Raw genomic sequence first — 288,358 nt, 5'->3', positions numbered from 1 at the left:
GCCTCAACACACGATTGTCCTTCTACACCCCCCCGCCAGCTACGATCCTCCAACCAAGCCCTTGCCACTGTCCCTCGAATCAACAAAACCACCATGGGAGGGAGATCCTTCTCCTACCTGGCAGCTAAAACCTGGAACTCACTTCCCACTCACCTTCGCCTTACTCAGAACCACCTAGCATTCAGAAAGCAACTTAAAACGTGGATATTTGACAAGTAATTCCCCATCCTTCTTCAAGCGCCTTGAGACCCTCTGGGTATGTAGCGCGCTATATAAATTTATTGACTTGACTTACTACAGGACGGCACTTACAGAGGTCCCGATGACGGGAACCAATCCTGTTGCGGCATTTGGGGCGAGTCTCTCTGCACACCCGGGAGTCAGCCAATGGCAGTGCGGCACCCGGGACAGGCTTGCGATGACGCTGCGCCACACGGGCCTATCCCGTTGCGGCGTTGATGAGGGGGCTCGGCTCCTCCAACCAATGGGAGTGCTGCGGCTTAGTTCTTCGGCCCCGCAGCTCTGATCAGGACGGCAATTTGGAAAGAGGTTTCCTGGCCCCGGCCAGCGGCGGTGATCAGGCGGCAGATGATTTTCGAGGGCGCAGGTCACGGATAAGACCGCCCTCTTGGCCTCACAACCGTTCTTGAGTAGATTCCCGAGGGGAGGCACCACAGACCTCCGACCCTCGCCGGGAATGTGCCGATGAGCACACGATCCCTTCTTACACTCAGCAGTTGAGCACCACACGCTCCAGGTCCAAAACAGCACGATCTTGCAGCAATTCTTGGCAAAGCTTTAGGAACCTTTAACCCTGGGTTCCCAACAGGAGGCCAGCTCTTCTCAGGCTCTTGGAGATTCAGTGAAGACACAGCAAACAGCAAAGTCTGGGTATATCAAGCAGGTAGGGTCACAGCACACAGCAAAATCCCTTTCTCCTCCTCAGCTTTCAGTTGAAACAGCAGAACAGGTCAGCCCCTAGAGCACACAGCAAGGCAATCTTCCTTCAGTTCTCCAGCAGTCCTTCTTCCAGCAGAGGTTCCTCTTGATTGTAGAATCTGATTTTCTGTTGTCAGGGGTCCTTCTCTTATACCCCAAAAAGTCTTTGAAGTCCTTTGAAGTCTTTGTGCAAGTGGGCCCTGAGCCCGGTCCAAACCAGTTCTGGGTGTTGCTGGGGCTCTGGGGGTTTCCTGGCTTCCTTCTCTCTCGCAGTATCAGGGACAGAGGTGACAGTCGCCCAGCGGGAGGTGGAGCCAGCATTGTGGTCAGGCAGGCACAGCCCTTCACTATCAGGTGCTATCTCCTCCCACTTCCCTGGCAGCAGATGCTGCCTTTCATCCACGGGCTGGCTCAGATAACCCCCCTGGGGGCTCTGCAGACCCTGTCATCCTCAACCCAGACAGTCAATCCACAAACAGTCCCAGGCACACAGAAAGGTTAGACAAGAGAACAGCCACTTTCTAAAAGTACTATTCTCAAACACAGAATTTAAAAACAACCTTTCCTAAAAGAGGTGTTATCACATTCTGAGTTCAGGGATATCAATCACTTATGTCCCATCTTGTTCCTATGGGAAGATAGGCTGGGATCCAATGGGACCAGCCTCCCCCAAGTTAATCTTTGGAGCAAGATAACCTTGCAGCAGTGAGCACACAAAATGGCTGCTGCTCACTACCAGAGCATGTTACCTGCACTAGTACATGCTCTACCTTACCCATGCGCTGCACCCTGCCCAGGGGGGGTACCTTGAGCCTTCCATAGGGGTGACTGATGTGCACAGACAGGGAAGGGTTAGGCTCAGCCAGTGGGGACACTGGCCAGGCGGACATGGCAGTCCACTGACTGCACACAGGCCCTGCGCTGGCAGGCCTGAGACACCATTTTAGGGCTACTCATGTGGGTGGCGCAATCTGCGCTGCAGGCCCACTAGTAGCATCTGTCATCACTAGCCCTGGCATGCACAGTGCACTTTACTAGGGACTTCATGGCGAAACAAATATGCCAATCAGGTATACCCAATCAATATGACAATTTACAGAGGGAGCAATTACACTCTGGCACTGATCAGCAGTGGCAGAGTGTCCAAAGCATCTAAACCAGCAAAAACGAAATCCAGTACAGCATCAAAAATACATGAGTCAGAGGCAAAAAGATGGGGGAAAACCACGCCAAGGGTGTCAGGTCTAACACGTGTCCCCTTCAGCTGAAAGTGGGGAGAACTACCCAACCTCTTGGGAGTCCTCATCACTAAGGCGGAAGAATCTGGACAGACCATCAGCATTGGCGTGTTCTGTACCAGGGCGGTGCTCCACTGTAAAGTCCATCCCCTGTAGGGAAATGGACCACCTCAACAGTTTTGGATTCTCACCCCTCATCTGCATTAACCATCTGAGGGGCCTGTGGTCGGTCTGAACACGGAAGTGAGTCCCAAACAGATAGGGCCTCAGCTTCTTCAGAGCCCAGACCACAGCAAAAGCTTCCTTTTCGATTGCACTCCATCTCTGTTCCCTGGGGAGTAGCCTCCTACTAATGAAAGCCACTGGTTGGTCTCCACCCTCATCATTGACCTGTGAGAGTACTGCTCCCACGCCTTGCTCTGAAGTGTCAGTTTGCACAATGAACTCACTTGAAAAGTCAGGTGCCTTAAGCACCGGTGCTGTGCACATGGCAGTTTTGAGGGTGTCAAAAGCAGTTTGACAGGCCTCAGTCCAATTCACTTTCCTGGGCTGAGTTCTAGATGTCTGCTTTGTCAAAGGGGCTACAAGGGTGCCATAAACTTTGACAAACCGTCTGTAATACCCGGTGAGACCTAAAAAGGCTCTCACATCAGTCTGGGTCTTGGGGGGTTCTCAAGCCAGAATGGTATCAATCTTCGCCTGTAGGGACGCCACCTGGCCGCTCCCCACCTGGTGTCCCAAGTACACCACAGATCCCTGCCCTGTCTGGCACTTACTGGCCTTGATAGTGAGGCCTGCCTTCTGCAGAGCCTCCAACACTGCGCAGAGGTGTTGCAAGTGTTCCTCCCAAGTGGAGCTGAACACAGAAATGTCATCCAGGTATGCTGCGCTGAATTCCTCCAGCCCTGCTAATACCTGGTTGACCAGTCTCTGGAATGTAGCAGGGGCATTTTTCAACCCAAAGGGCATGACACGAAACTGGAAGTGCCCCTCTGGCGTTCAAAATGCTGATCTTTCCTTGGCCCCCTCAGTTAAGGCAATCTGCCAGTAACCTGAAGTCAAATCAAAGGTGCTCAGGTACTGGGCAGCTCCCAACCGGTCCACCAGCTCATCAGCTCTGGGGATGGGGTGCGCATCAGTCTTGGTGACTGCATTGAGCCCACGGTAGTCCACGCAGAAACGGAGTTCTGGGGGGCCACCAGGTGTAGCAGCTTTCTTAGGCACTAAGACCACTGGGCTAGCCCTGGGGCTGCTGGAGGGCTCAATTACCCCTAGCGCTAACATCTTGGAAACCTCTTCTTTGATGCTAGCTCTGACCTTGTCAGCCACCCTGTGAAACTTCTGTTTCACAGGCAGACTATCTCCATTGTCCACATCGTGGACGCACCAGTCGGTGACACCTGGGGTCAGGGAGAATAGGGGGGCGAACTGACCCAAGACTTGGCGACAGTCCTTCTGCTGCTCTGGGGTCAGGGTGGGTGAGAGTGTCACACCATCCACTGACCCATCTTGCTCCTTGGTTGCCAGGAGGTCAGGGAGAGGATCACTATCCTCCTCCCCTCCAGCATCTGTAGCCATGAGCATAGTCACTTCTGACTTCTCAAAGTGGGGTTTGAGGCGGTTTACATGCAACACTCTCTGGGGCTGCCTGGGAGTCTTCAGGTTAACCAAATAGGTAACCTTGTGCGTGCCCCCCCCCCCCCCGGCACAGCAGGGGAATATGCCCTACAGCCAAGGGGTTAACTAACTACACAAGACCAATTGAGTAATTGTCTTCTTTATTTCTGTTCTTGTAATGCTTTTTACATACATATGTAATGGCCTTTTGAATATTACCTGTTGGGATATTGTTCATTGTTACACGTAGACAGCAAGGGCTCTTTCAAACCACACCAGGAGTTTATGCACTGGAAATCAATTGTTCTCACTGCCACCTTCAAGCGCATCAAAGCAGCAACGGGATCCTCCACACTTCTACTGCTTCTGAAAATAATCCAGGCTATACTAATTCCTACCATTACCTGTGAAAGCAACGATTTACAGTGGAGTGATGCCATCTACCTGGACAATGCCAGTATTAACCTAAATGGAAAATACTAGCGCCAAGAGACCTGTTGGTGAACGTGCGCTCTATAAATTCTCGATGACATAACATAACATTAAACTCTTTAAGGCTGTTTTTTTATGGCAGTATATTAGTCTCCAGCCCAGCGGTGCGTCAAATTTGGCCTAGTTAAGCAATCTATTGCAAGGCAGGGAGCCTTTATTGAATTTTGCTACAAACTAAAAGAAGCCAGGAGCGAGACCCTGAACGTTCACCTATGGACAGTATGGACTACTCTCATGCCAGAGACTACCCCACCTGCTGCCTGGCAACAATAGATCTAGCAGAACAATGATAAGACTTTCCCCACCTACTCCCAGACCAAGACCATGGTCAACAATCACATCAAAACGTGCTGGCTGCTTGCAGACAAAGTGACATTTGCATGGAGATGGCATGCGTGGCTGACATTGGCATCCTAAACTAAGATAACACCTCAAACAGACCTGAGCAATTCTTCAAAGCCCAGCTCAAAACATCATTCATGAGGTTTTTGTGTGGACTGCCTGCCATCACTTCCACATCTACCTCCATGGAAGGGAAGTGGCGCAACAGAGCTCTGTCAACTCTGTGGAAAAGTACCTGAGACCCTGGTCCATCAGATCTGAATTTGTAAAGCCAATATAAGAGACCAAAGATCTATTCTAAGACTCTCTTGGAACCAGAGGGGGTTACGCCGCTGTAGGCCCACAATACTAGCCTGTTTTAATGTAGCAGACATACAGCTCAGCTGCAGACTCACAAAATACCTGATTTGGCTTGATCAGAGAATCTCTAGTTCATTGGATGAAATAACCCCTGTGGTCACCTAAGGCACTGAACAAATGCCTTCATACAATTTGGGCTGCAATCATCTCACAAAAAGAATGTAGCCTGGGACAGAAGCAGTGTTTTATTTTAAGGACATATCGGTCACATAAGACACCTCCGTCTTTTAATATTTTTTTTACCGTTCTCTAGTTATTGCCATTAACTTAAGCCCTATCATGCTACCTTCAATTTAAAGGTTTTATGTAAGCACTCAGTGCTAAGCTTTTAATTATCTATGTACTTAATAAAAACTTGAACTGTTTTTAGCAGTAGAAGTAGCAAGCTGTTTACTTCCATCCAATGTATAATTTGCAGTTGCAGCAGTAACAGGAATCAACAATAGTTCATTCTCTGCCCTCCCCAGCAGGCAGAGGGGGGGGGAGAACAACATTGATATTTTTCATAATTTGTTTTGTAGTTCCTGTAGGTTAGTGAGAGGAATCAGGGGACTACCCAGGAGTCCTTGTGGCCTACTGTGTAGAATGGGCCAAATGATGCAACTTTATTTGATCGATTGGGACAAGTCATTTGTCTTTACAACCAGCAAGCAGTGGAAAAATCATGGTTCTTGTATCTTGAATGCCGAAGACTGGCACTAAACAGGACCTCAAATGGGGTATTCAGACACCCAAAGATTGTCTAGGCAGATTATTTCATGCTCTCTGGACTCCGTACAAGTAATGGATCCACCTACGACCGGAACCTAATAATCAAGTTGTTAAGGAATGCTTTAAGTCACAGTTCTTTCTCTCCACAATTAAATTAAATTAATATTCAAATTTAATTACTAAAATATACTTAAAAATACTTAAATTAACTTATAATAATTAAATAATAAATGAAAATAATAAAAATATTTTTTTACAATCTTATTTGTTAAAACATACATATATATAGTAACATACTATAATTAAATAAAATACTATTATATTACCGTATGATACCAGAAGTGTAAAAAATACTATTCCCACTCCAAAGAGTGCAAGCGTAGGAAAAGCATTGGATAGCGTAGGGTTTAAATTACTATTCCAACTCCAGTGGGTTTAACAGTAGGGAAAACGTTGGATAGCTTAGGGGTTAAAATTACTATTCCTACTCCAGTGGGTGCAACAGTAGGGAAAACTGACCCTGAACCTTAAAAATACCCCTTTACCCAAAAACCCAAAACTGACCCTGAACCCTAAACATAGCCCTTTACCCCAAAACTGAAAACTGACCCTGAACCCAAAAAATACCCCTTTACCCAAGAACTGAAAACTGACCCTGAACCCTAAAAATACCCCTTTACCCAAAAACTGAAAACTGACCCTGAACCCTAAAAATACCCCTTTACCCAAAAACTGAAAACTGACCCTGAACCCTAAAAATACCCCTTTACCCAAAAACTGAAAACTGACCCTGAACCCTAAAAATACCCCTTTACCCAAAAACTGAAAACTGACCCTGAACCCTAAAAATACTCCTTTTCCCAAAAACTGAAAACTGACCCTGAACCCTAAAAATACTCATTACCCAAAATTAATTAATATTATTTAATTACCAATTAATTATTAATTAACAATAACAATAAAGTAAATATATTAGCACATTAGCTGTAATTAATGTAATTTAATAATTAATATTATTTTTCCCAATTAATTAATTAACAATAACTAAAAATTATATATATAACAACATTACTCTAATTAATGTAATTAACTAATTAATATTATTTAATTACCAATTAATTACTAATTAAAAATATGTACAAAATTATATTAATTAATTAACTAATTAATATTAATTAATTACCAATTCATTATTAATTAAAAATATGTACAAACATATATTAATTAATTAATTATTATTAAATTACTCCCCACCCTTATCCCCTATTAACCCAACATCCCGCTCCTAAACATTAACTACAATTTATATTACTATTAATATTTTTTTTTATTTTTTTAACCTTTTTTCTACATATTATCGATATTTTTTACTTTGACTAATTATGGATATTTTGTCTTGTCAATTTCTTTAAGTCGATATTTTTGTACTCAATATTTTTTTTACATTATTTTATTCGATATTTTGATCAACGAAATTTTTGTACTCGATATTTTATTATTGTTGATATTTTTGACTCGATATTTTGTCCATTCGATATTTTGGAGTCGATATTTTGTCTGTGCACCGGGAAGATGCTACACCCTCAGGGGCAGTTATAATCAATTCTAGGCTGTGGTCTTGGTTGGAAATCACATGATCACCCACCTTAGAGATAGTAGCAAAAGGAATGTGTTGTGCACTTAACTGGTGGGAATATTTTGCCGGATATGATTTAGGTAAAGGGGTGCCAGTGTGTGAAACATTGGTGGCAGCCATAATATCTTCATCCACTGTCCTATGGGAATGAGTAATTGCAGCAACTGTGGCAGTCTTAACTGCAGATCTGGCAGCTTAATCAGCCAATAAATTCCCTACAGCGTGTTTTCCAACAAGCTGATAAATCATTATTAGGGGTGGGCATAGCACTTGGCTCCACCCACAGAGTGGGCGTAGTGTTGCCTACTTCGCGCTTCACAAAGTAGGCATAGTAGGCAACACTACGCCCACTCCGTGGGCGGAGTGTAATTGCCTGCCACCCGCCTCTGAGCTGTTTGGGGCAGGACATAGTTTATATAGTAAAACCCTTACAATGTTGGAGGTACAGTTCTGATGCAATGATATGTCTATATGTTAGAAGCTGTCCCCAAACAGGCAATGCAAGCAGTAGGATATCTTGTTCTATGTTCCTGGCCTTGAACGGTATCTACAAATTACTTAGTAAGAAAGGCTTTCTGAAAGCAAGCAGCAAGTACAGCGTCTTCTCAGAATAATATTGTCCAAGCAAAACAGGTAAAAATAATATAGCTAAAACAATTGCAGCCTAAAATGTGTAAAATGTGTAACTAAATGGAGAACGAAAGTGGGCACAAGAAGGCCTCATGACAAGTGTTCTTTGGCTGGGGCCAGTCGCTCGTTAATGCGGGAGTGATTAGAGTAAAATTAGAGAGTGCTTTTTTCTCAATCTTGGTTTTGCTCACATTGTTTGAAGGTTACGCCCTTCGCTGCTAGGCCTCCCCCCGTACTAAGCCTTTTTTTGGTTAATTGACGTATTTCGCGCTTGCGCCCCTGTAAGAATTTGACCCCATAAGGTATCCATGCCAATTTTGCATCCTTTTCTTCCAACATCACTGGGATTCTAAAGATACCCAGGGTTTTTGGATCACTCAGTATGGGAGCCAGAAATTTGCCAAAATAGAGCTACATTTTAGTTTGGGGGGGGGGGAAGTGCTGCAAATGAAATTATCTGGTTTTTCCCTGCAAATGGTATCTACATTTTCCCAGATTCCATGGACTGACAGACTTTTCTCAGAAAACCAACATTTTTTACACAGTTTTGGCATTTTACTGGGACATAGCCTATCTTTGCTATTTTTTGTGCTGTCAGCCTTCTTCCATTTAATGATAGAAATCGGTATGAAAGCAATATCAGATCCTGAAAAGCTATACATTTTAAAAAAGTAGTAAAAATTCAATATTCAGCAAGGGTTATTTGTGTAGATCCTTGAAGGTTTCTTTATAGAAACTAACAGTTGAAAATAGGAAAAATTGCAAATCAATCAATCAATCAATCAAAGACATTTATAGAGCGCACTACTTACCCGTAGGGTCTCAAGGCGCTTGGGGGGGGTGGGGGTGCCGTTACTGCTCGAACAGCCAGGTCTTGAGCTTCTTCCTGAAGGAGAGGTGGTCTTGGGTCAGGCGCAGGTCGGTCAGGAGGGAGTTCCAGGTCTTGGCGGCCAGGTAGGAGAAGGACCTTCCTCCTGTTGTCGCTCTTCGGATGCGGGAGACGGCGGCGAGGGCATGGTTGGCTGATCGGAGGTGGCGTTTGGGAGCGTAGAAGTTGATTCGGTTGTTGAGGTAGCTCGGGCCTTGATCGTGTAGGGCTTTGTGTGCGTGGGTGAGGAGACGGAAGGTGATTCTTTTGTTGACGGCAGCCAGTGCAGGTCTCTCAGATGTCCGGAGATGCGGCTGGTTCGTGGGATGTCGAGGATGAGTCTGGCTGAGGCGTTCTGGATCCGCTGGAGTCTGTTCTGGAGCTTGGTGGTGGTACCGGCGTAGAGGGTGTTGCCGTAGTCCAGACGGCTGGTGACGAGGGCCTGGGTGATGGTCTTCCTGGTCTCGGTGGGGATCCTTCAGAAGATCTTCCGTAGCATGCGTAGGATGTTGAAGCACGACGAGGAGACGGCGTTGACTTGTCTGGTCATGGAGAGGGAGGAGTCCAGGATGAAGCCCAGGTTGCGTGCGTGGTCCGTCGGTTTGGGTGCGATGCCCAGGGCGGGGGGCCACCAGGAGTCGTCCCAGGCGGAGGGCGAGGAGCCCAGGATGAAGACCTCCATCTTGTCTGAGTTCAGTTTCAGGCGGCTGGTCATCATCCACTCGGCTACATCTTTCATCCCTTCGTGCAGATTGGCTCTGGCGGCGGCGGGTCGTTGGTCAGGGAGAGGATCAGCTGGGTGTCGTCGACGTAGGAGATTATGTTGAGGTTGTGTTGGCGTGCGATGGCCGCGAGGGGGCTCATGTAGACGTTGAAGAGGGTGGGGCTCAGCGAGGATCCTTGAGGGACGCCGCAGATGACTTCGGTGGCCTCTGACTTGAACGGTGGTAGGCGGACTCTCTGTGTTCTTCCGTCGAGGAAGGAGGTGATCCATTCCAGTGCCTTCTCCTGGATTCCGACGTTGCTGAGGCGCTGCACTAGGGTGCGGTGGCAGACAGTGTCGAATGCCGCTGAGAGGTCTAGGAGGATGAGGGCCGCTGTATCTCCGTTGTCCATCAAGGCTCGGATGTCGTCGGTGGCGGCGATGACGGCGGTCTCGGTGCTATGAGTTGAAATAAACAGCCATTGGTGCCAACATTTTTACCTATAACTTCTTCCAATCACAACACATGTTTGAAGGCAATATACTGTTACATCCGCTGGACCTGTCTGGTTGTGAGGATATATAGGACTTGTAGGTATACTAAGAACCCTACAAACCCAGAGCCAATAAATGAGCAGTGTCTTGCAATGGTTTTTTTATTATGTACCGGGAATATAGCAATTCATTTAGGAAAATATATATAGTGAAAAATTGGCAGTGAAAAACACCTTTGTATTTCTGAAATTTTAACAAAATATAGCTTTTAGAAATGGTAGCTATTTGCACATTTGTGAAATTGTGAGTACCTATACTAGCATGAGAATTATAGGAAAGTGACTTCTTTTTTACACATTGTCTTTCATTTGAAAGGCAGAAATGCATTGAAAGTCAGTGGGTAATAACAGTTGCTCTACAATTCTGTATTCTCCAAAGTCTCCCGATAAAAATGGCACCTCACTTATGTGGGTAGGCCTAGTGCCTGCGACAGGAAATGGCTCAAAACGCAAAGTGGACACACTTCACTTTTACGGTGAAAACGGACCCCATTTATGCAAAGCACCTTGCTGTAGATTTTGAACCTAGCTCTGTGGGCACCTAGGGAAACCTAGCAAACCTAAACATTTTTGAAAACTAGACACTCAGGGAAATCCAGGATGGGTCGAACTGTCTGGATCTCACCAGGTTCTGTTACCCAAAGTCCCTTGCACACCTCAAATTTTGTAAAAAAAAGCACATTTCCCTAAAATCTCTGTTGTGGAAAGTGCTGGAATCAATACGGATCCACAAAATTCCACCCACCTCTCATTCCCTAAAGTCTTCCAAGAAGAATCGAACCTCACTCGTGTGGGTAAGCATTATGCCAGTGACAGGAAACGGCCCAAAACGAAACGTGGAAACACCACATTTTCACAGTGAAAACTGGCTCTTTTTTTTTGCAAAGTGCTTAGCTGTAGATTTTGAACCCTAGCTCTGCTGACATTTAGGGAAAACTAGAAAACCTATGCATTTTTTGAAAACTAGACACCAATGGAAATCCAAGATGGGGTGACATGGGGTGACTTATCAGGCTCCCACCAGGTTCTGTTACCCAGAATCCCTTGCAAACCTCATACTTTGTCAAAAAAAGACATTTTTCTCACATTTTTTGTGGTGTAAAATTATGAAATCTGTGAGGATCCACAAAATTCCACCCACCCCACATTCACCAAAATCTTCGTAGAAAAATGGTACCTCACTTGTGTGGGTAAGCCTTGTGCCCGCGACAGGAAACAACCCAAAACACAATGTGAACACACCACATTGCCTAGCTGTAGGTTTTGAACTCTAGCTCTTCTGGAACCTAGGGAAACCTAGCAAACGTTTACATTTTGGAAAACTAGACATCGAGGGAAATACAGGATGGAGTGACTTGTCTGGCTGTCACTAGGTTCTGTTACCCAGAATCCCTTGCAAAGCTCATATTTTGTCATAAAAACACATTTTCCTCACATTTTTGTGGTGGAAAGTTCTGGAATCTGTGAGGATCAACACAATTCCACCCAACTTGCATTCACCAAAGTCTTTCGAGGTAAATGGTACTTCACTTGTGGGGGTAGGCATAGTACCCGCGACTGGAAGCGACCCAAACCGCAATGTGGACACACCACATTTTTACAGTGAAAACTGACCCTTTTTTGCAAAGTGCCTAGCTGTAGGTTTTGAACCCTAGCTCTGCCAGCAACTAGGGAAACCTAGCAGACCTATACATTTTTTAAAACATAGACACCAAGGGCAATACATGATGCGGTGACTTGTCTGGGTCTCACCAGGTTCTATTACCCAGAATCCCTTGCAAACCTCAAACTAAATCAAATAAATATTTTCCTCACATTTCTATGGTGGAAAGTTCTGGAATCTGCGTGGATCCACAAAATTCCATGTACCCCCCTTTCCCCTAGGTCTCCCAAAAAAATGGTACCTCACTCATGTGGGTGAGTCAGGTACCCGCGACAGGCAAGGGCCCAAAACGTATTGAGGAGACATCAAAATTAACTAGCAGAAAATAACTTGGTTTTGCAAAGGGGTTCACCTTGGTTTTTGGTCCTGGGCTCAGTGGCCATCTTGGGAAACCTACCAAACCCATAAATTTCTGAATACTAGACACCCAGGAGAGTCCAGCGAGGTATGGCTTGCATAGGACCCCCAAAGCTTTACTACCCAGAAACCCCTACAAACCACAAATTTAGCTGAAAAATCATTTTTTTCTCAAATATCTGTGTGGGAAAGTTCTGGAATCTGCATGGATCCACAAATGTTCTATCACCCAGAATTCTCCCAAGTCTCCCAATAAAAATGGTGCCTCACCCACGTGGGTGGGCCACGTACCAGTGACAGGCAAAGGCCTAAAACATATTGAGCCGACATCAAAATTACTTATCAAAAACATCCTGGTTTTGCATGGGGGTCACTTGGGTTTCGGACTCGGCGGCCATCTTGGGAAACCTACCAAACCCACACCTTGCTGAAAACTAGACACCCAGGGAGTCAAGAGAGGTATGGGTTGCATGGGACCCCCATCGTTTTCCTACCCAGTCCCAATCCGAATTCTGCAGCAACTACAGCACCAAACCGCCCTCATCACCGCCACCGATGACATCAGGACCATGCTGGACATCAGCAAAACCGTGGCCCTCATCCGACTGGACCTATCGCCTGCCTTTGACACTATCTACCACCACACCATATGCACACACCTCCATGAAGCAGGGATCAGCGACAATCCCCTGGACTGGATCTCCTCCTTCCTCACTGGGAGAACCCAGAGAGTCTGCCTCCTTTCATTCCAATCCGAAACCACAAAGATCACTTCGGTGTCCCCCAAGGATGATCCCTCAGCCCGACCCTTTTAAACGTCTACATGGCACCACTCGCCAACATCGTCCGAACGCTCAAACTCAACATCGTCTCATATGCTGACGACACCCAGCTGATTCTCTCCCTCACCAAGGACCCCGCCACCACCAAAACTTCTACAAAGGAATGAAGGCCGTTGCCGAATGGATGAAGAACAGTCGCCTGTAACTGAACTCTGACAAGATGGAGGTCCTCATCCTCTGCTCCACACCCTCCACCAGGGACGACTCCTGGTGGCCGACCAAGCTGGGATCTGCCCGACTCCCACTGATCACGCACAGAACCTGGGTTCATCACTATCAATGACCCAGCAAGTCAACGCCGTCTCCTCCTCCTGCTTCATCACCCTCTGCATGTTTTGCAAGATCTACAGATGGATCCCCACCGGAATCAGAAGGACAGTCACCCAGGCCCTTCTCAGCAGCATGCTGGACCACACCAACGCCCTCTATGCAGGAACCACAGCCAAACTCCAGAAAAGACTTCAACGCATACAGAATGCCTCTACATGACTCATCCTCTACGTCCCACACCATAGCCCCATCACTGCCCACCTAAGAGACCTGCACTGGGTTCCCATCAACAAACGGACCATCTTCAAGCTCCTCATTCATGCTCACAAAGCACTCCACAACACCGGAACATACCTCAACAAACGACTCACCTTCTTTACCCCGAACCGCCAGCTTCGGTCTGCTGACCTCTCCCTCTCTGCCGTTCCACCCATCCACCAAACTACCTCTGGCGGCAGATCCTTCTCCCACCTCGCTTCCAAAACATGGAACACCCTCCCCATCCATCTGTGACAGACCCAGGACCTGCTGACCTTCAGGAGACTTCTCAAGACCTGGCTGTTTGAGCAGTAGCAGCACCTCCCCCCTTCAGCACCTTGAGACCCTCACAGGTTAGTAGTGTGGGTTAGTTGATTGAGATACATACAAGCTGCACTGCCCTGGACTCCTCGAGGTGTCTAGTTTTCAGTAATGTCTGGGTTTGGTAGGTCTCCCTAGATGGCTGATGAGCCCAGGACCAAAAACGCAGGTGACAACCTTGAAAAACCAGGTCATTTTGTGGTAGATATGTGGACACATGACATTTCTAAAAACTAGACACCTGTGGAAGTCCAGGGAGGTATGGAATATATGTGTGGGAACGTTGTGGGATCACTGCAAGGCACACATTGTATACCATTCAGTGTTCCTCTCAGTCTCATGATAAAAATGATACCTTACTTGTGTGAATAGGCCAAGTGTTTATGACATGAAAGGGCCAAAAATGTGTAGAGATTGAGGGGGTCCAAGGTGGGTCCTGAAGGGCAATTTGTTTATATGTTTTTCGACTGACGCTTCTTTGGGCACCTACATAAATGAGGTATCACTTTTCTCACCAGACAAAGGGGAATGCTGTGTGGTAGGAAATGTGTGCTTGAGCATTTCTAGCATTTCTTATCTGTGACAGGCCTGTAAAACGCTCCGATTCACAGTGCACTGCTGATGCACTTAAGAGTGCGCGCTCAGTAGTGTGTGAACTCGAGTTTCCCTACTTTATTTTTCCTTGCATTATTATATAGCGCAAACTCGACAACATGGCATGAGCACAATTTACATTACAGAAGAACACATTCATTTATGGTAGGCATGGGGAGACAAAGCAATTTGCTTGGAATGACAGGATGTTGAGCTGATGCCGAGATTCAATGTTACTCCCCAGCTCTAAAGTTCGGAATTCTAGAACTTGTGGCGGGAGGTGTGTCTAAAAGTGTATGTCAGTGCTGGCCATCAATGAGAGAGACATGTGCATTTTTCAAATCGGTGGTGAAAAAATATGAGTATGTTGCTGGAGATGTGGGCCGCCGTGCCACCAATGTACTTACCGAGGGAGGATAAGCATCCATTATTCCTCAACTTTCTTTCCGCATTCCATTACTACGCATACTTTCATTACGAAAGTACCGTGACTCACCAATGCTATTATAGCGCATGGCATTACATTTTATATGCTTTTACCACGTATACATTTATAACGAAAATTGGTTGTAAATGCATGAATGGTAAAAGCATGTTTTTTTAAAATGTTTGGATAAGGTAAGTATTGGTATAGTGGTATATGTTTTGGGGTACTGAGGTATATGTTTTGCGGTGTTTGGGTATTTTAAGGGTTCAGATATAGTTTTGGGTTATGGGGTACAGGGGTAGTTTTAGGCTTTAGGGATAGGTATGGGTTTGGGGTACAGGGGTATTTTTAGGGTTCAGGGCTAGGTTTGGGTTTTGGGGTATAAGGGTATTTTTTGGGTTCAGGGGTGGGTTAGGGTTTTAGGGTACAGTGCTAGGTTTGGGCTTTGGGGTACAGTTTTTTTTAAGGGTTCAGAATAGGTTTGGTTTCAGGGTACAGGGGTATTATAGGGTTCAGGGCTAGGTTTGGGTTTTGAGGTACAGGGGTATTTTTAGGGTTTAGGGATAGGTTTGGGTTTTGGGGTACAGGGTATATTTGTAGGGTTAAGATGGGTTAGTGTTTAAGGGTGTTGGAGTATTTTAAGGAGTAAGGGTGGGTTATGATTATGGGGTGCAGGGGTATTTAAAGGGAGCAGGGTAGACATCCCCAGCTGGAATGTACTGAACCTGGGAAGAAACAACAATGAAATATTGGGCACAATGCTCGCTTTTTTTTCACGTAAACCCACGCCCCGCACACGCCCACAACCCCAGCACAAACCCACAGCACACGATATGAGACATGGCATGAAGGGTGGAATGTACCACACGCCCCCAGTGTTTGTCACGCCCCCAGCACACGCCCACAGACCAACGCAGACACACCCACAAGGGACTACTTTGCTGGCACGGTTACCTTTTAAATGTATATGGTGGGCGTCTGCATAGCCTATGCCCCTCTGCTGCAACTGCCCTTTCCAATGCTGTATTGGGTGTTGTGATTGGTGCTGTGGTTCCTGAGATTACCCGCCTAAAAGGTTTGGGCTCTCTCTTTATTATATTAGTATAGATTGGAGGTATGCAGGGGATTCTAGGTAAGAAAACGCTGCAAGATCCATGCAAGCCTCACTGCCAGCCAAGAGACAGAAAAGCAACATCAACGCACTCTGCCAGCCAATCACCATCTACGCACTCTGCAGCCAAGCGTGATTCACGCATTCTGCCAGCCAAGCACCATCCATGCACACCATCAGCCAAGCTCTAGTCCACGTACACTGCCAGCCAAGTTCCACCCCACACACACCCCCGGGCAAGCGCCAATGTACACACATCGTCTTCAAGTCCACACACACCTTAGCCAAGTGCAAGCCCACACACACCTCCAGCAAAATGCCAGCCAACAGTTAGTACACGCAGACCATCAGCCAAACTTCAGTTCACACACACACACAAACTCTCCCGGGTTTCTAGTGGTTTTCGAGCCCCCTCTTGGGGCTAGATGAGATTGAAAATAATACTGAAACAAACAAAATGTGTGCCTAAAAAATGGGAGTGACCCGTGCCTATGGGGCTTCTCCCTGACATTCCCAGAAACAAATCCCTGCTATTTCCCCAATCTGCCTTTCTAGTGTGGTGCAGAAATACCTTTGTGTGTGTGGGGGAATTTGCATGCCCATTCTGGGTAGCCCCCACCCATATGTATTAACAAAACCCATTATCTCTGGTGCCAACTGGGCTTTCTGCCCACCCCAGGGGCAGATCAGGGGCTATTGCTTTTCCTCCGGGGGGGACAGAGAGACTGTGGATTCTGGGAGGTGTGGGTGGAGACAATGCATGCCCATTTTAGGCAGTCCCCACCCCTACAGAAGTAAAAAGAAAAACATCCCTGGTGCCTAGTGTGCTTTATGTCCTGCAGGAGGAGCTGATTGGGGGCTATTGCCCTCGACTGCCTCCTGGGGGGGCAGAACAACTGTGGAATTTAATGGGGTTTTGGGGACATTGACATGCCCATTTTGGGAAACCCCCACCCCTACAGGCTTATTAACAAAATAAATCTCTGGTGCCTAGTGTGCTTCTGCCCCGCCATGGGTGGGCAGATTGGGGGGGATTGCTCCATCTGCCTTCCAGGGGGAGCAGAAAGACTGTGAAATTTGAAGGGGGGGCATTTGCATGCCCATTTTTGGCAGCCCCCACCCCTCCTACCCCTAGAGGTATAAAAAAAATCCCTGGTGCCTAATGTGCTTTCTACCCCCCGGGGGCAGAATGGGGTATGTTTCCCCCATCTGCCTCCTAGGGGGAGCGGAAAGACTGGATTTTGGGGAGGGGGTAGGGGCATTAGCAAGCCCAATTTGGGCATCTTCCCCCCCACAAGCACAAAAACATTCCCTGGTGTCTAGTGTACAATCTGCACTCCCAGGGGAGCACATTGGGGGCTCTCTATCTATCTATCTTCTCATTTGTATAGCGCGCTACTCACCCGGAAGGGTCTCAACGCGTTGGGGGAGAGGGGTACGTTACTGCTCGAAAAGCCAGGTCTTGAGTTGCTTCCTGAAGTAGAGATGGTCCTGGGTTAGTCGAAGGTGGATGGGGAGGGAGTTCCATGTCTTGGCAGCCAGGTAGGAGAAGGATCTTCCTCCGGCGGTGGTTCTGCAGATGTGTGGAACGGCGGCGAGGGCTTGGCTGGTCGATCGTAGCTGGCGGGTGGGAGTGTAGAAGGTCAGGCAGTTGTTGAGGTACTTGGGGCCCAGGTCGTGGAGAGCCTTGTGTGCGTGGGTGAGGAGTCTGAACGTGATCCTCTTGCTGACAGGGAGCCAGTGCAGGTTTCTTAGGTGGCCGGAGATGTGGCTGTGTCGGGGGATGTCCAGGTCGAGTCGTGCGGAAGCGTTCTGGAAGCGTTGGAGTCTTTTCTGAAGTTTGGCCGTGGTCCCGGAGTAGAGGGTGTTTCCATAGTCCAGTCGGCTGGTGACGAGTGCCTGGGTGACCATCTTCCTGGTTTCGGTGGGGATCCATCGGAAGATCTTTCGGAGCATGCGCAGGGTGTTGAAGCACGATGATGAGACGGTGTTGACTTGTCTGGTCACCGAGAGGGAGGAGTCCAGGATGAGGCCCAGGTTGCGTGCGTGGTCCGTTGGCTTGGGAGTGGTGCCCAGGGCAGGGGGCCACCAGGAGTCGTCCCAGGCGGAGGGCGATGATCCCAGGATGACGACTTCCTTCTTGTCTGAGTTCGGTTTCAGGTGGCTGTTCTTCATCCACTCTGCGACGCCTTTCATCCCTTTGTGTAGGCTGGTACTGGCGGTAGCGGGGTCGTTGGTGAGGGAGAGGATCAGCTGGGTGTCGTCAGCATAGGAGATGATGTTGAGGTGAGGTAATATAAATTTCGTGATCGATTGTGTCCCCTATCTTAGACCCCAACGATTCCGTGTACACGCTACAAGTACATGTGTGTTCCCTCCGCTTCAAGCTATGAAGACGCAAATACATTTGCGTCCAACGTTAACATGTCCTCTTTCAGATCCACCCTGAATGGGTTGAATAGTCCGTTCCTAAGTATGCCATGCCAACGTCTTTTTGTGGTGTACTTTACACGTTTTTCAGCTCTGGCGAAGTAGGCCCTGAATTCTGCCTCTCAAACCTGGGCCTGCATCTGTACCCGTGACCTCTGCCTTACTCCCTGCGCGGCTAACGGTGCTTGACTCAGCCTGTTGCCTGCCAAGACTGTATTCAACCTTCGAATTATCTGCTTCACTCCTTGAAAATACATTCCTGTCTAGTAGTTTCATGTCAACATCCTTCCAGCTGCAGAGCAAAGGGCTCGGCCTCACTGTCTCTGCGCAAGTAATTCATGGCTCTGTTTCCATGGTAGGCCCATGCCCTCCCTCGCACCCCTCGCATCTCATGCAGACACGTAGACGCTCATACACGCACTCACAGTCAGTATAGAATAGCCTCTTGTCCGAGAGACCTTTTCCTTCCAGATAATACTGTTCCTTAAACATGAGATATTAGATACGATTTGGGATTAGGTTGATCTGACACTCCAGACTTCTGTCTCCTCATGTAGGGCTAAATGTCAAGCCCCCCTTCACCCCTCAAGTTACACGTACATTACACGTCATACTGCTGCGCGCGCATCTCTGCCATGTATTTCTGCTGACACTGCAGGATTCACTCATGGATCCGCCTACTTGTGACATCAGGATAAATGACGTTCTTGTTCACGCCTTCATGCACGCCTATTGTAACGCCTTTTTGTATTACGTACATGCATTCTTATCTCTCTTCTCAGCTGTTACGCCTCCTGCATATGCCTTTACTGTAATGCATTGACTATATATATGAATGCCTGTCAATAATGTAGGGTCGCATACTTGCCTATTCGCTATTACCATTGACTCTGTCAGTCTGTCCCTTCCCGAACCTGCGTGGTGACGGAACGGTATGCCACCTTGGCTCGAGCCAATATGCTAATTACCCAATTCCTTTTTAAGGAATAAAACCCATTTTGAGAAAACCTCAAATATCACGGATTTTGCCTCTTATTTATTATGAGTTATTCTTATTGACTTTACCGCATAGAAATTCAGTACCAGGTAATTAAATTTACCACATAATTGGCGCCCGAACAGGGACCCCTCCCCCATCTCACCCGCCGGAGGTGCTTTGCAGGCCTAGCCCCCTGCCACAGCCGGACGGAAACTACGCGTACCCGCAGGATTTCCTGTATCTCCCTCAGGCCAACGGAGGTGACTGAGGCTGCGATCGACACCCAGACGAGGCGGTGAGGAGTGCGGAGGATCCCGACCAGAGCCTAGCTGAGAGAGCAAGATCCGAGGTATACGGAGGCCCACCAGGTTCCGAAGTTCCGAAGTATCTGTGTCACGAGTCAAGTCCGAGTCCAGTCCGAATCCAGTCGAGTCCAGTCAGAGTTTCCGAGGCCTTCTGTTTCCGTGCTTCCCGGTGAGTACCATTGCTGGGGACGCATCTAGACGTGCACATTAGTTTGTGCCGGTCAAGACAGGTTTGGGTACACAGACCTGGTCTGCACTGTTTTAGACAGTGTATCTGTACTGTTTAGCAGTATATCAAGTCTGCACTGTTGAGCAGTGTATCTAGTACTATGCAGTTAGCGAGTTTTATTCTGATTATTGTTGTTCGTTTCAAAATGTTTTAATGTGTCTCAAAATGTCGTGGTATGAGTGATTGTTCGATCTTCATTATTGTGATAATTGTGTTCATTGTGTTCATATCTGAGTAAGGACCAAGTAGCCAGATTTTTAAAGATGCCGTTATTTTCCAAATTAAGACAGATAAAAACTAGAAAAGGGATACTCGAAGAAGCCGTTCCCATTCCACCTAGGGATACTCCAGGGTACTTTATGTACCACAAGCACGGACTAGATGCCGTTCTATTTCTCGATTTATGGGTGGACTACACTAAAGATCTAGCAGAGAATCAGAGATGGCCTGCTGCAGGGACATGGGATGCAGATTGCATCATAAGAGTAGAAGAAGCATTACGGAAAAAGAAAGCCAGACAGTCACAGAAGGATGCCATCGAATTATGGCGCAAAGAATCGCATAGGCGTACAGAAAAAGCACTTAGAAAAGAAGAGAAAAGGAAAGAGGATTCAGACAAGGCCCAAGAAAACGTATTAGTTGAGGAAGGTATCCGAGTAAAAATAGAACAAGTAGACAGACAACTAAACACCCTTAGGAATGGTATGTATCCTCTCCTGGCCGAAGGTTTACCTAAGGCCGCCCCGAAAGTACCAAAAGATCTACCACCTCCAATGCTCCCGACTAAAGTACATCAGAAAACAGCAAAGGACATTTTCCTTTCTTCCTATCTAGATGATGTAGCGCCCGCATATGCTAATGCCGCACCGCAGCGCACACCTCCTACTGGCGGCGCTCGACCCCGAGACAATCAGCCCCTACCCCAGCGACAAGCTACTCCTCCACCTCTTCCTCCCGTTCCGAATGTCTCTCCTGGTCTTCCCCCCATTCTTCCAGCTCTTCCTGCACCCATTCCTCCCACTTTTCACCCGAACAACCCCTTCGGAGCCGGTGCCTCAGGAGGCGCGTCCGGAGGGGCGATAGGTTTCCAGACACCTCCACAAGTACATAGATTAACTTACAGGGATCTAGCACAACAACGTACACCTCGATCAGCCGATTTTGATATAATAAAAGAACGTATCGGGGATTGTAGATATGATCCAGTACCCGGTAGAAATGATGACAGATTAATACTCGCATCAGTACGACTAAGACGGGTTACCAACTTTTTGTTAACCCTACCCGGAATGGTTGAACATCTAGACAGAATATATCATTTTGTCCAAACAGGGCAAGGACCTGAAAGTATTAAGGAAGCCATGGCTCACCAGAAAGTTGACACTCAAGCCAAGATATTATGGTTTTTTATAAACTGCTTAATAAGAGAACAAGATAGGCCGGGGATGGACCCGGAGGAAATGAAAGCACTTCATAGATGGGGTCAGAATATAGCAGACGGGAACCATGATAAACAGAAAAGTATAGAAAACATGTATCAAAGAATCAGAAGCGTAGTAATAAAAATACATGAAACAAGACAGTTAGAACCAGAAAATGAATCAGACAAGTTTGAGTCCTCAGAGGAGGAGCAACCAGAAGAAGCTACAGGACACGTACAATTACCAGTTAGAGAAACGATAGCGTATGTAGGTAAAGGAAGACCCTTTAATAATTCAATGCGCCCAGTACGTCCGGAAGGTAAAAGAATTTTTCAAGAAGCCATGTGTAATCCAAGAACTCCTGAACACTTATTTCGAGCTACTGATAACAGACTTCGAGAACGAATGGGGTACCATGTACTAGATTCCATGGATGAACAAGAATTAGCAAGGTCAGCAGTACAATGGGCTGACAGTCCCGAGAAATATAGTGACGATGCGTTAGCACACACATTTCTGAACATGACACCAAGTGAACAGCGTTTAGCTGGTACATACATGATACAACACCTACTCCTATTGTATAGAAGCCAACATTCCGATCCAGGCCCCCTGCCTGATATATTAGCAGAACTACTCATGAATAAATGGAGAGGTCTGGGTACCAATCTAATTAAGATAATTCTAGAACATCGACACAGATATAGTGCCTTTCTATGTCCACAGTCTGATTCAGCACACTCCATGGAAAGAAAAATGTATTGCATGGATAGACAGAATCCGTTACGAGAAGTGCACCCAGTTCAGAATACCGATAATACACTTAGACGTGTGTTCGTGTACACACCTATAACTAAAATAGAGTTATTGGAAATGAAAAAACTAGTACCTAGCCATGATAAAGATCCCGCTGGTTTTCACCGTGAAATAAAAGACATGTTACTCATGGGTGATTATACTTATCCCGACCTTATGAAAATATTGAAAGTACTACTGCCTCCTGGTATTTATGAGAAACTTAAAGAAAAAGAATGGGAAGTGGGAAATGCAAAGATTGATTGGACTGCATTAGAAAACGAAGAAAATACTAGAATTCCAGGCCTAGGGCTTGGAGAAAAAGTTAAAGCATTACCAGGATTGTTAGTGCAAGTATTGCCACGTTTATTAAGTACGAAAAAGGAAGACTGGGGTGCAATTTCAGCCTGTAAACAGAAACCGGATGAAGACACTAGTGATTTTTATACTCGGTTTGAAAAATGTTTTGGTATTAACAGCGGCCTGAAACCAAGTAGCGAATCATATCCACACCTTTTTGTAACAAAATTAGTCGAGAATTCACTGCCCCAAGTAAAGAACAGAGTATTAAAAGTCGAGAGTACTTGGCAAGCTAACACCCCTTCACAAATGTTACAAATGTTACAGTATCACCAGAATAGAATCAGAGAAGAACAAGAACATGAACAAAGACGTACGAAAGACACGAAAATGAAAATGTTAGTTGCCCAGTCAGTTCCTGCTGACGGTCACAAAAAGGGTGCGACCCAGCCCAGTAATTCGACGGCCCCTGTTAAAGGGACGTGTAACTATTGTAAACAGCCAGGTCATTATGTAAACGATTGTGCAGTTCTGAAACACAATATCTCCACGGGTAAGACCAAGGAGAGACCGCGTGCACCTAGGCAAGATCAGGCCCAGCAACAAGTACCACAGAATATACAACATATTCCGCCTATGCCCGTCTCATCACAGACTGTAGCAGTGCCACAGCAACAGCCTATTACTGCAACACAGAACACGACACAACAGATGTACCAGTATGCACAAAATGACTACCCCGATTATCAGCGATACACATGAAACAGCCTAGAGAGGGAATTTGGCTTGCCTCTTATTGAAGTACCTGTAGATCAAGAGGGTCCTTATGTACACAGTCAGGTGTTAGGGAAAGACAGAAGGTTTTTAATTGACACAGGGGCAAGCAGGACCACAATCAGTCACAATGAGGTTCCAGGGGCACCCCTCTCAGGCTCACAGAATGTTTCCCTTGGATTTTCAGGAAAACCCATTATTAATGAAGTATCACAGCCACTTCCTCTTGCAGTTGGTCCTTTAACACGGACTACAGATCTATTGCTTACAAAATCATGTCCGGAAAACTTGTTAGGTATAAAGACACTGAAGGCTCTAGGAGCTATAATATGCTGTTCTCCGGAAGGAGTACGATTATTCTTACGAGATTTTAAAGGCCATTATGTATTAAGAGACATGGATCCCCGGTTACAGAATGTACCTGCACACTTGTGGGCGCAAGGCCCCACTGATGTAGGTTGTATGCACATTACACCATATCGAGTCACACTCAAAGCAGGAGTGGTATTACCACGAATTCGACAATACAAGTTACCTCCAGATGCTGTAGTGGCTTTACTGAGAATAGTTGACGAGCTCATTGCACAAGGAGTGGTCGTAGAAACCGACTCCAATGTATGTAATTCTCCTATCATTCCAGTTCTTAAACGTACTGATCCAAATGCACCACCTGTTTATCGATTAGTTATTGATCTGCGCGAATTGAATAAATGCATTGTACCACAGTATCCTGTGGTTCCAGATATCTCTTCATTACTGACAGCTATTGATTCAGAAGCGACGTTCTTTACTGTAATTGACCTCAAGAACACCTTCTTTAGCGTCCCAATTGATCCAGAAAGCCAATACTTGTTCGGATTCAGTTTAAATGGACGAAGTTTCAAATTTTCACGCGCACCTCAAGGATTCACAGAAAGCCCCAGCATCTATAGCCAAGCACTGAAAAGACAACTTGACAGTATCCACATGCCTATTAACACCGCCCTACTTCAGTATGTCGATGATCTGCTGATCACCGCCCGAAGCGAACCCGAATGTGAAAAAGCATCACTGACGGTTTTGAATTTTCTGGCTGACAAGGGGCACAAGGTATCCCCTTCGAGGCTACAATTCTGTGTTCAGCAAGTTGTGTACTTGGGTCACTTGCTGTCCAAAATGGGGAGACAGCTCACTCCAGATCGCATCCAGTTAATTGTAAACATGTCACCACCGAAAACACAAAAGGAGGTGCGGGCTTTCATAGGCCTCACCTCGTACTGCAGACAATGGATTCCCCAATATGCATTTCTAGCAAAGCCACTCATTCAGTTGACAACTCAGGAGGCAGCGACATCGACTGTCCTCCCTTGGACTCAGGAACATACACAGGCTTTTGAAGACTTAAAGAAAGCCTTATGTCAAGCACCAGTTTTAGCAACACCATGTTACAGTAAGCCTTTTACACTTTTTGTCACAGAACGTGAAGGTACTGCATTGTCAGTCCTCACTCAGGAACAAGCAGGTTCACACAAACCGTGTGCTTACTTTTCTAGCACATTAGATCCAGTAGCCCAAGCTTTACCTGCATGTTTGAAATCAGTCGCAGCGACAGCTTTAGCAATCAGACACAGTGATTCCATAGTATTAGGACATCAATTGACAGTACAAGTTCCACATTCCGTGGAAGTTCTTTTAAATCGTACACAGACCCAACACTTGACCATAGCAAGACTGACAGGTTATGAATTGACATTGTTTCAACCACACATAGAAATCAGACGCTGCAGCACATTGAATCCTGCCACACTTTTGCCATTAAGTGGTGTAGACCCACTGACACATGATTGTATCGAAGTCATCACTATTACGACGAAACCCAGACAAGACTTGACAGATGTCCCATTACCAGACCCAGACCTGACACTTTATGTGGATGGTTCATGTATGAGAACCGGTACAGGTGAATTAGTGGCAGCCTACGCAGTCACGACAGACACTGAAGTTATAGAAACCAATTGTATCGACACCCTGTCAGCTCAAGCAGCAGAGCTCATCGCTCTGACACAAGCCTGTACTCAAGCCAAAAATAAGAGAGTTAATATATACACTGATTCACGTTATGCATTCGGAGTCGTTCTCGACTTCGGAGTCCTTTGGCGAGAGAGAGGTTACTTGACTTCTCACAGTGCCAACATTCAACACGGTCCCCTCATTCAAGCCCTGTTAGATGCAATACATCTACCCACTGCGATATCTATTATGAAGTGTAAGGCACATACAAAGGTTACCGATACGATCTCCCAGGGTAACGACCTGGCAGACCGAACAGCTAAGCAAACAGCCCAGATTCGAATTCATACAACTGACTTGACAAAGACAATAGTTCCGACACAATCACACTGCATGACAGTCAAGGATCCCGCACATGATGTAGTTGACATACAGACACATACCACACCAGATGAAATCAAGAAGTGGACTGAACTAGGAGGGATCCAAACAGATCAGGGATGGATGACGAAGGGAAAATCTACGTGGTTTCTCCCCGATTCTATGGTTCAAGTCATCATTAACACTATACATAGCCCAGCACACCTAGGAGAAAAAGCGATGCTAGACAGCATTCAACACATATGGTACAATAAGAACTTAAGAGCAGCAGCGAAACAAAAAGTGCGTACTTGCATGATTTGTTGTCAGTTCAATCCAGGTAAAAGCATTCCTGTAGAGAAAGGTGGATTTCAGCCTCCTGATCACCCTTTTGAAGTCCTCCAGATGGATTATATCCAGATGGAACGTTGTCGAGGATTCAAGTATGTCCTCATAGTTGTATGTGCACTCTCCCGATGGACAGAAGCATACCCAGTCCCAGATTACACTGCTCCGACCACTGCCAAGCAGCTGGTTCGCGAGTTCTTCCCACGGTATGGTTTGCCCCGTATCGTGTACTCAGATAACGGTCAGCCATTCTCATCCGAGCTTGTGAAACACATAACACTCCTGTTAGGGTATCAGTGGAAGTTCCACTGTGTCCGGCACCCCGAGGCAGCAGGTCTCGTGGAGCGCCATAATCAGACTCTAAAAATCCGACTTTCAAAAATCTGTAGAGAGAAAGGCGTTGACTGGATAGTTGCTTTGCCAGTTGCCCTCTTCTATATGAGGATGGTTGCGCATTCTCGAACCGGGCTATCCCCGTATGAAGTGGTCTTTGGTAGGCCACCAAATATGTGGGGGACGCCTATACCTCGCAAAATCACAGATGTTGACTGTATTATGCTGACAGATTACCTTGCCTCCTTGATGTCTGCACTACAATCTTGTCGTTCACAGGTAGCTGCAGCCTTTCCCGACAACACCGAGGTGAAGCCCCATGAAGTGGTCCCTGGTGATTTTGTGTTCGTGCGGAATTTCGACAGGAGAAGTCCACTGGAGCCCCGCTGGCAGACCCCGAAGTTGGTTCTTCTGACAACGAGGACGGCTGTTAAATTGGAGGGCAGAAAAGGATGGCTGCATTCGAGCCACATAAAAAAATTCCACGGACTTCCTTCGGACTTGGACTCTAAGCCCTGCCCTCCTCCACAAACTGACTCAAAACTCCCCCTGGTTGAGAAAACCACCTCTGAAGAATACAGACTAAAGTTACGGTCTAGCAAGTCAGACAGTTTAATTGTTTAAGTCCTCCCCTAGGTGAATCGGTTAAATTAGTTTCTGACATGTATCCCCTAGACCGAGATAGAGAGAGAGATAGACAGAGACAAATCAAGAAACGTGCATATTGTAAATCACTTCGTAGTCACTGTATTGTGACATTATTGATTATGTTTTTTCTAAGCCTTCTTATTATTGCCGCCAGTATATTATTGCACATGTACTACCCTATTTTCAAGCGTGCACAATCTGCTTACAATGTCACTGCCGAACATTCTTTTAGCGAATTACCTCCCCATGAATTGTCTTACAGACTTGCGCTGCGCAACAACACATTCATTAGTATGTTACATCACTCCCATCAGACTAACAATGCTACAAACTGCTGGATATGTGGCCGACTCCCTCCCTACCAGAAATACAAGGGAGTTCTGCCCCTCTTTCCATACCCGTTCACTCACAATGGCTCCTGTGGGGCATGGTTTAGATTGATTAATTCCCTAGATTCTGACATTGCTGTTTACGATGGGAATTGGGTTTGGGGAAACCTGAACTTAGTTCTACTTAAAGTCTGTTACCCCGACAAGAAGGGACTACCCACTAGAACAGGAACTGATCTGGAGAATGAAGTATATGGATTAGGTAATTACACAATTGACCTCATGATTCTAACTGTTGAATCCGAAGCTGCACCAGTATTGCCTGCTATGTCAGTGTTACCAGTCAAAGGTGAATTATGTATCAGAAAGAATGGTTCCATACACTTAGGTCATAGTGAATGTACTACTGTGATCGAATTCAGTGATCAAGGCAAATCCACGTTTAGAGCTACCCGTCATTCCTACTTTGTATGTGGCCATACCGCATATATACGTTTACCTTTAGATTGGGATGGTACCTGTTACATTCCATTCCTTCTGCCACCTGTTTTCCTAGCTCCTCCTGATTATCACAGAAATACCAATCTAGTAAGTAGCAGACTCAGAAGAGATCTCCCGATTGTCGACTACACTGAAACGGCATGGGAGCAATATACAGACTTCAATAAAGGTTTCTTCCCCTACTTAGGTACTGTTACTAATAGTAAACTGATACGTAGATTAACTAGAACCCTCGAAGCAGTAGTGAATGAAACTACTTCCGCTCTAGGTAACTTAACAGAGGAACAGTCCGCGAAGCGGGTTGTTGTACTTCAAAATCGTCTCGTCATTGACGTCATCCTAGCTGATAGGGGTGGAGCCTGTAAGGTCATCGGGTCGAGTTGCTGTGTTTTCATTCCAGAAAACGCACCAATGGTATATAAAGCTATAACACGTCTCCATAAAATTGCAAGTCTGATACATCAGAATCCAGGCACCTGGACTTGGTCCGGTTGGTTCTGGACAACGTTGACCGCTTGGGGATGGAAGATCCTATCCTTCCTAGGCATTGGCCTTCTCATAGTATTCAGTTGTTGCCTGTGTTTACAATGTGGACCAGCGATTTGCGGCTTGTGTGCCACATCATGTTTCCCGCCTTCAAACTCAAATTCCCATTCAAACCGCCAAAAGAAGAAAGAAGAGCAAATGATGTGACATGAACAGATTGATCGATTCATGCAGATCGATATATCATGAAGGGTCCGTAGGGGACAAGGAGGGAATGAGGTAATATAAATTTCGTGATCGATTGTGTCCCCTATCTTAGACCCCAACGATTCCGTGTACACGCTACAAGTACATGTGTGTTCCCTCCGCTTCAAGCTATGAAGACGCAAATACATTTGCGTCCAACGTTAACATGTCCTCTTTCAGATCCACCCTGAATGGGTTGAATAGTCCGTTCCTAAGTATGCCATGACAACGTCTTTTTGTGGTGTACTTTACACGTTTTTCAGCTCTGGCGAAGTAGGCCCTGAATTCTGCCTCTCAAACCTGGGCCTGCATCTGTACCCGTGACCTCTGCCTTACTCCCTGCGCGGCTAACGGTGCTTGACTCAGCCTGTTGCCTGCCAAGACTGTATTCAACCTTCGAATTATCTGCTTCACTCCTTGAAAATACATTCCTGTCTAGTAGTTTCATGTCAACATCCTTCCAGCTGCAGAGCAAAGGGCTCGGCCTCACTGTCTCTGCGCAAGTAATTCATGGCTCTGTTTCCATGGTAGGCCCATGCCCTCCCTCGCACCCCTCGCATCTCATGCAGACACGTAGACGCTCATACACGCACTCACAGTCAGTATAGAATAGCCTCTTGTCCGAGAGACCTTTTCCTTCCAGATAATACTGTTCCTTAAACATGAGATATTAGATACGATTTGGGATTAGGTTGATCTGACACTCCAGACTTCTGTCTCCTCATGTAGGGCTAAATGTCAAGCCCCCCTTCACCCCTCAAGTTACACGTACATTACACGTCATACTGCTGCGCGCGCATCTCTGCCATGTATTTCTGCTGACACTGCAGGATTCACTCATGGATCCGCCTACTTGTGACATCAGGATAACTGACGTTCTTGTTCACGCCTTCATGCACGCCTATTGTAACGCCTTTTTGTATTACGTACATGCATTCTTATCTCTCTTCTCAGCTGTTACGCCTCCTGCATATGCCTTTACTGTAATGCATTGACTATATATATGAATGCCTGTCAATAATGTAGGGTCGCATACTTGCCTATTCGCTATTACCATTGACTCTGTCAGTCTGTCCCTTCCCGAACCTGCGTGGTGACGGAACGGTATGCCACCTTGGCTCGAGCCAATATGCTAATTACCCAATTCCTTTTTAAGGAATAAAACCCATTTTGAGAAAACCTCAAATATCACGGATTTTGCCTCTTATTTATTATGAGTTATTCTTATTGACTTTACCGCATAGAAATTCAGTACCAGGTAATTAAATTTACCACAGAGGTTGTGTTGGTGTGCGATGGCTGCGAGGGGGCTCATGTAGACATTGAAGAGGGTGGGGCTGAGTGATGATCCTTGTGGTATGCCGCAGATGACTTCGGTGGCCTCGGATCTGAACGGGGGAGACGGACTCTCTGGGTTCTTCCGGCGAGGAACGAGATGATCCACTCCAGTGCCTTCTCACGGATTCCGATGTTGCTGAGGCGCTCTACTAGGGTGTGGTGGCAGACAGTGTCGAACGCTGCGGAGAGGTCCAGGGGGATGAGGGCCGCTGTTTCCCCGTTGTCGAGCAGGGATCTGATGTCGTCAGTTGCTGCGATGAGGGCGGTCTCAGTGTTGTGGTTGGCTCGGAAACCGGACTGCGCGTGGTCGAGGGATCTGTTCGTCTCGAGGAAGGAGGCAAGCTGTCTGTTGATGGTCTTTTCGATGACTTTGCCAGGAAAAGGGAGGAGCGAGATAGGGCGGAAGTTCTTGAGGTCGGTGGGGTCCGCTGTTGGCTTCTTCAGGAGGGCGCTGAGCTCAGCGTGCTTTCAGCTCTCTGGGAAGGGGGCGGTGTTGAACGAGGTGTTAATGATGTCCCGGAGTTGGGGTGCGATGATGGAGTTGGCCTTGTTGAAGTCGTGGTGGGGGCAGGGGTCGGTTGGGGATCCGGAGTGGATGGTGTTCATCGTGTGGGTGGTGTCTTTGGTGCTGACCGGGGTCCAGGCGCAGAGGGTGGTGGTGGGGGGTGTATGTTCAGTAGTTGGGTGCGTGGTTGGTGAGCCGAAGCTGTTGTGAATATCGGCGATCTTGCGGTAGAAGAACGAGGCGAGTGCGTCGCAGAGGTCTTGCGAGGGAGTGATGTTGTTTCCGGCGCTGGGGTTGGAGAGCTCTTTGACAATACTAAAGAGTTCCTTGTTGTTCTGGGCGTTTTTGTCCAGTCGTTCTTTGATTGCTGTCTTCTTGGTGGTGCGGATCAGCTGGTGGTGTTTGCAGGTGGCGTGCTTGAGGGCAGTCATGTTGTCTGTGGTCTTGTCGGTGCGCCAGGCTTTCTCGAGGGTGCGGTAGTTCTTCTTGGAGTTCTTAAGTTCGTCGGTGAACCAGGAGTCTTTCTTGCTGCCGGGTCTGCTGGGAGTGGTCTTCAGTGGTGCGAGGTCGTCTGCGCAGTTGGTGATCCACTGTGTGAGGTTGCGGGCTGCTTCGTTGGGGTACGTTGTGCTGGCGGGAGGGTTCTGGCTGAGGGAGGTGGTGAGCTGGTCGGCGGTGATCTTGTTCGAGCTCCTGCGAGGAACCTGTTGCGGGTGGTGGTGGGTCGTGGTTCTTCCGAAGCTGAAGTGGAAGCAGCTGTGGTCGGTCCGACGAAGTCCGGTGTAGTGGCTGAAGGAGATGTACTTGCTGGTGGAGAAGACTGGGTCAAGCGTGTGGCCGGCGCAGTGGGTGGGGGTGTTCACCAGTTGCTTGAGTCCGAGGTTGGCGAGGTTGTCCAGCAGGGTGGTGGTGTTGCTGTCCTTGTTGTTCTCCAGGTGGAAGTTGAGGTCCCCTAGGAGGATGTAGTCAGCGGAGGGGAGGCCGTGCAGGCTGATGAAGTCATCGATGTCTTTGCTGAATTGTGTGCGTGGTCCCGGGGGTCTGTAGATGAGGGTGCCTCTGAGTGTGGTCTTGGGGTCGGTGTGTATCTGGAAGTGGAGGTATTCGGTGGCGGTGAAGGTGTCGTCGGAGTTGGTCGTGATGCGGATGGTGTTCTTGTGTACGATGGCGATGCCTCCTCCAGTCTGGTTGACGGGGTCCCTCCGGGTGATCTTGTATCCGTCCGGGATGGCGATGGCGATGTCAGGCGCTGAGGAGGCGTTCATCCAGGTTCCGTTAGGAAGGCGACGTCTGGTGATGTTGTGTCGAGCAGGTTCCAGAGTTTGATGGCTTGTCTGTGTACGGAGCAGGTGTTGAGCAGGATGCACTTGAGGTGGTTGTTGCTGGTGCTTGGCTTGCCGGGTTCGGAGCAGGTCTATTGCCCCATCCGCCCCCCAGGGGAGGGGGCAGAAAAACTGTCTGCCCAAAGTAATGGGAGGAGCAAAAGTTCTTTCCCATGGGGCTGCTCTCCCTCTCTGGTGCCTAGTGGGTAGATCCCTGCTTGGGGATCACCCTCCTGAGGCAGGGATCCACCAGGGAGGGTACCCCTTTCCAATGATACCTCTCCCCTCTGCCTTGGTGCTCAGGGGGCTGAGATAGCCCCCTGAGCACTGAGGCAGTGAAACTGAAAGTGAGTTTACATTTCTCTAAATTGAAGTCAGCATGACGTGCACGTTTATGGCCATTTCGGAGAAATATTCATAACACCATCGGGAGCTGGGGAAGCTCTTCACCAGCGCCCGAGGGTGTTTTGACAAAAAGGGAATCCCTCTGGTGCCCGCACCAGATGGATTTCCTGTGCCATGTGCGTGGACGGCCGGGAGCCGTCCGATGCACATGAGCACTGGTGCGTCTGACGGCTCCCGGACATCCGATGCGCCAAAAGGGTTAAATGCAATAAGAAAATGGTCTAAACAGGCAACATTCTGTGGGCGGTTCAGTAAACAATGATATCTATCTGTGTTGTTCCCTTTAAACATCCACTCGGCCAACCAAGTACAACTATTCCCTAAAAGGTTAGGAGATGTTGCCACTATTTCTAAATCTCAGGTGTGAGCTGCCTCTACCTTCATCCATGCTATCAACCTTTGGTGTGCAAAGGAAAAGACATAATAAATTGTAGCCTGAGGAAAGCACTTCCTTCATTAGGGCCGTATACTGATGGTAATGTGTGCACAGTGAAGTTAACAGCAGTCACTAGACTCAGATATCTGCTTGCTGTGTTCAACATTTTCTTTATTATGGTACATTGGAAATTTACAGAGACTAATGTAGCAACTGGTGAGTTCTTTGAATTCCTGAGGAAAAGTACTTTTGTTGAAACTATATTGATTTCCGTTTAGACCAATCACATATCATTAGTAGGCCTGGGCGGCAAATTCCGTTCTGCTTGCGGAATTTGGGTAATTTCGCATTCAGCCGAATTGCCAAAAATTCCATGATCCACGGCTTCGCAGAATATTTAGCTTGTTTGTACTTTCAAAATGGGTGTTCATGAGATATTTTGCCCCGAGCACGCAAACAGCGTTTGCGAACAGGAAAAAATCATTGCGAACGGGCGGGAAAAGCAATTCTGCGTATTCGAAGAACTCTGCGTGCTCGCATAGATTTTATACAGTTTCGCAGAGCTTTGCATAGAGTGATTACGCAAATTCCACCCACCCCTAATGATTAGAGGGTGTCTTGTGAAACAGGCAAATGTCCTCTCCCATTTCCCTTAAAAGACTAATCACAACAAGGGGCTCAATTCACAAAAGTAGTCGGAGACAAAATCCTAACTTTACAACTTTCGGTATTCACAAAAGGCATTTTGTAGTAGTAAAGTTAGGATTCCTAACTTTACTACTACTAAACTGAGATAGAATCCTAACTTTACGACTTTCGGTATTCACAAAAGACATTTAGTAGTAGTAATCTTTACTACAACTAAATTTACAAGTAAATTGTGAATACCGAAAGTCTTAAAGTCAGTAATCCTAATTTTACTACACCGAAATGCCTTTTGTGAATACCGAAAGTCGTAAAGTTAGGAATCCTAACTTTACTACAGCTAAATGCCTTTTGTGAATATCGAAAGTCGTAAAGTTAGGATTTTGTCTCAGTTTAGCAGTATTAAAGTTAGGAATCCCAACTTTACTGCTACTAAATGCCTTTTGTGAATACCAAAAGTCGTAAAGTTAGGAGTTTGTCTCGCATTACTTTTGTGAATCTGGCCCAAGGTCTTTTAGGTAGAGCTTCAGACTTAAACTTTCAAACGTTATATTACTAGGCATTTAGAGTCAGCCTTAAAAGTGGTCCAATGTTGTAGGTTTAGCTGTCTCACAGCATGAAAACTGGACTATATTTCTTGCCACACAAGGCACATGATGTTTTATTCCCTAAGAAATGCATCCTTCACTTCTTTACCCCAGTACCAAAAGTAAAACTGAACCAAGAAAACCGGGAACACAATTATAACTTCGTTCCACCCCATTTTAAATATTGTAACCTTTTGTTTAATGATAAGGTCGTAGGATTTCGTGTCTTGAATATTCTCCTCCTTCTCCTTGCCTTCACGTTCACTCCACCAGTTTGTCCAGAACTTGCCAGTGTGGTAGTCTTGGACAAAATGAAACTCTTCACTCAACTGTCCATGGCATCAGTGTCTGCTGCATCATCACTGATATTGTTCTTCTGCCTGCCACTGTTTCTCTTACCTTCTGGCAAACCTTGTCTCTCCCTTTTTCTTTGTCTAACAGTTGGCTCCCTCTGCTCGTGCTGGGCATCTTGCTAGATGGGACATGTCTCTACCAATCTGTGCAACTTGGGGTCTTCAGGAATCTGATGTTTTTTGTCTCCAAGCAGTAGAATTCCTTTCACTTACAAGGGGGGGTCTCAACATAACGTTTTACTCTCTCCCAAAGGAAAATCAGCTGAAACGGGTAACCTTAGTGTTATGGATTATTGTGCCTAGCGAGGAACTCAGTTACGCTTTTACAGCTTCTCCTTTTACTGCAGTCAGGTCATGGAATAAAGTGCATGCCCATTGCAGATAATAGCATCCTTGGTAGTGACCAAGTTCATAGCCTCTTCTTGTTCATCAAATATTAAGATATACAAACTATATTAAGGTTTCAGAAGAAGAATTTAGTCATGCATTAGGCCCATGTGGGATGGAGGTCTTTCTGGTCAGTTCCTGGTATGTTATAAGACAAGATTCCTGCAGGGCGTTTGGATGTCCTGCCCCTCGGTGTTCTTGTTCAGACCCTATATACGGATGTTGTTGTGGCAGGATCTGTTCTCTAGGACTATTTGCTTTAAGAGGAACTCGCTGGATCTATCTTTCAGCTCTAGGAGCTGGTAATATACATATGAAATGCCGCTCCTGAGCTTGGTCATCCATTATTCTGTCAATGTCATTATGTCTCGTTCCCTGAATACCTGCAGCCTTTTAGCGTTCATGTAGGCATATTTTGAGGTCTTATATGATTGGGCCAACTTCAGGAATGTATTTCTGCCTGCACATTCTATACTTAGACTGCTGTTATTTGCATATGGTTATCTAAAGATCTCTCAGGTGAGTATTTAATTGACCTCAGGTGTTTGTTGTCCCTGCTACCCCGGACATTCTTTGCTGCCAATATGTTTGTACTTATTGGTTCTCGTCAACCCATACTTTCTGTTTTGGCAGATTATAGTTCTTAGATCGGATGTCATGTAAGTGTTGTCGCTTCACCAGTGTATTCTGAATCTCATTTGAACTAGTTTGAGTGTCTTCAGCTAGGGTTCTCAACTTCTGGCGTTAACGTCACTCAGTTCAGGCAAATCAACTCCGCCTGTGACAATATTCTCTTCCTGAGTGGAGTCTCATTCCCATTCAATTCCAATGTTTAAGACCCTTCCCCAGAACAAGTAGTTCATTTAAAGGTAGGGTATCCAATCTCGCTCCATTGGAAGGATTTCTATGTATGGAAGGTGTATGCAGCCCCAGAGCTTGGTTACACATCTTGCACTAAATGATGCATTGTACAAAAAATGCCCATTTGTGTTCCGGATCAGTGTGCTTCCATTGATGTTTTTTCACATTTTTAGCATTTATTTGGGGATAACCAAGTCATTGTTTCCCTGCACAGGAGGTACTTTATTTAATATTATTATTATTATTGTTAAATTTGTATGGCGCAACAGCTACCCGGAGGTTTCCCGGCGCCCTGGACATCATCTAAGAAAAGGAAAGGTCCAGGAAGTTACTGATTAAATAGCCATGTCTTAATGCCTTTTCTAAATGTAACATAATTCTGTTCATGGCGGAGCAGAAGAGGTAGAGAATTCCACAATGCAGTAGCTAGCTGAGCAAAGGAACAACCGCCCATCTGAACTCGTTTGAATCTTGGGATCACAAATTTGGCCCGCTTCGACGAGCGAAGATGACGGGTGGGGACGTATTGTTTGACCAACTCACAGAGATAACTGGGTGCCTTTCCAGCATTGATTCTGTGCATAAAGCAAAGTGCTTTGAATTTAGAGCAATTTTCGATCTTTAGCCAGTGTAGATCGCAGAGATAACTTGTAGTGTGAGTCATTCTAGGAAGACGGTATAGAAGTCTGGCTGCAGCGTTTTGGACCACTTGCAGCCGATGAATAACATCTTTTTTGGCCCCTAAGTATAATATGGCTGAGATACCCGCCACCCCCTCTCAACACAATCCTCAAAGGAGGGAAACCGGAAACAGTTCTTGAAGTTTTTGGATGAGGGAGGAAGTGACCCTCCCCGGCCGTATTTATTAAAACAAAAAATTAAAAAATTAAACAGTTTCATATTAATGTACAATTTCATTACCACATTGCGATGTTTGGCTAACCTTAACAGGCTCTCTAATACAGAGGTTCTCCTAGCCGAACTAACAACCTACAAAACATTTTCTTGAAATTTTGAAATTGTACATCCTAACGTTTAAGGGCCAACGGCAAGGTCGTAACCGGTGTCAAGATCCCTAACCAGAAATACCCCCCCCACTTGGGAGGGGCGACAGCACTGGGGCGTACCTCGAGTGCAACTACCAATTTCCCTTGACTTGACGGGGGCACCCATAAACTCGACGCCACTTAAAGGTCGTTCGAGGACTCGTGTGAGGTATCTAGAAGGTAGCGTAGACCTCCCCCCAAACCCCACACAACTTACCACATCTGCCGTCGCAGACGTCACTGGCCCCGGGAAATTCCCCAGGAGGGGGCTGTAACCCCTCCTACACAGGAAGGGGCCTTGACCGCCTTTCCTTTTCTTTCGGCGACCCATCCTTAGAAGGGACCGCCTCCCCGTTGAGGGGCCAAAGGCCACCTCTCCCGAGCGCTCCCATCCGTGTTGGGTGACGCCCACTCATAGGGATCTTCCAATTAGTGCTCACCGATCATGACCTTACCGCCCGACCAAAATAAATACGACAATGCTACAAAACTAAAAATACATTGGCCACTATGACCGAAAAGCATGCTTATAAATGGACACTAAATCCGAATTTCTTTAATCACCAAACAGACATAACTTAGACCAACTTTATTACTCACTCAATATCCACACGATAATAACACAACCTGTAAACGAAATAGAATTATCGATTACTTTTATTACAAACAACTGGCTGTCATCAGGGGCTGGTGGGTGGGTCAAAATTGGCTCTTCGTTCCGTCTCGAGCTCACGTGCAGCGAGGAGGTGCAGCTTCAGAGCACAGGAACAAGAGGATGCCTTCTGGTCTTGCGTCCCTTTTTATCCGTCTTCAGGGCGGGCGTAAACCCGCCCCTGCCTGCCCCGAGGGCGTGGCCAGCCGCGTCAGTGTCTAGGCCAGCCCACTCTAGGGCGGGAAAAAGCGCGCCCCGGCTAGGCCGCTTCGGGCATACCAGCCGAGACGCGCCTCCCGCCCAAAATGGCTTCCCGGGGGGATCGAGGTACTCCGCCATACGTTCGGGGGGACCAAGTGGTCGCCCCTTTCCATATGGCTGAGATACCCGCCACCCCCTCTCAACACAATCCCCAAAGGAGGGAAACCGGAAACAGTTCTTGAAGTTTTTGGATGAGGGAGGGAGTGACCCTCCCCGGCCGTATTTATTAAAACAAAAAATTAAAAAATTAAACAGTTTCATATTAATGTACAATTTCATTACCACATTGCGATGTTTGGCTAACCTTAACAGGTTCTCTAATACAGAGGTTCTCCTAGCCGAACTAACAACCTACAAAACATTTTCTTGAAATTTTGAAATTGTACATCCTAACGTTTAAGGGCCAACTGCAAGGTCGTAACCGGTGTCAAGATCCCTAACCAGAAATACCCCCCCCCCACTTGGGAGGGGCGACAGCACTGGGGCGTACCTCGAGTGCAACTACCAATTTCCCTTGACTTGACGGGGGCACCCATAAACTCGACGCCACTTAAAGGTCGTTCGAGGACTCGTGTGAGGTATCTAGAAGGTAGCGTAGACCTCCCCCCAAACCCCACACAACTTACCACATCTGCCGTCGCAGACGTCACTGGCCCCGGGAAATTCCCCAGGAGGGGGCTGTAACCCCTCCTACACAGGAAGGGGCCTTGACCGCCTTTCCTTTTCTTTCGGCGACCCATCCTTAGAAGGGACCGCCTCCCCGTTGAGGGGCCAAAGGCCACCTCTCCCGAGCGCTCCCATCCGTGTTGGGTGACGCCCACTCATAGGGATCTTCCAATTAGTGCTCACCGATCATGACCTTACCGCCACAGGCCGGATAGTTGACCGGCTATCCGGACCCCCCACAAAGCTCCTACCTAAAGGTCATGTTTTAACGTTTTTAACCATGCTAAGAAGTCTGCTATGAGTAACTCATTCCCCACTCGAGACAAATGCACACCATCCCCCACATACATACTGTCATCATTAATACAGCCATGTGAAATAGAATGCAATGTCCTGGAACGGAACAACCTACTCACTTTGTTATTAAGCTTTCTAACAGAATGATTCAAAGCAGGAATGCAAATAGCCCCCCGCCACACCTTTCGTGGGATCATATGGGACCACGCAATTGTGCACCCCGGAACTCTCCTCGCCAACCAACTTACAGTGGAAAGCATTGCCTCCAGGAGAAGTCGTCTACCGGTGGTGACCAAATCATTGCCCCCTAAATGTACTATGACTATAGACGGCGGTGACCTCGTCCGCCCTAACAAACCCTCGAAAAATGTTTGAAACTGGTCAATACAGAGACCGCCTCTTCCGTAGAAGGACACCCTGTACCCGTATTCCCCAGCTACGTGAATCATGTCACCTGCTTTGAATACGTCCGCGGCACGCCTCACGTATGAGTGGCCCACGACCCACACCTCCTTTCTCACAGCCGGTGATGTCTGACCGCTGGCCCGGTGTTGGGTCGACTGCATAGTCCGCCCCGCCTCGTAGGCTTGCGCAACTGAAAACCAAACAAAAACAAGAGGCGTGAGTACATTATTACAGCTTCACAACATGTGCAACCGCACATACCTCTTATAACAATTGGAGGACCAACGCCCCACTCGTTTCACTTGTTCAACATTAAGACCCCTGGCTGTAGCTTCTGTAGCAGCCCCTATCCGAAAGGAATGGGTCCCAAACTCACCCGGGTTCAAGCCCGCAGCGGCAATTGACATCGCAAGCACCCGCTGAAACTGAAATTTCGTCAGTGGGGTGGCGTCCGCGTGTCTCAACAAGGTCCCCCCCCATGATGCCACCCTTCGTGCCAGGTAATCTTCTAAACACTTTACCGGACACATGGAAGACCCGGGAATCCTGCGTATGATTATGCAGTCACCCATCCCATCCTGATCGGTCTTGGACCTGACAAAGGAGACAGTCATTGCCTCCCCTCTGATCTGAACATGCTCCTGGCACAAACCCCCTGCCACTTCCTGTTTGTTCCTTGCTACCAGTTCACTTACCCGCATCGCCCCGTGAAATGCTAGCGTAAAAGCGGCTCGGAACAAAACCGTCTCAAAGTGAGATGAACATGTGGCAGGGAGTGTGGCCAACAACTGGGCCAACCTAACCAAACCTATCGGGCGCCTCTCATCTACTCTGCGACCCTCAAGGCGTTGCCACCCACGTAGCGCTTTCTGTACCACGAAAGACGCTGTCGGGTCCTGGATACTATGAGCCCTGGCAACAAAGGAAATGGCAGCGCGATGCCTCTGGGCCGTAGCCACCGATTTCCCAGCCCTACGTAAGAACATCAGAAAATTCACCACCCATTCCTCGTGGCCCCAAAGCCTCTCTCTATCAGCCCCCAAAAAGGCTAAATAGGACCGAAACGCCCCTTCATATGCCTTCCTCGTCCTTGGTGCTAGACTCTCTCCCACGAGGTGACGAAGTTCGGGGCACCGAGAGACCAGAGAGCTTCGGGAAAGGGTGCCGGCTCTGGGTCCGCTGAGGGAAGGAAACCCGAGAAAGCCTGCATGTGAAAACGAGACAGTGCATCAGCCGCCTGATTCATTACCCCTGGGACATGTTCTGCTCTGAATAGCACATTCAGTTGCATACACAGTAAGACAATTTCTTTGAGGAGTCTTAAAATCAGTTTACATCGTGCTGCCTGACTATTGATGCACTCAACCACGGTCATATTGTCGGACCAAAATATCACGGAGTGATCTTTGAACCCTTCGGGCCAGGTTCTCAGGGCCACTAAAATGGGGAAAAGTTCCAAAAAAGCAATATTACTTGTTAGACCATTGTCATGCCACCATGTCGGCCACCTCTGTGCCGACCATTTTGTGCCGAAGATGGCACCAAAACCTATGCTACCTGCCGAATCTGTCCATAGCCCCAGCTCGTCAGAGGACACGGCTGGTTTGTTCCAGACGACTCGACCATTAAAGTTCGCCAGAAATGCTAACCAAATATGCATGTCCTGGCGGACCTCAGCCGATAGTCTCGTGCGATGATGGCCCTCCTTTAGGCCGACCATAGCTTGGGCAATTGAACGGGAAAAGGGGCGGGCCATTGGTATCACCCTCAGGGCAAAATTCAACTGTCCGACCAACTGCTGTAATTGATGCAGCGTAACTTTAGATCGATTTATACACACTTGCAAGGCTGACCTGAACTTCCACACTTTGTCAGCTGGCAAACGAAAACAACCCTCACTGGAGTCTAACTCAATCCCCAGAAACTCGAGGCAAGTCGCAGGACCCACCGTTTTACCCGGTGCCAATGGCACACCAAACTGATACATTAATACACAAAATTCGGCCAAGGCCCGGCCACATTCGAGATCCCCGGCTGCCCCAAGGAACAGGAAATCATCAAGGTAATGCATTACATGTTGGAAACCCGTCCTCTTTGTGAAGACCCATTGTAGAAAACTACTGAATTTCTCGAAATAGGCACAAGATATAGAGCACCCCATCGGCATACACCTATCCATGTAATAATAACCCTGAAACATGAAACCCAGGAGACGCTGGTCGTCCGGGTGTACCGGGAGCAATCGGAACGCTGACTCGATATCTGACTTCGCCATCAGCGCCCCGGGCCCCAGGCGATTCAAAATGGCTACGGCCTCATCGAAGGATGCGTACCGCACCGAACATACTTCTGGATCTATTGCATCGTTTACAGAAAGACCACGTGGAGCTGACAAATTATGGATCAGTCGGAACTCACCCGGGTCCTTCTTGGGGACCACCCCTAAAGGAGAACAAACAAAATTCTGCACCGGGGGTACACTAAATGGGCCGGCAACCCGACCTCGGGTAACCTCCTTCCGGATCTTATCCTGTACCACGGTTGTATGCTGCAGGACGGAAAGTTGATTTTTACACTTCTCCACACCCTGAAAGTCCCCTACCGGGATGCGGAAACCATACGAAAATCCGTTCCGCAGCACCCCAGCAGAAGTACGATCCGGGTATTCACTGAGCCAGGGAATCATTGCCAAGGTATCAATCGGGGTAGGTAAAGGCGCCCCTCGGACTACGTTAGACCTGTTTGGCGCCTCCCCTCCCCCCATTATCACCCGTTTTGGCTCTGCACGTGGACTCAGGATGGGACGACCCGCACCCACTACATTCATGTTTAAATTTACACGATCCCTGGGTCCTAGTACATTTACCTCTGTTGAAATTAAAGCAGAACCCCCTTTTTCCTGTATTGCCGGCAGGTCTCGAGTAATCGTCGTTACCCGTACCTGAACGAAAGGGCGTCCCCACATATTGGCAGGAGGATTCGCCAACATTACTTCCTACCAATGGCATCTTCAACATACCTGTCTCCTTCATTTTATCCCATGTCAAAGAATCATAACAATCCCAGGTTAAGCTTTTATTATGCTCTTTAGCCTTTCTAAAAAGATTATCGTAGCAGAACCAATGGTTACCCTGGTGCGATGTCGAGTACCCCATGATTCGCGACTGATAGGTCGGCAACTCGGAAAGCAACTCGGGCCTACGTTCCCCTAAGATTGACGTAAAAATTCCCCATGCTTTGCCCCAATTGCCAATATTCTCATTCACTTTAAAGGCGGCCATTTTTGCGCGCCAAACACTGGGATGCATGAGATCTTTCTGACCCTTAACATGCTCCACCTCATAATGATCAACAAGCAACGAGAAGATGTTCACATATTCCCCCGCCCAAATCTTTTCTTTAATTGCCAAAGGAACATGTTGACCCAACCTTTCTCTACGAGAAGGTGCTGACTCATCCCTCGCAATCGGCAATGGCCGTTTACCTGCACCGGACGCTGCCTCTGCGGTCGCAATCGTCCCTTGTGGCTTGTCAACTACTGCAGCCGGCGCGGACACCTTGGCTGCATCCCGTTTCTCGCGCAATTGCTTCATTAGCGCCTGCGCCTCGGCAGCCGTGGCGCCCTCACTACTGTCGCCCAACCATGCTGCAAGTTGTGCTGCCAGCTCGGGCGGCATATCTTCATTGGACACCGGGGTGACCACCACGGGAATCGGATTCCCCTCCGCCGGTACTGAGGTTGGCTCTTCGAGCGGGGTACAGGGAAGCGGGACGTTTCCCCCGGCTGGTCCCCTCCTTGGCCTCTTGGCTCTCCCTCCTGGAGCTGCTCCAGCCGACGGACGCTCCGGCCCCCCTTCCCCGTCTCTCTCTGCCACCCGTTTCTTCAGCTCGGTCATCTCCTTCATGAGAAACCGAAGCATCTGTTCAGTCGTCATACTCTTCCCGCCTTTCTTGGGCATTCCTCTGACAGAGTATCTGAAAGACAAAAAGAAAGATTACAACGCTCAAAATTGGCTCTTCGTTCCGTCTCGAGCTCACGTGCAGCGAGGAGGTGCAGCTTCAGAGCACAGGAACAAGAGGATGCCTTCTGGTCTTGCGTCCCTTTTTATCCGTCTTCAGGGCGGGCGTAAACCCGCCCCTGCCTGCCCCGAGAGCGTGGCCAGCCGCGTCAGTGTCTAGGCCAGCCCACTCTAGGGCGGGAAAAAGCGCGCCCCGGCTACGCCGCTTCGGGCATACCAGCCGAGACGCGCCTCCCGCCCAAAATGGCTTCCCGGGGGGATCGAGGTACTCCGCCATACGTTCGGGGGGACCGAGTGGTCGCCCCTTTCCAGACGTTCCCATAGTCCAACCTTGACACAATCAAGGCTTGGACTACAGTCTTTTGTGCCCCTTCTGGTAGCAGCCATAGAATTTTCCACAGCCATTTCAAGATGGCGAAGCATATTGAAGTAGTCTTAACTGCTTGTTGTTGCATGAAGAGTTGGTCATCAATAATGATGCCCAAATTGCGAACAGACTGCGAAGGTTGAGGAGAAGGACCCATTTGGGTCGGCCAATGCTGTGGACCCCATAGCTCCTTCTGATCACCAAAGATCAGAAGCTCTGTTTTGCCTCAGTTTAACTTCAATTTGTTGTAGTACATCCATTCAGCAATCTTTTGAAGTCCTGTTTGAAGAGGGGACACCTTAGACTGGTTATCTGTGGATAAAGAGAAGACAAGCTGGGTGTCGTCTGCATAGGAATATATTGTAAGCCCCGCTTCTTCTGCTATAGTTTCTAGGGGGCTAATATAGACTTAAAAGAGAGCCTTGAGGTACTCCGTGAAGGAATCGAGAGAGCTGGAGTTAATATTCTTTGAGAAAACCTGGAAAGTACGATTACATAGAAAACTCTCCAACCATTTCAGGGCAGTGCCACCCACACCCTTCGATTTAAGAGTTCGGACTGGGGTCACATGGGATATGGTGTCAAAGGTGGCACTCAAATCTAGTAGTATGAGTGCCACTGTGCTACCCTTGTCCAGCCTCTGACGGATCATTTCCGCCACTCCCAGGAGTGTCGACTCAGTTGAAAAACCTGCTCTGAACCCGGATTGGGATGGGTGCAATAGATTTTGGGAATTCACAAATTCAGTCATTTGATTAAAAACATGCTTTTCGAGAATTTTGGAAAATGCAGGCAGCAGAGAGACAAGGCGAAAGTTAGAAAAGACTTCCGGATCAGCGTTCAATTTCTTCACTAAGGGAAGAGCCATTGCATGTTTCCAAATATCAGGCACTACTGCTTCCTCAATTGAGGCATTAAGGAGTTCCATAATCCCATTTATGGATCAGGGGATCCAGTTTTTTTAGAATGTGTACAGGGAAAGGGTCCTTCGGGGAACCCGACTTAATGCCATTTAATATATCCATAAAAGATGTTGTATCTAGCAGTTGCCAACTGATAAGTATGTTCCGAGAAGATTCTACCTGCTCAGTAAGAGGAGTGGGGATTGCTGACATTTGAATGGATTCAGGGCTCTGTTCTCCGTTTATACTAAATTTGGTATACATTTTTTCTCAATTTTATCATTGAAATATCTCGCTAGCTGTTCACATTGTGTTATAGATAGTTTAGGGGGTTCTGATTGGTGTGCTGCACCCGACAGTTCTTGTACCACTTTAAAAAGACATTTTGGGTTAATATTTACAGCCAGAATATTGTTTTTAGTGTATTCCGCCCTTGCCGTCTTGCATAGTGACTGGTAAGCTTTAATAGCTTGCTTGTAAGACAGTTTTTTCTTGGTGCATAGTGCCTTCTCCACTGCCTCTCTAGCACCTTTCATCTTGTTTTTTCCACTTTCGGTATCTCTGAGAACCATGGAGCTGGAAGACGATGGTACATCGGTTTGTTCTTAGGTAGCGGGATAAGAGTATCTGCTGACGCAGTTAACCAGGTATTAATGATGTTCGTATCTGAGATTTTGACTGCTTTTAAGTCTGGTTTAGAGTTAAGCAGTTGGGCGTTTGGAAGGTCCATATTAAGTTTTTTCCAGTCTCTAGACCAAATTGCGTCGGCAGTGCCGAATGATGTCTCCTGTTTCGCCACCTGCTTAAGCTTAAAGCTTACTAAGTAATGGTCTGACCAGAGTAAAGGTATAGTAGGTTTGCATGTTATATTATTTAGGTTGGAGAAAAGAGGATCCAATAAATGTCCTGCTTTATGCTTGGAGCCAGAATTGCGTAACAGCATATTTGAAGCGTCAAAGTCAGAAATTAGCGTGGAGCTAATGGAACAGCTGTGGTCATCAAAATGTCCGTTTAAATCTCCTAAAATCGAGAAATTAGTGGTGTCGAGTAAAAAAGGAGAAATAAAATCCAGGAGCGCAGCCGCCCAGGCTCCTGCTGATTCCCGGGGACGGTTACTCAGCATCCCCGAAAAAGTACATTGGGGTGTGAGAGCTAGTTTAAAAGGGCCAGCCTCACTTTTATTTGGTGGTAGTTACTCCCATTTACAAATGAATTCCTTTTTATAAATGATACCAATGCCTCCTCCTAATTTACTTTTTTCGATCCATCCTAAGGATCGTGGAGTTCAAGGGAATAGCAGTAGCGGTGTCAGGTCCTGAGCTGTCATTAAGCCATGTTTCTGTCAGGAAAATTGCATTAGGCTGGAAATTACTTAATAAGTTGTATATATCTTCTTTATGTTTTGGCAACGATCTACAATTTATGCTGGAGAACCGATAGTCTTTGGTAGAAGTTTTCTCTTTATACTTCACATGGGATGTAGAGTTGTTGTGGACCAAGGTATCAGATCCCGAGTTTGTAAGCTTAAGGAGAGGGAGAAATTACAGCAGGGGCAAAGGAGAGATGGATTATTTAGTGTCAGCACCTTACAATTCCGTTGGCGGTGATGGCGAACCTTGCTGAGGACTTCATGGGAGTATATACGGGAAACCATACTTTGAACAAGGGGTATGGCCCTTGTCCCGGTCGGGAGCTGGCCGGGGCGCAGACGGGCTTGCCTTTCGCACGCCACCGGCAACCAGATGGGCGCGTCCGCTGCGCGTCACCCTCATGTGCTCCCTAAATAGTATGGTTAAAAGTAGTCCCGCCCCCTGTCCTCTAACCCTGATAATGATTTCTTTGCTGCCTTCATTCCCTCCGCAACAACCGGGAAAGACCCGTGGAATTAGCTGCAGGTGTTAGAGAAACAAAGTTAAGCGGTGATTTAAAAAAATAGAATTTCCACAAGTAAAAGCACAGTGTGCTCGAAATAGATTGAATTTGTAAAAAAAGATTATCATGCCTTTCCAATAGCACCTTAGAGAGGATTATTTTTCCAGCGCCAGTACCTTTAGCTGAGCGTGTGCGCTTGGCAGTGCTTTAAATGAGACAGTACTGTCAAGTAGTGAGGAACCACACTTCTTTATTTTGAGAGGCAGAATACCTGCACTTCTCAGTGTGATACTTTCAACTGTAGAGTACTCGTACTTCTCAGAAGCAGCTCCGCTTCTATTTTCCCATTTCAAGCTCTGAGCTGAAGAAAGGCCTCCTATGACAAGGCTGCAGCCATGTGTAGTGGTCTACTTGTGGTGTGTGCTTTTCTGCCATAGCAGGCCAATAAAATCTGCTTCATTAGCAATTGTAGTAGTCCCAGAAGGTTACTGTCTCCTCAGCTTATAGTAGGAGTGGATGTTTTGCTAACTCTGACATTGGCTTTGCTCTCTGCTGTTCCGGTAGTCTCTGATGGCCTCATTTAGTGGGCCAATATGGCAGCAAAGATCCTTGGGATCTCTGCTGTTTTAGTTTTTGCTCTGTATGAGGACTTAAAGTCATTGGAGAAGTGTGGCTCACTGGTTAGAGCAGGCAGACCCTGAAGCAGAGGTCAGACCCGGGACCAGGGTTCAATTCCCGATGCGGCAGGGTCTTGAGCTCAAATGTCTATGGACTCGATAATTCTCGCTTCGGTGCCTGACCTAATCATGGGTTCACACTCTGCAACTCTGGGCATTAAGCTTGCTTAATCTCCACAACGGCCCCCCCCCCTCCGCGGCGGGATGCCTGGCTTTCACCTTGGGGATGCCCTGTAGGGGCTATCTCACAGGGAAAAGCCACGACAAGTTCCAAAGGCAAGCGCGGAGATACCCCTTCGGGGGTCGATTCTTGCGCTATATAAGAGACATAATAATATTAATAATTGCAATAAAGGTGTGTTGCGAGAGGGAGAATGTCGATATGTACTGCTCAAGTAGTTCAGCATTTAATGATTTTAGAGGTGTGAGTGTGGGTTTCAGCCCTCTGTCCACCATTTTCACAGTCATGCAAACACACTTTGTGTGCAGAAGCGAATGTGTGCACCCTATATTTTTTTTTGTCAAACAAGCAATATACAGCGTCATCTATTAAGTTGTATAATGGAAGCTAAGTATACTCTCCTCGGCATTTCAGTACAACAATGAAAACAAGTTCACCTAATTCCCTGTGAACATAGGAAAGTGTTAAGGTGCTGTACACAATTCTGCCTCATTCTATATAAGGATTATACCACTTTTATTTCTGGGTTTGTTCCCATGTAAAGGTTCTGGTGCATTGGTCTTTCCACTTCTTCTTCCTCCCTAATACATTCCGTATCCTAATGAGATGAAACTTCTCTATGCCGGTCTGTGGTCCTTGCCCGCAGGCCTCTGATACAGGCTCTGGGAAGATCCTACCAGGTGAAGAAGGCCAGTTCATACGTTCATTACAGGTCAATCATCAGCATGTGATGGGAAATGGCCATATATAACAGGCTGCCGCCATCTGTTTAAAACAGCAACATTATTATTGGTCAATATTTAGATGAAAGCTGATAGTGCATTGGAGTTTTTATCAAAGAGTCCGGTACATATCTCATATTTGTACAGATATGATAATCATGTTCACTTTTCAGAGAAAATGTCAACATTGTGTCCCTGCGTCTTTTTTATTTACTCATTGAGTATTGGGTTGACTGTGCTCTTTGAGTTGTGGCTGTCTGTCTGCAGCAGCTTATGGTGGGGAGGGGGGACGAACAGTAGCATATGCTAAGTTGTGAACTTTTTTCTGTGTGAAATACCCATAATCTCACAAGAGGTATCAGTTTTTTTGCATGCTATGCAGCTACAAAATAGTATGTCATGTATGTAATCACCATGTTAAATTCACAGCACCCTTTGGAATACTTGTATCCACTTGATCACTCTTTGAGGATTACACAGGGTCATGAGGTGGGAGGGTGGTATGCAGAAAGAGACACCGACCTCCTATCGTCCTTCCAAAACACTCACTGGCTAAGGTGAAATTAGTGCTTTAAGATGAGTGTCTTAAATGACCCGTAGGAGTGGGGCAGAGTTGGTTATACATCTGTGATGAACATGTCAGCAAAGACCCTGGAAAGAGCAATTCTACAAATGAGTCATTGTCTCAGCGGCCTGGGGCAGAGTCAGTCTGAGGTGAGCATAGTCAGGTATGAAGACAATATATAGGGAGGAGCCAGGTGCAAAGGCTCTGACAAAATTAAAAATGTTACCGCTATGCTATCCTTGCACTGTTTTATGTAAGTTAGCATTCGCTGCACAATTTTATGTTTACTCGCTATTTTGAATCATGCCTTTGACTGTTTATTGTCTCCTGGTAAAGCACACAGTGGAAAATTTAGTTTTTCCAAGGTTGGGCCTATTCTGCTAATGAATGCACTGTTCTTATTAGAGCATTCAATTTTTCACTAGATAGAGGTTTTCTCCCACAGTCTAGCGACAGGCATGAACAGGGTGACCTTGGCTAAGAGATACTGTGTTCCTGGTCTCAGAATCAAAACTCATCCGGCTGTACTTCTTTGTGTTAGCCGCACCTGCTCGCAAAGTTCCATTATGCGCGGGTCTTCCATGGTCCTGAAATCTACATAATGTATTGCTATGCTTGCTGAAGTCAGTCCACTCGGCAGAACCCTAAGCAACTGGGCAGACGAGGCTCCACTTGAGTGTATCTGAATAAACATATACTTGCTTTGTATTTTCTACCGTCTGACCGACTCTTCATTTGGTATGGAAGGCTGAAAGGTGGCTGTGAGTGACCCTAAATGGGCCACTTCCATCAGTTCAGTGCAGCATTACTGAAGTCAGGGAAACATCTGAATTTCAGGTAGAGCTTGGAAACAGTAATTTGCAGGTTATGGTAATATCTGATTTTTGTTTGAAGTTCACACACGCACACAATAAAGTGGAGTAAAGAATAGTGCAAATAGCTTGTGACACTCTTAACGTGTTAACTTACTATTGATTCCATCCTACAAAGCCATTGAAAAGTGAAGTTTTGGTGTGTCAGCTTTCTAACACTTGCCTTTACAGTTTGTGCTCACATACAGAATACCTCTAACAGTATGAACAACCATTTACAATTATACTTTTATTGAATTAAAAAGAAAGAAACGTTTAAACATTTCAACATATTTTGAATCAAATTAACAATCAAAAATCCAGAAACATTGATGTTCATGTGCATTCAATACATTGATTCAGTAGTTCTCCAATACTCTAATGACTAATAATAGGATCTCAAAGAAATGTCCTTATTTGCCACGATAGTATGATTCCGGTTGTCCAAAGACCTGCACTTCACAAAGCGTAAGGACCCCTCCTTTGCCTCGTATAACGACGTTCACATAGCGACCGACCATTCCATGGCAGTAGAAGGTCTCGGTAGCACCACCGGCAATACTGGAAATGGAGGCACACCTGGGGAAGCAATAAAAAGGCAAATATGAAATAAGTCATTCATATTTGAAACAATCCTCCTTCCTGTGATCTGTTTATATAGCAACTATTCAAGACTAGTTCACAGGAAGTATTGACAAAGGCAAGAGAAATGGTTTTTGAATTGTTCATCCCCAGAGATACAAGACATGCCTGCACACATACAGCAGGCGCACATGTTCAGACACATACAAATATTTTCTTAACCTTTAGCAGACATACATGCAACCATTCACACATGCAAGCACATTTACAGTGGTCAATGCAAAGCTACATCCCTACAAAACTCTAAGCTGCCAAAACAGATTGTGAAGTGCATCAACAGAGTACTGGATGAAGTGCAGTGGAGGTCCAGGACCCAAGATTGACCAATCCTTCATGCAACACACCAAGGTGCCCGAATTGTGGCCAGGATTGCTTGTGCAAGAAGGGATTCTTTAGCGGCAAACATATTTCTATAGCATGACACTAACCTGTCATCAGTCACAAAACTAGTGATCTCACCATCACACATTTCAACAGATTCGGATTTATGCATATCAATGGCATTCTTAATCCTAAACCTAAATGTGACTGTTGTATCATATGACAGGTATGATTAAAAAAATATTTATATATATTCTGCCATAGCACAAACCTTGCCACAGGCTGACAGTGTGCTGAATAACAATTACTATAGTTGCAACTGTGTCAACCTCAGCTCGAGGGCGCACTGTGGGCGCGAACAGAGCCGTGGAGAGAGGCCAGGGGGAAGCCTTATCCCTCTCAACGGCTACATGAGGCTGGTAGTGTGTCGGGTGAACCCAGAAATACAGGAAACTGGCCTGAGTGCATAGTGCATATTGCTTAAAATCTGGCGCGCCCATTCCGCCAGCAGACATGGGGAGAGTAAGAATATCGTAAGCTACTCTTGGTTGTTTACCTGCCCAAACCAGTGAGATAATTAAAGAGCACAATTTCCGGAAAAAGTGAGCAATAAGGGGGATGGGGATATTTAAAAACAAGTAAAGAAATTTAGGAAGAACCACCATTTTGGCGATGGTGATGCGACCTGCCAAGACAACGGGAGCCTACTCCACAATGGGATCTTGGATTCCAGCCAGACCACCGCACATCCAAAGTTCGATCTCCACAATTCGTCCAGATCTCAGCTGAGCCAGACGCCCAAATAATGCGTCGGGCCAGAGGCCCAGACAAATGGAAAGTCAAGGGGAAAAGGCACCGTGGCGTCAGTCAAGGGGAAAAGTACCAACTTTCCCTAATTTACCTGGATGCCCTAAAGCCCGCCAAACCAAATGATTTGACGAACGAGGGGGCTAAGGTTCTCCTGGGGGTGAAGAACATAAAGCATGATGTAGTCCGCATACATTGAAACGAGTAAGGCACGAGACAAGAAACCAAGGCCCCTATGAGTATGGTGCTGTCACAGCCTGGCAGCCAAGGGCTCCATAGCTATATCAAAAAGCATGGGCGATAGCGGGCACCCCTGACGCGTGCCACAAGCAACAACAATGGGGTCCAAAATCTGGCTGTTGATGCGGAGGCGTGCTATAGGGTTGGTATATAGGAGTCTGACATTGCGCAGGAAGTGGTCGCTAAAACCCATGCGTGGCAAGATGTAGAATAAAAAGGGCCACTCCAGTGTGTCGAACGCTTTGGTGGGGTCAAGCAAGATGGCTACGGCTAGTAGGTCAGGATTAATTTGATGGAAGATCGAGAAAATCGTGCGGAGGTTGTGGGAGGTCGCCCTCCCAGGGATGAAACCCGATTGGTCAGGGACAGCGATGGTAGGCATGAGCAAGAGAAGACGGGAAGCAATCAACTTAGCAAAGATTTTGTTATCGATGTTTATAAGAGACAGGGGGTGGTAGGAATCTCGGCGGTCCGGGGGGTTATCAGGTTTAAGAAGGAGGGTTAACAACGCCTCACACAGAAAAGGCGGAAATGAGCCAGAGTCAAATAAGTCATTGTACATTGCAGCGAGATGTGGCTCCAGAATACCGGCAAAAGTCTTATAGAAAGAGGCCAGCAGAACATCTAATCCAGGGGCATTGTCGCTGGGAAGACTGTTGATGGCTGCCAATATTTCTTCTCTGGAGAATGTTTCATCAAGAAATTTATGATGGTGGTCTTCCAGCCATACCAGGGCTATGGAATCAAAATATTTGTCAAAGTTCTCTCATGGCGGGGGTGTGCCAGCAGAGTAGAGTTGCGAGTTAAAATCAAGAAAACGGGACTTGATGACTTCCTGGGAGGTAATCTTGTCCAATCCGCCAACGCTTAATGCCGTGGCATAGGAAGCCGCGTGAGGGGGCGAAGAAGATTGGCGAGGGTGCGCCCGGGGCAGTCTCCTTCACCAAAACGGTGCGCACGGCCCTCCCTGCCCAAAAATAACAATTCGCAACCAGCCTCATCTGAAGATTCGGTATGTTTCTGGCTCAGTTTCACCAGTGTCTCTGGACTAGGGGTTGCAGCCTGCGCGCCTCTAAATCCCTGATCTCCCCGTTGAGCCTCTCCAAAGAAGAACAAATAGAACGAAGGACGCCTGCCTGCTGAGAAATACACTCGCCACGGATGACGGCCTTGAACCCCTCCCATAAAGTGGAAGCGGACTCCACCGAGCCCACTTTAAGATCGAAATAAGTGGTGATCGCGGTCGGGACATCCGCGCAAATGACGGGGTCTCGGAGGGCTGCAGGGCAAGTAAAAGCCCGCTTCGGGAAATGGGGAGGGCGTAGACGGAGCAGGACAGGAGCGTGGTCGGAAACAGTGCCAGCCATGTGCAGCACATCAGAAACCCAGGACAGGATGTCCGGGGAGGTCAGCCAAAAGTCTATACGGGAGCAACAGCCCTCTGCGCCAGTGAAGGAGGTACTCTCCTTCATCTCAGAGAAGGAATGTCACCAAACGTTGTAGAGGGCATTTTCGGTGCATAAAGACGAAATGGCCGCAGCGGCACGCGAGTGAAAGGAGTGGGACCTCGACTGGTCCAAAGCCGCAGAAGGAGCAACCTTAAAGTTGCCGCCCCAGATGATCGCCGCAGGACCGCAAGAAGCGATGAGGTGCCAAACATGGTTGAACAAGTCTGCATCGTCACAGTTTGGGCCATGCACTGAGGCAATTGTGACAGACTGCGCCAGTAGCAAGCCATGTAGGATCACATATCTACCCTCCGGGTCAAGGATTGCCCTGTCCGTCTGCCAGGGGATGCTCCAACGCATCAGAATAGAGACACCTGTAGTATTCTCACATGATGTTTCATTACCTATGTTTCTTCACTTTAGCTGCTCAGCCTATGTGTGTCTACTCTGTATGGAATGTTGGTGAGTCGATCTTCACTAGAATGCATGGGTGACTGGATGAGGTGTGACAGTTGGTGAGAGGGGTGAGCAGCTAGCAGGCTGCTCCTGGTAGGGCTGTGATTTACCACCTTCATGACTTTTACAACCTGTTAACCAACCTGTGAATAAACCTACTTGGTTTACATCATACCAGCGTAGCGTGGTTACTACATTATTTTTGGCGACGAGTTGGAGACCTCCCCACGCATTAAAGGGGTTAAACTAACCTAAATAAACCTGAAGATGTCTTCTACAAAGAATTTGGAAAAGGCTACAGCTGAGAGAAAATGACAAGCACAGCCTACAGGAACAAGACACAAGATACAAGAGCCACATGATGAAGCACAGAAACTCAAGTTACCGCAAACTAAGGAACCACAAAAGGAACATAAAGAGCACGCCAAGAAGCCCCACCAGAGTCCTTCACACCAGACTGCCCTCAGACAAGCGTGCTGTGTTCTGGCTCAAGAGTCAACTCTTACAACAAGCTCCATGGATGCTGCGCAGAGTGAGCTTTCAAACACGGTAAGCCTTTTATTACTTCGAGATTGCTGCGCAGTGAGTGAAATTTTTGAGAAGGTAAAAACGGGTTGCCAGACACCTGGAGACACAAGTCAGTTTCTGATTAAGGATTGCTACTCAGAGCATGTTTGGCATGTACATTTTATCAGGGAGAGAACTGTTTGTCTAACACCTAAAAGCACAAGTCAGTACTGGTCTGTGACATTTCCAATGTTTTGTGCAAGGAATTAAAAAAAAAACTCTCATGGACTTTCTCGTTGGTGTCAGGTGGAATTGCTTTCAAACCATTTTACTTTCAATGTTCGGGCCCAGCTGTTGTCTACAACGAGGAAATCACAGTCATAGGGTGGATACTCATGCTTCCAAAACCGAATGAATCACAATCTGGTAAACTAACATGCTGCCATAAACGAAGCAATTACAGACAGTTACAGAGGAAGAAGAAGAAGCCAGATTTGAGTTCTTCTACCCTGAGTCTGTCATGGAGTTACTGTTTTCTGTTTGACTGTGAGTACCGTTTAACTGTGGGTCTGTGTGTCTGCCTCTGAGCTGATCCGGTCTTCACCATGCCACTTTCAATTTTGATGATGTGGTGGAATCTCTGTGTGACTCAATGGAGGAGCGTGGTGTTTTCGTCGTCATTGCAGTGTGTCGAAGAATCCTGTGTGCGTAATTCCGCATCACTGTGCAACGTGAAGAATCCCGTGTTCGTCATTCCGCTTCACTGCGCAACGTGAAGTTTCACAACGAATGCCTGGGTGACTGGATGAGGTGTGACAGTTGGTGAGAGGGGCTGAGCAGCTAGCAGGCTGCTCCTGGTGGGGCTGTGATTTACCACCTTTATCACATTTACTACCTGTTAACCAACCTGTGAATAAACCTACTTGGTTTACATCAAACTAGCGTAGCGTGGTTACTACAACGCCCCTGGAGAATGAGGAATAGGTGGCGGAGTGAGATTCCCCCCAATATCTTGAGCGGAGTTTGGAGATAGTCCTGGCAACAGGTGGGTCTCTTGAAGGAGACAAAGATCAACTTTATGGCGCTGTAGATGGGAATGAATCAGGCGGGCTTTGCTATGATCATTCAATCCCCGGATATTCCAGGACCAACCTACCAACTCAGCTATGGACAGACAGCCGTGACAATGACAACAGGTGCAGCAGGGCGGGCGTGGCCAGCAGCCTAGCATGGGGACGCGTCTTGATAGGGCTCCGTCCACGGGGCCTTCACTATCCTAGAATTATACTGCAGAGGTGCTCCCACACAGGCCGGATCGAACAGGGCTGGTGGACTAGAGTATAGGGAGGCCACTGGGATGAGAAGCGGCAGTGGCGGAGAGACGAGGACTGGGCAATGGCACTGTGGAGGAGCCAACGGAGGCGCGAAAGTCACCCGAGGCCTTGTCGCGGCCTTGTCACCTCGGAGGCTTTGGGGGACACAGTGGAGACTGCAGCGGGAAGTGACAAAGCTTGCCCGTGCCCGGCGCTCCAGCAAGCAGGTGTGTGCCACCAGTGTGAGGGGGTGTGAGGCCCTGAAGCGGGCGACGTGTGGAGTGAGCCCGCAGGTTAGAGAGAGTCCGTGTACCCGAGCCCGGAGGCGGAGCAGAGGCCTCAGCGGAGAGGCTCCGGGGGGGCTGAGGTGGCAGACTACGACCCACTGCAACCCTCCGAGCCCCCAGCAGTGTACAACCACGCACACACAGGCTGCCTGGAGTGAGCGGCGCACCTTACCCGGAGTGCCTGGCTATCGCCTGTGGTCTGGACCTCTGCACAGAGCGCTCCCCACAAAATGGCGCCGTGCCCCTGACTCACTGGAGGTCGAACCTGGGACTCAACGGAGGCTGGAGAGGCAGGCCCCCGTCCTACAAAAACGCTCTGGACACACGGCGGTCTGCTGACCGAGGTCATGAGTAGCCCACAGGCATTCTGAAGGTGGGTGCTCATCGGCAAGGCGACGCACGCCCGGTGCTCTCAATCCTGTCTGGCCCTAACATGGCCGCCCACAGGACACTCTGAATTACACTGTCAGCTACAAATAGGCACACGCATGAACCCTACTGTTAACCCACCCATAAGCAGTTGTGCAAGTGACTAGAGGGGCCCTCAGCAGCCACTCCACATTTGTGTCCGAGCTCAAGACCTGAAACACCTCGAGGGCCCTTTCCCCCTAAAATGGCGGCATAGCGGCACTGGGGCTCCGGCTACCGTTATGACACTGGCGCGACCTCGCCTTCAGTGGGGAATTGTTGACCAGAGGCAGTCAAGTGGCGAAGGAGCCAGTAAGCCACGGAATAGCTGGAGCAGCAGCTGCAAACTCCACCTGACCCACACCTTGCACGGTGCCTTATGAGACGTTTTGGCCTGCGCAGCTCCTCATTCAAAACGGTTCCGGAGCCGCACTTGACCGCTACACAAGGACCGTGATGATAGCAAGTGGGGGGGGTCCCTCGATATAGTGCCAAGCAAGGACCCGGTGGCAGGCGTGGGTCACATGCACAGGAACGCCTATAAAACATCACCGAACAACGGAGGGGGTGCATAGGATAGCGCCTGCTGCACTGGACCAGACGGAATCTCACACAGCAATCACCCGGCGGAAGCAACCTGTCCTGAGTGGCTTCCCCCATTGGCGGTTGGGACAGCGATATTAGGACCGGTGGGGTGCCCCTCCGCTGCATACTGGCACACCGAAACTGTACATTGATGCCAACGTCGCAGCAACTGGCGATGGGGAGGTTAAGGGGCAAGCTAAAGCAGCAGCAGCAGGCGACGGGCGACACGGGCCTAGCGCAGGAGTGGAGTCGGGAGGACTCGGAGCTCACAATGACACTGGCAGCTAAGATGGACACTGTTTGGCAGCAGTGGAGCGCATTGGAACCACCCTGGCGCAAACCAAAACATCCCTTGAAGAGCGGATAGATAAGGTCACATCAGATTTCACACTGCTGCACGCAGATCATCAGAAATTGTCGGAGGCGGTCACCGCCCAGCGCCAGTCCGTCCAAGAACTGCAACCTGTGGTGTGCAGTCATGCCTCAGTGCTTCAAGATCTGGTGGACAGGGTTCATGCACTAGAAGACCGCGCAGAGGATGCGGAAGGGCGCTCCCGGTGCAACAACTTTAGGGTGGTAGGCCTGCCAGAGGGAGAGGAGGAGAAGAACCCGGAGAAATACACAGAGCTGTGGCTGCAGGAACTCCTACCACCCGGGACGCTGTCTGCACATTTTGTGGTAGAGAGGGCGCACAGAGTACCGACGCAGGCTCAGCAGCCGGGGACACGGCCTAGCCCGTTTCTCTTCAAACTCCTCAACTATCGGGACAGTGACGTGGTGCTTCGCGAAACCCGGAAGCTGACTGACCTCAAGGTGGGCAATAGCCGTGTGATGTTCTTTCCAGAATACACAGCGACAGTGCAGAAGCGAAGAAGCACGTATATGGCAGTGAAGCGTCCCTGCGAGAGCTGGAACTACCCTACTCCTTGCTGTTCCCCTCACGCCTTCGAGTGGTCACCATGGAGGGCACACGCTTTTTTGAGGCTCCGTTGGAAGTTTGGGACTGGCTGGAGGAGTCAAGGCAGTGGTCGGGGACGAGGCCCACGGGCCCGGAGGTCGGCGGATGGCAAGAGCAACGCTCCAAGAGGCAGAGTAGGAAAAGAGGGACCAGGCAGAGTGTAGACCTGGGCCAGGTTGCCCCAAGCCCGGAACGGATGTAGCAGGAGAGGCAGGAAGCGCTGGAGGCAGTTGCGACACTGGGAATGGCAAGCAGCACCGGCAGTTTTGAAGTCTGCCAGCAGAGTGACGTGGATGCAAGCAGTTCGTCCTCTCCGTCCACTGTGCTGTCAGAAGATATCAACCTACCTGTGGTGACACCACAGACAGCGGATCTCCTTATGTGATTGTGAGAGGGACTCTGGTGATCGGACTGAAGACCCTACCTACCGAACATTGAACACTATATCCTTTGCCTAACTGCCGCGCAATGTAATGTTCGGGCAGGACACTGAGTCTGCAATATAGATGCTACGCGGGGAGGGTGCACCACCTGGGTCCTAGGGGGGAGCTCTCCAGCCTGCGGATAGGTTACACTGGCTCTAAGGGGCAGGCAATAGGCCCAAGTAGCCGAGCTGGGGGATTGTGCGTGTTAAGCGCCTTAGTTATCCTTTGAGCACCTCTTGAACACTCACAGGCCCTGGATAAGGGAGCAACTTCACTACATTGTTGGTTAGACACCTCACCGCGCGAACACTGCTCTGAGAATACAACCCACTGAGGGACAGACCCACTTTTAGTTTGGACGTATGCCCCGTTGGGAATTCGCCCCATATGTTCCATTGTTGAATGATGGTTATAAGATTCAGAAGCGACATGCAGACATCCTCCCTGAGCAACCGACCACTGGTCCCGCTTGGTACCCCCACACCCCGACTTCTGCGCAGCGACAATGCAACCCCATACATGGCGAGCACTAGCATCGTGACTTGGAACATCCATGGCATGCACACCCCAGCGCGCGTTACTCTGTTTTCTCTTATCTTCAGCGGCATAGGGTAGGGATCGCGCTTCTCCAGGAGACGCACATGTCTTGAGTAGAGCTTGATAAGCTCCGCAGGTGCTGGAGATGCCAGATATATGGCACAGCGTATTCAGCGCATGTACGTGGAACGCTAATTTGGGTAAGAGCTGGCATCCCGTTTATATGCGAGGACGCGCAGGTGGACCCGGAGGGGAGGTACTCCCTGACCAGATGGTGCTATTGGGATCCTTATATGCCCCCAACACGGGTCAACACTCATTCCTGGGAAGCCTGAATCGAGTCCTTCACCCCTATGCAGGCCTCCCATGGTTATTAGTTGGAGATTTTAACATGATGCTAGACACGCACCTGGACCGATCCTTTCCTCCTCTACGCACTGCACCGGTAGCATCAAATGCGGAGGCGCTGCAGCACTGGCTTACACATTAGGGAATACATGACCTCTGGCGGGTACAACATCCCTCCAATAGAATATACTCATACTATTCAGCAGTCCACGACCTGCATATCCGCCTAGACCGTATAGTGGGCTCCCAGTCATTGCTCCCGCTCTTGGCTATGACGGAATATCTAGGTAGAACACACTCAGACCATAACCCCCTGTTGTTCCAGATTAGCTGGGAAGCGGACCTGCCACCTGTACCCAAGTGGAGGTTGCAGCCGGCAGCACTTGAAGCTGAGTTTCGCTCCTCACTGGGCACTGCCATCCTGACATATTTTGAGGACAATGCAGAGACGGCGACCGATCCGATGGTCGCATAAAGCGGCCATCCGCGGACACTGTATAGGTGCTACCTGGAATATTCATAAGACGGTGACTGATTCCCTGACCAAACTGGAATCTGAGCTTCTGCCCTACTAGAGGGAAGGCGAGGGGGCTGGTAAGCACTCGGTCAAGCTGGGGAAACTGAGGGAGGAACATGCTGCCCTAATGGAAAGGCTGAGATGCCACAATTATGCGGCGCATACGGCCACGACGCATGCTAAAGGGGATAGGGCCGGGCGACTCCTGGCCTGGTTGGTACAAAGGTCAGACCGAGGGGCATTGGTGGGTGCTATTCGTACTGGGGGAGGGGAAATGGTTTACACACAGCGCAACATTCACTAGGCACTGACTAATCATTACAGGCAGCTATATATGGCCCGGGGTACTGGCCCCAGACATGAGCTGGTTGCGTTTCTTGACCAAGTCACCCTGCCCACTGCCACTGACGCCCACAACGGTACACTCTGTGCTCCTATCACCCTAGAGGAGGTTGGGGAAGTGATTCAGGCCTTGGCGTCGGGGAAATCTCCGGGTCCTGACGGCCTGCCAGTCGAATACTACAAGGCCAACAGAGAGATCCTGGCGTACTGGCTACTCAAACTGTACAACACAGCGATCGACGAGGGCCGGCTCCAACCGACTTTACGAGAGGCCTTCTTGGTATCACTGCCTAAGCCTGGCAAAGACCCTACAGAGCTGGGCTCATACCGCCCACCGGCAATGCTGAATGTGGATTATAAAGTATACGCAAAAATCCTTGCAGAGCGGTTAGCACCGGTGGTCCCGCACTTGGTGCACCCAGACCAAAACGGCTTTGTGCCGGCGCGGTCCACATCGCTGAACCTTAGGAGGTATTTTAGAGCAGCGGCGGATGCGACGAGAGATTGGCCTAAAGCAGGATGCCTGGTATTGGACCTGGAAAAGGCATTTGACAGTCTTGAGTGGGGGTATCTGCAGTCAGTATTGGAGAAATGTGAATTAGACACTGATTTCCAGCAGATGGTGGACCTTCTGTATCGCAATCCAGTGGTCCGCGTGAAGTTGGGCCCCTATGTATCGGAGGCGGTGGTCCTCGCTGCTCTTCGCGCTGGCCATGGAGCCATTGGCTGCGGCCATGAGACAAACTCTAGCTGTTGGAATTCCACTGGGGGATGGCGTGCACAAGTGTCGCTATACGCTGATGACCTGCTGGGATTTGTCAGAGATGTGAGCAATATCCCGGAGCATCTGGATCGCCTGCTGGGCCGCTTTTCAGAGCTCTCTGGACTCTGGGTCAACGCAGACAAGTCTGGCCTCTTCGCATTTCGCGGTGGAGGACCCAGGGTTCTGGCTACAAGGCATGAGAGTCCAGTGGATGGCGGACACATATAAATACCTGGGGATCCAGATTGATCGCCATCCGACTGAACTCTTCGACGGGAATTTAGGTTGAGCAGTGACAGCGCTCAGATCACAGATCGGCTTTTGGACCACTCTCCCACTGACGCCCACGGGCAGAGTAGCTCTGGCCAAAATGGTCAAGCTCCCGTGTCTGCTGTGCTATTTTACTAACTTGCCATTGTTTCTACCTGCTTCCTTTTTTACCACGCTCAATAAGGTCCTGCGCGACTTCATCTGGGGCTCATCCTGACATCGGCTGGCACTTGGAAATTGTTCCTCTCCACTGACAGAGGTGGATTAGGTGCCCCCTGCTTTGAGCACTACTACCTGGCCGCACAGCTCCAGTGGAACGCCCGCTGGTTAGCGGACAGGGGGAGAGAGGACATGGCAACCGGTGATCCTCCATACACGCTGGAGCAAATCCTCATGCTGTTTCACCCGTTGGCCGCCACGGTGCGTCCCACCCCACTACTACTGGCGGTGGCATACAAGTGCTATCGTAGGGCACAGCAGCTCACGCGGGCAGTCTTTCCATATGCACCAGCGGTACCCTTGGAGGGCTCACCGGGAGGCGGGGGGTACTCACACGACATATGCTAGAGAGGTGGCGTGATGCAGACATACAGACGCTAGGCGACCTACACAGAGACGGGATGCTGACACCGTATGAGACACTGGTCACTGACGAGGGGCTTGCCCCAGGGGGGTTCCTGCTGCACCGCTCTCTCCTGGCCCACATGACGAAGGGGTGGGGGGATGTTACGACAGAGCCTGAGCAGCACCTCTCTATACAATATCTCCAATTCATGGGTAGGGGGAGACATCTGGTTAAATGGTTTGCTGCATCTCTGAGAGCGCACACAGAAATACGCCTAGACACACTGCGGGGTAAATGGGAGCAGGACTTGGGGCGGGCACTAGAAGATAAAGAATGGGAGAAAGTCCTCAAAAGCCCAGTGCGAATCCCCCGAACATGCGCTTCTGTCAAATTCAGGTCTACATAGTTCATAGGGCCTACCTCACCCCAGCTTTAATTAACAGATACTTTCATAGGGCGGACGCGTCCTGCCCAAGATGCGATGCAGTGGAGGCTGACCTACTCCATATTCCGTGGAGATGTACAGGGCTGGGCACTTACTGGGGGGACATCAGTAGGCTCCTTGCGTAGTGCACTGGGCGCATCATTCCCTGTAACTGGCCTGAATTTCTCCTGCTTCTTTTTAAGAGGCCCCCAAAAGATAAGGTGTCATCCTGATTCTTGGACCTGGGAATGGTGGTGGCAACGCACCTCCTCACCAAGGGGTGGAAGGGGCGGGATCTACCTAGCGTGCAGGCTTGGACCCTGTCCCTTCAAGCATGGGCACGGACGGAATGGACTGCTATACAGCGGGAAGAAACAGTGGGGCTCCGCAGGGAGCCTATGGCAGAGCGCTGGGAACACATGCTTAATACTCTACAGTCGGCAGGTATTGCTGCAAGTGGAGGAGTGTCAGAAGGCTAGTTGGGGCCACTGGCAGCTGGGGGAAGCACACGGCGGACACTACGCTTGAAATCTAAACTGGTGCTATAAAAGGTGCTGCAGCGCAGGGGAATAGCAAGAGCTAGAGGCATGTGGGGGCGGGGGGAGGATTTCATTTTTGGGGGGGAGGAGGAGGGGCCGGAGAGGGCCCGGGACATGATGGGGGACAACACCTACTGTATGCTCATGTCCATGTCGCATTGTGCTTGTTTGAGTTAGTGAAGTTAAGAATTTTTGTGTTTTGATATATAACTCATTTCTGTACTCTGGGCTGGGTCCCACAGGTCCTTCTAGTTTAAGGATGCACTCTGGCACATCTGCTACTCGCGGGAATGTTTACACACTATAGTGCAGTGCCTAAGAGACATAATACACTTTGCACAACTGAATGTCGAACATACCCTCAGTGATGTATTGTATGGATAATTATGTGTATTGAAAGATCTATAAAATGCAAAATGCCAATAAACAGATTTGACAAAAAAAAATGACAACAGGTGCAGCAGTAGCGGGGCCTCCCAGATGAGCGCAACAAACCAAGGAGCAGTGGGGGAGGGGCCAGTATTCAACGATCCGGACCGAGGGCAGTAAAGACCCCCGGGGATGCACTGCCGGTGGGAAAAGCAAACATGAATGTGGGTGGGATGAATGCCAGCAATAAGCGGATAAGCATTGCCTAGAACGCAGATCTCTGCGAGGGATAAGGAAGGCTGAGCCCAAGATAACACTAAGGGGAGATGACGGTGACATAGTGGGAGAGAATGTGATAGAAAGAGCTACAGTGCGACCTGAAATCAAAGGAGCAAAGCAAGTCAAACAGCACAATGGGACATAGCCTGCAACACTGAATGCGAGGAGCCAAAGCAATAAGCATAACACAATGTCAATGATGAAATAAGTAAAAACAATACTGAGCAACGTTTTGGCGGGAAACTGAAGCTGCCTCCTCAAAAGAGGAGCAGGACACCCGACAGCCACCCCGCCACCCCCGCCCCATCCCCGCATAACAGTCCCGTGTAAAAAAAAAACAACCACCCCGCACCCACTCCAACCCCCCAAACAGGCTGAGTTGCCCACCAACCCACCCCGGGAACCCACATCTGGGAGAGGGTGGAACCACGGAGGAAAAGGGAATCATCCTGTGAGGGCGTGGCAGGGCTAGGCATACGCCCCTGCAGAGCGGCAGGGTGGCCAAGCTATAGATTGTCAGACATCCCACAGCAAAAAGGAAAGAAAATATTAAACCAGAGATGTCTGCACTTCTCAGTCATTATCGCTGAGGTGGTCAGTCCCGTCTGGCTGAGATGTAGAGGGAGAAAATATGTCTTGAAGTTTTTTAACCTTAATGTACAGATTTGAGAATTCATTGTGAAATGCTTTTAAGGATATTTTTATTTTATCCAAATAAAGATTTTCTTCTTCTTCTAGAGGGAGAAGAGCGGGCTTCTTTGTCCAATTTCTTAGCAAACGCCAAGGCCTCTCTGTGGTCAGGGAAAATGAGTGTCTTCGTGCCCTGGCGGACCCTCAGCTTCGCCGGGTAAGCCAGCCAGTACGAAACCTCGTGCTTGAGGAGGATGCGTTTAGCTGGTAGGAATTCTCTCCGTGTGGGCTGGATAGCCGGGTTGTAATCTGAGTAAAAGGAGAGTTGGTTGACCTGGTGGGAGATGGTGCCCCTGTCACGTGCAGCCCTAAGGATGGCATCTCGGTCCAGGTAGTTCAAGATCTTGGCAATGATGGGGCGTGGAGGCAAACCAGGGCCAGGAGGGGGGATCCACGATGAAGACGTCACCGAACAGTTCCTTAATAAGCTGTTCCACGAAGTCCTCCACCCTGGAAATATTCGTGGACTCCGGAAGGCCCGTGATGCGGAGGTTTCTTTGTCGGGAACGAGCCTCCAAGTCCTCATTCTTATTCCGGATAATGGCCAAGATCTTGTCCATCTGTCATAGTTTCTGCCTGTCCTGGGTGGCTGCATCTTCAGCATCCGAGATCCTGGTTTCAACGTGAAGAATCCGGTTGTCATGGGAGTCTACACTGGCCTTCACTGTGTCCATACGGGAAGATAGCTGGTCCAGCTGGGCGGCAATGCCTGTCACTGTGGACTTCACGTCCAGCATGATCGCCTTAAGGTCATCCTCATGATTTGAGGAGCCTCCATGTTGACAGCTGGTGTGGCACTCTCGGATCCCGCAACGTCCTAACAAACAGACTTCCGGAGATCCAAGGCAGTTTTGGGCTGTTTTGGGTCGTTTTTCCACATGATGGAGAGCCCCCGGGAGCCGGGGACCGGCCTGCAGGGGAAGGACAAATACGAGAAGAGCCGAGGCCAGCAGACCTCCAGCATCAAGCAGCAAAGGTGGGGTAAGAGGCAGGAGGAGATCCCTCAGTGATGCATCCAGGGAGCAGTGGAGGCCCACAGAGAAGCAACAAAACAAGGCAGAGAGCCACCAGAAGGCAGAAATTGGCGGGGGCGTGCCGCAACAATGTCAGGACAAACTCAGCCTGAGGCACAAGGTCATGGAGGTAGAAAAGCGAGATGGCCAGCTGGCTGCAGGTCAGTGCAATACAGGCGACTAGCTCATGCAGGCCAGTCCAGTGGGAGCAAGACAGGTAAGGGCACCGCCAGAGTAGCAAGACAGTGACCCCCTAGAAGGAACCGGGGCAGTGACACACCCCACAACCAGCCACCAGGCAGAGCGGCCAAACCCGGAAGAATGACGTCCAGCTAGGAAGCACCCCGCAAGGCAGGGCTAGGTCGGAGAAGCACGGCCAGGCACCGGATAAAGTGACAGGCAGCAGGACAGAGTGAATGCGGCCCCAATAGGCCCACTGGTGCAGGAGCGACAGACAGCCAAGGGTAGAGAGCAGGCAGTGAACCGGTGAGGGCTCAGCAGGTTATATGCCCAGTCCAGGCGGAACAGGATCCAAGCGAAGTCCAAGGCCCAAGGCAAAGGCAGGCAGGGCACGGGAAATAGCCGGCAGCTTCCACACAGCTAGAGAAGTGGAGTTACGCCAGGAAGGGGGGGAGCACTCCTGACTGTGGTACGTGCGAACGGGTATTCACGGGGGCCCACCATTCGCCCCCCTGAGCCTGGGCGTTCGCGGTGGCTATGAAAAGCGGCCCGGGGGCAGTCAAACCACTGACTCACCCCCGCAGAGAACCCAGACAGGCGGCGTGGACAGCAAGCCCCCAGCCTCGCCCGCAGCACCACAGAGGCCGCCCCCCTACCCGCAGGCCCAGAACTCCACCAGCAGTGTCCAGGGGGCGCCAGGTTCCAGAGGCAAGAAAGGCCCAACCTCGTTGGCCAAAGGATACGGGCCCATTGTAGCAGTGCGATTAAGGGGCCACACTGTAGGGCGCAGCAGGAAGGCAGCAACGAGATGGCATGGGGCAGACACAGGCAGGAGACAAGCTGGGGGCCGAAGAGACCGGGGGATGGAAGAAGCCCAGGGTCAGATGTGAGGCAGTCAGGCTAGCAGCGGATCGATGCTGCAGGCGGACGGCGCTCGAGCCACCGCGGGCAGTGCCCACGCACTCCGGAAGGAAGATGGGCGTCAGGAGGGGGCGCACAGCAGGCGCAGCAGAGACGAGCGAGGAGACGTGGGGGTTCCACCACCCACAGCGCCAGGTTCAGGCACCCACAGCAGCCGTGCAAGGAACCTGGGGCACAGCTAGGCCCGGCGTCCACCCCGCGGTGAATAGGGCGGAAGGAACGGCCAGACCCTCAACCCCACCTGCAACACCACAGCAGCCGCCCCACCAACGTTGGAGCAGCAGACAGCGCCTCCACAGCGACCAGCGTCCACCAGCAGTCCCGCGAAGAAAAGGCCCGAACTCCCGCTAGGAAGGTCGTGTGCCCGACGCCTCAGGAAAGATGTCGCAGCACCGCCACAGGGCAATGTCAAGAGGTTGCGGCGCGATGTGTTGATGCCTTGTCTGGGTGGGAGTCAGATGGCAGCAGCGGAGGAGCAGAAAGGTAGGGATGTTGACCGGATTGTGACGGATTCTAATGCTTGTCTGGCAGAGCCCACTCAGTGTGCGGCCATCTTGCAGCCGGCCGAGCCACGACCCCATGGATTCAACAATTTTAGAACAGAAATGGTTCAAACAAAAGATTTGCAGTACCAAATAAAAGCCTCCTTTATATGTATATGTCTTTATTAATAACTCATAAGGTGATCTATTTATGTAGGCTAGATTTGAGCTGGGGAACTGGTTTGGGAATTGTTGGGGGAACATTTGTTGAACAGGATTTTAATTGTTTTATGACTACTCACAATTCTCTTAATCCGCTCCTTTTTAAAAAGTGTAGCAAAGCCTATTTGCACCAGAATCGCTGCTCTCACTTCCTGCTTTAGCAGCTCTTGCACGCTGATTGGTTGGCCTTTGGTCAACCAGTGTGCAGCCGCCCAGGTTGAGTTTGTTTAAGCACTGTGGCATTTAATGGGCGCCTAAGGCAAGCCCTTCTGCACCCGTCCACGCCTGGTCATCGCCAGGAGCAAGGGATTCTGCCTCTCCCTAGGTACCTAGATTAGAGTACTCCAGAAATTCATTTTTAGCCTTACAAAATGTCGGTAACGGCAGGGTCCACAGGTGGGTTCCAGATGACTGCCCTACCTTCTTTGGACAATGCACCTTCAGGATGAAACCTCTAAGACACCCTCTACCCCTAGGTCCTAGGACTTTGATACACTCAATCCAGGACCATTCTCTTTCTGACAGACACTTTGCTTTACGAGGCCTCTTTACCTATACCTGCCCTTGCCCTCCCCACAGGCTATGCCATCTGTAGTCTTAATAGAACAGGGGGTAGAGAGGGCGGTATTGCCATCATTTATAAAACTGTCCACTCTTGTAGCTTCACTCCCCAAGATCTACCTGACTGTGAGAGTGCGCTTTTTAAAATTGCTATGAGTGCTAATTTCACTTTCTCTGGCCTCCTAATTTTATCGTACACCTGGCCCATCTAAAACTTTTAGAGAAGCCCTGTCTAATACTACTTCAATACTAGCTCTCCAGACTGCCAATTTCAATATTATAGGTGACTTAAATCTCCACCTGGAAATGCTGGAGCCCCCGGATACTATTAGCCTTTTAGGAGACTTAGCAGCCTGCCAATTGACCCAACTGGTTCCCGGCGCTACGCATAGCACCGGGCACCTCCTTGATCCTGTTTTTTCTAACCTTGAGTCACTGGAAGTTCTAACACCTCTCCCCTTGATCTGTACAGACCATTCTCTCATCCTAATGCGACTAACACTGGTTGACTTTAAGTCCCAGTCTAATCATCCTCCCTCACGTAAATTTGACCAGGAGGCTTTTCTCACAGCCTTGAGGATAAATCCTCCGGACAGATGATTCAATATGGAAGAGGCTGATGCACTTTTTCATAGGTGGGTAACCCAAGCCCTAGATAACTGCAGTCCTGTCAAACTCCCACATTCTAAAGGAACGCGGGCCAACGCCTGGTTTAATGAGGAACTGACCCTAGCTAGGAAGAATTGCAAAGTTGTAGAAAGAGCATGGAGGCTACATCTCAGTGTAGAGTAGATCCTACCACAAACTAGTGCATAAACTATAGCAGCCCACTACTCTAGCCTGATTACCACCAGCACCAATCGTGGTAAAACCATTTTTTCTCTTCTGAAGCATATGGTCACTTCTCCCTCGGCCCTGGGTAGTGTCAGCTACTCCAGCCAACAATGTGAGGAGCTGGCTAATTTCTTCCTTGAGAAAGTGGAGGGCATCTACAATTCCTTTGATCACACTGGAACTCATGACATCAATGAGAAGAATACACACATCTGCTCTGACACCGTTTCACTCACATCTCTACCCATCATCCTCCTTAAAGACCTAGAGGAACTAGTGATTAAAATTAAATCAGGATATCCAGATGACTCCCTTAGACCGGACACTTTCAGGTAAGCTCAACAGGGTCTCCTACCAAAGTGCCTTGATCTACTGAATGTTTCAGCGGTGATCCCAAAATCTTGGAAACATGCAAAAGTGTTCCCGCTCCTTAAAAAACCTTCATTAGACACCTCCAAGTGAGAAAACTATCATCCAATATCTCTGCCCCCATTTTTATCCAAAATTCTGGAAGTTCATGTGAACTCAACCCTAACTAATTTTCCTGAAGTTAATCATATACTTGATAACTCTCAAAATGGGTTTCGACCACGTTATAGCACCGAGTCTGCATTTCTGATGGTGGTAGAACAACTGAAATCCACAGCAGATACTGGCAGGACCTTAGCTTTGGTCCTGCTGGATCTGACTGCGGCATTTGATTCGGTCTCCCATGAAATCTTGCTCCACCGTCAGGAGGAGATAGGGATTAGTAACACAGCCTTGTCATGGTTCCCCTTCTTTCTGGTCGATCGGACCTTTCAAGTGATAGCCCCTCCATTTGCCTACCGTATCTAACCACTGTGCTGTGGGGTCCCCCAGGGCTCGGTGCTGAGCCCTACGCTCTTTAACATATTCATAAGTCCACTGGCACGGATGGCCAAAGCAAGGGGAATCTCCTTGGTGTCGTATGCTGACGACACCCAATTGGTGATCACTTTGTCTAACAATCCCAGCCAGGACAGAGCGAAGTTTAAAGAAGACATTCTGGCCATTTTGAGCTGCTATGCGGCCTTAAACCGATAATCGGTCTTTTTAATGCCCGAAATCGACAGCTGATTATCCAAGCTTCCATATTGGACAATTGGATTATTTTAACATGCTTTTCCCTGGCTCTAATAAGGCTCCTGTGTACCGATTGCAGCGGGTTCAGAAAGCTGCAGCATGTGCCATCTTTTTTCTCCCTAAGTACAGTCATGTCTCTAATCTCCTCTCTCCTCTGCATTGGCTGCCCCTTGCACATAGAGTACATTTCAAGATACTCTGCACCGTGCACAAGATTATGACTGGTATCGGCCCAGATATTCTGAATGACATGTGCTCCCTCTACTCTCTTACCACCAAGTCTTCAGACGGCTTGTGAACACATGGCTCTTCTCTCAACTCTAATCCCTAGGCTTTAACCCTTCTCATCTCGCTTCAGCGCTGGGACACCTCTTTGCCGAGGCAGCCATGAGCTTTATTAGTATTTTAATCTATTCTAATCTAATTGGCTGCTGTTTTTTCAATAAGATTGGTCAATCTGTTGTGCTGCTGATTCAGAGATTGTACAGATTTTGCTTCAACATTTATGTTGATACTGGGCTCACACACCAATTATATTTAGCCTTCTCAAAACATAAATACGTTGTTTACAAAAGCTTAGCCATTGTTCACACAAAACACTAGAAACTCTTTCCTCTTTCAACCACTGGTAAAACCATTGACAAGACAGCAGTAACCAGTACTAAAACTACATCACCCAGCATCCCTTCCTACCAGTGTGTCCACGCTGATCCAACCTAATCCAGGTGTAGTCTTCCAAATAAATGACAACTTGATGCTCCTGGCAATCATGGACCCCAGAGCATTACTCAACCGGCCTTCTATATATTGGAGTCCAACTGATTAAACATGTCCTACTGTAGTTGAATGTGGACTTTAGCCTCCAAACCACTGCTGTGATACTAGTGCGTATGTCAAATCTCTTTATGTACATTTTCAATCTTTACACAAAACTACTGAAAAAGCATCAAGTGGTCCACAGAAATTTTTAGCAGGAATATGCACCTATAGACCATTGCATCTTCGTGAAATCAGTTACCTGTCTAAAAAAACTAACATCTAATCTGTTTGACACTGAAACTGGTTAAAAGTGAATCAGCTGGGGACTACTTTAATAGGGAAGTACTTATAGCAGAACATCCCCTGAACATGAAGCTGTCCTTTAATTTCTCTTTCCTGATCCTGGCTCTATGAAACGTCATGTGACATCTGTATCAGCCTTCTGGCAGCCATTTTGCAATCCTTACTGACTTATGCAATTCTCTTCAACTCCGGGCTTTCACTGTGGTACTGCTTCTCCCTACTTATCTTTATTGTTATTGAGGTGTTTTCCAGTACATTTTGGATTACTGCATGTATATCTCAAGACTTATGTCACTGGGCTACCTTATTTTTATTGTGAGAAGAGTTTACTGGGTTTCTATGCTCATGCTGGACTGCAAGCTTTTCTTATCACATGGGCAGAAGTAAACATGTATTACATTCAAATAGGAGACTTATTGCTGGTTTGCATGTGTTGGGCTGTCCATCCTTAGAGCCCCCTATGATTGATTTACATAATTCTGTCAGTATGGCTCAATCTATCTCTTCCAGATCAGCGTCTGTGTCCATTGTGCCATCCAAAAGGCAATTACCCTCCTGCTAACAAATTGCTTAAACAGGACCCTCCCTATTCACCAAAATGTGTTTACCTGTATCTTAGGACACTGTTTTGGATGAAAAACAGGCTTTGAGACCATTTATTGAGGAAACCAATACACGTTTACAAGTTCTGGATCCTAAGTGGTCTTCACTTAACTACAGGGTGTCCGTAGTAGAGCAACATGTCAGTGATGCACAAGATGTGTCTGCAAGGGTTTTCTCTGGAAAAGTATGTTTTGCTCTTATAAACATCTGCTGAGGATCTTGAAAACAGAAACAGGAGCAATAACTACTTGTATGGTCTTCCAGAAGGTATTAAGGGAGATCGCCCTGTGACCTTCACCTCTTTTCTTCAAAAAACATATGGACCTCCGTGCATCAATGTCTTTGAATATCCAGTGAGCTCATAGATTAATCCTCCTATTTTAGAAATTTACTGACCTATCACAAGTTTTAAATGTAGCTAAACTTAAAAAGTTAGTAATTTAGTCTAGAGCTAAATAGTTTTTGTCAAAATACGTCCTTGAACTTCAACCAGCTTTGCATGCGCTGGGTGCGTGCTATGGCTTATTTCATCCATGCTTGTTTAAGGTGACTTTTTCGGAATCACATCTCTATGTTTGAAGACCATGCAGATTTTAGAAAATTTCTTCATTTACACTCTATGGCTTTCATGGAGACTGCTGGTCCTTTCTTTATAACTTGATTCTTATGTGACAGTCTTTGGTAATTTCACTCTATTTTTGATTTTTTGCTTCCTTTACATTTGCATTTGATAGTTGTTTCTTTATTAAGTTTTCTCTATTTGTTGTGCGCTAGAGGGCGCCAGGCAAGATGGCCGCACTCATGTGAGGCTCTGCCAGACCGAGCAAATATCCTTACATTATCCTACACATCCTGCCTTTGCCACCCATCAACTCAATGGCTGTGTGTGATTGATACCATGCGGCATTGATTGGGGCTGTTTCCGGACATCGGATTCCCCTTTTGCGGTGTATACTGGTGATTGGCCTTCCTGCTGGATCTCAGCCTCGTGGTGTCCGGGGCCGGCCTGCAGCTGCTTACTCCGACTGGGGCCTGGCGGTTGTGGAGTGACCCGGCGGCGTCTGGCATTGGGATTGAGTGCAGTGGAAGCAGCCGGAGACGATCTTGGAGGCCAGCGAAGGTGTTCGGGTCTGTGGCAGCAAAGGATGGCCGTCATCGGGGCTGGCGCCCACCTATGCTGGTAGCGGTGAGTGGGGTAGCGGCCTAGGAAAGTCCGGGGCTGCGGAGGCGGCGTTAGATCGTACTGGCTGCTCCACGCGAACTGCGGCCGGCGAGGGCGGGGTGCGGACCGGGACGACTGAAAAGAGGCGACAGTGAGGCAGCTGCTCCGTGGTGCCTGGGGCATTGCAAATAACTGTGTACAGGAGCCGTTTAGTGGCTCAATAGCTGCCCATAGACTGTGGAGGGGAGACGGGTGTCTTGAGGAGTGATGGCCTGGGGCCTAACTGCGATACAGATGGTTTGCCGGTGGCAGTGCCCGTGTGGCGCCTGATGCTTACTTTCATCGTGTACTGGATCTGACTGCACCCTTTGGCTCTGGATACTGTTCTGGTCTGCTGCGCGGGGTTATCAAAGACTCCTGATTGCTATTGCCAAATCATTTCCAGATTGATTACCGCTGTGGGGGCCTGGGCGGAGTGGCATTGGTTATAACAGACTGGTGGCAGCATGGGCAGGCCAGAGAGGAATCAGCCCAAAATGAACTTTGAAACTAGAAAGACTGCGATGTCCACCTCACAGGAGCCCCCGGACACTGAGTCAGCCGGGGCATCCGGGGGATGCCGAATTTAGAGGCCCCACTCGTGGCTATGCAGAAGACATTGCAACACATTGAAGGCACCATGGTGGCAGTTAATCACAGACTTGATCACATGGCCACGCAATTCGACAGGCAGAATGAGCGGATGGGAGAGGTTGAACAGAGGGTATCTGCCACGGAGGATGGTCTCGCCACAGTGACTAACAAAGTCTTCAATATGGAGCGGGTATTGGCGGTTATTCAGGCCAAAAATGAGGAGTTGGAAGGGCGGTCCCGACGCAACAACATCCGCGTCACGTGGCTGCCGGAATCCACAAATGTTGGCAAAATGGAGGAGTTCATGGATTGATTATTGGTTGAAATATTTGGGACAGAGCAACTGTCCCGAGTATTCATAGTAGAACGTGCGCTTCGCTCCTTAGTGAAACGGCCAGTGCCTGGTGCGCCACCCCGTCCCATCATTGCCCGCATACTCAATTATAAAGACAGGGACGTGATTTTAGGCCTGGCACGAGAGAAGGGCACCATAGATTATCAAGGCAACAAACTAGAGTTCTTCCCCGATTTCACGATGGCAGTGCAAACAGCGCAGAAAGAATTCAATGTGGTAAAGCTACTTCTCCAAGCGGAAGATATACCATATGCCATGCTGTACCCGTCTCGTCTACGGATCGGGGCACCATCTGATAGCAAAATTTTCACCTCTCCGAAAGCGGCCATGGATTATGCTAAAAAACAGAAGAAACTAAAGCGATACTGCAATATGGCGCAGGATAGGGAGGAAGAACTGCACGACGAAGTTGCATGAGCCTTTGTTCTTTTCAAGCATCTCAGTAATCCTCTATCATCTTAGCTGGGGTGCTGTTACTAATTGCTATGCCACTCTCATCACTGGAGCTTCAGCATTACATAACTTATACTGTTGGGTGGTGGGTTTGTGCATCTTTGCAATTTTCAACGGTGGTTACACACACTCCAGCTGATACTACAAGACTTATGCACTGATTGAGTTAACATTTTTTGGGGTATATAGCTGGCCTTATGATACTACTCTTCCATGTAAGGGATGAGACTATAGGAGGGATATGCGCTAGTGACTAGATGCCTGTTTGGAATCTCAGCTTGTTATAGTGTTGTTATGTATTAATGGTTGCACAGTGGCAATGCACAGGACACTGTTTGGAGTAATGTCTCTCAATCTGCGAAGTACAGGAGTGCTATGATGTAGGCCACGGCGCTAATGTGGTAAGGGTTGGATGTTCATACAAATGGCTTGGTCCTGTCCTCTTTATTCCATTAACGGGAGTTGAGCGCCTCTACGCCCCCACATATGGGAGATCCCCACAATATGTTTGGAGCTGGGTTGGGAGTTTGGAGTCTGGGGGGTTGGGGAAGGCTTTGGCAGGTTGAGGGAGCTGAAGTGGGTGGGGGGTGGGCAGGGGATTTTCAGGGGTTTCAGGTCTGGGTTGTTTACTCAACTGGCATAGGCGGGAGGTCAGGAGGGATGGAAGGTGGGAATGGGATCTGCTGGTTGGAATACTACTTTGATTCTAAGACGATGCCTGCAGACAGTTATTTGGTTTGTTGCCTTGTACTTAGCAGCTGGTACTGGGGGGTGAGCTCGCTCTCTATGCTTCAAGAATTAACGAATGGAGGGTCATATGGATAAGGGGGGCAAGATTAATTGGATCACATGGAATGTAAGGGGACTGAACCGACCACAAAAAACGAGGCAGGTATTGGCATTTTTAAACAGACATGGAGTGCAGGTGGTCTTCCTTCAAGGGCGGGCGGCAGAGACAGTAGCTAGGCAGTGGGCGGGCACTAGATTAGCATCAAATTACTCCTCATATGCTCGTAGGGTCAAGATATTGATTAAGAAAAATGTATCGTTTGTTTCACTACATGAGGATGTTGACAAAGAAAGTAGATATATTATTTTGCATGGGAAATTGTGTTGTACGCTAGTCACGATGGTCAATGTATATGGTCCAAATATTGATGACCCTGAATTTTATGTCACTTTATGGAATATGCTCTGCCATCCTCAGCAATTATATGTGGTGGGGATCGGAATGTGACACTAGATAATGCGCTGGATAGGTAGGATGATCGAACCTACACACAAAGGAAAGCAGCTGATGCGGTGCAAGATGGTATGAGTGGGCTTGGATTGGTGGATGTGTGGCGACTGGGGCACCCGGGAGTGAGAGAAGGTACTTGTTACACATCGGCACATGACACATGGTCGCGACTGGACTATTGGTTGGTGACACGGGATGTTAGCGGCTGGGTGATGGAAGTGTGCCATTTGCCTCGAACGCTGTTGGATCATGCTCCTGTGCTCATGGAGGTGTGGATGCCGTTGCATGCACCTGCTCCCTTCACATGACGTCTGCCACCTGGTGCTTTAACGGACCTGGTGTTGCGTGAGGAACTGAGGACAGTTATTGAAGAATTTTTTGACAAAAATGTTGGCTCTGTTGATAACATGGGAACAGTATGGGAGGCCTTTAAGGTGACGGTAAGGGGAGCGTGTATTGGAATGCAATCAGGAGTGCTCAAATCGCTGAGGGATTCCATGGACAAGCTGGAGCGTGAATTGTTGTGCCTAGAGCGACGACATCAGCTGCAACCGACGGAATCTCTGTTGGCTGACATACGGATAAAGGTCACCGAGTATAACGACCTAGCAGAGCAAGAGGTTACATTTTTGTCCAAACGTACCAGGGCACGGTATTATGGTGAGGGGGGCATCCGGGACGTGGACTGGCAGACAGAATTAAAGAACCGTGGGCTAGGCACAGTGGAGCACAGGAGATTATGGATGGGGATACCAAAGTGACGAGCTCGGCTGGCGTCCTGGATTGTTTTGTCCAATATTAGAAGCAGATGTATGGGCATAGGGAGACGGCAGGGGAGGATGAAATAGCGCAATATCTGGAGGACATAGCGTTGGACTGGCTTTCGAAGGGACAACAAGATTTCTTAATGCATCACATTACGGGGGGGGGGGGTTCGAGATGCAATTGCGGCTCTGCCAAACGGTAAAGCGGCCGGAACTGACGGTTTACCATCTGAATTTTATAAGGTTTATGTAGATTTGCTTCTGCCTGTTACCATAGAAACACTTCAGGGTACAGTTAACTGAGCACACAGGTGAAAAGTTCCTCAAAGAATGTTGCAAATGAAAACAGCAAGTGTGATTGACTTTTCAACATATCAGCTTATCTTATGTAACATATATTTCAATTAGTTTTTGTTAACCATTAAAAATCATGCTTTTAAAAAACAGAAACATGCACCCTAGTTTTCAGTGTAGAATGTTATCAAACAACCAATAATTTCTTAACTGTTTTCAAAACTGCATCTTATACACCCTTTTAGAAAACTCTTACTTTTCAAACTGCCATTTCATTTACAGAGACCATCTGCGGGCATCCAGACCTCCTTTCAAGATACTTAGAGTGTGGATTGTGGGACACAGCTATATTTTCTGGACCCAAAGGTATGCAGAACAGAAAGAAATTCACAAAGACCTAGGTTTACCAAATGTAGACAATAAATGGATTGGACAGAGAGGGTTAAAATGGCAGTAAATCATGCCATTGGTTAAATCCTTTTTTACATCTGCAACACCCTGACCTATTAATTGTGCACTGTGGTGGCAATTACCTAAGCACTTTGACTGGGGTAGGTCTGGAAATGCTTAAAAAGGACACCTTTGTAGAATTGATGGCACTTTCCCCCCAAACTGCCTTTGTCTATTCTAATATATGCCAAAGGCAGAAATGAAACTGGTCCAGCCAATATTGTCCACAGATTGAGAAAGCTAGCAAACATGTGAATAAATCTGTTTCTGCTTTTCTCCGAGACTAAAGAATGGGATAGATTTACAACAACAATCTACGTTTCAATATGCATGGCATCTATTGGAGAGATGGTGTACATTTGACAGATGAAGGGAACAGAGTCTTCCTCATGAACTTTAGACTATGCATCAGTACTTACTTGTAGGTGCTAAAATCTCCCAATAAACACAATGGCTCTTTTTAGAGCCAGCCAACATCTAAACACATAAACTTGATAAATATCTGAAAAATACTTTTCTTTTTCTTGCTTAGGTACACGTACGGTAGGCACCAGAAGTTATACAAAATTTGGTGAGGGGGGCTGCGTGGCCCCCTCCTGAGGCTTCTTTCAGCCCCGGGGACCACATCCCCCAGAGATCTGCCTCATTTAAAAAAAATATATTTTTGGGGGGGCCGCGAGGCCCCCCTCCCGAGCCACTTCTGGCCCCAGGGACCCCATCCCCAGGGGCCAGCCGACCACATTTAATAATATATATATATATATATATATATATATATATATATATATATATATATATATATATATATATATATATATATATATATATATATATATATATATATATATATATATATATATATATATTCACAGAAAAAACCATAGGTTATAGACCATATATAGTTAGGAATTTGCATTTACAAAACCTTGAAAATTCAGTGAAAAAACCATAGGTTATAGACCATATATAGTTAGGGATTTGCATTTACAAAACCTTATTTTACTCGCATAAAACCATTGAAATTCCATATATAGTTAGTTGCGCTAACTATATATCGCGCACCCGCAATCCACTGCTGATGATGTCACATATTACATCATTCATGACATGGTCAGTGACATCACTGATGACATCACTGATGACATCTCAAATGACATCTCAAATGACATCACTGATGAAATCACTGATGACATCTCATTTGACATGACTGATCACATCACTGATGACATCATTCATATGATAATACGATGAACCTCTTCAGACTCTAATATAACCTTAGATACACTCAGTGTAAACAGCCACTTACAGACTGTCACTCATTCATGGAGTTACTCACACACCTAGTCAGTCATGCAAAGAATCAATCACACCTCCATTTCCTCAACTATACATTTATACACACCTTACTTATTCAAACATATTCGAACACATATTTACTCTCTTATACAATCACTGATACAAGTTCTCAATGATCCATACAGCCACTCACACATTCACTGGCTCTTATGCACAGTAATTTATATATGTCAACTCTCACATGTACTGTGTTTACATATGTACTTACTTTGACATGTAGCACTGAGATATCCATTCACTCACCAATACACTCATGCACACAGTCAACCGCCCATACAGCTGTTTCCACATGCACTTTTGAACCCATACATCTAGTGAATCCACTGCTCACACATCTATGCACAGAGTCATACACCTCCCAGCCACCCACACACACACTCAGTGTCCCATACAAATACTTGGGCAACCAATCAATAACCCATATAGTTACTCATATAGCTACTTATCAACACATGCAGCAGTTTACAGAACAACAGACATAATGATGCACAAATTAAGACAGTTTAGTCACTAACCCATGCACTCAGTGAGACATATTTAATCACTCACTCATACAGTCAGTCATGCACCTACTAAATCCTTCATCCAGACACTTATACATCCACTCATTCTTCAATATGTAAGACATATTTACACTTTACAGAAACATACAGTCACTGGATGTTGTCATCAGTGATGTCATCAGTGATGTCACTGACCATGTCATGAATGATGTAATATGTGACATCATCAGCAGTGGATTGCGGGTGCGCGATATATAGTTAGCGCAACTAACTATATATGGAATTTCAATGGTTTTATGCGAGTAAAATAAGGTTTTGTAAATGCAAATCCCTAACTATATATGGTCTATAACCTATGGTTTTTTCACTGAATTTTCAAGGTTTTGTAAATGCAAATTCCTAACTATATATGGTCTATAACCTATGGTTTTTTCTGTGAATTTCATTGGTTTTTTAAAAGCTAACATCTGTAACTGTAAAATGTATTCTTCTTTAAATCTTAAAATATATTTTAGATGTTTATTATTAATTTTTTTTTTAATATTTTTTTTCCTTCGCTTCTAGTTCGCGAACCGGGAAGCTTTCCGTTAGCTCATCTTGATGCCGCGACCTAGTCCGCGAACCGGTCAACGTTACGTTAGCGGAACTGTGACGCGTCGCGGAAGCGCGACGTATCACGTTGTCGCGTAATGCGTCTAATGACGCGCTGCGTTAGCGCTCCCGGAAGTGCTCCGGACCGCGAACCGGAAGCGATCCGGGACGCGGCGCGCACCGCGTAACGTAAGCGGAACAGGTCATGTGACTTGTTTATCAAAGTTTTCATTGGTTCATTTCACTTTTGGTTTCCAAATGATGTATGACTAGGTCATGTGACCTAAAAATAACACTTTTCATTGGTTCAGAACTTTTGCTTTTCCCAAATCATGTAAACCCCTCCTTCTTTCCTCACTCTGACTTTCATCTTGGTGAGAGAAAGACCATTTACCTACAATTGAGCAATGGCTTCTGTACTTGCTGCAGCTGGTGGACCCCCACCACCACCTCAACCTCCTCATAAGAAGAGAGGACCACCCAGTCAATTTACCTCCAACAGAGAGCAGGAAGAGGAGGAAGAAGAAGAAGAGGATCCAGATCAACAACAATTTATCCCAGAGTTGCCCCGTGTTTCAAAGAGAAAAACTAGTTTCATCTGGCAGTTTTTTTCCATCCCTCCAGGGGAGAAGAAGGTGAATGCGAAATATGCCACCTGCCTCATCTGTGATTACAGATTGTCAAGAGGCACAGAGAAGAAATATAGTATGGGCAACTATACTATGCATCGACATATGACCAGGTGGCATCCCTTGAACTACAGCCGGGCTGAGTTAAGGGACCTACAAGACAATCCCCCGACAACTCCTGTGGCCAGATCTACCTCATCAATGTCTTTGTCAGGAAGAGAGGCACAGGAAACTGTGCCAAATATTCAACCAAATTTCCAACATATGAGGTTTACTTGTATATATTGCGGTGCTATGTTGTCGTATGGGAACATGAGCATCAACTTGATTAATATGGTGTTCGAAAACCATAAGTGCCCTAATGCACCCAAGAAGTAATTTTTTTTTGCTCCTGTTGAGCCGTTTTCAATGCCTGTTTTTTTGTTGTTTCCCCTCCATAAAAAACACAAAAAAAACATAAAACTGTTCTAAAAATACAAAAAAATCAAAAAATGTTCAGAAAAAAAAAAAAATATATATAAAACAACAAAAACAAAAAAAAAAAGTTCTTTTCAGAACTACCTCCCCTTTCAAATAAAATTGCTAGAATGTTTATCACTCTGGCAAGCTCTATTTCTTTTGGTTCGCTTCAAGTTCGCTGACCGGTTCGCAAACTTTAAGCGAACTAAAAAAATATTTTTTAAAAAAAAGAAGAGTTAGTATAAGGGAAGTAAACAGAGAATAATGTAAAAAGAAAGACAGCTATAGAGAGTAAATGAGAGATAGTGTCAGTGACATCATCAGCAGTGCATTGCGGGTAAAAAGAGTAGAAAACATTTACCTTATAATTCTTGTTACCTTTTTAAAATATTTTTTCATACTTTCAATCTGTGAAACAGAGAACAAACATTTCCAAAAATATTAAAACATGTACTTAAAAATTAGAAAAGACAAGGGAAAAGGTTCAAGAACAAACAGTTTTTCAACAACTTTGACATTTACAGAAGTCTCTGCTTCTCTACGTCCCCTACACAATCCTAAATATATATATTTTACAAAAAACTGTATCTTGATGTTGAATAACTGAGGCCTATTTTGGAACATGGTGCTTTTTTTGCACTGCTAATGTCTCACAATAGTGATGCAAATGCAGCGCAAAAAAGATGTAAAGCCATCATAAAATTGTGTCTAACATTTTAAATGATTGTTTTAGGATGCAAATAAGATGTGTACTTTCAAGAGCTTTCTTTGAGGGGAGGCCTATTTCTTTTTTTTTAAAAAAAAACAGTACCCAGAAGTACAGCACTGTAAGCATTAAAACTGACACTTACAGAAAATCAGCTTCTCCATATCTACCTCACATTTCTAAATGTATATCATAAGTACAAAAAACATAACATTAATTATACATGTTAAATGGTTTATTTTTGCTGTTCTCAGAATGTATCAAATTTCACTTAAATCAGTGACTTGAAGATATTCATCATGTAACAGCGGGGAAAAAAAAACACAATCAAAATGACTGTGTTTAAAAAACCCATACAACCTAAGAAATCTGATTTCAAAACTCCTTAAAATTAACTTACTTTCAATGACGTCGAAGGATCTCCTATGAACAGCATCCACTCTGTTGTGCTATAAATATTTTCAGCCCGCCACTTTCTGAAAGAAAACCTCCATCGATACGAAAAATATGTTACATAGAAAAAAAGACTTCTCTCATTCTATCACATGTTTCCACTAGGCCAAATCATGTTGCCGCGATTCGCAAGTCTTGTAATTCTTCCAATCAAATCCCGACATTTTCTATTTTCGCAACTTGCAAAAAGAAAACATTTGAGATTATTTTCACAATCCTGGACTACTAATATCTTACTCTTCTTTGTCACTCATGTTCTCCTTTTCCTATGACACTGATACTGCTTACTATGAAGCAGACTTACTTGCATCAGGTTTATATAGTCGGATTTTACAAAATAACATTATAATTAAAAGTTTTGGACCAATAATCTAGACAGCATTGCAGACTTACATTCCCTCAACTTGATGAACCTTTTCCAATTCTTCACAGGAAATCTCGAGATTCTTTCTTTAAAATTTTGGTTTTAAAAACACCAGGTAAGAATTTTTAAGGTCAAACGGCAATTTTTTTTTGAAACTTACAACGGAATCATTGCAGAATGACCAGCCGTTTCGAGACTTTAAATAAGCTGTATAATGTCCTGAAGTTGTTGAAGGACCATCGTGATAGATAATTGCTACAGTTACAAAAGTCCTTCCTGATATTGAAAGCTGAGAAGCCACAACATTTTTTATTAAAGTTGACAATTTTGATCCATCAGGCCTACATCGTTGCATCATTAAAATGACATACTGTCCATATCTACGTATAAGTAATGTTGACATCATTTCAGATTTACATTGGCTACACTCCATGTTGTGATCCGCTGCATTTACTAGCTTATTAAAGGAGACTGATTTACTGTCTGGCAAAGTTAAATATATAAATCTTTCTGAGTCTACACTAGTAGTACTTGATACCCTACAATTCTCGCAGTCATGCTGCCATTGATAAGAAAGCCCAAACAGGTGATCTACATCTACACCCTCAACTTGCAATATATCAAGCATATACATTAAAAACTCCTGACAATCTTGCTGATTATTTTCAGAGAAGTCTGTTTGACCTGAACATTCATCTAACAGATAACGAACTTCAGACACACTTTCTACTTTTGTTCGATCAGTGCTACATTTCTCGAAAACAGAATTCAACAAACAGCATAAAATTTGTTCAGAATTCAACAGAATCTGTTCTTTTAAACTCTCTAGTGAAAAGAGAACATTAACCACTACATTTGCATAGCAGTTGACACCAGAACTGTTTTCAAATTGAAAACCGACAACATCTTCAACAGAATCCACTTTCTTTCTGCTAACAATTTTCGGTTCATTGACTTTTAGTCTTTTTGCAACAACCTCCCTACTATTACTGCTATTTCTACGTTTGCGGCCTACCACACGTTTCTCAAACAAAGGATATTGAGGCAAATGTGGCGCATACTCTCTTCTTAACCTATTGTATTCCTTAACACAATCTAGATCCGCACAAATGTTTGTGACATCACAGTCAATCAAGTACAATCCCGATAAAGTTCTAACTCGTGACAATGCCACATATGCCATACCCTCCTTGAACACAGAACTGCCAATATTCACCAATGCACAGTCTACACTTAAACCTTGCGATTTATGGATTGTCACCGCATATGCCAAGCAAACAGGAAACTGTTTACGGCGAACATATAAATCTTTAACAAGCAAAAACCTAGCAGAACAACGACCAATTTGCTGTACTTCCTCAATGCCATCAAATTTAATTCTTAAAAATTCTATTCCATCTCTATTTCTGTATTTCTCAAAATCAACAACATTACCCATTGATCCATTTACCAGACCTCTTTCTACATGTAAATTCCTTCTCAAAATAATTCGGCAATTTAAACACACATTCAAAGTCTTTTCAAAACCCGCTGTTTTAGATATAGTCTTCTCTAATGAATCCAATTTTGATATCAAATTGTCTGACAAAATAATTGTTGATCCCATATGCTCTAATTTGTCGATAGCTTCAAGTTTCACAATCTCTTGCTTTTCTAAATTCAACATTTTGTTGTTGAAGATGGCACATTCTGCAAGAGTTGGCATGAGACATATCCCGGATTTCTTCTCAGTAATTTTCTGAAAAATATTCTCAGGCACAATCTCTTGTTTGGGATATAAATTTGACAGTAATCGTGCATTTAAAGCTTCTTTCCCATGCTCAGTCACTTTTCCAATTCTAATATCTTGTAGAATATTCTTGTAATCTTCATCCTTTGCCTGACGCATATTTTGATGCAGTTCTGTATAATTGAAGTTTAACCATATATTGACGTTGCCAATGCTCCCTAGGCACTTCCTGGTATCTTCATGCGTGAGTATTTTGAACACAGGTTGACCTTTTACTGGTGTCAGCTGCAGAAGATCTCCGAAAACAATGATGTGTTTCCCACCAAATAACACATCATATTCAGTTTTAAGTACTTCTTGCATTCTCAAATGCACAAAAGCAAGCATGACATTGGAAACCATGCTTACTTCGTCAATGATAAGTAGTTTCATTTTCCTCAAGACTCTTGAAACTTCACAGCAAGCATCTCCAGATAACTTGTTGTATTGTAATTTGTTGTCATGCTCCACCGGCAGCATCAGTAGACGATGCAAAGTAATACCTTTAATGTTATGTGCTGCCAGTCCAGTAGGAGCGGTGACAACACAAGACAGCGATGACTCAGTCCTTTCCTGCAAATAACAAGAGATTGCTTTAATGAGGAAACTTTTTCCAGTTCCCGCTTCTCCACTCACGTACAGTCGGACAGGCTTCAACGATGTACATGAGACCTTGTTCTTCTCATGACTTAATCCGTGCTCAATTTCCTTGGTAACTTCATCATATATTTTCCTCTGCTCAACGTTGAGTTGTTTTTCCAAGTCTTCTAAGTTAACTGAATCCTCCTGAGCATGTGCCATGGCTCTTTCCACTTCATTCATAGCAGTGGCAGCTTCATTTTCGATAATAGGTCCTCCAAGTGGATCTTGACTCAATGAAACAGAACTCTGACTGTCCTGAGAACTGTCTCTGGCAATCTCGGCTGCAATCGTTGCTTCCTGCTCAATTTCCAAAGTTAACATTTCTTGATATTTAGAAAAAGCAGGACATTCTATGGACTCCTTGGCTGCATTGAAAGAGTCTTCGTAACAGAGGAAATCTCCAAGCAGTTCCTCTTCTGCACGCCAAGGCTTGAAAAGTTGCAAAAGTGCTAAATAAAAAAACTCCTTTTTTTCTGGAGATTCACCACTCAATTTTCGATGGTTTACTAATTGGCATTTTCTTTGCTTGACCAGGCATCCCTCACTTCCAATTACAGCATACACTCCTTTCTCAATATCTTCTTTGATGTTCCTCTTGAATATATAATTTTGGAGAACCTCATATAGACAAACATTCTCAAGGTGACTGCTTCGATTTGGATAATATGTATCCAACATGTTGGTCTTCAAAATGTCGGTACTGTTTGGTTCCTTTTCTGCCAAATACTCAATTTCCCGGACAGGTTTTAGAACTCGATTTCGCGTTGCAGCAAGACCAAGACTCGCCCAAACGAGACTCCTGGATTTGGCATAGAGACTTGCTGAAGACAATCGGTCAGAACATTCGTAAGCTCCGATTTCTCGATGCGACAACATCTTCAGACTGAAACTGTACAACTTCTTGCTGAGGCTCTTTTCATGGGAAATGTCCTCCCACATATCCTTCAGTTCGGTCTTTTCTTTTTTGGTGATGTAAGATGTCACATACCGAGCCACAGCCATACAGTTGTCAGCCACAAACTGTATATCCATGTTAGCATTCCACATGGACAAAATCACTGGGTTGTAGTCATTGATGTACTTGGACTCTTCGTTCCTTTTCAAATTGTATGTATTCTTGGGTGATTTTCTCGTCACATTATGTCGCAGCGAAGACATCAAACTGTTCACTCTTCCTTTAGAAATCACCGGTCGTGGAAAGTTGAAACGACATTTGGTGTAGAACTTGTCCTTGTTTCTGAATTTACGACGACAGTACTTTCCACAACGATGGCTTTGGAAACGTAGAACTTGTTCTCTTAGACTTTTCTTCTCCGTTGCGTTTGGAACAGCACACGTAGAATACTGTTCGATGAAATTCATCACTAACTCATCTGTTCCAAATTTAGGTGCATCCTTGATCCACAACAACATATGTATATGAGGGGCACCTCTTGCTTGGTACTCCTTTCTCCAGAAGAAATCCAACACCTCTCCAAGAGGTGGATTCTTTTTATTTGTGATGAAAGACATCATAGCTTCAAATCTATGATTGAAGTACCTGCATACATTCACTGGTTCCAAAGAACACAGTTCTCCAGGTGTCTTGAATTCAATGTTTTCAATATTTCCATTTGCCTCTCGTAGAAATTCAAGTAAGTCTTCCCAGCCATACTCGGCACAGCTCAGAGTGAGGAACCATGTTGGAGTTCCTAAGTTCCTCAGCATACATTTTAAATCACCATGACGACGGTACCAGTACTCATTAGTACCACGCTGACACGCCATGAGATTAATTAAGTGAGAATCCAAAATACTGTCTTGGACATTGACTTTATGCATAAAGTCACTTGCCGAGATGTTTCGCATCTGTATACCACTTTTTAAGATGTGGTTCACTGCATATGACAGTCCAGACAGATCGCTTTCAAACAGGAGATGAAACAAATAGGGAATGCATTGCCGAAACCTAGGATCTTCTGCATACAATCGTAAAGTCCGGTATTCAGACGCAGGAATTTGATGAGGTCGCTCATCATATCTTCCTCCTTGACCTGTGGGAAATAGCTGTGGGAAACACCGAGCTTCCAAACTTTCCTCCCAAACACTAATGGGACTCCCTTTGGCTTGTTTCATTTGAAACAACTCAATAGCATTCCCCATGACTTCCTTGGAATGCAAAGGATGAACACTATAATGTTCATATATTTCTTCACTTTTAGAGGTCTCTACTTTCTCAATTTGGCCAGCACACAAATCGCTATCCTCTTCATCACTTACTTCCTCTTCTGCAACATATACATTCTTATAGTACTTATTATTTTTCTTCAAATACACTGTTGCCTTTTTGACTTTCCTAACATCCACTAAATCTTGCCATATTTTCTTATTCTTTGTCGGAACCCCATTAACCAAGATAACCAGAGGTTCCTCTTCCACTTTTTCTATTCCAATTGTGTTAATGTTTTTGTTCAAATCTAGAGGCAAATAAACAACTCTTCCCTTTAATCCTCTCTGTAAATCTGCTGGAGGCAACTTCCCTGTCTTTGGCTCCATTCTTACAATAGCCTGAAAGGGATGGATACTTTGAATCAAAATAGATTCATAAGTATTTAAATCCTTCAATTCAGAAGGAATCTCAACCAATTCCAGATTATTATGAACTGCCCTAGCAGGCATCTGGTTTTGGTTTAATTTATTACAACAATAAGTACACACACGTTGATCCGATCCCAAATCAAAATAATTCTCTACCATCAAGTATGTGGCAAAATCCTTCCATTCACTATTATTTTCCCTTTCACTTTTTGCATATAAATCCACTACCTTAGTCTGATTCTTATAATAAGTGCGTCGACAACATACACAAGTGAAATTAGGCCTCTCACTTGATTTCATCTGAAACGTGGCAATTTCCTTCTGAAAATTATCTGTACTGGAAACCTGTACATTATCTTCCACATTACCCTCTACTTCAGGGTCAATTTGAACATTCTCATCTTTACTACCAAAGTAACAAAACTCAATTTCTTCACAAATATTCTTCACATTTATTTCAGAACCATGCAAAAGAGCAGCACATAATTGTTTAAGCATAATTGCTGGACTCTTAGCATAATACAACATTCTCACTAATTTTCTCACTTTATTATGATGCACTGCTAGCATCCTGAAATGATGAAAAACACTCTGGCATACTCTCCTGGAAAGACAAGCCAGTGAATGACCACGCAAACCTGTCATTTGTCTCACTCTGCAAGGATCTAAATCTTGCAACAACTTCATTTTCTGCTTCAAACTTTTCTTATTAAATGTCCGTATAAAATCAGAAAGCAAATTGATGGAAACCTGTCGCACACTGCAAATAGAACTACACTTCCAAATGTACACAGGACCCTTAGGACGTCTTCCTAAAACCTCATCACTTAGCGCCTCTTCTGTCTCTGTTGTCACAAGTTGTTCTTTTTCAACTGGACAACAATCCTTCACTTCATAAGCTCGACCACTGATGTCAACTGCATGCACCAAATCATTATCCTGAAAATAAGTCTCCTCATTAAAAAATGCCTCAGAACTTGAACTATGCATCCATTCTCCGGAAAAAACTTCACAAAAGTTAGTACGATTTACTACTCTCTTCCATCTACTTTTTGTTTTTAAATCAGAAATTACCTTGCTTAGTTTCCTAATTCTATTGATTACCAAAATAAACAACTTTCGCTTAATTTCAAAAGCATGATCAATAATTTTCTCTACATTTTTCTTCTTCTTATAAAATGCCGCTTTCTGTTGGCCTTTCTTTTTAATATTTTTCAATAAATTAACTAATATCCTATTACGGAACATTCGATTTCGAATGTCCCTAAACTGTTGTTTCCTTCTACTATCATGCACAGAGTTATCTCTTCCTCTACCAGTAACATTTGTGATGGGTCTCTCCTTTCCATTTGAATTACTTTTCTTTTTGTGAACTGAAACATTTTTTTGAGCAAAACTTTTTTTACTACAAATATTTCTTAAGAATGATTTCGTGCTCTTACCCGGACCTTTCTTGGTGTTTTGACAAGTATTTGGGGAAGAGGACTGCTGCAATAAAACATCATCCTGCTGTCTTTGACGTTTTCTAGCCTTTCTTATTCTACTTTTGGAAGGCATTTTACAAACTATGAAAGAATCTGCAGTTGAATCTGTGGAAAAATATAATATAAAATGTTATTAACCACTATTACCAAACAGTAAATAAATAACAGTCATCTAAAACTTAATGCCGTACTAATTATTTAACATAGCAAATATTTTCCACCAGCACTGCATCACAAAAATGACACTCAATGGTACAAAACAGGCATACAACACTCATAAATCACTCCCTAATATTTTAAATCATTAATTCAGGATGACGATAAGATGTAGCCTATCTAAAGATTTGTTTAGGCCCAGATCTTTAGACTGGGGTGAATGTGTGTCATTGATCCACATTCAGTCCATCACCTGTTTTGTTAATTTGAGGTGAGGCCAACACATGGTTGCAGATAAGATTATCACTGAAAAAAACCAAGGTAAAAAAACATGTGAAGGCCTACCAATGAAGTAAATCATTAAATGAAAACCAATACATTTCTGGAAATATGCACTACTAGTGCTTCATAAGATGTTTTGGGTCATATTTATAAGGCATTTGAGTGTCTAGTATGCTATTTTACGTTCTTCATGGTGCAAATTTATTGTAAATACGCTCCCACCTGCGGTTGGCAAATTTAGATTTTGATTATGGGAGTTAGACAGGCATGTTAATAATTTCCCAAAAATGGTGTATAACCCCAAACAACCTTTGAAGCAAATGCTCTTAGCCATGTTATCCACCTCCCATTGGATAACATGGCTAAGAACTGCTCGCAAATGCGAAAAAAAACGGCCGCAATACATGAATATCGCAGAAAAGTCAGCGATATTCATGCATTTTCCAGCAAATGCTCTTAGCCATGTTATCCACTTCCTATTAAATAACATGGCTAAGAACTGCTCAGGGCCCCATGAGGAACGCTTTCCATTTAAAAAGGGAAAAATAACATCAAAGACACTAAAATGCCTTCTAAATATGACCCCAAACAACCTATGAAGCTCTAACAGTACATATCCTGAAATTTAATTGATTTCAAAATTCGTTTTTAAACACAGCATATAAATCAATTGTATACCTGCATTCATGAAGAAATGACTAAAAATGTCCTTGAGACACATGAAAGTGTTTTCTGGAATGCCCTAGCACCATTTTTGAGACACTATTAACATGGCTAGGTAACTCCCATAATCAAAATCTAAATTTGCCAAGCGCAAGTAGGAGCGTATTTACAAGACACTTGCCCCAAGAGGAACGCTTTCCATTTAAAAAGGTAAACATAACATCGCAGAAAAGTCAGCGATATTCATGCATTTTCCAGCAAATGCTCTTAGCCATGTTATCCACTTCCTATTAAATAACATGGCTAAGAACTGCTCAGGGCCCCATGAGGAACGCTTTCCATTTAAAAAGGGAAAAATAACATCAAAGACACTAAAATGCCTTCTAAATATGACCCCAAACAACCTATGAAGCTCTAACAGTACATATCCTGAAATTTAATTGATTTCAAAATTCGTTTTTAAACACAGCATATAAATCAATTGTATACCTGCATTCATGAAGAAATGACTAAAAATGTCCTTGAGACACATGAAAGTGTTTTCTGGAATGCCCTAGCACCATTTTTGAGACACTATTAACATGGCTAGGTAACTCCCATAATCAAAATCTAAATTTGCCAAGCGCAAGTGGGAGCGTATTTACAAGACACTTGCCCCAAGAGGAACGCTTTCCATTTAAAAAGGTAAACATAACATCAAAGACACTAAAATGCCTTCTAAATATGGCCCCAAACAACCTATGAAGCTCTAAAAGTACATATCAAGAAATGTAATTGTTTATCACAAATGCGATTAAAAACAGCCGCAATGCATGAATATCGCTGAAAAGTCAACGATATTCATGCATTATCCAGCAAATGCTCTTAGCCATGTTATCCACCTCCCATTGGATAACATGGCTAAGAACTGCTCGCAAATGCGAAAAAAAACGGCCGCAATACATGAATATCGCAGAAAAGTCAGCGATATTCGTGCATTTTCCAGCAAATGCTCTTAGCCATGTTATCCACTTCCTATTAAATAACATGGCTAAGAACTGCTCAGGGCCCCATGAGGAACGCTTTCCATTTAAAAAGGGAAAAATAACATCAAAGACACTAAAATGCCTTCTAAATATGACCCCAAACAACCTATGAAGCTCTAACAGTACATATCCTGAAATTTAATTGATTTCAAAATTCGTTTTTAAACACAGCATATAAATCAATTGTATACCTGCATTCATGAAGAAATGACTAAAAATGTCCTTGAGACACATGAAAGTGTTTTCTGGAATGCCCTAGCACCATTTTTGAGACACTATTAACATGGCTAGGTAACTCCCATAATCAAAATCTAAATTTGCCAAGCGCAAGTGGGAGCGTATTTACAAGACACTTGCCCCAAGAGGAACGCTTTCCATTTAAAAAGGTAAACATAACATCGCAGAAAAGTCAGCGATATTCATGCATTTTCCAGCAAATGCTCTTAGCCATGTTATCCACTTCCTATTAAATAACATGGCTAAGAACTGCTCAGGGCCCCATGAGGAACGCTTTCCATTTAAAAAGGGAAAAATAACATCAAAGACACTAAAATGCCTTCTAAATATGACCCCAAACAACCTATGAAGCTCTAACAGTACATATCCTGAAATTTAATTGATTTCAAAATTCGTTTTTAAACACAGCATATAAATCAATTGTATACCTGCATTCATGAAGAAATGACTAAAAATGTCCTTGAGACACATGAAAGTGTTTTCTGCAATTCCCTAGCACCATTTTTGGGACACTATTAACATGGCTAGGTAACTCCCATAATCAAAATCTAAATTTGCCAAGCACAAGTGGGAGCGTATTTACAAGACACTTGCCCCATGAGGAACACTTTACATTTTAAAAGGAAAACATAACATCTTAGACACTCAAATACCTTATAAATATGGCTCAAAACAACCTATGAAGCTCTAGCAGTACATATCCAGAAATGTAATTGATTTCTTAAATCGTTTTTAAAAGCAACATATCTGTTTCAGCTTACATAACAGACCATGGAATGGGCTCCATGTACCACAATAACTTGTGTTACTGCATGCCAGAATGTTACACCAAATATGCAGTTACAATTTCTCTATGAAACTAATTCTATTACTATATCACTAGAGACAAAACCACATTTTAAAAACACAGCTTTTTTCATCATTTTCTCCTTAAATCATACTATTCTCTATCTAAATTAAATACATTTTTTCTCACCTTAGCAAATATTTTTTGAGTTTTCAAAACAGTCTAAGAAATACACCAAATTGTCTTCAGCAGAAGAAAAAGGATGCACTCCAAAGGCTGCAGCTATTGAAAGCACAGAAATACAGATATTCATTTCACATATCTCTCATATTAGCCAATCATACCTCTTCCCTCACTTTTTTCAAATCAAAACCCTTCCCCCCTCTGCCCTGTCTACCTTGTTTCCATAGCAACCACCTCCTGGAAGACCTCTCATGTTTGCAAATTCACACAACAATGTTTCAATTGAACTCTGAACTCTCAGTGCACCTGCGTATCCAGTGCAATCTTTCATTAAATGTTTCTTCCTTGACCATTCAAATTACATCTTTCAAAGAACACATCCATGCACCCTAACTTTCTGTTTTCAGAAATGGAAATGCACCAATCACTGCTAATGATTCATTAGCATTGAAAACCACAGTTTTTTTTCTTTACAAACTCCTACTGTTTCAACTGCCCTTTCATTACCACACTTCATCTGACTGCAGAACAACCTTCTCCCACCATGTTTAAGGTCTGGATTGTTGGACATAGTTACATCCACTGGGCTCAAAGGTATGCTGAAAACAGAAATTTACCTAACCTCAATTTACAAGATGTGGAAATTAAGTGGTTGGGCCAAAGAGGATTAAAATGTCACCAATTGATACCATTGGTGGAAACCTTTATGCATTTGCCAAAACCTGACCTGTTAATTGTGCACTGTGGAGGTAATGATTTGGGCACTTTGACAAGGGTAGGTCTGGAAATGCTTTTAAAGGACACCTTTGAGCAATTAATGGCACTTTTTCCTCAAACTGCCTTGGTATATTCCAATATATGCCAAAGACAGAAATGGAGGTGGTCCAACCAATTTTGTCCACAAATTGAGAAAGCGAGGAAGCATGTAAACAAATCTGTTTCAGCTTTCATGAGAGACCATGGAATGGGCTCTCTGTACAACAATAACTTGCGTTACTACGTGCAAGATATCTACAGAGGAGATGGAGTTCACTTCTCAGATGAGGGCAACAGAATTTTCATTCTGAATTTAAGACTGTGCATTGGTACCTACTTATAAGTACCTAAATGTACCATAAACCCAAAAGCTCTTCTCAGAGCTACCCTTCATCTGATCACTCACAATTATTATTTTTTTCTAACTTTTTTCATTAATTTTCCACAAAATTCGCTCCCCGGGGCGCTACCCGGTTCGCGAACCAAAAGCTAACCTCGCGGAATTTTTTAAAAAAATTCTTTTTTCCGCACATATAAACCTCCTCAGCCACCCTCAGAAAACCTAGAGGGTCAAGGTAAGTCTACCATGACCCCTTCTACCCATTCTAAACATTATTTGTCCTCCATCTTGTATCTTAATGCGACCGAAACACAAAATGGTGGACTCCCGTGACGCTTAAGGTTCGCGAACCGGGCCGCTTCCCGGAAAGCGGTCCAAAAAAAAGGTGGGAAAGTAATTTACAGAAAAACGACTAGAGTCACTCTCACCAAATATAGATTAGCTCATACTACATAACAATCCCTTTCATTTTCACAAATTTGATTGAAATTCCATTTAGCCATGAAGCCTGTAGACCTCTCTAAGTACCGTGAGGTAAATTACTTCACAAAACACATCTGAAGTGTTGGAATTGACAACCAATGAAAATGTTACTTTCATTTTCTACTTTTATTACCTGACATTTGATTGGTTATATACCTGAATATATATAAAGGAAGAGAAGGAAACACAGCCATTTTGACTACTACTTGTTGTTGTATATATCATTTAGAATATCACTAATAACATCAACTTGTTTCTAAAGGTAAGTTGTTATTTTTAAAACTGAAGTATATTGTGCACTATAAGTAAATATGGTAAACTTTTTCAGATAGTTATATACTATCCCTCTGTAAGAGTTAGACATTGAGAAAGGCTTCTTTATTATAATTATGGACTGATTTAGGTTTCTGTGGTATAATTATGAATTTACTTAGGCTTCTTCACAGGCACTTTTTAATAGTACTACTTCACGCCTGAAACCATACAGTGCCCATAGATTACTTCTCTGTTATAAACTCACAAGTGCCTGTCTGAACTTAAACCCAACAGTGCCCTATCTCTACTGATATATTTATTTTTTATGCAAATTACAGCAATAAAATGGAAGGTGAGCAAAATGTTTCCTTCGAAATTGTTCTGGAGAACAACACAGAAAAAGTTATTGAGGACAATGATGACTCAAATTTCATGGATGAATCACGGGACCATGAATTAGTTCAATGTGTAGAATCTGTGGATCATTTACTGCATTATGATGACGGTCAAATGTTGGAACTTATGTTCACTGAACAAGAACACATATCAGACAGTGAAATGCTAGACGTTGTATTAAATTTTGAAAAACAATCCGAAAAATAAAATTGTATGTAATATTAAAAAATTGTTTGAGTCTTTAATCATTTTTATATGTAATTCATAAACTAGTTAAATGTTAGAAATGTTATTAAATTTTGAAACACAATCACAATAATAAATAATTGCTTAAAAAATAAAAAAATTAAAAAATAATCAACAAAACCAACAAATAATTAACATACAGTATTAGAAAAGTCTTTCATTCTTTTATCCATAAAGTTCGCTGCCCAGAACGCTTTCCGGTTCGCGAACTTGGCGCTTACCACGCAAAAAAAAAATTTTAAAACCTCCACATAAAACTTAGGGGGTCAACGAGGATCTACTATGCCCCCTTATGGTAATTTCCCCCTTTGTTTTGGCCTCCTCTTGTCTCTCGATCCTACCGAGAGACAAGATGGCGGCCGCTCCGGACTGTTTAGAATGTTGACAGACACCGGAGGGCCAATCAGCTTCGCATCGCAAAGTTCCGATACGCGAAAGGTTCGCTAACCGGATCGCTGCCCGGAGCGCTGTTACAGATATATATCTTGATTTAAACGTTAATTTCTCAAAATCCACTGAAGCACATATATTGAGACCTAGCAAAGGCACATCGGGCTAACAGTCCCTACAATTTTGCCAAGTTTCGTGAAAATCCATTCAGCCGTTCGGGCTAAAAGTGAGTCCAACCGCCCTATGGAAATTAACATGGGAAAAACGTGTTTTGGGACCCCCCTTTTTTCTCGGCCCCCCCTTGACGAACCCCCCCCAAATTTCCAGGAGCTGCTCAGAAACAAAATGTGCCATTTTCCTGAAAATTTCAGCCGATTCTGTCCACAAACGCCAAAGTTATTAGACATAGAATTTTCAGAAATCCCATAGGGAAAAAATCCTAACTATATCTACCTACTGGCGACCGCCAGTAGGTAATATATATATATATATATATATATATTACCTACTGGCGGTCGCCAGTAGGTAGATATAGTTAGGATTTTTTCTCTATGGGACTTTTGAAAATTCTATGTCTAATAACTTTGGCGTTTGTGGACGGAATCGGCTGAAATCTCCAGGAAAATGGCACATTTTGTTTCTGAGCAGCCCCTTAAAATTTGGGGGGGTTTCGTCAAGGGGGGGCCGAGAAAAAAGGGGGGTCCCAAAACACGTTTTTAACATTGAGTTTTCCATAGGGCATTTGGCCTCACTTTTAGCTCGAACGGCTGGATGGATTTGCACGAAACTTGGCAAAATTGTAGGGACTGTTAGTCCGATGTGCCTTTGCTGGGTCTCAATATATGTGCTCCAGTGGATTTTGAGAAATTAACGTTTTAAAAAACAGATATATCTGTGACAGCGTCCCGGGTAGCGCTCCGGTTCGCGAACTTTTCGCGTAACGGAGCTTTGCGAAGCGAAGCTGATTGGCTCTCCGGTGTCTGTCAACATTCTAAACAGTCCGGTGCGGCCACCATCTTGTCTCTCGGTAGGATCGAGAGACAAGAAGAGGAGAAAAACGAAGGGGGAATTTAATGAAAGGGGGCAAGGTAGACCCTTCTTGAACCCCTAGGAATGATGTTGGGGTTATTAAAGGGTCCCGTGGGGCAAATAAAAAAAAATTGATTTTTTGCGGTAGAAGCGCTTTCCGGTTCGCGAACCGGGTAGCGAATCGGGACGCGAAACGGGAATTCGCCATTTTGTGTTTCGTTTTAATTAAATTACAAGATGGAGGAAAAACTATGTGAGAAATGGGTATAAGGGGGTACGGGAGACGTATCCTGACCCCCTATGTTTTCTGAGGGTGGCTGAGGATGCTCATATATGTTGATACTTGTCTTCCAGCGGCTGCGCGTGAGCGGTTTATTTTTTTTTTTTTGCTGTTAACGTTCGATTCGAAGGAAATCAGTAAGTGTTGACCGCCATTTTGACACTGCGAGTAAATATATTGTTAAAAATAATTGTTATAAATTAATCCGTATTGATAAACATTGTCTGCGCCATCTTGCTTTTTTTACAATGCCACTCTTTTGTCGTGCACGGCAGCCATTTTAGATGCCTTGGCCAGACCCACTCTCTGCACGCCGCCGATCCTCAGCATGGCTCCCCACCCTCGCAAGCATCTCCCCCACGCATTGGTCACCCCCGCTCTCTCTCTTATGCATGGGCCATAAACCTCTCCCCATCTGCGCTGCTCTTCCCTGAGAATCACACCCTGTGCCCGCCCGACACCTCCATTTCACCCTATTCACTACCGCACCCTCTGACACTCCTCTTCCTTTGTGTCTGATTGTCCAGGCCGGTCTCAGGCTATCACCTAGCCCTTCGGATGTAGTTTATGGCCTCAACTGTAAAGAATCACCCCTCTTCAAAGGAGTTACAGTAGATCAAGGCCCCTACCCCATGAGATCCGTCACACCACACGCATTCCTACTATCTGATAACGATCCTGTATTGTGATTGGGGAGGGGATTCTCACTGTGAGGGTGTGTGGGACCGAGCCTGAAAAGGAAGATTCCAGGGATGCCTTTTTGTACATCAAAGTCTTCACAATTATGTGTCACATTAAAAATATATAGCACTCCAACAAAGTAGTAGGATTATAACACTTTAATAACTTATAAATATATACAAAGCACCAAAAACAGTAAACACATTAAAAAAAAAAAATTTAAACACAGCAACAATGGTCAGTAGCGGTCTGTTGTGCGAATAGTCCGAAGGCAGCACAACGCGCTGAGATCTGGACGGCACCCCCTTGCCATTCAGCGGTTTTCCGCCCGCTTTTCCTGCACTGTGTCTTGTCAGTAGCGGTCTGTTGTGCGAATAGTCCGAAGGCAGCACAACGCGCCGAGATCTGGACGGCACCCAGGTGATGTCCTTTACTTGCCGCACTGGTTTTGGCATCCTATCCTACAATGCTGCACCGAAAAACGGCGTGGGGGGGGGGGGGAAGGTAGCGTGAATGGGCCTTGGGCCTTCCCAGGTGGAGGCTCGTCTGCTGTAGTGGGGCGCCCTTTTTCCGTTTCAGTCACCAATCAGCAGTTTTCCTCCCGCTTTTGCTGCACTGTGCCTCATCCGCCATTTAGCTGTTTACCGCCCGCTCTTGCAGCTACAGCGTCTCGCTCACCATGTAGTTGAATTGCGCCCACTCTTGCGGTGCAGCGATAGGCGGCTGCCACAGGACTCTTAAAATGGCAGCCGGCTCTGCGGATTTGGGCCTGGTCCACTAAAATGGCCCTGGGACACCTTGGAACTCGGACGCTTGACTGCTAGGGCTTGGGCCCCATTCTCGAAAGCGTCCCCTCAGCCTTGAAGATTCTACAAAAGTTTTGGGGGCCCCTGACTCCCGCAGGCTTCCGGTGGGGAGCGGCTGCCATGATTGCTTGCGGAATGGCCACGACGGAGCTACGAGATGGTGGTGCTCTCATGCTGACGCCAGCTTCAGTCTGAAACATCCAGAAACACTGTAGACTATCAATTCGATGACTTCCGGTGGAGCCTCAACGTGACCCGGTAGGGAATATATTGCCCTCCCCTTTTTTGAGTGATGGTTCTTGTTGCCTGTCCCCTCTGTTGTCATCTAACGGAACCTTTTTGGATTGCCGAGTGAGAAAAAAAAGGTGGGGCTTTCATCGTTTGGGAAAAAAAAATGTTTCAATCCAATGAAAAGTGTTATTTTTAGGTCATATGATCAAGCATTTCATCATTAGGAAACCAAAAGTAAAATGAACCAATGAAAAGTTTTATAAACAAGTCACATGACCTGTTATGCGGCTTTGGGCTATAAAAAGCCTACAAAATCCGTTGGCCTGTGAGGCGGCGTCAGTAGCGGACCGATGTGCGAAAAGGCCGAAGGCAGCACAACGTGTTGAGATCCGGATGGCACCGAGGTGGTGTCCAGCAAGTTGCCGCACTGGTGTGGCTATCCTACAATGCTGCGCCGAAATACGGCGTGGGGTGCCCGGGGGGGGGGGGGGGGAGGCGGTGCAAACGGCCCACTCCCGCCTCCCCAGGTGGAGGCACCTCATGTGCAGTGTGGCACCCTTTGCCGTTTCACTTGCTGTTCAGCAGAGTTGCAGCCGCACTTGCGGTACAGTGACTCACCCGCCATCCAGCTGTTTTCCTCCCACTCTTGTGGTACAGCGACTCGAACGCGCAGAGATCCGAATGGCACCGAGGTGGTGTCCAGCAAGTTGCCGCACTGGTGTGGCTATCCTACAATGCTGACCCGAAAGACGGCGTGGGGTGCCCGGGGGGGGGGGGAGGTGGCGCAAACGGCCCTCTCCCGCCTCCCCAGGTGGAGGCACCTCATCTGCAGTGGGGCGCCCCTTAGCGTTTCACTCGCCTTCCAGCTGCATTGCGCCGGCTCTTGCGGCACAGTGCCTCACCCCCCATCCAGCTGAGTTGCGTTTACTTTTGTGGTGCAGCGAAAGGCGGCTGCAACAAGACTTTCAAAATGGCGGCCGGCTCTTTGGATTTGGGCCTGGTCCACTAAAATGGCCCTGGGACACCTTGGAACTCGGTTGCTTGCCTGCTAGGGCATGGGCCCCATTCACAAAAGCGTCCCCTCTTTTGACTGATTGTTCTTGTTGCCTATCTCTTCTGTTGTCATTTAACGGAACCTTTTTGGACTGCCGAAATGGGTTCTGGTCCCTCCGCTGGTTGGTGGAGACATTTTGACTATATCCTGGACCTGCCCGGCCTCGCCCAAAATGGCGCCGGTATAAATGGGACTCGTAACTCCTTGTTGTGTACTGGTTGCCCAACCTTGATATCACGAGATACATATGCAGTTTTGAAGCACATGACGGGCGGGGACGAGTACTGATTGAACATTTGGACATCCCTATTGATATTAAGTTCTGATGTGTTATTGATTACTGTACTATTGAAAGTTCGAATTAACGTCACCCATGGTACTTGCCCGCAAATGTATATCTAGATAATTTTATTGTAACTGGCCCTGTCGTACTTTAATTATAAAATGTACGTCCATCGATTCCGCAACTGTTAGACACCTTACTTCTTGCAACCTAATGGCCCGCCCGTTACGTTCTTCTACAGTGTAAATGTCCCCTCATCATATACGATTCCAGTTTGCTCCGTGGCCGGCCCACGTGGTTATAGGCCCGTATTTGTATACTGACATTTTCACAATAAAGGTTTTTAAAACAAAACATGGTAGTAGTACCTTTTTTGGTAAAGTTTTGAATAATAGCCACTGTTTTCGAATCAGTAAAAGGCAAGTGAAATAAAGCAGCCCGATTACATGACGGTTAAAAGGTATAATACGCAGGAACGCAGTAAAGATAAATGGTCAAGGGCTGTTGTATTTTCCACTCCTGCAACATAAAGTGATCGATAAGAATCCGATATTCATGCCTATCAGCGACTAAGACAGCAGGCTGAGCCTCTTTTGCTCAACGGCTACCTCATGGGACGAAGAAACGCCCTTTTTCTCGAAATAGGAATATTTTACTTGCAGGACAGTTGTAAATTTCCCGGGAAAATACATTAGCCTGGAACATTGTTAGTGATAAACTGTAAATGCATCTGGGTCCTTTGCTTTACAAGTCAGAGTGAGAAAAAAAAGGTGGGGCTTTCATCATTTGGGAAAAAAAATTGTTTGAAAGCAATGAAAAGCGTTATTTTTAGGTCATATGACCAAGCCTTTCATCATTAGAATAACAAAAGTAAACTGAACCAATGAAAAGTTTTATTAACAAGTCACATGGCCTGTTATGCTTATGTTACGCGCTGCGCGCCGCGCTCTGGATCGTTTCCGGGAAGCAGCGCCTTGCGCACCGGAGCACTTCCGGGTGCGCTAACGCGGCGCGTCATATGACGCATTACGCGACAACGCAGGTCCAGAATATAGTCAAAATGTCTCCACCAACCAGCGGTCGGAATACAACCCCTTTCAGCAGTCCAAAAAGTTCTGTTAAATGACAAGAGAAGGGACAGGCAACAAGAACAATCAGTCGAAGAGGGGAGGGCAAGTTCTTCTCTACCGGGTCACGTTGGGGCTCCACCGGAACTGATCGAATTGGTAGTCTACAGTGTTTCTGGATGTTTCAGACTGAAGCTGGCGTCAGCATGATAGCACCCCGTGGCCACGTCGTGGCCATTCCGCAAGCAATCATGGCAGTCGCTCGCCACCGGAAGTCTGCGGGAGTCGGGGGCCCCGGTGACTTTTGTAAAATCTTCAAGGCTGAGGGGACGCTTTTGGGAATGGGGTCCATGCCCTAGCAGTCAAGCGTCCGAGTTCCAAGGTGTCCCAGGGCCATTTTAGTGGACTAGGCCTAAATCCGAAGAGCCGGCCACCATTTTGAGAGTCCTGTTGCAGCCGCCTATCGCTGCATCGCAAGAGTGGGCGCAATTCAAGTGGATGGTGGGCGAGACGCTGTAGATGCAAGAGCGGGCGCAACTCAGCTGGTTGCGTGAAGCGCTGGGGTGTACCTGAGAAACCTCCACTTGGGGATAAAACAAAAATGTTTTTATCTATCACGTACTTGACATTTTAAAGCTTTTCATATTTGCTATTAAAAAACCATTGAAATTCACTGAAAAAAACATAGGTTATAGACCATATATAGTTAGGAATTAGCATTTACAAAACCTTGAAAATTCACTGAAAAAACCATTGGTTATAGACCATATATAGTTAGGGATTAGCATTTACAAAACCTTAATTTACTCGCACAAAACCATTGAAATTCGCATATATAGTTAGTTGCACCAACTATATATCGCGCACCCGCAATCCACTGCTGATGATGTCACATATTACATCATTCATGACATGGTCAGTGACATCACTGATGACATCACTGATGACAACACCCAGTGACTGTATGTTTCTGTAAAGTTAAAATATGTCTTACATATTGAAGAATTAGTGGATGTATAAGTGTCTGGTTGAAGGATTTAGTAGGTGCATGACTGACTGTATGAGTGAGTGATTAAATGTGTCTCACTGAGTGCATGGGTTAGTGACTAAACTGTCTTAATTTGTGCATTATTATGTCTGTTGTTCTGTAAACTGCTGCATGTGTTAATCAGTAGCTATATGAGTAACTATATGGGTTATTGATTGGTTGCCCAAGTATTTGTATGGGAGACTGAGTATGTGTGTGGGTGGCTGGGAGGTGTATGACTCTGTGCATAGATGTGTGAGCAGTTGATTTACTAGATGTATGGGTTCAAAAGTGCATGTGGAAACAGCTGCATGGGCAGTTCAGTGTGTGCATGAGTGTATTTGTGAGTGAATGGATATCTCAGTGCTACATGTCAAAGTAAGTACATATGTAAAACACAGTACATGTGAGAGTTGAATATATAAATAACTGTGCATATGAGATGTCATCAGTGATGTCACTGACCATGTCATGAATGATGTAATATGTGACATCATTAGCAGTGGATTGCGGGTGCGCGATATATAGTTAGTGCAACTGACTATATATGGAATTTCAATGGTTTTGTGCGAGTAAAATAAGGTTTTGTAAATGCTAATCCCTAACTATATATGGTCCATAACCTATGGTTTTTTCAGTGAATATATATATATATATGAGAAGGGGGGCTGCATGACCCCCCTCCCGGTCCACTTTTTGCCCCGGGGACCCCATCCCCCAGGGCTGACCCACTTCGTTGGGGACCGTGAGGGGTCCCCAATTCCCCAACGGTCCCTGTCGGCTCCCCACATCCTTCGGGAGCCTGCATTGCTTTTCATCAGGAAAAGCAGCTAACATGCTGCTCCCCCTGACAAAAAGCAATCTGCTTTCCTATTTGAAAGAGAGAGCAGGTTAACCTGCTCGCTCTTCCAAATAGTAAAGCAGTTTGCTATGGTAGGGTGGGAGCCGCTAGGCTCCCCCTCTACCATAGCAAACTACAGTGTCCCGGGAGTGGGCATTCCGGTACACCGCTGGACTAGGGGGGGTGGCAGTCCCCAGGGCCACTACAAGGCTCCAAGAGGGGGGCCGCACAGCCCCCCTCCCAACATTTAAAAGCCACGCAGAGTGGTGGTCCCCAGGACTTGGGGGTCTGTCATGGACCCCCCATTTTTAAAATGTAGTGCCCCAGGGAGGTGGCGGTCCCCGGGGCATGTGCGGGGACTTGAGCCCACCCCCACCCAGATATATATATATTTTTTTTTAAAACAAGCCCCAGGGGGTTGCAGTCCTTGTGGGGCCCCCTGAGCAGGCCTAGGGGGTCAGGGTGTTTCTACCCTGCCCCCTTTGCATCTTTTGCGCACTTGTTTATCACTTTTCTTGTGCCTCGGTTCTACTAGTAAAGGTACTTGTACAGTCCTCGGACGGTACGCGTACGGTACTTTGTCTACAGATATATCTATGATTTTACTTTTGATTATCTCTGGAACTTCTGAACAGATTTACATGATTTAACAAAAAGCGTAAACTGCGAACCAAACTCTTAATATTTGCCAAATTTGGTGTAATTCTGTTCAGCAGTTCAGGCTCAAGCCTCACTTGAAGATCCCTGTGAAAAATTGCATGGGGAAAACACGTTTTGGGACCCCCTTTTTTCTCGGCCCCCGCTTCACAAATCACCCCGAAACTTTCAGGGAAGGAGCCGAGTGGAGCACCGCATCTTCTTTGAGGATTTCGCGAAGATAAGTCAATCGCCGCCAAAGTTATTCTACATAGAATGTTGTGGATTTCCTATGGAAACTAGCAGGGTCCTATATATATATATATTCACTGAAAAAAACATAGGTTTGACACCAGTTATAGTTAGCTGGAAATTTTACTGACATAAAACCAATGAAATTCCACGTTATAGTTAGTTGGACTCACTATAACTTGCGCGTGTAATGCACTGCTGATGACATTACATATTACATCACTCATGACATGGTCAGTGACTTCACTTATGACATCACTGATGACAGACCTCCTTTAAGTGTAATGTAACCCTTAAAACACATATTGGAAAATAGAAATTAACATTTTCTAAAAAATGGAGATACCCATACCAGTTACAACAACCAATTCAGTAATTCCACCATCTATATACACATTCTCTCATTTACCAACAGTTCTATATAGTCACTCATACATATACTCACTCATCATATGTAGTGATACACCTATACATCCTGTAACACACCGACAATCATCCAAAAGTTACTCACACACATACTCACACATGCAAATAAACTATTGAACATCCATTTATTTGCATATAAAACTATACACACTCAACCACCCATACAGTCCTGCACATATGGTGTCTTTTAAACACATACAAAAACAGAGTTAGTCATTCATGCATCTATGTGATTAGTAATACCCCCATAAAACCATAGAAACACTCATACTGATACTAAAAAAACATATAAGAACCCAAATACCTACACATGTAGGTACTCATCAATCCATGCAACCAGTTATTCACAAAGTGAAACACTGATACATATAATCAAATATTTAAACATTACTCGCTAATATATGTATTCACTAAGGTACACTTAATAAGCCAGTTATCCAATCATTTCTTTTTGAAAAAAACATTCATTAAGACAATAATTTAAACATTTATTCTTCCCTCGACCTTTACATATACATATATAAAACATATTTATTTTTTAGAAAGACACACATTCACTGGATGGTGTCATAAGTGATGTCACTGACCATGTCATGAGTGATGTAATATGTAATGTCATCAGCAGTGCATTACACGCGCAAGTTATAGTGAGTCCAACTAACTATAACGTGGAATTTCATTGGTTTAATGTCAGTAAAATTTCCAGCTAACTATAACTGGTGTCAAACCTATGGTTTTTTCAGTGAATTTCATAGGTTTTTCAAATGCTACTTCCTAACTATAACGTGTGTAAAACCTATGGTTTTTTCAGTGAATTTCATAGTTTTTTTGAATGCTAGTTCCTAAGTATGTAATCACGTTCGTAACTACATAGTGTCACCGCCTACACGTCCTGAGAAGCGCATGTAAAGTCATGTGACATGAAAACAAAACTTCCAATTGGTTATTAGTAGTTTCTGTTCTGGTATATTGACGAAGCACTCCACCCACTTTCCTCACAATCTTTTCTACTCTCAAGAGACAACAACGTCAAGCATCTTCCGGAAGACTTTGCTGAAATGGCTGCCCTACCAGATTCATCTTCCGAATCTGAAGGAAATGAGCGACCACCGTTAAGAAGAAAAAAGGAATCTTTCATTTGGCAATTTTTCACTTATCCTGAAGATCAAAAGAAAGTGAATGCGCCAAAAGTAACCTGCACGATATGCAATTCGGAGCTCTCAAGGGGAAATCCAAATAAAAAATATTCCTTTTCTGCACACACCATGCAGCGCCATGTTAAACAAAGGCATCCTGAACATTATGCAAAAGCATCGACAAGAGCCCTGGCCACGCTATTACCATCAGAGGTGGCCAGCACATCTTCTGGTGTACGACCTGTATCTCCATCGAGTGCTGAGATGGACTTGAGACCATATCTTGCGAAGGTGCACATGAAATGCAACGAGTGTGGAAAAATTCTTTTGTATGGAGAGCAGAGCCTCGTTCTTATTAAACTCAAAATTGAAAGTCATAAATGCCCCAAGAAAAGATAAATTTCTTCACTTCATTTTCAAACTATTACATACTGAAAAATGTAGTAGCAACTTTAAGAAATCGAAAGCATTATAACACTTCTTTCCCCCCCCAAAAAAAAAAAAAGTTCTTTTCAGAACTAACTCTTTCTACCAAAACGTGCTCCAAGAGCATATTATGAGATATTATTTCGCCGCTTTATTTTAGTGCGAGACCGGGTGCGCGCACCCTCCTATCGCGTACAGGACCTGACACTCCCATGTGAAGTCATGTGACTTCCAAACAACACTTCTAATTGGTTCTTAGTAGTTTCTATTCTGGAATTTACATGCAGCACTCCACCCACTTCCATCACTTTCTTTTCTACTCTCAAGAGACAACAACGTCGAACATCTTCCCGAAGACTTCGGTACAATGGCTACCGTTCCGCATTCATCTTCCGAATATGATGAAAATGAGCGACCACCTTTGACAAGAAAAACGGAGGCCACGCTATTACCATCAGAAGTAATCAGCACATCTTCCGGTGGACGACCTGTATCTCCATCGAGTGCTGAGATGGACTTGAGACCATATCTGGCGAACGTGCACATGAAATGCACGAACTGTGGAGAACTTCTTGTATACAGAGAGCAAAGCTTTACTCTAATTAAACAAATAATTGAGAGTCATAAATGCTCCAAGAAAAGTTAAATTTCTTCACTTTATTTGGATAGTATGACATACTGAAAAATGTCGTCGCAACTTTAAGAAATCAAAAGCATCATAACACTTGTTTCCAAAAAAAAAAAAAAAAGTTCTTTTCAGAACTAACTCTTTGTACCAAAACAAGCTTGAAGAGCATATTAGCTGATATTTTCTCGCCGCTTTCTTATAGTGCGCGACCGGGTGCGCGCACCCACCTATCGCGTCAAGACACGCATGTGCAGTCATGTGACTTTAAAACAACACTTCCAATTGGTTCTTACTAGTTTCTATTCTGCAATTTACACGGAACACTCCACCCACTTCCCTAGAAAACCAGTTTATCGTAAAACTTTTAAAGCCTCCTCTTATGAAATATTCGACATCAATCACATAGCAGAGTACTAAATAGCACTATATACACTCCGTCCCTTAATTTTAAGAGACTTATTGCTATGTAAAAGCAACTTTTGTTTTCCAAGATAATGTAAAATGCTGAGCCTATTACATAATTTTTTTTCACATATATGTTACTAGTCTCCTTCGAGTACTAACACCGTAGAAAATACCACCAATAGCGGTGATATTTTTTACACCGAGAACGGGCCATTTCTATCGCTTACAGCCCTTACAATTATAAAGTTTTATTTCCTAAGTCTCTGATCTCCAACTGTGCAACGTAGGTCCCATGTGTGTCGCAATAAGGTCCATAAACAAAAACTACAGAGCCAGCATTATAAACATACACAGAACCACAAAACGACAAGAGCCACCATGCTAATATGTATCCTTAATATAATAAACCTCTGAGAATAAATACATATTTCCGTGGCAGCCCATAACACAAATGTGGTGTCCTCTGACTCTGCTCCATTACCAAACACCGTAACTCCCCGCCCCCCTCACTTTTCACTAAACTCCGCACTCCACCCCAGCCGAACCCCCTATTACAAACCCCCAACCTACCCTCCCTGCCCAAACCCACCATGAACCTCAAACCGCCCCTAGAAAACTTATAAGACACAGGATTACTAAAACTCAAAGAATACGCAACAGGCACATAATGTAAATAGTACATAAAGGCACATATTTTTTCCAAAATACTATTTAAAAACATGTTCTATTTTTAATAAATCTATCATGCATCTGACCCTCTAGAACTGCTTTCAAAACGTGAACTTTAAACCTCTACTTTTCATTTTCAAACCATACACTTTCTTCTGACCCTCTAGAACTGCTTTCAAAACATGAACTATAAACCTCTACTTTTCATTTTCAAACCATACACTTTCAATTACATTATTTATTTTACACAATTCATGTAATGTTACAAACCTTTTCTAAAATACACCAGTCCATATCATTTATAAGGATTTATTTTCAGTCTTCATCAGTGACACTTTCTTCACATATAATAGAAATCACTATAACTTTTTGTACGACAATGCTAACGCGGTAAAAATAACCCTTCATTTGCTTTCCTTTAAGAATGCACACTATGTACCCCACGCATGCGTTTCTTAATCTTTGTATTTGGCAGCGAATACCGACCTTGAATCGGAAGACATGAACAAGACCGCCATTGTCACATTTAAAACTGAACGCTGCATCTGCTCACACACATATCTTTCACTAAGCTAACATTCACAGAAAACAGCATTGATGTAAAAAAAAATTGACCTTGCTTTACAACTCCCTCAAATCACTCCCTTATTTTTTAACGCATCCTCCAGTTAAAAAAAAGCTACTTTTTTAATAACCACTAAGCAATATATAAGTGACTAGACTCTTAGAAAATGTATCAAGTCATTCTGCTTCTCTCCACTGCATAGCCGGCGACCTAATTCTGTGGAGTTGCTATACAACCAGCGGTGCTGCGCCGTTTCCTTTACCATCTTGGGAAATTCAAAACGGATGTCCCTCCTGCCTTCGCAAACGAGCCGGGCCACTTAGAACTATTTCGCCAGAGGATGCTTGACTACTACGGCATCTTACCACTCTCGACTTTGAATGCATCATATCGATTATCATTTCGATATTCGTATTTCACCTGTGTGCAGCCTGTATTTCATTGCCTGAGCTGTGATTTCACGTGGGCCCTGGATTTATGTCTCTGCAATTTGGTGCCTCCTGAACCGATTACAATCACCTCATGAATCCGTTACTTGATCATGAACAGCTTTGTTACAACGGAGGGTTTATGGCCTTTGCAGCGATACAAGGAGTTCTGGGTCATTGGAATATATTCGCAGCGGCGCAAGATTTCCTAACAGAGAGCTACATCGAAAACCCACCGAGCTGCCCAATGATGGTAAAAGACGCTCCAATAATGACAGATCATGAATGCTCCTTTGATCTTCTCAATTGGATGGCTGACATGTTTTCAGATGATAACAGTGATTTCATGTTAGAGGGACTTGCTGCATACTTTGCCTACACAATGGACGGTTAACTCTTTCCTAACAGCTAGCTACATCGAAAACCCACCGACCTGCACTCTGATGGTAAAAGAGGCTCCGATTATAACAGATTATCATTACTGCTTTACTCTTTTCCATTGGATAGCTGACATAATTTCAAATGATAAAACTGATTTCCTGTTACAAGCAGAAACTACCTATTTTGCCTAAACAATGCTTCAATAACTCTCAAACAACCCATTGACGTCCTCATTTCCTTTTGGTTTTCTATATTCTTCACGTTATTTTCCATATTTTCTTTTGAAGAACAGACCTATTTGCTTTACTAACAGTGGACATTATGATTTCTTGTTGTTAGACAGCTGATTCATAAAGTAATGATGTATAACCACTTGCATTTTCATATATCGTTCCTAAACTGAAAGGCCACAAACCGTCTTCCATTTATTAAAATATAATATACTTACTTATAAGACTGTACAATGTTTTTTTCCAACTATATTCATTTTTCTTCAACTATAGCGTTTGTATTCCATGTACTACTGACAATACCAATTACTGTGTTTTTTGCAATTTCTGTACTCAGATTACATAATGATTTGCCTTTAAAATAGTACATTTCTAAATAAACATTTCAAATATTCACGGTTTCTCTTTTAATCCATAATCTCAACTGAAATGATTTCATATTGAAAAACTATTCATGGGTTCCACATAACCTTAACTGCAGACACTGAGGACCTTATTTATGAAGACCTTCCGCCGCCGGGGCCTCATTTTTTAAAATGGGAAAAAGTAACGCACCGGTGGCGCAAGGCCTTCATAAATAAAGTCCTGAATGTTTTCTTTTCTTGAACTCACTTACTGATACTAGAACCTCCAAGCCAATTACGGCCCGTGAACTCTTTCTTAGTAGGTTGCGCACCGTAAAGACAGTTATACTACTGTTAACATTTTTTTTTTACTGTTACTAAGCACCGACACAGTTCCGCTTTACTCAGAGTTAATCACTGCTCCCACGCTTCTACAGGCCAGACGCTATGTCGTATTTCTCTCCTTATCACCCTTTCATCTCCACAATAACAAACAGTTGTCCTCCAGCCACCAGAGAACAGACTCAGATGCAGAGGCACCAAAGAGTGAACCCATCACCAACTGCCATCTCCGGCTGTTTCCATGGTTACACCTCATTCTGCACCTTGCTGAAGGCACAGGTCAAAAGTTCATCTCTCAACGTTCTACAGCTAACTAAGAACACTATTTTCCCTCCAGAAACACCTGCCAATCCACAACTCTGTTACATGTCTTGTTTTTTCACACCCAATAGTACTTTTCGTTTAACATAAACATTGACCTGTTCACTCTCCACTTGTTACAATCAACCAATCATTTTTATTTGTTTAACCACACCCAGCCTCTTCCTTTTTCTTTATTTAAAATTTCAACTTCTAACTACCATTCCACTTCCAGAACCGATCGGAGGACGACTACAAATCCCTTGAAAATGAAGGTCTGGCTAATAGGACACAGTTATATTCACTGGGGTGAAAAATATGCAGTAAGCAGACGAATTTGCAACCTCAGCTTACCAAATGTACACATAACATGGATTTCCAAAAGAGGATTGAAATGTCACCAATTAATTCCATTGGTGAAAACTTTTATGCATCTCCCAGAACCAGACCTTATAATTGTGCACTGTGGTGGGAACGATCTAGGCACAATCACTGGGGTAGGTCTGGAAATGCTTCTAAAAGACACCTTTCGACAATTGATGACACTTTTTCCTCGATCTGCCTTGGTATATTCCAATATATGCCAAAGACAGAAATGGAATTTGTCCAATCACCATTGTGCACAATTTGAGAAAGCAAGGAGACATGTAAATAAATCTGTTTCTGCGTTCCTCAGAGATTATAGCATGGGTTCTATTTACCACAACAACTTGCGCTACCACATGCAAGACGTCTATAGGAGAGACGGTGTTCATTTCACGAATGAGGGAAACAGAATCTTCCTCTGCAACATCAGGCTCTGCATCGGTACTTACTTATAAATGCAGAAAACACTCAATTAACACAAGGGCTCTTTTCAGAGCCACCTTATATCTAGGCACTCAAACTTCTGATTTACCTCCATTTTCACACTCTTGTAAATAGGTGTGCGCGACCGAGTGCGCGCACCCCGTATTTTTTTTCGGAGAAAAATTATATCTTTTCGCGTTTAAGGGCCTTACTGCACACCCTGAGAAAACCTACGCAGGAAGACAATCTCTACCTTCTCCCCTTTCCATGTTTCAACGCTTTGAAATGAACAATATATTTACTCGCAGTGACAAAATGGCGGACAAAACTTCCTGATTTCCTTCGAATCGAACGTTAACAGACGTCACGCAGCCCAAAAAAATACCGCTCACGCGCAGCCGCTTGGGTGCGCGCACGTGTGCGCGCCTATAGATATATAATTGACTTTAACTTTAATTTTCTCAACAACTACTGAACGGATTTACACCATTCCAAAAAAAGCGTAATCTGCGAGCCGGACTGTACAGTTTTGCCAAATTTCTTATAAATCCATTCACCCGTTCGACCTGTAGCCGAGTCTAAAGGTCCTATGGAAAATAACATGGAGAAAACATGTTTTGGGACCCCCCTTTTATCTCAGCCCCCACTTGACCAATCCCCCCCAAACTTTTAGGGAAGGAGCGCAGCGGACCGAGCCATCTTCTTTAAGAAATTCGCTAAGATTCTTCAACCAGGGCCAAAGTTATTCCAAATAGAATGTTGAGGATTTCCTATGGAAACTAGGTCCTAACTATAACTACCTACTGGCGATATATATATATATATATATATATATATATATATATATTACCTACTGGCAGTCGCCAGTAGGTATATATAGTTAGGATTTTTTTCCTATGGGATTTCTGAAAATTCTATGTCGAATAACTTTGGCGTTTGTGGACGGAATTGGCTGACATTTTCAGGAAAATGGCACATTTTGTTACTGAGCCCCCCCTGAAAAATTTGGGGGCCGAGAAAAAAGGGGGGTCTCAAAATGCATTTTTCCCATTCATTTTTCCATAGGGCGGTTGGAATCACTTTTAGCTCGAACGGCTGAATGGATTTACACGAAACTTGGCAAAATTGTAGATATGGTTTGCCCGACGTGCCTTTGCTATGTCTTAATATATGTGCTCCATTGGATTTTGAGAAATTAACATTTTAAAAAACAGATATATCTGTGACAGCGCTCCGGTTAGCGCCCCCGTTCGCGTACCTGACGCGTAACGGAACTTCACGAAGTGAACGTGATTGGCTCTCCGGTGTCTGTCAACATTCTAAACAGTCCGGACCGGCTGCCATCTTGTCTCCCGGTAGGATCGAGAGACAAGAGGTGGAGAAAAACGAAAGGGGGTAATTAATGAAAGGGGGCAAGGTAGACCCCTTCTGACCCCCTAGGAATGATGTGGGGGCTATTAAAGGGTCCCGTGGGGCAAAAAATAAAAAAAATAAAAAATTCGATTTTTCACGGTAGAAGCGCTACCCGGTATGCGAACCGTGTAGCTCACCGGTAGCGTACCGGGAGTTCGCCATTTTGTGTTTCGGTCGAATTTAATCACAAGATGGAGGAAAAACAATGTGGGAAATGGGTATAAGGGGGCACGGGAGACGTATCCTGACCCCCTAGGTTTTCTGAGGGTGGCTGAGGAGGCTCATATATGTCGGGAAATTTTTTTTTTGAATTTTTCGCGCGGTTAGCTGCCGGTACGGGAACCGGGTAGCGAACCGGGAAGCGAACATAAGTGAAAATTTGTGAAAAAAGGTACATTCGAAATTTTAAAAGAGTAATTATAGTTAAGGTAGCTCTGAAAAAAGGTTTTGGGTTCTGTGTAAGTTCTAGGGGCCTCATTTATGAGGCCTTGCGTCAGTTTTGCGCTGCGGATGCCATATTTAAAAAGTGACGCATCTAGGTAGATGCGTCACTTTTTAAACCCCTGCGCCACATTATACCTGCGTCAGGTATAATGTATGCAGAGGGGGCGTTCCCCCCCAAAAAGCCTCGTAATAGTGACGCAGTGAAATCTATGAGATTTCACTGCGTCACTTTTAGGATGCGGTTGCGTCAAAATCTTGCGCCTGCCTCACAGCAGGCGTAAGACTGACGCAAGCCCTTTCACATGGGGCTCTCCCCATGTGAAAGGACGCATTGCTGGAGATGCGTCACTTTTGTGACACACTCCAGCAATGCGTCACTTCTGCGCTTACAGATGCGTCAGAAATACTGACGTATCTGTAAGTCCTTGCGACATGATGCGTCATACATTAAATGTGACGCATCATTGGTGTCGCAAGGAGTGCGCACTGAAAAGTGACGCATCGCTGTTTTCACGCAGCGATGCGTCACTTTTCATAAATGAGGCCCTAGGTACTTATAAGTAGGTAACAATACACAGTCTTAAATTTTGTATGAAAACTCTGTTTCCCTCATCTGAGAAGTTCACACGATCTCCTCTGTAGATATCTTACATGTAGTAACGCAAGTTATTGTTGTAGATGGAGCCCATTCCAAGTGACATCAATTACTCAAAGGTGTTCTTTAAAAGCATTTCCAGAGCTACCCCAGTCAAAGTGCCCAAATCATTTCCTCCACAGTGCACTATTATGAGGTCAGGGTTTGGCAAATGTAAAAAGGTTTTCACCAATGGTATCAATTGGTGACATCTCAATCCTCTTTGGCCAATCCATTTGATTTCTACATTTTGTAAATTGAGGTTGTGTAAATTTCTGTTATCAGCATACCTGTGAGCCCAGTGGATGTAGCTATGCCCAAGAATCCAGACAGAAAACAGGCCGGAAACGAAGAAATATCAGTAATAGTAGGGAGGTTGTAGCAAAAAGACCAAAAGTCGATGAACCCAAAATTGTAAGCAGAAAAAAAATGAATTCTGTTGAAGATGTTGTTGGTTTTCAATTTGAAAATAGTTCTGGTGTCAACTGCTATGCTAATGTAGTGGTTAATGTTGTCTTTTCTCTAGAAACTTTAAAAGAACAGATTGTGATCAATTCGGATCAAAGTTTTTGCTGTTTGTTGAATTCTGTGTTAGAGAAATGTAGCACTGATAGAACAAGAGTAGAAAGTGTGTCTGAAATTCGAAATCTGTTAGACAAATGTTCAGGTCAAACACAATTCTCTCAAAATATTCAGCAAGATTGTCAGGAGTTTTTAATGTATATGCTTAATGTATTGCAAGATGAAGGTGTAGATGTAGATCATCTGTTTGGCCTTTCTTATCAATGGCAGCATGACTGCGAGAATTGTACGTTATCAAGTACTACTAGTGTAGACTCAGAAAGATTTATATATTTAACTTTGCCAGACAGTAAATCAGTATCCTTTAATAAGCTATTAGAACATTGGAATGTTGGGAGTTCCATTGAAAACAATGGAGTGCTCTGGGCTTATAATGGCTGGTATAAGCATGGAGCTCGAACATTCCAATGTTTCTTTGCTCACATCTCTGGCTGTGAACAAAGGCTTCAGGGAGCCTGAGGGGATTCCAATCCCCTCACGCTTCCAAAAGGCTTTGTTTTTTTGTTAGAACATTCTGTCCTCTAGTGACAGAATGTTCTAATAGCCTTATAGCCCTTCGTAGATGGGCTATACCTCTATTAAAGTCCCTCTCCCTTGTTAAAGGCCCTCGCCTTTGGCTCGGGGCCTTTAACGCTGGAGAGGGCCTTTAATAGCCGGTATAGCCCTCTACGGCGGGCTATAAGGCTATAGTAAAAGCAGCTGATCAAAACATGGAGTGTAGCCAATGTAAGTCTGCAATGCTGTCCACATTATTTATACGAAGATATGGCCAGTATGTCATTTTAATGATCCAACGATGTAGGCCTGATGGAACAAAATTGACAACTTTAATTAAAAATTTTGTGGCTTCTAAGTTGTCAATATCAGGAAGGACTTTTCTAACTGCAGCAATTATATATCATGAGGGTCCTTCAACAACATCAGGACATTACACAACTTATTTGAAGTCTGGAAACGGCTGGTCATTCTGCAATGATTCTGTTTTAACTTTCAAAAAAAGATTGCCTTTTCACCTTAAAAATTCTTACCTGGTGTTCTTACAACCAAAATTTTAGGGAAGGAATCTCGGGATTTGTTCTGAGGAATTTCAAGAGGTTCTAATGGCTCCTACACTATATAGCCTTGTGGATAAGTGTAGTACAGAGCGAAAACTGTTTGTTTTAATAAGCTAATTCAAGCAGCAGATCAAAACAAGGAGTAGAGGTAATGTAAGTCTGCAATGCTGTCCACATTATTTATAGAAACTTATGGGTGAAATGTCATTTTACAATTCCAACTATATAAACCGGATGTAAATAAGTTATCAAGTCTAATTAAAAATGTTTTGGCTACACAGTCGTCGATTTCAGGAAGAACATTTGTAACTGCCGCTATTATATGATATGATGGTCCTTTGACAACATCAGGATATTACACAGCTTATTTGAAATGTAAAAAAGGCTAGTCTTTCGGCAATGATTACCATTTGACTATGAAGCAATGTTGCCTTTTGACTTGTTTTCAGAAGTGAGAATTTAGGGTAGGTAACTGGACTATAATGATTCTAGGTGTTGATATAATTTAGTGTGCTGTTTTAAATTGCTTTGTATTTCACATTTTTGTTAAAACGATGGAGCTTATCTTTCAGAAAGTGGCGGGCAGAAAATAATAACAGCACAACAGAGTATAAGCTGTTCATAGGACATCCATTGACGTCATGGAAAGTAAGTTACTTTTGAGGAGTTCTGATTTCTGATTGGTTATGTTATATGGGTTTTTTAAACACAATCATTTTGATTGTGTTTTTTTCCCCGCTGTTATATGATGAATACCTTCAACTCACTGTTTTTAGTGAAATTTGATATATTCTGAGAACAGCAAAAATAAACCATTTAATATGTATAATTAATTCTGTACTTTGAATTGTGATTTTTAATATGTACTCATCTTGTCTCATGCTCACTCATCTTTTACTACCTTCTATCAATTTTTAAATTTTTGTTCTTTACTTCACAGATTGAAAGTATAAAAATAACAAGTGACTATGTTAACGACAATTATAAGGTAAGTGTTTAGTACTCTTTCCGTTACATCTCTATCACATTTAACTTTTATTAGTTCCACTGCTTCATTTCTTTAACACTCAGTTTCCTGCCTTTGCTACTTCCCTCATTTCTTTTCTATTACTTACTTATTCTACTCCTTCCACTTCTTTTCTCAGTCCCTCTGTTCTCACAGTTCCTCACTCCTTTTCACTCAGTCCGTTTCTCTAACACAAACTGTCACTGTCTCTTCACTCTTTTACAAGTTGTTCTTTATGCTTTCTCTCTGTAGTTCATGCACAGTATCTTATTTTCATTTCTTTGCTGTTTCAATTATTCTTTTTCTATCACTTCTTCTTTTCTTCTTTTTGTTTTTTCTCTCTGTCATTCCACATGTTTTTATCTTACTCACTATGATACACCTTGTTTTAATCCTATTTACTAACACTCTATTTTTTTTAACACCTTCCCTCAGGGTTGTTGTTTTAGTCCGGTTCTATCCCTACTTCTTATTCCACATCCTTTACTCTGTTTTTTTTTTTTAATTTGAAGATTCATTCACATTCTCAAAGTAACTCTTGTTTATTATTCTTCTACACTCTTTTTTTCTTTCACTTCCTTTTATATTTTCTTTTTCTCAATTTTTCCCTCTTACAACTTTTCTTTGTATAATTATCTATTATACAGTATCTCTGTGTTACTCCCTCTAGCTGTCTTTCTTTTAACATTATTCCCTCTGTCTCCTTCCCTTATAAACACTATTTTTTTTTTCATTTTTTTTTTGGCTTGCTTCCGGTTCGCGTACCGGGGCGCGAACCAGGAAGCGAATCAAAAAAAAAAGAGAATGCAAGAGTGCTAAACATTTTAGCAAATTTTTATAAATGGGAGGTCGTTCTGGAAAGAACTTTTTTGATTGTTTTTGTTGTTTTATATTTTTTTTATTATTTTTCTGGAAATTTGTAATTTGTTTTGTATTTTTTGAACAATTTTAATTTTTTTTTGTTTTTTTCAGGGGGAAGAACGAAAAACAGGCATTAGAAACGGCTCAACAGGAGCAAAAATAAAAAATCACTTTTTGGGGCGTTTTGAGCACTTGTGATTTTCAAATGCTCTGTTCATTAAGTTTACACTCATCTCGCCGTAACAAAGCAATCCCCCACAATAAATACACACCAGCTTGATGTGTGCAAAATTAGTTTGGATAGTGGGGACCGTCTCCCTCGCCTCTGGTCCCGAAAGACTTTCCTGCGTTGAGGTGGTGGCCACAGGAGTTGGTGGGTTTTCACGTAGGTTACGCACCTCAGCCACACTGTAATTTATTGGATGCCACCTTTGCATGTGACGATGCATAGTATAGTTCCCAAAGCTATACTTTTTATCTGTCAAGGGACAGAACTTCTTTACATATCAGGCATGTAACATGACGGGCATTTACCTTTTTTGGCCTTGAGGAAATGTAAAAAACTGTCAAATGAAATTGTTCTTGCGGTGTGATTTCCGGGTCTCTTCAGGAAAAAATACTATGTCATGTACATCCTGTTCCTCTTCTTCCTCCTCTTCTTCGGGGTTGGGAATGAACTGGGGAGGTGGTCCTTCCTTCCTAGGAGGTGGTGGTGGTGGTGGTGGGGGTCCACCAGCTGCAGCTACTATTGAAGCCATCTTTCAATAATCAAAACAGGTCTTCCTCTCACAAAGTTGAAAGTCAGAGTGAGAAAAAAAGGAGGGGGCTTTCATCATTTGGGAAAAAAAAAGATGTTCTAAACCAATGAAAAGTGTAATTTTTAGGTCACATGACCTAGCCTTACATCATTAGGAAACCAAAAGTGAAATGAACCAATAAAAAGTGTTATTTTCAAGTCACATGACCTGTTACGCTTACGTTACGCGTCCCGCTACGTACCCGGAGCGCTTCCGGGGAGCTGCGCTTCGCGCCTCGGTTCACGTTCCAGAACGCTTCCGGGTGCGCTAACGCGGCACGTAATAAGACGCATTACGCGGCAACGCGATACGTCGCGTCTATGCGACGCGTCACGATGTTGTTTTCTAACACGGCAGTTGCGCTAACGGAACGTTTTCTGGTTCGCGGACCGGGTCGCGAAACCAAATTGAGCTAACGGGAAGCTACCTGGTGCGCGAACCGGTAGCGAAACAAAAAAAAATAATAAAAAAAAAATATCTACATAAAAAAATTATATTAAAAACATATAAAATATATTTTTCCATTAAAATAAGAATACATTTTACAGCTTTTGATATTTGCTATTAAAAAACCATTGAAATTCACTGAAAAAAACATAGGTTATAGACCATATATAGTTAGGAATTAGCATTTACAAAACCTTATTTTACTCACACAAAACCATTGAAATTCGCATGTATAGTTAGTTGCACTAACTATCTATCGCGCACCCGCAATCCACTGCTGATGATGTCACATATTACATCATTCATGACATGGTCAGTGACATCACAGATGACATCACTGCTAACATCATCCAGTGACTGTATGTTTCTGTAAAGTTAAAATATGTCTTACATATTGAAGAATGAGTGGATGTATAAGTGTCTGGATGAAGGATTTAGTAGGTGCATGACTGACTGTATGAGAGAGTGATTAAATGTGTCTCACTGAGTGCATGGGTTAGTGACTAAACTGTCTTAATTTGTGCATCATTATATCTTTTGTTCTGTAAACTGCTGCATGTGTTGATCAGTAGCTATATGAGTAACTATATGGGTTATTGATTGGTTGCCCAAGTATTTGTATGGGAGAGTGAGTGTGTGTGTGGGTGGCTGGGAGGTGTTTGACTCTGTGCATAGATGTGTGAACAGTTGATTCACTAGATGTATGGTTTCAAAACTGCATGTGGAAACAGCTGTATGGGCGGTTGACTGTGTGCATGAGTGTATTAATGAGTGAATGGATATCTCAGTGCAACATGTCAAAGTAAGTACATATGTAAAACACAGTACATGTGAGAGTTGACATATATAAATTACTGTGTATAAGAGCCAGTGAATGTGTAAGTAGCTGCATGGATCATTGAAAACTTGTATCAGTGATTGCATAAGAGAGTAAATATGTGTTAGAATATGTTTGAATAAGTAAGGTGTGTATAACTGTATAGTTGAGGGAATGGAGGTGTGATTGATTCTTTGCATGACTGACTAAGTGTATGAGTAACTCCATGGATAAGTGACAGTCTGTGAGTGTTTGTTTACACTGAGTGTATCTAAGGTTATATTAGAGTCAGAAGAGGTTCATTGTATTATCACATGAATGATGTCATCAGTGACGTTGTCAGTGATGTCATTTGAGTTGTCATCAGTGATGTCATCAGTGATGTCACTGACCATGTCATGAATGATATAATATGTGACATCATCAGCAGTGGATTGCGGGTGCGCGATATATAGTAGTGCAACTAACTATATATGCGAATTTCAATGGTTTTGTGTGAGTAAAATAAGGTTTTGTAAATGCTAATTCCTAACTATATATGGTCTATAACCTATGGTTTTTTCAGTGAATATATATATATATATATATATATATATATTCACTGAAAAAACCAGAGGTTTCACACCAGTTATAGTTAGGAATTAGCATTTAAAAAACATTAAATTCACTGAAAAAACCAGAGGTTCACACCAGTTATAGTTAGCTGGAAATTTTACTGACATAAAACCATTGAAATTCCCACGTTATAGTTAGTTAGACTCACTATAACTTGCGCGCCTGCAATGCTTGCTGATGACCTCACATATTACATCACTCATGACATGGTCAGTGACATCACTCATGACATCACTGATGACACCATCCAGTGAATGTGTGTCTTTCTCAAAAATAAGTATGTTTTATATATGTATATGTAAAGGTCGATGGAAGAATACATGTTTAAATAAAAGTCTTAATGTATGTTTTTTTTTTAATTGATTGGTTAACTGACTTATTAAGTGTATCTTACTGAATACATATATTAGCGAGTATTGTTTAAATATTTAAATGTTTGTATCAGTGTTTCACTTTGTGTATAAGTGACTGGATGGGTTGGTGAGTAGCTACATGTGTGTGTATACGGGTTATTAGATTTTTTAATTTAAAATCAGTATGAGTGTGTGTATGGTTTGGTGGGGGTGTTAGTTAGCACATAGATGCATAATTGACTGACTCTCTGTATGTGTTTTGAAGACAGCATTTGTGCAGGACTGTATGGGTGTATGAGTGTGTATATGTGTATGTTAGTGAGTGAATGACTGTCTTACTAGTGTCTTTATCAGTAACTACATATGTTTTAATCTAGTATATATATGAATATTGATGTATATAAGTGAGTATATGTGAGAGTAAGAGATTGTAAGAGTTCCTGTTTAAATAAGTATGTGTTTCTATAAGGGATTGTTTAAGAGAATACATATCTTTAAATTTCAATAGAAGTAAGGTGGTAGTGTGTGTATAGCTCTATATGGAAATAAATGGATGTTCAATAGTTTATTTGCATGTGTGAGTATGTGTGTCAGTAACCTTTGGATGACTGTCGGTGTGTAACAGGATGTATAGGTGTATCACTACATATGATGAGTGAGTATATGTGTGAGTGAGTATATTGAACTGTTTGTGAATGAGTAGATGTGTATATAGATGGTGGAATTACTGAATTGGTTGTTGTAACTGATATGTTTATCTCCATTTTAAAAAAAAATGTTAATTCTATGTTTGAATATGTGTTTCAAGGGTTGCATTACAGTGAAAGGAGGTCTGTCACTCTGTCACAAGGATGGTGTCATCAGTGATGTCATGAGTGATGTCACTGACCATGTCATGAGTGATGTAATATGTGACGTCATCAGCAGCGCATTGCAGGCGCACAAGTTATAGTGAGTCCAACTAACTATAACATGGGAATTTCAATGGTTTTATGTCAGTAAAATTTCCAGCTAACTATAACTGGTGTGAAACCTCTGTTTTTTTCAGTGAATTTAATAGGTTTTTTAAATGCTAATTCCTAACTATAACTGGTGTGAAACCTCTGGTTTTTTCAGTGAATTTCATAGGTTTTTTAAATGCTAATTCCTAACTATAACTGGTGTGAAACCTATGGTTTTTTCTGTGAATTTCATAGGTTTTTTAACTGCTAATTTTTAAGTTTTTATAGGGCTTCATACCTATAATATATAATCATGTCTTTAAGTGAGAAATGTATGTTTTTCTAAAAATGAACCCTATATTGTATATTAAGATAATATTTTAGTTTTAAAATAGTATATTCTTTTTTTTTATATTTGACTTTGGTACGCTACCCGGTGCGCGTACCGGAGCGCGCCCCGTCAGCGCACCAACAAAAAAAAAGAAAAAAAATAATGAAAGAGTGAGCATGAGGAATGGGGACAGAGAGAGTGGTGTTAAGACAAAGAGAGCTAGAGGGAGGAACACAGTAGGACTGTGTAATAGATAGTAAGACAGAGAAAAGGTGTAAGAGGAAGTAAATGACAAAAAGAAAATGAATATGGGAGCAAAAGAAGAGAAGAAAGAGGAAGAAGACTAAAGCAGAGGTTTTGGGAAAATGTGAATGGGTGATGAAAGTAAAAGGAAGGAGACTTAAGTATGGGGAATGACAGATAGTGACGGAACCAGAGAAAAAAAACAGTAGTGACGGAGGGAAAGAAAATAGCAATGAGTGTAAGTTAAGAGGAGTGAAAGAGGGTGGAAAAGTGAATAAGGGTAAGACATGGGGCGTGACAGAGAGAAAGAAGAGAGAGAGTAAAGGAAGGAGTGTCACAAATGGACTAAGTGAACCAGTAAAAAAGGAAAGTGAAGGAGTGTGGATAAGCAGGGGCACTGAAAGAAGTTGAATGTGGTAGGAAGTAAACATGGAGGATAAGAATAAGTGTGGGAAGCAAAGTAAGGAAACAGGGGTGAGGTAGAGTCAGAGAAAAGTAGTGAGGTTAATGCAAAGAGTGATAAGAAAGTACATTTTGTAAACACACTTATCATATAATTAATGAAAACTTGTATCTGTGAAAGACAAAAGAAAAAACACGTTATAATTAGTTAAAAATATATATTAAAATAGAAGAAACAGTTCAAGAGGTTTAAAAATCTAAAAAAGTTTACTAAGAAATAAAGCAATAGTGAAGGATAAAAAAACAGAAATAAAGTAATGTAGAAAGAGAAAAAAGAAGGAAAAAGAAAGAGAAATTACTGAAGGTAAGTAAGAAACTAAAAGAATGTGAGATACCAAAACGAAATCAGGAAAGATAAGAAAGTAAAGGGAAAATGAGTGAAAAGGAGAGGAGTCTGAATGAGGAACTATTAATAAAAAAGAGGAATAGAAGATGACTGAGAGTGAGTGAAGGGGAGTCACAGAGTGAAGGGATGAAGGGAATGAGGTTAATATAGAACGATGGATGAAACAGGAGTGAGAGAATAAGTACACAGAAAAACAAAGGGAAGGACTAAGTAAACTACAGTACAATGAGTGAGAAAGAAAAAAAATGGAGAAAAAGAAAGAAAGAGAGGGGAAGAAAACTAAAGCAGTGGTACTGAGAGAATGTGAAAAAGATAAAAAGTGGTGGAAGGAAGAGAGGAAATGCAGACAGTTCAAATTGGATTGAGAAGTTGTAAATGAAGTGCAGTAAAGGAACAGCGATGAAACAAAGTTAAAAAAAAGCAGTGTAAATGAGTAAAGAGAGGTAAATAAGGGGTGAAAAAGGAAAATGAGTGTGAGACAATGTGAATACAATATAAATTACACAATGCAAACTATACAATAACTTCTACAATATGTTACATTATTTATTTTTGCTGTTCTCAGAATATATTGAATTTCACTTAAATTAGTGAGTTCAAAGTCTTCATCATATAACAACGGGAAAAAAAAACCATTCAAACATACATCTCATATATGTACACTAATCTTTGATTCACTTACTTTTCCGTGAGGCCAAATAGAAGATAGTGAAGGTCCTTTTGGTGGAAAAAAATTCTGCTGTGCTCTATAACTTCCATTTCATCGACTTCCTATGAAAAAAGATCTAAGAACATCATACCTTACACTTTCCTCACGGCCAATTTGTGTCAGACATATCAGTATTTTTTACTTTGAGATCCACTTAAAGTACCTATATGAGATAAATAATTTAAAACATTAGTTTAACTAACTAACTAACTAACTTTTATTATCTATTCCCGTCTTCAAAGGCCAATTCCCTTTACTAAAACTTTGGTTTTAAAAACACTAGATAAGAATTTATAGAGTCATAAGGTAAACGTTGTTTATAAGTTAAATGAGAATCATTGCAGTAACTCCATCCTTTTTCACATTTTAAGTAGTATGTATAATGTCCTGAGGTTGTCGAAGAACCGTCATGATAAATAATAGCTTCAGTTGTAAAGGTTCTTCCTGAAATTGATAACTGAGAAGCCACAAAATTTTTGATAGAAGTTGTCAATTTAGTTCCATCAGGTCTACATTGTTGGAAAACTAAAATGATATACTGCCCATAACTTTGTATAAATAATGTGGATACCATTGGATAGTTACATTGAGTACACACCATATTATGATCTGCTGCTTTAACTAGATTTTTAAATGACACTGATTTACAGTCAGGTAAAGTCAAATACATAAATCTTTCAGTGTCTATTCTAGTAGTACTTGATGAACTACAAATGTGGCAGTCATGCTGCCATTGATAAGAAAGGCTGAAAAGATTATTTATATCTACACCTTCATCTTCCAAAACACCAAACATATACATTAAAAATTCCTGACAATCCTGCTGAATGTTCTGTGAAAATTTATCTTGACCAGAACACATATCTAAAATATTTTGAATTTCTGTTACACTTTCTATTTTTGCTCTATCACTGCTACATTTCTCAAACACAGAATTCAATTAACCACACAATCTTTGATCCCGATTTTCAACAATCTGTTCTTGTAAAGTTTTAAGAAAAAAAACAACATTAACCACTACATTAGCATAACAGTTGACACCAGAACTATTTTCAAACTGAAATCCAAAAACATTTTCTTCACAATTTTTTTTCTTCCTGTTTTCAATTACAGTTTTGTCTACTTTTTGTATTTTTGCTACTACCTCACTGCAATTACTCTCATTTCTTCTTTTTCGGCCTACCACACGTTTTTCCAAACAGAGGATATTGAGGCAAATGTGGAGCATATTCTCTTCTTAACCTATTGTATTCTTTAACACAATCTAGATCTGCACACATTTTTATCTCATCACACTCAATCAAGTACAATCCTGATAAAGTTCTGACTCGGGATAATGCCACATATGCAATACCCTCTTTAAACACAGATTTTCCAATGTTCACTAAAGCATTATCTTCACTTAAACCTTGAGATTTATGAATTGTTACTGCATATGCCAAACAAATGGGAAACTGTTTTCGGTGAACATATATGTCTTTAACAAGTAAAAATCTAGCAGAACAACGACTGATTTGTTGTACTTGCTCAATGCCATAAATTTTATTTTTAAAAATTCAATTCCATCTCTATTTCTATAATTCACAAAATCAACAACATAACCCATTGCTCCATTTACCAGACCTCTTTCAACATTTAAATTCCTTCTCAAAATGATACGACAATTTAAACAGACATTCAGAGTCTTTTCAAAACCAGCTGTTTTAGAAATACTTTTCTCTAATGATTCCAATTTAGTTTTCAAATTTTCAGACAAAACAATTGTTGCACCCATATGCTCTATTTTATCTATTGCTTCCAGTTTCACAATCTCTTCATTTTCTAACTCTAACATTTTGTTGTTGAAGATGGAACATTCTTGCAGAGATGGCATCAAACATATCCCAGATTTCTTCTCAGTAATTTTTAAAAAAATATCCTCTGGAAGAATGTTTTCATTTGGATACAAATTTGAAATTAATCGACCACGTAAAGCTTCTTTCCCAAGCTCGCTTACTTTTCCAATTCTTACATCTTGTAAAATATTTTTATAATCTTCATCCTTTGCCTGTCGCATATTTTGAAGCAGTTCAGCATATTTAAAATTTAACCATATATTAACTTTTCCAATGCTTCCAAGGGACTTCCTAGTATCTTCATGTGTGAGCATTTTAAACACTGGTTGTCCTTTTACTGGAGTCAACTGCAATAGATCTCCAAAAACAATAATGTGTTTTCCTCCAAATAACACATCTTACTCTGTTCTAAGAATTTCTTGCATTCTCAAATGCACAAAAGCAAGCATTAGATTTGAGACCATGCTTACTTCATCAATAATAAGAAGTTTCATTTTCTTCAAGACTCTTGAAACTTCAGAACACGCATCTCCAGATAACTTGTTGTAATGCAATTTATTATCATGCTCAACTGGCAGCATCAGTAAACGATGTAGAGTAATCCCTTTAATGTTATGTGCTGCCAGACCAGTTGGAGCAGTTACAACACAAGACAACGGTGAATCAGTCCTTTTCTGCAGATAACTTGCAATGGCTTTAATTAGAAAACTTTTTCCTGTCCCCGCTTCCCCACTTACGTACAGTCGGACAGGGTCACATGATGTACATGAGCACTCTTTTTTCTCATGTCTGAATGAATGTTCAATCTGCTCTGTGACTTCATCATATATCTTTTTCTGCTCAACGTTAAGTTGCTGTACCAAATCTTCTAAGTTAACTCCATCCTCTTGAGCTTGTTCCATAGCTCTTTCCACCTCATCCATGGCAGTGGCAGCTTCATTTTGGATAATATGTCCTCCTAGTGGATCCTGACTCAATGAAGTAGAACTCTGACTGTCTTGAGAACTGTCTCTAGCTATCTCTTCAGCAATTGTGGTTTCTTGCTCTATTTCTTCGTTCAACATTTGCAGATAATTTAGAAAAATAGGACATTCTATGGTATCCTTAGTTGCATTAAATGAGTCTTCATAACAGAGAAAATCTCCAAGTAGTTCCTCTTCTGTATGCCATGGCTTAAAGAGTTGAAAAAGAGCTAAATAGTAAAATTCTCTTTTGTCTGGAGCTTCACAACTCAATTTTCGATGATTAATCAAATGGCCTTTTTTTCTGCTTCACTAGACATCCTTCATAGCCAATGACTGCATATTTTCCATTATTGATATCTTCTGTGATGTTCCTCTTATAACTGTAGTTTTGCAGAACTTCATACAAACAAGTGTTCTCAAGGTGAGTACTTCTATTTGGATAGCATGTATCCAACATATTTGTCTTCAAAATATCTGTACTGTTTGGTTCTTTCTCCGCCAAATATTCAATTTCTTGTACAGATTTCAAAACTCGGTTTCGTGTTGCAGCAAGACCTAGACTCACCCAAATGATTGTTCTTGATTTGGCATAGAGATTTGCTGATGATAACCGATCAGAACATTCATATGCTCCAATTTCTCGATGCGACAACATCTTCAGACTGAAACTGTATAATTTCTTGCTTAGACTCTTTTCATGTGAAATGTCCTCCCACATTTCCTTCAGTTCTGTCTTTTCTTTTTTGGTGATGTAAGATGTCACATATCGAGCCACAGCAATAGATTTGTCAGCAACGAACTGAATATCCATGTTAGCATTCCACATGGACAAAATCACTGGGTTGTAGTCGTTGATGTACTTAGATTCTTCATTTCTTTTCAAATTGTATGTATTTTTGGGAGATTTCCTCGTCACAGTATGTCGTAGAGATGACATCAAATTATTTACTCTTCCCTTAGAAATCACTGGTCGTGGAAACGCAAAACGACATTTCGTGTAGCACTTTTCCTTGTTTTTGAATTTTCGACGACAGTACTTTCCACAACGATGAGATTGAAAACATAAAACTTGTTGCCTTAAACTGTTTTCTTCAGTAGATTTTGGAACAGCACATGTTGAATACTCTTTAATGAAACTCATCACTGTTTCATCCAAATCTGATCCAAATTTGGGTGCATCTTTAATCCATAACAACATATGTATATGAGGAGCACCTCTCGCTTGATATTCCTTCCTCCAAAAGAAATCCAAAACCTCTCCAAGGGGAGGATTTTTTTTGTTGGTAATAAAAGACATCATAGCTTCAAATCTATGATTAAAATATCTGCAAACATTTACTGGATCCAAAGAACACAGTTCTCCAGGTGTTTTCAATTCTGTATTTTGTATGTTTCCATTTGCCTCTTGTAGAAATTGAAGTAAGTCATCCCATGCATACTCAGCACAGCTAAGAGTGAGGAACCATGTAGGAGTTCCTAAGTTTCTTAGCATATATTTCAATTCTCCATGACGACAGAACCAATACTCATTGGTTCCACGCTGACATGCCATGAGATTGATTAGCTGAGATTCCAAAATACTATCTTGCAGATTAACTTTCTCCATAAAGTCCCTTGCAGAAACATTTTGCAGATGAGCTCCACTTTTCAGTATATGATTAACTGCATAAGAAAGCCCAGACAAATCACTTTCAAACAGTAGATGAAACAAATACGGAATGCATTGACGAAACCTTGGATCTTCAGCATATAATCTTAAAGTCTGGTATTCAGCTGCAGGAATTTGAACTGGTCGATCATCATATCGTCCACCACGACCTGTTGGAAATAATTGTGGAAAACAACGAGCTTCCAAACTTTCTTCCCATACACTAATAGGACTTCCTTTTGCTGCTTTCATTTGAAACAAGTCAATTGCATTCCCCATTACTACTTTGGAATGCAAAGGATGAACAGTATAATGTTCATATATTTCTTCACTTCTAGACACATCAACTTTTTCAATTTGACCAACTGAACAATCACTGTCTTCTTCTGTAGCTGTTTCCTCTGCTCCAACACTTACATCTTTGTAGTACTCATTGTTTTTGATCAAATACAACGTTGCCTTTTTGACTTTCCTAACATCCACTAAATCCTTCCAGATTTTCTTACTCTTTGTCGGAACCCCATTAACTAGAATAACCAGAGGATCCTCTTCTACTCTTTCTACACCAATTGTATCAATACTTTTCTTTACATCTAGAGGCAAATAAACAACTCTTCCCTTTAATCCTCTTTGTAAATCTGTAGGAGGTAATTTCCCTATTTTAGGCTCCATGCGAACAATAGCTTGAAAAGGATGAACACATTGAATCAAAATGGATTCATAAGTATTTAAATCCATCAATTCAGAAGGAATATCTATCAACTGAAGATTATTATGAACTGCTCTAGCAGGCATTCTATTTTCATTTAATTTGTTCGAACAATAATTACAAATACGCTGATCAAAACTCAAATCAAAAGAATTCACCACCAACAAATAACTTACAAAATCCTTCCATTCACTTTTATTTTCCAATTCACATTTTGCATATAAATCAACTAACCTAGTCTGAATTTTATAATGAGTCCGTCGACAACACACACAAGTTAAATTAGGCCTTTCACTTGATTTCACCTTAAACTTGGTAATTTCCTCGTCAAACTTTTCTGTACTTGAAATCTGTCCATTGTCTTCCACATTACCATCCAATACTATATCCATTTCTACACTGTCCTCTTTGTTCCCAAAATAACAAAACTCAATTTCTTCACAAATAGTCTTCACATCCACTTCAGATCCATGCAAAAGAGCACTGTTTAACTGTTTAAGCTTAAGTGCTGGACTTTTTGCATAATACAACTTTCTCACTAAATTCCTCACCTTATTATGATGCACTGCTAACATCCTAAAATGATGAAAAACACTCTGACATACTTTTCTAGAAAGACAAGCTAGTGAATGTCCATGCAAACCTGTGCTTTCTCTCACTCTGCAAGGATCTAACTCTTGCAAGATCTTCATTTTTTGTTTGAGACTTTTCTTACTATATGTACGTAAGAAATTTCGAAGCAAATCGAATGAATCCTGTCGCACACTACAAACACTACTACACTTCCATGTGTACACTGGACCCTTAGTACGTCTCCCTAAAACTTCATCAGCTAACAGCTCTTCTGCATCTCTAGACACAAGTTTCTCTTTTTCCATCACAAAACCATCTTTCACCTCATATGCTCGACCACTGGTGTCAACTGCATGCACCAAATCATTTTCCTGAAAGTAACTCTCCTCATTGAAAAATGGCTCAGAACTTGAACTATGCATCCATTCACCAGAAAATACTTCACAAAAATTACTCCGATTAATAATTATTTTCCATCTACTGTTCAATTTGAAAATATCAATTGCCTTATTAAGTATCCTAATTCTATTGATTACTAAAATAAATAATTTTTTCTTAACTTCAAAAGCCTGATCAACAATCTTCTCTACACTTTTCTTTTTCTTGGATAAAGCAGTTCTCAGTTTACCTTTCTTATCATTTTTTAGCAAATTTAAAACTACCCTATTGCGAAACATTCGCCTACGAATGTCCCTAAATTGATTTACCCTTCTATTGTTATCCATTCTCTTCTCTCCTGCTCCAATCGAGACATTTTTTGTGGGCCTCTCCTTCCTTTTTAGATTTGCTGTCTCCTTCTGAATATTCACATTAGCAATATCCTTTCTTTTTGTACGACATATGTTGCAAAGAAAAGACTTTATTGGCTTACCAGGAGCTTTTCTGGTGTTTTTTGAAGTAGTTGTTGTAGCGGATTCCTTAAATTCTGTTGCTAATGTTCTCCTTTTACGTATGGTATTTTTGATAATTCTTTGCCTTGAAGGCATTTTTTCTTGCTTTTCAGAAGTTGATTTGAATCTGTTGTTCTGAAAAAAAAACACATGAAAGACCACTATTAGCAAACAACAAAGTAATGACAACAAGCAATTAATATAAACAATAAATTGAAACATATTTAAGTTTATACAACAGCAACTCAGGGCCTTATTTATGAAGGCCTTGCACCACCAGTGCAACCCATGTTAAAAGTGACATACTGGCGCCACAAGACAATAACAGCCAAATATAAATTCCATTGATTTGCCCCCAAAATCGTTTTTTGATTAACATTTAAAAAACACGGCGCAGAACATATGTACAAGCACAGAATTTCAGTTTTGAAACATCACTGTTTCCCAAAATACAAATCCTCTACCTTGCAAATGTTGATATCAAGCATTATCAAAAAGCAGAACACAAACCAACAGCCAACAAACTCAGGGCCTTATTTATGATGGCCTTGCGCCACAAGAGCGTCACTTATTTCCCATGTTTAAAGTGATGCACCGGCTGCACAAGGCAATCATAAATAAGGGCCAAATAAAAATACCATTCATTTACACCCAAAATCGTTTTTTGTATAACATTTTAGAAACACAACACAGGACCTATATACAAGCATACAATTTCACTTCTGAAACATAACTATCTGCTTTCAAATATTCTCTATAGAGCAAACAAGTCTCTATCTTAATTAAATAAATCATTTCTTACCTTTACAAATGCTTTGGAAGATTGAAAACAGTGTCAGACACACGCACCAATTTTTCTTTAGCAGAGCAAAAGATGTGCACTAAATACACTGAAACCAAGACTGGCATAGAAAATCTCTAACTTTGTACACATATGCCTTAATTCAACCAATCAATAGTCTTCCCTCACTATTTTCAAACCAACACCCTTCCCCCTCTCAGATCTTTCTATCTGTTACCATAGCAACTCCCTTCTGACTGAACTCCCAGGTTCAAAAGTTTATTGTACAATGTTGCAAATTAACTCAGCAAGGATGTTTGACCTCTCAATACACCAGCTTATCCAGGTATTATTGCTTTTAGTGACTTTTTTAACCATTCAAATTGCTTCTTTCACACAACACAACCATGCACCCTAACTTTCAGTTTTCAACTATCTGAATCCACCAATCATTGCTTGTGATTCAAGAGCAGTGAAACTCCACAATTATTTTTTTGTAAACTCCTACTGTTCCAACTGCCATTTCATTCCCACACTTCATCTGACTGCACCAGAACCTTCTCAAATCATGTATTCTGTATGGATTATTGGACATAGCTACATCCACTGGGCTCAAAGGTATGCAGCAAGCAGAAATTATCACAACCTTGATTTATCAAATTTGGAAATCAAGTGGATTGGCCAGAGAGGATTGAGATGTCATCAATTGATACCATTGGTGAAAACCTTTTTGCATCTGCCAAGCCCTGACCTCTTAATAGTGCACTGTGGTGGAAATTATTTGGGCACTATGACTGGGGTTGGTCTGGAAATGCTTTTAAAGGACACCTTTGATCAATTGATGACACTTTTTCCACAAACTGCCTTGGTATATTCCAATATATGCCAAAGACAGAAATGGAACTGGTCCAACCAATTTTGTCCACAATTTGAGAAAGCACGGAAACATGTGAATAAATCTGTTTCTGCTTACATGAGAGACTGTGGAATGGGTTCAATATACAACAACAACTTGCATTGCAACATACAAGACATCTACAGAGGAGATGGTGTGCACTTCTCAGATGAGGGAAATAGAATTTTCCTCCTGAATTTAAGACTGTGCATTGGAACCTACTTGTAGGTACCTAAATCAGCCACAGAACCCAAAAGCTCTTTTCAGAGCTACCCTACCTGTGATCATTCAAAACGTTTATCTTTTTCTAACTTTTTTCACTATTTTTCACCAAAGTACGCTTCCCGGTACGTGCACCGGTGCGCGTACCGGGCGCTCCCTCCGCGAAAAATTCAAGAATTTTTTGGGGGGGGGGCCTTTATGTGCCTCCTAAGCCCCCCTCAGAAAACTTAGAGGGTCAAGAAATGTCTACGGTGCCCCCTTCTACCCATTCCGGACATTGTTTGCCCTCCATCTTGTGTCTCGATTGTACCAAAACACAAAATGGAGGACTCCCGTAACGCTGCCGGTACGCGTACCGGGGCGCGCACCGGTAAGCGCTCGATAAAAAAAGGTGGGAAAGTAATTTCCAGAAAAACCACTGGAGACACTTTCATCAAATGTAGAATAGGCCCTACTACATAGCAGTCCCTACCATTTTCCCAAATTTGGTGGAATTCCATTGAAACATTTAGGCTACAGGCCTGAATAAATATCCTGAGGTAAATTACATGACCAAAACACATATGAAGTATGAGAATTTACAACCAATTAAAAAGTTTCTTTCATTTTCTACGATTATTTCCTGACATTTGATTGGTTATGTACATGAATAAATAAAAAAAAGAGAAGGAAACACAGCCATTTTGACTACTGCTTCCTGAAGTTCATTTGAAAAGAAATAACACTGACAACTTCAGCTGCTTTCTCAAAGGTAAGTTGTTATTTTGGAAAGTGAAGTATGTTGTGCACTTTAGGTTAATTTGACAAAAAATATTCTGTTAGTTATATACTATCCCTCTGTAATAGTTATAGATTGAAATAGGCTTCTCTGTTATAGTTATGGATTGAGTTAGGCTTCCCTTGTATTATTATACATTAACTTAGGCTTCATCACATACTCTTTGTTATATTTCAAATTCCAGCCTGATACCATACACTGCCCAAAGATAACTTCACTGTTTAAAAATCCAAACTACATGTCTGAACTTAAGCCCAAATTATTTTTTATGCAATTTACAGCAACAAAATAGAAGGAGAAAAGAATATATCTTTTGAAATTGTTTTGAACAACAACCAGGATGGAAAAAATGCTGAAAATGATAATATTGACTTTATGGATGAGTCTCTGGACCTTGAATTACTTGAATGTGTGCAATCAATGGAAACACAGAATGTAAATGAAGAGATTCCAGACAACATTTTATTAGAAGTTTTATTAAATTATGAAAAAGAATCAGAAGAATAAATTTATATTTAATAATCAAAAATTGTTCGAGCCATTATTCATTTTTATATGTAATTCATCAAGTAGATCAAAAATGTTTAAAATATAAAGTGAGACTTATAATAGACTTATAATATACTGTGCAACTTTATTGTGTTACATAGAAAGTTTGCTCATAGTTACTTCCGTTCTCCCAATATATCATCTCCAATGTGTATTTAACATCTCTTTATCATCTCCTGCCTCAATGTTGTTTCAGCTTTCCTGACAGACTATGTTATGAATTCCATATACCACAATAACTACTGTAACAACATGCAAGATATCTACAAAGGAAACTATGTATATTAAATTATAGACTCTGCATTGATACCTACATGTTGGTACTTAAATAAAAAAAAACAAGAAAAAGAACAATTAATAAACATACAATTTTTAAAAGTGATTCTTTTTTCCCATAGTACGCTCCCCGGTGCGCGTACCGGGCGCACCCCCCGTGAAAATCGAAAAAAATAAAAAATGTTGAGACCCCGCGGGCCCTTTAATGGCCCCCATATCAAACGTAGGGGGTCAATTCCCCCTTTGTTTTTGCCACCTCTTGTGTCTCGATTTTACTGAGACACAAGATGGGGGCCGCTCCGGACTGTTTAGAATGTTTACAGACACCCGAGAGCCAATCAGCTTTCAGCGCGCAAGTCGTGTGGCGCGCCCGGTGCGCTCCCCGGTGCGAGTACCGGGGCGCGGCTACATATATATATATTTTTTTTAACCTAAATTACTCAAAATCCACTGGAGAACATATCTTGAGACATAGCAAAGGCACATCGGGCTACCAGTCCCTACAATGTTGCAAAGTTTGGTGGAAATCCTTTCAGTCGTTCGGGCTAAAAGTGAAATTGACCGCCCTATGGAAATTAACATGGGGAAAATGCGTTTTGGGACCCCCCTTTTATCTCGGACCCCGCTTGACGAATCCCCCCCAACCTTTCAGGGAAGGACGGGAGCTCCGCGAGGCCATTGTGAGGAAATTTTCAGTCAGATTCATCAACCGGCGCCAAAGTTATTCCAAATAGAATTTTGAAATTTAACATTGAAAAAAATCCTAACTAAACTACCTACTGGCGACCGCCAGTAGGTAATACATATATATATATATATATATATATATATATATATATATATATATATATATATATATATATATATATATATATTACCTACTGGCGGTCGCCAGTAGGTAGTTATAGTTAGGATAATTTTCAATGTTAAATCTCAACATTCTATTTTGAATAACTTTGGCGCCGGTTGACGAATCTGCCTGAAATTTTCAGGAAAATGGTCTCATGGCGGTCCGGTCCTTCCCTGAAAGTTTGGGGGGGATTCGTCAAGCGGGGGCCGAGATAAAAGGGGGGTCCCAAAACGCGTTTTCCCCATGTTAATTTCCATAGGGCGGTCGATTTCACTTTTAGCTCGAACGGCTGAATGGATTTCCACCAAACTTGGCAAAATTGTAGGGACTGGTAGCCCGATGTGCCTTTGCTATGTCTCAAGATATGTGCTCCAGTGGATTTTGAGTAATTTAGGTTCAAAAAAATATATATATCTATAGCCGCGCTCCGGTGCGCGCACCGGAGAGCGCTCGAGGCGCGACACGCGACTTGCGCGCAGGAAGCTGATTGGATCTCAGTTGTCTGTAAACATTCTAAACAGTCTGGAGCGGCCGCCATCTTGTGTCTCGGTAAAATCGAGACACAAGAGGTGGCTAAAAGAAAGGGGGAAATGACAATAAGGGGGAAGAGTACACCCCCTCTGACCCCCTAGTTTTGATGTGGGGGCCATTAAAGGGCCCCGCGGGGCCTCAAAAAAAAATTATTTTTTTTCGATTTCCGCGGGGGGCGCACCCGGTACGCGTACCGGGGAGCTTACTGAGGAGCGTACTAAGGAGAAAAAAAATGACAGATTTTTTTCACAAAAAAATGCATTTTTTTATAAATTAGAGGTAGTTCTGAAAAGAACTTTTTTTTTTCTTCTTTTTGTTGTTTTATATTTTTTTGTGTTTTTTGAACTTTTTGAACTTTTTTTGGCTTTTTAAAACAATTTTATAATTTTTTTGGATTTTTGTCAAGGGAAAAACAAAAAACAGGAATTCAAAAACGGCTCAACAGGAGCAAAAAAATGTGAAAATTTAGGGACTGTCAGGGCAGCGGTGTTGCTGTTTCTTTAGGGCAATAAGTTCAACACTCTGCTCCCCATAGCAGAGCAGTTCGTTACACTCCGTGCACAGAAATTTGATGCCTGCAAACTCTGGCTGTATGTTAGGGACCATTCTTCTACGGGATGGTCCCGAAGGTGTTGCTCCACCAGTGGAGGTGCTGCCGCCATCTGTGGGTAATTTCCGTGCCAGGTCTCTGACACTCTCCCTCGCAAAGTTGTTTGGGTGTCTTCTTTTGACATGCCTGATTAAATTGGCATTACCAAAACTATATTTTTTCAGAGGATTGCCTCTGGATAAAGTACTCCCACATATTTTGCAGGTTACTTTTGGAGCGTTGACTTTTTTTTCACCTTCAGGGATGTTATAAAATTTCCAGATGAAATGGATTTTTTTCTTCTCCGTAGGAGGGTCCTCATCTACAAATGCATCTGAATCACTGCTGGATGACTCTCTTGCAGCCATTGCTGTAGATCAGGAAAGTAGGAGATGAAGATAGTACACAGAACAGCTCTTGCTCTCTCCAAGTACAAAGCAATAGTGAAGGAAATGGGTGGGGATTTCATTCTTTGTAAAAAAAACTGTTAGCAACCAATGAAAAGTGTTATTTTAGGGTCACATGACCCGACGCGCTTACGCTGCGCGCTTCGGAGCACTTCCGGTGCGTTTACGCGGCGCGAGCGGAGGCGCTTCCGGGGCGCAAACGTGGCGCGATCGTAGGCGCTTCCGGGTGCGTTTACGCGGCGCGATTTGAGGCGCTTCCGGGGCGCACATATGACGCGACCGTAGGCGCTTCTGCGTGCGTTTACGAGGCGCGAGCGTAGGCGCTTCCGAGGGCACTTACGTTGCGCGCCGAAGTGATGTCATCAAACTTTTACAGAAATGCATAATCATTTTCCTTATTAAAAAAAACTGATTTTATTTGTATAGTACGAAAAGTTTTGCATTATTATTAACTTTTCATTCATATTTTTTTTCACGAACGACAATAGCGCTCCGGGTGCGCTTTCTGCTAAGCTCACCGGAAAGCTTACGGGAGCGCTTAGCTGAAAGCTTCTCGGAGCGCGCACCAAGAGCGCAAAAAAAAAAAAATATATAAAAAAAAGAATACTTACAAAAAAACAGCAAATTGTAAAAAAAAAAAGGATACAAACTCGATATAGAAAGGAATTAGCATTTAAAAAACCTATGAAATTCACTGAAAAAACCATAGGTTTCACACCAGTTATAGTTAGGAATTAGCATTTAAAAAACCTATTAAATTCACTGAAAAAACCATAGGTTTGACCCCAGTTATAGTTAGCTGGAAATTTTACTGATATAAAACCATTGAAATTCACACGTTATAGTTAGTCGGACTCACTATAACTTGCGCGTGCAATGCACTGCTGATGACATCACATATTACATCACTCATGACATGGTCAGTGACATCACTCATGACATCACTGATGACACCATCCAGTGAATATGTGCCTTTCTGAAAAAGTAAATATTAGTGAGTAATGTTTAAATATTTAAATATATATATTAGTGTTTTACTTTGTGTATAAGTGGCTACATGTGTTGGTAAGTAGCTACATGCGTATGTATATGGGTTATTAGATGTTTCTCTTAGTATCAGTATGAGTGTCTATATGGTTTGGTGGGGGTATTACTTAGCACATAGATGCATGAGTGACTGACTCTCTGTTTCTATGTGTTTTGAAGACAGCATATGTACAGGACTGTATGGGTGGATGAGTGTCTATATGTGTTTGTTAGTGAGTGAATGACTGTCTCACTAGTGTCTTTATCAGTAACTACATATGTTTTAATCTAGTATATATGAATATTGATGTATATAAGTGAGTATATGTGAGAGTAAGAGATTGTAAGAGTTCCTGTTTAAATAAGTATGTGTTTCTATAAGTGATTGTTTAAGAGAATAAATATGTGTAATTTTAAATAGAAGTAAGGTGGAAGTGTGTGTATAACTCTATATTCAAATAAATGGATGTCCAATAGTTTATTTGCACGTGTGAATATGTGTGTGAGTAACTTTTGGATGAATGTCGGTGTGTAACAGGATGTATAGGTGTATCACTTCATATGATGAGTGAGTATATGTATGAGTGACTATATAAAACTATTGGTGAATGAGTGGATGTGTATATAGATAGTGGAATTACTGAATTGCTTGTTGTAACTGATATAGGTATCTCCATTTTTTTAAAAATTTCAGTTTCTATTTTTGAATATGTGTCTCAAGGGTTACATTATAGTGAAAGGAGGTCTGTCACTATGTCACAAGGATGGTGTCATGAGTGATGTCACTGACCATGTCATGAGTGATGTAATATGTGATGTCATCAGCAGTGCATTGCACGCGCAAGTTATAGTGAGTCCGACTAACTATAACGTGTGAATTTCAATGGTTTTATATCAGTAAAATTTCCAGCTAACTATAACTGGGGTCAAACCTATGGTTTTTTCAGTGAATATATATATATATATATATATATATATATATATATATATATTTCACTGAAAAAACCATAGGTTTCACACCAGTTATAGTTAGCTGGAAATTTTACTGACATAAAACCATTGAAATAAAATGCACTGCTGATATTGAATTCCTGTGCTGACTGATGATTTACCATTATATTTTCGAGTGGAAGCTCTGGAGGTCTGCGCCCGTTTGAGCCGCATCTAGAGCGGTTGGGAGCCTGTTTGCTATATATATATATATTTGGTGCAGTTCATCGAGGCATTGCCTCAACTTGGACGGGTTGCATTGCCCTCCCGCCCCTGCTCACTTCCAAAATCCGGACTTCCGACTGAAGAGGCCATGGGGACCCGAGGCAGCACCATCATCTGAGGGGTCCCGGAACGTTCCTGCATAGTGCCCAACCCTCAGCTATTTTCGTGGATTCATCCGTGAACGACCCTAAGCACTACTCACCTGGGAGCCACTGCTGCTTTCTGGGACACTGAGTCTTTGAGTTGCACTGACCAGCTGAACTGAGGTAATTGACGCTTGGGGGCGGAGCTATTATCTGCACCTATCGTAGTGCGGTTGGACTCATTTACACTGCAGAAGCGAGGGACTCTTCATTCATTTCATTGTTGGCGCAGACGAAGGCCACACCGGCCGAAATGCATTCGCCTTTGAAAATGTTAATTAAATGGAGCTGCCTTTCATCCCCGCTGAGGTTTCTGCTTCTTTTTATTATGAGAGGAGATTGCTGTTTTCATTACTTCACGCGTTCCCCAGAAGCGCGTTTCAGAAGCCCCCTCTTCCAAAGTGGCTTGGAGACTCTGGACTATGCTTCGGCATTTTGCTTTTTTTCTGGTAAAGGAATCTCTCCGAGCCCGCCTGCGATCCGGAATATTTGGGTGCAGTTCATCGAGGCATTGCCTCAACTTGGACGGGTTGCATTGCCCTCCCGCCCCTGCTCACTTCCAAAATCCGGACTGCCGACTGAAGAGGCCATGGGGACCCGAGGCAGCACCATCATCTGAGGGGTCCCGGAACGTTCCTGCAGAGTGCCCAACCCTCAGCTATTTTCGTGGATTCATCCGTGAACGACCCTAAGCACTACTCACCTGGGAGCCACTGCTGCTTTCTGGGACACTGAGTCTTTGAGTTGCACTGACCAGCTGAACTGAGGTAATTGACGCTTGGGGGCGGAGCTATTATCTGCACCTATCGTAGTGCGGTTGAACTCATTTACACTGCAGAAGCGAGGGACTCTTCATTCATTTCATTGTTGGCGCAGACGAAGGCCACACCGGCCGAAATGCATTCACCTTTGAAAATGTTAATTAAATGGAGCTGCCTTTCATCCCCGCTGAGGTTTCTGCTTCTTTTTATTATGAGAGGAGATTGCTGTTTTCATATATATATATATATATATATATATATATATTTATTTATTTTTTTTTTTTTTCACTTAAAAAACCATAGGTTTCACACCAGTTATAGTTAGCTGGAAATTTTACTGACATAAAACCATTGAAATTCCACGTTATAGTTAGTTGGACTCACTATAACTTGCGCGCCTGCAATGCACTGCTGATGACGTCACATATTACATCACTCATGACATGGTCAGTGACATCACTCATGACATCACTGATGACACCATCCTTGTGACAGAGTCAGAGACCTCCTTTCAGTGTAATGTAACCCTTGAAACACTTTCTATAATTTTAAGTAGCATGTATAATGTCCTGATGTTGTCGAAGGACCGTCATGATAAATAATAGCTACAGTTGTAAAGGTTCTTCCTGAAATTGATAACTGAGAAGCCACAACATTTTTGATACAAGTTGTCAATTTAGTTCCAACAGGTCTACATCGTTGGAAAACTAAAATGAGCTACTGACCATAAGTTTGTATAAATAATGTGGACAGCATTGGACACTTACATTGGGTACACATCATATTATGATCAGCTGCTTTAACTAGATTATTAAATGACACTGATTTGCAGTCTGGTAAAGTCAAATCTATAAATCTTTCAGAGTCTATTCTAGTAGTACTTGATAAACTACAATTGTCGCAGTCATGCTGCCATTGATAAGAAAGGCTAAAAGATTTTCTACATCTACACCTTCATCTTCCAAAACACCAAACATATACATTAAAAATTCCTGACAATCCTGCTGAATGTTCTGTGAAAACTTATCTTGACCAGAACACATGTCTAAAATATTTCGAATTTCTGTTACACTTTCTATTTTTGCTCTATCACTGCTACATTTCTCAAACACAGAATTCAATAAACCGCACAATCTTTGATCCCGATTTTCAACAATATGTTCTTGTAAAGTTTGAAGAAAAAAAACAACATTAACTACTACATTAGCATAGCAGTTGACACCAGAACTGTTTTCAAACTGAAATCCAACATTTTCATCAGAATCCTTTTTCTTTCTGTTTTCAATTACATTTTCATCTACTTTTTGTCTTTTTTCTACTACCTCACTACAATTACTCTCATTTCTTCTTTTTCGGCCTACCACACGTTTTTCAAACAGAGGATATTGTGGCAAATGTGGAGCATACTCTCTTCTTAATCTATTGTATTCTTTAACACAATCCTGATCTGCACAAATCTTTGTCTCATCACACTTAATCAAGTACAATCCTGATAAAGTTCTGACTCGTGATAATGCCACATATGCCATACCCTCTTTAAACACAGAACTTCCAATGTTCACCAAAGCACAATCTGCACTTAAACCTTGAAATTTATGAATTGTCACTGCATATGCCAAACAAACAGGAAACTGTTTTCGGCGAACATATAAGTCTTTTACAAGCAGAAATCTAGCAGAACAACGACTGATTTGTTGTACTTGCTCAATGCCATCAAATTTAATTTTTAAAAATGTAATTCCATCTCTATTTCTATAATTCACAAAGTCAACAACATAACCCATTGCTCCATTTACCAGACCTCTTTCAACATTTAAATTCCTTCTCAAAATGATACGACAATTTAAGCACACTTTCAGAGTCTTTCCAAAACCAGCAGTTTTAGATTTAGTCTTCTCTAATGAATCCAATTTACATTTCAAATTCTCAGACAAAACAATTGTTGCACCCATATGCTCTATTCTGTCAATAGCTTCCAGTTTCACAATCTCTTGGTTTTCTAAATTCAACATATTTCCTTACTATTGAAATGTTGATTTAAATCTGTGGTAAACAAAAAAAAAAACACATCATAGACCACTATTACCAAACAACAAAGCAATGACAATAAGTAAACAATATAATGCTTATACATATGACCTTATCTCTGTTTTTTAAATGTTATTCTAAAAAAATATTTTGAGCACATGAATTGGTTTTACATTATTGACAAGGATTAGATAGTACCATTGATTTGCCCCCAAAATCGTTTTTTAAATAACATTTTAGAAACACAGCGCAGGTCCTATGTACAAGCATTCAATTTCACTACTGAAACCTCACTATTTCACAAAATACAAATCCTCTATCTTGCAAATGTTGATAGCAAGCATTATCAAAAAGTAAGACACAAACCAACAGCAAAGAAACTCAGGGCCTTATTTATGAAGGCCTTGCGCCACCGGTGCGTCACTTTTTTCCCATGTTAAAAGTGATGCACCAGTGGCACAAGACAATCATAAATAAGGCCCAAATTTAAATACCATTGATTTGCCCCCCAAATCGTTTTTTGAATAACATTTTAGAAACACAGCGCAGGTCCTATGTACAAGCATTCAATTTCACTACTGAAACCTCTCTATTTCACAAAATACAAATCCTCTATCTTGCAAATGTTGATAGCAAGCATTATCAAAAAGCAAGACACAGACCAACAGCAAAGAAACTCAGGGCCTTATTTATGAAGGCCTTGCGCCACCGGTGCGTCACTCTTTTTCCCATGTTAAAAGTGATGCACCGGCGGCACAAGGCAATCATAAATAAGGTCCAAATGTAAATACCATTGATTTGCCCCTAAAATCGTTTTTTGAATAACATTTTAGAAGCACAGGGCAGGTCCTATGTACAAGCATTCAATTTCTCTACTGAAACCTCACTGTTTCACAAAATAAAAATCCTCTATCTTGCAAATGTTGATAGCAAGCATCACCAAAAAGCAAGACACAAACCAACAGCAAAGAAACTCAGGGCCTTATTTATGAAGGCCTTGCGCCACAGTTGCGTCACTTTTTCCCATGTTAAAAGTGACGCACCGGCGGCACAAGGCAATCACAAATAAGGCCAAAATGTAAATACTATTGATTTGCCCCTAAAATCGTTTTTTGAATAACATTTTAGAAACACAGCACAGGTCCTATGTACAAGCATTCAATTTCACTACTGAAACCTCACTGTTTCACAAAATACAAATCCTCTATCTTCTAAATGTTGATAGCAAGCATTATTAAAAAGCAAGACACAAGCCAAAAGCAAAGAAACTCAGGGCCTTATTTATGAAGGCCTTGCGCCACCGGTGCGTCACTTTTTTCCCATGTTAAAAGTGAAGCACCGGCGGCACAAGGCAATCATAAATAAGGCCCAAATGTAAATACCATTGATTTGCCACTAAAATCGTGTTTTGAATAACATTTTAGAAGCACAGCGCAGGTCCTATGTACAAGCATTCAATTTCACTACTGAAACCTCACTGTTTCACAAAATACAAATCCTCTATCTTGCAAAATGGCTGAGATACCCGCCACCCCCTCTCAACACGATCCCCAAAAGAAGGGAAACCGGAAACAGTTCTTCAAAGTTTTTGGATGTGGGAGGGAGTGACCCTCCCGCGGCCGTATTTATTAAAACAAAAAATTAAACATTAAACGTTTCATATTATGTACAATTTCATTATCACATTTGCGATGTTTGGCTAATCTTAACATATTCTCTAATACAGAGGTTCTCCTAGCCGAACTAGCATCCTACAGAAACATTCTCTATAAACACTGAAATTGTACATCCTAACGTTTAAGGGCCAACGGCAAGGTCATAACCGGTGTCAAGATCCCTAACCAGACTTACCCCTCCCACTTGGGAAGGGCGACAGCACAGAGGCTTACCTCAAGTGCAACTACTAACAATTTCCCTTGACTTGTCGGGGGCCCTTAAGACTCGACGCCATTTAAAGGTCGTTCGAATACTTGTGTGTGGTATCTAGAAGGTATCGTGGACCTCCCCCCACCCCACACAACTTACCGCATCTGCCGTCGCAGATGACCCTGGCCCCGGGAAATTCCTCAGGAGGGGGCTGTAACCCCTCCTACACAGGAAGGGGCCTTGACCGCCTTTCCTTAACTTCCGGCGACCCGCCCTTAGACGGGACCGCCTCCCCATTGAGGGGCCAATGGCCACCTCCCCCGAGCGCTCCCATCCGTGTTGGGTGACGCCCACTCATAGGGATCTACCAATTAGTGCTCACCGATCATGACCTTACCGCCTACCAAAAAATAAATACGACAATTCGAACTTATGAAAACATTGGTCGCTACGACCGAAAGAGCATGCTCAAAAAGCAACACTACATCAAGTCCTTTTAATCGTAACAACCTAAATGATATTCACCATACTTTATTATGAAAAACAACAAAACTGATACTTTCACAACCTGTAAACGAAAAAGGAAGAACATACTTAGAAAATCCACTTTATTGCACAACAACTTGCTGTCCTCAGGGGCTGGTGGGTGGGTCAAAATTGGCTCTTTGTTCTGTCCCGAGCTCACGTGTAGCGAGGAGGTGCAGCTTCGGAGCACAAGAACAAGAGGACGTCTTCCGGCCTTGCGTCTCCTTTTATCCGTCTTCAGGGCGGGCGTAAACCCGCCCCTGCCCGTCCCGAGGGCGTGGCTGGCTGCGTCAGTGTCTAGGCCAGCCCACTCTAGGGCGGGAACAGGCGCGCCCCGGCTACGCCGCTTCGGGCATACCAGCCGAGACGCGCCTCCCGCCCAAAAATGGCTTCCCGGGGGGATCGAGGCACTCCGCCATACGTTCGGGGGGACCGAGTGGTCGCCCCTTTCCATATGGCTGAGATACCCGCCACCCCCTCTCAACACGATCCCCAAAAGAAGGGAAACCGGAAACAGTTCTTCAAAGTTTTTGGATGTGGGAGGGAGTGACCCTCCCGCGGCCGTATTTATTAAAACAAAAAATTAAACATTAAACGTTTCATATTATGTACAATTTCATTATCACATTTGCGATGTTTGGCTAATCTTAACATATTCTCTAATACAGAGGTTCTCCTAGCCGAACTAGCATCCTACAGAAACATTCTCTATAAACACTGAAATTGTACATCCTAACGTTTAAGGGCCAACGGCAAGGTCATAACCGGTGTCAAGATCCCTAACCAGACTTACCCCTCCCACTTGGGAAGGGCGACAGCACAGAGGCTTACCTCAAGTGCAACTACTAACAATTTCCCTTGACTTGTCGGGGGCCCTTAAGACTCGACGCCATTTAAAGGTCGTTCGAATACTTGTGTGTGGTATCTAGAAGGTATCGTGGACCTCCCCCCACCCCACACAACTTACCGCATCTGCCGTCGCAGATGACCCTGGCCCCGGGAAATTCCTCAGGAGGGGGCTGTAACCCCTCCTACACAGGAAGGGGCCTTGACCGCCTTTCCTTAACTTCCGGCGACCCGCCCTTAGACGGGACCGCCTCCCCATTGAGGGGCCAATGGCCACCTCCCCCGAGCGCTCCCATCCGTGTTGGGTGACGCCCACTCATAGGGATCTACCAATTAGTGCTCACCGATCATGACCTTACCGCCACAGGTCCGGATAGTTGACCGGCTATCCGGACCCCCCACCAAACTCCTACCTAAAGGTCATGTTTTAACGATTTTAACCAAGCTAGGAAGTCACCTATGAGTAACTCATTGCCCACCCTCGACAAATGCACACCATCCCGCAAATACATACTGTCATCATTAATACAACTATGCGAGATCGAATGTAATGTCTTGGAACGGAACAACCGACTCACTTTGTTATTCAATTTTTTAACGGAATGATTCAAAGCAGGGATCGAGATAGCCCCCCGCCACACTTTTCGTGGGATCATATGAGACCACGCAATTGTACACCCCGGAACTCTCCTTGCTAACCAACTTACCGTGGAAAGCATAGCCTCCAGGAGAAGTCGTCTACCGGTGGTGACTAGATCATTGCCCCCCAAATGTACTATGACTATGGACGGCGGTGACCTCATCCGCTCTAACAAACCCTCAAAAAATGCCTGAAACTGGTCAATACAGAGACCGCCCCTTCCGTAGAAGGACACTCTGTACCCGTATTCCCCAGGTACGTGAATCATATCACCTGCTTTGAATACGTCTGCGGCCCGTCTCACGTATGAGTGGCCTACAACCCACACCTCCTTTCTCTCAGCCGGTGATGTGTGACCGCTGGCCTGGTGTTGGGTCAACTGCACAGTCCGCCCTGCCGCGTAGGCTTGCTGAACTGAAAACAAACAGAAGACAAGAAGCGTGAGTACATGATTACAGCTTCACAACATGTGCAATCGCACATACCTCTTATAACAATTGGAGGACCAACGCCCCACCCGTTTCACTTGTTCCACATTGAGACCCCTGGCTGTAGCTTCTGTGGCAGCCCCTATACGAAAGGAATGGGTCCCAAATTCACCCGGGTCCAAGCCCGCTGCGGCAATGGCCATTGCAAGCACCCGCTGAAACTGAAACCTCGTCAGCGGGGTGGCGTCTACATGCCTCAACAATGTCCCCCCCCATGATGCCACCCTTCGTGCTAGGTAATCTTCTAAGCACTGAACCGGACACATGGATGACTCGGGGATCCTGCGAATGATCGTGCAGTCCCCCCTCCCATCTTGGTCAGTCTTGGACCTGAGAAAGGAGACAATCATCGCATCACCCCTGATCTGAACCTGCTCCCTGCACAAGCCCCCCGTCACATCCCGTTTGTTCCTTGCAACTAGCTCACTAACTCTCATAGCCCCGTGAAATGCCAGCATAAATGCAGTCCGGAACAAACAGGTCTCGAACAGGGACGAGCATGTGTTAGGGAGTGTGGTCAGCAACTGGGACAACCTGTCTAGACCTATCGGTCGTCTTACGTCTACTCTGCGACCCTCCAGACGTTGCCACCCTCGCAGCGCTTTCTGTACCGTAAAAGACGCTGTCGGGTCCAGGATGCCATGGGCCCTGGCAACAAAGGAAATGGCGGCACGATGCCTTTGGGCCGTGGCCACCGATTTCCCAGCCCTACGTAAGGACATCAGGAAAAGTACTACCAACTCCTCCTGCCCCCAAAGTCCCCCTCTCTCTGCCCCCAAAAAGGCTAAATAGGCCAGGAACGCCCCTTCATATGCCTTCCTTGTCCTGGGTGCTAGACTCTCTCCCACGAGGTGACGAAGTTCGGGGCACCGAGAGACCAGAGAGCTTCGGGGAAGGGTGCCGGCTCCGGGTCCGCTGAAGGAAGGAAGCCCGAGAAAGCCTGCATGTGAAAACGAGACAGTGCATCAGCGGCCTGATTCATCACCCCAGGGACATGTTTTGCTCTGAATACCACGTTCAGTTGCATACACAGTAAGACAATTTCTTTGAGCAGCCTCAAAATCAATTTACAACGGGCTGCCTGACTATTGATGCATTCTACCACGGTCATATTGTCGGACCAGAACACAACAGAATGATCTCTGAACCCTTCTGGCCAGGTTCTCAGGGCCACCAGAATGGGAAATAATTCGAGGAAAGCGATGTTACTTGTCAGCCCCTTCTCGTGCCACCATAGGGGCCACTTCTGTGCCGACCATTTTGTGCCGAAGATGGCGCCAAAACCTACGCTTCCTGCTGAATCTGTCCATAGCCCAAGCTCATCGGAGGACATGACTGGCTTGTTCCAGACAACTCGGCCATTGAAGTCCGCCAAGAATGCTAACCAAATCCGCATGTCCTGGCGGACCTCAGTCGATAACCTTGTGCGATGATGACCCTCCTTCAGGCCAACCATCGCTTGGGCAATTGAGCGGGAAAAGGGGCGAGCCATTGGTATCACTCTCAAGGCAAAGTTCAATTTTCCCACTAACTGTTGCAACTGATGCAGTGTAATCTTGGATGCAGTTAAACATACTTGGAGGGCTGCCCTAAATTTCGACACCTTGCTAGCTGGTAAACGGAAGCACCCCTCCCTTGAGTCCAACTCGATCCCCAGAAACTCGAGGCAAGTCGTGGGACCCATAGTTTTACCCGGTGCCAACGGCACGCCGAGATGACCCATTAACACACAGAATTTGTCTAAAGCCTGGGCACATTCGGGACTACCGGCGGGGCCAAGGAACAGAAAGTCGTCAAGGTAATGCATTACATTTCGGAAACCCGCTGTCTCAGTGAACACCCACTGCAGGAAAGTACTGAATTGCTCAAAGTAAGCACATGAAATAGAGCAACCCATTGGCATACACCTATCCATGTAAAATGATCCCTGGAACCCGAATCCCAAAAGACGCTGATCGTCTGGGTGTACCGGGAGCAACCGGAACGCTGACTCGATATCAGATTTCGCCATCAACGTCCCGTGCCCCAGGCGATTCAAGATGGCTACTGCCTCATCAAAAGATGCGTATCGCACCGAACAAACTTCTGGATCAATTGCGTCGTTCACCGAAAGACCTCGTGGAGCAGACAGATTATGGATCAAACGGAACTCACCCGGGTCCTTCTTGGGGACCACCCCTAACGGAGAACAAACGAAACCTGGTACCGGAGGTTCACTAAACGGGCCGGCGACCCGTCCCCGGCTAACCTCTTTCTGAATTTTCTCCTGCACTACCGATGTATGTTGTAAAACGGAAAGTTGATTTTTGCACATCCCTACACCCTGAAAGTCCCCTACCGGGATGCGGAAACCATGTGTAAATCCGTTCCGTAGCACCCCGGCAGAAGTACGATCCGGGTATTCGCTGAGCCAGGGAATCATTGCCAAGGTATCAATCGGGGTTGGTAAAGGCGCCCCTCGGCCTAGCTTAGACCTGTTTGGCGCCCCCCTTACCCCCATTCTCACCCGTTCTGGCTCTGCACGATGACTCAGGATGGGACGACCCACACGTACTACACTCATGTTTGAACTTACACGATCCCGGAGGCCTGGTACATTTCCCCTTGTTGAAATTAAAACAGAAACCCTTTTTCCCTGTATTGCCTGCGGGCCTCGACTGGTCGTCGGTGCTCGTACTTGGTCGAAAGGGCGTCCCCACATTCTGGCGGGAGTAATCAACAACATTGCTCCCGACCAATGGCATTCTTAACATTCCTGATTCTTTCATTTTGTCCCAAGTTAACGAATCGTAACAATCCCAAGTCAAACTCTTGTTATGTTCCTTTTCCTTTCTGAACAGATTGTCATAACAAAACCAATGGTTACCTTGATACGTTGTCGAGTAACCCATAATTCGTGATTGGTAAACGGGAAACTCAGGGAGCAACTCGGGCCTACGTTCCCCCAAAATCGAATTGAAAATACCCCATGCATTGCCCCAGTTGCCAATGTTCTCATTAACCTTAAAGGCGGCCATTTTTGCGCGCCAAACACTCGGATGCATCAAGTCCTTCTGACTTTTCACATGCTCCACATCATAATGATCAACAAGCAGGGAAAAAATATTCACGTACTCTCCCGCCCAGATCTTTTCTTTTATAGCTAACGGCACATGTTGTCCCAATCTCTCTCTACGAGAGGGTGCTGACTCGTCCCTTGCAATCGGCAATGGCCGCTTACCTGCACCGGACGCAGCTTCTGCCGCTTGCGGCTTGTCTATCCCCGCCACTCTAGCTGCCTCTTTCTTCTCACGAAGCCCTTTTATCAGCGCCTGTGCCTCGGCAGCCGTGGCGCCATCACCACTATCCCCCAACCACGCTGCTAGCTGTGCTGCCAGCTCGGGGGGCATGTCTTCCTTGGATGTCGGGGAGACGACCCCCGGAATTGGATTCCCCTCTATCGGTACTGGGGTCGGCGCCTCGAGAGGGGCAGAGGGAGCCGGGACGTCCCCACCGGCTGGAACCTTTCTCGGCCTCTTAGGTCTCCCTCCAGCCGGCGAAGGGCCCGAACCCTCCTCCCCATCTCGCTCCGCCAACCGTTTCTTTATGTCGGACATATCTTTAAAGAGTGCCCGAACCATCTGGTCAGTCGTCATTCTCTTTTCGCCTTTCCTGGGCATCTTTTTCGACGAGTATCTGGAAGACAAAGAAAAAGATCAAAACGCTCAAAATTGGCTCTTTGTTCTGTCCCGAGCTCACGTGTAGCGAGGAGGTGCAGCTTCGGAGCACAAGAACAAGAGGACGTCTTCCGGCCTTGCGTCTCCTTTTATCCGTCTTCAGGGCGGGCGTAAACCCGCCCCTGCCCGTCCCGAGGGCGTGGCTGGCTGCGTCAGTGTCTAGGCCAGCCCACTCTAGGGCGGGAACAGGCGCGCCCCGGCTACGCCGCTTCGGGCATACCAGCCGAGACGCGCCTCCCGCCCAAAAATGGCTTCCCGGGGGGATCGAGGCACTCCGCCATACGTTCGGGGGGACCGAGTGGTCGCCCCTTTCCATTGTTGATAGCAAGCATTATCAAAAAGCAAGACACAAACCAACAGCGAGGAAACTCAAGGCCTTATTTATGAATGGCTTGCGCCACCGGTGGTCACTTTTTCCCATGTTAAAAGTGATGCACTGGCGGCACAAGGCAATCATAAATAAGGTCCAAATGTAAATACCATTGATTTGCCCCTAAAATCGTTTTTTGAATAACATTTTAGAAACACTGCGCAGGTCCTATGTACAAGCATTCAATTTCACTACTGAAACCTCACTGTTTCACAAAATACAAATCCTCTATCTTGCAAATGTTGATAGCAAGCATTATTACTCCATCTTGATTGACCGTGTCGAAGAAATGGGCATTCACTCAAGGGCCAAGGCTCTACTGGCTTCTTTTTTGTCAGGTAGAACGCAGGCAGTGACATTGGGATCATTTCAATCTGTTGACCTCGCCCTTCCATGTGGCGTTCCGCAAGGCTCATCCCTAAGTCCGACACTTTTTAACATCTATGTGTCGGACTTAGCTAGGGTTATTAAAAACTACCGGATGAGCCTGACCACATACGCAGATGATACCCAGTTGGTGATTGCCATCAAGAATGATGGTGAAGAAGTATTCGCTCGGTTTCAGGAAGGCATGTTGGCAATCAAGGAATGGATGGCGGAGAACTGTCTAAGACTTAACTCAGAGAAAACTGAGGTAATGATTTTTGGAAAGTTATCGCCGCAGTGGTCTTCAATTTGGTGGACTACCCCACTTGGAGCTCCCCCAGTACCTGTGCAAAAGGTTAGGAACTTAGGGATAACTTTTGATGATAAGCTGAATTTTGCTAACCATGCCAATCAAGTAGCATCATCAGCCTTCTACAAGCTTAGGCTCCTCAAAAAAATCCTACCATATCTTCCAGACAACGCAAGAAAAACAGTGGTGAGCTCCTTGGTGCTTTCGTCTTTGGATTACTGCAATGGATTATTTGCAAACGCTCAGGCCCGGGTGGTGGCCAAGCTACAACGTATCCAAAATGCAGCAGCAAGGTTATTATCTGGCACTCCCAAATTTCACTCCATTAAGGAAGTAATCAAGAACTACCATTGGTTAACTGTGAGAAATCGCATCAGATTTAAAACATTGTGCCTCACCTTCAAAGCACTAAACGGTCAAGGCCCGGCCATTCTCAAACAGAAGCTTTTTTTCTATCAACCCAACAGATCACTCAGATCTGAACAGATGCACCAATTGGCAGTGTCACTGACCAGGACGGTCACATGGGGTGATAGATGTTTTACTGACACCGCCGCCAGACTCTGGAATACTCTTCCGAGGATAATTATATCATCACCTTCATTACTTCAGTTCAGAAAATTGTTGAAAACCTGGTTGTTTGACCAATAATATTCTACGGTATCACTTTTGAAGTTCGATAACGGTTATTACAGAGACAATTAGCAGAGTCATAGCGCCAAGACACCCACGGGTATATGCTGCGCTTTATAAATTTTTAAAATAAATAAATTAATTAATTAATTAAAAAGCAAGACACAAACCAACAGCAAAGAAACTCAGTGCCTTATTTATGAAGGCCTTGCACCACCGGTGCGTCACTTTTTCCCATGTTAAAAGTGACGCACCGGCGGCACAAGGCAATCATAAATAAGGCCCAAATGTAAATACCATTGATTTGCCCCTAAAATCATTTTTTGAATAACATTTTAGAAACACAGCGGAGGTCCTATGTACAAGCATTCAATTTCACCACTGAAACTTCACTATTTTACAAAAAACAATTCCTCTATCTTGCATATGTTAATATCAAGCATTTCCAAAAAACATGTCACAAACCAACAAGAAAGAATCTCAATCTGCTTCCAAATCTGAGGTAATGCAAGTGACATCATTGTAAAAGGTTCAAATATATTTATTTAATGAGGCAAACACTATTAATTTCTTCTCAAAAATATAAAAACCATTCATTTACCCCAAAATCGTTTTTAAATAACATTTTAAAAACACAGCACAGGTCCTATGTACAAGCCTTCAATTTCACTACTGACACTTCACTATTTCACAAAAGACAATTCCTCTATCTTGCATATTTTAATATTAAGCATTTCCAAAAAACATGCCACAAACCAACAAGAAAGAATCTCAATCTTCTTCCTAATTTGAGGTAACGCAGGTGACATAATTCTAAAAGGTTCAAATATATTTCTTTACGGAGGCAGACACTATTAATTGCTTCTCAAATACATAAAAGCCATTCTTTTACCCTATAATCGTTTTTTAAATAACTTTTTACAAACACAGCACAAGTCCTATGTACAAGCATTCAATTTCACTACTGAAACTTCACTATCTGCTTCCAAATCTTCTCCATAGAGCAAACAAGTCTCTATCTAAATTAAATGAATCATTACTTACCTTTACAAATGCTTTCGGAGATTGAGAACAGTGTCAGACACACACACCAATTTTTCTTCAGCAGAGCAAAAGGTGTGCACTCAATACACTGAAACCAAGACTGGCACAGAAAACCTCTAATTCTACACACATATGCCTCATTTCAACCAATCAAAACTCTTCCCTCACTATTTTCAAACCAACACCCTTCCCCCTCTCAGACCTTTCTATCTGTTACCATAGCAACTCCCTCCTAACTGAACTCTCAAGTTCAAAAGTTTATTCTACAATGTTGCAAATTAAGTCAGCAAGGATGTTTGACCTCTCAATACACCAGCTTATCCAGGGCAATATTGCTTTAATTGACTTTTTCCTAACCATTCAAATTGCTTCTTTCACACAACACAACCATGCACCCTAACATTCATTTTTAACTATCTGAATCCACCAATCATTGCTTGTGATTCAAGAGCAGGGAAACTCCACAATTATTTTTTTGTAAACTCCTACTGTTCCAACTGCCATTTCATTCCCACACTTCATCTGACTGCACCGGAACCTTCTCTCATCATGTATTCTGTGTGGATTATTGGACATAGCTACATCCACTGGGCTCAAAGGTATGCAGCTAGCTGAAATTTTCACAACCTTGATTTATCAAATGTGGAAATCAAGTGGATTGGCCAGAGAGGATCGAGATGTCACCAATTGATACCATTGGTGAAAACCTTTTTGCATCTGCCAAACCCTGACCTCTTAATAGTGCACTGTGGTGGAAATGACTTGGGCACTTTGACTGGGGTTGGTCTGGAAATACTTTTAAAGGACACCTTTGATCAATTGATGTCACTTTTTCCACAAACTGCCTTGGTATATTCCAATATATGCCAAAGACAGAAATGGATCTAGTCCAACCAATTTTGTCCACAATTTGAGAAAGCACAGAAACATGTGAATAAATCTGTTTCTGCTTACATGAGAGACTATGGAATGGGTTCAATATACAACAATAACTTGTGTTACAACATGCAAGACATCTACAGAGGAGATGGTGTGCACTTCTCAGATGAGGGGAATAGAATATTCCTCCTGAATTTAAGACTGTGCATTGGAACCTACTTGTAGGTACTTAAATCAGCCACAGAACCCAAAAGCTCTTTTCAGGGCTACCCTACCTCTGATCACTCATAATGATTTTCTTTTTCTAACTTTTTTCACTATTTTTCAGCAAAGTACACTCCCCGGTACGCTCCCCGGTACGCTTCCCGGTGCGCGTACCGGGCGCTCCCCCCGCGAAAAATTTAAAAATGTTTTTTTTTGGGGGGGGGACATAAATGGGCCTCCTAAACCCCCCTCAGAAAACCTACAGTGTCAGGAAGTGTCTACTGTGCCCCCTTCCACCCATTCCCAATGTTGTTTGTCCTCCATCTTGTGTCTCAATTTGACCAAAACACAAAATTGCGGACTCCCGTAGCGCTCCCAGTACGCGTACCTGGGCGCGCACCGGTAAGCGCTCCCTAAAAAAATGTGGGAAAGTAATTTACATAAAAACCACTGGAGACACTTACACCAAATATAGAATAGGCCCTACTACATAGCAGTCCCTACCATTTACCCAAATTTGGTGGAATTCCATTGAGCCATTTGGGCTGTAGCCCTGTCTAAATATCCTGAGGTAAATTACATGACAAAAACACATATGAAACTGTTTGAATTTTCAACCAAATAAAATGTTACTTACGTTTTGTACTTTTTTTTGCTGACATTTGATTAGTTAAGTACATGAATATATATGAAAAATGAGAGGGACACACAGCCATTTTGACTAATACTACCTAAGGTACATTTGGAAAGAATTTTGACAGAAAACTTTAACTACTTTGAAAAAGGTAAGTTGTTAATATGAAAGGAGAACTATGTTATGCACTTTAAGTTAATTTGGGAAAACGTTTTCTGATAGTTATATACTGTCCCTCTGTAAGAGCTAGAGATTAAGATAGACTTCTCTGTTATTATTATGAATTGAGTTAGGCTTCTCTGGTATAATTATGAATTTACTTAGGCTTCATCACATGCACTTTTTAATAGTTCTACTTCCTGCCTGAAACCATACACTGCCCAAAGATAACTTCACTGTTAAAAACTCAAAAGTACCTGTCTGAACTTAAACCCAACAGTGCCCTAACTCTACTGATACATTTATTTTTTATGCAATTTACAGCAAAAAAATGGAAGGAGAAAAACAATCAACTGTTATTTCTTTTGAAGTAAAGGTGGAAAATCCAGAAGAACACAAAGATGAATTTAATTTCATGGATGACTCTTTCGACCAACAGTTATTAAAATCTTTGGAACAAATAGAATCATGTACTAATGATTATGAGGAAATTCCGGACGATATTATGTTAGAAGTTTTATTAAATTTTAAAAAAGAATCAGAAGAATAAATTTATATTTAATAATTAAAAATTGTTTGAGACATTATTCTTTTTAATATGTATTTCTTGAAGTAGTACCAAAATGTTTATATTATAAAGTGAGACTTATAGTATACTATGCAACTTTTTTGTGTTACATACCATTGAAATTTCATATATAGTTAGTTGCACTAACTATATATCGCGCACCCGCAATCCACTGCTGATGATGTCACATATTACATCATTCATGACATGGTCAGTGACATCACTGATGATATCTCAAATGACATCACTGATGACATCACTTATGACATCATCCAGTGACTGTGTGTTTCTGTAAAGTTTAAATATATTTTACATATTTAAGAATGAGTGGATGTATAAGTGTCTGGACGAAGGATTTAGTAGGTGCGTGACTGACTGTATGAGTGAGTGATTAAATGTGTCTCACTGAGTGCATGGGTTAGTGACTAAACTGTCTTAATTTGTGCATCATTATGTCTGTTGTTCTGTAAACTGCTGCATGTGTTGATCAGTAGCTATATGAGTAACTATATGGGTTATTGATTGATTGTTGAAGTTTTTGTATGGGAGACTGAGTGTGTGTGTGGCTGGCTGGGAGATGTGTGACTCTGTGCAGATCAATGTGTTCTTGTATCAATGATTGTATAAGAGAGTAAGTATGTGTTAGTATATGTTTGAAAATGTAAGGTACTCTATGTTTAACTGTGTTGATTAGAAAATGGAAGTGTCATTGATTCTTTACAGGACTGACTAGGTGTGTGAGTAACTCCATGGATGAGCGGCAGAGTGTGAGTGACTGTATAGTTGTATGAGTGCATATGATAGTGTTGTGAAGATGAGTGATTGTATGTATGAATGATTGTATGGGTGAATGAGTGAATCTGTGTGTAGACATAGGAATCAATGAGTGCGTATGTAGTAACTAGTATTGGTGTGTCAATGGTTTAAAAAATTATATTCTGTATTTTACACTGGATGTAACAGAGGTTATATTAAAGTGTGAGGAGATGCATTGTATTGACACATGAATGATATCATCAGTGATGTCATCAGTGATGTCATTTGAGATGTCATCAGTGATGTCACTGACCATGTCATGAATGATGTAATATGTGACATCATCAGCAGTGGATTGCGGGTGCGCGATATATAGTTAGTGCAACTAACTATATATGAAATTTCAATGGTTTTGTGTGAGTAAAATAAGGTTTTGTAAATGCTAATTCCTAACTATATATGGTCTATAACCCATGGTGGTTTTTTCAGTGAATTTTCAAGGTTTTGTGAATGCTAATTCCTAACTATATATGGTCTATAACCTATGGTTTTTTCAGTGAATTTCAATGGTTTTTTAATAGCAAATATCAAAAGCTGTAAAATGTCAAGTACGTGGTAGGTAAAAACATTTTCGTATTTATGCACGCAGATGTGCTTTGAACGCTGCCCCCCCCTCCTCTTTTCTTTTAGGAGTATTCTCTCTTTGCAGATAGTGAAGGGTAGGTAACACAGGCCTTTGCCCCCGTTGTAATCCGTCGTGCCTGCTTCCCTCTCCATTTGATTGATTGTTATCCTAGCATTTATTGTTTTGGAATTGGTTCTCTTTGGTTCATTCTCTATTTACAAACAAGCACAGAGTCGCAATACTCTGTTTAGTCTTTGCAGATAGTGAAAAATCGTTAAAAAAACAAAAGGAATCAAGCAAAATCAGTAGGCCACTAATGGGATCTCTTTTTGACCTCGCTAAAATAGAAACATTATGAACAACTCCTCATGACAAATACGAAACTAGTGAGAGGAACTGAGCTCGACACCATGATGGCTGCAAGACAGCTCGGTTCCGCCGCCCACCCCACCCAAAATAACGACAAACACTATGCAAATATGATAAATATATACAACACACCAGCAAAGTAACAGGGTAAAACGTTTTATTAAATAACTATTTACATGGCAGCCTGCTGCAACATCGATCCAAACAAGCCTTTGTATTTGGTTTCAAAATCAACAAGTAACAGGGTAAAACGTTTTAATAAATATCTATTTACATGGCAGCCTGCTGCAACATCGATCCAAAAAAGCCTTTGTATTTTAGGCTCAAAATCAACCATCAATAGTAAGATTTTCATAGGTGAGTGTAGGTTCATGGTTTTCCATCCACAGACTAAAAGCCTGGAGTGGGAGTGAAAGAACAATAACTAGGTAAGAAGGAAGGCAGAGGTTGTGGGAAGGACTCTGGATATGGTATGTTGCTTGGTCCCTGAGATGATTCGATGTCACTGCCTTGCACAAATAGCATAAGTCCTGGATGTTGGGTGCCATAGTTGAGGGTTCCGAGCAGCGCTTGTAACACTGTCTGAAGCTTATTTGCACCTGCTGCAGCTTCACTATTCTCAAAGTAAATGGGGGCTGTTTGTGGACCTGACTGCATTGGAAAACAATGTGATGCGGTGCCTCCCTGAACCACTTGACGGAGGCCCCCGAGATAGTTGCGCCTGCTCCACACCTTGTCCCACAATCCGTTTGACCTGAATCAATCAATCAATCAATGACACTTATAGAGCGCGCTACATACCCGTAGGGTCTCAAGGCGCTGGGGGAGGGGGGGTGCCGCTACTGCTCGAACATCCAGGTCTTCAGCTTCTTCCTGAAGGAGAGGTGGTCTTGGGTCAGGCGGAGGTCGGTCGGGAGGGAGTTCCAGGTCTTGGCGGCCAGGTAGGAGAAGGACCTTCCTCCTGTAGTCGCTCTTCGGATGCGGGGGACGGCGGCGAGGGCGTGGTTGGCTGATCGGAGGTGGCATTTGGGAGCGTAGAAGTTGATCCGGCTGTTGAGGTAGTTCGGGCCTTGGTCGTGTAGGGCTTTGTGTGCGTGGGTGAGGAGGCGGAAGGTGATTCTTTTGTTGACGGGGAGCCAGTGAAGGTCTCTCAGATGTCCGGAGAAGTGGCTGGTTCGTGGGATGTCGAGGATGAGTCTGGCTGAGGCGTTCTGGATCCGCTGGAGTCTCTTCTGGAGCTTGGCGGTGGTGCCGGCGTAGAGGGCGTTGCCGTAGTCCAGTCGGCTGGTGACGAGGGCCTGGGTGACGGTCTTCCTGGTCTCGGTGGGGATCCACCAGAAGATCTTCCGTAGCATGCGTAGGATGTTGAAGCACGCCGAGGAGACGTTGTTGACTTGCCTGGTCATTGAGAGGGAGGAGTCCAGGATGAAGCCCAGGTTGCGTGCATGGTCTGTCGGTTTGGGTGCGGTGCCCAGGGCGGGAGGCCACCAGGAGTCGTCCCAGGCGGAGGGTAAAGAGCCCAGGATGAGGACCTCCATCTTGTCAGAGTTCAGTTTCAGGCGGCTGGTCGTCATCCACTCGGCTACCTCTTTCATCCCTTCGTGCAGGTTGGCTCTGGCAGAGGCTGGGTCGTTGGTCAGGGAGAGGATCAGCTGGGTGTCGTCGGCGTAGGAGATTATGCTGAGGTTGTGTTGGCGTGCGATGGCCGCGAGGGGGCTCATGTAGACGTTGAAGAGGGTGGGGCTCAGAGAGGATCCTTGAGGGACGCCGCAGATGACTTCGGAGGCCTCTGACTTGTACGGTGGTAGGCGGACTCTCTGAGTTCTTCCGTCGAGGAAGGAGATGATCCATTCCAGCGCCTTGTCCTGGATTCCGACGTTGCTGAGGCGCTGTACTAGGGTGCGGTGGCAGACCGTGTCGAATGCCGCGGAGAGGTCTAGGAGGATGAGGGCCGCTGTTTCTCCGTTGTCCATCAGGGCTCGGATGTCATCGGTGGCGGCGATGAGGGCGGTCTCGGTGCTGTGATTGGCTCGGAAGCCGGACTGTGAGGGGTCGAGGGATCCATTCGTCTTGAGGAAGGCGGCCATCTGCTTGTTGACGGTCTTCTCAATGACTTTGGCTGGAAGCGGGAGGAGCGAGATGGGGCGGTAGTTCTTGAGTTCGGTGGGGTCCGCTGTTGGTTTCTTGAGTAGAGCGCTGAGTTCGGCTGAAGACACGTCCTGCGGTGCCCTGGTCCGACCATCACATATACCTGCACCAGGAGAAGGCGTGGGGTGCAGTAGAAGGGAGAGGCGGCGCGAACGAGCCTCCCCCACCTCCCCAGGTGGAGGTTTCTCAGCTACACCCCAGCGCTTCACTCGACCAGCTGACTTGCGCCCGCTCTTGCGACACAGTGCCTCACTCCGCCAGCTGAATTGCGCCTGCTCTTGCTATTACAACGTCTCACCCGCCATCCAACGGAATTGCACCCAATCTTGCGGTACAGTGACAGGCGGCTGCTACGGAGCTCACAAAATGGCGGTCGGCTCCACAGACTTGGGCCTGACCTGCAAAGATGGCTCTGGGCAACTGTGGAACTCGGACGCTTGACTGCTAGGGCATGGGCCCTATTCCCAAAAGAGTCCCCTCAGCCTTGAAGATTCTACAACAGTCACCGGGACCCCCGACTCCCGTAGACTTCCGGTGGGGAGCGACTGCCATGATTGCTCGCGGAATGGCCACGACGTAGCCACGAGATGGTGGTGCTCTCATGCTGACGCCAGCTTCAGTCTGAAACATCCAGAAACACTGTTGACTACCAATTCGATCAGTTCCGGTGGAGCCCCAACGTGACCCGGTAGAGAAGAACTTGCCCTCCCCTCTTTGACTGATGGTTCTTGTTGCCTGTCCCTTCTCTTGTCATTTAACAGAACTTTTTGGACTGCTGAAAGGGGTTGTGTTCCGACCGCTGGTTGGTGGAGACATTTTGACTATATTATGGACCTGCGTTGTTGAGTAATGCGTCATATGACGCGCCGCGTTAGCGCACCCATAAGTGCTCCGGTGCGCGAGGCGCAGCTTCCCGGAAACGATCCAGAGCGCGGCGCGCAGCGCGTAACGTAAGCATAACAGGTCATGTGACTTGTTAATAAAACTTTTCATTGGTTCATTTTACTTTTGTTATTCTAATGATGAAAGGCTTGGTCATATGACCTAAAAATAACACTTTTCATTGCTTTCGAACATTTTTTTTCCCAAATGATGAAAGCCCCACCTTTTTTTTTCTCACTCTGACTTGTAAAGCAAAGGACCCAGATGAATTTACAGTTTATCACTAACAATGTTCCAGGCTAATGTATTTTCGCGGGAAATTTACAACTGTCCTGCAAGTAAAATATTCCTATTTCGAGAAAAAGGGCTTTTCTTCGTCCCATGAGGGAGCCGTTGAACAAAAGAGGCTCGGCCTTCTGCATTAGTCGCTGATAGGCATGAATATTGGATTCTTATCGATCACTTTATGTTGCAGGAGTGGAAAACACAACAGCCCTTGACCATTTATCTTTACTGCGTTCCTGCGTATTATACCTTTTAACCGTCAAGTAATCGGGCTGCTTTATTTCACTTGCCTTTTACTGATTCAAAAACAGTGGCTATTATTCAAAACTTTACCAATCTAGGTACTACTACCATGTTTTGTTTTAAAAACCCTTTATTGTGAAAATGTCAGTATACAAATACGGGCCTATAACCACGTGGGCCGGACACGGAGCAAACTGGAATCGTATATGATGAGGGGACATTTACACTGTAGAAGAACGTAACGGGCGACCCATTAGGTTGCAAGAACTAAGGTGTCTAACAGTTGCGGAATCAGTTGACGTACATTTTGTAATTAAAGTACGACAGGGCCAGTTACAATAAAATTATCTAGATATACATTTGCGGGCAAGTACCATGGGTGACGTTAATTCGAACTTTCAATAGTACAGTAATCAATAACACATCAGAACTTAATATCAATAGGGATGTCCAAATGTTCAATCAGTACTCGTCCCCGCCGCCATGTGCTTCAAAACTGCATACGTATCTCTTGATATCAAGGTTGGGCAACCAGTACACAACAAGGAGTTACGAGTCCCATTTATACCGGCGCCATTTTGGGCAAGGCCGGGCAGGTCCAGGATATAGTCAAAATGTCTCCACAAACCAGCGGTCGGACCAGAACCCCTTTTGGCAGTCCAAAAAGGTTCCGTTGAATTACAACAGAAGAGATAGGCAACAAGAACAATCAGTCAAAAGAGGGGACGCTTTCGTGAATGGGGCCCATGCCCTAGCAGGCAAGCGTCCGAGTTCCAAGGTGTCCCAGGGCCATTTTAGTGGACCAGGCCCAAATCCAAAGAGCCGGCCACCATTTTGAGAGTCCTGTTGCAGCCGGCTATTGCTGCACCGCAAGAGTGGGCGCAATTCAGCTGGATGGTGGGTGAGTCACTGTACCGCAAGAGCGGGCGGAACTCAGCTGGATGGGGGGTGAGGCACTGTGCCGCAAGAGCGGGCGGAACTCTGCTGGACGGCGAGGGAAACGCTAAGGGGCGCCCCACTGCAGATGAGGTGCCTCCACCTGGGGAGGCGGGAGAGGCCAGTTCGCGCCACCTCCCCCCCCCCCTGGGCACCCCTCGCCGTCTTTCGGCGCAGCATTGTAGGATGGCCACACCAGTGCAGCAACTTGCTGGACACCACCTCAGTACCATCCGGATCTCGGCGCATTGTGCTGCCTTCGGCCTATTCGCATTTACAGTTTATCACTAACAATGTTCCAGGCTAATGTATTTTCCCGGGAAATTTACAACTGTCCTGCAAGTAAAATATTCCTATTTCGAGAAAAAGGGCTTTTCTTCGTCCCATGAGGGAGCCGTTGAACAAAAGAGGCTCGGCCTTCTGCATTAGTCGCTGATAGGCATGAATATTGGATTCTTATCGATCACTTTATGTTGCAGGAGTGGAAAACACAACAGCCCTTGACCATTTATCTTTACTGCGTTCCTGCGTATTATACCTTTTAACCGTCATGTAATCGGGCTGCTTTATTTCACTTGCCTTTTACTGATTCAAAAACAGTGGCTATTATTCAAAACTTTACCAATCTAGGTACTACTACCATGTTTTGTTTTAAAAACCTTTATTGTGAAAATGTCAGTATACAAATACGGGCCTATAACCACGTGGGCCGGACACGGAGCAAACTGGAATCGTATATGATGAGGGGACATTTACACTGTAGAAGAACGTAACGGGCGACCCATTAGGTTGCAAGAACTAAGGTGTCTAACAGTTGCGGAATCAGTGGACGTACATTTTGTAATTAAAGTACGACAGGGCCAGTTACAATAAAATTATCTAGATATACATTTGCGGGCAAGTACCATGGGTGACGTTAATTCGAACTTTCAATAGTACAGTAATCAATAACACATCAGAACTTAATATCAATAGGGATGTCCAAATGTTCAATCAGTACTCGTCCCCGCCGCCATGTGCTTCAAAACTGCATACGTATCTCTTGATATCAAGGTTGGGCAACCAGTACACAACAAGGAGTTACGAGTCCCATTTATACCGGCGCCATTTTGGGCAAGGCCGGGCAGGTCCAGGATATAGTCAAAATGTCTCCACCAACCAGCGGTCGGACCAGAACCCCTTTTGGCAGTCCAAAAAGGTTCCGTTGAATTACAACAGAAGAGATAGGCAACAAGAACAATCAGTCAAAAGAGGGGACGCTTTCGTGAATGGGGCCCATGCCCTAACAGGCAAGCGTCCGAGTTCCAAGGTGTCCCAGGGCCATTTTAGTGGACCAGGCCCAAATCCAAAGAGCCGGCCACCATTTTGAGAGTCCTGTTGCAGCCGGCTATTGCTGCACCGCAAGAGTGGGCGCAATTCAGCTGGATGGTGGGTGAGTCACTGTACGGCAAGAGCGGGCGGAACTCAGCTGGATGGGGGGTGAGGCACTGTGCCGCAAGAGCGGGCGGAACTCTGCTGGACGGCGAGGGAAACGCTAAGGGGCGCCCCACTGCAGATGAGGTGCCTCCACCTGGGGAGGCGGGAGAGGCCAGTTCGCGCCACCTCCACCCCCCCCTGGGCACCCCTCGCCGTCTTTCGGCGCAGCATTGTAGGATGGCCACACCAGTGCAGCAACTTGCTGGACACCACCTCAGTACCATCCGGATCTCGGCGCATTGTGCTGCCTTCGGCCTATTCGCATTTACAGTTTATCACTAACAATGTTCCAGGCTAATGTATTTTCCCGGGAAATTTACAACTGTCCTGCAAGTAAAATATTCCTATTTCGAGAAAAAGGGCTTTTCTTCGTCCCATGAGGGAGCCGTTGAACAAAAGAGGCTCGGCCTTCTGCATTAGTCGCTGATAGGCATGAATATTGGATTCTTATCGATCATTTTATGTTGCAGGAGTGGAAAACACAACAGCCCTTGACCATTTATCTTTACTGCGTTCCTGCGTATTATACCTTTTAACCGTCATGTAATCGGGCTGCTTTATTTCACTTGCCTTTTACTGATTCAAAAACAGTGGCTATTATTCAAAACTTTACCAATCTAGGTACTACTACCATGTTTTGTTTTAAAAACCTTTATTGTGAAAATGTCAGTATACAAATACGGGCCTATAACCACGTGGGCCGGACACGGAGCAAACTGGAATCGTATATGATGAGGGGACATTTACACTGTAGAAGAACGTAACGGGCGACCCATTAGGTTGCAAGAACTAAGGTGTCTAACAGTTGCGGAATCAGTGGACGTACATTTTGTAATTAAAGTACGACAGGGCCAGTTACAATAAAATTATCTAGATATACATTTGCGGGCAAGTACCATGGGTGACGTTAATTCGAACTTTCAATAGTACAGTAATCAATAACACATCAGAACTTAATATCAATAGGGATGTCCAAATGTTCAATCAGTACTCGTCCCCGCCGCCATGTGCTTCAAAACTGCATACGTATCTCTTGATATCAAGGTTGGGCAACCAGTACACAACAAGGAGTTACGAGTCCCATTTATACCGGCGCCATTTTGGGCAAGGCCGGGCAGGTCCAGGATATAGTCAAAATGTCTCCACCAACCAGCGGTCGGACCAGAACCCCTTTTGGCAGTCCAAAAAGGTTCCGTTGAATTACAACAGAAGAGATAGGCAACAAGAACAATCAGTCAAAAGAGGGGACGCTTTCGTGAATGGGGCCCATGCCCTAACAGGCAAGCGTCCGAGTTCCAAGGTGTCCCAGGGCCATTTTAGTGGACCAGGCCCAAATCCAAAGAGCCGGCCACCATTTTGAGAGTCCTGTTGCAGCCGGCTATTGCTGCACCGCAAGAGTGGGCGCAATTCAGCTGGATGGGGGGTGAGGCACTGTGCCGCAAGAGCGGGCGGAACTCTGCTGGACGGCGAGGGAAACGCTAAGGGGCGCCCCACTGCAGATGAGGTGCCTCCACCTGGGGAGGCGGGAGAGGCCAGTTCGCGCCACCTCCCCCCCCCCCTGGGCACCCCTCGCCGTCTTTCGGCGCAGCATTGTAGGATGGCCACACCAGTGCGGCAACTTGCTGGACACCACCTCAGTACCATCCGGATCTCGGCGCGTTGTGCTGCCTTCGGCCTATTCGCACATCGGTCTGCTACTGACGCCGCCCCACAGGCCAACGGATTTTATAGGCTTTTTATAGCCCAAAGCCGCATAACAGGTCATGTGACTTGTTTATAAAACTTTTCATTGGTTCATTTTACTTTTGGTTTCCTATGATGAAATGCTTGATCATATGACCTAAAAATAACACTTTTCATTGGATTGAAACATTTTTTTTTCCCAAACAATGAAAGCCCCACCTTTTTTTTTCTCACTCGGCAATCCAAAAAGGTTCCATTAGATGACAACAGAGGGGACAGGCAACAAGAACCATCAGTCAAAAGAGGAGAGGGCAAGTTCTTCCCTACCGGGTCACGTTGGGGCTCCACCGGAAGTCATCGAATTGATAGTCTACAGTGTTTCTGGATGTTTCAGACTGAAGCTGGCATCAGCATGAGAGCACCACCATCTCGTAGCTCCATCGTGGCCATTCCGCAAGCAATCATGGAAGACTCTCCCCACCGGAAGCCTGCGGGAGTCGGGGGCCCCGATGACTTTTGTAGAATCTTCAAGGCTGAGGGGACGCTTTCGAGAATGGGGCCCAAGCCCTAGCAGACAAATGTGCGAGTTCAAATGTGTCCCAGGGCCATTTTAGTGGACCAGGCCCAAATCCGAAGAGCCGGCTGACATTTTGGCAGCCGCCTATCGCTGCACCGCAAGAGTGGGCGCAATTCAACTGGATGGTGGGCGAGACGCTGTAGCCGCAAGAGCGGGCGCAACTCAGCTGAATGGTGGGCAAGACGCTGTAGCCGCAAGAGCGGGCGGTAAACAGCTGAATGGCAGATGAGGCACAGTGCAGCAAAAGCGGGCGGTAAACCGCTGAATGGCGACTGAAACGCTAAAGGGGCGCCCCACTGCAGCAGGGGCGCCCCACGCTGTTTTTCGACGCAGCATTGTAGGATGCCAAGACCAGTGCGGCAACTTACTGGACATCACCTGGGTGCCGTCCGGATCTCAGCGCGTTGTGCTGCCTTCGGCCTATTCGCACAACGGACCGCTACTGAAGCCACCTCACAGCAGCCCATTGTTGCTTTGTTTAAAAAAAAATGTTTTAACGTGTTTACTTTGTTGGAGCGTTGTATATATTTAGAAGTTATTAAATTGTTATAATCCTACTACTTTGTTGGAGTGCTATATATTTTTAATGTGACACATAATTGTGAAGACTTTGATGTACAAAAAGGCATCCCTGGAATCTTCCGCTTCAGGCTCGGTCCCACACACCCTCACAGTGAGAATCCCCTCCCCAATCACAATACAGGATCGTTATCAGATAGTAGGAACGCGTGTGGTGTGACGGATCTCATGGGGTGGGGGCCTTGATCTACTGTAACTCCTTTGAAGAGGGGTGATTCTTTACAGTTGGGTCCATAAACTAGGCCACAGGGCTAGGTGATAGCATCACCTGGGTGCCGTCCGGATCTCAGCGCGTTGTGCTGCCTTCGGCCTATTCGCACAACGGACCGCTACTGACGCCACCTCACAGCAGCCCATTGTTGCTTTGTTTAAAAAAAAATGTTTTAACGTGTTTACTTTGTTGGAGCGTTGTATATATTTAGAAGTTATTAAATTGTTATAATCCTACTACTTTGTTGGAGTGCTATATATTTTTAATGTGACACATAATTGTGAAGACTTTGATGTACAAAAAGGCATCCCTGGAATCTTCCGCTTCAGGCTCGGTCCCACACACCCTCACAGTGAGAATCCCCTCCCCAATCACAATACAGGATCGTTATCAGATAGTAGGAACGCGTGTGGTGTGACGGATCTCATGGGGTGGGGGCCTTGATCTACTGTAACTCCTTTGAAGATGGGTGATTCTTTACAGTTGGGTCCATAAACTACGTCCACAGGGCTAGGTGATAGCCTGGGACCGGCCTGGACAATCAGACACAGAGGAAGAGGAGTGTCAGAGGGTGCGGTAGTGAATAGGGTGAAAGGGAGGTGTCGGGCGGGCACAGGGTGTGATTCTCAGGGAAGAGCAGCGCAGATGGGGGGAGGTTTATGGCCCATGCATGAGAGAGAGAGCGGGGGTGACCAGTGCGTGGGGAAGATGCTTGCGAGGGTGGGGAGCCATGCTGAGGATCGGCGGCGTGCAGAGAGTGGGTCTGGTCAAGGCATCTAAAATGGCTGCCGTGCACGACAAAAGTGTGGCATTGGAAAAAAGGCAAGATGGTGAGACCTGGACGCAGAGAAGCAGAAATTTTGGAATAGGACAGGAAGCTCCAAGAACTAACCTCAAACCTATTTCCCAATTCCTTTCCCAGACCCCACAAGATGCCATTGATGTCTTCAGTAACGCTGTGCTGAAAGATCTGGGTGAATTCCGGCGTAAAGACACACGAAATGGACTAAACGCACATTCACTAAAGGACAATCGCTGGCCTTAAAATGACAAGCGTGGAGAATCATGATGCGCGCACTTCGGACCCGGCCTCTCCGGACCCCGCCCGCTCCTGGTCTCTGGTGGTTGGTCGGGCGGACGGCCCAATCGGCGTCCGGGTGACCCATTTCCACTCCAGCGATATCGCGTGACCCGAGGGTCAGGGGGTGGAGACTCTGGGCCTATTTAGGGTCAACTCCCTGTGACTGGGGTCTCTGTTCCCGCTATCACTCCTGGATACCTGACTGCTCACGCCGGCACCTGGCCATTCTCGTGATCCGGGCCGGCTTTCCGAAACTATAGAAGCAGAAGACTGGAGCATCGTTCGTGTAGCCAGATAAGGGGTCGAGTGCCTCGGAGGGCCTCATGGGCAGCCGTGAGTCACGGTGGGTGCTGGGAGGGGATATGAGTGTCGCTGCCTTACGGGGCTTACGGCTGTGCGCGTGGTTCCTCGTGGTGCCGACTCCTGCCGGGTGGCGTGAACGGTGCGTAGGGGTGCAGGAGCAGGGAACGCGCGCTTTAGGTGTTATAGTAAGGTAGCGCGAAGCGCAAGATAGTTAGCATGGCGCCCAAAAAGGGAGGACAAAAGCGGAAAGATTCTGAGCCTGAATTGGCACAGATTATGAAATTACTGCTGAAGAAGTTGAGCAAGGAGGCTCCTGATAGCGGGGATGAGAGCGACTCTTCTCAGCTGGATCAGCCCGAGGTCGTAGAGCGGCCACGCAGGGGGGTGCCACCAAAGGTCGCTGATCCTCCATTAAAGAAGAAACCTAAGGCACAGCCTAAAAAGAAAGGGGGAGCCAGGCAGGGGAAGGGTAGGCCTAGCCCTGTCAGGGGGAAACAGGACGAGGGATCAGTAGGTCCCGTCCCCACGCCTCCATTAGATGCAGAGCTGGTGTACCCTTCTGTCCCCATTCCGAATGTACCCGCGCCAGTAGACCCAGTGGGTTCGAGATTAGGGAGGCGCTGAAGGCGTTGGCCCCGGGAGGCCCGGGACCAGTATTTACAGTCCCCCCGGCCCCACTCCCACCGCAGCCAGTGGCCGCAGTGGCAGCCGTGGGCGATCCGTTAGATAGCTTGCTGGCGTCGGTTTCAAAATTGGTGGGCCAACTATCAGCTCCGGAGAAGGTATTGGAGAGAGTGAGCGCTGGAGCGGCGGCACCGTGGCGGCCCCCTCAGGCCACAGAACAGGGCGCGTTGCAGGACATTCAGAGGCAGTTGGCCCTCGTAGTCGAGTCACGCAAGGCGTTGCCTAGGTTAGCGATTGGAGCCCATCCCCCCGCGACAGCGATAGCTGTAGCACCTACAGGAGGTAAGCCTGGTGACGCTACAGCAAGGAGCAGCGAAGTGGGGGTTAGTCAGGGGAACGTATTGTCCCAGTCAGGGATGTTAGCTACACATGTGAGTGTGGAAATGCGAGAGAAGATTTGGAAGGGTGCCTATGTATTCTCCCTTATCAGGCCAAAGAGAAGAGAGGAAGAATACAAAGACAGGGAGGGGAAAGAGCATTCCTTCCGAGATCGGAGACCTAGGATTGAGGAGACGATTACCAATTGGTTGTGCCGCTTTCACGTTTATATGACAGTGTTGTTGGAAAGAAGGCCAGAGTTGGCAATTCCGCTGCTGTTTTATACCAATAAGATCGTGAAGGCTCACTCCACGCATGGTGGTTCAGCCTGGTTGACATATGATAGGGAGTTTCGCTGGGCGAAGGAAGAAAACCCCTCCATTTGTTGGGATCAGGTTGAGGGCAATGCCTGGTTGGAGAGCGTGAGCACTAGGGAACACCCGGCTAGGCAGCCCTGTCGGACTTTCCAGGGAGGGCCAGGCGAGAAGAAAGGTACATGCTGGGCATTCAATGGCAAAGGGTGCACATGGCCCCCCGGGCAGTGCAAGTTTAAACACGCATGCGCCTACTGCGGTCACCCATCCCATCCCGAACCAAAGTGCAACAAGAAATCCAAGGAACGGGGGGGTAATGCCTCTAAGGATATCAAGCCTCCCCAAGTCTAAACTGCCTACTCCTGTTGATATCGAGAAGCTGATCTTTTGGTTGGACAGGTATCCAGATAGGGCAGCTGCTAGGATGTTGTTCGAGGGTTTTTCCAGTGGTTTCTGTATCCCAGCATCGCATGTTCCCCCTATTACTCAGTGTAGGAACCAAGTTTCAGCAAGAACCCATCCCTCAGTAGTGGCCACAAAGGTGGAAAAGAGCGGGCCTTAGGCCGAGTAGCAGGCCCGTTCCCGGCTCTTCCCTGGGAGAACTATGTGTACTCCCCTCTGGGAGTAGTGCCCAAGAAGGAGCCGGGACAGTTCAGAATGATCCATAACTTATCTGCACCGAAGAGTGCATCGGTAAACGATGCCATCAACCCGGCAGTATGCTCAGTGACATACTCGTCCTTCGATGCCGCGGTTCAGAAAGTGAGGGAGCTAGGCCGTGGGGCGTTGTTAGCGAAAACCGACATTGAGTCAGCATTCTGCTTGTTACCAGTACACCCTGAGGATTACCATTTGCTAGGCTTTCAGGTCCAACAGCAATTTTATTACGACAGATGTATGCCTATGGGTTGTGCGGTCTCTTGCAAGTATTTTGAGACCTTTAGCTCCATGCTGCAATGGGTGTTTTCGCAAAAGTCAGGATGTACAGATGTGGTGCATTACTTAGATGATTTCATGGTGATGGGTCCCGCATTGTCGGATGCCTGGGCGTTGGCACTAAGTCAGCTGGTGGCTATGCTAAAGGATTTTGGGATGCCGCTGGCACCGAGCAAGACAGTCGGCCCCGACACGTGCATGACCTTCCTGGGCATCGAAATTGACACAGTAGCGGGGGAATGTAGATTGCCAATGGATAAAGTAAAGGCCTTTTCCCTAGCCATTGAGGTAGCATTGGCGTGTCCAAAGGTGACGTTGCATCAGTTACAAGTTCTTGTGGGTCAGCTAAACTTTGCTTTGCGTATCATTCCCATGGGACGCCCTTTCTCGAGGTCTATAGCCAGAGCAATGGTGGGTCTTACCCAGAAGCATCACCGGGTGAGGTTAAAAGCAGGGGTGAAGGAGGACGTCAAGGTGTGGCGAGATGTCCTGGCAGATTTCAACGGGCGGGTAGTATGGCCCGCGCCGCCGGTGTCCAGTGTGGAGCTAGGATTATACACCGATTCAGCTGGAAGTGTTGGTTTTGGGGCCATCTTGGGCCTTGCCTGGTGTGGGGCGGTTTGGCCAGCGGAGTGGCACAGAGCAGGCTTGACTAAGAATTTAGCCTTTCTAGAGCTTTTTCCCATCTGGGTGGCAGTTACGGTTTGGGCGGAGCGCTTCAGGGACAGGGTCGTGACCTTCTGGTCGGATAACATGGCAGTGGTTCAGGTTATCAATCGGCAAGGGGCGACTTGCCCACATGTGCTGAGGTTGCTGAAGTTGTTGGTGTTGGCATGCTTGAAATTGAATTTGACCTTTAAAGCTGCGCATATACCTGGTGTTGATAACCATGCTGCTGATGCTTTGTCTCGTTCCAAGTTGCATCACTTCCAGAGGTTCCACCCGCAGGCGGGAGAGCGCATGACGACGTTCCCTACGTCACTGTGGAAAATTGGAGCCCCGCTTTAGCGGGGCTGGTAGATGCCGCTCTGTGTGACCGCACCAAACGTGCCTATCAGTCACAGTTTAATGTTTACAGATCATTTATGGAACAAGCCGGAGGGGCTAGGATCTTCTCAACTGAAACAATGTATGCCTTCTTACAGGTTCTGCAGGATCAGGGCAAATCAGTGTCCTATGCTAGGGCCTCCTTGGCAGCGATAGGCTTCTTCGCTAAACTGGCAGGGGAGCGGGACCCTGGGGCTTCATTCTTGATCAGGAAGGCCTTAGTGGGTTGGGCATGATTGGATGGGCCACGGCGGGACTGTTGTAGGCCTCTGGATCTCCCGACCTTGATTGATATTTTGGGGGTACTGCCTGTTATTTGCCAGTCACCGTTCGAGGGAATCATGCTGTGGGCGGCATTCTGCCTAGCCTTTTACGGGGCCTTTTGCCTGGGTGAGATAGTTGGAGCCTCCAAGGTAGACTATGGGGGAGGGTTGCAGTTCAAGGATATCTCCCTTTCCTCGGGGGGCCTAGTACTGCGGTTGGGACGTTCCAAGACAGACCAAACAGGAAGGGGGGTCACCATCCGTTTGCTGCCAGCCCCAGGGATAGCAGCCTGCCCCGTATCCCGTATGCAGGCGTACTTGGCCCAACGCCCAGCAGGGGGGGGTCGGCTCTCTTCGTCCATGAAAACCGGGATTGCCTGTCTCAATACCAATTTAAAGCAGTATTTGGGTTGGCCTTGGGGAACCTGGGTCTGGGAGCAGTGGGCTATTCTTCTCATTCCTTTAGGATTGGCGCCGCAACTTTGGCGGCAGGGGCCGGTCTCGCCCCCAATGTGGTAAAAGGTGTAGGTCGCTGGACCTCGGACTGCTATAAGCGATATATGAAGCCTGAATTGTTGTAAAAACATATGTGTGCAGTGTCTAACGGCTTAATCTCTCTCCTTTCTGATTAGTATGCCCGCTTCCGTAGTATGGGGTACTCGGGCACTCTTTCGTGCGTCGCGCGGCGGTGCACTTGCAGCGAAGAGAGGTGGTGAAACCAGCCGCATTGGGCGAGACCGAATTCGTTTGGCACGGCGTTGGAGGAATGCGTATCCAACACTTGAGGCGGATCATCGAGGAGCTCAGGGCACGAGAGCACAAATCGCCGGATTGGATTATTCTACATTTGGGTGGCAAATGGTCAACAGAGGGCGCTTGGCTGTCAAGGAAGCCCTACTAGCAGAGTTTGCCTGGCTGGGGCATGAGTTCCCATCGACAAAAATAGTCTGGTCTGGCATGATATCATGCAGGGCATGGGGCCCAGGAGTGCGTCCTAGATCTTTGAACGTCTCGGTGAGGCGATTGAACAGCGTACTAGCAAGGTTGTGCTCAGTGAAGGGCTGCTTGCGCTACCTCCAGCACCAGATGATTTCTGGAGAAGCAATGTACCACCAGGATGGGGTGCATTTGTCGGACTATGGAACTGATACTTTTATCCGAGAACTTTGGTCATTCATTCTGAACGCAGGTGGGGAGGGTGTCAGACCTGTGGGCCTTGGCCACCCTTGTGGCGGAGAAGAGACCTGCGATCAGTAAATAGTGGCTAAACAAGATGGATGGGAGCCTGCTTGCCGGGCTCCATAGGCCAGCTCTGAGGGGGGATATGGCAAGCTCTCCATTGGGAGGAAGTGAACACCGGCTGGGGAGGCTAAAGCGACAGATTTCGAGCCCACCGGGCGACCCTGGGCATTCTGGTGGTCGAGAGGTGGGCCCCGGTAATGGCGGACAAGGATAGAAGGGCGGGACCCACCACTCTAAGGGGCAGGTGCACGGCACTTGGCGTAGGATACCCAGTTGCGAGATGCGAACCAGATGGTGTTCCTCCCTTAGGGTTGGGAAGGTGATGGAGCTGATATGCTCATAAATGTAGTTATGTTATAACTTGTGATTTTAAATATGCATGTTATTGCTTGTCATGTTTATACAATGTGGTGAATAAACATGGCCTTTTTAACCCCACCTGAATCTCTGGTGATTTCAAATGTGGGGATCTTGCATGTCTAGGGTAGTTGGGCGGCGGGGGCATATCTGGAGGGTACGGGTCCTAAGACTCTAGGAGGAACCGAACATAATTTTTAAACCCTGATAAAGGCGGCAATGTCATGTTGCTAACTAGGGAGCAATATGTGGGTGAGGCGAATAAACAACTTACCAACAACAATCACTATGAACGTACGACTCAGAAAAAATACCAAGAAAGTATCGAGGAATATGGCAAATTGATCCTTAAATGGCACAATAAAAAAATGTTGGATACTGATGAGTTTTTATTTTTAAGATCTAATCATCCTATTATACCAACATTTTATCAACTGCCCAAAATTCACAAGGATGCCAAGACACCACCTGGACGACCAATAGTATCGTCAATGGGCAGTCTCACTGAGAACTTGTCAATTTTCATTGATCACTTTCTATTCGAGGCTGTAGCTACTCTAAAATCCTATATCAGGGGCACTAAGGATTTTATTATGAAGTTGGAGAAATTGAAATGGAATGACTCATACATCTTAATTGTGATGGACATCACGAGCCTATACACATGCATTGAACATACTCAGGGTTTAAGGGCAGTTGAGTACTATATGAAAAAAAGACAGTTGAAATTTGCCGGGCACAGTACCATGCTCCTTGAAATGACAGAGTTCTGCCTATTAAACAACATCTTTCTATTTGAAGGCACGATGTACAGACAGGTCTCCGGGACTGCGATGGGCACCTGCTTCGCCCCCAGCTATGCAAATTTATTCGTAGGCTGGTGGGAGGAGCAGGTGGCCTGGTCCGATGGTAACCAAGTATGGTCCAACCATATAGTCTACTGGCACAGGTATATCAATGACCTTTTCATGGTCTGGGAGGGTTCATTGGAAAGTGCCAGGGACTATATTAAACATCTAAATGACAACAATCTAAACCTCCGCTTCACGGGCGAAGTTAGCTCAGTGGCAGTGAGCTACCTTGACCTAAGAATAGAGATTAAGGGAAACGAGGTGACTACATCATTGTATAGAAAACCTACCACTGGTAACAGCACATTACATGCTGACAGCGGACACCCAGTTTCCCTGAAGAAAAGTATCCCTTATGGGGAGCTGCTGCACCTTAAGCGCAACTGTTCCCAAGATCAGGATTTCATGAGATGTGCTGCAGAAAGTATTGAGAGATTCAAATCGAGGGGGTACGACAGTGCCCTTTTAACTTGGACTCTCAATAAAGTGTCTAAAATTCCACGTCACCAACTATTGATTAATGCCAGAGAAGCAGCAAAACAAAGCAAGGACGAAGGAAAGTTCCGTCTAATCACATCATTTTCCGAGGATGCCAGTTTTTTGAAAAAACTGGCATGTCTTGAAAACTGATCCTATTATTGGACAAGACATTCCCCCAAGCCCTCTAATTACCTTTAACCCCTTCCAGGGTCATGACGAGCTGGGCTCGTCATGGTGTAGCCTCCTCGCACACTGATGACGAGCCCAGCTCGTCATGTAACATGGGTTTTTAAATATCTCAGCATAGCTCCAGAATTCCACTAGCGCGGATGTGGTTAAGAAGGCTAGATCTATTAAGGACCTATTGGTACACAGACATCTTGATATCCCTAAAAAGAAAGATTTAACCTTAAAAGATATGAGTGGATTCTTCCCGTGCGGGAAGTGCAAGGCTTGAGCTTTTAGTAAGAGGGTGTTAGGCTATGAGGTGCCAGGATTGCAAGAGCGCAGAAAAATATCCAAATTTATCACCTGTCAAACTCCATATGTTGTCTATTGCTTGATCTGTCCGTGCAATCTCAAATACATCGGGAGCACGGTAAACGGTGTCAAGCTTAGAATTTTGGAACATACGCGGGCTATAGCGAATAAGGATATGATATCACCGGTAGCTAGACATTACGCTATAAAACATAACGGTGATAGAGACGCCCTGCAATACTTTGGCATTGATCATGTGCCTGACCATGAGAGAGGGGGTGATAGACTGACCAAACTTAGACGGCTGGAGTCGAGATTTATAATTGATCTCCAGACAAAGACTCCCAAAGGCCTTAATAGTGGTGAGGAGCTTGCTGTGCACTTAGGAAAATGAACCTTGCAACTTTCTTTCTTTGGACCATACTGTACAATATTTTCCCCTTCTAGCTGCCAACTATCTTCATGACTAAGGGAAGAGCCGATAAACGGCGAAATTATGAGGTACCACTGGCGGTTCATGTTGGAGCCGCCCATGCCGATCCACGGCACGATCTACTGTTAAACAGGCTGTGCAATAATTAATCAAATGTCTAATCATGAATATTTTTGTTATTGATTTAATGAGAGTTTTAGACTTTAAGTGAATGTATATTTAAAATATAACTATTTCTAACTGTAAATACATTGTATTTTTGCACTCTGTAAGATGGCGCTCACCGATGTGTGTCGGTGAGCAGTCCTACCTCTCTATCCCCTAGTCCTCTACGTGTTGGGTCCCTTTAAAAATAATCTTCTGTGTTTCACTGCTGTGAATACATTGAGAAAGGGGTTTCCCGAAACGCGTCTGTGTTAATTAGAAAATAAATCGATTCTTGTGATTAAAACCACCCCACGAGTGCTGCTTCCTTCCTTCCCGGCTGGGAGAGGGGGGACTATATATATTCACTGAAAAAACCATAGGTTTCACACCAGTTATAGTTACCTGGAAATTTTACTGACATAAAACCATTGAAATTCCCACGTTATAGTTCGTTGGACTCACTATAACTTGCGCGCCTGCAATGCACTGCTGATGACGTCACATATTACATCACTCATGACATGGTCAGTGACATCACTCATGACATCACTGATGGTTTTTTCAGTGAATTTAATAGGTTTTTTAAATGCTAATTCCTAACTATAACTGGTGTGAAACCTATAGTTTTTTCAGTGAATTTCATAGGTTTTTTGAATGCTAAATCCTTACTATATCGAGTTTCTAACCTATGTTTTTTTTTACAATATTCTCTTTGGTGTAAGTATTCATTTTTGAGTTTTTTTATATCATTTTTTTCCTTTTGCGCTCTGGGTGCGCGCTCCGGTAAGCTTTCCGGTAAGCTCACCGGTAAGCTCACCGGAAAGCGCACCCAGAGCGCTACTTTCGTTCGTGAAAAAAAATATGAATGAAAAGTTAATAATAATGCAAAACATTTCGTACCATTCAAATAATCATGCCTTAAACAAACAAAAGAAAAGGAAGCACAGGCTTTAATAATTAGCTACCGGGGGAACATATCCCGTGGGCAAAAGTTTTACATTTTATGGGGTCCCTAGGGCCTCCTTTGCTCTGGGGATCACCACTCTTCGGGGCTAAAACATCACTGGGTGGTGGGGGTGCTCAACCGCCACCCCACCAGCAAAATAGATGGGTGGTTGGGCTCAAAGGCATGCTACCCCCTTGGGCTTTTTCAAAAATGGTTGAGGGGGCTCAAAGACCCCTCCAGTCCCAGGGACCACCACTGCTGTTTGCTATGGTAGGGTGGGAGCCGAGGCTCTCCTCTGTCATTACAAACTTTGTTTGGATTTTGAAGGAGAGAGCAGGGAAACCTGTTGTCTGTTTCAAAATGCAAACCAGATTGCTTTTCCACATGGGAGCTGCATGTTAGCAGCTCCCCATGTGGAAAAGAAATGCCGGCTCCCGAAGGACGTGGGGAGCCGGCAGGGACCGTGGGGTTATTGGGTCTACCCCCACGGTCCCCAATGTTATATATGAGCCCCGGGGTATGGGCTTCCAGGGAGAGTAGAAATTAGTGGGTCAGTTGAGTGTTCCATGTAATGTTACCATAGTAACAAGCAGTAAGCGGATTGGGGGTAGGGTTCAAACTTATGTCAATTGGAAAGGGTTGAAATGTGTAACCAATGGAAATGTATGTTAGCTTTTGAATTAATGTGGGAAGCAATATGATTTGATATTTACATCTATATGTGTGCAGAATGAGAGGGAAATTTTGCAATTTTTGGGGTTTTGCTGAGTAGTGCAGTACAGAGATTCTATATAAGTAAATCTGGTGTGTTACTGACATTCTTCTTAATCTACAAATCAATTTGAAAGGTAAAGTAGTAATTTGTGAGGAGTTTTATGTGGGGTTTTTGTTTTTAATACGATTAATGTGTTTTTCCGGGTAAAATCCAGGTAGTATTGTTGAGTGTCTAGAATCACTTTGAGAGATTTACAAGCCCCTTGCACTGCCAGTGCATCACTTTGCCTGACGCACCGGTGGCCCAGGGTGCTAAGGGATATTTACAAGCACAGGTAAGGTCACCTTGAGTGACTTAACCTGTGCTTGTAAATATCGCCCTTGTTCACACAGCATTTTCCGTGTTAAGAGCATGACATGGGTGTTGCTGTGGGTGTTCTCATGCAACACCCATTTCTACTGATGCATTTTCAGATTTACGAGAAATCGTAAAACTGGAAATGTGTCAGTTTGCTGCGTCACCATAGGGGTGGCGTAGGCCAGAGAAACGAGAAGAAATGTTTTCATTTGTCCTCATTTTTTCCTCTTTCAAAGTGTGCTGAATTCTACAGCACGCTTTGAAATAGGAAAACGTGTGCAGTGATTGCTTTTGTGCAGGAATGGGACCCTTCATTCAGAAAAGCAATCTCCCAATGGCGCAGGCATCCTTGCACCATGGTACAAGGGTGCCTGTGCCGACGGATGGCAGCTGTTTCTGCACTAACGCAGGGGGAGCACAGGAATGCGAAATATCATTGTAATATATCGGATTCCTGTGCCCTGAAAGTGCCGTAGCATGGTGCAGCTAAAGGGTTTGCCGTGCAGCACTGCTGCACTTTCTTGTAGATCTGCTCCGTGGGATGTGTGCAGTCATCTCACTTATTCCAGGCTAGTAAATGTTTTTTGGTAAAGTGAAAGGATGCTGTTATTTGTCTAGAACCACACAGTGAGTAGATTTGTATTTGGCAAAATAGTGAGAGAAGCATCTGGGTACCTCATGTGTTTGCAGGCATATAAGTGCTTAACACTTTTTATTGTTGTTAAGTTATTTAAGTATCAATCCGCCTCCCATATTTAACCCCTTCGCTGCGGCGGCTATTCCGCCGCAGTGCTAAAGGGGCGGGGCGGCCGCGCGGCGGCCGCATGCTGGTGACAGAACCGCTCCGTCACCAGCCGCGGTTGAGCTATGCTGGTGACGGAGCGGTTCCGTCATGACCCGCCCCGCTCTTTAGAACGCCCGCGCAGGCGCGAAATCAGCGCCGCGCAGGCGCGGCGGCTGGGCCATGACGGAACCGCTCCGTCATCAGCACAGCGCACCCGCAGCTGATGACGGAGCGGTTCCGTCATCAGCATGCAAAGGGTTAACATGCTTAAGTCTTCTTCAGAGCACATCTTAGGATCGTGTATAAATCGCAATTAGCGAGAGTTTTGCTATCGCTCCTCAAGTGTGAATACATCACTATTGTTGTACTCCCCTCTTCCATGTTATATTGTCATAGGAAAACATACCTTACCTCTGGGAATGCCTACATTGCAACTGATCCAATTCTAGTTTCAAGATGGAAACCTTAAGTGAAACTCATACATCCCGTTTGCTATGAATTTGTAGATACGCGTGAATCCCACCAGTGTTTCACTCGTCGCCACTTGTAAAGTGGAGCTGGACACAAGTGAAATGGTTAACGCTTTAATTCAGGTAAGAAACACTGCTACAGAAAGGGCCTCCATTCCTCGCCTATCCTTAGTGACTTTAGCGGGCCTACCCCAAAAACTATGAACATTTTGGGTCAGGCCCGCTACAGTCACTAAGGATTGTTAAACCTTAGAGTTATCATTTGATCAAAGTGATTGTGCCCTTTTTCTTCAATTTTTTTCTAGACCTTCTTGGTCCTTTTTCCAGATGAGCACTCATCTCATCACTTCTCTCGCACGCCACTTGGCAGTAACTCCCTCATTGTAAATATAACGTTGTGTATATATATCAATGAAATATATGTGCTTAAATGAAGATTAAAACTGTTTATATCAGCTATAATCACACTTGCGTTCATTTTGATTGAATTATCTACGAGTACATTGGGCTGTTGTTGTTCTTTTCCTTTGTTTTTATTTTGGTTTTTACTACAGGATTTATTCGAATGAGGAGTAACACTTATGGTAATATTTTAAAATAACTAGAATTTTGTCATGGCGCCAGCAAAATACGCAAGATGATGGACGGAATGTTGCACAATGACAACACATTCACCTCCAGTCACAGATCTGGGTTTAATCCATTGTTATTTTGCTCACCAAGCCACCCCAGTTCAGAAATTGCCATATGCAAATCAGCCCTGACCCTCTGCCTCATGGGTACAGTCCAGACTGAACTGCCAAGCCATGTCTTCCCTGGACCGGAATCAAGCATCCTAGGACCGGTTTCTGGCTCTCAGCCATCATCAGCCGGGATACCTTAACAAAATGTTGCACAATGCCAAAACATTCACCCCCAGTCACAGATCTGGGTTTAATCCATTGTTATTTTGCTCACCAAGCCACCCAAGTTCAGACAAGGCCATATGCAAATCAGTTCTGACCCTGTGCCTCATGGGAACAGTACAGACAAAACTGCCAAGCCATGTGTTCCCTGACCGGAATCAAGCATCCTAGGACCGGTTGCTGGCTATCACCCATCATCAGCCAGGATAGCTTGACTCCAGTGGTGTAGTGAGCACGGGACCCATGTCTGGGCATACCCTTCCCACATAGGGTGAACAGCAAAACACACAAGATGATTGACAGAATGTTGCACAATGGCAAAACATTCTCCCCCAGTCGCAGATCTGGGTTTAATCCATCGTTATTTTGCTCACCAAGCAACCCCAGTCCAGACATGGCCAAATGCAAATCAGTCCTGACCCTGTGCCTCATGGGAACAGTCCAGACCGAACTGCCAAGCCATGTCTTCCCTGGACCGGAATCAAGCATCCTAGGACCGGTTTCTGGCTATCAGCTATCATCAGCCAGGATAGCATGACTCCAGTGGCGTAGTGAGCACGGGACCCACGTCTGGCGCCATGCTGCAGAAAATAAAAATAAAATAACTAACACCGTTTTCGCTGTACATTTAAAAGACAGATTTCAACATGCAAATAAAAAAATACTATTTATTAATGTTTATTGTTCCTAGAACAAATCGTGATTTCAGAAAGGTACCGATGTCGCTTTGCAAAGCTGCACCCATAAACTGTGAAGTTTGTTTGTTTCCGGTCCAGGGACGGCATGGCTTGGCAGTTCGGGCTGGACTGTTCCCATGAGGCACAGGGTCAGACTGATTTGAATAAAGCCATGTCTGAACTGGGGTGGCAGAGTGGGCTAAAGAACGGTGATGGATTAAACCCAGATCTTTTGACTGGGTGTGAGTGTTTGATTGGTTCAGATTCTCCGTCCATTACCACCCCCTTTTGTACCGCTTTTGGCCTCCATAAGTGTGGCAGGGTATGCTCAGATGTGAGTCCCTTACTCAAGAGTCTACACGTCGTTTGTCATTAAATTCTTGGCTGGTGCTACTATTGAGCGGCTGCTTTCCAAATAACAGTCCTCTAGCAGTGAATATACCATTAACGTGACACAAGGCAAGAAATTAGCAAAAAGTTCTAGCTTCTGAAGGTGAGAAAGTGAAACAGATAAACCGAGCTGCCGGTAAGTTTCCAAGTTCATAATGGCATACAGCTCTCCTTTCCAAGGCTCACTTATTCATGCGCTATTCCCCACGTATTATTCTGGCCTAGGTTGTTCAGAGGGTTTAAAACTCAGCTACCTGCATTGAACTCTAATTCAGTGCACAAAATCATTCCACATTGGACTCTTAGGGGTTGATTCCTATCTCGCTAGGAAGGCCTCTGAATCACATTTGGCTTTACCGGATCTGATTTATAGCCCTTGTTTACGACAGAATCGTACATAGGTCCTAACGACCAAGTACGATGCGAAGTTCATGTACGCGCCAACCAAATCATTTCTGGCACCCAAACCTGTCTGTACGACTTGTACGTAGACGAAACATGCTGCGCAAAGGAGCCGGATTCTGACCGATCGAGTACGATGCATGATCTGCACTGCCACTTCACCTCAGTCTCAGCGAGACAAAACGGCTGTCAGAAGCGTACTTCAGGGGCCTTAGCAAGCCCCCCTTCACCCGGGGCACTCCAAATCTGTAACAGGGGTGTATCGATGGGTCTCTCCGATCCAGGCATGCACAATGTGGTGGGCACCATGGGGTGCCCGCTACAGGGTGTACGTTTGTCCCCAGTCACCCTGTTTCTGCAATGGGAGAATGTGCACGCACCTGTACATGGGCTCCCATAGAGTTCAATGGGAGACCGAGCGAAACGAGTCCTAAGCATACAGCAGCATCGTTCTCGCTCGTTCAGACTCCTGGAGCACGTCTCACTCAGAAAGCCCTCTGGATCCGAGTCTTACTGAGGGCTTTCCCAGCGATATTGGAATCAGACCTTTAATATTGTAGTCTCCTTATTCTTTTCCAGGGGCAGTTATTTATAATGTCCCGGTCAACGTCTGTTCACAGTTTTCCAATATTTAATTTACAAAATAATATCACAGGTACTAACATCCAGAGCAGATATCCACACATTTCATGTTTCACTTTTTGACCAGATGAGAACATTAGTAAAGTCAAAAGGTATTCCTTTATAAAATACTGGATGATTCTTTCAAACAAGACGGTGATGTATGTAAACTTTGTGTACAGAAAATAGAAATAGTTGTGTGGCAAGAACCCGATCGTAGAGTCTTTGTAAAATCAAATCGTATCATAAACTCGTCCTCTCCTTTACTTAAGGCAAGGAATGTCGTGAGGAGAGACCCGAACTAGAAACTTGATAAGTCCTTGTTGTCATGTGAAGCCGACTCTCCTTTACACCTGCTGCTCCCAGGCGTGTCGCAAGAGTTCTTATAAAGGAATATATGGCCTGGTTTCAATACGTGCTACCCCCTTATTGGAAGCAGGTGGTGCTATTCTATATCACTGCGTGGATTTTAGTAACAGTGGTAGGAGAGATTTCCCGCTACCGGAAGGATATTCTGACAGAGTTTGTTTGCCTTTTGCCTTGACAAAGTCTAAGGGAAGATGAAACACGTGTTAGCTCAGGGGCAGTTGAGTTTTTTTTTTTGGATTTACAATTACAACCTCCTGACACTCCTGATGAGCGGAGTGTAGACTCAGGAATATCAAAGCCATCTTACACTTAGCACAAATAAATCACACACTAAGTGATTATTTTCCAAAAGTATCTTCGTACAGAAATCGAACCTTAGAAATAGGAATCAATTCCTTTACTCACATCAGGTATAACAGCACACAACTCATAAGTGCTAAAGATGTACAACATACACCCTGAAGGAAGCTGCAGGAAGCAGTCCAGGTCATATCTAATCAGAGAGCATAGTTCCCCATGATGTCCACAATGGAAGCCCACGTCAAGAGTTTGCTGTGTGCGCAATCAGCGACCACCATCAAACACTTGCTGTCACAATCAGCTGATGAAAGCAATGCGGAGGGGTGGGCTTTTATTTAGAAACGAGATTGACGCCTGAGTAGCGTTCCCCAAGGACAGGGAGGACAAAAGAAGAAGGAAGAAGAGAAAAATAATTACATACTACAGTAAACTAAGTAAAGTAAAAATAAAGGAAGACTAAACCATTTTTCAGATCACAATGAAATTAAGAAAATGAGTAACTGGTGGCAGAAAATAACTAAAACAAACTGAAAGTTGTGAGATACCGTCCTTATTTCTAAATAAGTAACATTTATAGTGACAAAGCCTTTTATTCATTTCAGCTCTTTAAAAGAAAGATATAGCTCATAAACCTGTACATACGGCCTAACAAATGAAACATACGGGATCAGACTGGAAATCGAGTCACAGGATTGCACGTAATCTAGTTTATTTTTCAAAATTTTCATTTAAATGATGTATTTAGGAAATTGAATGCTTGCACTCTTCATTTCAAGATGGAAGATTCATTACTCTGATCACATGTAGGACTGGAGATGTAAATCTTGTAATACAATAAACGCCACAGATGAAACGAAACAAGCGCCTGTCATTTATAAATGGCAAAAGAAAGGGAACAAAGTTTACAGCTTACCTTGCATTGTTATTTCCTTGGTTTGACAGTGAATTTCCTATAAGAATTTCTGCTCCATTCAGCTTTTCAGAATGAGAATTTCTGTTGGTGATGGAAATGGAATGAACTTTATGTGGCTTCAGTAAATCCACCCTCCACCAGGGATTAAGTTGATAATCTGTATGGGAGCAGGATCCATGGTAAAAATCGGGATCCTGATTTCCATCTATGGCATTGATTGCATGTGACAGGTAACCTAGGTGACTCCATTCCCCAGCAAGAATGCTTGACTGAGTGGCTCTACCACCCAGGGCCACATTCTCACCTGAAAGAAGACAGAACATGTGGTGAGACCCAGCTGTGGATGCTTCAATAGGACAATACCATTCCTAAAACATATGTATGGCATAACGTAATAACTATTTTTATCTTAGAACAGTACACAAGGCTTTGAAAATCAGTGGGCCTGCGTTAAAGATACCCTGCAATCATAAATGCAGTAAACAATCAACTTTCAGGTTTAGGAGGTCATTGTAACAAAGCATTTTGATAGACACATTAAAGGTAATTTTATTTTTAAATGACTTAGCACAGTTATAACTATACTAATATCCAGAATACATCAACGTGACCATTCCGAAAAACAAATTTACTTGTTTGTCCCAATTCAATGGCTTTGCACACCACATGTCAATTTTACCTGCATCACCTCCAAATGGTCTCAAGTAAAAGCACACAGAGCTCTATTCAAATTGGTCATGCTGTTGGACTGTAGCGGGAATTCCGTTCTCCTACAGAACTGTGCATAGAGACCTGGAACCTCGGTGAATTAGGATGGCCCAAAACTCACATCAGTACCCAAAATACCTTTTCCGAGCTATCTTCAGTGTCTCATTGGTCATAACAAACTCCCAATGCTTAGACAGACCAGAACATGAACTTAGATTACCTCAGGTATCGTGGAACACATGAACACTCTTTTGTTATATAATCATTGCAAACCAGAACATGGAGTAAATGAGGAAACGTGCATGTTTGAAATATTTATTTACTAATGCATGGTTCTCAAACGCAATATCTTGTACAATACTAGCAAACATATTATAAGCAACAAAGTTATCAGCATAGTTACTAGTCCATAAAAGGCGAATGGTGACAGCATACTAAGATGCTGAAATGAATAGGAATTAACAACCCCTTATTCACACCCTCCCTATTTAGAATAGTATTTTATATCTATGAAGGTCTCATTTGGGTTTTAGCAGGGCGGGCCCATACCTCAAAATCTCAGTGGCAGAGGATCACATCATCTTCCACCAGCTCTCTGCATGCGAAGCACCATCAAGTGTGTTATGTGTGTGTTCAGCACAACAATATAAAACCCACCTAGAGCCAGATTTTGGCAGCAGCATGTGTGTTATGTCTTTGGAAGTGTGAAGATCAGACCTCACAACAACATCGTGTCTAGTTATCCTTGCAGCCTTCAGCACTCACTGTGCAGACAGTGTACCAAGCAAAACTGATATCAGAGCAGTAACATATTATTTCTTAAGTAAATCACGAAGCTCTTCTGGGTTGAAAGCTAAAACAACAATTATGTGTCATGTGCAAAATGAGGCAGAAAGGTAAAATGGTTTTTAAACATTTAATAAGCTCATGCTAACTTAACACAGTATATAGAAAAGAAAGCTATATGACACCCTCTCCAATGATCCGAGCACGGACAAAATCAATTCAAGGTAAAACCAGAACAGGGGCATAACATGAAAGCAAAGTTCAATAATAATGAGCTAAGCTAATCTGAAAAGGCATACATGATGGCCTATAGTGGCCAAAATAAATGGTCCAAACGTTTCAACACAAGGCCCCAAAGATAATGTCAATAGGCCTGGGGCGTATAAAAAGAACTGAGCGTAAGGAAAAGGCACCATCACAAAATACAAAAGGGTAAGTGCCTAAAAAATAAACATTTTCCGAGGCATCTGTGGGTAGGACTGTAAACGCAAAATATGCAGCAACAGCCTCCAATATGAAATCACTGTCATCATCCAAAAACAGTTCAGCCATCCAATTAAGCAGCGGAAAAGAACATACATGCTCCTCCAGCACTGGATCCTCTAGCATCATCAGAGCACAACTCGGCGGGTTTTCAAGAACGCTTTGTGCCAAGAACTCATGCAACGCTGCGAGTATGTCCCAATGACCCATTAGTCCATGCATCGCTGGCAAGGCCATAATCCTTTCGCCAGAGCAAACCAACTCGTGAGCAACTACGGGGCTCATCAGATGAATAAAATCGACGTCAGGAGACACCGTCAAGCAGAGACACAAATCAAGGTCCCATTCGAAATCGCAGCTCAGGCAATGAAAAACAGGCTGGACACATGTGAAATAGGAAAATCGAAACGATAATCCAAATGCCGTGCTTAAAGCCGCAAGCGGCAGGGTGCCATAGTAATCAAGCATCCGGTTGCGAAACAGCAGTAGGAGGGGCTCTGCGGCTTCCAGCGCAGGACGGGCATCCATGTTTAATAAAACAAAATATCACCAAAACGCCTGAAGTTAATGTCAGTAAAACCGGGAAGCCACCAAACAGACTTGAAAATATAGAATGGAAAAAGCTAGGCATGATTCCAAATATCTTCTCGAATGAAGTCACGAGACCACTGCTAACTAAAAAAGTGAGCCAGGCCAGAAGTGGAGGAGGCATTAAAGATTTGATGAACCAGCTCGCTGAAATGTAACGGTAAATCAGTATTTAAAAGGGCCTGCACCTCTGTGCGCATGTTAGCCATGTGAAGGACGAATGTTTCACGGGCCGAACTCAGGGCCACTTCTTTTTGAGACAAAAGGGCTCTTATTCTACTCATACCATTGAACTCTGCTTTCAAGGTTGGGATGCGCGGCCAGATGGATACAGTTGAACTCCCATGCGTAGGGGGAAACAGAACATTATTGCAACAGACGACTCGTTCTGACATAGTTACCACATAAGCGACACCCTTAATTAATCCGCAACACTCCTCGTTATTCAACAGTAAATAGCTACCATTCGCCAGTAAAGTGAACTTGGGAACTATTGCAGGAACTGGAGTCCCTTTTAAAAAACAGGCTAAATTAGGGCAGTCCTGATTACAGGAACCATGTAACTGGATGTGCCTGCATATCAATGAATGGTCAGGGGACTCTGTGCATTCTTCTCCATTAAGATACACTTCTTTCTCATCTTTCAAGCATCTATAAGTGAATGGAAGAGACCACGCCTCGTGGAGGAATGAGTTCCCTAATGGTTCATACCTCCCTATAGCTATGTAACGCATACAATTAGTAAACTTGTACAAGGCAAATGGTAATGTTATTAAATCGTGGATAAGCCACGTTGCAGCAGTAGCTTCTGCTACAGAGAACGGTTACGATTCTAACCTCTCAATGTGTAACATGGAAAATGAAGCATCACGCATTGAAAGCATGCGTTGTTTGTCAGTTAAATTAAAAGGGGCAAAAAGAGAGGAAACGTTCATCTAACTCCAAGGCACACGACCAGCCTTAAGTGTCTGCAAGGTCCATGCAAACTGCATAATAGAACGCAATTGATTTTGACCATGGTACAAAACAGACACCTCATCATGTACAATGTCAACAACAGAAGACACAATATTATTCAACGTATAAATGCGGGAAGAAAGCATGTTAATACTGTTAAAAAAAAAAAAATACTGTTATCGACTACTGCAAGCACCTTTTCTAAATTAGCCTGATCTATTGCCCTTAGGCGCTTAGCAGCCTCAACCTGTGAAGTTTTCCAGATTTCATTGTAAATTGCATAAATCAATCTTTCAGATCTACCATTAGCCAGGCCGTTTATGAAATCATTGAAATCCACATCATCAGTCAGCTTGGACAGATGTAATTTAACAGCAGCTAATGTAGAATGTTGTAGCCAATTCTGACATAATTTGCCAACCGAGTAAGAGGTGACAGTATGCTCAGTTTCAAAACGTGGATCAGGCCTGACTCGTGCAAAACCTTTAGTTAAACCCAAAAAGCGACGTTGGCAAGAATCAGAGCTTCTGTGCCACATCAGCCAACCCCTCGGATCCAAACTGGATACATTGAAGGATGAATGGCGCAGCAACGTTTGCAATTCTCTAATGGAATACTGTGTGAAATTATCCCAACCGGAATATTCTTCTAAATCAGGAATAGAAGGGGTATTTAATTTTTTTGAAGTAGCCAATCCAAAGCATGTTGTCTGAAAAATAGTAGAATTTAAAAACAACATATGATTTGGGATGAGACATGCACGGTGCAAAGCCTCAGTGCCCTATACCTGACAACTTTTAGAACCCCAAACCGATTTAAGGTCAATGGTTTCCTTCCACAGCTCGTAGCCCTCTGCAGCTAATCCGTCTAGAAAGGACTTCGAATACAACAATTTAGTATCGGTAAGTCTAACTTTAGACATGGACTTTTGTGTAATCCTAAAATAAAAGGACTCAGGACTTGATTGATTAAAGTCTGTAAAATAAGTGTACTTTTTCAAAAATGTACTGGAGCTGCCTTGTAATGGTGCTGGGCAATGTTCCCACTGTGTGTAATTTACAGTAGCCCTTCTGGAACTTGTTTTATGCTGGAAATGGCTACCAAAATGTTGAAAGCAAAATAAATCACCATAATTAGCAGATTCTAAATACAAATCTTCAGCATCAAAGGCAGCATAATATTGCAAATCAGAAAATAAAGATTCTACGGCCTGAACATCCCAATCATCAGAACGTATGTTTTGTTTCACCACATCCCCCATGTTCACTCTGAGTACATTAGGGACATTAACCACTTCAGTTGGACCATGGATTTGAAATTTAACTGCATCCCACACAATCCCATCAAGAACCGGCCAAGCAGTGATGTTTACAAAATTCAAGTCTCTCTTCAGTCTGTGTGCAGAATGGGACGAGGAAAGGGGGGCCAAAGTTCCTTTAAGATGCTGAAGGCATGTTTTCTCCTCGACATAGAGTCCATCGATCAGACGCAAAAAATAAAACACAAAAACAATTGACATAAAAAGATACACTAAAAAAAGCACCAGCCAAATATACGTCCATGGAGGGATGAACATTTTTTTTTAAATAAAGTGGCATATGTTGCTAGACGTGAGGGTTTCTTCGAATTTACTGAGTCAAATGAGAATCGGGATTCTGTAGTCAAACGTGTCTTTAAACAGGCATCGACAAATCAGCAGGATAGGCATAGTCTATGTCATCAATGTTATTAACGTGATAAGTATTTAATAAAGGATTAGAAATGGCAGGCATCTCGAGAGCCACTTCTGGCTCAGCATTAGAAGTCGTGGCCAACACAGAATTTCTCACCATCGAAGGACAGGAGACCGCCGGTGTCATACTACGAAGAATCGGCCACCCTGTGTATCTTGACACTGTCAATTGAGATAAAACTGTTTTCCTTACGACCTGGAAGTGGTGGTAAAATGACCGTTCTTGTGCCCTTCACTCCAAGAACGGGAACCGGTGCTCGATAGGAAGGACCAAATTCTTTCTTGTTATCGATCTTCTCTCGAACCAGTTCTCCAACTTTGTGTAGCCAGCCAACTACCGGGATCTGCGACGCATCATCCGATGTGGAGGGCAAATGTTCCTTTGCAAGACTGTCTCTGGCCTTTTGTAGATCCTGTAAAACATTGCAATGCTCATCTACGTCAAAGGCCGTGGCTTGAGCCACGCAGTCTAGACTGTTGAGGTCAGGGACATACATCTTGATACCAAAGAGCATTTCGTATGGGGTCCGCCCACCCAGAGACCTTCTAGGGAGGTTGTTTAGAGCACCATGCACGCCATTAAGGTGGGCCAACCAGTTTCTGCCAGTGCCTATAACTCGGGCTGTCAAAGATTGCTTTAAGTCACGGTTCATTCGCTCCACTACACTATTACCCTCAGGTCTATATGGAGACGAAAACTTGAAATGGACCCCCAACGAAACCATAGCATCTTTATACGCCTTATAGGCGAAAGCCGGACCCTGATCCGAATGGAAGGTACTACAGGCAAAAATCCCTACAAAGACACGCAAATCTCTTATGACAGTTGTGAATCAGCGCTACGATGGGGCCATACCCACACAAAGCGTGTGCATGAATCAACTGCTACTAAGATGTACTTATACGCAGTATCAGAAGAAAAAGGACCGCAGTAATCCAAATAAATGCACCCCAGTGGTTTATTAGATATGTACAACTGTGTCTGAGGCGGACGCGCAAGAGTCGAAAGGCTTGATCTGCTGGCAAATGTCACATCGAAGGGCATAATCTCGCGTCTGATTGTACCTCTGTTGTAGCTGAGTTACAATGGCTGAGACGCCCGCATGCGCAGACGCCACACCTTCATGCCCCGCCGTAATCAAAGTAGCTCTGCGATCCAAGTTGGGAATCAGCCGTTCCCCAACACCAGGAATTTTCACATAAGGAACCTTATCGGGACTTAAGTGGTATGTGTACTTCAAAGGGAACCCCACAGGATATTTACCTCCCTTCTCAGTGGCAGCAACTGCCACCAAGATGACATCATCTATTTTACTTTTGGACCGTGTAACAGCTGCAAGTAAGTATTTAGATACTGCAGATTTCGCTGCTTCATCAGCAAACGAGTTACCGACAGCGTGGACCCGTAGACGCTGATGGCTGAGAGTATGAACCACAAACACAAGTGGCAACTGCTCTTTAAGCTCAGCCACTCGGACCCAGATCATTTTATGTTAAAATTGTGCTACCCTTGGAATCACGAAAGTCATTCTGAATCTAAAAGAACAAGTTCCTATTGTAAGACTGGACACAGTAGTAAGAATCACTTACTATTAGAGTTGTCACACAAGGATCTGCGTACTCCAATGCAAGCACCAGAGTACAAAGCTCTGCTAATTGTGCAGTGCAGTCCCCTAGTGTCTGCGTGTGCACGACACTGGACTTGAACTCATCGTTCACCATAACACCGACCACAATGGCGCATGCGGAAACATAGGCATGTTTAGATCCATGCGCAGCCTGAGCGGAACCATCAGTGTAAATGATGCAATGGAAATCCTCCAGGGGTCGCATTGCTAAAGGAGCTGGATGAACGAATTCATACTGTAAGTACTCCGGCGACCATAATGAGGCGTCAGAAATAAACGTGATATCCTGGGATGTCAAGGATGCAGTCCATTGAAACCACCGAGGGTGCAAAGCTTTAGAATTTGGTACACTGGCATTTGTGACTGCCTCCAAGGCAGGACATGGGGTAGCAACCAACATGCACTTTCCCTGTGACAGGGCACTTTCCTTAAGAATTGCCATCTGCACAGCCGTCAAAACTTTCTCCACAGTGGAAAAGCGCAATTCAGCCGAAGTGTACAAGTGTGACAAGCAATAGGAACTGTGTCTCCTTCATTAAAAGTCAGGTACGTGAAACCCACAGTCCCAGGGATAATTCTTATCACCAGGTTGGTCTGGTTATCAAGAGTTAGTAAGAATTTAGAAGCGAGCAGATCAGCTTGCAAAGACTGCAGAATAGCGGAATGCTCAGGCAGCCAGCATGATTTGGAAAAAGATGGTTGTATCATAGCATACAACGGCTTGATGCGCTGGGCATATTCCGGAATGTATGTCCTTCAGAAATTCAAGAAGCCCATTAAAGATTGTAATTTTTTCAGTGTAGTCGGAGCGCGCAGCTGTGCACATTTCTCCAGAAAGTGAGGAGCCAATCCCGTTCCTTAATTGTTGAGCTCGTAGCCCAGAAACAACACTGTGTACTCTGCAATGTGCGATTTTGCAAAGTTGAACTTGTAACCTAAGGTAGCAAAGGTAAAATATTCCCGTTCACTCGACACAGATGCTCCCAAAGTTCGTCGTCTGTGAGATATATGTCATCCACATACGAACAAGCATCTGGGTCGATTCCCTCCAAAAGGGAGACAATGCGGGCAGTTTAAATTCCAGGACTATTCTCATAGCCCATAGGCAAACGCCAAAATTGTAGCGACACCGCCGCAAGTAAAGGACGTCCATTGGGAACTTAGAGCATCCAATCAATGGGCATAAAAAACGTTGGAAATGTCAAGCGTGGTTTTAAACCGCTTACGCACAAGACTATTTTCTAGAGCAGAGCCATGGGTATTCTGTACTCCACAGTTACTGCAATGCGAGTTTAAATGCCGGTAATCCAATACCAAACGATATGAACCGTCTGGCTTGTTTACAGTAAAAAGAGGGTTATTCATTGGTGACACACATGTTTCAATTACACCTTGATATTCCAATTGTTCAAGGATAGCCGCGACAGAAGCCTTTGCTTCACGACGTATGGGATATTGAGGTTGAGGTTGTGGCTGAGACCATAAAGGAATCTCCTACAGAACTGTGCATAGAGACCTGGAACCTCGGTGAATTAGGATGGCCCAAAACTCACCTCAGTACCCAAAATCCCCTTACCGAGCTAGCTGCAGTGTCTCATTGGTAATAACAAACTCCCAATGCTTAGACAGACCAGAACATGAACTTAGATTACCTCAGGTATCGTGGTACACATGAACACTCTTTCGTTATATAATCATTGCAAACCAGAACATGGAGTAAATGAGGACACGTGCATGTTTGAAATATTTATTTACTAATGCATGGTTCTCAAACGCAGAATCTTGTACAATACTAGCAAACATATTATAAGCAACAAAGTTATCAGCATAATTATTAGTCCATAAAAGGCGAATGGTGACAGCATACTAAGATGCTGAAATGAATAGGAATTAACAACCCCTAATTCACACCCTCCCTATTTAGCATAGTATTTCATATCTATGAAGGTCTCATTTGGGTTTTAGCAGGGCGGACCCATACCTCAAAATCTCAGTGGCAGAGGAACACACCATCTTCCAACAGCTCTCTGTCTGCGAAGCATCCTTAAAGTGTGTTACGTGTGTGTTCAGCACAACAATATAAAACCCGCCTAGAGCCAGATTTTGGCAGCAGCATGTGTGTTATGTCTATGGAAGTACGAAGATCAGTCCTCACAACAACATCGTGTCTTGTTATCCTTGCAGCCTTCAGCACTCACTGTGCAGACAGTGTACCGAGCAAAACTGATATCAGAGCAATAACATATTATTTCTCAAGTAAATCACAAAGCTCTTCTGGGTTGAAAGCTAAAACAACAATTATGTGTCATGTGCAAAATGAGGCAGAAAGGTAAAATGGCGTTTAAACATTTAATAAGCTCATGCTAACTTAACACAGTATATAGAAAATAATTAGCTATATGACAACATCATGCTCAACCATCCATCTGCAAAGCATTTATAACCTGCCAACCTTCTCGAACTTTTCCTATTCTGGAGGCACAGCCATTGATACTGTTCGTATCCACTTCTTCGTAGGTGAGCACTTTTTTTAAGAGTAATTAACTTAATTATTCTAAACGATCTTTAAATACCGCGCAAATGCAAATTTTTGTTTGATTACACAATGTTGTTTTTAAGCACGCTTTGCTACTTTTTTATAACGTTAAAGTTGACTTTGTAACTTTTGTTTCTGGGCAAATCACTTAATCCTGCCGCCTTTATTGTTTTAAGTAGTGGGCCACGTGCTACTTCCTCCCCATGCACTGCACATGTAATCGATTGACCAATGTTGTATTTTAGCATGCTCTCCATGTTTTTTAATAACATCAAACTTGATTTCTTATCCTTTGTTCTGTGCAAATCAATTAATCCTGCCACGTTTCTTTAATTTACCAAACGCCACTTGGCCATTCCTGCAGAAGTGTACTACCTGCTGTTCAACTTAATGTTATGTAGTTTTTCTAGTGTAAGTAGTGCGTCACGTGCCCCATGCATTGCAAAACTAGCATTTTCGGCAATAGTGTATTTTAGCACAGTTTCCAGCTCTTGTACCTCAAATATCTTGCCTTGGTAGGTGATATTTCTGGGCAAATCACTTAATCCTGACGCCTTTAATTTTTTAAGTTGCGTGCCACTTGCTGCTTCCTCCCCATGCACTGCACATGTAATCGATTGGCCAATATTGTATTTTAGCATGCTCTTCAAGTTTTTTAATAACCTTAAGCTTGATTTGTCCCCTGTTCTATCTCATTATACAGATATCTCAAAAATGGGACGTACTAGTCGCCAAAAGCTATTTATTCCTGCCCGTGCACTATTCCAGGTGGTGGTCAACACCAGATCCACTTACTGCTCTCCATATGTTATCAGCCGAAAATTGCAATGGAGATAAGCAATTGTGTATTGCATGCGTGCAGACAGATAACTGTGCTGTTGTCGTGTTTTGGTTGAATTAGTGGGCATTCTGATATCGACAAAACGAGAAAAAAAAGCAAGTCCTCCCGATTTTATTGGCCAAATATTTCATTTGAAATTGAACAATGTTTGAGTTATAATTTTTCTTGCTTCTATAAATATTTGTATAAAATATAAAGCTCCATTGTGATAGTCTTATAGATGTTTGTTTCTGAAACCCATATGTTTCTCAATTAAACATTTATTATACGTTTTCAGCCTGCGCTTCAGATACAAAGTGAAAATGTTGTTTAGAATTTTTTTATTTGAAGACTTTTTTTCAATTTTTCTTGATGTTTATTTCTCAATTTCTAGATCATGGAATCCAAAAAGGGTTCTATCAGATCAAGGCGCCAGGAGTTTGTGAATGAAGTGAGTGACCAATCTCGGCCTAACATTTGTACAATGCAATGCTATTTCCTATTTTGCTTGCCAAATATAACCACTGATGATTGCTTTTCATCCCCAATCTTATTGAGAACAAGTGTTTTTATGTACATTAAATTTAAGCTTGGACATATGTACAACAAATACATTTTTAACTCTTTTTACAGTTTGCAGAATGTTACATAAGTCAGCAGCAAATTGCCAACATTGAAGAAAGTATATCCTTCTGTTCCAGCTCATAACACTGATGTCTCAAATATGGCATGAACTAGTTGTGTGAAGCCAGAAACATTCAACATTTTTTAACAGATAACGTCAAGGTAATACTCTCAATATGACTAGTCGACAAAGTTAAAAAGTAACGGATATAAGTACTTGAGTGGTTTTTGGTGGCAGATAATTTCCAATTCACACTTGTACGATGGGTCTGATACAGGGTGGATCTCTGTATAACTAATGGATGATTATGTATTAGGATGGCATACAGAGCTCCCAACCTTCTTACTTTTTCTCTTAAATGGTTGCAAATTGGGGACGGATATTAGGCTGTGCAGTAGAGGTTGACGGTGTTGCTCCACTGGTACTTGGGCCTTCTTATGAATCAGGAAGAGTCTCTCTCAATCTCCTCGACTCTTCCCTTGCAAAACTGACCGGATTCTTAGTCTACAAGTGCTTCCGCAGTCTTGCATATGCGGCAAATAACTTTTCTTGCATTTACCTTTTTTAAGACTTGTGGAAATTAATTTCAAAACATTCAATAAATACGGTGTCGCTATGCATTGTGTCAAATGCTTTATTAAAAATATGCGGAAAACAGTCCCTTTAATTGTCGTAACGCACACAGCCAGACAAGAATGAACACTGCAACTGAAGAGCATTACACAAAGGTAGTAAGAATGAAATTACATGATTGGGTATTAGGATGCCATACAGAACTCACATATGAAGTGGTTTCCCAGCCTTCTTACATTTTCTCTTGAAGGCTTGATAAGGTCTTTACAAGAGAATTTGAAAGGAGAAAGTAGGAGATGAAGAACGGAGGTTTGACATTATATCTCAAAGTGCAAAAATTGATAAAATGGGTGGACCAAAGTCTACATGTACAATGACCAGTGGAAGCGTTTTGAGAGCGAGAACATCCAAGGTAAAGTGAAGAAATTTGATTGATAAGGCATAGCAAAGGAGGTGGCAACAATTGGGAGGAAGGTCCATGGCTGGTGGAGGCTGGGTTTGCAAATCTGCTCTATCTATAACTTTCTCTCTCTCACAGTTTTAATGTTGTTTTCTCTCTCTTTCTCTCTCTCTCACATCGTTTCTCCTTCTCTTTTAAAGGTATGGACGCTACTCTCCACTCTGACATGTAGAACCAAAGCTGAGTTCAAGTTAGGAACTCTACTGTTCACAGTGTTTACACAAAGTAAGCAGAGCTGCCTAGATATACAATGCCTCCGATTAAATGCATTAGAAATAAAAGAGCTTATTTACAAACCCCTTGAGCCACTTTTCTGTCACTTTCAACATGAGAAAAGTAACACAAAAGTGGCACAAGACTTTTGTAAATAAGCCCTAAAAAATATTGTCCTGCATAATGACTTGATCTGTCACCTAATTCTGTCTCATCTCTGAATCATTTTAAAGACCTGTTCATCTGTAACATAATTATGACCCAGTAGGCACTTCTATACAGACACCGTTTGAATGCAAGCCTATAAGATAAGTAAAATCTATCAGGCACACTGCACACATAAAAAAAGAACAATAAATATCGTCAAGTGTTACTTTGACTTGTAATGTTTGACATCATTTATTCAAATCGATCTAATTTTAAACACTAATTTTCTTTTTTGTTTTGCAGATTAACTACAGTACTTCTATTGGAGTCCATATTATATGTTGTTTATTATATTATTTTGTTATAGTTATGGTTCTAGGTATTTTTTGTATTGTCTTTTAGTTGTATTTCCAGTTATTTGTTGTTTTAATAAAAGTAAATAAAAAAACTACATACATCTTTGTTTTGGGGGGGGTAGCAGTCCTCAATAGAAATGATATTTATAATTTGGAGTATAATTCTGAGGCTAACTCTTTACCAGATCTTTACCAAAGTCTATAGCTACAACTAACGGTTCCTATTCAAAAATTTTAAAACTACAGCGCCATTATCAACATAGTGTGGTGAACTTCTAACCTCTGTGCTCACGTAAATGTTCCATGAACTATTACTATAGTAATAGGCATAAAGCTGTTTGGAGGTAGGGTTAAAAGTTACTGGCTGTACAAAAACTGTTATATTTACCCAGGATCCTCTATATGATAGAAAGGAAAGCAAAGTAAAACAAAACACTGTGTAACAGACTTACAACTCCCTTGCACCACTTTCGCGTCAGGCCCCCCAGTACAAAATTACAAGTATGTGGGCCTCAACGACCCCCCTCAAGCCCCGGGAATCACCACCCCCTTAAATGTGTGTATTATGGGAATCAGACTGCGTGGACCTCCACCTGGTGCCCTCTAGGGCCCTGGGAACTACCAAGACCGGCTCCTGCAGTGTCCCGGGGTACCTACCCCCGGTATACTGCTATTTGCTTTGACAGTGTGGTACTCTAACAACTCCCGCCCTCCCATAGCAAACTTAGTTTGCATTTTGAAAGACAGAGCAGTGGAATCTGTTCTCACTTTCAAAATCCAAAGCAGATTGCATTTCCACATACAAATTAGCATCTACCCATGCAAAAGAGCAATGCTGGCTCCAGAAGAACACAAAAGTTCATCACACAATGTTGCTAAATAAAACAGCAAGTGTGCTCGACTTCTCAATAAACAACCTTATCCTACGTAATAATATTTTCAATCACGTTCTGATAACCAATAAGAAAAATGCTTTTAAAAAACAGAAACATGCACCCTAGTTTTCTGTGTAGAATGTTTTCAAACAACCAATCATTTCTTTTCTGTCTTATTTTCACTTTTCCCCAAACTCCTTTTAACTATTCCAACATATGCCAAAGGCAGAAATACAACTAGTCCAATCAATTTTGTCCACAGATTCAGAAAGCTGGAAACATGTCAATAAATCTGTTTCTACTTTTCTACGAGACTATAGAAAGGTGGAGAAGTGTGGCTCAATGCTTAGAGCGGCAGACCTTGATGCAGAACGCTGGCCAGGGACCAGGGTTCGATTCCCGCCTCGGCGGGTTTCGGGCTTAAATTCCTCTGACCGGATATTCTCGCCTCAGTGCCGATTCTAAGCATGGGTCCCACGCTGCAACTCTGGGCAATAGCTTGCTTAGTCTCCACAAAGGCCCCCTGATGCACAAGGGATGCCTGGTTTCACCATGGGATGCCCAGGAGTGGACACCCCACAAGGAAAAGCCAGGAGGGGTTCCCTTGTGGTAGGAGTACAAGCGCCGGGATGCCTCCGGGTCACTGTTCGCGCTATACAAATACGCCAAATTTACATTTACATTTACAGGTGTTCATATACGACAACAATCTGCGTTTAAATATGCATGGCATCTATAGAAGAGATAGTGTACATTTTACAGATGAAGGAAACAGAGTCTTCCTCTTGAACTTTAGACTCTGCATCAGTACTTGTAAGTGCTAAAATCTCTCAATAAACACAAGGGCTCGTTGTAGAGACATCCAACATTTATACACAGAAGCTTCCTTATGAGACCCCCTGAGCAGGCCTAGGGGGTCAGGGTATGTCTACCATTCATGTTTTGCACACATATTTCACTGACTTCCTCAGCCTTGCTTCTACTGAGGCACAAAATGACTGCCAACAGTTCCTGGTTTTGAATGTTTACAACCGCTTCACAGCCAATTAGAATTCAGCTCGTGATCGGGACGATGCGCTTATGCTACGATGCCAATGCTTGCACAATCCGTGGATCCACCGCGCCCATAGATATATAAATAACTTTAACAGTCATTTTCTCAGAAACTACTGAACAGATTGACACCATATAAGCAAAAGGCACAAGTCAGAACTGAGGACTACCTCTCTGCCAAATTTGATGTAATTCCGTTCAGCAGTTCGGACTGTAGCCGTGTCTAAATGTCCTATGGGAAATTGAATGAGGAAAACACGGTTTGGGACCCCCTTTTTTCTCGGCCCCGCTTCACCAATCACTCCCAAACTTCGAGGGAAGGAGCGGAACTGAGCTGGTCAAAGGTTTGGAAAATTTCAAGAAGATTCATCAATCAACGCCAAAGTTATCCCAAATAGAATGTTGTGGTTTTCCTATGGATAATAGGTCCTAACTATAACTACCTACTGGCGTCTGCCAGTAGGATATATATATATATATATATATATATATATATATATATATATATATATATATATATATATATATATATATATATATATATATATATATATATATATATATATATATATATTTATATATATATATATATATATATATGTATATATATATATATATATATATATATATTCAATGAAAAAACCTTTGGTTATAGAACATATATAGTTAGGAATTTGCATTTACAAAACCTTATTTTACTCGCATAAAACCATTGAAATTCCATATATAGTTAGATGCGCTAACTATATATCGCGCACCCGCAATCCACTGCTGATGATGTCACATATTACATCATTCATGACATGGTCAGTGACATCACTGATGACATCACTGATGACATCTCAAATGACATCACTGATGACATCACTGATGACATATCAAATGACATCACTGATGATATCATTCATGTGATAATACGATGAACCTCTTCAGACTCTAATATAACCTTAGATACAATCAGTGTAAACAGACACTCACAGACTGTCACTCATTCATGGAGTTACTCACACAACTAGTCAGTCATGCAAACAATCAATCACACCCCCATTTCCTCAACTATACAGTTATACAAACTTTACTCATTCAAACATATACTAACACATATTTTCTCTCTTATACAATCACTGATACAAGTTGTCAATGATCCATGCAACCACTGACACATTCACTAGCTCTTATACAGTTATTTATATATGTCAACTCTCACATGTACTGTGTTTTACATATGTACTTACCTTGACATGTAGCACTGAGATATCCATTCACTCACCAATACACTCATGCACACAGTCAACCACCCATACAGCTGTTTCCACATGCAATTTTGAACCCATACATCTAGTGAATCAGCTGTTCACACATCTATGCACAGAGTCACACACCTCCCAGCCACTCACACACATACTCAGTCTCCCATACAAATACTTGGGCAACCAATCAATAACCCATATAGTTACTCATATAGCTACTGATCAACACATGCAGCAGTTTACAGAACAACAGATATAATGATGCACAAATTAATACAGTTTAATCACTAACCCATGCACTCAGTGAGACACATTTAATCACTCCCTCATACAATCAGTCATGCACCTACTAAATCCTTCATTCAGACATTTATACATCCACTCATTCTTCAATATGTAAGACATATTTTAACTTTACAGAAACATACAGTCACTGGATGTTGTCATCAGTGATGTCATTTGAGATGTCATCAGTGATGTCATCAGTGATGTCACTGACCATGTCATGAATGATGTAATATGTGACATCATCAGCAGTGGATTGCGGGTGCGCGATATATAGTTAGCGCATCTAACTATATATGGAATTTCAATGGTTTTATGCGAGTAAAATAAGGTTTTGTAAATGCAAATTCCTAACTATATATGTTCTATAACCAATGGTTTTTTCATTGAATTTTCAAGGTTTTGTAAATGCAAATTCCTAACTATATATGGCCTATAACCTATGGTTTTTTCAGTGAATTTCATTGGTTTTTTAATAGCAAATATCAAAAGCTGTAAAATGTCAAGTACGTGATAGGTAAAAACGTTTTCGTGTTTATGCACGCTGATGTGCTTTGAACGCTGCCCCCCCCCCTCTTTTCTCTTAGTAGTACTCTCTCTTTGCAGATAGTGAAGAGTAGTTAACGCAGGCCTTTACCCCCGTTGTAATCCGTCGTGCCTGCTTGTCTCTCCATTTGATTGATTGTTATCCAAGCATTTACTGTTTTACAATTGATTCTCTTTGGTTCATTCTCTATTTACAAACAAGCACAAAGTCGCAATACTCTGTTTAGTCTTTGCAGATAGTGAAAAATCGTGAAAAATCGTGTTAAAAAATAAAAGTAATCGAGCAAAATCAGTAGGCCACTAATTGGATCTCTTTTTGACCTCGCTAAAATAGAAATATTAGGAACAACCCTTCATGAGAAATACGAAAATAGTGAGATGAACTGAGCTCCACACCATGAGGGCTGCAAGACAGCTCGGCGCCGTCACCCACCCCGCCCAAAATTACGACAAACCCTATGCAAATATTAAAAATATAGACAACACACCAGCAAAGAAACAGGGTAAAACATTTTATTAAATAACTATTTACATTACGTTGGTTTATGAGATGATGTCAGTAGTGGACCGATGTGTGAATAGGTCGGAAGCAGCACAAGGCGCCAAGATCCGGATGGCAAGTCCTGGATGTTGGGTGCCATAGTTCAGAGTTCTGAGTTTGAGCCTTTTTCAATGCCTGTGCTTTGTTGTTTCCCCTCCATCAAAAACAAAAAAAAAATATAAAACTGTGCAAAAATACAAAAAAATCAAAAAATGTTTAGAAAAGCAGTGCTTGTAAGACTGTCTGAAGCTTATTTCCACCTACTGCAGCTTCACTATTCTCAAAGTAAGTGAGGGTCGTTTGTGGACCTGACTGCATTTGAAAACAATGTTATATGGTACCTCCCTAAACAGCTTGACGGAGGCCCCCGAGGGGCGGTGTGATGGCACGGACTCGGAGAAGACGCTTGGCTCCGACCCCCTCCCCAAGTCTTATAGCACTGGTGTAGCCTGAGATCGCCCCCGACCTAGGCGGCCGGCTCCCGGGGTCCGGCGGAACTTTTTGCCTTTTGATGACTCTTCTATTCTGGACTTTGTCCCACAATCCGTTTGACCTGAAGACACGCTGTAGTGGGGCGCCCCTTTACCGTTTTAGTTGCCATTCCGCCCGCTTTTGCTACACTGTGCCTCTTCCGCCATTCAGCTGTTTACCGCCCGCTCTTGCGACTACAGCGTCTCGCTCACCATGTAGTTGAGTTGCTCCCGCTCTTGCGGTGCAGCGATAGGCGGGTGCCACAGGACTCTCAAAATGGCGGCCGGCTCTTCGGTTTTGGGCCTGGTCCACTAAAATGGCCCTGGGACACCTTGGAACTCGGACGCTTCCCTGATAGGGCTTGGGTCCCATTCTCGAAAGCGTCCCCTCAGCCGTGAAGATTCTACAAAAGTCTTGGGGGCCCCCCGACTCCCGCAGGCTTCTGGTGGGGAGCGGCTGCCATGTCTGCTCGTGGAATGGCCACGAAGGAGCTACGAGATGGTAGTGCTCTCATGCTGACGCCAGCTTTAGTCTGAAACATCCAGAAACACTGTAGACTACCAATTCGATCAGTTCCGGTAGCGCCCCAACATGACCCGGTAGAGAAGAACTTGCCCTCCCCTCTTTGACTGATGGTTCTTGTTGCCTGTCCCCTCTGTTGTCATTTAACAGAACTTTTTGGACTGCTGAAAGGGGTTGTGTTCCGAACGCTGGTTGGTGGAGACATTTTGACTATATTCTTGACCTACGTTGTCGCGTAATGCGTTATATGACACGCCGCGTTAGCGCACCCGGAAGTGATCCGGGGCGCGGCGCGCAGCGCGTAACGTAAGCATAACAGGTCATGTGACTTGTTAATAAAACTTTTCATTGGTTCATTTTACTTTTGTTATTTTAATGATGAAAAGCTTGGTCATATGACCTAAAAATTACGCTTTTTATTGGTTTCGAACTTTTTTTTTTATAACATATATGTTATAATATTCCAGGCTAATGTACTTTCCCGGAAAATTTACAGCTGTCCTGCAAGTAAAATATATTCCTTTTTCGAGAAAAAGGGCGTTTCTTCGTTCCATGATGGAGCCGTTGAGTAAAAGAGACTCGGCCTGCTGTCTTAGTCGCCGATACGCCTGATTATCAGATTCTTATCGATCACTTTATGTTGCAGGAGAGGAAAACACAACTGCCCTTGACCATTTATCTTTACTGCGTTCCTACATATTATACCTTTTATCCGTCATGTAATTGGACTGCTTTATTTCACTTGCCTTTTACTGATTCGAAAACAGTGACTAAAAGTAAAAACTTTACCAATGTAAATACTACTACCATGTTTTGTTTTAAAAACCTTTATTGTGAAAATGTCAGCATACAAATACGGGCCTATAACCACGTGGGCCGGCCACGGAGCAAACTGAAATTCGAACTTTCAATAGTACAGTAATCAATAACACATCAGAACTTAATATCAATAGGGATGTCGAAATATTCAATCAATTCTCGTCCCCGCCCGCCATGAGCATCAAAACTGCATTCATATCTCGTGATATCAAGGTTGTTCAACCAGTACACAACAATGAGTTACGAGTCCCATTTATACCGGCGCCATTTTGGGCGAGGCCGGGCAGGTCCAAGATATAGTCAAAATGTCTCCACCAACAATCGGCCAGACCAGAACCCCTTTCGGCCCTTTATGCTACAAGATGGTGTCTTCCATTCAGAAAATATTGTTGGCAGCATTTTGAAAGGAAACATAAACAGCCGTTCTCCTAGTGAGTCTCACATTGTTACATTTAGGAAGAATGTTGAAGAGTAGTATGTGGAAAATCTGAAGCCATTTTTCTACAAACTCTCAATCAGCCTTGGATGGAAAAAAAAATCCTGAAGAATGTACAAACTGAAAACCAAATTTTGTCTGTATAGCATCAACAGCAACGCTTGAGTCAGCTTTGTGTCAAGCCGCCATTTTGATTCAATCAATAACGTCCCCCTGCACACATTCAGGGACCTGGTCATGTCTTCAGATGAAACGGATTGTGGGACAAGAAGCAAAAAGGAAAAGGAAAAAAGTTCCGTCGGACCTCGGGAGCCGGCCGCCTATGTCATGTGCGACCTTTGGCCACACCAGGGCAATAGTGAAGCTGCAGCAGGTGCAAATAAGCTTCAGACAGTCTTACAAGCACTGCTCAGAACTCTCAACTATGGCACTGAACATCCAGGACTTGCCATTCGGATCTTGGCGCCTTGTGCTGGTTCCGACCTATTTACACATCGGTCCACTATTGACATCACCTCATAAGCCAACGGGGCACCCCACGCCGACTTTCGGCGCAGCATTGTAGGATGGCCACACCAGTGCGGCAACTTGCTGGACACCACCTCGGTGCCATCCGGATCTCGGCGCGTTCGAGTCACTTTACCGCAAGAGTGACCGGAACTCAGCTGGACACGCCGTCTTTCGGCGCAGCATTGTAGGATGGCCACACCAGTGCGGCAACTTGCTGGACACCACCTCGGTGCCATCCGGATCTCTGCGCGTTCGAGTCACTGTACCGCAAGAGTGACCGCAACTCAGCTGGACACGTCGTCTTTCGGCGCAGCATTGTAGGATGGCCACACCAGTGCGGCAATTTGCTGGACACCACCTCGGTGCCATCCGGATCTCGGCGCGTTGTGCTGCCTTTGGCCTAATGCGGACGCAACTCAGTTGGACGGCGAGTGAAACGCTAAGGGGCGCCGCACTGCAGCCGAGGAGCCTCCATCTTGGGGGAGACGCATAGCCCCCACTGACTGACGCAACCTCACAGGCCAACGGGGCGCCCCACGCCGACTTTCGGCGCAGTATTGTAGGATAGCCACACCAGTGCAGCAACTTGCTGGACACTAACTCGGTGCCATCCGGATCTCGGCGCGTTGTGCTGCCTTCGGCCTATTCGCACATCGGTCCGCTACTGACGCCGCCTCACGTGCCAACGGATTTTCTACGCTTTTTGTAGCCCTATGCCGCATAACAGGTCATGTGACTTGTTTATAAAACTTTTCATTGGTTCATTTTACTTTTGGTTTCCTAAAGATGGAAGGCTTGGTCATATGACCTAAAAATAACACTTTTCATTGGTTTAGAACATTTTTTTTCCCAAACGATGAAAGCCCCACCTTGTTTCTGGATGATTCAGACTGAAGCTGGCGTCAGCATGAGAGCACCACCATCTCGTGGCTCCGTCGTGGTCATTCCGCGAGCAATCATGGCAGCCGCTCCCCACCGGAAGCCTGCAGGAGTCGAGGGCCCCCAAGACTTTTGTAGAATCTTCACGGCTGAGGGGACGCTTTCGAGAATGGAGCCCAAGCCCTAGCAGGCAAGCGTCCAAGTTCCAAGGTGTCCCAGGGCCATTTTAGTGGACCAGGCCCAAAACCGAAGAGCCGTCCGCCATTTTAAGAGTCATGTGGCAGCCGCCTATCGCTGCACTGCAAGAGTGGGAGCAACTCAACAACATGGTGAGCGAGACGCTGTAGCCGCAAGAGCGGGCGCAACTCAGCTGGATGGCCGCCACCTGGGGAGGCCCGTTCACGCCGCCTCCCCCACGCCTCCCCCCGGGCCGCCCCACGCCAATTTTTGGAGCAGCATTGTAGGATACCAAAACCAGTGCAGCAGTTTACTGGCCATCACCTGGGTGCCATCAACATCTCAGCGCGTTCTGCTGCCTTGGAACTATTCGCACAGCAGACCGCTACTGACAAGGCCTCCTCCGCACCACCCGGGACGCCCCACGCTGTTTTTCTTTGCTGCATTGTAGGATCCCAAAAACCAGTGCGGCACCCAGGTGACATCACCTGGGTGCCGTCCAGAACTCAGCACGTTGTGCTGCCTTGGGACTATTCGCACAAAAGACAGCTTCTGACCATTGTTGCTTTTTTTGTCAAAAATGTTTAAATGTTTGTTACAGTTTTTGTTCCGTTCGTTATATTTAAAAGTTAATAAAGTTTTATAATCCCACTTTATTGGAGTGCTATATATTTTTAAAAAATCGGGTGAATGGGGCCTTGAATCGGGTTATTGTCATGTGTGGGCTTTGCAAGTGTACTGCTACAGGATCGGACATTTCAAACTCAAATGCACGTTCTTTTTCTTACCTTTCCGAAGCATGGAGCGCAATAGCAGGCAGAGAAAGGGTGATGCAAGTGTTGAACACTGCCTGGCCTGGCAAGTTGCTGGCAGTGCCCCCCCCTCCCCCCGCCCGCTCCTGAAAGAGGACACACACACACCGCCGCCCCGAGTACTTCACAGATCATTAAAAGACCATGCGCTTGTTCATGAGGCTTAAATGGTTTATCACCCCTTCTAGAACCCCTGCATCGACCCTCTGACGTTTCCTGGAAAAATTACCACGTAACACAATACCAAGCCCTGTCAGCTGAAACCCCCGAGGAATCGTGGGGCATATTATCAAGGGGGTTTATCTCCGCTTTTTTGGCTTTAAAAGCCAAGAAAGCGGAGATAAAATTATCTCCCTATTACCAAGCTGTCGCTAACACCAGTTAGTGACAGCTAAAAGGAGATAGCGACCATCTTGGGCCCCGCTTTGCATGTCAGTGATAGTTATCACTAATGACATGCAAAGTGGGCGTGCCAAGATGTTACCGACTGGAAACAGTCCCTAACATCGCTATCTTCTATTACCAACTTTTGGAGATATTCGCGCTAAGCGCGAATATCTTCAAAAGCTAACACCTGACCTGAGCAGTTCTTAGCCATGTTATCCAATGGGAGGTGGATAACATGGCTAAGAGCATTTGCTCGATAATGCATGAATATCGCTGACTTTTCAGCGATTTTCATGCATTGCGGCCGTTTTTTATCGCATTTGCGATAAACCTTGCTAATAGCAAGGTTTATCTGCGATAAAAATCGCCGATGTGCGGCGATAATTTTTGTCTCTAAACAAGTTAGAGACAAAAATTATCGCTAGTTGTTGGTAATATGCCCCCGGGTTTTTGCTTGCAGAAATCGGGAGGCGGGAGACTAGCACTGAAATCAGTAGTCTCACGCCTGAATCGGGAGGGTTGGTATGTCTGGATTCTCTACAGCTGGGGCCATAAACTACATCCGCAGGGCTAGGTGATAGCCTGGGTCCGGCCTGGACAATCGGACACAGAGGAAGAGGAGTGTCAGAGGGTGCGGTAGTGAATAGGGTGAAAGGGAGGTGTCGGGCGGGCACAGGGTGTGATTCTCAGGGAAGAGCAGCGCAGATGGGGAGAAGTATATGGCCCATGCATGAGAGAGAGAGCGGGGGTGACCAGTGCGTGGGGGAGATGCTTGCGAGGGTGGGGAGCCGTGCTGAGAATCGACAGCGTGCAGAGAGTGGGTCTGGTCAAGGCATCTAAAATGGCTGCCGTGCACGACAAAATTGTGGCATTGGACAAAAAGGCAAGATGGCGCAGACAATGTTTATCAATAAGGATTCATTTATAACAAAATATTTACTCGCAGTGACAAAATGGTGGTCAACACTTCCTGATTTCCATCGAATCGAACGTTAACAGACGTCACGCAGCAAAAAAAAAAAAAAAAGCTCACGCACAGCCGCTGGAAGACATGTATCAACATATATGAGCCTCCTCAGCCACCCTCAGAAAACATAAGGGGTCAGGATACGTCTCCCGCACCCCCTTATACCTAGTAATTTAATTAAAACGAAACACAAAATGGCGAATTCCCGTTTCGCTACCAGTTTGCGGCCCAGTTCGCGGCCCGGGAAGCGCTTCTACCGTGAAAAATATATATTTTTTTATTTTCCCCACGGGACCCTTTAATAACCCCAACATCATTCCTAGGGGGTCAAGAGAGGTATACCTTGCCCCCTTTCATTAAATTCCCCCTTCGTTTTTCACCTCTTCTTCTCTCTCGATCCTACCGAGAGATAAGATGGCGGCCGCTCCGGACTGTTTAGAATGTTGACAGACACCGGAGAGCCAATCAGCTTTCTGCGCGCAAAGTTCCGTTTCGCGAAAAGTAAGCGGACCAGAGCGCAGCCCGGAGCGCTGTTACAGATATATATCTTGTTTTGAACGTTAATTTCTCAAAATCCACTGGAGCACATATATTGAGACCTAGCAAAGGCACATCGGGCTAACAGTCCCTACAATTTTGCAAAGTTTCCTGCAAATCCATTCAGCCGTTCGAGCTAAAAGTGAGGCCAAAGGCCCTATGGAAATTAACATGGGAAAAACGCGTTTTGGGACCCCCCTTTTTTCTCGGCCCCCCCTTGACGAAACCCCCCCAAATTTTCGGGGGCTGCTCAGAAATAAAATGTGCCATTTTCCTGAAAATTTCAGCCGGTTCCGTCCACAAACGCCAAAGTTATTAGACATAGAATTTTCAAAAGTTCCATAGACAAATAATCCTAACTATATATACCTACTGGCGATAGCCAGTAGGTAATATATATATATATATATATATATTCACTGAAAAAACCATAGGTTATAGACCATATATAGTTAGGAATTCGCATTTACAAAACCTTATTTTACTCACACAAAACCATTGAAATTCCATATATAGTTAGTTGCACTAACTATATATCGCGCACCCGCAATCCACTGCTGATGATGTCACATATTACATCATTCATGACATGGTCAGTGACATCACTGATGACATCACTGATGACACCTCAAATGACATCACTGGTGACATCACTGATGACAACATCCAGTGACTGTATGTTTCTGTAAAGTTAAAATATGTCTTACATATTGAAGAATGAGTGGATGTATAAGTGTCTGGATGAAGGATTTAGTAGGTGCATGACTGACTGTATGAGTGAGTGATTAAATGCGTCTCACTGAGTGCATGGGTTAGTGACTAAACTGTCTTAATTTGTGCATCATTATGTCTGTTGTTCTGTAAACTGTTGCATGTGTTGATAAGTAGCTATATGAGTAACTATATGGGTTATTGATTGGTTGCCCAAGTATTTGTATGGGAGACTGAGTGTGTGTGTGGGTGGCTGGGAGGTGTATGACTCTGTGCATAGATGTGTGAGCAGTTGATTCACTAGATGTATGGTTTCAAAAGTGCATGTGGAAACAGCTGTATGGGCGGTTGACTGTGTGCATGAGTGTATTGGTGAGTGAATGGATATCTCAGTGCTACATGTCAAAGTAAGTACATATGTAAAACACAGTACATGTGAGAGTTGACATATATAAATAACTGTGCATAAGAGCCAGTGAATGTGTGAGTGGCTGTATGGATCATTGTGAACTTGTATCAGGGATTGTATAAGAGAGTAAATATGTGTTAGTATATGTTTGAATAAGTAAAGTTTGTATAACTGTATAGTTGAGGAAATGGAGGTGTGAATGATTCTTTGCATGACTGACTAGGTGTGTGAGTAACTCCATGGATGAGTGACAGTCTGTGAGTGTCTGTTTACACTGATTGTATCTAAGGTTATATTAGAGCCTGAAGAGGTTCATCGTATTATCACATGAATGATATCATCAGTGATGTGATCAGTAATGTCAAATGAGATGTCATCAGTGATGTCATCAGTGATGTCATTTGAGATGTCATCAGTGATGTCATTTGAGATGTCATCAGTGATGTCATCAGTGATGTCACTGACCATGTCATGAATGATGTAATATGTGACATCATCAGCAGTGGATTGCGGGTGCGCGATATATAGTTAGTGCAACTAACTATATATGGAATTTCAATGGTTTTGTGTGAGTAAAATAAGGTTTTGTAAATGCGAATTCCTAACTATATATGGTCTATAACCTATGGTTTTTTCAGTGAATTTTCAAGGTTTTGTAAATGCTAATTCCTAACTATATATGGTCTATAGCCTATGGTTTTTTCAGTGAATATATATATACATACATATATAAACATATATCATCTGTATATCTATATAAATACAAACATAAATGCATGCATACATATACTTATATGCATACATATGCATGTTATTTACATGAAAGTTGAAAAAACACTAATAAAAGCAAAGCTAAAAAGCCACCTCATTACAAACAGAATGGCTTTAACTTAAACGAGGGCGAGATCTATTGCATTTTCAATGCTTGTTTACTTTGGTTCCATCAAGAAGGCATTCAGATGTGTCACACATTTGCCATAAATTCTGAATGTTAGCACTCTAGTTGCACATTAGATCACTGTAGTAAAGCTACTGCTCACTAGGGACGTCTGCTGCTGGTATTCAAAGTGCATGTTTCAGTCTGCATGTCAGAATTTTTTTAATGAAATAGAAGAGGATTTGAGAAGTCACTCAAAATGATCCCTAATTTTTCTTTCTGAAGCACTAATTATACTTTCTATGGCAAAATTAACCCCCTCATGTTGTTCCTTTTTAAATTGAGTGTTTTCAGACTTACCACTTCATTCCAATCAAGATGGCTTCTGGTGTGCCATACTTTTGTCATAAGTAAGACTGTTAGCGCTCTAGTTGTTCTTTAGAACACTCTGGGACATTCTGTCATTGGGCTATACTTGGGGTACATCTGGGTGATATTTGGGCTACATTTAGGATCTTTTGTCTCTGGTGGCCATCTTGGGAGACTGTATGTCAGAATTTTTTAATGAAATTGAAGAGGGTTTGAGAAGTCACTCAAAATGTGCCCTAATTTTTCTTTCTGCAGCACTAATCATAATTCATATGGCAAAATATACCCCCTCATTTTGTTCCTTTTTAAATTAAATGTTTTAAGAGTTACCACTTTATTCCAATCAAGATGGCTTCAGGTGTGCCATACCTTTGTAATAAGTAGGACTGTTAGCGCTCTAGTTGTTCTTTAGAACACTCTGGGACATTCTGTCATTGGGCTATACTTGGGCTACATCTGGGTGATATTTGGGCTACATTTGGGCTCTTTTGTCTCTGGTGGCCATTTTGGGAGACTGCATGTCAGACTTTTTTAATGAAATAGAAGAGGATTTGAAAAGTCACTCAAAATGTGCCCTAATTTTTCTTTCTGCAGCACTAATAATACCTTCTATTGCATAATATACCCCCTCATTTTGTTCCTTTTTAAATTAAATGTTTTAAGAGTTACCACTTTATTCCCATCACGATGGCTCCAGGTGTGCTATACCTTTGTAATAAGTAGGACTGTTAGCGCTCGTGTTGTTCTTTAGAACACTCTGGGACATTCTGTCATTGGGCTATAATTGGGCTACATCTGGGTGATATTTGGGCTACATTTGGGCTCTTTTGTCTCTGGTTGCCATTTTGGGAGACTGCATGTCAAAATGTTTTAATGAAATAGAAAAGGATTTGAGAAGTCACTCAAAATGTGCCCTAATTTTTCATTCTGCAGCACTAATCATACTTTCTATGGCAAAATATACCCCCTCATGTTGTTTCTTTTTAAATTAAATGTTTTAAGAGTTACCACTTTATTCCAATCAAGATGGCTTCAGGTGTGCCATACCTTTGTAATAAGTAGGACTGTTAGCGCTCTAGTTGTTCTTTAGAACACTCTGGGACATTCTGTCATTGGGCTATACTTGGGCTACATCTGGGTGATATTTGGGCTACATTTGGGCTCTTTTGTCTCTGGTGGCCATTTTGGGAGACTGCATGTCAGAATGTTTTAATGAAATAGAAAAGGATTTGAGAAGTCACTCAAAATGTGCCCTAATTTTTCATTCTGCAGCACTAATCATACTTTCTATGGCAAAATATACCCCCTCATGTTGTTTCTTTTTAAATTAAATGTTTTAAGAGTTACCACTTTATTCCAATCAAGATGGCTTCAGGTGTGCCATACCTTTGCAATAAGTAGGACTGTTAGCGCTCTAGTTGTTCTTTAGAACACTCTGGGACATTCTGTCATTGGGCTATACTTGGGCTACATCTGGGGGATATTTGGGCTACATTTGGGCTCTTTTGTCTCTGGTGGCCATTTTGGGAGACTGCATGTCAGAATGTTTTAATGAAATAGAAAAGGATTTGAAAAGTCACTCAAAATGTGCCCTAATTTTTCATTCTGCAGCACTAATCATACTTTCTATGGCAAAATATACCCCCTCATGTTGTTTCTTTTTAAATTAAATGTTTTAAGAGTTACCACTTTATTCCAATCAAGATGGCTTCAGGTGTGCCATACCTTTGTAATAAGTAGGACTGTTAGCACTCTAGTTGTTCTTTAGAACACTCTAGGAGGCTGCAGTAGAACACAAAGGAATCAACTGACAGTCTCTGTCCTTGTTGGATGTACATGTTTTACTGAGAATGTCAGACTTCATTTTCACATGACTGAGAAAGATAATGTGAATTTACAGAAAATATGCTTTCAGTTTAGCTTATAGATCCCCTTCCAAACCACTGTGGGGAAATCATGAGATATTAGTTTTCTTTCAAACAATATTCATGATATCACAGCAGAAGGTTTTTTCACATGGTAAAATCACCTTGGATCCCACCACAATTCCTAAAACGAGTATGGTACCATCAACAAATGATTTATAATGTAACTAAAGTCCTAAAACCCTCTATTAACTACAATGCTTTTTAATGAGGTGCTATCATGTATATTGGTCCCAAGATGGCTGCCAACACTTCTTGGATGAAGTGCTGACAGCCAATCAGATCAGATGTGTGGTTAGGCTCCGCCCAGATATATATCTTTTTTTTAACCTAAATTACTCAAAATCCACTGGAGCACATATATTGAGACCTAGCAAAGGCACATCGGGCTAACAGTCCCTACAATTTTGCCAAGTTTCGTGCAAATCCATTCAGCCGTTCGAGCTAAAAGTGAGGCCAACCGCCCTATGGAAATTAACATGGGAAAAACGTGTTTTGGGACCCCCCTTTTTTCTCGGTCCCCCCTTGATGAAACCCCCCCAAATTGTCAGGGGCTGCTCATAAACAAAATGTTCAATTTTCCTGAAAATTTCAGCCAATTCCGTCCACAAACGCCAAAGTTATTAGACATAGAATTTTCAAAAATCCCATAGAGAAAAAATCCTAACTATATATACCTACTGGCGACCGCCAGTAGGTAATATATATATATATATATATATATATATATATATATATATATATATATATATATATATATATATATATATATATATATATATATATATATATATATATATATATATATATATATATATATATATATATATATATATATATATATATATAATTATTTAGTTATTGTACTACTACCAGGTCCTCAGAAGTTATTCTTTCATGGTCTGTCCTTTCACAAGACTAAAAGGACAGACTGCAGCTCATGCAGTAACTCCTCCTAATGCTTCATTAGCTTCATCAGGCCATCGGCCCCCATCTGTGGTTTAGGGTTTTGGCCATGGAACGCCCATCCGGCGCAGGAATGCCCACATGAAACCTACCACAGGTTTCATGTGGCGCAGGGCTACATGAAATGCGTCACACAATAAATGTGGTGCATGAAGCTTGGATATCTTCCCCTGAGTCACCTTCTGGGAAGTTTCTCATTCTTCTGCCTTTCCTTGATGAAGCGTGTAGTTTCCACCTAACATTCTTGAAATGTTCATAACTTGGGAAAAGAGGACCATCAGAGTGACAGAGCATCGGAGGGCTGCATTCCCTCTTACATTCAGTAAAATATTTTCCCATTCTTTTGATTCCCTCCTCAGGTCTCTTAGAAAGTGGATCCATGAGATGATGGGAGGAAAATGTATTTAAATGTGGTCTTCGCTTCCGTTTGTATTCCTCTTTTCCTCAAGTCAAGTCTGATAGCTCTAGAATTAAGAGCAAGTTGCCAGCACAAGACAAAGCACCCGAAGATTAAATGGATCAGGCAGAAGCAAGAAAAGTGGTCCGGAGATGCAGCAAACAGGTTCATCTTCATGGGTTACAATCTTGAAATTCATCATTTTATGTGTGTCCTGATTGCACTTGTGAACCATTCAGCACAGTTTTAGCATTTCTCACTTAGGAGAGCTCTACGCATTTACCTGAAGTAGTTGCTATTAGAGAGAATTCTAACACCACTTGTTTTTTTATGTATAATTGTTTTGAGTGATTTTTGCACTCAACAAGAAGAAAAACAGGTTTTCATCTGACAGTGGCATCCTGGAAGTGTTGCAGTGACATCTCAAAGATTTCACGTTCACTGCAACACATCCATCAGCCTTTTTTTGTGGGGGAGCGCCCACCCTGCATACATTATACCTGAGGCAGATACCACCCCTAAGGTGGACTAGCTGACGTGGACATCACCTTTTCAAACCTCTGTCTTGTTTTGGATGGAATTAGTACTCTAGGGTCAGGGTTATTCCCACTTCACATAGAAAGAGGCCATATAGAGAGTGTAGACACGTTAAAGGTAGGCAGCATATTGGCTACTACCTGCAACCCACTTAACACTCCTAAAGTGAGCATATAGGTGGCACTCCTGAACCCAGAAAATCAGATTGGATGGATCTAGAGAAGAAGGATGTAGAAGTGTCACTGCCTGGTTCAAACTGCAGAAAGCCCTGTGAACTTTTGGGGTGAAACCCTGTCTGCTCGCAACAGTCTGGTAAATCGCAACAGAGTGTCACGTCCTGAAAGCTGGGAGCTGCCAAAACCTCATGTAGCCTGTTAGCACTTTGAACATTGCCTGCAATCTTCCTTGGAGTAGAGGAGCTACTCCCCTGCGTTCTGCAGGATCCAAAGAGCAGTCTGGTTCACTGGCTTGCAGCTCTCCGGCCCGACTGACATCGCAGTCAACCAGGAAATGGTACCCATACTCTAGCGGGTCAGACCTGTCTCTCCACCGCTTGTGAAGACACCAGGACCAACTGGAGTAGTTCAGCACGATTACCCGGTGTACCAGAGATGCTGCAACCAACAGGGATGGTGAGAATCTTTTCAGGATTCCTACTGCACCATGACTGAGCAGTCATCGAGGGACATCAGCATCACTGAGACCCACCTCCAGAGTGGCCTGCAGTCCTGACTTTGCCCCTGCCAGCAGTCTCTAACCCCTAGGAGCACCTTTGCGCATTTGGCCCAATTACCTACTTGCGCTGCACCCAACCCTCCTAACCAGGTTACCAACAATCTAGCTGTGTTTTCTTGTTCTGCAGGCCCTTGCAACCAAATCCCCCATTTGGTATCTCTCAGACTTGCCTACAGGTCCCCCTGTGCTGCCTATTACCAGGTGGCCCCCTTCTCCATAGCTCACAGCTACCAGCCTCACCAAGACCCTGCTCCTGGCTGAATCCAGGCAGTTCCTGAAGAACCGCTGGCAGTACTTTGGATCTGGATCCCCTATGATGTAAAACCCCAAAGGTGAACCCCTGAATCTGACTGTACTTACCTTTATGTATGCCTAGGATTGCATTGTACGTTACGGCATACGACTTTGAAAGATTTACTTACCTGAAAAAATTGATAGCAAAAACAGTACTTACTTTTGAACTAAGTTCTTGGTTGTGTTGGTCGGGTACCATAGAAATCATCTGATCGATGGGCCAAATACTACAGGCATATATCATGGCAAAGTTTCTTTGAAACTTGTGTCTCTCAAATTATCTTGACTATTTGCAGTTTTGACCCCTTCTGTTAAAATGTGAAAGTACCATTTTTATCTAGAGAAATGTGGATCTTATGACTGTTTTACTGTGAGAAAACTCCCTTTTTCACCAGTTAAATATGATGAAAACTTGTTTTTCACTATGATCTATGATCAATATGTAAGAAAAGCAGGCTGTGCAGTTCAACTAAGCCATATATCCCTGGCTTCACTTGGGCTTTAGTTTTGAAAATTCACGGGGTTACCCTAATATTGAAGCCATCCCACAATACATATTTCGATGCAACCCCCCCTCTAATCCTCTCCTGTACAATACGCTGTTTCAACATGCAGAGAGAATAGATGAAAATTCCAGTATTTCCTGGCAGCCATGACAGCCACAAATTGCCATTCTTGTTTTGGAATTTACCATTCGAATGCACACAAGAAAGTGAGAGGAATTTTGTGATGCTCAATTATCATGTATTTAAACAATATCTGAGGACAAGCTAAATATGTTCTCATTTGTTCAGACCGGTGGGTAGCCTTTCAGTGGCAATGTGCAATAGTTGGAGCAAGCAGACTACTTTCTCCCAAGTATCCATGTATATCTCATTGCCATGGTCCAGATCATGGTCCTGGACAAGGAATTATACACTTGGGGCCAGATGTATGAAGGCATTTTGCATTGGCAAAAAGTCAGATTTGCACAATGGGCCGGTTTGTGACCACAAAAAAAGGCCTTTTGGTATTTAACAAACCTAATTGTGATTCCTTAACACATTACCAAATTGCAATTTGGGTTTCCAACTAAATACAAAATCATTTTTGGATGGGAATGTTTGGGGCATTCGTTTCAAATACTGATTCAGAATTGAATATATCAATTTGTTGCAACTGAAATCCTAGCACCTAACATTAATACTTTACAGACTGCAAAAAAGTAGAGGTAACACATTCACAAACAGGAAGGAGTCCTGAAGGGAACCCTCTCCTTTGTGAATGTTGAACAATCATAATGTTAGTTACAATTTAAAAGATTTCATTTTTTTAAAACGTATCCCCTTTTCCTTTCAGGAAAACAGGCTGCATTGCTTTATTTAAATGCAGTCACAGACATAGTGGTCAAGCTACCATCCCTGTGAGGCCTGTTAATCATAGTGGGTCGGAATGTGCACCCTACCTCCTTAATATACATGAACTATGTCAAATTGCACCACACAACGATTCAGTATTATGATAACCAACCCAGTATTTTATTGGTTGGTGTGCAAAATACCACACTGGTCTCAAAAATACTAATTGCAAGTTGCAACCAGTAGTCTTCCCCTGTCTTAGTTCCCCTTCCCAGATTCATTCACTTTCCTCCCTGCCCTTGTGCCACTCCACCTCCCACTTGACCCCCTTTGCTCAACCTCTCCATTTCATCTGCACCGTCCTCATCCACTATTGCCAATCCGTACTACTACAAACCAATACTTTACAAAATAAACTTTAATTCTTACAATTCATATGGTAGAAGGAATTGTACGAATTTGGTTCCTTTTGAAGACCTTGGTGTATACCTAGAAACCATTAGACAGTTTCCATTGAACCAGGCTATTTTCATGGAAAAGGTATTTCGTCATTTTGGCATTTCTTCAGCTTGAAGTTTTCTCAGTCTCATTTTGTCAACCTGACTGTCTTCATTTTGGAAATGTGTTAATATATTGATATTATGTCTTAATGAGATCTACTCCTGATTGCACATTGTAAGACATCATTTTGAAATGTACTGCTTTACTTGGTACCTAGTTTGTATTTTTTGTATTGTTTCCAGTGTCCATAATGCATGGTGGGTACATGATGACAAATCATTGTAGGCCTTAGCTCGGTTGTTGGCTTTGCATGTCTAAGCTTTTTAACCAAAGGATAAAAGTTCTGCATCAGTGGTTCTTAACCTGTGGTCAGGGGACCCCTCAGGGACCACAAAGCCTTCTCAAGGGGTTGAGGACTGCTTGGAAAATTAAATATTGTTAACATATTAATAAACTGTATTCAATTTTAAAGGCTCATAAGTAATCCTTAAACTGCACCGCCACGGGACCGCCAGTGCATGTTTCTGCATGGAATGAACTGTCCAGTCCATGCCGTACAGTAATGGGTGCATGCACACAGGGGGCCACACCATGTGCCCACCTGCATGCACCCCCATACACAGGGCCAAGAGAGTGCCCTTGTTTGGAGGGTGAAATTAAAAATAATTTGATTTTGAGAGTGTTTAATTTGAAATGGTTGAAGGGCAGCCAATTTTGAGGTTTTTGTAGACTTACGTTAAGGGATCTGATATCCTCAAGAAAGGAGCTTTTCAGGTAAATTTGGTTGTCATCAGAGTACATGTGATAATTCTGGCTCAAAGCTTTTAGGATTTTGGGTAATTGTTCTATGAACAGATTAAAGAGAGTAGGTGAGAGAGAGAAACCCTGCGGAATCCCTAATGAGACTGGTGTGGAGTTGGACAGGGAGTGATTAATCTTTATTCTTTGGGATCTAATGTGGGGGAAGGAGGCAAACCAACCTAAGACAGGACCGGAGAGCCTCATACTGTATTTTAGTAAATTCAGGAGGCTGTGATGGTTGACCGTTTCTAATGCTGTAGATAGGTCGAAGAGGATTAGCAGGCAGGATTCATTTTGATCAAGCATTTGTAAAGATTCATCAATTATGTGCATGAGGGCCGATTCAGTGCTGTGTCCTTGACAGAATCCAGATTGATATTGATCCAGTTGTTGAAATTGCTTCATGTGATTGCGTAGCTGGACACGGACACATTTTTCAATGAGCTTTGAAAGAGTTGGGATGCTGGAGAAAGAGCAGATGTTATTTGGATCATTGTGGTCCGCTGTGGGGATTTTCAGAATGGGGGTAACCTGTCCTGACTTAAGGCATTCTGTTATGGTTCCTTGAAGTAGTGAAGTATGTGCTATTTTGGTCCAGAGTGGGAGCAGTGAGGTTTTTATCTCTCTGAAAAGATTTGAGGGAAGCGGATCGATGAAGTGGTTTGACGATTTGATGATAGACAGTATTTTTAATATGGAAGCCTCATCATAGGTTTTGAATGAGCACTACGAGGCATTGTTCTGAGGGAGTGTGTAGGACACTCAGGCCAAACGGACAGGTGGGGGTTGCTGAGTGCAGTAGCTGCAAGGAGGTTCAAAGCAGTTCATACGTCCTTTTCAATCTTTTTTCCTTACCTAGAAAGAATGTGGAAAGTTCTGAACAGTTAGCCTGCAGATTAGACCAGAGGAGAGGGTTGGGTTGCCTGTCAGATTGTGGTTGGATCATTTCAGTTTCTTTGGTTGGTATCTGGCATCATTTATCTATTTTTGAAAGAAATCTGCTTTTAAGCTATGTATGAGTTTGTTGTAAAGAATTGGCAGATATCTCAGGTGTTTGAGGCGATCTTTAGAGGGGGAGATTCTCCATGACTGTTCAACCAGTCGTAGGTGGCTTTTTTCAGCTTTTAGGATACCATTGTACCAGGATTCTGAGTCTTTGGTGGACATTCTTTAACGTTGGAGAAGTGCCTTATCATCAAGGATGGTTGTCACTGAGTTATTGTCATGATCAGTAAAGACCTGGACATCTGATATGTCCTTAGGATGGGTAAGGATGCAACTGCTGATAGATGACAGATCATTCAGGTTTATGTTACAAGTGCTCCTTATCCAATGTCTGTTTTTTTCTTACTTGAACTTTTTTTGAGGGCAGCAATTTGGTGTTGAGGAAAGTGATGTGGTTGTAGTGTGTACAGTCACATGAAATGATATATTCAAGTTCAGTGGATCTGTCAGAGATGATTAGATACAAGGCCACTCTAAGGTTGTGGGTAGCACTCTTTCAGATCTGAATAAGGTTAAGGTCAGCAAGGAAGGTTTTAAGGCTGACCACCAATTGGTCATTTGGGTTGTTCCAATGGAGGATGAAGTCACCAAAGAAGATCTGGAGGCACTGTAGACCGGAGTTGGTCGTGATGATTTCCATAATATGTTCAATGAATGGGAGGTAAAGTTCTGGAGGGAGGTAAAAAGCATGTCGTTTGCAACTAGGTCTATCTTTAATCCAAATACTGATGCCTTGATATTCACACAATGTTAGAGTAACAATTGGTGGTTGCTTCACAGCGAGAATGTTGCATTGAATACAAGTGATACCACCCCCAGGTTTGATTAGTCTAGCTAATCTAATGATGTTTTAGCTAGTTGGCACTAGAATGTCAACAGTAGGGGGATAAAAGTCATTTAAACACGTTTCTGTCAGAACTATGAGGTTGAGATATGAGAAAGGATGAGGTCCGCAATATCTGCTGTGTGTTTAGATGGCGATCCACAATTGATTAGCATACATTTCAGGTGGGGTGTATTGGCAATGGAGAGAGTCTTAGTGATGGGAATTTGCTTAAGGTTGGAATTTTTAACTGATCTTAGATTGAGGATTGGTTTCCTGTGTGGACTCATCTGAATTGTTTGGGTTTGGCCCAAGTTTTCTGGGGTCTTGTAAGAGAAGGAGAGAGTGGCTTTTGATGCCCGATAGTGATTTTTCCAATCTGATGGACTATGTGGAGTTGTTGGGTTAGGGAATTATACTCCAGGTAAACAGGGGCAATGATTCAGTTGCTGATAACTCATTGGAAGTGGGGGGAAACATCTATCTCACCTGCTTGTTGTTGAAATGTGAAAATGAGTGTCTAGTCTTGGCCAGCAAATTAGTGGGACAGCAGTAATGTGCCAGCTCGATAGTAATGTATATAATGCTTTGTATGTCTGCCTTAAGATGATGAAGCTCCAGAGAAATCTTACTGAGTTTGGAATCAAGTTTGGTGTGGGAACAGGTGGTTGAGATGTGACGCAAAGGGCCAGGAGTAAGAGAGTTATGGCTACTAGTGTCAGGGAGTGTCTCAGTGGGGAGAACCAGGGGAGGGGAGAATGGAGATGGAATTTTGATTGAGGTGTGGGGGTGTGAGGCTCATGAACTGGTTGAAGGGACGTGATTATGAGAGAGGGGCCATGTTATTGCTCAAGTAAGCCCTGGGAGATTATATCTCTCCGTAGGAAATATCATGTGCTATTAAACATATGGTGCAAAACAAAAACCTGGGTATTGATGGCTGCCGGGTGGAATTTTATGCTACCTGCTCCCTGGAACTGGCACCTAAATTGGCTGAGTTGTATAATGTGGCCAGTACCACTGGTATCCTGCCACACTTTTCTAGGATCACAGTGATCATCTCTATATTGAAGACAGGTAAACCGGTGCATAATCATATAGACCGTTGTTGATGTTGAACGTCAACTACAAGATCTTGAGTAAGATCTTGGCAACCCGCCTGGTTTCTCATATGACAAGCATGATTTTTTCAGATCTGTTGGACTTGGCCCCTCTGGCAGGTTCACCCATAAACTTTTTGCTTTTAACTGTTCCCCTGGTGTTAGTGATTTTTGGCTTCTGCGCACTTTACCACTGTGTCCCAGGGTAAAGTGCGTGTGTGTAGTGAGGTTGGCCTGCCCTCCCATAGGAATGCATGGAGAATGTATGTGTCCCTGGTAGTTCCTGATGCGTGGGGAGTGCAGATGCGAGTTTGGTATGTGCGGACTCGTGTGATGAAATGCTGTGCTACGATGTATGCGGCATAACTGTGCCTAGTGTGGAAGTGCCACTTCTAGAAGATACCACTTCTAGAAGATGGCATGTCTTTGTAATATATGTGAATTGGCTGTCTGGCTTGGGATTGGCTGGAGCTGGCTGGTGAGCCTGGCTCCAGGAGTCAGGATGGGTCTGCCCCGGTGGTGAGTGGAGAGATCTGCATGATTGATGTGAGGGAGGAGTGTACCTGGGACCTGAATAGGGCTGAGCTTTCCCTACACAATGCTGGCTATGCCCCCTGTGGTGCGACTGATGACCCTAGCCTGGCCAGTGAATGAGGAGAGGGGCTGAGCAACAGAGTGCTCCAAAACCAGCTGCGTCTGTTTTTTCCCCCACCCTGCACCCTAGAGACAAAGGGATTATGTGTATAAAAAGAGGCTGTGTCCTCATGTAAAATTGTTCTTGTTTCCCGACTTGAATCTACCAGGGGCGTGCTGCTGCTGGGGCCCAGGGGAAGGCTTGCCTCCCTGGGCACTGCCCAGTCCCTGGATGCCTGGATACCTGGAGGTCCTGTTTGGGTCCTAATAGGAGGGGCTGTTGCTGGTTGGGCCCAGGAGGGACCGCCATGGGGGTTGTCTCCTGCCCTGTGTGCTGGCCCCTGGGCCCTGCATTCCACTTCTGATGCCCAGGACCGCAGGGACCCCTTTTTTTGCTTTAGGGGGATCCTCCTTTCTGGGGCCTTTGGAGGTTTCTGTGCCCCCAGCATCTCGTTAGCTCTTTATTCCTATTCCTGGGCAGAGCGCTGGCATTTTCCCTGAGGGAAGCGCTCCTGCCCTTTTGTGCCCCTCGCAGGTGCCCACCCTGCATTATGTCAGTTATGTGCCCAATTCTTATTTTCGGGTGCCCACCCCGTTTATGTGCTCCTTAGCGGGTGCCCACCCCACTTCTAAGTTTTATTTTAGTACCGAGAGTGCCCACCTCTCCTTTCTGCCTGAGAAAATGATCACTGTCGCAGCCGCGGGCGAGACAGGAAGTCAGGCACCGTAGTGCCTGACGCTGGGCGGGACTTCGGGTTTCCAAGAGAAGTCCCACCCGCCGCCGCGCTGGGATTGGTGGAGGTCCCGTGCCGGCCGAAGGAAAGAGAAGCAGGCCGAGTGACTGCTGCCCGGGGCTCCCGTGAGCTGGGGAGAGCCCCGGGGACACCAACAGAAACGCTGCACCAGTGTTGCGGGGCTCCCAGGTGCTGGATGAAAGTATGGTGCATGCCCCCGCCGCCCCCGGAGAAGCAGCCAGTGAATGGAGCTGCCCGGAGGGTGGGGAGGGGAGAGAGAGCACTGAGGTAGTCTCGCCCAGAGTGAGGGCGGCCCCGGATGGCAGTGGGTTGCCTCACCATTTTGTACAGAGCCTCGGGGCTCCACCATTGGGGCATTCATTTCGTTTAGGAGCCAGAGTGCTCCAGAAGACCCATGCATTGTTTTAGGAGCCTAGTGGGCTCCGAAATGTGCAACATTCTTCTAAGAGCCTAGATGGCTTCACCTTTTGCGCAATCTCTGTTCTAGAGCCTCAAGGGCTCCAATGTTTTAGCGCAGTCTTTTGTCCTGAGGGGCTAGCGAGAGCCCCCTGTCACAGGTTTGAGTTCCCAGCTGCCCAGCAAGTATTGGGCAGCTGCACCGTTTAGGTTTTTCTTTCAAGGGACTTGTTCTTTGGACTTAGGAGTGAGTCGCACTCCTTCATCCCTACCTTTGCCTTCCCCAGCTGCGCAGCACTTAGTGCCAGCTGCAGCGTTTAGGCCCTGTTCTTCTCCTCTGCTGCCCAGCAAGTAGTGGGCAGCTGCTACGTTTAGGTTTTGGTGCAGTGGCGCACCCTGGACCTCAATGTGAGTTATGCGTTAAATGTGATTATGTGCTAATGCTTTGGGTGTTAGGAAATGTACTGTGTGTACTATGTTTTGCACACCCTGTCTTCTGATACCTCTAGATGTATTTTTATGCCTAGGAGGTTGTTGTTCTAGTATAGCTATGCTAGTGAGTCCATGGTTCCCTGCGTGATATTTGCCTAAGGTGTTTAGGATTGCGTAGGTGGTACTTACTCTTTGCCAGTGGTTACTGGTTATGTGCTACACTTGTTCTTTGGTGCTACAATTATCTTATGTTCTAAGTGCTAATTTCTACCTAGTGCTAGTTCTAAAAGTGCATATTCCTGACAGTGGCCCACGAGGCCCTGTCCCATGTATATAATCTCCTGTAAATTCTGCCCGTGCCTATGGCACAATGTACATCCTGTGATTCTGATTCTGATGTGTTCTGATAATACAAAGGCTATTTTTATATAACCTTGTGTGGAGTTCCTTTTGTGGGGGGCCTTGGATGTTCTTGCTGGTGGGTGCGTGCGCAAATACCTAACTTACATTGCCTCCGAGATAAGCCTTACTGCTCGTGTCACATTACCTAGAAGGTGAGCAGGGGTTACCTTTGGCGTGTAACTCCCTTGCTCTGACTAGAGTGGCGGTTTCTGCCTGGCTTTGGCGCAAGCCTGAGCCAATCGGAAATCCCATGTCTAACAAGATCAAATTGGATTTATCCCAGATTGTAGCACAATGACTAATATTTGACGCTTATTTGCGATTATGGCGGCTGCTGACCATACTAAAGAGGACGCCGCAGTATTTGCTCTCTAGATATCAAAAAAGCCTTCAACCGTCTTTAATGGCACTACTTCTATTAGGTGGTGTTGCAAATATGACTGAGAGAGCTTTTCGTAGCCTGGACACGACTGCTATATACAAGACCAACAGCTGGAGTGTGCACCAACAGGACTATATAGATGAGCTGCGTGGTGGAACGGGTACAGAGCAGGGTTGCCATCTGTCTAAGCTGCCTTTAGACAAATCCATGGAGCACTTGGTGGCTTATGCAAGGACTGGAGGGGCGTTTAGCACCTTAATAATATTGAGGCACTGCCACAGGATAGTGCTGTATACAGAAAACCTGCTGCTCTTCTTGTGCAACACAGACGAGGAGATCTGCTGGAGGAGTTTGTCCTCCTGTCTGGACTGAAAGTTAATTGGTAGAAACCCAGACTTTTCCAAATGGCGCAAAGGGGGACCCTATAATCCACTTATCTGGTGTACAGTGGGAACACTGATGCCTGACTTACTTGGGGGTCAAGATCTATCACGACAAGGATGATCTGTTGAAGGGTAATGCTTCAATGAATTTCCAGGGGACCCTTCCACTGTTGGTATTTGGGAAATTAGCTCTCCTAAAGATGGTGACCCTTCCTCGACTTCTTTATTTTTCTCCATGCTGCCTTTAGGGGTTAGGGAACTGAAAACCATGAATACAGAGTTCATCTGGGGATCAGGACAATAAAGGGTGGCATTGACCACAATGCAGCGCCTGACGGAAGAGGGAGGACTAGCAGTCCCCAATTATGAGCTCTATTACACTACAGTGGCTAAACTAGGGCATCCCGCACAGCCGCAACCCAGACCAGACACCTGCTCCCTTTGTACCACCGCTTTCCAAGCTTCTTGGGGTCCTCATTATAGTGCAGCGTCGAACAGGAGTGACCTGCATGAGTTGCGCATCCTGACAAATTGCTGGAATAGAGGCTTACACAGAATGTGCATTAGGACCCCATACTCGTCAGAACTGCCCATTGACTTCCTGCATGTACTCCCACACGGGGATGCTGGTTGGGCCTGGACCAATGGGTGGAGGCGGGGAGACGCAGGTGGGAGACCTATATAGGAATTTCTCATTTGAGGTCTTCAGGGCAGAATACGATTTGCTGCAGGGTTCTTCCTGCTTCATATGGCACCTACGTCGCCGATTAGTAAACACTGGGGAAGGGGATCATTGGAACCTGGAAAGTACCAGAGCTGTCAATATATAGTGCTCTCGGCCTAGAGTGCACTTGTGGATGATGTGATCAAGCCAGAGCAGGACTCAAAGGCGGGCTACCCTGCGGAGTCACCGAGATGACTTATTTGTTCCAAAGTTGAAGGCCCATTTCACAATGCCTGCCTTTATAGCCCACAATGTACACCAATTTTGTCTGCAAGATAGGGCTCCCTCCTGGCCTGAAGTCTATTTTCCTAAACGCCAACCTAAATACTCCATGAGAGTTGATGTACTGACCCGGGGAAGAGGAAGGAGGCAGACTGTTTGATTGCTGGTTTTTTTAGATTTATTATGACAGATTGTATTGTTCATCATGCTGAAGTTTTCCATACTGTAGTAATGTGTGACAGTTGTACTGAATATCTTGCTTGCCTCTTAAACCCAATAAAATCTGTTTAAAAGATACAAAAGAGGGATAGGCTGAGTTTTGGTGAAGAAGAATTCACAGAGATTCTGGTTAGTAGAAAAATGTTATTGAAAAGTTCTAGGTTGTGTTCAGATGCTTGGGTAAGGATAATCTCGCTATTATAAAGGAAAATGGTTGCCTCTGCCTGGCAAGCTCTTGAGGGACATTACGATAGTCTGAGACCATGGGGGCAGGGGGGCGGTTTAGAGGGTTTAATGAGCCCGAGCAGAGAGCAAAGGGTTTTTCTCCATTCTGCTCCTCTTTTGGTGTAGAAGATAAGATCACTTATGGAAGCTTATAGTTGTGCAGAAGTAGAGGTCGAAAATGAGGGTTTCTGGGTGAGATTTGGGAAGCCTGTGTTTGAAGTTCTCAGAAGCATTTTTGGATAGGTTAGGGTTAAATTATAGTGTGGGAATTGCGGCCAGCTGAAACCAGTTAGGCATCTTGTGACCTACGCAAATGGGGATCCATGGTTAAGTGGGTCATAAGCCAATCAGGGGTGGCTGGGGGCAAAAGATTTTTGCATCCCACTATGCATGGAAGGTCATAATTGGTAGGGACTGGTATCTAAATTGTGAGAACAATTTCCTGGCTAAAGCAGACATGATCTCGTTGATCATATCCTTACAGCTGGGGAACAACTTAAACTCCAGAAAATGCACGGTCAGTGTGCCTCTGCTGCACGGGTACTCATAGTACGGCCCGCGGGCCATTAGCGGCCCGACAAGCCTTCCTGTGCGGCCAGCGGACCTTGCAGACATATACCTGTGTTATATTTATTTTTTTGTAAAGTGTCTGCGAACACCGCCGGTTGTTGATTTATGGGGGCCGGGTGATTTCAGGCAGAGAGTGGAGATGCATGGGCGCTAAGAGGTCAAATACAATTTTATTTATTTATTTATTTATTTATTTATCTTGTAGAGCGCGAACAGCTACCCGTGAGGGTTTCCCGGCGCTAATTGGCAATATAGCATAGAATCCAGAGGGAGATATATCACAAAAGCCAGAAACTTGAAAAGCTTTGTGGCTAACCGAAAGAGTTATTGGGCAAAAAGCCAGGTCTTAACGGCTTTGCGGAAACGAAGATGACAATGCTCTACTCGCAAGTCCAGAGGAAGAGAGTTCCAAAGTCTGGGTCCCAGTACAGAAAAGGAACGGCCACCCACTCTAGTGAGCCTAAGCTTAGGCACACAGAAAAGGTGTTGGGAGGAGGAACGGAGGGAACGTGCGGGAACATAGGGTTTGACCAGGGATTGCAGATAAGTGGGGGCAACTTCCATTTTTATCTTATGCATAAAGCATAGGGCCTTGAATTTGACTCGTTTATCAAGATTGAGCCAATGGAGTTGTTTGATGCGTTCGGTAATTGGATCATATTTCCGACAGCCACACAGAAGCCGAGCAGCGGCATTCTGAACTAGTTGGAGACGGCGCATGACAACAAGGCCTCATTAACAATTAAATGGTCTTTTAAAGACCTGTGAAGTACTCCGGTGACTGGCGCCAAGGGGGCTTTGATCTGACTGCTCGGGGTGCCGTGACAGCTGTGACCCCCAGGCCAGGTGGTGGGACACAAACCCTACAAAGCAGCACATTCTGAAAGAAAATGAGCTGGCTTTTACATGGGGGGGCTGTCTCTGGGCTGGTGACGGGGACGTGTAGACACAGTATGTGTGCACTGCCCGAGAGACAAACAGGGGAAGAGACAGACATGGGCAGAGACAGACATGGGCAGAGACAGACATGGGCAGAGACAGACCAGGGCAGAGACAGACCAGGGCAGAGACAGACCAGGGCAGAGACAGACCGGGGCAGAGATAGACAGGGGCAGAGACAGACAGGGCAGAGACAGACAGGGCAGAGACAGACAGGGGCAGACAGAGGCAGGGGCAGATAGAGGCAGGGGCAGATAGAGGCAGGGGCAGATAGAGGCAGGTGGAGATAGAGGCAGGTGCAGATAGAGGCAGAGACAGATAGGGGCAGAGTGGCAGAAATCACGAAGGCCACCGAACTCAGAAGTAATACCATCAACACCCCTCCCCCCTCATCAACATATGATGATAGTTCACTAATGAAGTTTCCTGAAGTTAACGATTCTGATCTCATCTCCCTCATCAGCCAAATTAAAACAGGGTCCCCTGATGATTTTCTATCTGCTAAAATGGTTGCCTCCCTGAGCACCTTGCACGGGCCAGAAATTCGGTCCGTAATAAATCTCTCCCTCAAGGAGGGACAGGTGCCTCTAGAGTGGAAGAAAGCAGTGGTGAATCCTATCCAGAAGAACGCGGCATTGCCTTGGACGGACTTTTCTAACCTCCGCCCCATCTCTCTTCTGCCATACCTCAGCAAGATCACCAAGAAACATGTGAACACCCATTTGTCTAAATACATCAAGGCAGCGGAAGGTCTAGACCATTCTCAATCTGGGTTTAGACCTAACTACAGCACCGAATCTGCCCTCCTCTCCTTGACCGACAACATCAGGATGGCACTGGATGGAGGGGGCTCTATGATTCTGGTGATGTTAGATTTATCCGCTGCCTTTGACATGGTGTCACATGATATTCTTTTCAGTCATCTACGGAAGGTGGGGATTGGAGGCTCTGCCCTGTCCTATCTGGAGAGTTTTCTCTCAGGCCGCTCACAAGGCATCAGATTGGGCTCCCTTCATTCCATCTCCAGGGAGCTCACCAATGGAGTGCCACAGGGCTCATGCCTAAGCCCCACACTTTTTAACGTGTATGTGGCACCCCTGGCTGACATTGTGAGAGTGCATGGATTCAACACAGTGTCGTATGCCAACGACACCCAGCTTTTGTTCCCTTTTCAGACCCTCACACCCGCAATTAAAAAATCCTTTGCTGGAAGCATGAGTGCGGTGTCTGATTGGATGGCCTCTAATTGCCTCCAATGCAACACGGGCAAAACTGAGGTCATGTTGTTCGGGAAGGCCCCCCCTCCTGTGGTCTCCTGAGTGGTGGCAATTGGATTTGGGTCCGTTACCCGGCCCCAAACAGGCTGTGAAGAATCTTGGTGTGCGGTTAGATCAGGCACTATTGCTAAAAGAACATGCTAACCAGGTAACCGGGTCCTGTTTCCGGGACATCGGACTCTTAAGGCGTGTGTTCCCATTCCTGCCTGACAGCTACAGAAAGACCCTTGTCCAAACTCTAGTGGTCAGTAGACTAGACTACTGTAATGGCCTCTTTATTTCAGCCAATGAGGAACAGCTCAGCAGACTACAAGTGGCCCTGAACACCGCTGCAAGATTGGTCCTTAACGCCCTGGCCAGATCTCCCTCACGCCCTCTTTTGAACAGACTCCACTGGTTGCCTGTTCGACAACGTGTCAAGTTCAAGGTCTGCTGTACAATACATAAGTGTCTCTTTGGCTCAGGCCCTAAATATTTAGCTGAAAAATTCAACCTTTACAGTCCTGGACGCTCTCTACGCTCCAGTAACCAACTGCTACTTCAGGTCCCCAAGATTAGGAAGGTTAGACAGGGAGGCCGAGCTCTATCCTATAAGGGCCCTACACTCTGGAACTCGCTCCCTCTCACTTTGAGACGAAATACCAACTTTCAGACCTTTAAGAAATCACTTAAAACACACCTGTTCTCGGCATCTTAAAATACAGTACAGCCTATGGACCTTAGCTAGACACCTTAGCTGTAGCACAGGCGCGGAGATACCCCTTCGGGGGTCGAGTCCTGCGCTATATAAGCAAATAAATAATTAAATAAAAATAAATAAATAAATAGACAGATAGAGGCAGAGCCAGATGGGGCAGAGACAGATAGGGGCAGACAAACAGAGGTAGGGGCAGACAGGGGCAGAGACAGATAGGGGCAGACAAACAGAGGTAGGTGCAGACAAACAGAGCTGGGGCAGACAGGGGCAGAGACAGATAGGGGCAGAGAAAGATAGGGGAAGAGATAGATAGGGGCAGAGACAGATAGGGGCAGAGACAGATATAGGCTGGGGCAGATAGAGGCAGGGGCAGATAGAGGCAGAGACAGGGACAGACTGACAGAGACAGATAGAGGCAGAGACAGATAGGGGCAGAGACAGATAGGGGCAGAGACAGATAGGGGCAGAGACAGATAGGAGCAGAGACAGATAGAGGCTGGGGCAGATAGGGGCATAGTGGCAGAGACAGATAGAGGCAGAGACAGATAGGGGCAGAGACAGATAGGGGCAGAGACAGATAGGGGCAGAGACAGATAGGGGCAGAGACAGACAGGGGCAGAGACAAATATGGGGCAGAGACCGATAGGGACAGAGACCAAAAGGGGCAGAGACCGATATGGGCAGAAACAGACAGACATAGACAGATAGAGGCAGAGGCAGAGACAGACAGAGATAGAGACAGAGACAGGGACAGAAAAACACAGAGGGAGACAGAGGGAGGGGGACAGGGCCAGACAGAGACAGGGCCTGACAGAGACAGGGACAGACGGGGACAGACAGGGAGGAGGAGACAGACAGGGACAGACAGAGAGGAGGAGACAGAGAGGGAGAGAGACAGAGGGAGAGAGACAGAGGGAGAGAGAGGGAGGGAGACAGAGAGGGAGAGAGACAGAGGGAGAGAGAGGGAGAGAGACAGAGGGAGCGAGAGGGAGGGAGACAGACAGACAGAATGAGACAGAGGGAGAGAGAGGGAGGAAGACAGAAAGACAGAGTGAGACAGAGGGAGGGAGAGGGAGGAAGACAGAAGGAGCGAGGCAGAGAGGGAGAGAGACAGAGGGAGAGAGAGGAAGGGATACAGACAGACAGAGTGAGACAGAGGGAGAGAGAGGGAGGGAGACAGACAGAGGGAGAGGGATAGAGACAGACAGACAGAGGGAGAGAGAGAGAGGAAGACAGACAGAGTGAGTGAGTATGAGTGTGTGAGTGAGTGTGTGTGAGTGTGTGAGTGTGTGTGAGTGAGTGTATGTGGGTGTGTGAGTGTGTGTGTGTGTGTGTGTGTGTGTGTGTGTGAGTGGGTGTGTGGGTGTGTGTGTGTGCGAGTGATGTGTATGCTAGGTTTGGTGGCTAAGTAGACGAAGGCATCTATTGCAGGGGCCTGTGTTCAACTTCATGGTCAGTTTTCTTTTGGCTGCTCTAGCCTGCCCCCTCCCCCACTGACCCCGCCCCCGCCAGTGCTGCCCTCGGCCACAAGCGACACTGTAAATTTGGTCCCCAAGAGAAAGTTTGTGAGTACCCATGATCTACTGCTACCTATGATTTCTTGATATTCCATCTGCCAATAGGCCGATTTAATTGATGTTTTGGAACCAGGAGTGAGGGCTTCTGGGGCTGGCCAGAAACTTGTCAGACCCAGCTTCCTTAGCAAGTACCTAATATGCAAGAGCCAATGTATCGGCTTGATTCCGGGAAGGGCTATATATCTTTAAGGGAGTCTCTATTAGGATCCAGAGCAGTTAAGGTCCATATCCTACTCAATACAGTAGAATTAGAAGCTAGACTTTCAAAGAGATTCTTGTGTGCCAAATCTAGGTGTAATGGGACCAGTGCTGTGCTCTTTGGGAGCGAAAATAGCTGCCTAATGAAGCTATCCTCGGAGTTAGAAAGGGAGCTACAGTTAGCGTGTTAAAATGTAAAAGCTGATTCTCTCATTAATCTATGCCTTGTCCATTTTTTCAGCCCCTGCCCTACTTCCAGTCCGGCTCTATCCTTGACACCGCATCTTTGGAAATATGAGTAAAGAATTTAGATTTGGGCATTGTAGGCTATGTATACATGCAGAGTCAGCACAAAAGAACAGCTGGCGCCTGCTCTGGATTTTTCAGGCAATGGCAAGTAAAGTTTACTCAGATAGCATATCTTGTTGTGCAGCCTTAGGACGCAATGATTGCATAAGGCACCAAGGTTGTTGATTCTTACCATTACCTCCTTTGTGTGTTTTTCCCAAAGCTCTATTTACCTCTGAGCATCCCTCGTTTGTGATCTATTGCTATAAAAACCCATGTAACCATCGTTCAGTGTGCTTCCTCCTTGAGTATCTCTAAGGTGCTTGTCGGACGAGGCCCCATTCATGAATGCTAATAAATGACCCGTGGTTTGTACTTTACTCCAGTGTCGATTCCTCCTTACTTGATAAGAACCCGTGGACGAAGGCTGACCCTGCACCAGTAGGTTATCAATAATACGCTTCCACAAGCATAGATTTAAATCTCCACACCGTATAAAGCTCCTCCAAGAGCCTTGATAGCGTAATTCTCAATTGCTTGAGCAGCTTTGTTTGAAAGGGTTTTTCTGTATGTCTTTACTAGTTGAGATGAATATTGTATTAGCGCACAATCAGCTTTATGGACCAGCATAGGCCAACCTAGGCTCGGTGTTAGCCTTAGCCCTAGGTAGTTAAAACTTGATTACTGCTCTTTTGTGGCTGTGTCATCTGAGAGTTTGCAACTCTACATTTTGGTGCTAGCAGAGTTAAAGACCATATATTTGGTTTTCACACTATTGAGCTCTAGTCTCCGCTCCATACAAAAAATGTTAAGTCATCCAGCAGCTGTTGCAGACCTCATAGTGATTTTGAAATCAGGAGAGTGTCATCTGCAAAGAGCAGGCAGGCACTCGCCTGACCCCACCCACAGAGTGTTGCATCCACCCTGTCCAACCTGCTCACAGCACCATTTTTATAGAGGGAGAACAAAGTGGGGGCCAATGTGCATCCTTACCTGACCCCCTTCTGTATACTTATAGGTTGGGTAAGTTACCCCTTATCCCCCCAACTTAAACAGGCATGGTTCTCCTCATGCAGCCTTACCAAAATAGCCAGTAAATTGGGCGGGAGGCCCAACCTATCCAGTACTGTCCAAAGCATTGCCCTAGGTACTAAGTTGAAGGCTGTGCATAGGTCAACAAAGACAACAAAAAGTCACACTCTTTTTACCATCACATGGGGCGATTCACAGAACTAATCTGAGACAAAATCCTAAACGTACTACTTTTGGTATTCCTAGAAGGCATTTAGTAGTAGTAAAGTTAGTATTTTCTTTTAAGTTAGGATTTTGTCTTAAGTTAGGATTTTTTCTTAAGTTAGGATTTTGTCTTAAATTAGGATGTTGTCTTAAGTTTTGGTCTTAAAACAAAATTCTAATTTAAGACAAAATCCTAATTTAAGTCAAAATCCTAACTTAAGACAAAATACTAACTTAAGACAAAATACTAACTTAGGTACTACTAAATGCCTTCTGTGAATACCAAAAGTAATTTTAGGTTTTTGTCTCAGATTAGTTCTGTGAATCAGTCCCACAGTTTTCCAAAAAGGCAGGTGAAGCTGAAAATCTGCTCTACCACACTAATTCCGCCCATGAACCCTGCCTGGAATTTAGACACTGTGCTGACCCTTCTTGCAAATTGGGATACCTTCTGCCAGCTGCCAAGAAAAGGGGACCGGCATGCCTTTCAAAATGGCACTAGAGAGATGGTTCATAAAGAACGCCAGATACCCAGATTTAGTTAGTAAAGATCATTGTGGATTTGTTGTGAGCCAGGATCTTTCCCTAGTAACATAAAACGAATAGCCTCTTCTGTCTCCCCAATGGTTACCTCTATGTTTTCTTGGTCCTTGAGTTTTTCTGCCATCTGGGGATCCACATCAACCCACTCCTGGACATCCAAACAGTAATATAAGTTACTAAAATGAGAAACCCAATCCTGAGATTGCACAAAATTTTCCACAGATCTCTGGCCACAATTGGATCGCAAAGCCAGTTTGACCCAAACGTTTACATTGTTTTTGGTTGACAGTGCTTGGATCACTTAATCCCTGCGAGAGTCTTCCCAATCCCTCTTGACCATTTCCAATTCTTTCTTATAACTTGCCCTCCAAGTTAAAAAAAAAACTTGTCCTCCAAGCCACAAGATGCGATCTATCTTCAGTCTTGATCACTAGCAATACCAGAGTTTTGGCTGCCCTACTTGCCTTAGTATACTAGGGTGTTTCTTTATGCTTTGTGTGTGTGTGCTTGATATCTAAGGCCAACTACTCTCATGTTAGCAAAGAAGGGCTCATAAGATTTTGCTAAAAACAGCTTTCTCTCCTCTGGTACAAGATTGTTCAATAGCTCTGCATGCTCTGTGGCCATGGAGTTCACTGCCTCCACAAGTTCGGGATGCCTTTAGACCCAACTCCATTTGATGGCCTTACTGTTATTGGTAAGTACCACTTTTCTGAATATTTGGATGGAGGTGTGAGCAAGGGAGCTCAGCAGGGCCAAACTAAGAGAATTATGGTCACTATCAGCCTTTTGAGGACCACCATTTGATGAACATAACACCAGCTCTTCATTCTAATTAAAAAATGGTCAAAATGGCTAGTGTTACCATGCCTACTAAAGGTATGCTTGGCATCAGTATCAGATAAAGTCCACCTGTTTGTGGTTCTTAAATTGAAAGTCAAGGTGACAGCAAGTATCTGAGCTTCCCTAAGGGACCACTTAACAGGTGGGAGATCTAGGGCAGAATTCACCGTTCCTGATCTTGCTCTGCCAGTAGATCCATATCTTGTGATATGAGTGATTCAAAGGTTGCATTTAGATCAAATGCTATACTGAGCTCAGCGTAAACCATATGCTCCATCAGGGAATCCTCTAGAGTATTTAACACTTGGGTTCCTACATTCCTCATTACAACCTGATTTTAAATATTAAGCATCAATAGGGAATTGCCACTAATGAAATAAACTCTTACCGCCAACACATCCAGTGAACTGGATGGTAAGTGCCTAGCTGAACATTGTAAATCCATGCAAATCCATGTTTCCAGACCCCGGAGGACCTGCCTTTGGGTGATCAAACTGCATGGATGCAAAAAGAAGTGTACCCATTCCTGTTGACAGGATTCGTGCTCCATGTCTCCTGAAAGTGGCAGATGTCATAGTTTTCTGTTATCTGCCCACACTCAGCATCCCCCTAGTTTGATGCCTATCCCAAATACATTCCAGCACAGGATTTATATGCCCTTAGCCTCAGCTGTTATCTGGATCTTTGTGATAGGCACCTCCCCACACACACAAAGTCTCTGCTGCCTATCAAGAGGCGTCGAGGGTCCAGCTTCCACCCCCAATAGTTCCACGAATGAGTGCCAATAGGTTTTCAGTACTGTGACCCACTAGCTTTATCTCTGAATTTATGCCACCCAAGGCTGTTTCTAAATAGCTGTATGCCTATTCACATGACCTGGTACCATAAAAGTGGTGCTCAGACAATCAATGTCTCACAGACCACTGTACCCAGCATGATCCTGTTGACCATGTCCATGGACATAATGCATGTTGTAGTCGCCGCTGTATCTGATCTGGAACCAGGTGCAAATGTTACAAATCCTGTGAGCATCCATGGACAGTAACCCATCGACCAGACCACAGCCTCTCCTTACTGTATCAATAGACTGGCCAGGGTTTCAATATGTTCTGCTCTTAGAATGTCAATTAAAATAATTGAGTAACATCCCTTCAGGTGCCTGAGCCAACAGGTGACTTTATTTGCCAAGGAGGCCTGATCTTCCAAACATCGAGGAGCCACTTTTGGAACATGTACCAAAAAGAACTGGACCTGTTTAGAATTAAATTGCTAAACTCCCATTATCCTCGTAATGAGGACAACTTGAACTGTACATGCAAAAATCATGGTGGGTGTGGGGTGCAGGCCGGCTATTGCCAGAATCATGTGAGTCCTTCCTCTGTCCCACCCTGGGTTTTGTATGGAGCCCCATCCCTTGCAAGTATGTTCTTTATTCCTGTACCCTTCCAACTGCACTCCCAGATCTTTGTTTAGGGAGACCACTACCATGGGGATGAAAAACTGGTTGTGCCATATGGCTCTGGCAAGCAGGTTCAGGTTGGGATAGGGTGGTTACCCTTTGGGCAGGATGAGGAGATAACCTGGGAATCAATGGGAGAGCGGTCTTGCCTTGCACATGGGTGACAAGTTGATGGGCTCTTCAATTCTTCTTGGGTCAAAACAGGTGTGACAAATATTTTGAGTCCTCTTTGATTGGCTTGAACTAATCAATGTTTGCTTCTATAGCTTTTACAAATGTTTTCAATGTCATGACCTCATCTCTGAGCTCCCCAATCACCTTTAATAGATTTGCTGGATCTTAGGGTGCACTTCTTAGATCAATGACAGAAGCCCCAAACTCTTCCTCAATGGTGTCACTGTCCTGTGGATATAGTAGAGCACATTACATCTGAGTACACTGTAGACAAAGCATTGTCCCGTGCTGGGTGCACCAAATCATTATGGGTCTGGATGAAGCAGTGGAAAGTTCAGCAGCTGGTAAAAGGGGCCTAATTTTCCTTGTGAACATCTCTGGGAGTCTCTTTTGAGGCCTTCTTTTATTTGCAGGGCAAACATGGGATTTGGGCAAGGCAGCAGTGCTTGAGTCAGCTGGAGTATTTAGTATCTCTTCCACTCTTCCAGGATATTGTTTATACTGTCCATGACACAGTTCTCACCCGCTGAGCTGAGACCATTTTTTGCAGTGGGGGGACCTTATGCTACTTCCATAGCTTCCCATTTTAACATGACCAGTCTGTGGGATACACAGGGTATGTACGATCTCAATGGCACGGTAACCACAAACTCACCCTCTGAGAAGAAAGAAAATGTAATGCAAAAAACATGCAGTACTTTCAACGGGATGAATGAGGGATGACCCAGCCCAGTCTCTTCCAGGCTCCGATGGGTGTGGACGGGCCTGCCCTTGGCACAGACTTTGCCCGGAATGCTGCTCACGCATGTCCCATGCTGCGGGGCTGCTGAGTGCATGATATAGCGCATCACAGGAAGTCCCACCCCCTTTCAGTGTCTCTGCAACTGAGGATACTGGTACTGGGGCTGCTGGTTGCTGGAGTCCCTTGTGCTCTTTGGGATTTCAGGAGGCAAACACACCCCTCCTGCTGTCACCGGTGTCCCACTCTGCGGGCTTCTGCGTGCGATATCTAGCACATCATGAGAAGCCCCGCCTGAGGTTACGTGGTTTTCGACTCTGCTTCCTATCTAGCCGCCATTTTGTGCTTAGCTGCCATTTTGTGTTGCCTCACTCAGGCAGCACGGCAAACGTGGTGAACTCGATGTTTTTACCCTTTCAGCTGCTACGTGTCTCTCTCGTTAAAGAGTAACTCTTGCCCATGTTTACAAAACCGATGTCAGGGTTTGGCCGAGTCCGTAAATCCATGTCTAGACTGATTAATCCATGTCTTACTCCACTGTTTGGGTCCCACCATTCTTCTTGACTTTATCTTGCTTAACTGGCCTTCGCTATTCTCTTCGTGTGTTCTCTTGTTACATAAACTATTCTTTGAAGCCTTCAAGCATGTTCTACCACCTGCAAATTGAATTACGGGCACTAGTGTTGATTAACTTGAGGGGAAGAGAGCACACAGGGTCTGAAAGAAGGGTGTATTTTAGACATTCGATAGGTTGTTTTCAAACTATTCCTATTTGTCAGTTTTGTATGTTTTGGGAGTTGTCATTATAAACATGTGTACTATAATAGATTGTGCGCCACAGAATGAAGTGGCAGTCTCCTGAGAACCTACAATTGGTGTACCTACAGGACAACTGTGCTTAGCTGCAGCTAATAAATCTGCTTTTCTACGCCTAACAGAGTGTCTTGTGTCCGGAGATCTTAGGCGTGCCCTGCGCCGCCTGACCCATAAGGTCAGGTTCTCCACGCCTCTCTGCAGATACTCTGCAATGGGACTCCTAGCACTGGGGCTGCTTGTTGCTGGAGTCCTTTGTGCTCTTTGGGGTCTCTGGGGGCCAAACACACCCATTATGCCATCACTGGTGTACCCTCATAATAATATGTATACCTTCGATATTTCTGTTGGCAATATTGTTGTTGTCACAATATTCTTGACACAATTTTTTTGAAACACAAACTTTTTTATTAAATATTTTTGACCAATACCGTAGTCCTCATTGTCTTATGTAACATTTCCTATACACTGATTTACACCCGTATGATTTATTGTCTCTTTATAAGGTGTGTCAGTGTGATATACAGTGTTCTGACACAATACAATGGTATGAGTAGCGCTATATAAGAAATTAAATACTTGTGCGAGAGGGGCTATAGAGAGACAGGAATCACTGTTTGAGGGGGTAGCGAGTGAATCCGTGGTAATTGGTTGCGCCAACAAATATTGTTGGACAGGGTGCCCCAAGATCTAAAGCCAGCTCTGTATGTACTATCAACTTTTTGAAATAAGTAAATCTGGGCTGGGTTTCTAAAGATATTCCTAAGGGAACTTCCCGAGATAATTTTTATTCCCTTGCTCTTTGTCACTTACCATGGTCTACCACCTTTTTAAATTGATTATAGTCACAGGTTTACAAAAAGAAGTGTCATTTTAAACTGTCTGAAGTTATGTCTACTAGGGTTGTTTAGAGTTTTGTAGATGCGGAACATCCACTACATTTTGGCGATTGTGCTGCATCTGCAAAACTGGAAATAAAGGCCCTATGTCAGTGCATAAGTTACACCTTTTTAATGTGTTCATTAAACTTCCCTGACATATGACTGGCTTAATGAGCAGTCTTTAAGGGTATCAAATTCACAAAAAATATATGTACAACTCATTTCTTATCTATTAAGTTTTGCATTTCAATACTATGTTTAGTTTATAAATGTGCACATATTTTAATTAATTTTGAAAATCCTTACTTCTTTTCCTAAAACTGTCCCCAAAATATCCTGTTCTTTCTTTATTGCCTATGTAAATATTGAAGATATTGGGACTACTTCCCAAACTTTTTGTTGCAGTCACATCTGGATCCTCCAGATGTAACTTAAGTGTTGCATAACTAAGGAAAATGCACTTTAAAAGTTGGAAAATATCAAAAAGTTAAATCTGATTGTGGACCACATTTGTTGGAGATTTTTCTAACCACTTCCCCAACATGCCCCTGGGCACAACCACCAGTGCAGCCAATGAAAATGTAAAAGTGTGTATTACGCAGACTGTAATAAGTTAAGCAGTCTGAATTCACTGCCTTACACCAGTTCTAGAATACAGTGTAACATGTGCAAGAATAGGATACACTTATTTGGAGATGTAAAGCAGTTTTTAGACAGAGCATAGTCTATATATTGTCTACAAAAAGAAGGACTAGGGCTAATATTTAACTAGGTCCAGCATACATGCCCAAACGCAATATAAAGCAAAAGGGTATGCTGTTCTTCCTATTTAATACAGGTAGATGTGTGTACTGAGTGTTAAGTGTTCTCAGTCAGGTCAGGAGAAGGTAGTCCTCCTTTCGGAAAGGGACCCTCACACACCCAACAAATAGGTGTCTTGCTTCATCATTGGGTCTGCTCCTGGTCGGGTCGGCGCTGCAATACCCGATCAGTACCCATAAGGGGCCTTTTAGCGGAGATCGTTTTTTCCTAGCTGTTGGGTGCAGTGCGTGTGAGGGCCCAAGTGAGTGAGTATGGGAGAAAATGTGATGCAAAAAAAGGAAATAGTGGTCTAGTCAGAACTATTTTAATGAAAAATGCCACTATCCTGATTAAATTAATAGTGAGCGTCACCCTATTCTTAAGGTTACAGGGTATAGCGCTATGAAGTCAGGCCAACATGTTCCTTGCCACCAGTCTATTGGACGGCAATTCTTCAGTGCCAATAAAAGGTCTATCCACACTTTTTGGTTTTGGTCCTGGAATTATTAAAATTAGTGACCACCCTAACAGCACCCTAAAAAGTGGTACCTGTAGACCTTGAACATCACCTGTAAAAAGGAAAAGAATCATAAGGTTACTGTATCAATGCAGTAAGGTATATGCATTTCTAAAACAACCACGCTATCATTTTGATAGGGTGTGGAGGCATGCATCACACTGAAGTACCTGTGATCATGCTTTAGGCGTCTATCAACATAGTGCAATAGTAACCACAAGAGAACCAAGTAATTGGACTCACCCAGATAGGGCCAATACTGTATGGCAACATGTACCAGCAGGTAATGACACTGAATAGTGCAGTGCCCTAGTCAATGGAAAGATGTGGACAGTTGAAAAAATAAAATAAATGTTGAATCAGGGGGGCAATAAGTCCATTAGGTGAGGTTCATCAAACTCGTGGTTGACCGAGTGGGAGCACTCTCTTGTACAACCACCAGTCCGCCTACGCTTGTGTAAAAATTTGTAAAAATGGAGTTCTGTCATCTCCAAAAATCCCCATGGAGGTCAGGCAATGTCCCCTTGGATCCATACTTGCATCCACTCTTTAGTATGCAGTAGGATCAAGAAATGTACCGCTCCTCGCCCACGGGTCAATAATGTAGGATTCAGTAGCGTCTGTATTACAACATGTTAGAACGTCACTGGGGGTGCTCCCGGGCCCGGATGTCAAAGTGGGTCAAAAGTTGTCAGCCACGGTCAGATCAATGGGAACGGTTTTTGCCCCTAGAATAGAAGTAACTGAAGACGGGGTAGCAGCAGGAACCTCAGATAATTGACATACTGTGCAACTCGATGGCCCCTCTGTGGCGACTCGCATTACACACACTCACACGTTAGTGGAGCATCAGAAAAAGTACCACCGTCTCTGAGAATACAACTTGTTTGGTACTTACGTGCAGAACTTTGTCGCTGTGACTAATGACCTACCCCTCACTCTGCCGGTCCCGGGAGGTAATGATACATCTTGGTGTGCTCGGTTATACCTCCAGTCAACCTGCAGAGGGGGCGGGACTTCCGGTCCCAGCATTCCGAACGCTATGTGTGTCAGCGCCATGTCGGAGTAATTGCGTTCCATGTCACCCTCATGTTTGTATTGGATAATCATTTTTGGGGGAACGGGTCTTCCTGTCCCAACATTTAGAATACCAGCGCGTACAAATAGTGTAATTATTGGTGCCATATTTGACTATTCGCGCTCCATTTTGCGATAATGTACTTTATGAGTGAATCACAGTAATGTACATGAATGAACTGGTGAAAAGTCCTATTGCGGTTTCTGCAGTGTCACTAGCTGAGTTTACATATAATATAGTATGGGCTCTACATTAAAATTGCTGTGCTCCATATTGTGCTCAGGTTTTTATCGAGTGAATCACAGTAATGTACATGGATGAACTGGTAGGGAATCCCTTCACGGTTTCTACCATGTCACTAGATGGGTTTGCAGGACAGGAATAATTGTTCTGGGAGTACATGTCTGTAGAGGAAATTCACTACATCCTTATTTATGTATGTATACCCAAGGAGTAGTGGAGCAGATCGCTTAACCAGGTAGAATCAACCCATTTCAGGGGGCACAATGACTCTGGACGCGTGTTTCAAAACTCCAAGACGGTGTTCCACAACTGAGAATCATGTATTAGTGCAGTTTTCTATACCACATTGTCCATACTAGAGAGCAGTATGTATCGTTCTGGGTGCCAAAATTCCCTGATTACAGCACCTGGCAAAGCTAGGGACCCAGGTCTGGTTTTGATAGTCACCTGGTCAGTAAACACCAAGGAATGTCGGTGTTTAAACCCTCCTTGTCTGAAGATTATCTCAATACCCATCTCTGTTCCATGCGTAATAGTGATTTCTTGTCCATGCCAGGGTGTGCTTCTAGGACAAACCAGTGTACTGAGTCAGGTGAGTGTCTGAAATGATCAAAATGTTCAGTGATCCTGATTTTAACCGGTCTTGTGGTCATTCCCACGTATAGGAGTTCACATGGGCAGATAAGAACATAAATGCAGTTTGAGGTGTTGCAATTAATGTGTTTTTTGAAGTCCCATTAAACCCATTCTGAAATGTCATCTCTTTTGTTGCCTTGGTGAAGGGACAAACAGAACATGACCCACAAGGGTAATATTCCTTGACTGGTGGTAGATCCCACAGCTTTCTTTGTACATTAATTTCGGGGTCTAATATGTATGATCACATCTTATAGATTACTCATGCGTTTAAACGCAAATCTCTGTAAAGCAAGGTCAAGTGTACCTGTATTGAGTATACCCCACTGTTTTCTGAAGATATTTCTCACTCTGTTGGAATCAGGGGTAAACGTGGTCACACACATGAGCGATTCACCAGGCTCTTTCTGTTTGTTTTCCAACAGTGTTTCTTGATTGTTATTCCTTGCTCTCTTACGAGAGAGTTTGATACTCTGTTTGAGGTACTCTCTCTTCCGTAAATCTGTAGCCAAAATCTCAGACTCTCATTGGTAGTCTGACACTGAGCTGTAGTTCCTTCTGATATGAAGGAACTGTCCGAATGGTAAGTTAAGTTTCAATGCACTCGGGTGGTGGCTACTAAATAGCCGAATGCTGTTTTTATCGGTCGGTTTCCGATAGAGAGTAGTGATGATCTGTCCCTCATCCAAACGCACCAGTAAGTCCAAAAAAAGTATATTGGTTTCTGAGATGGTATTGGTAAATTTCAAATAAGCATTCAAGGTATTGATCCATGTGCAGAACTCTTCACACCTTGTGCGATCCCCTTTTCATAGAATCAGAATGTCATTGATGAATCTTTTCAAAGGATCACATTAGCCTGGTAAGGGTTGTTAGGATTGCAGATCTCCCTCTCTTCAAAGGCTGACATTTACATACAGGACACGCTCGGTGTGAAGGTGCTCCCCGTCAAGGTACCCTGCGTTTGGTGGTATAGTTGTTTGTTGTACTCAAAAACGTTTTTCGTCAACGCTAGGGTGGCATTTTCAAGTATGAAGGCTACTGGGGTGGGTGAGTCTCAGTCCTGTTGACTCGTGGCATCTTCTATCACCTCTAGAGTTGCTTGTAATGGGATGTTAATGTAGAGGGCCTCAACATCCAGGGTCACTAGAAGGTCAACTTCCTCTGGATGTTGGACCCCCTCAAGTAACCGTAGTACATTGGTAATGTCTTTTATAAATGACGGGGTAGCCCTCACTAGAGGTTGAAGGAAGTGGTCGCAAAACCTGGATAAAGGTTCCAAGATTGACCTGATCCCTGAGACTATTGGTCTACCAGGGACCGGGGTGACCCCCTTGTGAAATTTCTGTAATGTGTAAAAATAGGGGGTCCTCAGTTTGTTAGTAATGCGGAACTCAGCTTCCTTTTTGGTGATCCACCCCTCAGTCTCAGCTGCAACTACTATGGGGGAGATAACGGTACTGAGTCGTGGAGTGGGGTCTTCTCTCAATGGTGTATATTACCTCCGGTTGCTTAGTTGTCGTAGACATTCCACATGTTAGTCCACGGTGGACATGATGACTGTGGCACCACCCTTGTCAGCCTGTTTGATGGTTATCGTTGGGTCGTCTGCCAGAGCCCTGACAGCTGATTGTTCATTTGAGGATAGATTGTGGAGGAGAGCAGATAAAGTCATGCTCTTGAGATCTTTTAGCACAGCTTGCTCGAAGGTCAGAACCTCATGAGGTACCATCCCACTCTTAGGTATAAATGTGGATGGTTTGTGTAGCCCAAGTCCTCCTCTTGTGCCACAGGTTTGTCTTGAAAGAAGGCTTTTAAACGGATTTTGTGGAACAAAACGTGGATTTTACATGTATTAAGGAATTTGTCAATCTTCAGGGTGGGTACGTAACCTAACCCCTTCTGAAATACGCTCTCTTCTACAAGTGTCAAGGTTCTTGGGGAAAAATTGATAATCAGTTTTTCTTCCCTCTTGTCTGGCTCCTCGTCTCTACTGAATGTGTTGGTTGTTCCTGCCAGTGTACTCTTTTCTTCCCTCTTGTCTGGCTCCTCGTCTCTACTGAATGTGTTGGTTGTTCCTGCCAGTGTACTCTTTTTTGGTACCCTCTTCTGCGCCCTCTTCCTTTTCCCCAAACTCTGTCTAAAAAAGTGGGTACGTTACCTTGCTGGAAGAAGGGCGGCGGGCCTTGGTGGTACGTGGGATGTGCATTCTGTCTCACATTCCCACTGCTCCAGCTTCCATTGCTGGAGTCGCTATTAGTGAAGGAAATGGCCAGCAAGGGATTTCAATTGAGAAGTTTGTACAGCACTATTAGGACTTGTTGTTAAATCACAGTACCTAAGTATGAGTTAAATCAATGGCTGTTAAAATCAATTCAAAAAAGACATAAGATGTTACCACACTAACATCATGATAGAGCAATGTTGCTCAATAAAACAAAACCAGAAACCAGGATGTATTGTCTGAAAATTATTATTAAATTTCAAGGCAAAATATATATACAAAAACAGTGAATGAACATAAAGTGCAGGGTGCATACATCGATATACAATAAGGATAATCAAGGTCTTGTTTCCTTTTCCTTGGGAATATCCAAATTAAAGTCCAGACTGCTGTATTTCAATAATTGATTGGTTTTAGACCAGAGTCAGAAGAAAATCAAAAGATGACTGAGGGACCAATTAGGCAGACTTGGACTGAGCAGGTCGACGTTTCGGTCTTGTTATAGTTATTTTTAAGACCATCATCAGGACTACAAAGTAGTATATGCAATTGATGACCCTTAATAGCAGTATAGTAGTTTTATTGGCACCGTTGTTTGCGATTATTGACACTGGGGTAGTACACAAAGAAGACTCCAATGTGACACGGTTGCGCTTATAACACTTGGGTACAGTGATGAATAGAAAAGGATACACCGTCTACCTTCAATTGTTGATCGGTTATCTCTAAGTATAAATGTGGATTAGTCAGCATTGAGACTTCGGAACATCGGAACGCGCGGGATCCCGAAGGTAGACGGTGTATCCTTTTCTATTCATCACTGTACCCAAGTGTTATAAGCGCAACCGTGTCACATTGGAGTCTTCTTTGTGTACTACCCCAGTGTCAATAATCGCAAACAACGGTGCCAATAAAACTACTATACTGCTATTAAGGGTCATCAATTGCATATACTACTTTGTAGTCCTGATGATGGTCTTAAAAATAACTATAACAAGACCGAAACGTCGACCTGCTCAGTCCAAGTCTGCCTAATTGGTCCCTCAGTCATCTTTTGATTTTCTTCTGACTCTGGTCTAAAACCAATCAATTATTGAAATACAGCAGTCTGGACTTTAATTTGGATATTCCCAAGGAAAAGGAAACAAGACCTTGATTATCCTTATTGTATATCGATGTATGCACCCTGCACTTTATGTTCATTCACTGTTTTTGTATATATATTTTGCCTTGAAATTTAATAATAATTTTCAGACAATACATCCTGGTTTCTGGTTTTGTTTTATTGAGCAACATTGCTCTATCATGATGTTAGTGTGGTAACATCTTATGTCTTTTTTGAATTGATTTTAACAGCCATTGATTTAACTCATACTTAGGTACTGTGATTTAACAACAAGTCCTAATAGTGCTGTACAAACTTCTCAATTGAAATCCCTTGCTGGCCATTTCCTTCACAAATCTTGCCCAAGCCCGCAAGGGTATATTGGGTCGCTCACCCTTATACACATGGAGTCGCTATTAGACAAGGATCCCCTCTTAGAGGTATTGGAATTATCATCAGACGAGTAACTTGCCCATTTTTGAGGATGACAGCGCTCAGTTTTTACTAATATTTACACAAGTGTAAGCGGACTGGTGGTTGTACAAGAGAGTGCACAGACTCCGTAAACCATTAGTTTGATGAACCTCACCTAATGGACTTATTGCCCCCCTGATTCCATATTTATTTTATTTTTTCAACTGTCCACATCTTTCCATTGACTAGTGTACTGCACTAATCAGTGTCAGCACCTGCCGGTACATGTTGCCATACAGTATTGACCCTATCTGGGTGAATCCTATTACTTGTTTCTCTCATGGTTGCTATTTTCAATAAATCAATCAGTTGTTTGTTAAGTGCGACTACTCACCCGTAAGGGTCTCAAGGCGCAGGGGGGGGGGGGGGGGGGGGTTAGCAGGCTCCAGTCCATCAAGGAAGGGTGTCTGTATGAGAGCCAGATTTTGAGGTTTCTTGCGGAGATGGGGAGCGCTGTTGTCTGTCTGAGGGGGAGCGGCAGGGCATTCCAAACTAGGGCTGCAAGCAAGGAGAAGGAGCAACCTTCCGATTTGGTTTTTCTGGTGCAGGGAACCACATGGTCGGAGAGCTGGGCAGACCGTAGTGTCCTGTGGAATTTGAATCGGCTATTCAAGTATGCTGGTCCGGTGTCGTAGAGGGCCTTGTGGGGGTGGGTGAGCATCTTGAAGGTGACTCTAGCTTCAATGGGGAGCCAGTGTGGTGTGCGCAGGTGCTGGGAGATGTGGCAGTGTCATGGCAGGTAGTTGACCAGTCTTGCGGTGGCATTCTGGATTTTCTGTCACTATGTTGATAGAAGCCTCAAGCATGATCACAGGCACTTAAGTGTGATGCATGCCTCCACACCATCAAAATGATAGTGTAATTGTTTTAGAACTGCATATACTTTACTGCATTGATACAGTCACCTTATGATTCTTTTCCTTTTCACAGGTGATGTTCAAGGTCTACAGGTACCACTTTTTAGGGAGATGTAAGGGTGGTCACTAATTTAAATAATCCAAGGACCACAATCAAAAAGTGTGGATAGACCTTTTATTGGCCAGGAAGAATTGCCGTCCAATAGACTGGTGGCAAGGAACATGTTGGTGTGACTTTATAGCGTTACACCCTGTAACCTTAAGAATACGGTGCGTTGACTAATATTTTAATCAGGATAGTGGCCTTTTTCATTAAAATAGTTCTGACTGGACCACTATTTCCTGTTTTAGCCACACATCTTTTCACATCCACATTCACTAGGGCATTCACATGCACTGCACTCAACGGCTAGGAAAAAAGATCTCAGCTAAAAGGCCCCATCATGGGTGCCGATCAGGTATTGCAGTGCCGCCCCTACGAGGAGCAGACCCAGTGATGAAGCAAGACACCTAATTGTTGGGTGTGTGAGGGTCCCTTTCCAAAAGGAGGACTACCTTCTCCTGACCTGGCTGACCATACTTAAAACTCAGTACACACATCTTCCTGTATCAAATAGGAGGAACGGCATACCCTTCTGCTTTACATAGTGTGTGTAGCTCATGCACTACATGAAGCAAGATTGAAGTCAAGAAGAAGGCTACTTATGCACAGTAAAGTACCATTTAATTGTTTAATTGATGTTGGGGCACGATGTACGAACGATTTGCAACTTGCAAACCAGTTGCAAATCAGTTTCCAACCGAAAATGTGGTGTTTCGCGAATCAAAAATAGCAATGTGGCATGTTTGTGAATCGCTATTTTTGTGATCGATATTTGTGAGTCGCAAATACAGAATTGGCATTTACGACTTGCAAATCTTATGTTTTAGGCTGTTGCAATTTGTGACTGATCACAAAAATGCCAATTTGCACCTGCAATTTTGCTTGGATTTATTTCAGGTTACTATGCAAACTATAAAAGGTGGCCCAGAATGCATCAGGGGTTTCCACAATGGCTGAACTGTTGTTGTCTTGTTTTTTTATTCATTTTTTAAACTAAAGTACATCAGACAAACATCCTGTTCACTATCGGACATACATGTGTTCAATGTTTAAATCTGTTGCTAACAGATACTCCAATACTGGCAGTACTTGAGACTTTATTCACTGCCCTGGAGACTCACATATCCCCTTTGCTTATACGTCTGGGTTAGCTTTAAGGTAAGACACTGGTGGACTCCACATATCTCAGGCTGCATATGTCTCTAGTGTTGACTTACAGTAGGTCATGTCCGTTATCTAATTGCCGAGGATTGGTGCTCTGCATTCAACCCAGCACATTGCAGCCTGCCATTTTGCCAGTAGCAGTGCTACCGCAATGAACTTTCATTTTGTTGGAGGAGTGCAAAGGACATGGTCTGTTGTCTCTGAGGGTGTGCACCACTTTTTATCTGTGCTTGTGTACTTGTTCACATTCCCAGGCTCCCTGTAAGAAGTTCGCTTCAGTCTTTCCACATCACCCACAACATGTATCCCTCTGCAACCTGTACCGGTATAGTTTGGTCGGTGTATAGTATGATATGTAGGTTACAATTTGAGGTCAACATCCTGGTCAGTGTGCAGACGAAACCCTTAGTCTTCCAATTATATTATTGTATGCAGGGATGCATTCCAGCGAGCTAATGCCAGTGGTTCTGAAAGCGACCTGTCCCACTGCACTGTGTTGTTGAGGTGAATGACCAGATGGTTGCAGGAGATGGAGGCTAGTAGTGTTTGTAGGACATTTAGTGTGGGTGGCTCTGCCAGTAAGGTAGGGTACAGTGCCTTTATGGAAGATCAAAGGCAGAGGTATGTAAATGTGAATAGCTGCATAGCTTTATTCATATATGTGAGGGCTGTCCGATCCAGAAATTGCCCTTCGGATATATATCACCCATCGTCTCGAAACCAATCAGTCTAAGTAGAACCATTGCTTTTGGGTCCTGTGTAACCGTGATGCTTTGGTGGTGACCCAGGGGGAGAGCAGGGGCATACAATGGAAGCTTGCAGGCTCTTATTCCTAGTTTATTCCAAGTTGTAACAGTGCATTGTGATGGTGTCTATTTCCATACAATTTCTAGACTTTTAGGTTTGCATCAGTATATATCTGAGTGGCATCGGTTGTGCCACCCCCTCTTTAATTGCCAGGTGCGGTAAGTATGGTTGTGGGTTATACCAATAATGTGTATATCCTGCCTAGGCACATAGGTAATATAAGTACAAATCTGGTGCCTCAAACCCTTCCTGCTTGTAGGGGAGCATCATCACAACCCATTTAATTTGTGGTTGCTTTCCTGCCCATGCTAGCATGATCAGTTGCTTGTGTAGTCATTTGAAAATGATTTAGGTATGGAAATGAATGTATTGCTGAACAGGTATAAGGAATCAAAGTACTATGATCATTTTCATTAGTGCCACCCTATCTGCCATACAAAGCACACTTTTTATCCATCTAGCCACTTGGCTCCCCAGATTGTCTAGTGCCTTCCCATATGTTTCACTGAGTACTATGGCAGTGTCCCTGTGTATCCACAGTCCTAGATCCACTTGGTCTGTGGTCGACTCTGGCAGGTAGTCTATTGTATGCAGTATCATGGTTTGCGTTAGTGACAATATTATCGACTTGGACCATTTGATACTCAGACCGGAGAATCCCTCAAATTTGATGTATTCCCTAAGTAGTGCTGCCAGGTGGCGCATGGGATTTCTAAAGTATGATACCATTTTACCTGCATATAGGGAAATGCCAATTGGTCCCTGTTGGAAGCGTAGCGTGGCTTGCTTATGTTTTTGGCCGATTTTACAAGCATGGGCCTCTAGGGCAAGAGAGAATAGGAGTAGGGACAGAGGGCATCCTTGTGTCATACCAAGGTGCATGTATCTGGTTGGATGTGCATCCATTGATCCCCATCTGTGTGATCGGGGCGTTGCATAGTAGATACACCCATCTTAGGAATGCCTTTGGGATGCCCATGCACTTAAGGGTAGTAAAAATGTAGGTCCATTTTAGTGAAGCGAAGGCTTTGGCAGCATCTAAAGTACCTCAGCTAAGAGGTTCATGTGGTGTAGCAGCCCAAAAATAGTCTGTTGGTTGTGTGCCATTGATCTATCCAGCATGAATCCAGATTGGTTACCAATGGTCACTCTTCCCATCCAAACGTACCCACAGGCCCCTCTTCCCTCATTTTGGCAGGCATCAACATATAAATTACAATGAGCGATGGAGTATTCCATTATGTAATCCATTCGAACCACTGTCAAGTCTAGAGGACTTGGATTGACAGCTGATGGTCACACAGCGGCCCCAGCATCTAGTTCTTTCTCCTGGGACTCTTGAACATCAAAATGGGCATGGGCGCGACTCCTCTTCCGATAGTCCCAGCAATACTATTTTATCCAGTGAATCCATCGAACCAATTGAAACAGGAAGGTCCCCTTCCACGCTTCATGAGAAACAAACTATACAATCACCTGACGCCAGGGTACAGCTGGATCCTTTATACCCCATTCCGCCTCCCACTCCTAGGGCAGAGGAAATCAGAGATGCTGCGACACACAACTTACCAAATCCTTTTACTCTGTCCCATTCATTTTTGTCCTGGAATGTGGCAGGCCTGGTAAACAAACTTGGTCAACAGTCTTGGCGGGACTTGGTTGATAAATACATCATCTTGTGTCTACAGGAAACTTGGGCAATAGATTCTGCACACTTACTGGGGTATCGGACCTTCCACTCACCAGCTGTACCAACCCCTCATGGCAAAAATAGTGGGGGCTTATGTATATATCTCAGTACTGTGAGCGGGCTTACTGTTTTAAACCACCTTTTGACTGAAAACTATCAGATCCTAATTCTTAGATGGGGCATTTCCGCTAATATGATTTTAATCAACTTTTATAACAATGTTTCCACTGATAACTTGGATAGAGTTACAAATAATCTGTTGTGTGATGTTTCCTCTGTAAAGGAAAGAATAGGGGGTGTGTTTTTTCTGGTCTGGGTGGGTGATTTTAACTGCAAAATTTGTCAGGACGGCCCGAAGGGCTTGTGCGGCCTCGGAAACCCTACTGACGACAACCCGAGTCACTTTGCCCATTCTAGGCAGGGTTACATCTTGAATAGTCTGTTGTTCTATTTTAATCTGACATACATCAATGAGTTATGCTCGCCAACAATACCATTCCAGCCAACCTATCACGGTAGAGGGTGTAATTCTATAATTGACTTTACCCTCTTTTCCGGATGTATGACGGTACGACGCGTACTTTTACAACGCGTACCGTTACCATGCTACTTTTACCACGCAAGTCGTTACAACGACTTGCGTGGAGGGGCGCTGGATAGTAAATTATTTAATTTACTATTCCAACTCCAGTCCCCGTGGACTCTAGGGAAAGGAGTTGGATAGTAAATTAAAGTATTTACTGTCCTGGAGCACCCCCCAGCTCATTTCGTTGTAACGACCTGCGTGGTAAAAGTAGCGTGGTAACGGTACCGCGTTGTAAAAAATGCGTGGTAACCGTTGTATACCCTCTTTTCCAGAACGTTGGCCCATTTAATAACTTCATGCGAGACGTTAGACGCTATTTATGGAGACCATTACCCAATTTCTTTCTCCATAAAAAAGGCAGAACCAGAGCAGCCTCGGAGGGAAAATAGTACCTCTTACCAACAACCGATCACCCTCGCGCGTAAAAACGGCTATACCCTTAAATGTGATAAGGTTGACCCTGTGGATCTTTTAACAAACCTTCTATCGAAAATGAGGAAGGAAATATACATCTGCCTCTCCACCAGCGACGATCCTTTCATAATTTTGGATTCTTTTTCTAAATTTCAATTAACCTTAAAACAACTATTGACTAGATATCATCACCCAGATTCAAACGCCAAACTGTCTGGTTCGATCATAATTGCACTATTGCTTTAAAAACCTTAAAAAAGGCCCTCCACGCTATAACTAGATCCCTGTCTGAGATTCCAGAAGCTAGACAATCTTATCGTCTAGCAATGAAAAACAGGGAGAAATCATTGAAAAAAGAAGCATGGCAGGCCTTAATTACTGCCTCCAAAAATAGGGATTCTACCTCATTCTGGAAGGTGGTAAATGCTTCTATTTTCCGTGACAAAAATAACACCGTGGAGATAGACATTGCTATAAATGGTGAAGTTTGGGTCACTCACTTTGAACATCTTTATGATAACGAATCTTCTCCCATACTAGTACCATTCGCCCCTATTACCACGTCCGGAAACATGGGAAGTGCTTGTAAGGGAATTTTCCCCTTGGGAATTTCCTTTACTTGTGATGAGGTCAAAATGGCAATAAGGGAGAGCCCTTCGGGTAAGGCGCCCGGCCCGGATGGTATACGAACTGATGTTTTCAAATATGAAGTCGACCTCTGGGCCCCACTTTTAACTAACGTTATGAACAGTGCAAACTTGGTCGGCCTAATATCAACTTGGACTGAGGCCATAGTGTTCCCGATTTTCAAAAAGGGCAACAGACAAGATCCAACCTGTTATCGGCCTATTTCCCTTCTAGACGCCCTAATGAAGGTGGCCGGTCACATTATTCTAAAGCGAATCCAACTGTGGGCCGAGGAAGGAAGCTATATTTAACCTCCAGTATGGCTTCCGCACCGGCATGGTAGTTGCCTTGTATTTTCCAAAAGGAATGCTCCTTGTGAAAGCCTTCCTGCAGATTTTTCTATTTTTTCTATTATTTCTTATTTTTAATTTCTTCATCATTAGTAACAGTAGGCTGTGCAGTTTATTGCTGGATAATAACCTTGAAATATATGGAAGGTTCGTATTGTTCACTGTCACTTGTTCGGATTTGTAGATCCCTAATCAACTCTGGCGAGGTAGTCACATTCAGGTAGTTACCTGTAGGGGTCCCATTCGATATCCCCAGTCGGCGTTTCCACAGTACTCGCGCCTAATCCGCTCCGGCCTGGCTAATAGGATGATGGCGACTTTTCCACCCCGGTCTAACACTGCTCTTGCTTCCTCTGTTACCGCTAGGAGGGCGGTTTCAGTCCCATGTAAAGGGCGAAACCCTGTCTGAGAGGCACGCAGAAGGCTATTTGACTCCAAATAGTTCATCAAGATGTTATTTACGTGCCTCTCAAGCAGTTTGCTCAACCAAGGGAGCAAGGAAATAGGACGGTAGTTCGCCAAGTTGGACTGGTCAAGATTGGGCTTCTTCAACAAGGCCCTCACCATCGCACACTTGCATGAAGGAGGTACGGATTTAGAGGAGATGGAAGTGTTGAGAACGTCCAATATGACCGGGCGAATCACGTCCATAGCCTTAATGAGGGTCTGAGGGGGTGCTGGATCGTTGGGAGAGCCAGAGGTAATTTGGAAATAAGTCTGTCTAGGATCGGAATGTCTAAGAGTGGGATTACGTCAAGCCTACAAGAGACAGAGGCATCAGAGGTTGTGGGGACGGGGGGTTCCAAATCGTTGTTAGCAACCCCAAAAGAGGAGTATATAGTCTGGATTTTTTCAGACAAGAAAACAGCCAAATCATTGCAGCGGTTTTGGGCACCATCAGCAGAAGGACATTCCGCAGGTGGTGAGATGTGTGATTTAACAATTTTAAAAATTTCCCTTGGGGCGTTGGCGGCTGCATTAATTTTGCTACCGTAAAAAAAGCTTGTGCCGCCTTTATCTCCTGTTTATAGAGCCTAATGGCAGCTCTATATTCATCCTTCCTAGGTTTGGAGTAGTCCTGTCTCCAGGCTCTTTCGTATTTACGACAGGCTAATTTCATGGTCTTGAGGGTGGGAGTAAACCAAGGGGCAGCTTTAGGTCTTTTCGTTACGACTTCCCTTCATCTCAGGGCCACCCTGTCCCCATACTCTTATACGCTGACAATGAGGCCATCATGTCGCAAACCATGTTGGGTCTTCAGAGGGCAGTCACCAAATTTAATATCTATTTGAAAGATAAGGGGCTGAAAGTCAACACTACCAAAACATATACCATGGCTTGTGGGCAAGGTACCAAGAAAGCACCCTGTCCCATATACCTTGAGGTCAAGAGGATAGAGACTACTGATCACTTTCCTTATCTTAGAATATCCTTTGATAGGAAATGCACTAGGCACACAGCAGTTAAAGCGAGGAAATTAGCCTTTGCGAGGGCGGTTGGTGCACTGCATAATTTTGAGGCAAAACTTGGCGGTAGACCGGTCAAGGAACTAATTACAATATATCAGGCAAAAGGTATATCCACGGCCACCTATGGATCAGGTATCTGGGGCACTGAAAATTTAACATCTATTCAATTAATTGAAAATCAGTACCTCAGATATCTGCTGTGGGCTCCTAAATCCTCAGCAAATTACCTCACCCATATTGAATTAGGTCTGCCTTTTATTTCTGACACCATAAAAATTGTACATATCCTTTTATGGCATACGGTGTGGGTCACTCCGGAGACAGTTTTTAACCGCAAATTAATCTCCGACTGTCTCACTCTGGATGGCGTCTGAAACATTAAATGGTTGCCCTAAGTGCAAGCTCTGATGTCCAAGCTTGGCCATCCTAAGTTTTTCACTAGACCATCCAGCATGGAAATGTTTGCTAGAAAATCATTGAAACAATTGGCTATGACCCATCTAGCCAACAAAAGATGGTCCACAGAAAAACTTAAAAACACAGCTCTGGCCTTTCAGGAAATCACTATTAATCCAGGACCCCAATTGTACCTTGTAAGTGACCTAACCTGCTTCTCCTCAAGAATGTTATTAACACGGTTCAGGTTTGGAACTTTCTTCCGCATTGTTAGTTTCCATCTTGTAATAATTGGTCAAGGGAATTGCCTACCTGCCCCTGTGATGATTTATCCCCCAATCAAATTTGCATTGTATTATATTTTGTAAATTTTATGTTGTTCCACGGAGGATGATCTTGAAACCAATTTTTAAAGCGTGGGGCCACCGATCTTGCAGAATAGCCTATGTTAGATTGCAACAGCTGGAAAATGATCTTGTGGCTCACACCATATCCAGTTTTTTAAAACTATTGATTAAGTTCAGAAACTCAATGTAAAGCACTTTATTCTTGAACACATTAGTACTTATATAGTTTTTAATGTATCTGTTTTTATCAAACCGGATTTGCTCGCTCTCCAATAACAATGATTTTAATCCTTTTGCACTTTTGTGATACTTTGTGACTGTATGTTCCTCTTTTAACTTGTATGCTTTTATGAATTAATTTCTGAATATCGAATAAAGCTTTTTTGAATTTGATTTTGAATTTGTTCCCATGAGGCACAGGGACAAGACTGATTTGCATATGGCCAGGTCTAAACTGGGGTGGCATGGTGAGCAAAAGAATGATGGATTTAACACAGATCTCTTGACTGGGGGTGAATGTTTTGATTTGCTCTGCATTCCGTCCATCAATTGTGTGTCTTTTGCTTTTTCTTTACCAGCATGTATTACTTCCTAGCTGCTTGGACATTGGCCATGAAGTCCGGGAAGGAGGACACAGCATTGCCTTGATAGGTGATGCATTGGCATTCTTGTGCCAGTCTAAGAACTGTGTCTCTGTCTCTGTAATTCAATAGCTTGGCTATAATTAGCCTCAGGGCGGCGCCAGGACCAGTCTGACCATTAGAGATCGGTGGTTTTGCTCTACCACAAACAGGCGTGAAAGGTTATCGGGTCCTAACACTTCTCCCAACAGCCACTCAACATATTCCTCTGCTATGTCCATATTTGTTGTTTCCAGAAGTCCAGTGATGCGCAGATTGCTCCTCTTAGACCGCGCTTACAAGTCTTCGTTATTGGCTTGCAATTACTGCAAGTACTGTTTCCATGTTCAGGCACTTGCTTTTCATCGAGTTTTTAGTGTCTTCTGTGCTCAATATTCTTTGCTCCGTCTCTGTCAGTCGTACCGTATGGTTATCTAATTTAGTGGCTGGGTGATCCAATCGAATGTTGATTTGGTCTATTTTGCCATCTATTGAGTGCAGGCTTTGCTGCATCGCAATTAGAATGTTTTCCAGGGTCGGTGTGTCCAGGCTTGTTTCTTCCCACGTGCATCCATCTGCCATGTCAGGGGCTCCTCCGGTGCTTTTCCTGCTTTTATATGACAGCTTGGGTTGGGCTTCATCCGCTTTTCCCATGGGTGCCATTGAGTGAGCGAGTTGTGAACACCAAGGCTATTCAATTTACCTGTTTGCTATGCTGCGCTGAGTAGAAGGTGTCCCACACCAGCTGTGTTTGCAAATGTCCAGCAATAAATGTTATTACTTTAAAATTATACTCTGTAGGTTGCTTGTGTACCAGGGCTGAGGGATTAGATATGCTGTAGTAATACCTGGTGTCAGACAACGGAGAATGGATGGTCTGTACATGGGAAGGATCACGAAACTAGAGTGTGCCCACTTCATATATTCAGCTGTTGTGCACTCTAGTCCTGGCCGTTACTCAAGCCCATCTGTAAGCCCTCTGTTTGTGGTCCTGGGGTCTTAATCCTTCTCCTGGGTGATCTGTGCCCCCTGCTGCTAGCAAAGTATTTATTCTTGCAGGCCCTGCTGTTCCTCCCCAATGTGGTTCATGGTGTTCTCCCCGCCTCCTTCGCTCCTCTGCTCCTTAGTTTAACGCTGCAGCCACTCACAGACATGGACCTCTCCCCGTCAGGCCCACCCACCTCTGTGTATCAGGGCCAGCCGGCCTCGCCATCATTTATCATTACGGCTGTTGCCGTCAGTCTCAGTTAGGGCACCTGTCAGCAGAGGGGGTAGTCTAGCACTGCCCCTTGGTGTCTGCCGGACTCAGGCTTGCCGTCTGTGTCTTCTTTGTCTCCTTCCAAGGTAGCCCGCTCTGCAATCTGACATTTAACTAGCTTTGGGTGATTGTGCCCCCAAGAAGGGTTGAAAGCAATTTCTCCACACTCCTGAGGGGTCCGCCGGCCGATCTGCAGTGTCTGGAGCCCTAGCCTCAGCACAGATCACCAATGTTGCTTGGCAGGCGCCATCTTGCTGCCCGTGCCAAGTCATTCAGAAGACCCCCACCGACTAATCCACCGCAGCTTTAACTCACTGCAACTGGGCTCCGCTTATTACCGGACCATTCACTGTGCAGTATCCAGTCGCTTCATTCCAGATCCCACACCAGATGTAGGTATTTTACAAAGATCAATGATACGGCCCGCGGAGCTGCAATAAGGTACGGCCATGTCGCTTTAGTATCACTAGTGCCCTCCCACAATGGCTGAACTGTATGTGATTGTAAGAAGGATGCTACTACTGGCTGCTGGGCAGTGGAGGAGTAAAAGACCAGAGAGGATCTTTAGGTCCAGGCTTAACATTTTACAACAGATAAAGAAGGATATCTTTGCAAAAATACATGGAAAGTAGTGCAGTGATTTTAGACTTGATTGAATTGCTGAAACCACACCTTGGAAGAAGTAAGCTATACAGGAGTTACATCCCCATACACACTGCAGCTTTTGAGCTTGGGCAGCTACCAGGCATGATGGCTGTTACTGGTTGGGATTCACAAAGGGCGCTGTTGCGTTCTTTACGGAAGTTCCTAGATGCCATGCTCCTAACCATCAACAGGTACGTATACCTAACCAGTAATGCAGAGGATATTCAAATCACAAAATGAAAATGTTAAATGGTGGACAAATTCTCACATGTGTTTGGGTGTGTAGATGGAACACATGTTCCTATTTGTCCCACAGCCCATATGGAATACTTGTTTCAGAATTGGAAAAATACACATTACCTCAACATCCAAGTTGTATTTAAAGCACACAATGGGCCTGATTCACAGAACTAACTTAAGACAAATCCTAAATGTACTACCATTTTGGTATTCACAGAAGGCATTTACTAATTTTGGTATTTACAGAAGGCACTTACTCATTTCGGTATTCACAGAAGTTAGGAGTCCTAACTTTAGGACTCCTAAATACCTTCTGTGAATACTGAAAGTCTCAAAGTTAGGATTTTTCTCCGTTTAGGAGTAGTAAATTTAGGAATCCCAACTTTAGGACTCATAAATGTCTTCTGTGAATACCGGCTTGTCTAAAATCACACTGTGAGTCTGTGTCCACTTGGGCATCCATTGTGACAGAATCACGTGGTTACTTATTCTCTTTGCTGACACATAACTGCTTACAAACCTATCCTGTTGTCAACTATTAGTGGTATCAGAACCCAGTCACTGCTTATGCATTTACAAAATGATTCAGGCATTCACAGAAGGAGTGCTGTAGTCAAATGTGTAGAATGTATGCGGTCCCCTAACCCCTTCCAGACTAGTGAGTCTCTTCTGCTAAAGTCCAGGGAATAGTCTTGTTTGTCTAGATTCACACTGTGAGTCTGTGTCCACGTGTGCATCCATTGTGACAGAAGCATGTGGTTACTTAATGGCTTTGCTGACACATAACTGCTTAAAAACCTATCCTGTTGTCAACTATTAGTAGTATTACAACCCAGTCACTGCTTACGCATTTGTAGAAGAAGTGATAGCTGATAAAGTTCTAGGGAGACGTCCTAAAGCCCCAGTGTATACTTGGGATTGCAGTAGTATTTGTAGTATACAACAGGAATCTATTGATATTTTACGCAATTTCTTACGAGAATATAGTAAAAGAAGTGTTAAACAAAAGATTAAGATGTTGCAAGGACCTGGGGGGCAGATGTATCAAAGCAGTTTTTAGTCGCAAATGCTGTGATTCGCAAAAAAGCAGCGTTTTCGACTAAAAATTCAAAAATGGTATTTAGTAGGGAAATCACATCGCAAAATTAGTGAATCGCAAAATTTGCGATTCCTTAATTTTGCGTAAGCATTTAAGGAATCGCAAATTGCGATTCCTTAAATGCTATGCATCAAGCATTCAATTTTTGCCATTTCTCCTTAAGAAATCGCAAATTACCACCAACTTCAAGATGGTGATAATTTGCGATTTCTTTCACAAATCCACTTTTTGCATTTGTGAAGGTGCCATATGGCGCACATACTTGCCCTTAGGGCATGTATGTGCGCCATATGCGCACACATGTTCATTTCAGGGGTGCATCAGGGTGTCCTTATGACACCCTTGCACCCTTGAAATTATTCTCAATTTGCGATTCTCAAATTGCGAATCGCAAATTGAGAATGACTTCACATTCATTCCTATGGGCATCCTGGCCCTAAATTAATGTGAAATTATTACTTAACTGCGATTTCGCAATTTGCTAATCGCAATTAAGGAAAACTAAGAAATCGCTAAATATTGCGATTTTTTACATACATCCCTTTTTGCAATTTGAGAAGCGCAAACTGGGATTTTCATACATATATGCCCTTAGATCCTTGCAGAGTGAGAAAAATACTGGTTTGCAAGGGCATTCTCTGGCTTGTCTTTCTAGGAAAGTATGTCAAAGTGTTCTTCATCATTTCAGAATGTTAGTAGTACATCATTCTCAAATGTCGAAGTTAGTCAGAAGATTGTATTATGCAAAATGTCCAGCACTGATGTTGAACAGTGCTCTGTTGCGTGGATCAGTATCAGATGTGAAGAAGGTTTGTGATGAAATTGAGTTTTGTTACTTTGGTCCTGAACAAGAGAGTGCAGAATCTGACACATTAATAAAAGAAAATGTTGAAGACAATGTGCAACATACTAGTACAACAAATTTAGAAGAACAAATTACAAACTTTAAGGTGATTTCGGGTGAAAGACCAAATTATTCTTGCATTTGTTGCCGGCGAACTCATTCTAAAAATCAGACTAGGACTGTTGATCTGTATTTAAAAAGTGAAAGAGAAAATAATGATAAGTGGAAGGAATTTGCAACTTATTTGTTGGTAGAGAATTGTTTTGATTTGGGTTCTGGTCAGTGTATTTGTAAATATTGTTATAACAAATTAGACAAGAATAAAATGCCTTGGTGGATGATAGGAAAGTACAAAAGGCAACATTATATCTGATAAAAAACAATGATTATTACAAAAATGTGTTAATGGAAGAAGAAGAAATACTTTTAGAAGATGATACTGAAACATCAACTGGTCAAATTGAAAAAGTGGACATGTCCATAAGTGAAGAAATCTGTGAACATTATAGTGTACATCCACTTAATTTGAAAGAAGTGATGGGGAATACTATTGAATTATTTCAAATGAAAAAAGCAAAGGGTACTCCCATGAGTGTAGGGTAAAAAAGTTTGAAAGCTCGTTGTTTTCCGCAGCTGTTCCCAACTGGAAAAGATGGACGGTATGAATAACGATCAGTGCAGATTCCTCAATCAGAATATCGGACAACAAGATTGTATGCAGAAGATTCAAGATTTCGACAATGTATCCCATATATACTTCATCTTTTGTTTGAGAGTGACTTGTCTGGACTTTCATATGCAGTCAACAACATATTAAAAACAGGAGTACATCTTCAAAATGTTTCTGCAAAGGAATTTATGGATAAAGTACATCAGGGAGACGATCATTTAGAATCTCAGCTGATTAATTTGATGGCATGTCAGCGTGGTACTAATGAGTATGTAGTGTAGTTCCTATATTCCCAATAGGCTCTGCGCATTGGAATAACATAAACGGCAGTTTAGACGTAGGACTGAGGTCGACTAGGTCTCTACTGAATATGTTAGACTTAAGTAGGTATGCCAGCTAGCTCAGAGGTAACTAGAAACTTTCTCAAATGAACAGGGAGGAGTTAACTTCCCTGATTAGACAAGAAGGTATTAGCTTCTGACAACCGCATAAACATGACAACTTTGCTCCCCCAGAATAAGGAGTATATCTCCAGAGTCGTGTGAAAACAATAGATAGCTATTTCACTTAGTCAACCGTGCATACTTAGTTTCACCAAAGTGCAGAGAAATAGAGAGATGGGAGAAATGAATTGCCACAATTGCAATACTTGTTATAAAGTAAAGTGCGTACAGTAAAAGGAGTATTATGAAATAATACTGTAAAAGCATTGATATGGTTTCTGAGCCATATGATACTTAAAACGGATAAAATATATACAATTACATACAATGATAAAAGTTGACTAAACATACTCAACTGGTGCTTCTAAATACACCTACCCCAGTGTACCTAACCTAAGCCTAGTACGTGGGAAGGAGTAAGGGAGTTACAGTTTAAGTTAAGTTAGTTTTAGCCAAGAATCTGAATCAAGAATTCTCTAAGGGTCTAATCAGCTCCGTACCTTTGGTTTTAGAATGAAGGAGGTCTTGTATCTCGTTGTCAGGACTCAATCTCCAGTAACCCGCAAGGGTGACTGGAAACACTGGAGCTGGATTTTCTCGGCAGGAGAAAAGACAGCGTCTTTCTCAGTGCGTCAAAAGGGAGGGACGGCTTCCTTCGGCACTCGCATCAGCTGGGCTTTGGATACGTAGTTGCCGCTCTGCTCCAAACCACTGTGTGTTGCTTAAGGCAAACGCTGGTATATTTATACCTGGAAGGTGCCGTGTTTGACGTAAGGTTGGACATAAGACGTCAATAAAAGATGTCACTAAGAACTGGCAGTTCTTTCAGTACTCGCATGAGATCTAGGACAAATCAAAACAAAAGCAAGGGAAATTCCCAGGTTGCTGGAGGTTTGGTATGTTTAAAAAACTCGTTGTACTTTCTAGGAGTCTAAGGAAGTACCCTTGCCGTATTTGGACTGCATTGGCTATTACTAAATATGGATATGATTCTTATGCCTTTATAAGGATATGATTTGTTATAACCACATAAGGGCATAAATCAGGAATATTTAATTAGGGTCCTAGATACGTTCACAACAAGTATTGGTATTGTCGTCATGGAGAGCTTAAATGTATGCTAAGGAACTTAGGAGCTCCTACGTGGCTTATTTTTCAGAAACTACTGAATGGATTTACACCATGTAACAAAAAGAACTCTTTCTGAACTAAGGGCTACCTTTTTGCCACATTTGGTGTAATTGCATTCAGCAGTTCGGGCTGTAGCTGTGTCTAAAGTTTTCTACAGGAATTAACATGGAGAAAACACATTTTGGGACCCCCCTTTTATCTCGGGCCCGCTTGCCGAATCACCCCGAAACTTTGAAGAGCTGACCGGAGCGCCCCACAAGTTTTGAAAATTTCGTGAAGATTCGTCAACCGGTACGAATGTTATTGGGAAAAGAATGTTACGAATTTCCTATGGATAATAGGTCCTAACTATAACTACCTACTGGCGACCACCAGTAGGTAATATTTATATATATATATATATATATATATGCCCCGGGCTCTTGCCCCCCACACATTTCTTTTAAAAACAAGAGCCCCGGGGAGGTGGTGGTCCCTAAGGCTGCGTGGCCACCCTTTTTTTTGATTTTTAACCTTTATTTGACTGTATTCTTGTGACTCGGTTCAGAAAGAGACCTTTTCTTAAATGGTGTAAATCTGTTCAGTATTTCCTGGGAAATTAGAAAAAGAAATAGTTTCAATATCTGGGTTAGCAGTGGGTTCGGGAACCCTCCTGGGCATGAGCTTCACTCCTATTGGCTGCCAACACTCCAAACTAGGAAGTGTTGGCAGCCATCTTGTGTCTTGGTAGAACCGAGTCACAAGAATACAGTCAAATAAAGGGTACAAATCAAAACAAAGGGTGGCCACACAGCCTTAGGGACCACCACCTCCCCGGGGCTCTTGTTTTTAAAAGAAATGTGTGGGGGGCAAGAGCCCGGGGCATATACTTATTAAAATTTGGGGACCACCACCACCTCCCCGGGGCAATTTTAGCAAAGGAAACCCTTGGTAGCCCTGGGAAAAGCCACCCCCCAGGGCCGGCTCCTGCAGTGTCCCGGGGTGCCCACCCCGGGACACTGCTGTTTGCTATGGCAGGGCGGGAGCGTTGCGGCTGCCACCCTGCCATAGCAAACTCTGCTTTGCCTCATTAAAGCGAGAGCAGGGAATCCTGCTCTTGCTTCAATGAACCACGCAGCTTCCTAGTATTCCTAGGCCATGCCCCCTTTTACACCACTCTGGAAACACAGCTTCTGGTGCACTGCTGGTGGGGCGATGAGGTCCTCTTGTGTCCTGAGGACCTCAGGACACAAGTAGACTTCATGGTCCGAGCAGCAGTGCGCCAGAAGTCATGTTTGCAGCGTGGTGTAAAAAGGGGCATGGCCTAGGAACACCTCTCTGCAACACAGCTCTGTGGTGCTTACTGGAGGTACCTGGTAGGCTACTTGGTCACCAGGGACCTTTAGGATTCAAGGGGACTTAATAGGTATGTTATAGTTAGAGATTTGCATTTATAAAACCCTAGAAATTAACTAAAAAAACATAGGATTGAGGCATATTATAATTAGAACTTTCCGATTAAAAAACTATTGAAATTCACTGAAAAAAACATAGGGTTCAGGGGCGTAATAGTTAGAAATTAGCATTTAAAAAACCATTGAAATTCACCCAAAAAACCATAGGTTTCAGGCACGTCATAGTTAGAAATTAGCATTTAAAAACCTTGGAAATTCACTGAAAAAAACATAGGTTTCGGGGACGTTATAGTTAATTGGGCATTTCAATCTGACAAAACCATAGAAACTCCGCTGTTATAGTTAGGTCAGCTAACTATAACTCGCGCCCCTGCAATGCACTGCTCATGACGTCACATATTACATCATTCATGACATGGTCAGTGACATCACTGATGACATCTCAAATCACTGATAACATCGTCCCGTGAGTGTGTGTTTCTGTAAAGTTTAAATTTGTTTTATATCATTTATATGATGTGATCAAGGCTGTGGAGATGCAGCCGAAACGTGTCATGCTGACAAAAGAATAAAGCACTTGGAATAACCCTTACAGCGCTTCTGTGGTCTGTACCTGTTTTGTTGTGAAGACAGCAACTGAAATTCATATATATATATATATATATATATATATCACACACAAAGGTTACCCTTTCGAATGAGCCGCACACAGGTAGGTAAAGTTTCCGCATTTATTTCAGAAGCTGCAGCTTGGAGCAACAGGTCATCTTGCAATAGAACATGCTGACGCGTTTCGTGAATGTCTTTCACTTCTTCAAAGGCAGAATGAGAAAACAGCCGCACTGCCTTCTTTTATGTTAATGACAAGGCCTCCGCCCAGTGACTCAGGGAGAGGCTTCTTGGTACTTGTAGTAACTGTATTCCCTCTGTGGGGTGCTGTGCGCTGTTTCCTCCAAAATTAAAGCCCCAGTGGGTTTGCAAACAAAGTCCATAGTTCCCAGACTGCAGATTTAATCCTTCTGATACGACCTCCTGTCCTGTCATCTGCTAATAGCATCAACTTCGGACTGCTTCCACGCAGCGAGGCTCCATTCACGACTGGGTCAGCCGTTATTAAACATCACACACAAAGGTTACCCTTTCGAATGAGCCGCACACAGGTAGGTAAAGTTTCCGCATTTATTTCAGAAACAGCGCACAGCACCCCACAGAGGGAATACAGTTACTACAAGTACCAAGAAGCCTCTCCCTGAGTCACTGGGCGGAGGCCTTGTCATTAACATAAAAGAAGGCAGTGCGGCTGTTTTCTCATTCTGCCTTTGAAGAAGTGAAAGACATTCACGAAACGCGTCGGAATGTTCTATTGCAAGATGACCTGTTGCTCCAAGCTGCAGCTTCTGAAATAAATGCGGAAACTTTACCTACCTGTGTGCGGCTCATTCGAAAGGGTAACCTTTGTGTGTGATATATATATATATATATATATATATATATATATATATATACTAGTTATAGTTAGGACCTAGTTTCCATAGGAAATCCTCAACATTCTATTTGGAATAACTTTGGCCCTGGTTGAAGAATCTTAGCGAATTTCTCGAAGAAGATGGCTCGGTCCGCTGCGCTCATTCCCTAAAAGTTTGGAGGGGATTGGTCAAGTGGGGGCTGAGATAAAAGGGGGGTCCCAAAACGTGTTTTCTCCATGTTATTTTCGATAGGACCTTTAGACTCGGCTACAGGTCGAACGGGTGAATGGATTTATAAGAAATTTGGCAAAACTGTACAGTCCGACTCGCAGATTGCGCTTTTTTTGGAATGGTGTAAAACCGTTCAGTAGTTGCTGAGGAAATTGAAGTTAAAGTCAATTATATATCTATACGCGCGCACACGTGCGCGCACCCAAACGGCTGCGCGCACCCAAACGGCTGCGCGCACGCGAGCGGAATTGTGCTGCGTGACGTCTGTTAACGTTCGATTCGAAGGAAATCAGGAAGTGTTGACCGCCATTTTGTCATTGCGAGTAAATATATTGTTGATTTCAAAGCGTTGGAACATGGAAAGGGGAGAAGGTAGAGATTGTTTTGCTGCGTAGGTTTTCTCAGGGTGTGCAGTAAGGCCCTTAAAGGCGAAAATATATATATATATATATATTTTTTTTAAAGTTGCGTGGTGCGCGCACTCGGTCGCGCACACCTTTTTACAAGAGTGTGAAAATGGAGATAAATCAGAAGTTTGAGTGCTTAGATATAAGGTGGCTCTGAAAAGAGCCATTGTGTTAATTGAGTGTTTTCTGCATTTATAAGTAAGTACCGATGCAGAGCCTGATGTTGCAGAGGAAGATTCTGTTTCCCTCATTCGTGAAATGAACACCGTCTCTCCTATAGACGTCTTGCATGTGGTATCGCAAGTTGTTGTGGTAAATAGAACCCATGCTATAATCTCTGAGGAACGCAGAAACAGATTTATTTACATGTCTCCTTGCTTTCTCAAATTGTGCACAATGGTGATTGGACCAATTCCATTTCTGTCTTTGGCATATATTGGAATATACCAAGGCAGATCGAGGAAAAAGTGTCATCAATTGTCGAAAGGTGTCTTTTAGAAGCATTTCCAGACCTACCCCAGTGATTGTGCCTAGATCGTTCCCACCACAGTGCACAATTATAAGGTCTGGTTCTGGGAGATGCATAAAAGTTTTCACCAATGGAATCAATTGGTGACATTTCAATCCTCTTTTGGAAATCCATGTTATATGTACATTTGGTAAGCTGAGGTTGCAAATTCGTCTGCTTACTGCATATTTTTCACTCCAGTGAATATAACTGTGTCCTATTAGCCAGACCTTCATTTTCAAGGGATTTGTAGTCGTCCTCCGATCGGTTCTGGAAGTGGAATGGTAGTTAGAAGTTGAAATTCTAAATAAAGAAAAAGGAAGAGGCTGGGTGTGGTTTAAAAAATAAAAATGATTGGTTGATTGTAAGAAGTGGAGATTGAACAGTACGTTGCATGTTAATGTTTATGTTAAACGAAAAGTACTATTGGGTGTGAAAAAAAAGACATGTAACAGAGCTGTGGATTGGCAGGTGTTTCTGGAGGGAAAACAGTGTTGTTACTTTGCTGTAGAACGTTGAGATATGAACTTTTGACCTGTGCCTTCAGCCAGGTGCAGAATGAGGTGTTACCATGGAAACAGCCAGAGATGGCAGTAGGTGATGGGTGACTTTTATGTGACATTGAAAATATTGTGAGGGAGAACCAACTGAAATGTAAATGCTTACGTTACGCGCTCCGCATTGCTTCCGGGAAGCTGCGCTTTGCGCCTCGCGCACCGGAGCACTTCCGGGTGCGCTAACGCGGCGCGTCATATGACGGATTACGCAAGAACGCAATACGTCGTTGGGGCTCCACCGGAACTGATCGAATTGGTAGTCTACAGTGTTTCTGGATGTTTCAGACTGAAGCTGGCGTCAGCATGAGAGCACCCCGTGGCTACGTCGTGGCCATTCCGCGAGCAATCATGGCAGTCGCTCCCCACCGGAAGTCTGCAGGAGTCGGGGGCCTCGGTGACTCTTGTAGAATCTTCAAGGCTGAGGGGATGCTTTTGGGAATGGGGCTCATGCCCTAGCAGTCAAGCGTCCGAGTTCCAGAGTTGCCCAGAGCCATCCTTGCAGGCCAGGCCCAAGTCTGTGGAGCCGACCGCCATTTCCTGAGCTCCGTGGCAGCCGCCTGTCGCAGTATCGGAAGAGTGGGTGCAATTCAGCCGGATGGTGGGTGAGACGGTGTAAATGTGATGGTCGGACCAGGGCACCGCAGGACGTGTCTTCAGGTCAAACGGATTGCGGGACAAGGTCCAGAATGGAAGAGGCATCAAAAGGCAAGAAGTTCCGCCTGACCCCGGGAGCCGGCCGCCTATGTCGGGGGCGATCTCAGGCCATACCAGGGGAACAAGACTTGGGGAGGGGCAGGAGCCAAGCGCCCCCTCCGAGTCCGCGTTTCTTGGACCCTGAAGTATGGCACTCAACATTCAGAACTTATGACATTTGTGCAAGGCAGGGACATCGAAGCCTCTCAGGGACCAAGTATATCCAGAGTCCTTCCTACAGAAGGTGGTGGGGGTGGCGGCATTAGCAAGGCATCCCCCCACACAACTTGTCGGACCCTGAAGTATGGCTCTCAACATCCAGAACTTATGACATTTGTGCAAGGCAGGGACATCGAAGCTTCTCAGGGACAAAGGATATCCAGAGTCCTTCCTACAGAAGGTGGTGGGGGTGGCGGCATTAGCAAGGCATCCCCCCACACAACTTGTCGGACATGACCTCTGGATGTACTGGGTGTTCAATTTCAGAATTGAAACTACTAAGAAGCAATTAGAAGTGTTGTTTTTTGATGTTGCAGTAGGCTGCCATGTAAATAGTTATTTAATAAAACGTTTTATCCTGTTAATTTGCTGGTGTGTTGTATATATTTATAATATTTGCATAGTGTTTGTCGTTATTTTGGGCGGGGTGGGCGGCGGAGCCGAGCTGTCTTGCAGCCATCATGGCGTCGAGCTCGGTTCGTCTCTCTAGTTTCATGTTTTTTCTAACGAATTATATGTTATAGTTTGCTAGCACGATACAGCGGATAGTCCGCATTTTATATATATGTCTTTTTTATTAGGGGGGTCCTCCGGTGGAGTCGGACGATCTACCTCTAATAAACGGTCCGGGTTGAACCAACTACCAACAAACGGGGCAGAGATAGGCATGACGGGTTACAAAGGGGACAAAAGTGTGCACTACCTATCCTTCACTATCTGCAAAAACTAAATAGAGTATTGCGACTTTATGCTTATTTGTGAACAGAGAATGACTCAAAGAGAACCAATTTCGAACAATCATAGGCTATTGGCAGTGGGCAGAGAGGCCATGACACAGAAAATGGCTGTTACTTACGTGCATGATGGGGCCTAAAAGGGACTAGATGGCGTGGCCACTGTTTCGCGACTTTCACTTTACTTTTAAAAATGGCTGTGGTGAACATAAATGAACGCCGCTTATGTATACCTAATTTTAGTCATTTTCCACAAAAAAGCTTTTGATATTTGCTATTAAAAAACCAAAGAAAATCACTGAAAAAACCATAGGTTATAGACCATATATAGTTAAATATCTGAAGTCCATCTCTGCACTCCATGGAGATACAGGCCGTCGATCAGAAGATGTGCTGGCCACCTCTAATGGTAATAGCGTGGCCAGGGCTCTTGTCGTTGCCTCTGCAAATTGCAGAGGGTGCACTTGTTTGACATGCCGCACCATGGTATGTATGGAAAAGGAATATTTTTTTGCTGGATTTCTTCTTGAGAGAACCAAGTCACATATCGTGCAGGTTACTTTTGGTGCATTCACTTTCTTTTGATCTTCAGGATAAGTGAAAAATTGCCAGATGAAAGATTTATTTTTTCTTATTAAAGGTAGTCGATCATTTTGGTCAGATTCGGAAGATGAATGAGATACGGTAGCCATTTCACCAAAGTCTTCCGAAAGATGTAGGACGTTGTTGTCTCTTGAGAGTAGAAAAGATAGTGAGGGAAGTGGGTGGAGTGCTGCGTGTAAATTCCAGAATTGAAACTATTAAGAACCAATTGAAAGTGTTGTTTTCATGTTGCAGTAGGCTGCCATGTAAATAGTTATTTAATAAAACGTTTTACCCTGTTACTTTGCTGGTGTGTTGTGTATCTTTATAATATTTGTCGTTATTTTGGGTGGGGTGGGCGGCGGAGCCGAGCTGTCTTGCAGCCATCGTGGCGTCGAGCTCGGTTTCTCTCACTAGTTTCATATTTCTCATGAGGGGTTGTTCCTAATTTTTCTATTTTAGCGAGGTCAAAAAAAGATCGCATCAGTGGCCTACTGATTTTGCTCGATTCCTTTTGTTTTTTCTAACGATTTATATGTTATAGTTTGCTAGCACGATACAGCGGCTAGTCCGCATTTTATATATATGTCCTTTTTATTAGGGGTGTCTTCCGGTGGAGTTGGACGATCTATCTCTAATAAACGGTCCGGGTTGAACCAACTACCATCATGATTTTGTATATCTTCTGAGCTGGATTTAAGCACAAAATTGTTAAAGTATGAAACGTTTTATATTTCTAAAAAAAATACCAAGGTGTGTACATCCGTTAACGCACGAAAGTTTAAAAAGACATTCGGCTCCATTTACTGAAAAGTTTCATAAGAATAAAAAAGAAGTCTAGGTACAGTCTCTTTGACGTACTATAAGTTCTTTGAGGGGTGTATGAAGAAATTCAATAAGTTCAAATTGCAAGGTTTTTACGAAATATATAGGCCTGTGCGCACGAAAGCCTGGAAATGCGATATCCATTTTATTGACAACTGTTGCCGAGAGTGCGCACACCGGGTCGCGCACGAAAGTTTAGTAAGGCTATTATTATTTACAGACAAATTTTAATGTGTTTAAAAAAAGGCAAGGTACAGACTTTCGAATTCTGTATTGCTTTACAAGGAGTCTCTATGCAACTTCAACAGTGAAGAAAACGGCTTGTTTTCGAAAAAAATATTGCCAGAACTTTATTGCCAAAAGTATAGGTTGCATATACGGCATTTTTCTGAATTAGCATTTTAAAAACCAATGAAATTCACAGAAAAAACCATAGGTTTTACACACGTTATAGTTAGGAAGTAGCATTTAAAAAACCTATGAAATTCACTGAAAAAACCATAGGTTTGACACATGTTATAGTTAGCTGGAAATTTTACTGACATAAAACCAATGAAATTCCACGTTATAGTTAGTTGGACTCACTATAACTTGCGCGTGCAATGCACTGCTGATGACGTCACATATTACATCACTCATGACATGGTCAGTGACATCACTGATGACACCATCCTTGTGACATAGTGACAGACCTCCTTTCACTGTAATGTAACCCTTGAAACACATATTCAAAAATAGAAACTGAAATTTAAAAAAAAAATGCAGTTACCCATATCAGTTACAACAAGTAATTCAGTAATTCCACCATCTATATACACATCCACTCATACATATACTCACTCATCATATGAAGTGATACACCTATACATCCTGTTATACACCGACAATCATCGAAAAGTTACTCACACACATACTCACACGTGGAAATAAACTATTGAACATCCATTTATTTGAATATAGAGTTATACACACACTTCCACCTTACTTCTATTGAAAATTACACATATTTATTCTCTTAAACAATCACTTATAGAAACACATACTTATTTAAACAGGAACTCTTTCAATCTCTTACTCTCACATATAGTCACTTATATACATCAATATTCACATATACTAGATTAAAACATATGTCGTTACTGATAAAGACACTAGTGAGACAGTCATTCACTCACTAACAAACACATATACACACTCATCCACCCATACACTCCTGCACATATGCTGTCTTCAAAACACATACAAACAGAGAGTCAGTCACTCATGCATCTATGTGCTAAGTAATACCCCCACCAAACCATATAGACACTCATACTGATACTAAGAGAAACATCTAACAACCCATATACATACGCATGTAGCTACTTACCAACACATGTAGCCACTTATACACAAAGTGAAACACTAATATATATATTTAAATATTTAAACATTATTCACTAATATTTATTTTTCAGTAAGATACACATTCACTGGATGGTGTCATCAGTGATGTCATGAGTGATGTCACTGACCATGTCATGAGTGATGTAATATGTGACGTCATCAGCAGTGCATTGCACGCGCAAGTTATAGTGAGTCCAACTAACTATAACGTGGAATTTCATTGGTTTTATGTCAGTAAAATTTCCAGCTAACTATAACATGTGTCAAACCTATGGTTTTTTCAGTGAATATATATATATATATATATATATATATATATATATATATATATATATATATATATATATATATATATATATATGTGTCAAGGTGTATTTAAGAATGAGTGGATTTCTGGAAAGAACATAACAAGCATTCTCCCAAAATACGAGGTATGAATTCTCTTTGGTTCTGAACTTGAATATTGAAATGTAACGCAATTGATCCAAGGTCCTTCCTTCTTGCCGAGACTTAAGAGTAAGGGACCTTTTCTCTTTTAGGTAATAATTTGAATCAAGAAAAGGTAAATGCCATAATAGTAAATCTAGTATATATGGGGCTATAAGAAGAACCACATAAGCAATCTCACATGAGGCTAACCACCTTTGTATACGCATGACCTGGTAGCAGTCATTAATGTCACCGTTGCGATGTATGTTTTGAGGATATATTTCACTTGGCTTCAAATAATTTAGGTTTATATACTTCAATTGTTTCACAAGGTGTATGACAATAAGTATAAGAGTGATGTGCATGCTTTCACTAAAAATGAGAATTGTGAAGAGCACAGGTTTGTTCTTTGGGCCGTGTGGGGCTCTACTTCTGAAATTTGTTTTTGGAAATGTTTATGATGTTAAGATGCAAACATTTTGTATCATTTCCAGCCCTGATAAAGCCGATGTGTCTCAATAACCTCGGCGAAATGCGTTGGTATGGGATTGGAATTGGAAAGGAATTAAAAGAAGAAAATCTTCAAGAGCCTTTGGGTGATTTTGTGTTATTTAATGTTTTAGTGCTTTGACTAGGTTTTATTTATTTAGTTACAAGTAGATCAAACATGGTTTGACTCCTCCCCCTTCAAATTTGTCTCCCTAATGGATGTGCCCAAAACCTGGCATACCTGCACTGGATGAAACCTGCTAAATGCCTGCCACATTTGATGCAGATTCATTACACATTGTTAAAGTTTTCATCAACTGAACAGTTTTGTGCCATCTCCCTTTTAATTTTGCCTCCCACCGATGAACTGGCACAAAACCTGATGAATCAATAAAAAACAAATCCATTCAAGCTTATGCTATATTTTTGCAGTTTCATCACACAGTGCCAAAGTAATTAGCAAATGAACACGATGTTTCCTCCCCTTTTTACCTGGGCCCTCCTTGATGGATCTGCACTAATTTGAAAACACCAATACCAATTCCAAATTCCATGTATATTCATGAAACGGTGCAAAGTTTATAAGCCAATAATAATATACCTTTTCAAATGACAAGATATATAAAAGTCCTAATTTCCAACCTACCCAACACTTTTTTTCAATCACCAATATTTCAACAACTACTTAAAGATTTACAACAAACCACAAAGAGTAAGATTTTAAACTAAACCTCAACTTTCATGCGAAGGTTTAGCATACAGCGGTTTACCAGTTGTTGTCATAGTTGTGAGTTTACTCAGAAAGTGTGCTTATTGTGATTTGTTGTAAATCTGTTCAGCTGCTGTCAAGCAATGCGCATTCAAAGAAGGGCTCAGGTTGGGCTTAAAGGGTTGAAATGTAGCTCTATTCGCACTGTTGGTCTTCAGATAAGCTCTTATTAGCCATCTTAAAGGGGACTAGTCAATCCCAATTGCCTGACTGCAACATGGACAACATAGTAAGGCAGCAATTACAGGAGTCTGGGACATGGTCCCCACTGAAATGCATTGTAGTGAGTGATATTTTATGAGTGTCACAAAAATAAGCACATATCAAGATTTTACTCACAATATACATCATTTGCTGATGATGTTATACTCATTTCAGGAATTCTCATTAGTTCTCAGGTGGGTTTACCCCGTGAAAAATTGTGACCCTCAGCTGGGATTGGATGAACAATGTTTGAGAGAAAACTGTTTTCTCACAGAGGTTATGAAAAGTGTTTCCAGAATCTAAAAAGAGCATATTTTCTATATGTTCATGTTGCCAGAGCTGATGAATCTGGAGCATGGGGATCCCGGTTCGATCCCCGGCGACTGCGGCAGTTCAGCTCAGCATCATGTGACTCTGGGCGGTAGCTCACTTAATCTCCCCAACGACCCCAGTGCCCTGAACCCTTAAGGTGATATGTTCGCACTTTGCAAATATGGATGATACTAATATCCATGAGGAAACATTCTAATATTTTGAATAAAATGTACTTCGAACAGCAGCAGCAGCATGTCCGTTGACCCACCAGTGTTGTACTACAGCTTCCACAGTGTTGTTGGGAAAAACTGAGAGCTGACATTCAGTATTTATGGCAACCGTGTGGCATACATGAATGTCATCCTGATAATTTCAAAGCCGAAAAACGTAATTCATTTAATTTAGAAATAAACGAAATTAGGGGATTCATTTTGTCACAGAAATGATGATTAGTGCATGAGCAGCTAAAACTAAGGGACATTTCCTGTGGGTTCTAAAATATCTTCCTCTTGCATGTGACACATTCTGACATGTGGACTGAAATATGTACTTCAACACCAGGAGCAGCCTGCCCTTTAACTCTGCAGTGATCAACTGCAGCTTCACCATGTACTGCTAATGAACATCTAGAGTGCTAACATTCAGCAGTTAGGAATAAAATGTGGCACGATTGCACCGCATCTCGAACGAATCAAAGCTGTGAAAAATAAAATGGTTTTCAGAGGATACCCAAAAATAAAACAACATCACTAACATTTTATATTGAACCATAAAGTGAGTCACTCCTGAATGACATTTTGTTGAAACAGGAGCTGATGAATTTAAAGCCTTTCCTGAGGAGTAGGCTGAAGTAAACAAGCACTGAGATGCTAATGCAGGCATGAAACCAGGGGGCTAAAATATCAAGGGAGGTGTGGGTTTTTACTAATGTGAGGCATAACGTATTTTTAAAGAAGCTAAACATAATTAAAAGGGGGAGATGACTCATAAGCACAGCATCCCCATTCCACATCTGTTTTCCTTGTCTGAGATTCTAACCGGGAAGAATATATTTGCACTGAATTAACTGGAGATTAGGAAAGGCTGAATCATCAACTTTGGCAAATGGTAATATAAAGATTGAATTTCAGATCAAATTAGGAAAAAAAAATTCTTTATATTCAAACACTTATATGATCGTGGAAATGATTTTTATATTACCCGAGTAGGCAGAGGTACAGATAACCAGCATCAGGAAGGTGAGGGCGGCCTGGAGTACGGCTTTCATCCTACCGACAGAAATACAACATGTTTGATAACCTCTATGACATGAAATAGTTAGACACGGAGCAGTATTTAGGGGCATATTATCAAGGAGGTTTATCTCCGCTTTTTTTGTTTGAAAAGCCAAGAAAGCAGAGATAAAATTATCTCCCTATTACCTAGCTGTCGCTAACACCAGTTAGCGACAGCTAGTAGGAGATAGCGACCATCTTTGGCCCCACTTTGCATGTCAGTGATATTTATCACTAATGACATGCAAAGTGGGCGTGCCAAGATGTTAGTGACTGGAAACAGTTGCTAACATCGCTATCTCCTATTACCAACTTTTGGAGATATTCACGCTAAGCGGGAATATCTCCAAAAGCTAACACCTGCCCTGAGCAGTTCATAAGTTACTGAAAACAATCCAATAAAGCAAATGAGCACTCTCGCATCCCTACGAAAACCAAAGAAATCCACCATTGCGGTAATGGCTGCAATGGCTTAAGGTTGGTAATTATACATATAGTGGGCTACACTTATTTGCATTGCCAGTGCTTGTTTTCATTCTTTACATGTAAATTTAAACAGCCTAATTCATGAAGCCTAAATCGGCTCGCAAAGGGCCAGATTTTGAGAATCTGGCCCTTTGCGAGTGCGATTTTTGCATTTGGGATTCATCATCCCAAATGCAAAAATCGCTAATTGCGATCTCGCAATTTTGCGAGGATTTACATTTAAGGAATCTCAATTTGAGATTCCTTAAATGCAATTCATCATGCAATTTTAATTTGCGAATTCGCAATTTCTGGCCGCAATTTACCGCAAGGTCAGACCTCGTGGTAAATTGCGAAAACTCAGAAAAATGCATTAAAATGCATTTTTCTGAGTTGCATGTTACACACACACATGTCCTTTGGACATGTGTGTGTGCAACACCTGTGTCAAATGTCATTTGAGGGGTGCTACAGGGTGTCCTTTGGACACCCCTGGCACCCTTCAAATCGCAATCTTATTTGCGATTAGCAAATTGCTAATCGCAAATAAGGAATACTCCGCATTCATTCCTATGGGCCTTTTGGCCCATAGGAATGAATGGGGAGTTTTTTCCTTATTTGCGATTAGCAATTTGCTAATCGCAAATAAGGAATCAGTAGGAATCGCAATAAATTTTGCTAATCCTACATGAATCCTGTTTTGCGAGTCCTTAATAGCGAATCGCTATAATTCGCTATTAGGGCCTCGCAAAACGGGAGATTGATGAATCAAGCTGCTAGTCTTTACACATATTTATTTTACCCTCATAGGTCAATTAATGCCATGTGGTTCAGCATAAAGTGCTACAGAAGTCTATAGTGAATAGAAATGTTCAGCAATAAAGAACATAAGTGGCATTTAAGACCCACCAAAGATCCACCTGGGCATGCACAACCTCTTGTGAAGCTGGACTGATGTTACCTTGCATTGCATCTCTTCTCCTCACTTCAAGAATTGCTAGTAGTTCCAGTCTCTTACCTGCCTTGGAGGTGTCTGACTCCTGGGGTTTCTTGAATCAAACGTTGCTGTCACCCGACAGAGCGCGTGGGTCTAAGTACCATCAATCAGCCAATGAGCTGACTGCTCCAATGCTGATGTTTTTATAACAGTTAACCGGATGTTGTTAGGAACATAAGGATAACCATTTCTTTGTTAATTTCCAAATATTACGCGGTGAAAGACAGCATTTGGCGTCATCCCAATTCCGCCTACAGCTATCTAATGGCATCAGTTGTGCTCTTAGAAATCTATAACTAATCCTTTCATTGAAGCCAGGAGATAAGGAAATCCTTATAAATGCTGCTGGGAAGGAAGTGTGCCCTAACCACAGAGAGAGTGCCAAGGCCGCAATAAGATAGCTGCCAAAATCCCACTTAGCATGTGTGTGACATTTCCTTGTTTTCAGTGTGCTTTTGCATGAGGAATCAATGCTGAAGTGTGGCACTCTAAAGTGACAAGTAAGAGATTCCCTAAACTGTTCTTTTATTATATGTCAGTGCTGTGACTTAGTTCATTTAATTTAACTGAAGTGCAAACCAAGGAAAATATGCAACTTGTATAAACTGAGATACGACCCCAAAAAGCCTGGTGTATTGCTTATTAAAGTGCTGCAAATGTTTCTGTTAAGTGATTAAGCAAACAGGTCTCTCAAGCTTCTCAGGGCATGATTTGTATAGTGCAGCTTATCAACCGTGAGGGTATACAGGCAGCTGGAGATGAGTAGAGATTTTACTAAGGTCTGCAGATAGCTCACCTTCACTTTCTGATCTCTGTGTATGGAGTTTGCTTTGATGGGAACAGTCCATGTGCTGAATCTTCTCCCAGAGCAGAGAAAACCAGCAACGTGCATCTGTTTTCTAGAAGTCTTTTCTATCATGCTTAAGTGCTTGCTCAGCTCCGTTAACACTCATATCTAGCAAGTTACCCCACGTCATGTGACATTGAAACTACGAGCTAGTTGCTTTTTATGTAACTCCCCATGGAATGCTGAGAATTTGTATGACAGAAAAACAGAATCAACTTACCAGACTTTTATATAAAAATATATTCTACAAAAATATCAAGTTGACATACTCTGTAAGTAAACTACCAAAATATTGGGTCAAAAATATCATGGAACCTAAGATCTGTATATGAATAATATTAATTGACTTACATAGTACCAGCAAACTCGCAGTGGAGGTCCGTCAGGAACAACCACAGCTGCCAGGGATCCGAGATCCCTGGTGCTGGCGAGGCGGTCTTGAAGACTCCATATGCTTGGTGGTTCCGCTGTGACACTGCCAAACATATTATGAGTTTCCTCAATGCGACCCTAACCACGGCAATGAGCCTGCCACAGAAAGGGTGGCGGTACGGAACCAAATATGACACTACAGGGCCCCTCTTTTATCATGCCCATGGAAAGCATGCAGGAGGGGGCACATGGTGGGCCCCCCCGATGTGCATGCACCCCCTTTCTTGCATGGCATGGACTTAACAGTCCATGTTGTGCAGGAACGGGCATTTATGTTGTACTTGCGCTGCCTTTTGAAAGGCACCGCTGTAGGAATGCCAAAGGACCGCCCGTCAGACTATGAGGAAGCGCGTAATCTGGTAGGCTGGCAGCAGTGAGCAATGGCAGAGTAGGAGCCGGGGAGGCGGAGTGGCGGCCCAATGCCACACCACCAAAGTCGTAATCAGGCACTAACTCCATGATGTGTGTTTAATGAAGCTTTTGTTTAATAAAAAGAATTTAAAAAAATACATACATATCATGGAATAGTATATCAAAATATTATTACTCAAATATATAATATTATAAGTAATGTATTTAAACTACTAAATTACAAAATGTTAACATCATTAAAAATAAAAAGTTTAACTAACTAATGTAAATATATTTACACATAATATTTAAAAATATAAAAACAATAAATAAAGAATTGTCAACATACATTGAATTAAACATATTAACAATAAATTAAAAGTAAAAATTAACAAAAATATATAAAACTGCAACAAATTCATAATATTATTCAAATATAAAAAATAATGTAAAATAGTTTTAATTAATACAGAGCAGTTAACTCTGGGTAGTTCCTAAGTTTCAGATGGAGAGCAGCCCCTTTATATAGAATACTACAACACCTCCTACACCACAAAATTGCTCACCTCAAATGTCTGTTTATCTAGATAAATCTGTGTATTATTAGCACAGGGCCATCCGCGTCAAGTTAAAGCAAGCATTTGCAATGCAATAGGTCTCGCATTAGGTAAGTGTGAGTTATTGGTATTGTAAATGATAAATGTTTTATTTATGTGTTTTTTTTCAAAATGACAAACTGATTAGTTTTGGCATTTTCAGTGTCAATACTTAAGGTCTGTGAAAATGAAACAGCTGTAACTGCATTGTAAAAGAAACATGCATGTGTGCTTACAGCATATAAGAATTGTGACTGTTGCCATAGGGCTGGTGACAAATACGGGAAGACATTTGCAAAGGAAAATAAACAGGCTCAAGATTATAGACAATAGTTTGATGACAAGATCTGACAGTGGCGTGGGGAAAAAATGCAGTCTTTTTAAATCCAATTAAAAAAAGGAACAGAAACATCATTAATTGCATGCTTCCAATTATTAACAAATAACTGTTTAATTCGTATATCAGTGGCATAACGCTAACATTTTTATATATTGAATGGTACTTTGGCATATTAAGGCAGAAACTTATAAAGTTGAAATAACGGAACATGAAGCGTGATGGGTCGTAGTCTCCATAAAATACAACAGTATTGTGCATGCAAACGTTTACAGGCACACACAGGGACAGTTTAAATAATTTTGGGCCCTAGGTTAAGTTTCACTTGTTTCCTATTTAAACATGTTTATTTGTATTTAATTTCCTATGCATGTTTTAATGTGTATGTATTGCATGTTTGCTGATTGTAAAAAGGTCACATAAAATGCCGGCTCTAAAAATACTGGCGAACAGTAATTGTATTTTGAATTGTTGCGGTCTAGTTTCCTTCTTAGGTGTACGCATATTTTCTGATAGACGTTTGGCTCAGCCAATAATATTGAAGCATTGCATTACGTAAAGTAATGTACAAATCAATGCACATTAAAATTATTATGCGAATGGCGGTGCTTCTGGAAGGAGTGGCGCATGTGTCTCGTTGCTGGGTAATGTATTTTTTACGAATTGCTAGAGTATTTACAGCTTGCTGACATATTTTAACTGTAAAGTAACGTACAGATTAACATGCGTAAAAATTTTATTGCGTATGGCGGTCCTTGTAAAAAAAGTGGCGCGAGTGTCTCGTCACTGGGTAATGTATTTTTAATGAATTGTTAGCATATTCACGCTTGCCGACATACTGTAACTGTATTTTTTTTTATTGTAATGCAATGCCTAAAAAACGTGCAAAAAAATAATGGCCATTAACTAACGCGAGGCGTCTTGGATGCGGATTCAGTCCACATAACGACGGCGAGTGTATTTCCTGACATTGAGAAATGTATTGCGGGTTCCCTGACTATTGAAACAGTACCAGCGCGAGGCATCTTGCATGCGGATTCAGTCTATATATCGACGGAAAGTGTATTTCCTGACATTGGATAACGTATTGCGGGATTTCCCGACTATTGAAAGAGCACCATGGGATCTTCGGACCAGCTTTACAATTGAGAAACAGATACATGCTCCAATTTCTACCAGTACAGCTGCCTGATATCGTCACTGTATAAGCTGAAAACCATCTTCCCCGAGAGCGCCCTCCTCATCATCCTTCCTGGAGACAAGCAACCCCTAGTTGCCTGCCCCGCCCCCGTCCTGATGAAGACCCCGATGCAAGGATATAATTAATGCCTGCCAATTATAGAGGGTCGAAACGTCGACAGCTTTTTGCATCTACTCACCTTCACTCCCAAAAATTGCTCATTTAATGTGAAATGTGGAGCATGATTATCATAGTATGATGTAGTGAACCATTGGTCTTTTGTTTTGTCTATGTCTAAACTTGGATACATAGTACACTGAGGCCTTTCGTGGCTGTTTTTTATTGTCACTATTCCTACCTTCACCACCCTGCACTATAACTGAAAATGAATGATAATCAGTTTATACCTACATTGTGAATAAATAACAATGCAGGCTCATAAAGTTTTTTCGCATTTGATTGCTTACTATTTTTTAATTTTCCTATGTGATTACTGGGACCCCTCTTCTTAGTACTTAGAATACCCAGGTCCCAGTGACTTTATTTCGGTGAACCCTTCTCCTTAACGCGTTGTTAATAGTGAAGGCATGTTTATAGAATAAATAGGCATACAAAAAGAGTTAATTGTAAGGACTGTAGTTACTAGAACAGCAAAGCTTGCAACAAAGTGTACTTCATGTTTGCATGGCATTACCTTGGGGCCAAAACATTAAATAAATAAATGCGATACACTGCTCTAGTGTAAGCATTAAAAGTCAGCCTGTGGATTAAAGGTTGTTGGAGATGTTGTGTGTGCACATAAAAGTTGTGATAGAACAGCAAAGCTTGCGACAAAGTGTACTTGTTTGCATAGCATTACCTTGGGCCTAAAACCTTCAATAAAAAAACGTGAAATGCTGCTCTTGTGTAAGCATCATAAGTTAGCCTGTAAGTTTAGCAAATTGTGTGGCAAAGTGCACCCTATGTTTGCACAGCATTACTTTGGGCCTAAAGCATTCAATAAATAAACGTGAAATGCTGCTCTGGTGTCAGCATCATAAGTTAGCCTGTAAGTTTAGCAAATTGTGTGGCAAAATGCACCCTATGTTTGCACAGCATTACTTTGGGCCAAAGCATTAAATAAATCAACGTAATATGCTGCTCTGGTGCAGAAAATCATGTTGTTTATAAGCAAATAACTAACATTCTTTTTCTAAAAGTACGCACTTCTCCAGTTAAACGCACGGAAAATTTGGAAAAATGCAGTATTTTAAAAAAAACCTAATAGCACATGCATACGTTTGAATGGCATTACCTTGGGCCTAAAGCACTAAATACATAAATTTATAAGCAAATAAATAGCATTTTCTCCTTACAAATACGTACCTAATTGCATTAGCTATGCCACTTTGAGACGTTCCCTCCCTCTCGTTAAATGCACTGAATTTTTGGCTAGGGCTCACATGTAAATACAAGCTTTAAGAAGGACTTCATACGGAGTATATTTAAACTGCCCTTCTCACGTTTGGCAAAGTAAGGACCTGTTTGTAAAGCGCATGTCTAATCACATTGGATATGGCACTTTCAGACGTTCACCCCCTCCAGCTAAAGGCACGGAAAGTTTGGAAAAATGCGCGGCTTTTGTGCACCCTATGTTTGCACAGCATCACCTCGGGCCCAAAGCATTAAATAAATAAACGTGATATGCTGTTTTGAAGCAGAAAAGCACGCTGTTTGTAAGCGAGTAACAAATATTCTTTTTCTAACACTACGCACTCTTCTAGTTAAATGCACGGAAAGTCTGGCAAAATGCAGTGTTTTCAAAAAACCCTAATAGCATATGCATACATTTGCATGGCATTACCTTGGGCCCAAATCATTAAATAAATAAACGTATGGCTGCTCCGGGGCAGAAAATCAAGTTGTTTATAAGCAAGTAGATAAAATTGTTTTCTACAACTACGCACTTAACACCTTAGCTGCGTGTAAACATTTCTCCCCAGTGCTGCGCTGTCCATTAGAACTAGTGCTGAATGGACGTTCAATGGTCTTGCGCAGCACTGGGGAGGTAGCGCTGCTGACGACCATTGGCCGTCAGCAGCACTTAAGGGGTTAATCACAAACACTAATAGCACATGCATACGTCTGCATGGTATTACTTTGGGGCTAAATCATTCAATATATAAATGTGATATGCTGCTGTGGTGCAAAAAAGAACATTGTTTCCAATCAGAAGTGCCCTTCTCACGTTTGATAAACTAAGGACCTGTTTTTAAAGCGCATGTTTAATCACATTAGCTAGTAAACATATGTAAAAGGCCTTCACTTTAATACATCGTACATGTAAAGTAAAGACCAGTTTTTGTAAGAATAAAGGAGAATAAGGCGAACATCTGGCAACACTTAAGAAACTAAAAGCAGACATGGCGCCTGCAAAGCAGCTTTTGAAGTACGTTTGTGAGATTTAACAGAGCTCTTACATAGTGAAACAGGAAACAAATTACCATGTCACACCTGATAGTCCTATCTATTTGCAACCTTGCCTGTAAAACAACGTAGCAAGTGAAAGAAAGCACAGCATATGTACCGGTAATAGTAGATGGCTACATTTGCATAGCACCAGCTTCAAGCTAAAGCACGTATAACTAAGCATCCTAGTTTTAAACATCATAACGGCAGTGCCTAGCAGTGCACAGAATAAGCATTTCATTTTAAAATGCTTTTACAAACTGTAAGCATGTTATATATGTTATTACAAGCGCGTTCTAAACAACAGAACGGCAGCGCCTAGCAGTCAACAGAACGCCAGCGCCCACCTGTCCACTTTTTTGCTACTTCTACAGAGAAGACAGAAGTAGTATGCTATTAATAGTAACAAAGAAAGGCGGAGAATTAGGAGGCTGTTAAGGAGCTGGACTGTGGCAAAGTGCATTTTACTTTTGCATGGCACTAGCACCTTTCAACACTCTTGGGGCCAGATGTAGGTCACCAAATACCGGTAGGTAACGGCCGATTTTGGCCGTTACCGACCGGTATTTGGTTTTTGTCATGTAGGGGGCCTAAAATTTACAGAATCCGTAAATTTACCGATTCTGTAAATTTACCGAATCTATAAAACACCGAATCCGTAAATTTACGGATTCAGTATTTTACAGAATCGGGAAATTTACTGATTCTGTAAATCTATATGTAGGTGGCACTGCAAACAATGCCACAGGCCCCTAAGAATTCTTTTTTTACCATGTAATACTATTGCATGGTAAATAACGAATTCCTGTGTACATGCACATCTGTGCATGTACACCTGTGCCATGTGGCACACAGACATGCCCTAAGGGCATGTATGTGTGTCACATGGAACACAAGCCAGAAACAGGGGTGCAACAGGGTGTCAAAGTGACACCCTGTCCCCCTTTGCAATTCAGTATTTTTACAGATTCGGTAATTACCGAATCGGTATTTGCCATTGATTTCTATGGGCTTCAAGGCCAATAGGAATCAATGGCAAATACAGAATCAGTAATTACCGAATCGGTAAATACCGAATCCTACGGATTCAGTATTTTTTACCAAATTTTTACGTACATTTGATTTACCGATTCACGAATACCGAATCGGTAAAATTCTGTATTTATGAATCGGTAAATCAACTTTACCTACATCTAGCCCTAAGTGTATAACAAAGAAAACAACGGACATAAGCAGTCTACGGAACACTAGCGACCAACAGTGCACATTCTCGCGACTTCTACAGAGAAGACAGAATTAGTATGCTATTAATAGCAACAAAGAAAGGTGGAAAAATATGAGGCTGTAAGTGTAAAGTACGCCACACGACATTTTGAGACTAAACCCTAAGCATTTTATTTCCAAATGTCACGTACTACCTCCTAAACACCAGAACGCCTGCTGCTAAGTGCAACTTTTAAGAAAAGTGGAGCTGGACTGTGGCAAAGCGCTTTTTTTACTTTTACATAGCACCAGCGCCTTTCAACACTATTAGTGTATAACAAACCCAACAATGGACATAGCATGGCGCCAACTTTTAGAAGATCGTACTCTTCAATACCACTTTGACATCACGCTGTTTTTAAAGTGTCTTGCAATGTACTGTGCAGGGAAGACAGAATTAGTATGCTATTAATAACAACAAAGATAGACCGAGAAATAAGAGGCTGCCAAATTCAACTTTTAAGAGAAGTGGAGCTGGACTGTAGCAAAGCTCATTTAACTTTATGCATGGCACCAACGCCTTTCAACACTGTTAGTGTATAACAAAGAAAACAATGAACATAGCATGATGCCAACTTTTACAGGATCGCACTCTTTAATGGCATTTTCAGATCACGCTGTATTTGAAAGCGTCTTGCAAACTCCCCAACAAAGAAAACAATGGACACAGCATGGCGCCAACATTTACAAGATCGTACTGTTAAATCGCACTTTGAGATCACACTGTCGCCAGCGCTCAGCACTGCATGTGTTACGAAAGTCAAGCTGTCTCTAAAAGAAGGTTGCAAATGTCTGTTCGGACTTGCTGTGAAAGTCACGCTGTCTCTAAAAGCAGGTTTCAAGTGTCTCTTCAGACCTGCTGTGAATGAAAAATAAAACAATTAACGCTGTGAATAAAACAAAATAAAGGAACGTAACATGCCGCCACACGAGATTCCAGGAGCAAAAGAAAAGCATTTTTTGGTAAAATGTTTTAACAAACTATAAGCATTTTAGATATGCTTCAGGTTTTCACGAGCACGCCCTAAAAAGGCAGAACGCCAGCGGCCACGTGTTCAGAAAGACATAACCAAAAGCGAAAGCACGCACACACATTAACATATCCAGCAAGCTGCCAGCAGCCAGCAGCGAAAGCGCGCTCACACGGACAAATCTGAGACACCAGAAGTGCATGGCCGAACGCTGTCTCAGATTCCCAGGAGACGGGCAACAATAGTTGTCGAGCTAGACGCAATGCTTCGCATTGCTTTCTCTAGCTCGAACTAAAAAAAATGAAAACACTTTTTTGGTTGTTTTTACAGCAATGTCTTTATTTTTTTTTAAATATCTTTATTTGCATTTTGTCAGTCATACAGGTTACAATTGGAAAGAGAGAGAGGGAAGGGGAAGGGAGGAAGGGAAGAGGAAAGAATAAGATAAACAGGGAAGAGAACCTGGATGAGATAGGGAACAGATTGTCATTTCAGGTACAATAAAGGGTTCAGCCGATATTTCCTGAATATTCATAAACTGTGATAAACAATTAGGCGGTACAGCAGGTGGTTGAGCATAGATTACATTCTTATCATGTTACATATGTGTCAACTGCTAAACGAAACTTCCTTTTGTGCATAGACGGATATAAGTAAAATGCACAATAGTTTTCCGCTGTACACATCAATGTCTATACCTGGTTATACAGTGCAATATCAAATTGAGGCAAAATCAGATACAATTTATAATTTAACAATCAAACATAAAAACAAACAAAAAAAACTGTTGTCGTAGCATCACGCCTTGGCTAGGATATGTAGGGGAAATTTGACACCATCACAATCGCCCTGTGTTAGATGTGCCATCCTGCCCTCTTCTTGATTAGGGAAATTGGTAGTTATGCCTTTCCCTCATCATCTTGTCGGATCAGCCGTGCTAAGAGTCTGCCCGCCCTATCACCTGAGTGATGTGTGCGTGCCGAATGTGCCGCATAATTCAGGCACCAGTCTTTCCAATAATTTTGCATGTTTCTCCCTATTATGCACTAATCGCCCACGTGAGCCCTCAGCCGCCCTTCTCTCGTGAGATGCCAACTTTCCCTCCAAAGCAGTAAGGTTCCTTTCTAGTTGCCTACGCATACCAGCTTGCATATCCTGGCAGTGTCCCCGGGTCATTATCCTAAAAGCATCCCACTCTACCAGTGGCGACGAGGCAGTGCCTGCATTATCATTGAAGTATTGTGCTATGGTAGTGCCCAATGCCTCCTGAAATATCCCATCTAGTATTGTGTCCAGCTGTAGGTGCCACTTTGGTATCAGAGGTGTGCCACTATCCCAGTCAATTTGTATGGTGTGGGCATTGTAGTCTGAGTGGGTCCTCCCTAGATACTGGGGTTCCTCGACTACCGGTAGGAGATCATCAGATACCATTATCCTATCTGGAGACCATGAGCTCTAGAATAAAAAGAGTATATTCTGTCAAGCAGATTACTGTGCCTCCATGCATCTACCAAATGCCATTGTGCCGCCCAAATATTTAATGCCTTCATGGCGGCGGTCGTGGATGCACCAGACAGATGAGGGAAGGATCGGTCTAGAGATACATCGAGGACACTGTTATAGTCCCCCCCAGAATCATTGGGATCCCGTGCCAGGTAGCTAACTTATTTGATAGGGTATTAAAAAAGGAGGCCTGTTCTACGTTAAGTGCTTAGAGTGATGCAACGATTTCTGGCTGTCCATCCAGTCTGCCCTAAACAAGGACATAATGACCCTCCGGATCAGTGAGAGAGTTCTCTATATGGAAAGGGGTGCCAGGCCGAACCCAGATTAATGTCCCTTGAGCATATGCTGAGTATCCCGTGGCATAGAGCTGCCCTCTCCACCTCCTCTATAGGTGCTTCATCTCAGATCCTGACAAGTGTGTCTCCTGGAGAAGAGCTATCTGTATATGGTGATGCTTTAGATATGAATAGATGAGATATCTACGGGAAGGGCTGTGTATACCTCTCACATTCCATGTACTTAACTTGACAGGGGCCATGGCAACAAGAAGAAATGGATGTGTGGCCCATGTATGGACCAGGGGTCATTGAGTCAGGGGAGATGGATAATTGTGACTAATTAAGTGGCAGGACCCTAATAGACGTCAACCTAGCGCGTGACAGACGAGAAAACAATTAACTAAAACATACAATGCCAAAAGGGTAAAAATGCAACATGTAATCGTTCAAACAGTACAAGAAAATGACATTTTGTCAAAGACAAGGGGGGGGTTCCCACGCAGATAGGGTGCTGTTACAAAATACTAAGTTCTGTATGGTAGAGACTCCCCCTCCTCACCCAAGAAACAGGTAGCTGGACTTCTACAATTGTAGGTGAAAGGCAATGAAATACTGGTGGCACCGGCAAGAACCTCCCACCTCCCCACAGCATGAGTTCGCGCAGGTGGCCCATCCCCATCACTAAACGTTTTGTATGCACTGCAATAAGTATCAACTCTCAACTGCATAGCATAGTAGTGCTGTGAGGCAACAAAACCAACATCATATTATACTTGCGTATACATCAACACGTGTTCATTGCAGTCCATCGTGTAGCTCATAGTGGCTGTTAAGCAAGCTCATCTGCCATCTGCGGGGTGACCACTGGCAGTTTGCATGATTTACAGGCTTTGTCTGACAGTTCTCCCTCTCTATCCTGTTCCTGTAGGATGGATACTGAAGCCGCCTCTCCCTGTGTACCACCTATGTCCACAGCTGCTTGAAGGGCCCTGCGCTGATCCTGCAGCATCTGTTTCGAGTTGGGTCTGAGATGTTGCGAGGCTTGGAGTTTCGCACAATTCCTCCCCTCCACCGGCATCTGTGGGAGCTACCAGCGCTGGCGTCCAATTTTCCCGCCTGCGCCGTGGCCCCGTCTGTCTTTCCATATGCATCCAACCAATCCCCTGCCGCCCCTGGGGTGTCGAAAAAATTATTCTTGCCTCCTGTTACCATTCTCAATCGGGCAGGAAACAGCAGGGTATATTTCAAGTCTTGTTGTCGGAGTCTTCTCTTCACTGACATGTATGAGTAGCGCTTCCTCTGTACTTGTATAGTAAAGTCCGGAAAGAACATGACTTTATGATTGTCAATTTATACTTTTTGCAGCTTCCTAGTTTCCTGAAGTATAGTATCTCTGTCTCTGTAGTTCAGCAGTCTTATCAGCAGTGGTCTAGAATTGGATCCCGGAGGGGAGTTCTGGCCGGTACTCTGTGTGCACGTTCCACTAGGAAGTGTGGGGAGAGCGACTCCTCACGTTCTGTGCTCAGTGCCCTTCCATGCGCGTGGCTTCACTTCTGCAGTGGACACTCCAGTCTCGTCCAGGAGTCCCTATTGGGGTGCCGGTGCCTATTGTGCTATCAGCCAAGGACTTACTCGCAGTCAAGGTGCAAGTGTGCTCGGGTTAACTTCAACAGGCCCAGAACCTGTGTCCAGTGTCCTGTGTGCAAACCTCCCTGTAACTCACCCACGGCAGCTAATCCTGCAACTATAGCGGGCACCAAGTGCCTGTGTATGGGCGCTTTATAGATCTAAGGTCTATTCCAGTAATGGGGCTGGATCTATCATGTGTTTGTTTTTAGCTCCCAAGGGGGTAGCACCACCCAAATTGGCCTGTGCATGCCTCACGGGTCTGCGCCAGTAACTGGCCTCTCTATGATCATTTCAGGTGCCCCCCGCTGCCCGGCAGCTGCTCGCTGGGGCTCCAAAGTCTAGTCCCTGCACCCACTGTGGCACTTCGCAGATTAATTAACAGCGTCGTCACATGCACAGACAGACGTCTACTTGCCTACCAGCATCATACTCCGGATAAATCGCCCTCTCACCGCAGGTAACAGATTTCTCCAGCAGCCAGGGCGGTCCTCAGATGTAGGATTTATCCCCAGTGTCCACAGAGTTTGTGAGCCGTCTCTCCTTCCCTGTCTGGGCCGGAGCTGCTTGCAGCGCACCTGCGCCGCACCCCACAGTATTGGTTGGTCACAAAATAGTGCCCGCCACCATGGGAGGTGCTAACTAGGGTTGTGGGGGCAAGATAATGCCCGGGGCGGCAATCAGCAGCCACTTCATGTCGTAGTTCCCGGGCAGTAGAGGCGTCTCTTCAAGTCCTAATCCGTCGCCACATATCGCTGCCCAGTGGGCGGGGTTCATCACTGGGCTCGCGCTGCAACAGCATCCAATCTGCTGGCTCGCCTCCGTGGCGTGTACACTTTGATGGAGACCCGGAGGCAAGTCTTGGCTCGCAATACTGTTGCATTCTGTCCCGCACTGATCAGGCAGGTCCCCACCTCTGTTGGACAAGTCTCTGACCCAGCTTCACTGTGTTTTGGACGGATGTTTAAGGCAGGGAATGGGAGTCAGCGGCGGAGCTCTATGTGAGCACAACCAACTCCATTGCCGACGTACACACGCCCCCTACAGCAACGTCTTTAAGCATAGGATTAGCAGGAGCCATCCACGCAGAGCTGAAAAATATCACAGTATAGCAGCTTTGGATTGGTAAAGTACCACCAAAGTCAACCTGGACTGAATAAAAAAATCCCCTGAGCCCTGAGTTTGTTAGAGCTTATCAAAGAGGTATAGCTTGGTCCAGACACAGTGGAGCAACAAGTATAAGTCAACCAGTGTATGGACTTCTACTAGTTGCTCCCCTGACACATGCATTAAACAATATTTAAACAAAAAAAACTACACTAATAATATTAACAATAACTTCAATTTTTTAATTAACAAACATATATTAACAACACATACATCACATAAATATAAAATACAATTAATATAGGAAATAAAACATAAACAAAAATTACATAAAAAATATTAAAAACATTAAAGAAAAAATATATATTTGTAAAGAACCAACAATTAAAACTACCCAAAACTAGAACGTAATGGAGTTCAGAGTAGTCAGATTGTCTAATCTAACTGTTGTGCTGTTTGAAGGGGTCTGGTTGTTTGCGGGGACTGCTGTATCTTTGCTCTACCCACGCTGTGAAACCACCACTTCTTGCGGCCCCCGCTGCTTGGGAGCCGCTCGCGCTTGAAGTCTCTTGAACTGCTGAGGGGACTGTATCTTGAAATTAAGAGTCGGAGTGGAAGTGCCTTTGAGACTAACGCATTTTGCGGGACTGCGAGGACCAGCATGCAGAGCGGCTGGTGATCTGCCGCAGCTGGTCCTCTTCCCGCCCCACCTTTCGCCTGGATAAAGCCCTCTACGGACGCTGCCTACCTGGTGCTGTTGTGATGTTTGAAGGGGAGAGTTCGGTTGTTTGCGGGGACTGCTGTATCTTTGCTCTACCCACGCTGTGAAACCACCACTTCTCGCGGCCCCCGCTACGCGGGAGCTGCTCGTGCTTGAAGTCTTCTTGAACTGCTGAGGGGACGGTATCTTGAAATTAAGGGTCGGAGTGGAAGTGCCCGTGTGACTAACGCATTTTGCGGGACTGCGAGGACCAGCATGCAGAGCGGCTGGTGATCTGATGCAGCTTGTCCTCTTCCCGCCCCACCTTTCGCCTGGATAAAGCTCTCTACGGACCAAAGATGAAACAGGCCCAGATCAGCCTGCAAAAAAAGAGAAAAAGTAGAGGGGTAAACACCAAGGCAGAAGTGCTAAGTCTTTAAAAACAGTACATAATCCTTCGAGGATGGAAGGAGTACAAACGAAACCCTGCCCTCCAGTTAGGAAAAGCGAGTCGGACTATCAGCCCCCGCATTCTCCCTCCACAAAGGAATTAATGGGGAACATGGAACAATTAGTTAACTCACTGATACTCCCTCTACTATATTAGCCGGGTCTGGTGGCTCAGTGGACTAATGCGTCCATTGCAGGGGCATGTGTTCGACCTCATGGTCACAGGTTCAAATCCCGGGGGTTCACTCAGCCTTTCATCCAACTGAGGTCGATAAAATGAGTACCATTGAGTTGGGTAACAATAAACATCTGTTATTCAGCGCCAAGATACCCAAGGGTGAACGTGCGCTTTACAAATACACATGTTATATAGGATAAAAATCATATCAGAAATAGTGGGCGAATTGGAAACCATAATACAGAAGAATGCAGATCAGACCAGGGAGCTAATAACAAACACCTATAAAAATCACACTTGTAAACCACCCTCATTATCTCTTTCATCAGATAAAAAACATAGCAAGGAAGCGCAGCACCCACTAGTGAAGGAAAGCAAGAAAAATAGTAAAACACCTAAGGGACAAACAAACCCCAAGGATAAAATAGGGGAAGAACAGGTCCAAAAACAAGGAAACGGCCAAATTAGTAAAACTCAGATGGAAGAAAGTAAGACTCATTTCCACCCTAATTCCCCCAGGGTACACAGGAGGAACATAGATCTTCCTCCACAGGCCGCGCCCTACCTCCAAATATAAACGGGGAAATACTGCATGTTAGAAGAGTACGGTGGCTGGGACATAGACCCAAGGATCTAACGGGGGACGTGATCATTGTAAACTTCAAAGATCACAGAGTAACCAAACACATTGGGGAATGGTTCGACGGCAGATGTGGGTAAGGAATTACAACTCGGGGCTTAACCTATTTTTATCCTCAGTCCCTATTGGAGAGACAACCCTGTTCACTTCCCATCCGTGGTTATAATACCAACTATCCCGGCTTTAATATCCCAACATTTAACCACTATTCCATGCTCGCGGGGTTGGAAGGAGTCGACTGACTCTGTAGCCGGGTTTCAGGGGGCCCTCCAGTTGGTATCCATTGAGTATCTAAAGAACCGCAAACTATGGAAAACACTGATATCCCACTACAATATTTGTGCATGGGCAGTCTTAAAATAGGTCAAAAAGGAAAGAGCAAGGGAACACATTTAGCAGACAAAAACAATCTCTAAATAAACGAGGGTGGATCTTCTTCTCCCCAAAAAGAAAAGGCGCAATCAGGTGGAAATAGAGGTTATTTCCAGCTAACATCTGACCTTGTAGTTCCTACCTCAAATAATAAGGCCAATATACCTATCATCAATAGGAATAATGAAGGTATCACGGAGCTTAGTGATGATACAATCTTTGAACCAGTTTTAAATATCAACAATCCCTCCCATCATGGGGAATACACAGGAACAGTCACTGAACCGGATAAACACAATTACGTCCCAACTATGGGGATCCTATTTTGGAACGTCGCAGGGCTCCGTGCATAGATTTGCAACCGTGTCTGGTTAGACTTCACTATCAGATTTAGTATCCTTTGCTTTCAGGAAACCTGGGCTCCCTCAGAGATACACCTGGAGGGATACAGAACATACTTTTCCCCAGCATTACCCTCTCCGGCTGGCAGAGCAAAGGGTGGACTGACCATCTTTGTTTCAAACCTCCTCCACCTTATAAGCATTGTCCCAATAAAATTGGAGCCAAACTTTCAAATTCTTGTCTTACACCTTAGCTACTCTAAAGCCCTTGTTATTGTGAACTTCTACAATACCCTTCAGGCAGCCGACCTAATAAAAACCTTAAAGGACATAAATGTACTCCTCTATGAACTACTAGCCAAGGCCCGAAAGGAGCTGACTATAATTTGGGGCAGGGATTTCAAACAGAGCGCCAGTATAGTATGTGGGGTTGAGGATGAAAGCGGGAATCCTGTAACTCATTTTCCACACACTGCAGTTGGCCAGTGTCTGAATGAAATTCTATGTGGCTTAGAATTGAACCTGGTTAATGATCTGGTGAACCCCCCTATCCCCGTTTTACCTACGTTCAACGGCAGAGGCTGCTTAAGTACAATTGATTTTATTTTCATCTCAGCAAACGCATCAAGTGGCCTGATTAATTGTAAAACTCATGATATAATTCTTAGTGACCACTTCCCAAATAGTATTACACTGAAATTGTCTAAGAAAATGGAAAGGTTTAATATCAAGTCGACCCTTACCCAAAACAACCTCTCCCTAGATAGACTTAACCGATACTCCCTAAGTGGGATATGGTAGATCCTCAGGCTATTACCACCAAACTGGTCTCTAAGCAAAGACCAGATCTTGAGAAATTGTTTGATCTAGCCACTACCAGCGAGGAGATCATGGCCAGCTTTTTAACATTAACAACAACAATTAGAGAATCCCTCTTTGTTAAAAAGAATACAGGGAAATCGACCAATAAGGGCTGGTTTGACAGCGCTTGTATGAAATCCTATCAGGACTTAAAAATAGCGCTATATAAAAAGGATAGATCCTCAAAGGAAATAGCCGCTTACCGGAAAATTTATAAGCAGGCCCTTAGAAACATACATTCCTCCTGTGCCATAAGAGACAGCGCTGTGTTCTGGAACATCTTGAAGTCCCCCTTCCTAGCTACTACAACGGTGAACCCCAGCCTTGATGTTGCAATTGAGGAGCAGGCGTGGGTTGACTATTTTGAGCGGATATTCAGCTCACCCCCTACCGCAACTCAATTCTCTCCTTTTGGGCTAAGTTTAACTACCTTCCCGTTGCCCATTAACATAACTCATGAGGAGGTGGCGACAGCCCTATGGCTAGCAAAAATGGCAAAGCTCCTGGCCCTGATGGCGTCCCCATAGCTCTTTTTAAATCTAATATGGAACTCTGGTCGCCCATTTTAACTAGGGTCCTTCAGGCAACATGTGAGGTGGGCCTTATTGATTCATGGTCCCAATCTATCCTTGTGCCCATATTTAAGAAGGGGGATCGCCAATCACCATCCTGCTACAGGCCTATTTCGCTGCTGGATTCACTGGGGAAAGTGGCCGTTGCATTATTTTAGAACGTTTACAGCAGTGGGCCTTAGATAACAAGGTTCTGTCCGATCTCCAGTTTGGGTTTCGCGAGGGACTGGGCACAATAGAGCAAGACCTTAACTTATCCCTATTAATTGACAAATACGTCAAGGCGAAGGAGGGCGCCATCTATATGGCATACGTGGATCTCTCGGCAGCTTTTGACTGCATCATTCATAATAAGCTGTGGACCATCCTAGCTGACATGTGAGTGGATAAGTCCCTGTTAACATTTTTGCGAGAGCTGTATTCGAACGCCACAGCTAGAGTTAGGTTTGGAACCGGGGGTGAATTAACAAAGTCATTTAGAGTAGAGCGTGGCGTAAGGCAGGGATGTGTCCCAGCCCTGTTTTTATTTAACCTTTATACCAACGGCCTGGAAAAAGCCATGGTCGCAGGCTCTAAGGACCACCCCACTATAAATAAGCGCCCCATACCGATCTTACTCTATGCGGACGACGCTGGCATATTAGCGTGTACCCCTCTGGAGCTCCAGCATGCCCTTGTAAAGTACCACGACTTCATGGCTAACCTGGACCTAAAGATAAACATCAAAAAGACGTTTGTTATGTCCTCAGGCCCAAGGTCGAAGAACATCAAGCCCATCTATATTGAAAATCAAAAATTGGACTCCACAGCCACCTATCCCTATTTGGGAGTAGTATTTGACAACAAATGCACCTGGAAGCCTGCCATCGAATCAAGGAAGCTTACTTTTAAAAGGACAACAGCAGCCTTGGTTAAATTTGCCAATAAACTAGGCAGGTGCCCCCCGGTTGAACTTTTTGAAATTTACAAGGCCAAATGTATTTCGAGCACAATATATCGTGCCCGGATCTGGGGCTTTACCAAGCTTCATGAGGTCCAAAGTGTGGAAAATAACTTTTTAAAATGTATCTTGGCTGTCCCAAAGGGAACTTCCAACTATGCTTACCTCATGGAGTTGGATTTGACTTTCATAACAGATCTGATAAGGATCCAACCCCTTCTTCTGTGGCATCGCATATGGTCCACCAGTGAAACCTCTCTTTGTAGGGAGCTTATAGAGGACTGTATTTCCTTAGACAAGAGCCACCACATTACCTGTTAAGAATATGTCAGAAAATTCCTCCGCGACCTTGGTATGCAACAATATTTCAATTTGCCTTCTACAACTGCAGTAATACCAAGAAAACAGTTTAAAAAGTCGTGTCTGGCTCATCTAGAATCTTTACGATTATCCAGTGAGGTTTCTAAAACTACTGTACAACACTCACTGCAGATTCAGACAACAATGACGGTCCAGCCTTACCTTACCTTTGAGTTTTCAGGATATGAAAGACTTTTGCTAACAAGGTTAAGACTTAACATCTTTCACCATTTAGTCACCTTCCCTAAGATTAATAACTGGGAAAAAGACCCTCAATCATGCGCCTGCGATGATTTCTCCCCCCAAACTACGATCCACACGTTACTATTTTTTTGTAAGTTTTACCAGGATCTGAGGAAACAGTGGCTCACTCCTATTTACAAAAATTATGGGCTTACGCAGGTGTTGTCCGGCATTCCTTGCTCTTCAATTTCTAGAAGCTAAACCCTTTGCCAAATCAGTAGTAAACTTCTTGAAATTGACTATTAAGCACAGGCAGAATCTAGAGCAACGGTGACTTGTACCTTGTGTATCTGTAAAATAGACTAGTTTTATTTTTCTTTTAGATCCTACTGTATTTATACATCAATTCATGACGCACTGTTTGTCACTTTTCTTAACTTGTAAGCTTTTTACCTCGATTGTATTGGTTCTTTCCATGTTTACGCATTAGCAGCTTATACTCTTATGGTCGTAGCACCCACATAAAGAGTAAAACATGTTTATTTATGGGATGAACGGAACCTTGCGAAACTGTCATACTGTTGATATTGTACCATTCTTTTTTAACTCAACTGTTTTTAACTGTACTTTTTAGATGTAATATATATTGTGCTTTTATGTATGTTCTATGTACAACCGAATAAAGATTTTATTTGAACTCTAATTTAAGTAAAAGTTTGAAACATGCTGGACTTTGGAGGGGTTTGATTTACTATTATCACTACAATGTAAGCAAAAGCAGTGACAGAGTTGTATTTTGGAGGGGTTAGATTCACTATTCCCAATCCAGTGTGAGCAAAGGAAGGTTGTTGTGTAGTTCTTAAAAATACATAGGATCTGCACATTTGTTACCCAACATAAACTAAGGTATTGGTGTCAAGACTGATTCTGGACATCCCCGCAGGATATGGCAGCCTATAGACCAGCTACCTAACAGTGCCATCTTAAGCCCCCTAACTTTACAGAG

General features: G+C 44.0%; 1 protein-coding gene across 1 annotated transcript; it reads right to left on the bottom strand.

Moving 5' to 3' along the window:
• Positions 1-48,756: 48,756 nt before the first annotated feature.
• Positions 48,757-269,123, bottom strand: LOC147709537 (fucolectin-like). The gene is made up of 4 exons (XM_086928077.1): positions 268,835-269,123; positions 267,278-267,345; positions 178,559-178,862; positions 48,757-49,247 (listed from the first exon to the last, which is right to left on the bottom strand). The coding sequence occupies exons 2-4, from the start codon at positions 267,342-267,344 to the stop codon at positions 49,082-49,084; spliced, it is 537 nt and encodes a 178-aa protein (XP_086784203.1). The 5' UTR covers position 267,345; positions 268,835-269,123; the 3' UTR covers positions 48,757-49,081.
• Positions 269,124-288,358: the final 19,235 nt, after the last annotated feature.

This window comes from Lissotriton vulgaris, chromosome 6, assembly GCF_964263255.1.
Source record: "Lissotriton vulgaris chromosome 6, aLisVul1.2, whole genome shotgun sequence".
In the NCBI taxonomy this organism is placed as follows: domain Eukaryota; kingdom Metazoa; phylum Chordata; class Amphibia; order Caudata; family Salamandridae; genus Lissotriton; species Lissotriton vulgaris.
The sequence above is the reverse complement of the archived record's forward strand: the minus strand, read 5'-3'. Positions and strand labels throughout refer to the sequence as shown.

Bases quoted from the DNA above. Each gene is read 5' to 3' on its own strand.
- LOC147709537 (XM_086928077.1), bottom strand. From the start codon at position 267,344: ATGAAAGCCGTACTCCAGGCCGCCCTCACCTTCCTGATGCTGGTTATC. The intron at 178,863-267,277 runs GTAATATAAAAA...GTCTTCTTTCAG, and splicing joins CTGTACCTCTGCCTACTCGG to GTGAGAATGTGGCCCTGGGT. The intron at 49,248-178,558 runs GTAAGCTGTAAA...TTGCTTCCCCAG, and splicing joins CAAGGAAATAACAATGCAAG to GTGTGCCTCCATTTCCAGTA.